General features: G+C 39.3%; 4 protein-coding genes, 1 long non-coding RNA gene and 1 pseudogene across 11 annotated transcripts in view; 4 read left to right on the forward strand and 2 right to left on the reverse strand.

Moving 5' to 3' along the window:
* Positions 1-78,206: 78,206 nt before the first annotated feature.
* Positions 78,207-151,890, reverse strand: FASTKD2 (FAST kinase domains 2). Of its 4 annotated transcripts, none has more exons than XM_033230544.1 (12): positions 151,772-151,890; positions 149,940-150,767; positions 147,252-147,355; positions 146,453-146,561; positions 145,760-145,883; positions 145,461-145,600; positions 143,402-143,574; positions 133,248-133,414; positions 131,989-132,210; positions 131,266-131,350; positions 129,505-129,619; positions 78,207-78,350 (listed from the first exon to the last, which is right to left on the reverse strand). In XM_033230544.1, exons 2-12 carry the CDS (start codon positions 150,666-150,668, stop codon positions 78,282-78,284), a joined length of 2,037 nt encoding a protein of 678 aa, XP_033086435.1. In that variant the 5' UTR covers positions 150,669-150,767; positions 151,772-151,890; the 3' UTR covers positions 78,207-78,281. The 4 variants fall into 4 exon arrangements, with proteins under 4 accessions (XP_033086435.1, XP_033086433.1, XP_033086434.1 ...); XM_033230542.1 differs by lacking the exon at positions 78,207-78,350 and adding an exon at positions 127,943-128,206; XM_033230543.1 differs by lacking the exon at positions 78,207-78,350 and adding an exon at positions 127,943-128,206 and having other exon boundaries at positions 151,664-151,793.
* Positions 78,359-83,732, forward strand: LOC117094607. The gene is made up of 3 exons (XR_004441609.1): positions 78,359-78,506; positions 82,735-82,810; positions 83,479-83,732. It is a non-coding gene; the product is annotated as an uncharacterized LOC117094607 (long non-coding RNA).
* A 36-nt stretch (positions 151,891-151,926) lies between the features above and the next one.
* On the forward strand, positions 151,927-185,494 carry MDH1B (malate dehydrogenase 1B). Of its 4 annotated transcripts, XM_033230546.1 has the most exons (13): positions 151,973-152,160; positions 156,414-156,526; positions 160,037-160,171; positions 160,373-160,515; positions 162,201-162,697; positions 166,668-166,809; positions 168,517-168,680; positions 171,292-171,431; positions 172,045-172,096; positions 178,557-178,634; positions 182,031-182,081; positions 183,477-183,545; positions 184,623-185,494. In XM_033230546.1, the coding sequence occupies exons 1-13, from the start codon at positions 152,139-152,141 to the stop codon at positions 184,649-184,651; spliced, it is 1,635 nt and encodes a 544-aa protein (XP_033086437.1). In that variant the 5' UTR covers positions 151,973-152,138; the 3' UTR covers positions 184,652-185,494. The 4 variants fall into 4 exon arrangements, with proteins under 4 accessions (XP_033086441.1, XP_033086437.1, XP_033086440.1 ...); XM_033230550.1 differs by lacking the exon at positions 156,414-156,526 and having other exon boundaries at positions 151,927-152,160; XM_033230549.1 differs by lacking the exon at positions 182,031-182,081.
* Positions 185,495-204,990: 19,496 nt separating this feature from the next.
* DYTN (dystrotelin) lies at positions 204,991-280,132 on the forward strand. The gene is made up of 12 exons (XM_033230551.1): positions 204,991-205,126; positions 211,474-211,548; positions 214,549-214,750; positions 216,292-216,377; positions 217,249-217,349; positions 222,268-222,339; positions 222,593-222,756; positions 227,928-228,039; positions 229,463-229,611; positions 265,319-265,478; positions 267,935-268,427; positions 279,480-280,132. The coding sequence occupies exons 1-12, from the start codon at positions 205,108-205,110 to the stop codon at positions 279,581-279,583; spliced, it is 1,737 nt and encodes a 578-aa protein (XP_033086442.1). The 5' UTR covers positions 204,991-205,107; the 3' UTR covers positions 279,584-280,132.
* Positions 233,510-236,440, forward strand: LOC117095203 (annotated as a pseudogene).
* Positions 280,133-283,696: 3,564 nt separating the features above from the next.
* Positions 283,697-288,358, reverse strand: part of FAM237A (family with sequence similarity 237 member A) — a 6,143-nt gene continuing 1,481 nt past the window's right edge. Inside the window, exons 2-3 of the mRNA XM_033230552.1 lie at positions 287,714-288,135; positions 283,697-283,891 (exon numbers count right to left, since the gene is read on the reverse strand). Of these exons, the coding sequence (XP_033086443.1) occupies positions 283,758-283,891; positions 287,714-288,125 (546 nt within the window). The 5' untranslated portion in view covers positions 288,126-288,135 and the 3' untranslated portion in view covers positions 283,697-283,757. The remainder of the gene's footprint in view (positions 283,892-287,713; positions 288,136-288,358) is intronic.

The following is a 288,358-nucleotide window of genomic DNA, read 5'->3' on the forward strand; positions in this document are numbered from 1 at the left end:
GATCAATGTACAAGTATTTGGGGTGTATTTCCTTAGGATGTATGCTTTGCAAAGTAGAATTGACAGGTCTACCATTACTTTATTTTTTTTAAATGTAAATAATCAGTGAATTGTAATTCCAATAATCTTCCGATAGTCTGGTAATTTAGCTGCATCCGCTTCTTCCCTGCTGTAATCTGTTTTTAACCCTGATCCCAGAGAAAGCTTTCCAAATCCCAACTTTGCTCATATCCTTCTATGACTTCCCATTGCCTTAAGGGTTAATAAAATCTCCTTGTCATTCCCCACAGAGACGACATGGCATGGCCCATTCTTATAACACCACCGTGGTCTAGACGAAATATTCACTGTCCCCTTCATACCTGAACTCACTTATCCATTTATCAAGGAGACCCTTCCTGGCCCCCTCCTACCCTTAATTGGATCACATATTCCAATTATATGCTCTTCTACTAAAACTAACCAAAGGCATTGTACAACACTAATTAATGTGATCATTTGGTTATTGTCTATTTTTGACATTAGATTCTAAGCTTCATGAGGGTAGGAATCTGCCTCTTTCTGTTTACCACTGCATTCCCAATGCCTAGCACAGTGTCAAGCCCAGAAGAGGCACTCAGTAATTCCTGGGTAAATTAACAACAGAATGAACAGTCACCAGTTAAACACAAAAATTGCAGTTTCTTCTTGGTCCCTATAGTTTTATCTATTTATTTGCTAGTTTGTTTCATCTGGGCTTTTCTGATTTTGCTTTATTTTGTAGCTGGTTTCACAACATTGCATCAGAAAGAAAAAGAGGAGGTATGAACTGAACAGGTACCAGGACCTTCAAAGAACGTTTTCATATGATCTCACTTAGTCCTCATAATCTGTGAGGCAGGTATTATTGCTCTCTCTTTTTTTTTTTTTTTTTTTGAGACGGAGTCTCTCTCTGTCGCCTAGGCTGGAGTGCAGTGGTGCAATCTCAGCTCACTGTAAGCTCGGCCTCAGGGACTACAGGCACCGGCCACCATGCCCAGTTAATTTTTTGTTTTTTGTTTTTTTTTCAGTAGAGACGAGGTTTCACCGTGTTAGCCAGGATGGTCTTGATCTCCTGACCTTGTGATCCGCTGCCTGGGCCTCCCAAAGTGCTGGGATTACAGGTGTGAGCCACTGTGCCCAACCTATTGCTCTCATTTTACAGAGGTGAAATTGAGTCATAGAAATGTTATACAAAGTTATACTACTAAGACATGGCGTAGCCAGAGTATGAATTGAGACTTGCCTTTGACTGCTGAACTTGGAGCTGGGGATCTTGCTTGGTCTGCAGGCTAGGTAGTCATAGTCATCTACCCATCATTTTAGCCAGGCTTTGAGCCTCCAGTTTTCTCTTCTACAAAGTGAGGACTAGTAGCCCATATTAATGTATATTTCTTTAATCACTAGTAATAATAGGAAGTTTCCTACTATGACCTACTATGAATGTGTGATGACCCACTGTGATGACCTTCTATTTGTTGTGTAACTACTAGAGTACATGTTCAGTACCTATTTGTTAGAGTGATGTGAAGTTCAATTATCCCAGAAAAAAAAATATAGTTCTTAATGCAGTCTTCCTGAACCTGTGAGTGTTCCCCACTTATTTGAAAACTTATGGAGTTTTCAAATCTGTGCAAATCTTCTCTTGTTTCCTTGCCTGGTATTATCTAAATAGAATATCTGCAAAATGGAAAGCAGAAGTCTTTGGTAGCTCAAAAAAAGACCGTAAAAGAGACATGTAAATTTAACTGACTGACATGTCAGTAGAAATAGGTTTTAGTTGCCAGTAAAATAAAGAACTCAAGACTTGGAGACTGTTTCCAGGTTTGTGCCAGCCAGCTGGGCAGTACCCCCATGTGCTCAGTTCAGGGCCCACAAAGATGACCTGGGTATGGTCTCTGCTTTGAAAACCAGGATAATAATAGTGACCAAAAGCTATGACAGTTGCAAAGTTTAACCACATGATTATGCAAATATCATTTTAACTACGTTGAAGAAAAATTATCTGTACATATTTAATGTCAATATTGTGGTTTAGAAGTAAAGTTCTAATATCTGTTTTCTTCTCTCACTCACAAATCTATTTTCAACTAGAATCTATTTGTTGTTTAAATGCTTTTCCCCTCCTTACCCTTGATGATGGGAGGTTCCCACTGGATCTTGAGGAATTCACTGAGAAGTAGAGCTTAGAGACCAGGAGACATTTGGACTGCCAAGGTCATATCCGAGCCCTGCTTCAACCCTAATTTTTCTCATAAGCACTCCACTCCCATGGCCTCACCTCAAACCTTTCCTTCATCTGGATGTGTGCCACCTCTCAAACCCTACCCAGCCCAGCCCTCATGGTGCACTGTGTCAGCAAGACTCTTGCCAGCACCCTTAACACCTTCACCCTGTGCCACATCCACCCTGCAAACCTTCTAACCACCTTGGATCATTTACACCATCTGCCTCCTTTGCTTCTCTACCCAGGCGTCTGAGAGCAATGAAAGAATCTCACAATGACCACAATGCTAATGCTTATTCAGACAGTATTTATTGAGCATCCACCATGCACTGGAAACAGTAGAAGAAATTGCTAGACTCAGAGCAACACACAGAAAATAAGAGGGAGGTTCTCTTCCTTCTCAGAGCATAAAGTCTGATGGACTGGGGTGGTGGGGTGGAGTTCAACAATTCCCGCATAGTGTGATGAGCATTATCAGGATGGAAGAGCAGAGTGCCCTGGAAGCCCAAAGGAGGGCTTCTAAATTAGAGACTTTGCGGGACAGAGAAATCTTTGCCACTTCAAATTCATGACCTTCAACTTCACTGGGATCCTTGGCACCATTCAGCAATCCTTTCACTGTTGTCTAGTCAGCTCCACCTCAATTCCCCCAGTGGATGGTCAAGACTTCATTGCTCTCAAAAGCCCCATCCATTCTTAACTTACTCATCTCTCAGGAGATGACACAGCCTCTGACTGTACTGAGGAAGTCCAGCGCATATTTAAAAATCTACCTTTACTTCAACTCCTCCCCTCCTGACTTAGAAGAGAAAGTGCCCTGCTTTTGACCCTATCTCTCTACCATCACCCCCAATTCATCTTGAGATCAGGACCCTGACAAATTGGTTTATTTTCTTCCTTGCTTATATTTCCTTATATTCAAGTTCTTCCTCCTAACTACTCAACCCCCAGCTAATAAACATATATAAACCTCTCTTATACAAAAGGTAAACTATAAATAAATAGAACAACCCAAATATTTTCAGATTTCATCAGCTTCCAGATTAAATCTAAATTGTAACTGGGTGAAAAAAAATTACCAGTTTACAAATATTCTCTAGCATCTTGCAGATAATTCTCACTTCCACCCACTCCTGCCTCCAGGTATGCCTAGGATTCCCAAAGGAAAGGGAGGTCTAACACATGTTCATAAAAAAGCTGTGTTCATTTGTTGCTGTGTTGCTTTGCTAGTGACCTGCCTCTCCTAGCCCACCCTTAGCTCGACCATGTTAAGGTTCCATCACACACCACTAGAGAGCTACTGGCACCGCTGTCTCCAGCTCAGCAGCCTCTGAAGATTCCAGCTAAGTCAGCAATATGCCTAAGTGCTGGCCTCATCCTCAGCTGAGGTAGGGTTTCAAGGAGCATTCAGAGTCTGCTGATGGCTGTGGCCACCAATGTTCTCAATGTAATGGTGCTAGCATCCACTGATCTGCACCCTCGTGGTGCCTGGACAACTGGGATTTGCAGAGAGAAGGGAAGGGAATGATTCCTATCACTTTGCCTTAATTTTCATTAGGAAGACAAACAACAAGCATGCCCTCAACAGTCCTGATACCTTGCCACAGGAGGTTCTGTGCAGTTATTTTCTATGTGAACAATACACCCCAAACACAACTCCGTGTTCCTCTCTCCCAGGGGCAGTCCTGTCTAATAATCTAGTCTCTGCTTACCTGCCTCAAACTAAACCCCAGCTGCTAGACACATCTATCTATGTCTGAAGCACCATCACGGATACAGCTCAAGGTTTCCCAGGAAGATCCTCAGCATCCTATGAATCCCAGCACTTTAGGAGGCTGAGGCAGACAGGTCATTTGAGGTCAGGAGTTCGAGACCAGCCTGGCCAACATGGTGAAACCCCATCTCTAATAAAAATACAAAAATTAGCCAGGCATGTGGTGGTTTGCACCGGTAATCCAAGCTATTTGGGAGGCTGAAGCAGGAGAATCACTTGAACTCAAGAGATGGAGGTTGCAGTGAGCCAAGATCACACCACTGTGCTCCAGCCTGGGTGACAGAGCAAGACTCCATCTCAAAAAAAAAAAAAAAGAACAGGCCTTGGAATGGGTGTCAACTGATTACCTGGAAGGAAGATGGATGTCACAAATCAGTACAATAGTCTTACGCAAATCATGCAATAGCCATGACCCTACTACAAAAAATGAAACATCATTTCTCAGTCTTGCTACTCATACTAGCTTGTCTCCTCACATTTGCCCTTCACAGCCAAGCCCTTTGCTTGAAAGTCAGCTATAATCTTTATTTCCTTGCTGTACACTCATTTTTAAATTTAATATTATCTTCTTTTAAAATATAGTTGTATATTCACTTGGTTTAAAATTCACAAAGTACAAAAAGCTATTCCTGGCTACCAAATGTCCCTCCTCAGACGCAACCAGTTTCCTGTGTATCCTATCAGAGATGTCTTATTAAACACAAGCAAAAGCCTTTTTAAAAATAGTAATACCATCCTGTATGTACACACCACACTCTTCCTTTTTTCCCTTAACACTATAGGGATCATTTTATATCAACAGATGAAGAGCATCCTCGTCCTTTTGGGGTGGGGGAAGCTGCAGAATATTCTCCTGCATAGTTGTACCATAAGTTATTTAACTAGTCTCATATTGCTGAACTTTAGGTTGTTTTAATTTTTTGTGGTTGCAAATAGAGCTGAATTCTTTTTTTGAGATGGACCTACATGGTTCATGGAATGTTTTTTTAATGCAATTTCCATCAAGACACCAAGATGTTACATTTCAAAGTAAGGTGGAACATCATATAATTTCTAAAGACGAAAAACCAATTTTGTGACTCAAGTTTTTCACTTATAGAGTCTAGAGATAGGGTGGGAGTTGGAGGTTAGGAAGCATTATGGAGAGTAGATTCTATAGGTTGTGAATCCTATCTCCCTATGATGGAGCACTGGACATTCTTAACCCGCATTTCATGACAAAGGAAAAGGCTTCAAGATGATTGCCCAGGGAGTTTCATATGTGGTCCCTGGAAGTAAGGGATAATGTATTAAATATACCTAGAAAAGCTAAAGGCTAAGGGATATCTGGCTAGTTGCTTCGAGGGTAAAGAGAGACAGCTGCAGGGGAGCCTGTGCTCTCAGAGTTGATTGGGACAAAGGATGTATAAGTATTTCCTTGGGACCAGATAAGGACCCCAAGCAAGGGCAGTGTGAAATGTCTTCGGTTTTGTTTAAGAGGAATACTTGGGAGAAAAAAGTCTCAGCAGAACTGAAGCTGAAGTCACCAGCAGATGCATAAGGGCTGAAGAAGCATAAAAGGCTAGTTGTCAGAGAGATGGATGTATCTTCATGAAGGGAATGTCAGGTGAGAGATTCCCTAGCAGTCGAGAGAAAGAGATCTAGGTCTTTAAGAACCCATGAAGGATCTCAAAGAGAAGGTGGGTTAAAAAAAATAAAATCTACCACAGTCAGAATAGGTGTTGGTCAGTTAGGTATTTCCTGTTTCCTTGCTTTTTCTCTTTCCCAGCGTTCCTCCCTAGAGGGATCTGGAAGCAGATTAGAAAGACAGGAGAACAGAGAAAAGCACCGGAGGGGTGAGAGGGGAGCCAGTGTTGCCCTCCTCCCTCACTGCTGGTGTTCAGCCTACGATAGGCCGGACCTGAGAAAAGAGAGAAAGTTAAATGAAACTTAAAGTATTTATGATGGTATTGGAGCAAACATTTGAACAGCTGACAATAAGACCTTTTCATTAAACCGAAAATGATTAGAAAAGCCATGGGGCTTATATTAACTTTCATTGAGGGACTGAGTTCCACAAATAAATTGAGAGAGACAATGGGGTACTGCCACTTTTTTTAAAGGTGTGGAAAGTCACCAGTTACTGTTGCTTTCATCTTAGCAACAAGGACACTCCAAAGAAGTTATGAAATCATAGTTGTGGACTTTTTTTGTTTTTTAAATTTGTCAGAGAGCTGAGGATACAAAGGAACCTAAATGAATTAAGTGACAAGCCTTTTCAAGGAGAAAAGAGATGCATGGTTGTGTTCACTCTTGGCAGAGTGGTGAGAGAAGGAAAATTCAATGTAGACAGGGGTATGGGAAAACCATGAAAAATCAGATTTTTAATGGTCACATGTAGACTGACATAGTAAATTTGAAATCCAAGGGGCTCCAATCACAGAGCAGGTTTACACCAATTTAGGAACTCTTTCCCACAGTCCTTCACTAAGTTCATTCGGTTAACACTTAGAAGACTGAGGACACAGCAGGAGAAGTGAGAAAAATTCACCTCTGAAGGTCTGCAGGGAAGAATGAGGAGCAGCTGAAATGGTAAACATGCCATATATATACATGTATTTGTATATGTATATATACATATACATATACATATATGTGTATATATACATATACATATACATATATATATAGAGAGAGAGAGAGAGTGTGTGTCTAAAGCAAAAGGTAGCAATGTGTTTTGGGCCTTATAGCAAACGTAGAAGTAAAATTTATAACCACCAGAAGACAAAGGGTAAGTTGGGGGCTGAAGAGCCTCTTTATATCATTGTAGGGTTCTGTATACTGTGTGTAATATAATTAAATATTATTGAAAGTAGACTATGTTAAAGATCCATATTGTAATATCTAAAGCAAACATTCAAAAAAGTACAACTAAAAAGTCAATTTAGGAGAGGAGGAGAAAAATTTAAGTAAAAAATCATACTCAATCACCCAACAAAAGTCATCAAAGAAGGAGCAAAAAAAATCCAAAGAGTAAATGGATAAGTAAAGACTTAGATCCCACCATACCATTAATTATAGTAATTTTAAATTAACTAAATACTCCCTTAAAAGTCAACATTACTAGGTGCGATTAAAAATTTAAGATCCAACTCTATGCTGTTTGCAAGAAATCTACTTTAAATAAAAAGACAGGTGAAAAGTATATAAGATAAAACATGCCAATACTAAGCATAAGAAGGGCTGTGTGGCTATAATAATATCAGATAAAGTAGATTTCAAGATCAGTAATGTTACCAGAAATAAACAGGGACCTTACTTAATGATAAAACGTTTAAGTCTTCAAGCAGACCTCACAATTCTCTGAATGTGCATGTGCCTGATAACAGAGTTTCAAATACATGGAGCAAAAGCTAAGAGAATAAAAGGAAGAAATAGAAAAATCCACAAAGTTGTAAATTTTAACACCCATCTATAATAACACCCATCTATAATAAGAATATATTCTTATTAGAAAATAAGAATGCATAATCAAATTAATAATCTAAGTTTGCCAATTAAGCTAGAACAAGAAGAGAAAATTAAACCCAAGGTAAATACTAGAAAGGAAATATTAGAGCAGAAATTAATGAAATAAAAAACAGACAAAAATAGAGAAAGTTAAGTCAAAGGTGTCATTAAAAAAAGTAAAATTGATGACCGGGCATGGTAACTCATGTCTGTAATCTCAGCACTTTGGGAGGCCAAGACAGGAGGATCATTTGAGGTCAGGAGTTCAAGACCAGCCTGGCCAACATGGTGAAACCCCATCTCTACTGAAAATACAAAAATTAGCCAGGTATGGTGGCACACGCCTATAATCCCAGCTACTGGGGAGGCTGAGGCAGGAAAATCACCTTGAACCCAGCAGGCGGAGGTTGCAATGAGCCAAGATTGTACCGCTGTACTCCAGCCTGGGCAACGGAGTGAGACTCTTGTCTCAAAAATAATAATTTAAAAATTAAAAGCTAATAAAATTGATAAACCTGTAGCAAGAGTGATCAAAGGACTCACATGCACACAGAGAGAAAGAGAGAGAGAAAAAACACCTAATCAACAATAATATAAATGAAAGCAGCAACTTCACTGCAGAGCTGTAGACATTCAAAAGAGAATAAAGCATATGATAATCAACCTATGCCAATTGTCAGGGACTGTGAAGGATCTTAAATTGTCAAGAACTATGATGATTTCACTCTCTTTGCAAGCTTACAAGTTAGCCTGCCAGGCTTATGTATGTTGGCAGAAGATATGCGACTCCTGGGTCACAGACTAAGGCCTTTATTACTCATGGCACAGCAAGCCACATGAGCTTCATGCTTGAATCAGTTCCTCTTTAATCCTCCATTCCATAGGGTGACACAAGCAGTTCAGATGAGTGTTGTGCACACAGCTGGTTTGTGTCAGAGCTGAGCAATCTGAAGGCTTAGATAAGAAGCTGTGAGCAAACCTGCCTGAACTTTGCCCCAGAAGGAGACATTATCTTTGTTTTACTGGACAGCAAACAAACCTGCCTTCTACTCTAGACAGAGAAACTATTTGTGTCTTTCTAGAGTACTCTCCATAGAAACATCTTGAAAACATAGTCTGAAACAAAAGTTGTTGGTGTCTCTGCTGAAGACACGCAGAAATACAACAGACCCATGGAGAATTATCTACCAATACCGATTGGTGAACTGAACAGGCTCCTTGAAGAAAAACAATTTATGAAAACTGACACAAAAGATATAAGATTAAACAACTCAATATCTAGTAAATTGAATTTGCGATCAAAACATTCCTACAAAGAAATTTCAAATTTTGGGGGTTTATTTAATCAAAAATAGAAGAAAATTCTTTCAGAAAATAGGAGTAAAAATTGTCCATTTTTTATGATGCTAGCATAACCCCAATAACAATACTTAACAAAAAGATTTTTCTTTTCTTTCTTTTTTGTTTTTCTGAGATGGAGTTTCACTCTTGTTGCCCAGGCTGGAGTGCAATGGTGTGATCTTGGCACAGACCAATATCCCATATGAACATAGATTCAAATAAACAATTTTTTTATTTTTAATTTTTGAGGGTACATAGTAAGTGTATACATTTATGGGGTACATGAGATGTTTTGGTACAGGCGTGCAGTGCATAAAAATCACATCATGGAGAATGGGGTCTCCATTTCCTCAAGCATTTATCTTTTGTGTTACAAACAATTGAATTATACTCTCTTAGTTATTTTTAAATGTACAAATAAGGTATTATTGACTATAGTCACCCTGTTATGCTATCACATAGTAGGTCTTATTCTATTCATTCTTTCTAACTATTCTTTATACTCATGAACCGTCCCCACCTCCTCCTCACCCCTAGCTATTCTTCCCAGCCTCTGGTAACCATCCTTCTACTCTCTATGTCCATGAGTTCAAATAAGTGAGAACATGCAATGTTTATCTTTCTGTGCCTGGCTTATTTCGCTTAACATAATGATCTCCAGTCCATCCATGTTGTTGCAAAGGGCAGAATCTCATTCTTTTTTATGGCTGAATAGTACTCCATTGTGTATATATGCCACATTTTCTTTATCCACGTATCTGCTAATGGACATTTAGGTTGTTTCCAAATCTTAGCTATTATGAACAGTGCTGCAACAAACATGGGAGCATAAATATCTCTTGGATATACTGAGTTCTTTTGGGCATATGTCCCACAGGGGGATTGCTGGATCACATGGTAGTTCTATTTTTAGTTTCTTGAGGAACATCCAAACTGTACTCCATAATGGTTATACTAAACAAACTTTTTAAAAATTAGCAAGTTGAATATAGAAATACATAAAAAGTATGACCAAGTTCATTTTATTCCCAGAATATAGTTAGTTTATTATTTTAAAAATCAACCGGCAATTGGCAATAACAGAATAATTAAAAAATATGAATATCTGAATAAATGCACAAAAAGTACTTGACAAAATTCCATGTCTATTCATGATAAACATTCTCAGTAAATGAGGAATAGAAGGACATTTTTTCAATGTGATAAAGGTCATATATGGAAAACCAATAGCTAATATTATATATCACAAAATGATGGATACATTTCCTCTATGATCTGGAAAAATGTACACTCTTATGACTTCTATTAAACATTGTACTGCAATCTAGTCTAGTGAAATAAGAAAAGAGAAAGAAACAAAAAGTTTGGAGAGGAAAATGTAAAACTGTCACTATATGCAAACTACAGGATTGCATGCATGGTTGTGCATTTAAAACATTGATTATAATTTACCAAAAACTACTAGAACCAACAAGTGAATTTGCAAGGTAGGATGATACATGTTCAATGTGCAAATCTACTGTATTTCTATATACTATCACTAAGCAATTTTAAAATGAAATTATTTTAAAATACTATTTACAATAGCATTTAGAAACTAAATAACTGGAAATTACACTAAAGGAAGACATACAAGACCTTCATATTGAAAATTACCAAAGATTGCTGAAAAAGATTAAAGAAAACACAAATGCCTTGGGAGATACATGACTTCTACATTGAAAAATACAAAAGATTGCTGAAAAATATTAAAGAAAACACAAATACATTGGGAGATATATATGACATTCATTAATTGAATAGTTTAATATTAAGATGTTCATTCTCCCCAAATTTATCCATAGATTTAATATACAAACAAATTTAGCAAAGTTATTTAAAGATATTGAAGCTGACTCTAACAATTTTCTGAAAATGCTAATGATCTACAAGAGCAAAAACAATTTTGGAAATGAACAAGTTCAATAATTTGGAGGATTTACACTACACAATAGCAACAATTATTATAAAACTATAGTCATCAAGACTGTTTGATATTGCCATAAGAATAGATAAATAAATTAATAAAACATAATATAGACTAGAGGTATTGACTCACACAATTGACTTTTGACCAAGGCACCAAGTCAATTCAAGGTCTTTCAAGAAACGATGGGAGGGAAACTAGATATCCACATGGAAAAATACAACAAGGAATCTTGTCATGAGTTCTATAGTTCATCACCTCTACATCCCTCCAACCCACCCGTACCCCGTTCATTTGACCCCTCCTCCTGCCCTGTGACTCATTTTCTCTTTTGCTAGCATGTTGGTGGCTGCTAATGGCTCACAACTGAGTACTTGTCTCCCCAGGAATTGTTCTGGCCAACCCGTATCACAATCTTTCCCTGGTGGCAGCCCAAATCCCATGACTGATTGATGCAGAGGTTCAAATGCCGAGCTCTTTTGCATCATTTGGAATGATGCTAAGGAGCTAGGCAAATATCAGGCTCCTTACAGGATTCATTGAGGCCCCTGCTGCATCACAGTTCAGCTTGTTCCTCTGCCCAATTCTGCTTTCTTCATCCCTCAAGAGTATTTTAGCTGTGAATACTCCTGCATGTAAGTCTGTTTCACGGATAACTCAATCTATAAAAAACTTGACCCTTCCCCCACTCCCTACCCAAAGAAATCATCTGAGATGGATTACTTGGACCTTGAGTGAAAGTTGGTATAACCAGGCAGTGGTTGCCATGGGCCTTGGATGAGATGCAGTGCTGTGTTGGCTTTGGGTCTGACCTAGCCTAGTCCTATTGTTGGTGGGCACAGAGTTGCTTGTGTCACCCTCTACCCCAGCTCCAGACATCTCAGCATGGAGAGAAGGACTCTGTTTTTTTGGGCTAGAGTAAGGGAAGAGAACAAGAGTCTCAGCCTGATAATTCAGGGAATTCTCCCAGATCTTACCCAAGGCACCTCTATGATTCTACAAGAGTCATAGCATTACTGGGCTTGGGGTATCTCCTAATGCAGATATAGCTGCAGTGACCAAAGATTTAGATCATAGCAGTCAATTCCCTTTGAATACTTGGAAAACCTTCCCAAGAAGGATGGGTATACAAACAAGGCCAGATTGTCAAGACCACAATAAATACCTAATTCTTCAATGCCTACACATTGACAAGCATCTGCAAGCATCAAAACCATGCAGGAAAACATGACATCACCAAACAAATTAAATGAGACACCAATGACCAATCCCGGAGAAACCTTTCTGACAGAGGATTCAAAATAGCTGTCTTGAAGAAGCTCAGTGAAATTCAAGATAACACAGAGAAGGAATTCAGAATCCTATTAGATGAATTTAACAGAGAAATTGAATAACTTTTAAAAATGAAGCAGAAATTTTGGAGCTGAGAAATTCGATTGACATACTAAAGAATGCATCAGAGTCTTTCAATAGTAGAATTGATCAAGCAGAAGAAAAAAGTAGTGAGCTTGAAGATGGTATATCTGAAAATATACAGTCCAAGGAGACAAAAAAGAATAAAGAATAAAAAAGAATGCAGCACACCTACAAGATTTAGAAAATAGCCTAGCTATTGGCCTTATAGAGGACGTAGAGGGAGAGATCAGGGTAGAAAATTTATTCAAAGGGATAATAACAAAGAACTTTCCAAACCTAGAGAAACACATCAATATTCAAGTGAGAGAGTTATAGAAGAACATCAAGCAGATTTAACCCAAAGAAGACTACCCTGAGGCATTTAATAATCAAACTCCCAAAGGTCAAGGATAAAGAAAGAATCTTAAAAGAAGGCAGTAAGAGAAAAGAAACAAATAACATACAAATGAGCTCCAACACATCTTGTAGCAGGCTTCTCAGGGAAACCTTACATGCCAGGAGAAAGCGACATAACATATTTAAAGTGTTGAAGGAAAAAACTTTCATCCTAGAATAGTATATCCAGTAAAAATAGACTTCAAACATGAAAGAGAAATAAAGATTTCCCCAGGCAAACAAAAAGCTGAGGGAGCTCATTAACACCAGACCTATGCTATGAGAACTGCTAAAGGGAGTTCTTCATTCTGAAAGAAAAGGGAGCAATAAGAAATTATCTGAAGGTACAGAACTCACTGGAAATAGTAAGTAGACAGACAAACACAAAATATTACGACACTGCAATTGTAGTGTGTAAACTACTCATATCTTATGTAGAAAGACTAAAAGATAAACCTATAAAAATAATAACTACAACAACTTTTCAAGACATAGCACAATAATATATAAATAAAACAATAAAAAGTTAGAAAGGGGGATAAAATTAAATGTAGTGTTATTAGTTATCTCTTTGTTTGTTAATTTGTTTTTTTTTTTTTGCAATCACTGTTAAGTTGTCATCACTTTAACATAATGGGTTATAAGATGTTATTTGCAAGCTTAATGGTAACCCCAAATAAAAAAACCTAAGACAGATACACAAAAAATGAAAAAACAAGAAATCAAAACATGCCACCAGAGAAATCCACCTTCACAAAAAGGAAGAGAGAAAGGAAAGAAGGAAGGAAGAGAAGACCACAAAACAACCAGAAAACAAATAGCAAAATGACAGAAGGAAGTCTTTACTTATTAACAATAACATTTAATGTAAATGAACTAAACTTTCCAAGAAAAAACATAAAGTAGCTGAATGGATAAAAATAAAAAAAAAGACCAAACTATCTGTTTTTTTACAGGAAACATATTTCACCTATGAAGACATAAATAAACTGAAAATAAATGGGTGGAAAAAGATATTCCATGCAAATGGAAACCAAAAGAGAGCAGGAGTAGCTATACTTACATCAGATAAAATAAATTTCAAGACAAAAGCTGTAAAAAGAGACAGAGAGTCATTATATTATGATAAAGTCATCAATTCAGCAAGAGGTTATAATAATTGTAAGTATATGTGCACCCAACATTGGAGCACCTAGATATATAAAGCAAATATTATTAGAGTGAAAGAGAGAGATAGATCCCAATACAATAACAGCTGATGACTTTAACACCTCACTTTCAGCATTGGAAAGATCGTCTAGACAGAAATCAACAAAGAAACATCAGACTTAATGTGCACTACAGACACATGAACCTAACAGATATTTACAAACATTTCATCCAATGGCTGCAAAATATACATTCTTCTCCTTATCATATGGCCACAAAACAAATCTTAAAAGTTGCAAAAAAGAAAAAATGAAACCATAATAACCATAATAAGTATTTTATCTGACCACAATGGAATAAAACTAGAAATCGATAACAAGAGGAACTTTGGAAACTACACGAACATATGGAATTTAAACAATATGCTCCTAATGACCAGTGGGTCAATGAAGAAATTAAGAAGGAAGTTAAAAAATGTCTTGAAATAAATGAAAATGAAAACACAACGTACCAAAACCTATGGGGTACAGCAAAAGCAGTACTAACAGGAAAGTTTGTAGCAATAAACACCTAGATCAAAAAAGTAGAAAAACTTCAAATAAACAACTTATTGATGCAGCTTAAAGAACTAGAGCAAACCAGTTCAAAATTAGCATGAGAAAAGAAATAATACAAATCAGAGCAGAAATAAATGACATTGAAATAAAAAATATAAAACATAAATGAAACAAAAAGTTGGTTTTCTGAAAAGGTAAACAAAATTTGAGAGAAGACTCAAATAAAATCAGAGATAAAAAAGGAGTCATTACAACTGATATCACAGAAATTCAAAGGACCATTAAAGGCTAACATAAGCAACTATGTGCCAATAAATTGGAAAACCTACAAGAAATGGAGAAACTCCTAGACACATACAACCTATCAAGATTGAACCATCACAAAATCCAAAGCCTGAATAGACCAATTACAAGTAATGAGATTGAAGCTGTACTAAAAAGTCTCCCAGCAAAGAAAAGCCCAGGACTCAATGACTTTGCTGCTGAATTTTACCAAACATTTAAAGAAGAACTAATACCAGTTCTACTCAAACTACTCCAAAAAAATAAAGGAGGGGACACTACCAAGCTTGTTCTATGAGGATAGTGTTACCCCTCCAAAACCAGACAAAGAGACATTGAAAAATAAAAAGAAAACTAAATCCCTGTTGAATATTGATGCAAAAATTATCAACAAAATACAAGCAAACAATTCAACAACACATGAAAACAACATTCATCATAATCAAGTGGGCTTTATTCTCAGGGATGCAAAGATAGTTCAGTATATACAAATAAATCAATGTGATACATCAAATCAACAGAATAAAGTCCAAAACCATATGATCATTTCAACGGGTACTGAAAAAGCATTTGATAAAATTCAACATTCCTTCATGATAAAAGCCCCCCAAAAACTGGGTATAGAAGGAATGTATCTCAACATGATAAAAAAAAAAAAAAAAAAAAAAACCCCGTATACAACAGATCCATAGCTAATATCATACTGAGTGGGGAAAAACTGAAAACCTTTCCTCTAAGATCTGGACCAAGACAAGGATGCCCACTTTTACCACTGTTATTTGACATAGTACTGGAACTCCTAACTAGACAATCTGATAAGAGGAAAAAGTAAAGGGCATCCAGACTGGAAAAGAAGAAGTCAAATTTTGCTTGTTTGCAGATGATATGATCTTATATTTGGAAAAAACTAAAGAGTCCCCTGAAAATTTATTATAATGGATAAACAAATTCAGTAAAGTTGCAGGACACAAAATCAACATACAAAAATCAGTAACATTTCTATATGCCAACGGTGAACAATTAGAAAAAAGAAATCAAGAAAGTAATCCCGTTTATAGTAGCTGCAAATAAAACAAGATACCTAGGAATAAACCTAAGTAATCCCATTTATAGTAGCTACAAATAAAACAAGATACCTAGGAATAAACTTAACTAAAGAAGTGAAAGATCTCTGCAATGAAAACTGTAAAACATGATGCAAGAAATTCAAGAGGACACCAAAAAAAAAAAGGGAAAGATATTCAGTGGTCATGGATTGGAAGAATCAATATTGTTAAAATGTGTATACTACTGAAAGCAATCTATAGAGTCAGTGCAATCCCTATCAAAATACCAATGACATTCTTCACAGAAATAGAAAAGGTAATGCTGGCCCTCCACCCAAGATGGCCAAATAGGAACAGCTCCAGTCTACAGCTCCCAGTGAGATCGACATAGAAGACGGATGATTTCTGCATTTCCAACTGAGGTACCTGGTTCATCTCACTGGGAATGGTTGGACAGTGGATGCAGCCCACGGAGGGTGAGCCAAAGCAAGGCGGGGCATTGCCTCACCTGGGAAGTGCAGGGGTTGGGGGATTTCCCTTTCCTAGCCAAGGGATACTGTGAGTGACTATACCTGGAGGAGTGATATACTCCTGCCCAAATACGGTGTTTTTCCCATGGTCTTCACAACTGGCAGACCAGGAGATCCCCTCCTATGCTTGGCTTGGCAGATACCATGCCCACGGAGCCTTGCTCACTGCTAATGCAGCAGTCTGAGATCAACCTGGGATGCTGGAGCTTAGTAGGGGATGTGGGGGTGTCTGCCATTGCTGAGGCTTGAGTAGGCAGTTCTATGCTCACAGTATAAGCAAAGCAGCAGGGAAGCTCCAACTGGGTGGAGCCCACCACAGCTCAGCAAGGCCTACTACTTCTCCAGATTCCACCTCTGGGGGCAGCACATACCTGAACAAAAGGCAGCAGACAGCTTCTACAGACTTAAACGTCCCTACCTGACAGCTCTGAAGAGAGCAGTGGTTCTCCCAGCATGGTGTTCAAATTCTGAATATGGACAGACTGCCTCTTCAAGTGGGTCCCTGAACCCTGTGTAGCCTGATTGGGAGACACCTCCCAGTAGGGACCGACAGACACCTCACAGGCGGCTGCCCCTCTAGGACGAAGCTTCCAAAGGAAGGATCAGGCAGCAAGCAATATTTGCTGTTCTGCAGCATCCCCTGGTGATACCCAGGGTCTGGAGTGGACATCCAGCAAACTCCAACAGACCTGCAGCTGACAGACCCATATGTTAGAAGGAAAACTAACAAACAGAAAAGAATAGCATCAACATCAACAAAAAGGACATCCACACCAAAACCCCATCCTTAGGTCGCCAACATCAAAGACCAAAGGTAGATAAAACCACAAAGATGGGGAGAAACCAGAGCAGAAAGACTGAAAATTCCAAAAACCAGAATGCCTTTTCTCCTCCAAAGGAACACAATTCTTAGCCAGCAAGGGAACAAAACTGGATAGAGAATGAGTTTGATAAGTTGACAGAAGTAGGCTTCAGAAGGTCAGTAATAACAAACTCTCTGAGCTAAATGATCATGTTCTAACCCGTTGCAAGGAAGCTAAAAACCTTGAAAAAAGGTTAGATGAATGGCTAACTAGAATAACCAGTGTAGGGAAGAGCTTAAATGACCTGATGGAGCTGAAAACCACAGTATGAGAACTTCGTGAAACATACACAAGCTTTAGTAGCTGATTTGATCAAGCAGAAACAAGAATATCAGTGATTGAAGATCAAATTAATGAAATAAACCAAGAAGACAAGATTAGAGAAAAAAGAGTAAAAAGAAATGAACAAAGCCTCCAAGAAATATGGCATTATGTGAAAAGATCAAATCTACGTTTGACTGATGTATCTGAAAGCGACGGGGAGAATAGAACCAATTGAGAAAACACTCTTCAGGATATTACCCAGAAGAACTTCCACAACCTAGCAAGGCAGGCCAACATTCAAATTCAGGAAATACAGAGAACACCACAAACATACTCCTTGAGAAGAGCAACCCCAAGACACAAAATTGTCAGATTCACCAAGGTTGAAATGAAGGAAAAAATGTTCAGGGCAGCCAGAAAGAAAGGTCAGGTTCGCCACAAAGGGAAGCCCATCAGACTAACAGCGGATCTCTCTGCAGACACCCACAAGCCAGAAGAGAGTGGGGTCCAATATTCAACATTCTTAAAGAAAAGAATTTTCAACCCAGAATTTCATATCTAGCCAAACTAAGCTTCATAAGTAAAGGAGAAATAAAATCCTTTACAGACAAGCAAATGCTGAGAGATTTTGTCACCTCCAGGCTTGCCTTACAAGAGCTCCTGAAGGAAACACTAAACATGGATAGGAATAACTGGTAACAGCCACCGCAGAAAACATACCGAATTGTAAAGACCATCAACACTATGAAGAAACTGCATCAATTAATGGGTGAAATAACCAGCTAGCATCATAATGACAGCACTAAATTCACACATAACAGTATTAACCTTAAATGTAAATGGGCTAAATGCCCCAATTAAAAGACACTAACTGGCAAATTGGATAGAGTCAAGACCCATTGGTGTGCTATATTCAGGAGACCCATCTCACATGCAAAGACACACATAGGCTCAAAATAAAGGGATGGAGGAAGAACTACCAAGCAAATGGAAAGCAAAAAAAGTGGGGGTTGCAATCCTGGTCTCTGATAAAATGGACCAACAAAGATCAAAAGAGACAAAGAAGGCTATTACATGATGGGAAATGGATCGATTCAACAAGAAGAGCTAACTATCCTAAATATATATGCACCCTATCCAGGAGCACCCAGATTCATAAAGCAAGTTCTTTGAGACCTACAAAGAGACTTAAGAGTCCCACACAATAATAATGGGAGACTTTTACACCCCACTGTCAATATTAGACAGATCAATGAGACAGAAAATTAACAAGGATATCTAGGACTTGAACTCAGCTCTGGACCAAGCAGACCTAATAGACATCTACAGAACTCTCCACCCCAAATCAACAGAATATACATTCTTCTCAGCACCACGTCGCACTTATTCCAAAATTGACCACATAGTTGGAAGTAAAGCACTCCTCAGCAAATGTAAAAGAACAGAAATTGCAACAAACTGTCTCTCAGACCACAGTGCAATCAAATTAGAACTCAGAATTAAGAATCTCTCTCAAAACTGCACAACTACATGGAAACTGAACAACTTGCTGCTGAACAATTACTGGGTAAATAACGAAATGAAGGCAGAAATAAAGATGCTCTTTGAAACCAATGAGAACAAAGATACAATGTACCAGAATCTCTGGGACACATTTAAAGCAGTGTGTAGGGGGAAAATGATAGCACTAAATGCCCACAAGAGAATACATGAGAGATCTAAAATCGACACCCTAACATCACAATTAAAAGAAGTAGAGAAGCAAGAGCAAACATATTCAGAAGCTAGCAGAAGACAAGCAATAACTAAGATCAAGCAGACTGAAGGAGATAGAGACACAAAAAACCCATAAAAAAATCAATGAATCCAGGAGCGGGTTTTTTGGAAGATCAACAAAATAGACTGCTAGCAAGACTAATAAAGAAGAAAAGAGAGAAGAATCAAATAGACGCAATAAAAAATGATAAAAGGGATATCACCACCATTCCAACAGAAATACAAACTACCATCAGAGAATACTATAAACACCCCTACGCAAATCAACTAGAAAATCTAGAAGAAATGGATAAATTCCTGGACACATACACACTCCCAAGACTAAACTAGGAAGAAGTTGAATCCCTGAATAGACCAATAACAGGTTCTGAAATTGAGGCAATAATTAATAGCCTACCAACCAAAAAAACTCCAGGACCAGAGGGATTCACAGCTGAATACTACCAGAGGTACAAAGTGGAGCTGGTACCATTCCTTCTGAAACTATTCCAATCAATAGAAAAAGAGGGAATCCTCCCTAACTCATTTTATGAGGCCAGCATCATCCTGATACCAAAGCCTGGCAGAGACACAACAAAAAAAAGGAATTTTAGGCAAATATCCTGATGAACTTTGACGCGAAAATCCTCAATAAAATACTGGCAAACTGAATCAAGCAGCACATCAAAAAGCTTATCTACCATTATCAAATTGGCTTCATCCCTGGAACGCAAGGCTGGCTCAAAACATGCAAATCAATAAACGTAATCCATCACATAAACAGAACCAATGACAGAAACCACATGATTATCTCAATAGATGCAGAAAAGGCCTTCAACAAAATTCAACGGCCTTTTGTGCTAAAAACTCTCAATAAACTAGATATCAATGGAACGTATCTCAAGGTAATAAGAGCTATTTATGACAAACCCACAGCCAATATCATACTGAATGGGCAAAAACTGGAAGCATTCCCTTTGAAAACTGGCACAAGACAAGGCTGCCCTCTCTCACCACTCCTATTCAACACAGTGTTGGAAGTTCTGGCCAGGGCAATCAAGCAGGAGAAAGAAATAAAGGGTATTCAATTAGGAAAAGAGGAAGTCAAATTGTCTGTGTTTGCAGATGACATGATTGTATATTTAGAAAATCCATCATCTCAGCCCAAAATCACCTTAAGCTGATAAGCAACTTCAGCAAAGTCTCAGGATACAAAATTAATGTGCAAAAATCGCAAGCATTCCTATATACCAATAACAGACAACAGAGAGCCAAATCATGAGTGAACTCATTGCTACTAAGAGAATAAAATACCTAGGAATACAACTTCCAAGGGGTGTGAAAGACCTCTTCAAGGAGAACTACAAACCACTGCTCAAGGAAATAAGAGAGAATACAAACAAATGGAAAACATTCCATGCTCATGGGTAGGAAGAATCAATATCATGAAAATGGCCTTACTGCCCAAAGTAATTTATAGATTCAATAAATTGATATCCCCATCAAGCTACCAATGAATTTCTTCACAGAATTAGAAAAAAAAAAAAAACTACTTTAAACTTCATATGGAACCAAAAAAGAGCCTGCATAGCCAAGACAATCCTGGGCAAGAAGAACAAAGCTGTAGGCATCATGCTACCTGACTTAAACTATACTACAAGGCTACAGTAACCGAAACAGCATGGTACTGGTACCAAAACAGAGATATAGATGAATGGAACACAACGGAGGCCTCAGAAATAACACCACACATCTACCATCATCTGATCTTTAACAAATCTGACACACACAAGTGATGGGGAAAAGATTCCCTATTTAGTAAATGGTGTTGGGAAAACTGGCTAGCCATATGCAGAAAACTGAAACTGGACCCCTTCCTTACACCTTATACAAAAATCAACTCAAGATGGATCAAAGACTTAAACATAAGACCTAGGACCATAAAAATCCTAGAAGAAAACCTGGGCAATACCATTCAGGACATAGGCATGCACAAAGACTTCACGTCTAAAACACCAAAAGCAATGGCAACAAAAGCCAAAATTGACAAATGGGATTTAATGAAACTAGAGAACTTCTGCACAGCAAAAGAAACTATCATCAGAGTGAACAGGCAACCTACAGAATGGGAGAAAATTTTTGCAAGCCATCCATCTGACAAAGGTCTAATATTAAGAATCTACAAAGAACTTAAACAAATGTACAAGAAAAAAGCAAACAGCCCCATCAAAAAATGGGCAAAGGATATGAACAGACACTTCTCAAAAGAAGACATTTATGCAGCCAACAGACATATGAAAAAATGCTCATCATCACTGGTCATTACAGAAATGCAAATTAAAACCACAATGAGATACCATCTCACACCAGTTAGAATGACAATCATTAAAAAGTCAGGAAACAACAGATGCTGGAGAGGTTGTGGAAAAATAGGAAAAAAAGAGGTTGTGGAAAAAAATGCTCGTCATCACTGGTCATTACAGAAATGCAAATTAAAACCACAATGAGATACCATCTCACACCAGTTAGAATGACAATCATTAAAAAGTCAGGAAACAACAGATGCTGGAGAGGTTGTGGAAAAATAGGAACACTTTTACACTGTTGGTGGGAGTGTAAATTAGTTCAACCATTGTGGAAGACAGTGTGGTGATTCCTCAAGGATCTAGAACTAGAAATATCATTTGACCCAGCAATCCCATTACTGGGCATATACCCAAAGGATTATAAATCATTCTACAATAAAGACACATGCCCATGTATGTTTATTGTGGCACTATTCACAATAGCAAAGACTTGGAACCAACTCAAATGTCCATCAGTGGTAGACTGGATTAAGAAAATGTGGCACATATACACCGTGGAATACTATGCAGCCATAAAAAAGGACGAGTTCATGTCCTTTGCAAGGACATGGCTGAAACTGGAAATCATCACTCTCAGCAAACTATTACAAGATCAGAAAACCAAACACCGCATGTTCTCACTCTTAAGTGGGAGTTGAACAATGAGAACACATGGACACAGGGAGGGGAATATCACACACTGGAGCCTGTGGGGACTGTGGATCTAGGGGAGGGATAACATTAGGAGAAATATCTAATGTAGGTTACAGGTTGATAGGTGCAGCAAACCACCATGGCATGTGTATACCTATGTAACAAAACTGCACATTCTGCACATGTAACCTAGAACTTAAAGTATAATGATAACAAAAAAGAAAAGATAATGCTAAGGTTTATGTGGAACCAAAAAAGACTCAGAATAGCCAAAGCCAACCTGAGCAAAAAGAACAAAACTGGAAGAATCACATTACCTAACTTCAAATTATACAACAGAACTATAGCAACCCAAACAGTACGATACTGGCAAAGAAACAGGCACACAGACCAGTGAAACAGCATAAAGAACCCAGAAATAAATTTACACATCTACAGTGAACTCATTTTTGACAAAGGTGCCAAGAACATACAATGGTGAAAGCACAGTCTTTTTAATAAATATTGCTGGGAAAACTGGATATCCACATGCAGAAGAATGAAACTAGACCCCTATCACTCACTGTATACAAAGTCAAATCAAAATGGATTAAAGACTTAAATCTAAAGCCTCAAACAATGAAACTACTAAAAGAAAATATTGGAGAAACTCTCTAAGACATTGGTCTGGGCAAAGGATTTTTGAGTAATACCCTTAAAGCACAGGCAACCAAAGCAAAAATGGACAAATGAAATCACATCAAGTTAAATAGTTTCTGCACAGTAATGGAAACAATCAGCAAAGTGAAGAGAAAACCCACAGAATGGGAGAAAATATTTTCGAACTATCCATCTGGCAAGGGATTAATAACCAAAATATATAAGAAGCTCAACTCTATAGAAAAAAATCTAATAATCCAATTTAAAAATGGGCAAAAGATCTGAATAGATACTTCTCAAAAGACATGCAAATGGCAAAAGTGTTTATGAAAAGGTCCTCAACATCACTGATCATCAGAGAAATGCAAATCAAAACTACAACAAGATATCATCTCACCCCAATTAAAATGGCTTTTATCCAAAGACAAGCAATGACAAATGCTGGTGATGATGTGGGGAAAAGGGAACGCTCATATACAGTTGGTGAGAATGAAAATTAGTGTAGCCACTATGGAGAACAGTATGAAAGTTCCTCAAAAAACCAAAGATACAACTACCATGTGATCCAGCAATTCCACTATTGGATAATTATCCAAAAGAAGTGAAATCAAAAAAGACATCTGCACTCCCATGTTTATTGCAGCACTATTCACAATAGCCAAGATTTGGAAGTAAGCTAGGTGTCCATCAACAGATGAACAGATAAAGAAAATGTAGTACATATACACAAGGGAATACTATTCAGCCATATAAAAGAATGAGATCCTGTCATTTACAACAACGTGGTGGAACTGTTAAATGAAATAAGCCAGGCACAGAAAGACAAATATCACATGTTCTTATTCATTTGTAGGATCTAAAAATTAAAACAATTAAACTCATGTAGATAGACAGTAGAATAAACTCATGTAGACAGACAGTAGAATGATGGTTACCAGAGGCTGGGAAGGGTAATGGGGTATGGGGAGCATGGAGATGGTTAAGAAGTAGAAAAATATAGTTAGCCCGAATAAATAAGATCTAGTATTTGATATCACAACAGGGTGACTACAGTCAACAATAGCATACATCTTAAAACAACTAAAAGAGTTTAATTAGAATGTTTGTAACACAAGAAATGATAGTTTGCTGAGAATCTTCACAAGGACAAAAAACCAAACACCGCATGTTCTCACTCATAGGTGGGAACTGAACAATGAGAACACTTGAACACAGGAAGGGGAACATCACACACCGGGTCCTATTGTGGGGAGAGGGGGGAGGGATAGCATTAAGAGATATACCTAATGTAAATGATGAGTTAATGGGTGCAGCACACCAACATGGCACATGTATAAATGTGTAACAAAGCTACACATTGTGCACATGTACCCTAGAACTTAAAGTATAAAAAAAAAAAAAGAAATGATAAATGCTGGAGGTGATGGATACGTCATTTACCCTAATGTGACTTTTATGTACTGCAAGCCTGTATCAAAACATTTCATGTACTCCATAAATGTATACACCTACTGTATACCTATACGTTTTTAAATTATTATTAAAAAAAAAAAAGAAAATGAAAGACAAGCCACAAACTGGGAAAAAGAAAAAACTTACGAGGCACAATATATGTGAAAAAAGAACTCATATTCACAAATATAAAATACTTTTTACAAATAAACAAGATAAAGACAAATACTCAATTACAAATGAACAAGACTTAAACAAAAATAAATGTTTGTAAAGCCCATAAGAACACAAAAAGGTGCTTAACATGATTGTCATGGAAATGCAGATTAAAGGCACAAAGCAACACTGTTTTGAAATTACTTAGAATGCATAAAATGTTTGAAGTTTAACAATATAAGGCAAGGATGTGGAACACCTGGACCCCTCACATGTTGATGGAATGTAAAATTCTATAAAAACTTCAAAAAAACTGTTTCCAGTCTCTTATAAAGTTAAACATACACCTACCCTATGTCTCAATAATTCCAGTCCTAGGTAAGAAACGAAAGTATACATCCACAAAAGAACTTGTACAATAATGTTGCGAAAGGTTTGATCATATTAGTTAGCCAAAAACTGGAGACAATCCATGTAGCTGTCAACAGAATAACATATAAACAAATTGTGTTATAGCCATTCATTGGAATAGTCCTCAGCAATTAAAAAAAATCAACAAAATAAAAAGGTCCCAAAAAACATGTCAAACAAGAAAAGCCAGACACAAAATAATCATGGTGTTTGATTCCATGTAAATGAAATTTGAGAAGAGTAAAATAGATCTGTGGTGATATAAATCAGAAAATAATTGCCTCTAATAGATTATAATGGAGCATGATGAAATTTCTGTTGCGGTTGGAATGTTCTCAAGTATTTTTATTTGCAGGATTTTAGAAAGTGTTTAGAACAGATATGGGGGGAAAGAAACCCCACAAGTTTACCAAGGTTAAATTTAGTATTTTTTAAGATGAGATATATAGCAGTTTCCTCACACAGTTGTAATCTTCAAGGTCATCACACATCTGCCAAATTTAGTATTGTAAAAATCAGGAATGACTTTTTCCTAAAGAGTTAACAACTTAGTAGAAAGGATTCAAGGTTTTATTTATTTTGAAGACTACTGTTAAAGAGTGTCCCTTTACTGTTTTCCTTTTGTTTTGTTTTTATTTAGCTCAGGATGCAAAGTGCTTGTTTTTGTTTTCTGGTTTTTTTTCACCGTGTTATATGAATATGTTAGTCATTTGGTAGTAGGACAAGGTATCGCCTTTGCTTTCTCAAAGTAAAAGACTCAATTCCAATACCAGAGAGTCTTAGGAACATCAAGGTTATTGTTGTCATTGTATTTTGCTGTTATACCATATGCCTTACTCTTAATAAGTAAAAGTCCTTCCTATGGTCGCTAGGAGATCAGGAAGGAATATAATACATATTATTTTAATTGTATTAGTCTTCTCACAGGCTTCCTTTTGTGGTTTTCTGCCAGAAGCAGTAAGTACTGTTGCCCCTGAAGAAGCATTTGGAGATGTGTAGGAGCATTTTTTTGTTGTCATAGTGACAGAGTAGCACTACTAGTATTTTATAGTTGGAGACCAGAGATAGTACATATCCTGTAATGTATGGGATAGTCCTGAATAATGAAGGATTGTACCAACCAAATGCCAGTAGCACTCTGCCTGAATCCATCAGGATAGCCATAACAAAATACCGTAGACTTGGTGGCATAAAAAATGGTCATTTATTTTCTCACAGTTCTGGAGCCTTAAAGTCCAAGGTCAAGGTTCTGGCATAATTCAGTTTCAGGGGAGGACTCTTTTCCTGGGTTGCTAATGGCATCCTTCTCACTATGTCTTCATATGGTAGACAGAGAGATAGATCTCTAGTGTCTCTTATTGTAAAGACATTAATCCTATCAGATTAGGGCCCCAGTCTTTTGACCACATTTAACCTTGTTCTAAAATATTGTCACATTGAGGGTTAGGGCTTCAATATATGAGTGTTGGGGGGAACACAGTTCAGGCCATAGGACATCCCTATTGAGAACAGTAGAGGTTAGTCTGTTCCAGTTTAGGATTATACTAAAAGATTAAAACTAACATTAGTCAACTGATATGGTTTGGCTCGGTGTCCCCACTCAAATCTCATCTAAATTGTAATCCCCATAATCTGCATGTGTCCAGAGAGGGACTTGGTAGGAGGTGATTGTGTCATGGGGGTGGTTTCTCTCATGCTGTTCTCATGATGGTGAGTCAGTTCTCGTGAGATCTGATGCTTTTATGTGTTTGATAGTTCCTCCTTCACACTCACGCTCTCTCTTGCCTACTGCCAGGTAAGACGTGCCTGCTTCCCTTCTGCCATGATTGTTAGTTTCCTGAGGCCTCCCCAGCCATGTGGAACTGTGAGTCGATTAAACCTCCTTTCTTTATAAATTACCCAGTCTCAGGCAGTTCTTTATAGCAGTGTGAGAACAGACTAATACATCGACCACTGTGGAAGGAAGTTTGGCAATTTCTCCAAGAACTCAAAGCAGAATTATCATTTGACCTAGGAATCCCATTATTGGGTATATACCCAAAGGAAAAAATTGTTCTGCCATAAAGACACATATGCATGCATAGCATACATGTATAGCAACACTATTCACAATAGCAAATACATGGAATTAACCTAATTGCCCATTATGGTAAACTGGATAAAGAAAAGGTGATACATACACACCATGGAATACTATGAAGTCATAAAAAAGAACAAGGTCACGTCCTGTGCAACAACATGGATGGAGCTGGAGCCTATTTCCCAAGTGAACTAACACAGGAACAGAAAACCAAATACTGCATGTTCTCACTTATAAGTGGAAGCTTAACACTGAGTACACATGGACACAAAGGACAGACACTGTGGCCTCCTTGAGAGTGGAGGGAAGGAGGAAAGTTAGTATCGAACTACGTACTGGGGCCAGGCATGGTGGCTCAAACCTGTAATCTCGGCACTTTGGGAGGCTGAGGTGGGTGAATGTCTTGAAGTCAGGAGTTCGAGACCAGCCTGGTCAACATGGTGAAACCTTGTCTCTACTAAAAATACAAAAATTAGCTGGGTGTGGTGGCACGCACCTGCAGTCCCAGCTCCTTGGGAGGCTGAGGTGGGAGGTTGGCTTAAGCCTGGGAGGCAGAGATTGCAGTGAGCTGAGATCATGCCACTGTACTCCAGCCTGAGTAACAGAGTGAGACTCTGTCTCAAAAACAAACAAAGAAACAACAACAACAACAACAACAGAAAACTACCTATCAGGTACTATGCTTATTTCCTGGGTGGCAAAATAATCTGTATACTTAATCCGCATGACAGGCAATTTACCTATATAATAAACCTGCACATGTACTCCTGAACCTAAAAGTTTAAAAAAAAAAAATAGGAAAAGCTAATATTACCTCCTTAGGAAAAATGAAAATAATGCCTTTATGATAAATCTAAACTTCTGATCATGGAATTCAACACCTTTTAAATCCCATCACCAGACTATTTTTCCAGGCTTACTTCTAACTAGTTCCCCAAATTACTATCTCCCTAACTCCATTCTCACTTTCAGAACCTTTTGCCTTCACCCATGTTATTCCCTCACCCTGGAATGTGCTTCTCTTTTCAGTCTACCTAAGAATATCTACTCATCCTTAGAAGGCATACTTTCCAGGACCTCCTCTTTGCAATTTTTTTTCACACTATCATCACATTATCAGAATCAATTCATTTCTTCCTTAGATTGTGTTGAAATTACTTACAGCCTGTCTACTCTGACAGTTTCATCTTCACATCTCTAGCATCTAACAGTCCAAAGTATATGCTCAACAAATATTTCTTGAATTGCGTTAAAATTTAATTAATGTCTGTTGTGACGCAATTTATTTTTATTTTTTATTTTTATGTTTTGAAGACAAAATCTCACTCTTTCCCCCATGCTGAAGTGCAGTGGCACAACCATGGCTCACTGTAGCCTCAATCACTCAGGCTCCAGGGGTACTCCCATCTCAGCCTCCTGAGTGTCTGGGACTACGGGTACATTCCACCATGTCCAGCTAATTTTTTAAAAATTTGTAATTGTTTTGTAGAGATGGGGTCTCAGTATGTTGCCCAGGTTGGGGCTTCCTGTTATAGAAAATTATGATTTAACACCAACATCACCCCATTTCTTCCTTCCCTATTCTCCTGATATTATTATATCAAAACTTTCATAAAGTAATTGTTCATTGTTTACTTTATAATAACTATATATGTTTAGTAATGGATAATTATATTTTATTTCTTTTTTATTTTATCGTTTTTACTATAAAATATTGTCTGTAATTCATAGTTGGTTCTTGTCTTTTACAAGCATATCATGTTCCTCAAACATCCCTATCACCAACATTTCAACAATGTTGGTAAAATCTCTCTAATACAAAGTTTGACTTCTAAATCTACAATGATCATTTTGTTGGAGGATGAAATTTTTAACATCCCGTATATCTGTATGTGAAACAAAGAGGCTAAATTTATTGCTTCCTAAGTAATGGAGAACTACTCTTATAAATCTCTCTCTCCGAACAGGGCAAGACTTGCTTTCATAAAGGGTTTTAAGAACAGGGAACTCAGGGGTTGGCAGATTTTCTGAAGCAAGAGTGTTTAGGGATTGGCTGATTTTCAGCTGTGAGGTTTAGGGATGAGCTGACTTTCAGAAGCAGTTCCTGGAGTGATACTGTATTTGACTGGCTGACCTTCAAGAGCATGACACTATCAACAATCGATTAGGATGGGGTTACTACTTGTTCTGTGGTTGTTTACCACTTTGGACTAAGGCAAAGGGCAGTCTTTTGATCCACGTTTTCAAACTAGGAGGCAACACCTTTTCAGTTAGGGCATACATCAGAATCAGCTAGAGTGTCCTTTAAAACATGGACTGCTGGGCATCACCCCAAACTTTATTATTCAGTAGGTCTTGAATTTCACCTAAGAATGTTCATATCTAACCAGTTTCCAGTGATATAAGTGCTGCTGGTGTGGGAAACACACTTTGAGAACCTCTGAGTTAGAGAATGGAAATGTCACAAGGGTAAATGGAAATAGGGTTGCCCAGGCTTAAAGAGCCCTTTGGGCCGGGCGCGGTGGCTCAAGCCTGTAATCCCAGCACTTTGGGAGGCCGAGACGGGCGGATCACGAGGTCGGGAGATCGAGACCATCCTGGCTAACACGGTGAAACCCCGTCTCTAATAAAAAATACAAAAAGTAGCCGGGCGAGGTGGCGGGCGCCTGTAGTCCCAGCTACTCGGGAGGCTGAGGCAGGAGAATGGCGTAAACCCGGGAGGCGGAGCTTGCAGTGAGCTGAGATCCGGCCACTGCACTCCAGTCCGGGCGACAGAGCGAGACTCCGCCTCAAAAAAAAAAAAAAAAAAAAAAAAAAAAAAAAAAGAGCCCTTTGGTGGTGGTAATCTACAAGATGAACTGGGCTATAGCTGGATAGAGGAATGCAAACAGGCATTACACAAGGTCAAAGGCTAAACATGGAATTTTTTTCATGGGCTCATGGATGGCAGGGCTTCAGAACTATTGGTGTGGAATAACTGCCAGAAAGCCGTAAAAAGTTTTGCTCACCTCCTTCTGAAAAATGCATGCATGCCTTCCATTTCTAAATTGTCAGCTAGACAAAAGAGGTCACTTTACCTTATGTTTTTCCTTTTTCTAAACATATAATACATAAATGAAATAGGATTTTAACCTCTCCTTCCTTATCATTGTTGCATACATAAATTTTACCATTGCTAATTAGCACATCCATTCAAGGTGGTACATCCTTTATACATCTGAGCCAGCAATTTAATGCCTTAAGAAAAGGAAAATCCCCGGGGGAGAAAATGTGCAGCATCAGTTCCTAACACATGAAAGATGCATGTTGAAAAATCAAGGTCCGTGCCCAAATGTGCAATATATTTTTTGTCTTAAATCCATTCCAGCACAAGAAATATGGTTTCAACTAGATTAAAGATTTTTCTTCTCTTAAGAAATGTGATAGTTGCCAACTAGTGATGGAGTTTCCAGAATTCTTCTCCCAGTGCTTAACAGATGAATTTATTGGATGGAAAAGTAAGAGCAAATCTGAGCTTCTCTGGAAGTATGCCCAAACTCAGCAACAGTAATATCAATAAGTGTCACGTGGAGGCATGTATAAAATATAGGAAAAGAGGGAAGTAAAACAAAACTACTGAAAAGGCAGCAAAATCGAGCATATCTAACCTTGATGGAGCATTGGAGTCAGGGTGTGAGCCTTACCGATCCATCAGTATTGCTCAGTGGCTCATCGGGCTAACCATAAGGAATGAGGGTGTCCTCACTGAAGTAATGAATGCTCAGGAACACAGCATGGCAGCCTTCCAGTTCTCTACAAAGATTATGACAGCTCTAGCCCTTCCCACTATAGATCTTCCCTATAAAGTGTTACAGACTACCCATTTTTGGAAGCACCAATAACTTCCAAGAGAAGTTCCCCAAAAGTCCAAGACTGTACATATCTTCATTTTGAAATGATAGCATCTTTCTTAATGGTGGGGGAATGCAAGGAATTGAGCCCAGAAATTCATTCTTCTCCATGTTTGTAATTCCAAGCCACTGATAGTTGGTGGCTCTTCCAAAGTAAGTTCTCTATGCTAATTTCTGCCTGTCTAATAGAGTGAATCACTTATCAAGGGTGCAGATTTTCAGCCAGAATAGTATTCATTTTAACCGTATTTTATTTTCAGGTTTTTTTTTTTTTTCCCTAAGGAGTGAGAAAACACTATCTAGGTAGGATGTATTCTTTTAAGTTTTGCTAATGAGTCCCATGGACAATTCCAGAAGGCTCATGATGGCACTGAATTTCTGTGCACATACAATTTATGTACTTTCTTTTTTTTTTTTTTTTTTTGAGACGGAGTCTTGCTCTGTCGCCCGGGCTGGAGTGCAGTGACTGGATCTCGGCTCACTGCAAGCTCCGCCTCCCGGGTTTACGCCATTCTCCTGCCTCAGCCTCCCGAGTAGCTGGGACTACAGGCGCTCGCCACCTTGCCCGGCTAGTTTTTTGTATTTTTTAGTAGAGACAGGGTTTCACCGTGTTAGCCAGGATGGTCTCGATCTCCTGACCTCGTGATCCGCCCGTCTCGGCCTCCCCAAAGTGCTGGGATTACAGGCTTGAGCCACCGCGCCCTGCCTGTACTTTCTTCTCACTGAGGGATATGATAGACCAGTGTGACTTTGTTGATTCAACATGCATGCCTGTGCACCCACCCTGTGCTGGACACTGTCCCTGCACTGAGCTTCCTGTATGGATTGAGTCTTCAGTCACCTACGAGTGTGTTCTCCTGCTTTCCTACTGGCTTCTTAAACTTGACACTACACAATTTGAATTCCATTCCTTTGGTTCAGAACCAACAGGAGCTTTGTTCCTTGTGAAAAAATACAAACCACCTTGAACAAGTAACACAGTCATTTACTCTTTTCTGCCATTTAACTCAGGAATGTGAATGCTTTCCAAGAAATAGACTTTGATTGGGGGAGGATAGAAAGCCCAAGATCGAAAGGGTGGGGAGAAAAGCAGACAGCATCAACCCATGGGAACACTTAAGCTTCATTTCGCTTCTATCAGGACCTCAGCCCTGGTGCTCCATTTTCTGTGCATTTTCCAAATGTCTAGTTTTGCTTCCTAAAATGTGGTCCCTTAGCAAATGCTATCAAAATCACCTGGGAGCACTGGTCTAGACACACAGGATGCAAAATATAACAGACAAGTTGAAAATCTACATGGGATTAACTCTCACCACTACCACCCCATAAAACATAGCACCTTATTGGTACCTACATTAAATATTTGTAGTCAAATGCCTATGTGCCAGTCACTGCCAGGTACAGTGTAACAAAACACACATGTAACTTCCTCAGAGTTTACATTTTAGTTACGGAGACAGATATGGAAACAAATCATTTTGATATTTTGTAATGAGTGCAATAAAAAATAAGAAAATGCCTCTATAGCAAGACATAGTTGGGGCACCCAACCTAGTTGAAGGAGGGCTGTGAGAGAAGGCAAGTAAGAATGAGGCAGGAGGAAGAAGTTTAAGGTTGAAAGTGGGAATATTATTTGCAGCAGAGGCAACAATGCATATGAAGTTCTGGAGTGACAGCAGACCATGCCTCAACCCATGTGGAATGTAGCTACTGTAGACACAGAGAAATGTTTAGAACCTGATGACCATAATAGACACACTTTTCAAAAAATATGCTTACCTTATAATTTTGAGGTCTCTAAGGAGAAACTGAAAGCTATTTTCTTAGGTTGGAGGGAAGACTGCTACCTTTCTGTTCTCTAACCCACACTACTTTCCAGTCTACTTGAGCATCTAAAACATCTTTCGTTTTTCTAATGGAAGCTAATCTGTATTTCCAGAAAACCGTAATAGAAACCCAGCTGACCTCTGCCAGCCTGGCCCCAATCATGGACTGCACCTTCCTCCTACATTTCCTCTTCTTTCTGGCAATGAATATCTTCCCCAAAGATGAAGCAGAACCTTATTAGATAAAAGTAATCTATAAAACAAAATTTCTCCTGATATTAGTCAGAGTCCAGTTAGGAGACAGCAATCTCACCATTTATTTCAAAAGAGGAAATTTAATATTAATTAAATATTCAATATTAAATCTGTAGAAGCCATTGGTAATGGAGGGGAGATGACCACATTCACTAGCCAAAGCATCTGGACCCCAGGTCCCACCCAAACAAGTCACCCCATTCTGCTCATGGTTTGAGCTAAAGGGAATCTTAGTAGTAGTAGTAGTAGTAGTAGTAGTAGTAATAGTAATAGTATTTGAAGACAGAGTCTCTCACTCTGTTGCCCAGGCTGGAGTGCAGTGGTGCAATCTCAGCTCACTGCAACCTCCGCCTCCCAGGTTCTATTGATTCTCGTGTCTCAGCCTGCTGAGAGTAGCTGGGGTACAGGCATGCGCTACCATGCCTGGCTAATTTTTTGCAATTTTTAGTGGAGACAGGGTTTCGCCATGTTGGCCAGGCTGGTCTCGAACTCCTGACCTCAAGTGATCTGCCTGCCTCAGCCTCGCAAAGTGCTGGGATTGCAAGCGTCAGCCACCATATCCAGTCTAAAGGGAATCTTACAGGTTTCATTGAATGGTTTAATTTTAAATTTGAGAAAACTGAAGTTGCAAAACATAAAATGATTTTTTGCACTAGGTTAGCTAGTGAGATGTTTAAGTAAGCCAGATAGACACAAACTAAAGGAGAGTCCATGGCAGGCAGGAGGAGATTCATGGGATGCTGGGAGAGAAAATAGTAGGACCAGGGAGAGAATAGCTTGAAGAATAAAGTAGGACTGTATTTGAGCAGTGATGAAAGAACTCCATTTTCTTCAACAGCCATACCATGCCTCTTCTTAATTCTTCTCTTCTTGAGTTGTAGAATTACAACTCAATTCACTAAATAACAATCTTTCTTTTTAAATTATTATTATTATACTTTAAGTTCTAGGGTACATGTGCACAATGTGCAGGTTTGTTACATACGTATACATGTGCCATGTTGGTGTGCTGCATCCATTAACTCATTATTTACATTAGGTATTTCTCCTAATGCTATCCCTCCCCCCCTTCCCCCACCCCACGACAGGTCCCAGTGTGTGATGTTCCCCACCTTGTGTCCAAGTGTTCTCGTTGTTCAATTCCCACCAACATGTGTTGTTTGGTTTTGTGTCCTTGCGATAGTTTGCTCAGAATGATGGTTTCCAGCTTCATCCATGTCCCCACAAAGGACATGAACTCATCCTTTTTCATGGCTGCATAGTACTCCATGGTGTATATGTGCCACATTTTCTTAATCCAGTCTATCATTGAAGGACATTTGGGTTGGCTCCAAGTCTTTGCTATTGTGAATAGTGCTGCAATAAACATATGGGTGCATGTGTCTTTATGGCAGCGTGATTTAGAATCCTTTGGGTATATACCCAGTAATGGGATGGCTGGGTCAAATTGTATTTCTAGTTCTAGATCCTTGAGGAATCGCCACACTGTCTTCTACAGTGGTTGAACTAGTTTACAGTCCCACCAACAGTGTAAAAGTGTTCCTGTTTCTCCACATCCTCTCCAGCACCTGTTTTTCCTGACTTTTTAATGATTGCCATTCTAACTGGTGTGAGATGGTATCTCATTGTGGTTTTGACTTGCATTTCTCTGATGGCCAGTGATGATGAGCATTTTTTCATGTGTCTGTTGGCTGCATAAATGTCTTCTTTTGAGACGTGTTTGTTCATATTCTTTGCCCACTTTTTGATGGGGTTGTTTGACTTTTTTCTTGTAAATTTGTTTAAGTTCTTTGTAGATTCTGGATGTTAGCCCTTTGTCAGATGGGTAGATTGTAAAATTTTTCTCTTATTCTGTAGGTTGCCTGTTCACTCTGATGGTAGTTTCTTTTGCTGTGCAGAAGCTCTTTAGTTTAATTAGATCCCATTGTCTATTTTGGCTTTTGTTGCCATTGCTTTTGGTGTTTTAGTCATGAAGTCTTTGCCCAAGCCTATGTCCTGAATGGTATTGCCTAGGTTTTCTTCTAGGGTTTTTATGATTTTAGCTCTAACATTTAAGTCTTTAATCCATCTTGAAACAATTTTTGTATAAGGTATAAGGAAGGGATCCAGTTTCAGCTTTCTACATAAGGCTAGCCAGTTTTCCCAGCACCATTCAATGTATATTGAACCAGTAATACTGACTGAGAATCCACTATGTTCAGTAGCACCTAACACAAAGCAGCAGAGACAGGCTGACCTCCTCTATCGGGAATGAGATAGAGTCATCGTGGGGGCTCCTCCGGTATCTAGAGATGTGGTCTCACCTTGGGCAAGTCATCTTGCCTCCCTGTGCCTGTTTTCCCATCTATAGAATGTAGCTAACTCTGTGAGCCCCATCCCTCTCATGAAATTGCTGCTAGAATTGCATTGAGAATGATATGGCTTTTAACTCTTCTATCTCTTAGGACTGATGTGAGAAAAAAATGAGTTATGAAAATATAGATAATTGTTGTTTTATATACATTTAATTTTAATAATCAGGAAATAAAAGGAAATAGCATGGTCTTATTGGAGTTTGAGATGGTAATCACTCCCTCTCTTTTCTCTGAGTCCCAAACTAGCTAATAGATACAGGGATTTTTAAAAAATCTGTATAGTGCTACCAAAACTATATTGAAGAACCTTGGACTTGAGGCCAATATAGGCATCCTAATACTTTTTCTTCATTTGACTCCACCACACACACACAAGGACATCAGACATGTAGAGCAGATACTCACTCCACTTGCTGCATAGAGGACCTGGGCTGCCTCATTCCTTTTGAGTGCAGAGACAAAGCAAATGATGCAACAAGTACATGCAGCCTTTGATGCATTGACCGTCTGCCCCAACAGCAGACCACTGAATGCCTGACCCTCACCATCACACCAAACAGATAAATCCCACTCTTTTTTTGTGGAAAGTGGTCAGAAAAAGGAAAAGCTCTTTTTCTTCTTACCTCAGACAGGTTGGAATTTCTATTTCGTTGGCCAAGAAGAATAAGAAGTGAGAGAGAGAAGATCTCCCTCACAGGTGCCCACCCTACAAGGATGTCTTGCCAGTGACTCTAGTCACAAGAAGGATATGGCTGCAGGCTGTCAGGGTGCGGCTTTTAACTGTGCCCACTGTGGCTGCCTGGACAAGACACCAGAATGAACAGTGGAGTAGAGGCAATGGAGGTAATGTTGGTGCCTGCCTGAGCCTGGGCTGCCCAAGAAAAGTTAGGGTGTGAAAGTCAAGAGGGAAAAGACCAGTTGATGAAACAGTGGATGTCTAGAGACTCCGTCATTTCCTATGTGGTTAACTTGAAGTTAGGGTTTGGAAATAAAGTCTTTTTAAAAAAACTTTTGATAGATAAAGAAGGCAGATCTTCACAATATTGAGGAGGAAGCAGCTGCATATTTTGGCAACCATTTAGAGGAAAAGAGTGAATACATGAAATATTGCTGCAAGAATATAAAGGAGGAATCTAAATAGACAGCCAAGAAAAAAAGTGAAGAGCAGAGAACAGTAAATTTAGGAGATCTCCATATGACGTGGTTTCTCAAAGATGGTGTATAAAAAAATAACAGCCAGGGAGTGAGGAGAGAGGGATAGAAGCAAAAGGCTTGGAACAGTGAGCACCAAATCGAGGAAAAACTTTCCTGAGACACTTAAAAGATAATCAGAGAAACAGACTAAAGACTCAGAAAGGGCAGTTTGTCTGGAGCTAGAAATGGAAAGAATCACAAGCAGACACCTCCTACTATGTCAGACTCCTAATGGACCGAGAAATCTGCTGCGCTAATAGCTCTGAACCAATTGCTTTGCATGAGATTCTGGGCTAGTCCAAATGACTTTGCCAAACTTCAATTTCCCATTTTAAACACAGAACAAATAATAATTTCAAAGTGTGTGTAGCATTAGAGCTATCAAGTTGACTCATTGGAAAGAAGCCAAGGAGTTTTTATCCTCAAGAGTTTTCTGACATGATTCAGAGAAAGGCTTGATTGGCCACTTCTGTAACATGCCTTTCCCTCTCTGCCCCTCTCACCTTCAGAGTGTGCTTTGCCTCATCTCCTTACTCATTCCTTTGGAGAACGCTGAGCCACCACTTCACTGTCTTCCCTGTTTGGCATATCCACCGACAGACCCGACATGGCCACAGAGGATTAACGGTTGATATAAATTTAAGAGTTCCTGTGACTTTAGATGACTCTCTGTTCTTAAGCTAGCTACTTATATTACTTGGATAAAAGGTGTGCTATTTTTGGCTAATCAAATGGTAGATTTTGCCGAAAGCAACCCTAAAAACTGTCACTGGGATCTGAAATTAAAATAAAATCAAAGCCCAGCTGATAAAAGCAGCAGTCATCAAACGGTGTTATTAACTCTGAACTATCACTGAATAAGGGATCATTTAGTCAAGATTTAAATATCTGAATTTCCAAATGATACCATTTGGAATAGATACTTTTCTGCTAGTCAGCCAGGTGAAGGAATAAAGAGAAAGTTGATGAAAACATTCTTGACTATCTGTTGGAAGGAATGGAAGGAAACTAAAATTAAGTGGCACTATTTTAAAGACCATAAACTTTGCTAACTGATTTTATACTTCAATCTCATTATGACATCAATATCACTGTCTGCATTTTAAAGGCACAAAAACCTATACTCTGAGGTTAAGTCACTCATTCACATTCACACAACTGTTAAGTGAAAAACCCAGAACGCCCCAAACTGAAAGCTTTAACACAAAGATACAGTACAAAGCAAGCATGCCCACTTTTACCACTTCTATTCAATAATACTAAAAGTACTAGCAAAAGCAATTAGACAAGAGAAAGAAGTAATAGACATCTAGATCAAAAAGGAAGAAGTAAAATTACCTCTATCTGCAGATATGATCCTACATTTAAAAACCCCAAAGATTCTACACACACACAAGAAAAACTGGTAGAACTAATAAATGTATTCAGTAAAGTTGCAGGATACGAAGTCAACATATAAAAATTAATAGCATTTTATATACCAATGAAAACATAACTAAAATAGAAATTAAGAAAGCAATCCTATTTATGATAGCATCAAAAAAATGCTTAGGAATAAATTTAACTGAGGAATTAAAAGCTTTGTACACTGAAAACTGTAAAACATTGATGAAAGAAATCGAAGGAAAGAAGAATAATGGAAAGATTTCCTATGCTCATGGATCAGAAGAAATAATATTGTTAAAATGTTCATACAGCCCAAAGCAATATTATATAGATTCAACTCAATCCCTATAAAAATCCCAATAGCATTCTTCATGTAAATAGAGAAAACAATCCTGAAATTTGTATGGAAACATAAAGGACCCCGAATAGTCCAAACAATTCTGAGAAAGGAAAACAAAGTTGGAGGTATCACATTTCCTGATTTAAAGTGATATTACAAAGTGATAGTAATTAAAACAGTATAGTAGTGGAATAAAAACAGACACATAGAACAGTGGAACAGAATACAGAGCCCAGAAATAAATCAACTAATTTTTGATAAGGGTATCAAGAAGGCACAATGGGGAAAGAATAGTCTCTTTAAGAAATGGTACTAGGAAAACTCAATTTTCATAAGTAAAAAAATGAAACTGGGCTCTAAAACCATGTACAAAAATCACTTCAAAGTAGATAAAAGACCTAAACATAAGACTGGAAACCTTAAAACTCCTAGAAGAGAACATGGGGGAAAGCTCCTGGACATTGGCTTTGGCAATGTTTTTTTAGGTACCACATGAAAAGCTCAGTTCACAAGAGCAAAGATAAATAAATGGGAATCTATCAAAATAAAAATCTTCTGCATAGCAAAGGAAACAATGATCAAAATGAAGAAATGGCCCACGGACTGAGAAAAAATATTTGCAAATCATATGTCTGATAAGCTGTTAATAATCAAATTTATAAAGAACATATACAACAAATAATCTTATTTTTTAAATGGGCAAAAGACCTGAATAGACATTTCTCCAAAGAAATAAACACTGCCCACAGGTATATGAGAGGGTGTTCAGCATCAGCATCATTAATCATCAGGGAAATGCAGATAGAAGCCACTATGAGATACCACCTCACACTCATTAGGATGGCAATTACCAAAAAGTCAAGAGACAACAAATGTTAATGAGGGTATGGTGAAAAAGGAACTCGTCCTCTGTTGGTAAAACTATAGACTGGTAGAGCCATTATGAAAAATAGTATGTGATGTCTAAAGAAATTGACAATAAAACTATCATATGACCCAGTAATCCTTCTTCTGGGCACATTCAAAGGAAGTGAAACTAGCATCTCATAAAGATATTTGCACTCTCATGATCATTGCAGCATTATTCACAGTAGCCGAGATATGGAAACATCCTAAGTGTCTGTCAACTGATGAATGGATAAAGAAACTGTGACTGATATACACAAATGCGCGCGCGCACACACACACACACACACACACACACGCACACGTAGAGAGAAATATTATTCAGCCCTAAAAAAACCCAAGATCTTACCATTTGGTGCAATGTGGAAGAACCTGAAGGACATTATGTTAAGTGAAATCAGCCAGACCAAAAAAAGGAAAACATTGCACCATCTCACTTATATGTGGAACCTAAAACAAAAACAAATATACAGAAATAGAAAACAATACAGTGGTGCAGGTGAGAAGGAAATGGGGAGATTGTAGGTCAGAGGATGCAAAGTAGCAGATACGTAGGATGGCTAAGTTTAGAGAGCTAATGTACGACATGAGGACTATAGGTAATAAAATGGTGTTGTATTTGGGATTCATGCAAAATGAGTTGATTTTAGCAAAAAAAAAAAAAGATAATAACTACATGAGGTGATGAATACGTTGATTTGCTTCACTATTGTAACCTTATTTTACTGTCTATATGTATCCCATAACATTGTGTTGTTTACCTTAAAGAAGCACAATAAAATTATTAAATAAACAAATAATATAGATATATATATATATCAATTAAAACTGATTAAAACATACTCAGTTAGCAGTGACCGTAGTTTTAAGTATCCCTGTTGCTCACATGCTCCTCCCTAAGAAGTAACAATCATTGGGCCAGGCTTGGTGGCTTACGCCTGTAATCCCAGCACTTTGGGAGACCAAGGTGGGTGAATCACCTGAGGTCAGGAGTTCAAGACCAGCTTGGGCAACATGGAGAAACCCTGTCTCTACTAAAAATACAAAAATTAGCCAGGTGTGGTAGCATGGTAGCGTGGTGGCGTAGTGGCATGTGCCTGCAATCCCAGCTACTCAGGAGGCTGAGGCACGAGAATTGCTTAAACCTGAAAGGCAGAGGTTGCAGTGAACTGAGATCACAACATTGCACTCCAGCCTGGGTGCTAGAGTGAGACTCTGTCTCAAAAAAAAAAAAAGTAATAATAATGATAATGACAATAATATCTGTTAACATTTATTGAATGATACTTGATGTAGACATCCTACCCACCATATTACCTGGATGTTTGATTTTTGTTTTCATTTCTACCCTGTAATGCTGGCTTTTTTGATACCTCTATTTAACAAATAAAGATACTGAATGAAACGTAGATCTAATGACTTGAACATAGTCACATAGCTAGTAAGTGGTCGAGTGGGGTTCTACCATGGAAGATCAGATTTTGGTCTTTAACCTTAGCATCTATTAACAAAGATATGCTTTTATAATATTATCAACCAACACTTATTATAGGGGCAAGTGATTTGAAGTATATTTCCTGTGGTAAAAATATTCTCAACATGGCTGATTTTTAGCTATCAATGTGAAATCACAGGCTTACAGTACACCTGAACATTTAACAGTCAGTGCTTGTGATCCTGTACTAACCAGCTCTATACAACATCAGACATGTACTTTGATGTATTAGGGGAATTTGCTTAATGATTCAATATGTTAGAAAGGCTGAAATGCTCACCTAATATGTCTCAGAGTTACGCGGATGGAGTTGGGTAACATTGGTGTGAACTAATGTGGTTAGTTTTGGAGTAAAACCGGTACTTAAACTCAGGGTCTTAAACAATGAGAGACACTTTAGGGAGGTAGAAGGGCATCCTAGGTGCAGAGTCATGAGCAAATAGGGGATGTTTGAGAGACAGTGAGATTAGACTGGCCCAGAGTAGCTTGGGACGAAGAGCCTAGGAAGGAGCTCATATGACGGATGATCATCTCATTTAAGGTCTTAAATGGGTTGTGGGACAGGAGGTGAGATCTTCAGCTTCCTTGGGTTGGTCTGTAGAGGAGGCAGTGGTACCCATCCAGCAGGCAGTACCTCTGGGCACTGGCATTTTATGTTTTTCTGTGGATCACTCTGGGTGTTCAGATTGGTAACTTCACTTTCAATTAAAATTCTCATTCCAATGGAGTTGTTTTGTATGCAGATATGAATGATATATATTTGAAATTAACTTGAATCAATTTTTTTCTTTTTTGAGATGGAGTGGCATGATCTCAGCTCACTGCAAGCTCCGCCTCCTGGGTTCACATCATTCTCCTGCCTCAGCCTCCCAAGTAGCTGGGACTTGGCGTCCGCCACCACACCTGACTAATTTTTTGTATTTTTAGTAGAGATGGAGTTTCATCATGTTAGCCAGGATGGTCTCGATCTCCCGACCTCATGATCCACCCACCTCCCAAAGTGCTGGGATTACAGGCGTGAGCCACCATGCCCAGCCGAATCAGAAATTTTTAAGAAACTTTCAGTGCCCCAAATTTGAAATAAAATAAACTGGTTTCACTTCATTTTTCAAATGTTAGTCCTTGGTAATCTGAGGACTAAACAAAAATGCTCAAAAACAAAACAATTTGTGTTATTTCATGTTCTTGTCTGGAATTCTGTTGCATACTCAGAGATGAAAACCCCCAAAGGTGGAACCTAAGCTCAGCAGCCTTAGAAGTATTTTGCAAGAAACGGGATTTCAAACATCACTTGAGATCTTCATTCCCAGAGAAAAGGGATCCCCTCATAACAGTGGGTCATGCTGCTCTAAGTCGCCCTTGTGGGGTGAAGCTGCCACTCTGATATGCAATTCCAGCCCAATTCAGCTGCTTTCTGGAAGGATTATTGTCCATAGATACAGCTGGAGATGAAGATGGAGCTGAAATGAAGTCCCACTTTGTTTTTCTGGGTCATTTTCTGTGTCACAGAACTGGTCTTAATATATTTTGCACTAGCAACCTAATAGGGGACACTCAATTCACAATCAGCACAAGAGAAAACGGCTCCCCTCTCTTGCAGTTGCAAATCCTTCGCCCAAATGCAGGCATGGAAATAACTAGAGTAACTAGAGTCAAACTCAGAGCCTCAAGGGAGGGAATTCATAAAAACACCGTGCAAAGTGGTTTATAAATGTCATGTTATTATTTCTTAAAATGGGTTAGGCAGGTGTTTATCCATGCTTTTTTATAGAACAAAATGATTTTGCATGCTCAAGTCCTTCTCCTGTAGACTGGAAATGGTTACAGGCTGTCTCCAAAGGAGAAAATGAATGCATAAGAGTGCATCGCATGTCGAAGCTGGAAGGGGCCTCAGCGTTCAGCTTGCCCAGCCGGCTCATTGTGCTGAGGCCAGGAGAGCCGAAGTGAGTTGCCTCGGGTCACATCGTGGACGCATTACTAGATGCACTCAGCCTGAAACCCAGCGACCTGCTCTCAATCCAGGATGATTTTCGTAACACCCCAGGGGAAGGAATGTTAATTCAGGCAAGCAAGTGACAGAGTGTCATGTAGCCACCTGGAATGCTAAATCCAATTCAATAATGGCACCATATTTTGAAAATGTAAATATAGAAGTTAGCACACAAACAGTACAGATTGATCTTTTAAAGAAAATAAAAATATAGATAAGAAAAATAATGAATGGAAAATGAAATAATCATCTTACCACCCAGAGAGAGTCACTAATTGAAACTTGGTTTCTGCATCTCTGAATGTTTCTATCCTTACCTGTGCTTATAAATTGATTCTTACATACCTGAGACCACACAATACACACTATCTAATAATCAGCTTTGAAGCATATTTCGAACATCTTTCCAAGTGGATATAGCTTCGTCTATGTTATTTTTTTGTGACTGAGCAGTATTCCATGGCATGATTGCTCCATGATTTATTAAGCCAGATCCCTAATGTGAAACCTCTATGTTCTTTTGACTTTTCACCACTAGAAGCAACAGGGACATGGTGTGATCACTAAATGGGCTCAGCCTCTTTCCCATTGTGCTTCCTTAGAGCTATATCAGCATGGACTTTTCTAACGTCTCTGAGTCATTTTTTCAGCTAGCAATCATGCCTCCCTCACAGGATCATTTGATATCTTGAGGCAGGGAACTTAGGAAGTGCTCAATATAGGTTAGTTTCTGTAGTTATTATTTAGTTATATACTTTGTTATTATTAACAACTCTTCCACAAAAAAAATCTGTCTTGCTAAATTTTGGGGTACATCCTTATTTCCTGGCAATATCATAGAAATTGTATTATTATATCATAAAATATGTATGCATTTTTCACAGTAATTGCCAAGTTGCCCCTTAAAACACTGTGCCAAGCTATTTTCCCATGAAAAGAAACAAGAGGGCTTATTTCCTCACACATTCTGCACACTGGCATTATAATGTTTTTCATGATCTTTGCTAAATTTAGATGTTAAAAGATATGTCATTATTGTTTTAATTTTATTTCTCTGTGTTTTGGAGACATAAACTGTTTGTATCTACGTTTAGACCATTTACATTTCTTCTTCTTCTTCCTTTTTATTTTTTTGACTTGTCTCTGACACAATTTGATCTCTCCGGAATTGGTCATGAAGTCCACTTAGCAGCTGCTTTAGCCCTTTGGGTCAAGGGGTAAAAAATAGTCCAAAGACTATAAGCACCCTGAGGGCAGGAACTTGGACTGTTTTCCTCATTGTGATCACTCTCTATAATGGCTGCTTGTGAAATGTATCCCGTAGGTATGGGTGGAATGGCTGACTGAACACCTGAATAGATGGATGAATGAATGATGGGGGTGGGACCATAAGAATGGTTTCCTACTGTAGTCCTGCAGCAATTGCCATGACATGGATCTCCAGGTTTGCCCAGTGTTCCCTTCATTCCATTTAAAGAAAGATACCTAGACAGGGACCACACGGATGATGAAACACTCACTACTAGAAACTCCATCTTACTGCAAAGGTTTTCTTGGTATTCAAGCACACAGGCAGCTCAGATTTATAGATAAAAGGTTGGAGGAGGAGAGCCTGAGTAAGCAATAAGTGTTCATCAAATAAATGAAATTATCTTTAATTTTAATTGATAAATCAAATGTATATCATGCACCAACCCAGCAAAGGGATGAGGCTCTAGAGAAAGCAAGTCTATTAGGAACATAGAGGGAGGAGCCATGTGTGGTGCTGTCCGTATCCTCAAGTTCCTTCAGGCCTTTCAGATGCTACAGGAGCCAGGCAGGTAAGTAATTGTGGTAACGCAGCCAAGTGAGGGAGCATGACCTTGATTTAAAGGGGACAGTCTGGCCGGGCGCGGTGGCTCAAGCCTGTAATCCCAGCACTTTGGGAGGCCGAGACGGGAGGATCACGAGGTCAGGAGATCGAGACCATCCTGGCTAACACGGTGAAACCCCGTCTCTACTAAAAAAATACAAAAAGCTAGCCGGGCGAGGTGGCGGGCGCCTGTAGTCCTAGCTACTCGGGAGGCTGAGGCAGGAGAATGGCGTAAACCCAGGAGGCGGAGCTTGCAGTGAGCTGAGATCCAGCCACTGCACTCCAGCCTGGGCGACAGAGCGAGACTCTGTCTCAAAAATAAATAAATAAATAAATAAATAAAGGGGACAGTCAGTTCTTAGCTCTAGACAAGTGCTGCCTTATCAAGAACATGGGTCTAGAGTTGTCAGACTCGGAAATGTTATGTGAAATCTCCTGACTGGATGTTGGTTCAGTTTTTCAAAACATTGTGTCGGGCAAACAAAAGGTTAGATCTGGCCCATGGGGGTAGTTTATAACCAGAAAGCTGATGACTCAAAATAATAATAATAATAATAAAGCAGCAAACCAGCACATGAGCATGAGGAGGACAGGTGGCAAAATGCAGGGGATGCTAGGGAGGAAGTAGTGATCGCAGGGTGAGGCAGTTGCAGACAGAGGTAAGGCATGAGCTCAGTGGTAAGGCAATGTTTGGATAGGCTGAAAGGATGATGAAAACACTGAATGAATTCCTCAATCTTTAAAAACCTATGGCCAACAAAGAAATGGTGTGCAGAGCATGGAGGCAGAGTCAGGACAAGGCACATGAAGCAAGGGGTTAAATAATCCCTCGTGAATACTAGGACCTGGTGAATTCAGCAAGATATTAGAGAGCTACAGTTTGGTGAAAATAGTAAACCCAAGTCTCAGGAGGACAGAGAGTACTGTTCAACCTCCTCAGCATCACGGATGCAGCTCTTACCCTTGTTTCTCTGAACATTACTCACTATACCTCCAATTTTGGACATCCACCGATAGGTGTGGTGTGGTACCCTCAATTAGCCTCATAAAAGTCAGAAGACTCACAAGCCTTACATTGCGGAATTTGTACTGGCAGACTCCCATGCTACCATTTTCCAAGCTGCTTCCCATCCTCTTTCTCTTTAAACAGAGACTCAACGTATGATGTTATATTTTTCTGTTTGAAAATGCTCCAGCTGAACACTTGCATGGTTACCATGGCAACTATCAGGTAGCATCGTCTTGTGCCTGAAGCTGAGACTGCCAGCAAGAAAGCCAATACAGCAGTATATTGTTTCTTCCTGGACTAATCTTTTAAACTGTAGCCTATAGTGTTCCCATAATATATTTGATCAGAAGCTTGAGTGGTTTATTGAATTTAATGTGCCATGGCTCTCCTTTGACTGAGCAATCCATTCAGTAGCAAGCCTTTATTTTGAATTTTCTCCTTTGCAATGATAAAGTGCAATGCCGACTTTGGGGTATGTTTTGTGATTTCTAAGATTCTAAGAAAGAAAATGATTTTATACATACAAACAGACTCTGTCTTTTTAATCTCACATTAGTTGAAGAATTATTCATCTTATTTTGACTGGATTAAGGTGGGCTGTTTGCCAAACATCTGATTTCTAGATAGTGAATACATCATCAGACGAGAGCTAATATATTTCTGTGCCTTGCAAACACTACAAGGAGGCAAGAAGTAAAAGCCAGCTGGTTCAGCCATACAGTGGCTATGAATTCCAAGTCCTGTAAAATGTCCCCCTCCACCTATGTCCTAAAAGAGTGTCCATGCCTCCTAGCCTTTCTGAGTGAGGCGGGAAGTGAAGAAGGCAGAGGATAGAGGCACATTTACTGCATAAATGGAGTAAACACAGTGGGCCAGCATGGATGGAAGTGTTCTTTGGGGTCAGAATGAGAGGCTCAATTGTTTCAGAAAATTCAGAGTAGACTGGGGACCAGAGGAGCACAGGGCATTTTTTTGTTGTTGTTTTTTGTTTTTGAGATGGAGTTTCACTCTTGTTGCCTAGGCTGGAGTGCAATGAATGGAGCTCCACCATCTTGGCTCACCACAACCTCTGCCTCCCAGGTTCCAGTGATTCTCCTGCCTCAGCCTCCCGAGTACCTGGGATTACAGGCATGCACCTCCACGCCCAGCTAATTTTGTAATTTTAGTAGAGATGAGGTTTCACCATGTTGGTCAGGCTAGTCCGACCTTCAGGTGATCTGCCCGCCTCAGCCTCCCAAAGTGCTGGGATTACAGACGTGAGCCACTGTACCCAGCTGAGAACAGGGCATTTTATCGAGAGTTGTTACACTTGTGTTTGGACCTTTAAATGATTGAGAAGAAGGTAGGTAAACACTGGAATCCCTCGAGGCTATTTTTTTTTTGGTGTGAAACTACTCAGGACAGGACTGGACCACGTGGGTAATGGTTTGATATGCAGTACATTTTTTAATAGAATTTTTTCTAACAATTTATTGATATATCAAACTATTAACTAATTATAAAATATTTAAGGTTATGCTTTTCATTCAATGGATGTAAGCTGGACACCTCCTCTGCTTTGATTTTTTAAGATCAGTCCTTAGGCACACACAGTCTCATCATTGGCCCAAGAATGAACTTTTTTTGGTAATTTGCTTAAGATTATTATTATTAAAAGTAATAATGTTATCGTTACTTTTTAATAATTTAATGAACACCCATAAATTCACCATCTTTTATTCACCACTTGGTGTCTTGTGGGAGGCACAAACGGGAAGCAAATGGATCATTCCTTTCAAGAATCTTGTGGTAGGCTGATAATGGCTCCTAGAACTGGGGAATTTATAAAGAAAGGGAATTTATTACGTGCAGTTCTGGAGACTGAGAAGTCCAGTGTCGAGGGGATCACATCTGATGAGAGTCTTCTTGCTCATGGAGACTCTCTGCAGAATCCCAAGGCAGTACAGGGTGTCACATGGCAAGGGCGTAAGGTGGCTAAGTGTGCTGGCTCAGGTCTCTCTTCCCCTTCTTATAAAGCCACAAATTCCACTTCCATGATGACCTACTAATCTATTAACCAATTAATTCATGAATGCATGAACCCATGGGAATTCATGGGCTCTGCCCTCATGACACAATCACCTCTTAAAGGCCCTACCTCTCAACACTGTCACATTGGGGATTAAGTTTCAACACAGGTTTCAAAGGGGACAAACATTTGAACCATAGCAGTAGAATAATGAGCAGCTGGAATGGCAGCAGCTCTCTCTAGCACTTACTGAACATCTCTGTGCTCAGCATTTTACATGCAATATGTCTTTTAATTCTCCCAAACAATACATCAAACAGGTATTACAACTATCTGTACCTTATAAATGAGGAAATTGAGGCTTAATGTGTTAGAAAAATTCTCCCAAATTCTGCATGTAATTAGTGGGCTTTCATGAGATTTAAGTAACTAAGTACTAAAAAGATCATGGTTCACCCTCTACCTCACCTCTTATATAATTTAAGAAATACACACACACACACACTGAACTCTAAAGTCCAGATCATTCATGTATGCTGAAATTAAAATATCTTCTTTCTAGATTTTTTTAATAGAAAAATTCTGCATAATTTAAACTTTCAGCTTTCTGTATCCTTGTGGCCTTTGCTTTATGAGTACTGTAAGCCATACTTCGTTTGCCTAATAAGAAAACTGCTATATATGCCTGACGCAAGAATGTGTAAAATATATTCAGGAAACAGGGTGTAGAGCAGTTTTGTGATGCACAGATGTTTGCATCAGAGGGACATGGGGGGAAAAAATCCCCAGAACTTTCATTCAAGCCAGATTGTGAAGAACACTGAAAATCCAATCTAAGGGGCATGAACTTGATCCTGTAGTTAGAAGTTGGTGGAGGTAAGTGAGAAAAGATAACCAGAGTAGTAATTAACTAAACTAGTATTTAGAGTTTGGGGTGCAGATAGTGGCAGATTACAGGGACTCAAGGAAACACTAGGCAGTGTGGAAATGGAAGGAGAGGGGATAAGGCCCTCATTGGTATTGCCTGGCAGTGCAAGAAAGGAGACAAGCAGAATGGTAGCTGGGGTGGGCAGCAGCAGGTAAAGTCAAGCTCTTCCCAGTAGGAGGGACCTGGCAGATGTGGGGCAAAAGAAGATGGGAAATAAAACTAGTAACGTCTAACAGACCCAGGGTGAAAGCAGAGGCTGTGCCTAGATTCAAAAGCAAATGGATTACACTGAGTTCAGCAATTCTCAAAGAGTGTTCTAGGAGGTTCTGGAGTATGCACATGTCATTTGGGGAGACTAAAGTATAATTTCATAGAAACGAATGTTGTGACAATGTCTGTTCTTTAGTTTCTCCATGAGTCAACACCTTCATTCACAAAATATTTCAATAATATTTAAAGTACTGAGAATAGGAAGTATGTGTTTCCTTCTCACCCTGGCCCAACTCTGGCTCCTGGGATGCCCAGCACAGAGGTTGTGTTTAATCAAGGTGAGCTAAAAGAATGAATGGTGACTAATGGCCTGACTCTTATTCTGCCACCTAGGAGTTCGATGATCTTGAGCAAGTCACCTAAGTCTGTTTCCTGGTCTGTGAAGGGTAATAATATCCAATTCACAGGATTCTTGTGAATTACCAGACAATGAATGTAAAGCATATAGCTGACCCATAACACATAAAGGTCCTATTGAGACAATGGCTTATTTTAAGTTTTGGGGTGCATGTGCAGGATGTGCAGGTTTGTTACATAGGTAAACGAGACAATGTTTTGAGAAGCCTGTAGCAGAGTGTTTAGGACAAAAACTATGAGTCAGTCACGTTTGACTTCCAATCCATTTCAGCTGCTTATAATCTACATGAACTTGGGCAATTTATGTAGCCTCCCTAAAACTAGTCTTTCATTTATGAATTGTGGCTAGTAATATTTACATTTTTAGGGATGTCGTGAAGAGTAAATGAGGTATTATATATAGGGCTGACTGTTCTCTCCTTGTAAGTTCATATACAAATTGAAATGAATGTTCTACTTTTAAATGGAAAAATAAAATTGAAATCTCCAATAAAAATTGTTTGGATATGTTCTCTTATTTTTTAAAATTAACATTGCTTTGATTTCTTCTGTACTTTTCCAAGTTCAAAAATAGTGATACACTGACAAATTTACTGCCACCCCTTTTCTAGACTTTTTTTTTAAAAAAGCATTTTCTATTTCTCTGTTCTGAATGGGGCAGAACTTTACACATTTACATGTAAACATAATAACATACATCTCCATAATGTTCCTTATTCTAGTCTCTCTCTGATTGGTTTCAATTCTTCAAGGTATATAAAACTAAAAAGTTCACACTTTCTATACCCCAGATGATGTGAGACAAATGGGAAGGATAGCAAAAAAGATTTGAGAAGATTTTAGAATGTAGATTCTCACAGTTCACACCGCCTCTGAGTGCCAGTCCATAATATCACTTCTAGATGATTACTGAAGACATGAACATGAAGAGATAACAATTAGATATGACACTTCAGGGTCTAAAATCCCATGAGATTCTGCTTAAAAATGGTCCATGTGGAAACTTTCAAAACCTGAAATTAGTTTGAATATATTAGAAACTCTTCTCACACATACTAATAACAGACAAATGAGCTTGACACCAGCCCATGGAGATAGTTAAAGGAAGTATTATGGTTCAATGCTCTCGGTAGCAAATTGGGAATGTCTGTGTGTTCTAACTCTACTCCATACACATGCAGTGTGCAAAATGATTGAGTGTTCACGAGACTCAGAAATGATTAAAACAAGGTCCCTGGCATATAGGGGCTAGAGGCCCAGTGAAGAAGGCAGATATTTAACATAAGTGTTAACAATAGCGAGAAGGATGATAGGTTATGGGAGTACACTGTTTATGGAGAATGAAGCTCTTAAACTGGATTCACAGATTGAGCAAAACATACAGTAATTTGGTCCTTAATTCACCAGCTATAGATTGAGAGAGTCAGTCCATGGAACCCAATCTTTAGCTAAAAATTAATCTCTTCTAATTTCATATTCTTTCTTTTTAAGACTTCCATCTTTTCTGCCTCTGATTGGAAATTGAGGTTATGATGCTATAATGCATTGAAAAATCTACTGGAAGATAGATTTGAAAAATAAATCCATTGGAAAAAAATTTCTTGAAGACAGCCCATTGTTTATTTGATCTGCATTGTACCAAAATATTAATTTGAGTAGTGAATTGTTGCTATATTTGTATCTAACTTGGTTGGCAGGTATACTAGTTACAAAATAAGTGAATTCAGAAATGCCAAAAGGCTGCAAGAAAATAAATCTATCAAGAATTATAAGAAGATTGATGTTATTGAAAAGAAGGAAAGAGTCAGCTAAATGGAAAATTCGAAGATGTTAGTACCTTAATATTATAAAAGTCAAGATTTTGATATTCTGAAAGTCTCTGAACTGAAAAGCTCAAGTGCTGGTTCTAGTTCTGCCTCTGACCTTATTGAGGTCTGGATGAGTCATCGTCCTTGGTGTCAGTTTCCTAAGCCTATAAAATGAGGGCTTTGTATGAATCAAACTCTTTTGGACATAAGTGAAAGAAATCCAGTTTAAACTAGCTTATTTTAAAAAGGGGTTTTGTTGATTTTTTTAATAACTGAAAAAGGCATATCAACTTCAGGCATGGCTGGATCTTGGTGCTTTAAGTGACATCACCGGAACACTATTGTTCTTCATCTATTGGACTCTGCTTTTTATTGTGTTGGCTGCATCCTCAGGCATATTCTCCCACTATAGTAAGAGTCTTCCTCACATTTCCAGATTTACATCACAAAGAGAGTTTGTCCTTCACCATAGTTCCAGAAGTTCCAGAATTTTCGTTGGACTCGGGCTGACTTCAGTCACATCCCAAAAACACCCACAGTGTGATGGCACACACAGTGTTTCAGTTGGCCGGACCGAGGTAAAATGATCTCCTCTAGAACCAAAGGTGGAGTCAGAACACAGAGTGAGGAGAGACTGATTTCTAAAGGAAAACCAAGAGTCAGCTACAGAATAGAAGGGAAATGGATTTTGGAAGCCCTGAAAAAACAGGTGATCACTATAGAGTGAAACACATTGTCTATAAGTTCATTTTCCAACCCCTATATGTCTAAATTTGTCTCTTGAAATCTTTCCTTTATTACATAAGGAAATTGTTACCAAGAAAGACCAGTCATTTGTCCGAGTCTCACAGCTAGTTAATGACAGAAACAGAACCTTGGTCTCTTAACTTGCAATCCTGTGCTCTTCATCTATTCAAGGGTTCTATCTCCAGGGATCACAATGGACTCAATGGAAAATGGTTCCTAAACTGTGAATCCTGCCATTTCAGGCAAGTCTCATAAAAAAAGACTATTTTCCTTATTTCTCCTGAAGATGACATGAGGAACGTCTGATAACCTCTGCATTGCCTAATTTGGTTGGCTGACTATTCTTTGAATATGCTACACATGGCATCTGTTTCCAGTCCAGCTGAAGATGCTTTGAGTTCTCATTTTTAATGTCTAAGAAGAACACACTCATGGTTACCATAGCAACTGTCTAGAGGTGACTCCTTATGTGTGGAGATGAGGATGCCAATAACAATGTTGTTTCTTTTTCTTGATCTAGACTAGCCTTGTGAGTGGGCCCATGGCCTGGGTGATTTTCTTTTTTAAGCTTTTCAGATGATAATGTGCAGCCCTGGGATAGCCCTGTAAATTCTTATTAAGACAGATTTGACTGACAGTTCAAACAGTTCATGCCATTCCATACCCCCCGTTTCACTTCAGAACTTCCCGTAGCACATACCTGGTAACTTATTTTAAATTGCATCTTTTTTTTTTTTCTCTTCTCAAACGATCTTGTCCATTCTGGCACATCGTGTGATTGCTGGCTTTTCAAGGTGCAAACTCATGAATATTCTTAATGAGAACTGTGGTTTCTCAATCTCTTTCAAATTGGGCTATGTTGGAACTTAATTGCAGCTAGGGACCAGGAACATCTGGCAGGTCTAACAGCCATGATCTGTGCTTCTGAATAAGCCATATGAATTACCAGCAGAGTGGCACATCACCATGATTGCTGATATGCTGTGGAGATGTGGAGGAAGAAGGAAGCAAAGCAAATGACCTCTCAATTAAGTTTTCCAAAAGGCTCAGATGATTAACAGGCTATAGGCAAAGTTTACTCTTCAATTGAAAGCATAAGCAACAACATAAAACAGGCACACCTGCCATCCAAATAATTTAGAGATGGTGAAAAGAAACATCCCATTTTTTTACATTAGCAGGCTGTCCAATGTTTGGCAGCTCTTTCCCAGATGATTTTATTTTCCTTCCTTCATTAGTGGGAAGCTCAAAATAAGTTCTATTCAATTTCATATTATGGACTTGATTTATGTCAAAACACGGTACTGGTTATGACCTATGCAATGATAGTCTTCAAGGGAATGTGGCTTGATGTTTAAAATGTAGCCTTTGGAAACTGAGTGGAAAATATTTAGTAGAGAAATCCTGTCTTATTTTTGAGATTTTAATAGAATAAATTTAAATTTAAATCTTCATAATTGAAAATCATGTGGAGTGTTTTGGTAAACAATAATGGAGGATTTACTCAGTAAATATTTATGGAGCATATACTATTCGCAAACTCTTTAGGTAGGAGCTCTAAGGGATATAAAGATGAATGTTCCTCAGATGTTTGCAATCTGCTAGAAGAGATGAGAGAGGCGTTAATAACTAGAATGCTAGGCAATATTTGATAAAGTATGATAGGAGTTAAAGTACTTAGAGTTTGAACTTGGCAGGGGCAAGGTAAAAGGATCCGTAGGAGCAAAATTTCATAAGGAACAAATGGAAAAGCAGGGGTTGAAGGTGAGACTCATCGAGTGTCTACAGAGTGAGAAGCAGGTTACAGATTTTTTTACACACTTTCAAATTTAATTCTTGAAAGAATTCTATGAGATTATTCTCAATTTACAGATGAATAGACTGGAAATCAAAGATGTTAAATAATTTCTCCATGATCACTCAGGCAATTACTAGCGGCACTGGAATTTAATATGCGCATTCAGGGGAAAGTGACCAGCACAGTTTGGTTCATTTACAAGGAGGTTTGGAAAAGGAGGCTGGAATGTAGTCAATCAAGGGAAGATCACACAGGGCTGGAATGCCAGGCTGATCAGCTCAAAGTCAACTCCATAGGTAACAGGACTTACGGTCTAACCTAAAACAGCCAGGGAACCCATTCCCCAAGAGCTCTGAGTGAGGCCAAATGCCACAACCTATGCCTGTTAAAAGCTCTCCCCACAGTTTCCATGCTTTCTTGCATTTCTTTCCTCTCATTTCCCAACATCTCCAGGCTCCTGCTCCTTGCACATCTGTGTAGATACCATGCACAAGTGAATACCAGGTGTCCACAGAAATCCACCAGCTTCCAATATGTTATGAGTTTGGGAACTTTTCTAAAGATGAATGGAAGTCATGGGGCAAGATTATATCAAGGATTGAGATGTCTTCTGCCATCGCTTGGACCTATTCCTCTATCCCTGAGTTTGGTTTTTCTCCTCTCTTCCCTTCTGACACAGACAAGAAGTTGTTCTTATTTCTCCCTAGCAGGGCAGCCTCCATCCATGCACTTAGGTGGATCCTTATGTTGCTTCATTTTCTCTGCCAATACCTTGAGGTGTTTATTTTAAATAAATGTATGATTTTCCCTGGGAGGACTTCTAGTAGGACAGATATAGGATTGGCAAGAGCCTGCTGGCCATTGCTCTTGTGCAGCATGAGCCAATAAGGACTTTCCCAAAATGTTGGCAGTAAGACTGGAAGAATAAAGGATAGGCATGAGATAGTGGAATGAATAAACTATTTTTTGAATGATGGGAAGGAGAGTTTTTCTATTTTGCGGATTCCTTTGTACCATGAAAACTACTGAACTTTTTAAAAATAAGGTCTATGGTTTTTTTTTTTCTTTTTCCTGGTCAAAAAGCTTTCATTGTATCTAAGTTTGGGGTATAAGGCAGTATTCTCTCCAGTTATAAAATAGAATGTCAGCAGGTGGCCTCAGAAAAGAATTTTCCTAACATACTCTATACTTTTATCAAGGAAATTTTTCATGTCACTAGATTTTTTAAAAGTCATGATTCAGTTTCCAGATACTTAAACCTTTGTTTCCATTCAGTTTGCTTTGAAAAGCAGCAGATTAGCTAGAGCACAAGATTGTCTATGATCAGCTGAGCGGCAGAGATCACTGACATAGCGAGAGAGCAGGGAAGACGAGTCATTTGTCTTTTCAGCAGGCACACACAAATGATCCTTTCCTGCCATATGTTCCAGAGAATTCTTTTCTTTCCCTTCAGGTATTTGACCCCCTATTGGATAGAGGCATTGATCAAAGTTGAAGCTGTAGAGTGACTTATAGAATAGTTTTAGTTTTCAGTAAATCAAATCCTAAAAAAGAATTAAAAGTAAAATTATTGATATTAAATTCCTACTCTCAAGTCTCTGGCTTATGTGAACATGGAGATGTTGCTTAACTCTCCTGTACTTTTGGCTTCTTTTTAAAAATATATACCCCACAACTCTACAACCCAAAAATTCTACAATGAGATAGAGATTTTTTTTTTTGACTTGTACTGACTTTAGAGATGGAACCTCTTAAGTAAAGGATGGTAATTTGAAATAAAGCTCCTTGTGTCTATTTCCAAAGAATTATGACTTGGAAGGTTCATGTGAGGTGAAGGAGAACAAGAAGAAATAGACATCAAGTTGAGATGCCGTGCCAAACATCTGGAAGAGGGAATGAGAGCATTATGGGAAAACAGATGGAGGGAAGCTTGGCCAGATAAAATTAAAGGCAACGCCGCTCAGCATCTGATTAGCTAAGAGAATTCTATTTAAAAGGAAAGTATCTATAAAACCTGTACTTTAAATAGTCTCTTGACAGGAGAACACTTTAAAAAATTAGGGCTCTTATCAGGCCTTGAGGTTTACTTTGAAGGTTTTAATTTACTAATTACTGAGTACATTGTTGCTTTTTTCTTTTTATTAGAAATAAGACTCTAATTGATAACCAAAAGGCTTATAGATAAAGACCTACACTAAAAATTATTTCTATGCTATTTTAATTAGCCTACTGAAATTCCATTTGAAAAATTAGGGTCCAAATCAAGCATTTGTCGGTGTGAGTTAATTATCTGTGTTTGTCGAGAGACGCTGATAAGGCCTCTTTGGGAATTGGCTTTACCTCTGCAAGAAAGAGCTTACTCTGGTGTATGAACATTTTATCCATTAGCTATATTGAGCACAGGGCTGAAGACTCATAAGCTTTGCAAAGGTACAATAAAATTTTTAAGATCTGATCTTAAAAAATTTATTGGGTTCAAAAAAAACTAAACGCTAAAATGGACATTGATAATAATATCAAGACTATATAAGAATATCAAAAGCAAAGTTACAAAGATGTTTCACATTTTTACATCAAAATACTGTGCTGGATTTAATGTGACAAATGTGATATTAGCCCTCTAAAATCAAGATGCCCAGGTAGTAAAATAGCCTTGCCAGAGTGGGGAAAAGCATCCTTTTGAGACAGCATGCACATTCTTCTGCTATACATTCCTTTTGTAGCCCAAATTTCCCCAAGTCCCCTAGCTTCCTGGGGCCACTCTTTCTTTTACTATTCAAATAAAATGATTGAGTCCCCAATTCATGATCTGGGAGGTACAGAGCATTTGCCTAATGATTCTGTGGTATTCCCTGGAGGTCTATTGATGTTCTAATGACCTCTTGTCAAGACTTTCTGCTTCTTCTGAAGTTTTTATCCTTGCTTACTTTCCCACCTCCTGTAGCTGCTCTCTCTCTCCTCTCCCTGCTGTTTGCAGCCACCCTTCTCTTCCATGCTTCCATAATTCACCACCAACTAAAAGCCATTGTGTATGATGGACTTTATTTGAATGTTTGGGATTAATGAAGAAGAACTAGCACTGCATGATATAATAAACAACTAAAAAGTGCACACAAGGGAATACTATACTTACATGTCCTCCACCACCACCACCGCCCGCCCCCCTTCCCCACCACCAGGGGAAACTGCTTACTAGAACTTTCTGGCCTTGGCCTCTAGCCTGCCACCATGTTGCTGTGGCACACTGTACCTATCCAAATTCCTGTTTTCCAACTCTCCTTTTTTTCCAGCTCCAAAAGCCCCCTGCCTACCAGAGAATAGATGAGCTTTTCTGTTACAGACTACCTAACTCATCACACTTAGTACTTTCTTTTGCATTGTGAATTATGCCCATTATTGGACTTTCTAGCAAAGACATATTTGCCCTTAATTAAATTTTGCCACATCTTTAAAATGTGGAAGCTGCTATATAGCTGTATAAATTTCCTTTTTGTTTTTGAATAGCCATCTTTCCCTTCCTATAACACTTCTAAAGAAGACTCACATGGGTCAAAACGACAACTGGCATGTGCTTCAAAATGACTTATTTTCCTTGAATAATTTTTTTTTTTTTTTTTTTGCTAAGGCTTTGGAAAAAAGAGTCCTTGGAGATGCAAATCCTTCATTACCTGATCAAAGAGGCAGAGCACTAAAGACCATAGTGTCTGGACGAACGGAGGCAAGATGGTGCACTTCCGGGTTCTTCTTCACCGACTTTTCCCGCCCGCGCGAAAATGCAGCCGGCGCCCGGGAAGGTGCAAACCAACTAGGCATGCGCCAGGTGATGTCAATCCGAAGAGACCAAGATTTACCTGGTCGCACCTGCAGAACGCCCCCTGACACGCCCATGCCCCGCCTATTGCCCTCCCACTCCTAGAAAAGCCGCTCGGGAGGGACGCCACGCCCGGCCTTCCTCAGTCCTCCTCTCCTATCGGGATGTCTGGACTGCAGGAACTCCCTCCAAGAGCCCCACCGGGGGACTCTGTCGGCGTTCTTTGCCGGAGGCCGACAGACCTCTTCCCCACACCTTAGGTGACCAAAATAAACTTGCAGTTTTGCTCCTACCCTTTGCCTAGTCGCTGGTTCTTTTGTGCCCGCTCTGGTGGTCTTAGAAAAACAAATCACATAGTACCCAGCTTTTGCTTCCATAGATGAACACAGTTCAACTCAAAATCTTGATTGAGTCCAGAATAGGGAATTCAGGAGTGGATGATGCAGTGGAGAGGATCATCATCAGATGAATTAAATAGAGACAAACATGGGACTGAGAAGCCAATGATGACCCCCAGGGAAAAGGAAATATGTGAGTTGAGCCTTGAGAGAGAAGGAGATCATTTCCCAGGAATGCTAAGGAACCATTTTCTTCTACTTCATTTGACTCTGGACATCTTGACTGAAAATGTAGCCAAAAAAGTCCATTTTGTCTCAATGATGTAGTTTAAAGGACAAAACTGCACTGTTGATTTACTCCACCATTAATGAAGAAAATGCTCAGTTATTTTCATCAAATTTGCTAAGCTATAAATGGGCTCGAGGTAATTTTTTATTCTGATATGGGCTCAGTGCATGATTTTTCCCCATTTAACAAACAATGGTCATTTATAACCTATGATTTTTAGTCCATTTTCTGTTGCTTCCCTAGAACTGGGTAGTTTATTTTTAAAAATAATTTATTTCTTCCAGTTATGAAGGCTGAGAAGTCCAAGGCTGAGGGAGCTGCCTCTGGTGAGGGCCTTCTTGCTGGTGGGGACACTCTGCAGAGTCCTGAGGCAGAAGAGGGCATCACATGTTAAGGAGGCTGAGTTTGTTAGTTCAGGTTTCTGTTCCTCTGCTTATAAAGCCACCGCTTCCAAATATAAATTAGCTCAACCATTGTGGAAGACAGTGTGGTGATTCCTCAAGTATCTAGAACCAGAAATACCATTTGACCCAGCAATCCCATTACGGGGTATATACCCAAAGAAATATAAATCATTCTGTTACAAAGATACATGCATGTGTATGTTTATTGCAGCACTATTCACAATAGCAAAGATATGGAATCAACCCAAATGCCCATCTATAATAGACTGGATAAAGAAAATGTGGTACCTATATACCATGGAATACTATGCAGCCATAAAAAGGAATGAGATCATGTTCTTTGCAGGGACATAGATGGAGTTGGAAGTCGTTATCCTCAGCAAACTACACAGGAACAGAAAACCAAATACTGCATGCTCTCACTCATAAGTGGCAGCTGAACAGTGAGAACAGATGGACACAGGGAGGGGAACAACATACACCAAGGCTTATTGGGGGAGTTGGGGAGGGAGGACATCAGGATAAATAACTAATGCACGCAGGGCTTAATACCTGGCTGATGGGTTGATAGGTGAAGCAAACCACCATGGCACACATTTACCTATGTAACAAACCTGCATATCCTGCACATGTATCCCAGAACTTAAAATAAGCCACCAGTCCCTCTCTTGTGATAACCCATTAATCCATCAACCCATGAATTCATTAGTCCATGAATGGATTAATCAATTTATAAGCCAGAGCCCTCATGACCCAATCACCTCTTAAAGGCCCCACCTCTTAATACTACCACATTGGAGCTAAATTTCAACATGAGTTTTGGAGGGGACAAATATTCAACCCATAGCACACAGTAAGACATGGCGTCTTTGGCTGAGTGAGGGATGACACTGATGCAGAAGAAGACCTGCAAAGCAATCTAGTAAATGGCATAATGGGGGTGGACAGGGGTGTTACAGATGATTCTAAGAGAAAGTGACTTCTGAGCTCCTTCTCAAAGGCTGAGTGGGAAATCAGCAGGTGAGAGGAGGAGGAGAGGAGCAAAGAAGTGAAAGGAGGTAGAACATACAAGGGCAGGAGGAACAATAAGAGGCCTGGAGTTTTAGCCGCGTGGGGCAGGGCTGAAGGAGAGAGTGGAGAAGCGGGCCATGGGCTTGAGGATGCTCACGGTCAAAACAGGTTCTATCAGATCCTGTGGTTGCCACTGACAGGACGGGGACTGGTCAAGGTCAAGGGGGCAAAAGATGTGGTAAGACAGGCTGAGAGGGCAGGACTCTGCCTGCACCCAACCCCACTTTCACAGAGCAGGGCTACTTGAGAATGTCCTACCTATTGAGATTCCTTACTACATTTTATTTAGGATAGAAAAGAAACTGAAGATTATTTTTTAAAGCAGATGACAAAAGCAAGAAATGGCAATTGCAGACTTGTGGTTTAGAAAAACAACTTCAGCATCAGTTAGAAAGTAGTTTGGAAGGCATGAAAACCAATAAGGTGCTTACTGCAATGGTTCAGGCAAGAGAAGATAAAGCATGACATAGATTAGAAACAAAATGTAGCCATCACAAGATGTTCGAATATACTTTAGGGCATTTTGTAAGGTAGACAAGTTCAGTGATCTCAGATTCTGTTGGGTGAAGGGGGAAAAATGAATAGTACATAAAGCTACTGATTTCACTTAGACCCTGCACCCCTTACCATAGCAGGAGGGGTGACACAGTTAGCAACAAAAGTGGTTGTCAGCTGGTTAAGCAGAGCCAGGTAGGACTGTCTTCATGTCCGTGTCTTCTTTATTGGTGGAATTCAGCTGACAGTTGGTCATGGTAGGGGTCAGGGATGGGAGGACTTGGTTGGAAACAACAAAAAGGTGTCAAATAAAGATGTGGAATTACAAAAGCGTTTTATCACTTCTCTGCCTCAGATGCAAGCAAGGGTCTCCATGCACAACCAGAAGATCGCCTGCTCTGGGGCGTGGCCCCCCTGGTCTATTTGAGGCCTCCTGGAGTTCACCCGGGTAGGGGCTAGAGGCTTCCTCCTTCTTGCTCTGGTTGCACTAAGTGGCTCCCCACAGCCTCTCCCACAGTTGTGCTTCTTCTCAAACAGTCCTTTGGCCCTGCTAAGGCTGCTTCCTTCCCCTCCCTTCCCTAAGTTCCACTCCCCACCCCAGACAACGTGATCCATCCTCTCTCTATACAGTCTGTTAAAGACTCTGAGCCCAAGGTGTATTAGTCTGTTTTCACACTGCTGATAAAGACATACCTGAGACCGAGTAATTTATAAAGAAAAATAATTTTAATGGACTCACAGTTCCCTGTGGCTGGGGAGGCCCCACAATCATGGCAGAAGGCAAAAGGCCTGTCTTACATGGTGGCGGGCAACAGAGAATGAGAGCCAAGCAAAAAGGGAAACCCTTTATAAAACCATCAGATCTCATGAGACTTATTCACCACCATGAGAACAGTATGGGGGAAACTGCCCCTGTGATTCAATTATCTCCCACTGGGTCCCTCCCACAACACGTGGAAATTATGGGAGTAATTTGAGATGAGATTTGAGTGGGGATGCAGCCAAAGCGTATTACAAGCGTCAATGTGGAAAAGGAAGGCGAGACCCTTACTGTGGCCAATGCTATGGTTAGAAAATGTAAAGCATAGTCTGCAAATCTTTGTGAACTACAGAGATTGAATTTGTGCTAGCCAGTCTCCTGTAGTTTCTAATGCCAAGAGTGTTTGCTTCCCCAACTTCTGTTGTGTTCCTAGATGGAGATGGAAAAATAATACATACATACATACAAATCAGTAGCTTTATGTACTATTCATTTTTCCCCCTTCACCCAACAGAATCTGAGATCACTGAACTTGTCTACCTTACAAAATGCCCTAAAGTATAGTCGAACATCTTGTGATGGCTACATTTTGTTTCTAATCTATGTCATGCTTTATCTTCTCTTGCCTGAACCCTATTTCCTTAACTTTGAGAGGATCCTAGTTCTCTCAAAGAGAGAAGAGCTGGTACATCCTTCCTACCACATTTACAAACATTGTTTCTGACTTAAATAAATGAGTTACATAATTAAGTGCTAAAATATTAGATTTTTAAAAATTCACATGTGCATTAGCAAGTAAAACCTAAAATAAAACAAAAGAAACCACAATCCAGAGCACCACTCTAGGAGATTTAGGGAAGGGCAGGAAGCATTTTTGCCTATCCCCAGTGATGGGCATTTTAACTGCTGTGTCTTCTTCATTGGAATAAAAGGAAACCCAGAGGTAGTCGTTAGGCAAAGGAAGTGGGGAGAGGTACTTTGTTAACTCTAGATCTTTCTACATTGAAGCCTAGAGTCACCATTTCTTTTTCAATAAATTCTACTCCATCCTTCAAACTCTCTCACATTCTCTGTAAATCTTCCCCCTTTTTACACTAATCCATAATGATTTACTGCTCTCTGAACAACCATTACAGTGAAGTGGTTAAGATCAGAGGGCCTTGGGATCAGTCAGGTTTGAGTGTGAATTCTCGTTCTGATATAAATTTATTGAGTGAACACTGGCAAGTTATTTAACTTCTCTGAGCCTCAGGGTCATAAAATCTAATATTTATAGGTCATTGACTCTATGTCAGGCACTGTTTTAAGCACTATACTTACATTATCTCATTTAATATAAACCCTATAAGGTAAGTTCCATGGTTATTATCCTTATTTTATAGACAACGAAATGGAAACAGAGAGAGGGGCATCTGCGCTCAAAGAGTCACCTGGCTGGTAGCAGACGCTGGCACAATGACTCAGTGTGTAGGAAGGAATATTCTCTCTCTACAGTAGGGAATGCCAAGAGACACCAGGGACCAGGACCTTGCAGTGTGATTCCATAGCCTGGCACCCACCACTGCACTTTACTGCCTCCCAACACCTGTGTACTGAGGCTGTGGGTTGTGGTTAGAATTCAAAAGAGCTAAGGATATAAAGTTCTTAGCATGGTGTCTAGAATTTAGCAAGCACTGCATAAATGGAAATGATTTTTATTAAGAGTAACTATTTAGATTTTATTAATACCCACTTATCACTTAGATGCTAACTTGTATTATTAACTCTATCTCTGTCCTATCTTCTTTGCATACTGTGGTATCCCTGAGAGAAGGAGCCAGGTCTCCTCTCTAATTCCCCATAACACAATACTGGAAACCATGTGCTGATGTATATGGATTACAGATAATTCTAGACTGAGGCAGTGTCTGTTGCTGTTTTTTTTCCCCAGTTTAATCCAAAGAAATCAGCATTATGGCAGAGTATGTGTTTATACACATTCTTGTCTTGTGTCTTCATAATATGCACTGGCTTGAAAACACATATGAGTCATGGGCCCTGCCATAAACCAGAGATATCCAGAGAGGGAAAGAAATAAAAGAAGAAGAAAGGAGGGAGAGAGGCAGGGAACAAGTGAAGGGGGAAAAAAAAAGAAAGGAAAAGAAATTCTGCCTCCTTTTCAAGAATTTTGAAGCATCCTTAAGACAAGCAGTGGCATTCCTCTGTTTGATGACATTCCTCTATTTGTCCCAAACCCTAACTTCCAAGGGTGATTGCAAGTTGCATCTACCATGATGTGGGGAAAACTTTTATCCCTTTAAAAAATCAGGCAAAATCAAATACGTGACAGGTCATGAAATTCCCATCCTGCTCCAACAGAGTCAGTGTTGCTACCTTAGGAATCGGGAATGTAAGTCCTCTGCAGAGTTGTCAAGGAGGTTTCTATTTTTAGGCCTCAGTCTGTTGCAGCAGCAATGAGAAAAAGCAGGCCAGAAGAACACAAAAAAAATAGTCGAGGGCATCTGTAATATCTGTGAAAGGGACACGGGAGGCACTTGCATGTCAGTCGGAGGGGAAAATTGGAAACAAAAGGAAAATCTGGAGGCAGATGATTTAACATTCATTTATGCATTCATTCAACAAATATTTGCTGAGTGCCTACTTGATGCAAACCCTAGCACAGGGTGATCTTATGGAGGGTATAAATATTAAAGAGGCCCAGCTCCTGCCCTTACCTTACAGTCACATGGGAGAGGCAGAGCATGCACATATTTTTTATTTAGTGGTGTCATGTAAACATTTGAGGTGGGAATCTGTGAGCTAAAAGGCTGTATTAGCCATGTTCCTGAGAGTGAAGACAAACCAACCTGGCCCGCAGCATCATCTGCCAGCACGAGGCACCACCTTCCTGCTTTACCGTAAACCAACAGCACCAGGTCCTGTGCCGCGGGCCCAGACTCAGGCAGCGCAGTTACGGGAGCCTCTCGCCTTCAGGGGTAGCAATGCTCCATGATTTACACTGAAAAACCTGCATTCAATGGCAAAGGCTTCCATACTCCAAGATAGGTGGCTTCAGAATTTCGGGGAAGTGGTGTTCTGTAGTGGTCAACACAAAGGCATTGGAAGCACAGTCATGGGTTTGCTTCTCAACCTTGCCTGTTGGTTCCTTGACAAATGAACCTCTGTGTCCTCCTCTGTAAAATGTCAGTTGAGATTCTCTGAAATAATATTGCAAAGTGTCCATTACAGAGAGCTCAAAAGACAGACGTTAAAGTTGTCATAGTCATCTTGTGGTCAAAGAGCCCTGCACTACTATCCCAGGTCCTAGTCCCACAGCTGACTCCAATCTTCTTTCTGTCTTGTGTGATGCTAGGTTAACTATTTCATTGTTCTATTATTTCCCTTTTTTAATTGTTGTGGTAAAATAGACATAACATAAATTTTACCGTTTTTAAGTTCATTAAGTACATTTACATTGCTATACAACCATCACCACCATCCATCTTCAGAACTTTGATATTTTCCCAAACTGAAACCGTGCCCATTCATCAGTTCCCCATTTTTCCCTCTCCCAGCCTGCGGCAACCACCATTCTACTTTCTGTCTCTATGAATTTGACTACTCTGGTTTCTCATTTAAGTGGATTCATGCAATATTTGTCTCTTTGTACCGGTCTTATTTCACTTGGATAATGTCTCCAGGGTTCTCCATGTTGTAACACAAATCATAATTTCATTACTTTTTAAAACTGAATAATATTTCATTGTATGTATATAGCATATTTTGTTTACCCATTCACCTGATGGGCATTGGGTTATTTCCACCTTTTGGCTATTGTGAATAATGCTGTCAGAACATGGGTGTAGATATATCTGTTCAGATCTTTCTCACTTAAAAAAAGTTTTAAAAATATTAATACTGTAACTTCTTATCCCTCTGAGTGACAATGTAAGAACTGATAAAGTAATTCTTTAAAGTATCTGTAGTCATGGTGGGAATATCAGGGAAGCTAATTTATATTGGTCCTATAGTTTTTCCACAAATCTTTGTTACCAAAAAGTAAGCACCTTATAACCAACATAAGTCTTATCCATACAGGTTGGCTATGTTTAAAAATAAATTATTAAATGTACGAACATTAGAAAATACACTATTGCTGAACTTTTAAAAAGCATTATATGTTCCCTATAAGGAAATAGGGCATATATAGAAACCTTATACTTTGACATAACCATAGAGAACAGGGATTGGCTAATAATAGCCCATAGGCCAAAATCCAGCCCACCACTGGTATTTACAACCTGCAAACTACGAAGGTATTTTACACATTTTGAATGGTTGAAAAAAATAATGAGTACAATACTTCATGATACATGAAAATTGTACTAAATTCAAATTTCAGCACGTGTAAATAAGGCTTTTTTGGAACCCAGCCACGCCCATTCATTTTTACATTGTCTATGGCTGCTTTCAAGCTACAATGGCAGAGCTGAGTAGTTGTTACAGAGACCATATGGCCCACAAACCCTATGTATTTATGATCTGGCTCTTTATAAGAAAAAAAAGCGCAACTGCTGATATAAATCATTGATATAATCTCACTTCATAATTTGCAGTGGAGAAAACTAAGGCCCCGTTTTCTGAAGTCTCATGTCACACCAAAGATTACGAATCTAAGAGTGGCCAAAAGCAATTCAGCTGTCCTGAGTCCCCATCTTGAGTCCCTAAACCAGGTTCCAGTGTATTCCTGGGATACAGCATAGCAGCTTATCTTACAGCTATAGATCACAGACTGAAGCCACCATTTGTTCGTGTTAATAATGAAGAAAATCTGGTGCTGTTAATTTCCTCTGCTGGAAATAAACAGATGTATTCTTACTTTGGGAGGGTCTTTGGCAGGGTTGCATTGGTTCATATCTCTATGTGCTGACCTTTGCCTATAATTTCTTAAGAACGGTGTCATATGATGAAACACTCCTTGTTGCTTTCAGGACAAAGTCTAAAACAGCTGTCCCCAACTCTTTTGGCACCAGGGACTAGTTTCGTGGAAGATAATTTTTCCATGGACTGGGTCAGGGAGTGGTTTCGGGATAATTCAAATGCATTACATTTATTGTGCACTTTATTCCTATTACCATTACATTGTAATATATAATGAAATAATTATACATCTCACCATAATGTAGACTCGGCGGGAGCTCTGAGCTGGTTTTCCTACAACTACGCAATTCCATCTGGGGGTGATGGGAGACAGTGACAAATTATCAGGCATTAGATTCTCATAAGGAGCACACAGCTTAGATCCCTCGCATGCATAGTTCACAGTAGGATTTGTGTTCCTGTGAGAATCTAATGATGCCACTGATCTGACAGGAGGCAGAGTTTAGGCAGTAATGCAAGTGATGGGGAGTGGCTGTAAATACAGATGAAGCTTCTCTCACTTGCCCCCGCCTCCCTGCTCACCTCCTGCTGTGCCACCCAGTTCCTAACAAGCCACTGACGGGTACCAGAGGGCACCCTGAACTAAATGACTTAATATGTCATAAGGCTCTTCTTGACATGGCCCCAACTCACCTCCTCAGTTTTCTCTCCCATCCTTCCCTTCCTCCCTTCTCCCTTTGTCCTCCACACTCACAGGAATGTCACAGACTCTCAGGACACCCTGCAGACACATCTCACCGCTCAGTCTTTGTTCATCATGTGCCTCCGCTAGGAAAATATTTAATCTTCTCATCTATCTAACAAAGTCCTCTTCATCCTTTTAAATGCCTTTTGCTTTGCGTGGCCTCACCAATTCTACCGCAGGCAGAAGTAATAACTGTCTACTCTGCACACTTTGGACAGACTGTTAACCATCTCAGTCATGAACTTGTATTAGTGTTTTCTGTTTACATTTCTGTCTTTCCTCCTACATGTTGGAGAGAAGGAAGGTTGGAAGGAAAGAAAGAAATTCGACTGAACAACAGGCCTTCAGCCACCACTAGTCTTGTTATATATCATGATGTATAACTTCTGCACAAGTTTCACTGAACTGTAACACTGAGGTCAAAGAGAATAGAAGACAAATGTAAAATTGTAGACAGAGTGAGAGAAATTTCAATTCTTTATTTTTTTCTTTCTCTCAATTCAAAACTCAAGAAACATTCACTGAACACCTACAATGGCATCAGAAACAAAGAATAATAAAACCACTTTCTTGATCTCTAAGAGCTAAGGGTCTCAAAAAGGCAAATTTGGGCCTAAATTGAAAAAAGGGATCATCCACTAAAACAGTGTTTTTAAAACTTAGGGTCACAATTCATTAACAAGTGTGAAATTCATTTAGTAGGTAAAAGCTACCATTATCTACAAATATAATAGAATACATGAGAAGCTATGGAATGCAAGGTACACAGTGTAAGTATTGTTTCATAAAGCATTTTTAATGTTATGTATGTGTAGTTTGTGTGTGTGTGTCCTGGATTGTAATGAAAAATGTATTTCTCACTGGGGATTACAGTCAAATCATTTGAAAAACATTGTATTACAATATTTGAATTTAATATAAGAATAGAGAAGTTATTGTTTATAAATTTTAGATCAAAAGGGATGGTCCATAGATATACCCACAGCTCTTAATTCAGGGAAACATGACTCAATGCTATTTGTATGGTTTTGAAAACACGTCCAAAAAATCTTTGACATTGTTTTCACTGAGAATTAGGATCTACGCTCCCTTTCCTTAAATCTGGGTGGGCTCTGTGACTGCTTTCACCTATGGTGTACCATGGAAATGACACAGTGGGACTTTCAAGGCTAGGTCATAAAAGGTCATAGAGCTTCCACCTTATTTGGTGGATTCTTGGGCCATCATGTAAATTCAACTACTTAGAGGTCTCTCAGCCAGAGTAGGCACATGCAGGCCCTTCTATTGGCAGTCCCACTTGAGCCAAGTGTTTTAGCCATCTCCAAGAACATATGAGTGAAGCCATCTGGGGCCCTTAAAACCAGTCATTCTTCAGCCAAATGCTGCCAAGTGAACCCATTAATGCCATATGGAACATAAGAATTATGCAGCCAAACAATGCCCAAATTTCTGACCAATAAAATGCTGAAATGTAATAAAAACTGTTTTTGTTTTCAACCACAAAGTAGCAGTTGCTCGTTGCAAAGCAATATATGCCCAGAACATCCTCTAGGAGAGTTTTAAGCTTATGCACACAATCCATGAATGGGACATGAAGTCGACTTACCGGGTAATGACCAGAATTTGTTTTAACTAGTGAAATAGGAAAGAATAAAATAAAAAATACCAGGATACATGGTACACAGCAAAGGTATCATCGTAAGACACAGTTCCAGTTATATATACATATGTATGTGTATGTTGGGTTCCAATGTAGTTTTCACAGTGAATTATAATCAAAATCATTTAAGAAACATTGTATTAAAACATCTAAATTTATCATGAGAATATACAGGAAATTGTTTATAAAGATTAGCAGACAATACATCAAAGGGGAAGTTCTATAGACATTTCCCAAGCTTTTAATTCACAGAAACATGAATCAATGCCATTTGCTCATCATAATTCATAGAAGCTTGTACTATCTCCATGTGTTCTTATAGCAATTTTTGCCATAATGTTTAGATATGGTAACTAGAATTTCTGAGTCATAGTGCTTTACACTAATATGTATAAAACATTATGTTTTGAAAATAAAATATTTTCTAGTGTTTATTCTGACAGGGCATTCTAAAAACTAGAATAATGAACTCAGAGCCTCATTTTTATTGGTTCCTGCCCAATAACAAATTCTTGACCGGATTGAATTTCGCATTTGAATTCTCTTCACTCTTGTTGGACTGATAAGACCTCAGTGTCGATGCTTATCAATTCAACTAATAAAAAGCTTCCTAAAGATGTGATGGCACACATATGAGACTACAGGGAGTTTATTTTTTGGTGTGAATTAAAGATTTGTGGCTTATTGTTTTATAATAAGTTACTACAACAACTTTAAGGAAAAGCCAAGTAGCATGTTCAATAGTCTGGATCATTTCTACCATCATTTCATTATCATCCTGTTGATTTCCTCTCTCTTCCCTAGAATGCACTGGGCAGAGGGACAATAGAATTTCCACCAGGTGACCTTTTGGAATAGCATTCCATAGTTTAGCACTCCTGAAATTTTCTCTAAAGGTAATTGTAGAAGTAAAAAAACTGGTTTTCTCTCAGAAAATCTGGGTCTAAGTCTTATTTCTCTCAGTGACTGTGATTTTCATCAAGTCAATCTCTCTTTGGGCTATTACCTTACTGGTAAAACAGTAATAGCAATTCACATCTTTCAGGTTTTTTTTTTTTTTTTTTTTTGAGAGAGAGAAATTATGTGATATTTTTCAAAGTTGGGTATGCCAGTTAGTAGTATGACACTTGGAGGGTATTTCAACCCAAACACAACCCAGCAGATGCTCATCAGGTACCTTTGAAGCACCACACTGTGTTGTGTGCTTCACACAACAGATAGAACAGGCACCGTCCCCACTCTTGCAGAGCTCATACTCAACTCTGAGAGAGACAGTAAAGAAATAAATATATCAGTAAAATTGTACTGAGTGCTACAAAGCAGGGGTCCCTAACCCCCCGGCTGTGGCCTGGTACCAGTCTGTGGCCTGTTGGAAACTGGGCCACACAGCAGGAGGTGAGCAGCAGGGGCAAGCATTACCACCTGAACTCCACCTCCTGCCAGGTCAGCAGCAGCATTAGATTCTCATAGAAGCACGAACCCTACTGTGAACTGCACACGTGAGGGATCTAGGTTGCACGCTCCATATGAGAATCTAATGCCGGATGATCTAAGGTGGAACAGTTTCATCCCAAAACCAATCCCCCTGCTCCCTCATCCCTGGAAAAATTGTCTTCCACGAAACGGTCCGTGGTGCCAAAAAAATTGGGGACCGCTGCTACAAAGGAATGAACAGGTTGTCCAGAGAGACAAAACACCTCTGAGGAGGTGGCATGTAAGGTTTAGTTCCCGCAGGCTGAAACCAATGATTAAAAAACAATCAAAGCCAGACTCCAATGAGACCCAGAAAACATTCTGCTCCTGGGACAGGTGAGGTGTTTGATCTCCTCATCTAAGCCACATACAGAGGAGGGGTTTGTACAACACACTTGACCTTTCCAGGTGGGACCTGGGGGAAGGGAGATGTACTTAAAACCCTGAAACTTCATGAAGCATGCCACTCATGCCCAACATTATTTAGGAATCATGTGTGAAGAAGGATTTTATACATATTCTGTAATAAAGATATTGAGAGTACTGAATCTGTCTTCCTGAGGCAACCCCAGGCCATACCTCTGAGACCGTGGCATGAGACTTTGTAGCTCCATTCCTTCATTCCATAAACCTTTATTTTGGGCCCCACACTATATATGCCCTGGCACAAAGCTAGTTCCCGGAGAAAGATAAAGGCACAGTCCCTGTCTTCTGGAGGCTGAGATCGTAGCTCTGAATGCACAAGTAAACAGAAGCATCCGGTGGAACGCATCACAGTGTAATGAAAGAAGTCAGCTCCAAGTGTGATCAAGGAGGGGAATCACTCAAACTAGTCAGGACTAAAGTTGGACAGAGACTTCCAGACCAGACATGCTAGAACAGTACAAGGCATGAGAGAGCACACCTGGTTAGTATATTATAGGTGGTTCCATACAGATGGAGCAGGACCTCTGTATTTTGGAAAACAAAGAAGAAAAATGGGCTGGTGGAGGAGGCTGAAGAGATGGGCCTCCAATTTCCTTCTAAGGATCTGAGGTCATTCCCTAAATGTTATGAATTACTAATAAATGAGTTTTAAAAAAATTTTTTTTATATGTTTTTGTAGAGATAGGGTCTCTTTTTGTTGCTTAGGCTGGTCTCAAACTCCTAGTTTCATGTGATCCTCCCGCCTTGGTCTCCTAAAGTGTTGGGATTACAGGCATGAGCCACTGTACCCAGCCTAATAAGTGGTTTTAAACAGGCAAGTGATGCATCTCTTTTGCACCTCTGAGAAAATGTTACCATATTTTATATTTAATTTTTAGAATTTTACATACTAAAAAATGTACAAATCATAAGCTCAATGAGTTAAAAATTATATTTTAGGGGAGATTTTTCCATTCTCTAGTAATTTACAGTCAGATGGTTGTTTTCTCATATTTTGGTACAACAGGTGTTCATTTCTTTCTGTGAAGGCAAATTTATACTAAAGTTTCAAATAAAAATGAAGACATTATTCTGGCCTAAACAATGACAGAACAGTGTTAAATTATAACAAGTTGTACATCCGAGGGCTGTAAAGGAATTCCAGTAAGCAAGGAGCAATTTCCATTCCTAAGTGGGGTGTGGGTGTCAGTGTTCATTTTAGCAAGGGGCTCGGGGCACTCTGTGTAATGAGTGTGGGTAGGACGGTATTACAGGACATGTATAGAAGGGAGATCATCAAGGCAGAGAAGCCCAGAAAAGGCAGGCCTGAAACAGATTACCTTGAGGACTCTGCACACCTCTGGAAACCTGGCCCTCTTTGCTTCCATTCATTCTACTTCCCCGCAGCAGAAGTGAATGGACTCTACCAGGTTGGGGACCCCAGTGTTGCTTTGCCTTGGCCTCTGCCTCTTCTGCCATCACCAAGCAACCCATTTTGCTCTGGGTACTTTTCCACTGGCTTTTAGGTTTGCCAGTAAGTTCTGCTCACTTCTGACTCTAATTCATAACCTCGCTCTTGTGGCTCCTGCAGCCTCATGATATTTCCCTGCACATAAGCTTCGAGTCCTGCTACCATCTGCTACTGCTGCTGCTGCTGCAAAAGACAGTGTCTGACGAGAGTGGTTTGTTCACTATCATTAACCTTGCTAGGCAGAGCCCTGTGCCGGGCCACCTTGCTAACTGCAGGCCAGCCTGCATTCTGGCCACCCTGGTGTCTCTCCTGGTCCAACAGCTGGGCCAGAGCAACAGGATAGGTGAGGCAGAATACAGAGTTCCCCTACACAGAAAAAGACATGGGCTGCTCCCTAGACAGGGACTGTGAGCTTGAAGCTTTTCCTCCAAGTTGGGAATTGAGGCAGACACTATATTCATTTGTTTGCTACAAGGGCAACCACCTACTTTAAAGGAGTTCTGTAGAAGCTCTAGAGCCTAAAAAATACAGTAGGCTCTGTGGGAAGTCAGTGTAGACAAGAGATTTGCTTCAGAGGAAGGAGTAGATTGAATCTCATTACTGAACTTTTGTCCCTTTACAAGGCTCTGTCCACACAGCATCCTGAGTGATCCTTTAAAACAATGTGAACTGGATTATGTTTCTCCCCTGTGCAAAGTTTTCTCTGAACACAAACTACCCTCCACACAGGGCCAATAAGCACTGCCTGATCAGACCCCTGCCTCTTGTTCAAGGTCAGCCTGGAATTCTTTCCCACTCTCCCTCCAAGCTTAGCCATACTCACTTTCCTTCTGTTACTCAAACACTCCTATAGCTCTTTCCTCAGCTCAGCTTATTGGCACTTGCTGCTCCTACTGCCTAGAACTCTCATCCTCCAGCTCCCATGTAATTGGACTTCTTCTCATCCTTTAGGTCTCATCCTTGAATGTCACTTTCCCAAAGAGATCTGCCCTGGCCTACCAAATCAGAAACTCTGGAGATAGGCCCAGCACACACTGAACTTGGAGAACCACCAGCCAAGAGAGCATATGGAAAGAATGACAGTATCAGCCAAGGAGATACTGAGTTCTAAGGGACTTATGCACCACTGCAGATTTATTCAGATAAATAAATACCCTGTGTGTGTATATTTATGCATTAAGGGATAAGAGCTATAAAGAAAATAGAATAAAGCAAGGACTAGTGATGAGAGTGTGCCATGAGCCTGAAGGTTCACAAAATTTCATTCACTTATTCATTCAACAGGGCAGTGGCAACAGCCAGGTGCAACTGGGATGGGGTAGTCAGGGAAGGCAGCCTTTGTTCCAGAATCTGCCTTGAGTTGGCATGTGAATCAGAGGTGCCAGAGGATCTGGGGGAAGGGAGGTCCAGGCAATGTCCTTCAAGCAGAAAAGAGTTTGGTGTGTTTGAAAAACAAAAAGGAGAGCGGAGTGTTAGAGCACAGGAGCCAGGCACGGGTGAGGAGAGAAAGATGAATGTGCAGAGCTAGGCACAGTCTAGAGAACAGGCCTGGCCATGGCGAACGGTTTGGATTTCAATACCTTGCCATGGGCAGTCCCCAGAGTATTTTAAGCAGCCAGGTGACATGAAGGGATTCTCTGTTTTGAAAGTTCACTTTGAGTGCTGCGTGGAGAATGGATCATGAGGGAAGGAGTGTAACTGAGAATCATATAACATACTTCGGAGACTCGCAGCATGCCCCGCACTGCATCAAACTCTTTACAAGCATTAAATCACCAAATTCTGTAACACCCCATGATGTAGATACTACCACTCACCTTGCTTTATGAATGAGACAACTGAGGCACAGAAAGGTGGGTAACATTTCTTAGGTCACACAGCTGGTAAGTAGGAGCCAGGACTTAAATCCAGGCAGCATGAATTCAGAGAATGAGTTCATAACCACCATGCTAAAATAGGCATACTGTTCCTGCCTCCCCATGACAAAGGACAGCTTTGAGCTTAAAATAGTGTGCTCTAGTAAAGTGCTTTGAATATTAAGCAGGGTACTGTGTGAATTTAACAATGCCATTATATAGTATAAATATAACTCATTAAATAACGTATAATGAATTGGCTCTTAATCTTCTGTATATTGTGGTTAAAAGCAACACTAACATTTGCAGCAAGGAAAACAATTAGCACATTCATTCAGTAGAGTCCTGCTTACACTTCACTCATTAACTTTAATCATCTATGAAATGTGTGAACTAAGCTAACCTGTCACCACCAGAGTCATTAGTGCCTGTCAGCAAATGATAATGCTTTAATTTTTTTTTTTTCTGAGATGGAGTCTCGCCCTATCACCCAGGCTGGAGTGCAGTGACACGATCTTGGCTCACTGCAACCTCCGCCTCCTGGGTTCAAGTGATTCTCCTGCCTCACCCTCCCGAGTAGCTGGGATTGCAGGCATGCGCTACCACACCCAGCTAATTTTTGTATTTTTAGTAGAGACGGGGTTTCACCATATTGGCCAGGCTGGTCTAGAACTCCTGACCTCGTGATTCACCTGCCTCGGTCTCCCAAAGTGCTGGGATTACAGGCTTGAGCCACTGCACCCAGCCAATGCTTTAATTTTTAGGGTATGTTTTAATTTTATAGACTAACAACAGCTTAGTCACTGTTTTCCCCTAATGGTACATATGATCAAGATATTGAATATTATTTAACTAAAGATGTATTACTCTTCACAATAGCATCATAAACTAGATCCTAATTAATAGTTACATTTATTTTCCTTCACTTTCCCAAATTTTATAACTCCCTTTTGCCCTTTAATCAGCAATACACATTCTGAAATGGAACATATGGCTATTTCTCATTTGGTATATTTCCTCTGTATGTCAACACAGAGAACTCCACGTTTCACACTGGATAACAAGGAATATTTAGAAGAGTGGTTCTTAATCTTTTGGGGTATCACAGACACCTCTGAGAACCAGAGCCCACTGTGATTTTTGGGCTCTAGAGCTGTTATAGAACTCCTTTAAAGTAGGTGGTTATCATTGCAGCAAACAAATGAAATGTTTGTTTGCCCACCAAAAAAATGTATGTATGTATATACAATTTAAAGAGGTTCACAAAACTCCGAAATGTGTCCTCTGGTCACTACAAATCCCAGGTTAAGAAATTGCATTTTAATTTAATTTGGCTATTTAGAAGCAACTAATGTTTACTTCTCTAGTTAGTGATAAAACCTCTGCTTTAAAGAGGAATGTTGGGTAATACAGAAGGAAGAGCAGAAGTAGAAAACTCACCAGTGGGAAAAGTTTAATATGGACTTGATATTGGATGGTTTTTGGAGTATCATTAACACTTTCTTAGGTATATAATAGCATTGTGTTACGTAGAAGAATGTCATTTTTAGGAGATGCATGTTAAAGGATTTAAGGATGAAGGGCCATAATATTGCAACTTATGTTGAAAAGGTTCAACAAAATAGATGATTGATAAATAATAGAATAGGAGACAGATGAAGTACATAGGGGAAAATACTAATACCTTAAGTAGTTTCTACAGGTAGTAGGTATATGGTTTCTATTTTACTGTTCTTGCAAATTTTCTTAATGTTTGAAAATTGTTATAATAAATATTTGGAGGGGAAACATCCTTGTTTTTGATCATTTGAGGTATTGGGCAAGAAAGCATTAATGTAATTTTGAAGTCTAGTGGGGAAAAGTAGGGTTCACATGGATATTCTAAAATAGAAGATGACATTAGAAAATTTCAATGGAAAATAAACTTCAGTGTTGTTCTAGAAATAAGATTAGGGAAGAGGTCAATAAAAAGGGAATGCTTCAAGTGAGAATCATGAATTATCCCAAAACATCTTAATTCAAGTAAACTGAAAATTCTTTACAGATTTAGTTGATTTAATCTTTTCTATGTGTAGCTATAGCTATTAACCATTATCACTAGATTATACATTTGTTGAAGAATCTTGTTAAAAATACAGATCTGGTTAATAGTATTTGAGGATACTACCAGTCAAGGCAGATGGATTGATGTAGAATGAGGCCCTCTCACTGCAAACACAGAATCACTGCCTGAAAATAATTTTAATGCATTGCCAGGATATAAAAGAAAAATTGAATAAATTTAAATATATAAGAAAAATTGGATAAATTTTGGTGGGGTGGGGTTACTAAATATTGTAAAGATATCAATTCTCTCTAAATCTATAGATTCGATGCAATTCCAGTTAAGATCTTAACCAGATTTTTTATAAATCTTGATAAGCTAATTCTAACATTTGTACTGAAGACCAAGATTGCCAAAAATAGAAACAAAAACTTCTACATAATGATAAGAAAAAGATTGGGTGACTCATCCTAGCAGATACTAAGTAAGCCCCATTTACAAAAGTAGCACAATAGCATGATATTGATGTGGGATAAATAAATAAACCAATAAAACAAAATAGAGTCCAGAAACTGGCCCCCACACATATATGTAAAATTAATATGTGATAGAAGGGATTTTGCATTTTGGAAGAGAAAAATGGACTTTTGAAGAAATACTGCTTGGACAATTGGGTAGGTTTATCGAAGATACAGAACTAGATACCTTAAAATATAACCAAAAATATATTTCCATTCAGGTTAAAGTTTCAAGTAGAAATTTTCTTTATAGTCTTAGGTTAGAAAGTAATTTTCTTCAATATGACTTTTAAAGAACCAAAAAAGAAAACACTGACGTTATTTAACTGGTGAAAACAATCCACCAATTGGTAGATGATATTTGCAATTCATATAATAAACAGAGGATTAGTATGCAAAATATTTAGAAGCTCCTAAAAGAAAACAAGACCAATAACTTAATGGGCAAAAGGTGTAAATACAGCTATGCAGGAAACTGAGGTGGGAGAATCACCTGAGTCCAGGTGTTCAAGACCAGCCTGAACAACATAGCAAGATCCCATTTCTAAAACAAAAAATTTCAAAAATTATTTGGAGGTGGTGGCATGGGCCTATAATCCTAGCTTCTCCGGAGTCTGAGGGAGGAGAATTGCTTGAGGCGAGGAGTTGGAGGCTGCAGTGAGCTATGATCACACCACTGCACTGCAGCCTATGTGACAGAGGGAGACCCCATCTCTAAAAAAGTTAAAATAATAAATAAATAAGGCATAAGCAAGCATTTTACCAAAAAATAAACACAAATAGCTGATAAAAATATGAAATGTTGCCCCCTTACTATAAATTTAGGAAATGAATGTTAAAATCACAAAAAGATACCATTTAGACTCACCAGATTAACAGAAATTATAAAGACACAGAGTCCCATGGATGTGGAGCATCAGAAACAGTTACACACAGCTGACAAAAATGTATATTAGCTCATCTGCATTTTCCAATAAAGTAAAAAATGCATATACTCTGTAGACCAGCAGTTTAATTCCAAGCATATACCATGAAGAAAAGCTTTTCCATGTGCACCAAAAGGTGCATGCAACAATGTACATAATAATGTTTTTTTGTTTTGTTTTGTTTTTTTTTTTGAGACGGAGTCTCGCTCTGCTGCCCAGGCTGGAGTGCAGTGGCCGGATCTCAGCTCACTGCAAGCTCTGCCTCCTGGGTTTATGCCATTCTCCTGCCTCAGCCTCCCGAGTAGCTAGGACTACAGGTGCCCGCCACCTCGTCCAGCTACTTTTTTTGTATTTTTTAGTAGAGACGGAGTTTCACCATGTTAGCCAGGATGGTCTCGATCTCCTGACCTCGTGATCTGCCCGTCTCGGCCTCCCAAAGTGCTGGGATTACAGGCTTGAGCCACCGTGCCCGGCCAATAATGTTGTTCTTAATAGAAAACTGGAAACAACCTAAATAATCAACATGACACTAAGTAGTTAAATTCACCCAATGGAATGCTATACAACAGTGAAAAATGAATAAATCAATTGAACTACAGCTTCACACTTCAGCATACATGGATCCTGTAAACATGGTATGAAGAAGTAAAATGCAGTAGGATTCCATTTTATAAAGTATACAGACATGCAAAACTCAACCATATGTTGTTTAGGGATGCATGCATATGGAGTCAAATTATAAAGAAATGCAAAGGAATGATAAACTCAAAATTCAGTATAGTGGCGACTTCTATGGTTAAATGAATTTTTAATTTAATTTTTTAAGCCAGATTGTGAGATATGCTATTTATTTTATTGTATTCTAAATCACTTCATATCAGAGTTCTCAAACTCAAATAAATATTTGCTGTGGGTGGTAACTGAGGCCAGGAGTCCAAGGCTACAGTGAGCTTAGATCATACCACTGCACTCCAGCCTGTACAACAGAAGGAGGCCCCATCTCTAAAAACAACCATTAAAATAAAAAATAAATAAATAAGGCAAAAGCAAGCAATTATGCAGTTGCATGATGGTCAGCGGTACCCTGGCCTCTACTGACTGAATGACGGTAGCACCGCCCTCCCCTCCCAGTTGTGACATCCAAAACTGTCCACAGGCATTGCCAAATGTCCCCTACGAGACAAAAATCACCCCCAATTGAGAACCACTGCCCTACACACATATCTTTCATATATATTCTTTTGCTATGTATGAAATTACATTTTTAATTATTTAAAAAAATTTAAAGCTTTCATGATCTAACTCATATAACTAGCTTATTGACTAAATTAGACTTGTTAGGACAGGCAGAAATATTCTATTCTTTCTCCATTGTTTCTTCAACTCACTATGTGAACTTGATCATCTTTTCCTGTCTCTAAATGATACCTCAGACAGGTCCTACGACTTGTTCAATCTACAAAAAAGTGGTACTTTAATATGGTTAAACCTAATAAATGGAGGAGATTTATCATGCTTTTGGATAAAAGACTCAATATAATGAAGATGTCATTTTTTCTCAACTTAAAGCACAGATTTAATAAAACTCTAATCATAGTCTCAGCAGCAATTTTGTTAACCTTGATAATTATTCAAAAATCCATTTGGAAAGATAAAAAGACATAAAAAGACAAGAAAGAGAAGGAAGATAGAGACTTGCCCTATTAGAAAGCAAGACTTTATACAAAGTCAAAATAATTAAGATAATGCAGTAATGGTATTTGGATAGACAAATGAACCAGTGGAAGAAAATAGAGAGCCCACAGTCAGAACCATGGAGTATTCATCCAGTAAGCTACAGTAACACATTAGTCCTGACATCTGAGGTTTAGCATTTTGAAGTTAACTTCTTACTCACACAGGACCTGCTGTTAATACAGATGGCCACAAGGTGATGTAACAATCCAGGTAGCTCTATCTTGTGTGGGCTCTCTCATCCCAACATACATTCTTCATGCCTTCCAACACAGGAGAAGAGGGAAACTGAAAGATAGAACAAGGATGTTTCACAGTCTCATCCCAGAATTACACACATCATTTCTGCTCACAGGTCATTGGCCATTTCTAGGTACATGGTCCTGGTGAAGAGCTGAGAGGTAGTCTTTGGGATATCCAGGAAGACAGAATAGCCAGATATTGGTGAGCACTAGTAATGTACCTCTTATACGAGAGCTTGATATAGGAAAGAGATGACATTACAGATCATCAAGAAAATACTGGATATTCAAAAACTGGTAATGGTTAATTATTTTTCATATAGAAAAAAAACCATTAAATTAAATTAGAAACTCCCAGTATGGTCGAACACTCCAAATGGATTAAATATTTAAATAAGAAATACAAAGTTGTAATATTTTTAGTAGAAATTAGAGGTTATAATCCCTACTAAATCTTAGAAGAAAAGATTTCTTTAACAAGACAAAAACACCAATTACAAAGGAAAGGTTGATTGATTTGACTATAAACAGAAGAGCACAATGTTTAAAAATAAAACATACACTTGAAGAAGATATTTGCATTATATAACAACAATAACAGCAGATTGTATTTGAAAACTTAAATAGCTCCCTCAAGTGAATAAGAAAATGAAAATTTAAAAATACAAAGAATTGATACATGAATAGGTAATTTCTCTTCCAGGTACAAAGATTTTTTTTGAAACTTTGTTATAGAAGAGAAAAATTAGAAACAATTAAAATGTTCTAGAACAGAGAAATGGATAGGTGGATATATTGTGGTATATCTCAAACAATGGAATTCCAAACCAGAGTTAAATAAGACTTATTTAACCAGACAAAAAGCACATGATCAAGATGCACTTGTACTGATGTGGATAGGAGTTGGAAAACATAACATTTAATTAAAAAGCAGGTTGTAGAATATGTATAGGAATGATGCTATTTATGTATATTTTTATTCCATATGCTGTTTATGCATACACATGCTTGAAGTCAAATAGAAAGTCATGGGAAGGAAGGATATACATCAACTTTGAGATAAGAGTTGCTCTTGAGGAGAGAGAAAAATGAGCTCAGGAAAGTCCTTCCTGGATTCCCTATTCAATAAATGGTGCTGGGATAACTGGCTAGCTATATGCAGAAGATTGAAACTGGACCCCTTCCTTACACCATATACAAAAACTAGCTCAAGATGGATTAAGACTTAAATGTAAAATGCAAAGCTATAAAAACCCCAGAAGACAACCTAGGCAATACCATTCAAGACACAGGCATGGGCAAAGATTTCACGATGAACATGTCAAAAGTTATCTCAACAAAAGCAAAAACTGACAAATGGGATCTTAAACTTAAGAGCTTCTGCACAGCAAAAGAAACTATCAATGGAGTAAACAGACAACCTACAAAATGGGAGAAAATATTCACAAATTATGCATCAGACAATGGTCTAATATCCGGCATCTATAAGGAACTGAAACAAAATTTACAAGAAAAAAAAAAAAGCCCTATTAAAAAGTGGTTGGCCGGGTGCGGTGGCTCAAACCTGTAATCCCAGCACTTTGGGAGGCCGAGACGGGCGGATCACGAGGTCAGGAGATCGAGACCTTCCTGGCTAACACGGGGAAACCCCGTCTCTACTAAAAAATACAAAAAACTAGCCGGGTGAGGTGGCGGGCGTCTGTAGGCCCAGCTACTCGGGAGGCTGAGGCAGGCGAATGGCGTGAACCCGGGGGGCGGAGCTTGCAGTGAGCCGAGATAGCGCCACTGCACTCCAGCCTGGGCAACAGCGCGAGACTCCGTCTCAAAAAAAAAAAAAAAAAAAGTGGTCAAAGGACATGAACAGACATTTTTCAAAAGAAGACATACATGTGGGCAACAAGCATATGAAGAAAAGGCTCAACATCACTGACCATTAGAGAGATGTAAATCAAAACCAAGATGAGATACCATCTTACACCATTCATAATGGCTATTATTACAAAGTCAAAAAATAACAGAATAACAGATGCTGGCGACGTTGCAGAGAAAAGGGAATGTTTATGCACTGTTGGTGGGAGGGTAAATCACTTTCCATAGCCATTGTGAAAAGCAGTGTGGTAATTTCTCAAAGAGCTAAAAATGGAACTAACATTATATACCCAAAGGAATAGAAATCATTCTATCGTAGATACATGCACGCATATGTTCATTGCAGCACTACTCACAATAGCAAACACATGGAATCAACCTAAATGCCCACCAATAGTACACTGGATAAACAAAATGTGGTACATATACACCATGGAACACTATGCAGCCATAAAAATGAATTAGAGCACGCCCTTTGCGGGAGCATGGATCGAACAGGAGGGCATCATCCTAAGTGAACTAGCACAGAAATAGAAAATCAAATACCACATCTTCTCACTTATGACTGGGAGCTAAATGATGAGAACACAGGGACACAAAGAAGGAAAGAACAGACACTGAAGATTACTTGAGGGTGGAGGGTAGATGGAGGGAGAGAATCAGAAAAAATAACTCTTGGGTACTAGGCTTGGTACCTGAGTAATGAAATAATCTGTACAACAAACCCCCATGATATGTGTTTACCTAAATAACACACGTGCATATGTACCCCTGAGCCTAAAATAAAAATTCAAAAAAAAAAAGAAAAGTCCTTCCTAACTTTACCTAGAGTGTTTTGTTCTTCCCATTGTCCCCAATCCCCACCCCAAGATCTGAAGCAAATATGGCAAAATATTAGCATTTATTAAATCTTGGTGGTGAGTAGCTATGTTTGCTTTATATCATTCTTTATACTTTTCTAATGTGAAATAAAATGAAGCAGAAAGTACTAGAAGATCTGCTTTATTAAAATATATAAGCTTCTGTTTGATCGAATCAGAGATCCTAAATTAGGACTGATGTGCAGCCATTATATTTATCAGTAACATGATCTATGGGAGACAGATCTCCCAAACCAAACTGGGAGTTAAGAAGCTGACTTTACTCCTCTTAGAGCAGGTCTTAGTTTTCTCATTGGCTTCCTTTTAAGGATACAGCAAACACTGCATTGTTCGTAAGAATAGATTCTGCCTGGGCACTGGAAACCTTCAGAGGTGCATTTATGTTTGCAGGTCACTGGAATACAACTCCGTCCAGAAGAGCAATAATTTAAATAAAGTACCCCGATGACCTACCTATGCAGAGTAAGCAATCCCACAAATAGCCCTATTTTATGGTTACTCATATGCATGGGTCATGTTACTGGTAATATGATGTTTTAAATTCTGAGAGAAAAAATAATTATAAAGTACTATTTGACATACTTTTTTTCTATTTTTGGAGATCAATGGCATTTTAATAGCTGCCATCATTCTAGCCACACTATAAAGTCATCCATATATCATTTCTGTTTATGAGGCTCCCTGGACATCTGTTTCTTGCATTAGGTAATTAGTTTAGACCAAGTTATGGTGAATGACATATACTCAGTTGACCATCTGCCTCCATCATGCAGCTCACTTTCAAGAGCCATGCTCTTGTTCTGTCATGCCATCAGTATTCACTGCATAGATATATGGTCCAAAGTTCCACTTCCACTCACTGATCATTTGTATCTTAACTCTTTCCAATAAGATTTACAGGGCAGACCCACAACTGCCACAAGAGAGATTTTGTTTCAGAGAGATTTAGTAGATGTGATCAAATCCCTTTAAAGACAGACTAGCCAAATGGTTACAAATGGATGTTTTTATACGTAATGTGGTTTTCCTAAATCAACAAATCTTATTTTCCATTATGCATCACCATAACTATGACATCTAAGAGCGCCGCTCTGAAACAATTCTGAAGTGTCATGGCCAATATTTGGCATCTCTTCTTGGGAAAAACAGTTGTTTTCAGGATAATGTAGTGACACCAGCTTTGAAATCATCTTGAATGTCTTGTTATTCTCAAAACTGCCTCACAAGTGCTAGGATAGCACATGGCTCCTTGTTCTATAAACCGTGTAAAAGTGGATTTCATATTATTCACAAGGGGTTAGTTTATTGAGAAAGATCAAAAAGGAGGGGAGGAAGGAAAGACTGAGGGGGCAAGGCAGTCTTATTACTGTTTTCTAGAAGATTTGAGCTATAGAATGAAGTTGTGTATGTGTGTGTGTGTGTGAATCATAACATTCAAAAGTCACTTCATGGTGGCATTGTTCCAATTTTCAATTGCCAAATTGCTCTTCCTACCTTACTGAGAAGTGTACATGAATAATTCATCCCAATCTTCATTTGTCTATATTTTCTAAATTTCTTACAATGAGCTTGTATTAATTCTATAAGCAGAAGAAAGAAGCATTTTAAATGAAAAAAATGCTTTAAGGTTTGCCAAAATATTGTGATTTCATCATCTAATGTTCTTTCTTCCTTATCTAGTTCTACTACTCACAAATATGAAATGTGGTGGTAACTGGGAATTACTTTGTCTCTATCACTTTACTGTGAATTTGAGGTAAGTATGTAATACTGGCTACAAAATTACTATTTTGTCCCTGTTGTTACTAGGAGACTACAACACTCAACTGGCAAATGTTAACAAGTAACAAAGCAAATGTAAACACCATTTGCTGTACTGATATTTTAATAGGTTTACCTTGCTGTAAGGTCTCTTGACACCATAACATGATATATATGCAAATATCGTTTAAATAGTTGAATAAAAATACAATGTAAGTGGATCAATAATTAGATCCCTACAAATTTAATATACTAGGAGACTCAGCTAAAACAAAGAATGGAACAGAAAAATGTGATTTTATCTGCCAGATTAGACCAGCCTAAATAGATAAATATAGATGTTTCAAAGGTCAACGACCACAGAATTACACACATATGTAAGTGTGTCATATATTTTTTTCTTCAAAGCCCTATTCAAATTGTACCTCTCCCCTGAGGTTTTTCCTGTTTTTTTTCTGGAATGGTCTCTCCATGGCTTTTCCCATATTTTCTCCGTTTTTATCATAACATTTACTCCCGTCTCTTACTGTATTGTTCCTTTCCTGAGGCACAAAATTACACACATTTTAACATTTCTGAAATTGAGATGCATCCTATAATTTATAAATGTATTTAATGTGGTGTTGTTCTCCTTTCTTCTTTCCCTTCTGCACCCTTAATCAGCTCTCAATCAGTGGCAGGACTAACAATTGATCAAGCTGGGAATAGCCTTGCAATCCACCTACCTGGAGGACAGGTAACACGTCTGCTGATGCGTGTATGCGCTAAGAAGATGGACCAGAGTGCTTTCAGAATAGAGACCTGGGGGAACTGCAATTAATAACCACAGGTTCTCTTAGATGGAGAAAAGAGAAGACTTAATGAAATGATCACCATCAGGAGACATTTTTGGATTTGTATAACTAAAATGATATCTAATGATTTCTCCTTCATCTTTCCACATTTATATTAGCATTCTAAGTCTTCATCTCAGACAGCTCTATAATATTTGTCCTTATAAAAGTAAACAGAACAGACTTTGTATGTTTTCTGTAAGTGACTCAAAGTTCAAAGCCCTAACTTGCTTTTCTTTCTGTAGTGGACATTGTGTTGGGCTATCCAAATATCTCCTCCCTTTCAGGACTAAGACACTCATTTTCCCTGCTCCTCGGAGTATTGGTAGCTGACAGCTCATAATAGAGTCCTGCTGCAGAGATTGTTCTCTGCTAAACCTAAGCTCATCACCTACCTGGGAGCAGCCCCCAGTGAATGACTGGTCAGGTATATAAAGGCTGGGCCCTCTGCCTCAATTGGGGATGATGATACAGAGTGGCCGCAGCTGCACAGCAAACAATGGAATGGGCCGAGGTCTTGGTTGTGAATGCCTCACAGGCCAGTTTCTTCCTCTATCCACTTTTGCTTTCTTCTCTTTCCCACAAAGGTTGATCCAAAGATTACCACCTCCCAGGGAACCTGATCTGCAGCAGGTAGGGTGTTAGAAGTGGTCAAAACAATGACTCACAAATAAGATGTTGGAGCTGGATCACCCATGAGCCAGGCAGCAATAATGATGGCTGTCACCGATGGCAGTTAGATGCCAGCATGAGGGAAGACTTTCACTGATGGTGAGCCAGCACCATATACTAGTGAAATGAAATGTTTAGCAGGTCCAGTGTATGAGGCATTTGAGAAACACGGAGGAAATAGGCATCATATGGGTAATTCATCAATAATTAAGGTTGAGTACAAAAGCCAAAGGCGGCTTTGCAGCATAATCAAGTGACTCTCATTTCCTGCCACTGCAAGACAGACAAAACTGAGGATCAAGCCCAAGATTTATAAGAATAAGAGTTGCGGCCAGGCGTGGTGGCTCACGCCTGTAATCCCAGCACTTTGGGAGGCCGAAGCGGGTAGATCACGAGGTCAGGAGATCGAGACCATCCTGGCTAACATGGTGAAATCCCATCTCTACTAAAAATACAAAAAATTAGCTGGGCGTGGTGGCGGGCACCTGTAGTCCCAGCTACTCGGGAGGCTGAGGCAGGAGAATGGCGTGAACCCGGGAGGTGGAGCTTGCAGTGAGCCGAGATTGCACCACTGCACTCCAGTCTGGGTGACAGAGCGAGACTCCATCTCAAAAAAAAAAAAAAAAGAAGAAGAAGAGTTGCATCATTCCCAATACCTCAAGATTCCTCACAGGTCTATATACCCAGGTCAAGGCCCTGATTATGAAGGAATGGGACCTTGAGATATGATATGGAAATGCTTGCATTGATGTATTTAATCTGAGTCCCCAGATTTTTCTGAATCTTCTGCAGAAGCGGCCCCCTCTTTCTTTTCAATGTCCCGCTTGATGGACTACAAGGCGGAAGGACTCTTCTCTTGCTAGACAAGATAGATTGCACCCAGGATCTGCCCTGATCACCCACCTTCTGACCACTAAAACAGTAATTAGGTTTAACTCATAACAAAATTTGGCCTAAGAAGTGCTGGACATGCTAAGCAAGGAAGGACTGACAGGCCGAAGGAGCTGTAGAACCTATACAACATACATCAACAGAGGCCAGGAGAACATGTGTGGGGCTGAATTCTAAGGATTAAGGGAGTGAGTGGAACACAAAAGTGGATAAAGGAGAATTTATAGATATGAGAGTAGAGTAAGATTCAATTAACCCTTGGCAAGAACCCAGTTAGACGGTGATAAAATGCTACCAGGAGCATCCTTAATAGCTTAGAAAAAGCAATGGACAACACTAAGTAGTACAGAAATACTGTGGCATAGGTGAAAGGAAAGATTTAAAGCATCAGAAGAGTGGCAGTCATGGGTATAGCAGATAAAGCTGAAAAGGCCACCAGATGACTTTGATCCACAAGAGGGCCCAGAAAGCGTTCTATTAACAAATCCATAAGGAATGTCCCAGTGTAAGGGGCAGCAGTTATCACTGGGAAGCTCAGTGTTGAGCAACTTCTGTAGTTCATGGTTGACAATAGGAGATGCTATCGTAGAATTGAGCTCCCTGGCAGCAATGTAGATCACTGGATCCCAACATAATACAGATGTGGGAGGGGAGAACTTAGACATCAGGGACAAGGTAGATGCAATTATTGACCAAAGAACAGCAAGGACAGAGTGGCTGCCAAGAAGGACCAACCCTTAGAAAGATGTGGAGATGCTTAAAAGAATAAGACATCCCTATGGATGACAGAGAGTCATAGGGGTTATAGCTCATCCCACTAAACTTCTACTTATAAGTTCACCCCAGGAAAAGAGGGCCACCAGAATCTCAAACAGGCTGCTCCCCAAACATATATGAAGCAAGTCAATCTGAATGGGTCAAGGGGTGGACTGTACTGTATGCTGCCTTGTGCCATCCAGATCCTACTTTCCAGCACTGAAGGTCTCATTTCCCCAGCTGCTAAGAGTATCAGCAATGGACAGCTCATGCTGAGTCCCTCTCTAGAGACTGCCCTCCACTGAAGAAGGCCACACCCTCCAAGATTGTATTCCCCTCCAGTGACTGGTCAAGGAGGAAATACAAAGGCCCATCTCCCTTACCCTAATTCAGAAAAATATGCAGAGCTTTTTCAAAGTTCTTCTTAGAATTGACCAAAGTCCTTTTCAATGATTGCTTCACAGTCTGACTTTTTCCTCTGCCATATTTTTTCTCCTTCACTCCCTACAGGTGTTGATTGCAAGAGTGCCCCCAATCAACTTTCTGCATGCAAATCTCTGTTTCATGGAGAACCTGACCAGCAACATGACACCTCTCACCACATCTTACATCAGCAATTTCTAAATGTGTGCTGTGGACTTGCTATAGCAGATATGTTTTTCAGATTTCTCATGTTCACCCCATACCTACAAAACCATAGTCACCATGAATGGGTCCCAAGGATGTGTATTTTTTCAAAGCTCCCCCTCCACTGATGAATCTGGTGTGTAGCTTGGTGTAGAAACTACTGCTATACCAAAGGCTCAGCCTCAAATCAGCCTACAGCTTCTATCTTGCTCCATCTTCCTGTTTCAGCTAACGATAGAGTGGAGAAGCAATAAAAAGGTCAAAAGTAGGTAAACAAAATGTGAACCAGTATATAAAAGTTCTTCTGAGCAACTGGTATGTTTTTGGCTATTGGCAACTAATCCCACTTCCTCCTTTACCCAAGAAGCTCAAAACAAACTCTGTGGCCAACCTTTGGCTTTCAAATAGAACTTTATCATTTCTTCTGCCAAATGTTAACCTCACCCCTGGCTGCCTCTCATTTTTGCAATCCAATTTTCCTTTCACCCCAATTTCTTCATCTATTTCTTGCTTTTTTTTTATATTTCCCATATTTCTGTAGGCAGCCTCAAACTCATGTTTTGTTACTGTGGGAAATCAGTTAAATGAAGGAGAAAGAGGAAGGAAAAAGAAAGGGAAAGAGGAAAAAATGATCCTGTCAGTCCTAGGAGAAATGGAAGCAGGAGTGTGAATGTATAAGACTTAAATTATTCCAGGATACAGATTATCATGAGCTGCTTGTATAACACCATTATTTTAAAATGAGAACTCACCACTGAGGATTTTTTAAAAAATCAGATTAAATTTGTAAGATGCATACTAAGGTGAAAGGGAGAGAAGGAGTAGGAGGATGAATTTGGTGATGGTTTGTTTGTGCCATTGCCCTAAGTGAAGTTTCTGGTTTCAGTGTTTGTCTTCAGGCATTACAGTGTTTGTCCTCCTGCCTGGCATTGGTCCTTTAGATTCAGAGTACTCACAACATCTGTACACAAGGCAGTCAATAGGGAACGGAAGGTGTCGGGGCAGGGATAGAGGATATGTTTAGAAATCATTCTCGCCTTGTCTGTAGAGTGATCTTTATTATAATTTCAGATCTTTAAATTCCCTTCTGATTCTGTTCTTTCTCTGCCCAGTAGCCCCTGTGTGTTTTATATTAAAATTCTGTGTCATGGGAGGGAAAGTGAAAAGCTTTCTCTGGAACCAATCTGGAATGGAAACCTAATAACGTTTTTTCAGGGTGGATAAATGTCTTAAACGAAAGTGCTAAAAAGGCTGACGTTGCGTCCCTGATTACAAGCTTTTTCTCTCCTTCTGTAGTTGGTAATTATTAGGAAGAATGAAGCTATGGTTTCCAAATGTATCCGAAATTTAGAAATACAGCTTGCACATGTTGGATTTCATTTTTTCCTTTTTGGAAGGTAAATGATCATGATTAATAGCAATTCCACCTGTGGGAATCCTGGGCCACTTGGCACTCTAAGGAAAAATGAGAAAATAAAATCAAGCTAAAATGCATTTGTCTTCATTTGAAGAGTATGTGTTATTTGTCTCTATTTATTTAATGGTGTGTTCTTCCTATCAGTCTTTCCAACATTCTTATGCCTCCTAGAGGACATGCAATGACCCTGCTATATTCCAGGGTTTGCCCCTGGACTAAGCTTGCCATGCAGCTTAGCTTCCCACCCTTAGGTGCCTTTTGGTACTTTAGGAACATGTGCTTTACAGGGAGAAGCAGATTTGAGCCAGTTGGCCCATACCAAAATATGGGGTGAATCTCAAGGGTTCTTACTTAAGCCCACAAAGGTCCTTGACTGCATGTAAGGGCTACCCTGGTCTGGGGCTGGGGGTCCATATGTGCTTATAAGAGCTGAGAAATCTAAAGCCAGAGGGCTCTTAGGACAGGAGATAAGCTCCTCTCTTGAGTGCAAATGACTTTTGAGAAAATTGCTCAGTATTTACCTGTCTTATCTGGAGCACAGAGATGACCTCACATGTGTATGGCACATTATTATTTATCATGAACTTTACAATATTATTCATGCCATCTAATGATAGAACCATAAAGGTGGCAGAACTGGTGTTATTATTTTCTTTACACAACCACCTCCCTTGCCTCAGCCCCAGATATTTACGTCTCTTGGTCTATGACATTTATGAATTTATGTTTAGAATATACAAAATAATTTATTTCATTCATCAGAAAGAATTCATTCCATTAGTAGAGCTGCTAAAATGTCATAATCACATCCCTTTGCATAGGATGATCATTTCTAGGCTCAGCCTCCTTAGCCTTAAAAATAAGGGGTTAGTTGTTTCCATATCTTGGCTATTGTGAATAATGCTGTAATAAACACAGTAGGGCAGATATCTGTTGAAGATGCTGATGTGGCAAGGTTATAGATATGTTAGCTTGATTGTGGTCATTATTTCACAATGTATATGTACATCAAAACATAAAGTTGTACACCTTAAATACATACAATTTTAATGTGTCAATTATACCTCAATAAAGCTGGGGGGAAAGTAAGGGGTTGGAATTGTAGGATTGCTTAGCATTCACCTAGCCCTAATACTCTATTTGCTTAGAAAAAGGCCTAACCATAGTGCAGATCTCGGACCATCAACAGCAGAAAGCACATGACCATAACAGGAATTAAGTGGGGGAAATTCCCCCGAAAACACAGAAGAGCGGGATTAATTGGACAGGTGATAGCCTGTACAGGAAAATAAGCACCATAGAGAAGAGGGACAGCACGTGGTCAGACTGCTAATGATGCCACACATACCTTCTGGTTTGGGTGACATATCCATGAAACTTGGAACAGTGATGGATTAAATCAGAGACATTCGAATACATAGGGAGGGCAAGAGTGAATCCAACTTCTATTTATTTATTTATCTATTTATTATTATACTTTAAGTTCTAGGGTACATGTGCACAATGTGCAGGCTTGTTACATATGTATACATGTGCCATGTTGGTGTGCTGCACCCATTAACTCGTCATTTACATTAGTTATATCTCCTAATGCTATCCCTCCCTCCCCTGTCTCCCCACTTCTTTTGAGAAGTGTCTGTTCATATCCTTCACCCACTTTTTGATGGGGTTGTTTTTCTCTTGTAAATTTCTTTGAGTTCTTTGTAGGTTCTGGATATTAGTCCTTTGTCAAATGAGTAGATTGCAAAAATTTTCTCCCATTCTGTAGGTTGCCTGTTCACTCTGATGATAGTTTCTTTTGCTGTGCAGAAGTTCTTTAGTTTAATTAGATGCCATTTGTCAATTTTGGCTTTGGTGGCCATTGCTTTTGGTGTTTTAGACATGAAGTCCTTGCCCATGCCTGTGTCCTGAATGGTATTGCCTAGGTTTTCTTCTAGGGTTTTTATGGTTTTAGGTCTAACATTTAAGTCTGTAATCCTTCTTGAATTAATTTTCATATAAGGTGTAAGTAAGGGATCCAGTTTCAGCTTTCTAATTATGGCTAGCCAGTTTTCCCAGCACCATTTATTAAATAGGGAATCCTTTCCCCATTTCTTGTTTCTCTCAGGTTTGTCAAAAATCAGATGGCTGTAGATGTGTGGTATTATTTCTGATGGCTCTGTTCTGTTCCATTGGTCTATATCTCTGTTTTGGTACCAGTACTATGCTGTTTTGGTCACTGTAGCCTTGTAGTATAGTTTGAAGTCAGGTAGCATGATGCCTCTAGCTTTGTTCTTTTGGCTTATGATTGTCTTGGCAATGCGGGCTCTTTTTTGGCTCCATGTGATCTTTAAAGTAGTTTTTTTCCAATTCTATGAAGAAAGTCATTGGTAGCTTAATGGGAATGGCATTGAATTTATAAATTACCTTGGGCAGTATGGTCATTTTCACGATATTGATTCTTCCTACCCATGAGCATGGAATGTTCTTCCATTTGTTTGTGTCCTCTTTTATTTCAGTGGTTTGTAGTCTCCTCTAAGAGGTCCTTCACATCCCTTGTAAGTTGGATTCCTAGATATTTTATTCTATTTGAAGCAATTGTGAATGGGAGTTCATTCATGATTTGGCTCTCTGTTTCTTTGTTATTGGTGTATAAGAATGCTTGTGATTTTTGCACATTGATTTTGTATCCTGAGACTTTGCTGAAGTTGCTTATCAGCTTAAGGAGATTTTGGGCTGAGATGATGGGGTTTTCTAAATATACAATCATGTCATCTGCAAACAGGGACAATTTGACTTCCTCTTTTCCTAATTGAATACCCTTTATTTCTTTCTCCTGCCTGATTGCCCTAGCCAGAACTTCCAACACTATGTTGAATAGGAGTGGTGAGAGAGGGCAGCCCTGCCTTGTGCCAGTTTTCAAAGGGAATGCTTCCAGTTTTTGCCCATTCAGTATGATATTGGCTGTGGCTTTGTCATAAATAGCTCTTATTATTTTGAGATATGTCCCATCAATACCGAATTTATTGAGAGTTTTTAGCATGAAGAGCTGTGGAATTTTGTCAAAGGCCTTTTCTACATCTATTGAGATAATCATGTGGTTTTTGTCTTTGGTTCTGTTTATATGCTGGATTACATTTATTGATTTGCGTATGTTGAACCAGCCTTGCATCCCAGGGATGAAGCCCACTTGATCACGGTGGATAAGCTTTTTGATGTGCTGCTGGATTTGGTTTGCCAGTATTTTATTGAGGATTTTTGCATCGATGTTCATCAGGGATATTGGTCTAAAATTCTCTTTTTTTGTTGCGTCTCTGCCAGGCTTGGGTATTAGGATGATGTTGGCCTTATAAAATAAGTTAGGGAGGATTCCCTCTTTTTCTATTGATTAGAATAGTTTCAGAAGGAATGGTACCAGCTCCTCTTTGTACCTCTGGTAGAATTTGGCTGTGAATCCGTCTGGTCCTGGACTTCTTTTGGTTGGTAGGCTATTAATTATTGCCTCAATTTCAGAGCCTGTTATTGGTCTATTCAGGGATTCAACTTCTTCCTGGTTTAGTCTTGGGAGAGTGTATGTGTCCAGGAATTTATCCATTTCTTCCAGGTTTTCTAGTTGGTTTGCATAGAGGTGTTTATAGTATTCTCTGATGGTAGTTTGTATTTCTGTGGGGTCAGTGGTGATATCCCCTTTATTATTTTTTATTGCATCTATTGGAGTCTTCTCTCTTTTCTTCTTTATTAGTCTTGCTAGTGGTCTATCAATTTTGTTGATCTTTTCAAAAAACCAGCTCCTGGATTCATTGATTTTTTGAAGGATTTTTTGTGTCTCTATCTCCTTCAGTTCTGCTCTGATCTTAGTTATTTCTTGCCTTCTGCTAGCTTTTGAATGTGTTTGCTCTTGCTTCTCTAGTTCTTTTAATTGTGATGTTAGGGTGTAAATTTTAGATCTTTCCTGCTTTCTCTTGTGGGCATTTAGTGCTATAAATTTCCCTCTATACACTGCTTTAAATGTGATACAGAGATTCAGGCGTGTTATATCTTTGTTCTCATTGGTTTCAAAGAACATCTTTATTTCTGCCTTCATTTCTTTTTGTATCCAGTGGTCATTCAGGAGCAGGTTGTTCAGTTTCCATGTAGTTGAGCGGTTTTGGGGGAGTTTCTTAATCCTGAGTTCTAGTTTGATTGCACTGCGGTCTGAGAGACAGTTTGTTATAATTTCTGTTATTTTACATTTGCTGAGGAGTGCTTTACTTCCAACTATGTGGTCAATTTTGGAATAAGTGTGATGTGGTGCTGAGAGGAATGTATATTCTGTTGATTTGGGGTGGAGAGTTCTGTAGATGTCTACTAGGTCCACTTGGTGCAGAACTGAGTTCAATTCCTGGATATACTTGTTAACTTTCTGTCTCGTTGATCTGTCTAATGTTGACAGTGGGGTGTTAAAGTCTCCCATTATTATTGTGTGGGAGTCTAAGTCTCTTTGTAAGTCTCTAAGGACTTGCTTTATGAATCTGGGTGCTCCTGTATTGGGTGCATATATATATATAGGATAGTTAGCTCTTCTTGTTGAATTAATCCCTTTCCTGTTATGTAATGGCCTTCTTTGTCTCTTTTGATCTTTGTTGGTTTAAAGTCTGTTTTATCAGAGACTAGGATCGCAACCCCTGTCTTTTTTTGTTTTCCATTTGATTGGTAGATATTCCTCCATCCCTTTGTTTTGAGCCTATGTGTGTCTCCGCACATGAGATGGGTCTCCTGAAGACAGCACGCTGATGGGTCTTGACTCTTTACCCAATTTGCCAGTCTGTGTCTTTTAATTGGGGCATTTAGTCCATTTACATTTAAGGTTAACATTGTTATGTGTGAACTTGAACCTGTCATTATGATGTTAACTGGTTATTTTGCTCGTTAGTTGATGCAGTTTCTTCCTAGCATTGATGGTCTTTACATTTTGGCATTTTTTGCAGTGGCTCGTACTGGTTGTTCCTTTCCATGTTTAGTGCTACCTTCAGGAGCTCTTGTAGGGCAGGCCTGGTGGTGACAAAAATCTCTCAACATTTGCTTGTCTGTAAAGGATTTTATATCTCCTTCACTTATAAAGCTTAGTTTGGCTGGATATGAAATGCTGGGTTGAAAATTCTTTTCTTTAAGAATATTGAATATTGGCCCCCACTCTTCTGGCTTGTAGAGTTTCTGCCAAGAGATCCTCTGTTAGTCTGATGGGCTTCCCTTTGTGGGTAACCCGACCTTTCTCTCTAGCTGCCCTTAACATTTTTTCCTCCATTCCAACTTTGGTGAATATGACAATTATGTGTCTTGGAGTTGCTCTTCTCTAGGAGTATCTTTGTGGCATTCTCTGTATTTCCTGAATTTGAACGTTGGCCTGCCTTGCTAGGTTGGGGAAGTTCTCCTGGATAATATCCTGCAGAGGGTTTTCCAACTTGGTTCCATTCTCCCCATCACTTTCAGGTACACCAATCAGATGTAGATTTGGTCTTTTCACATAATCCCATATTTCTTGGAGGCTTTGTTCATTTCTTTTTACCCTTTTTTCTCTAAACTTCTCTTCTCGCTTCATTTCATTCATTTGCTCTTCAATCTCTGATAGCCTTCCTTCCAGTTGATTGAGTCAGTTACTGAAGCTTGTGCATTTGTCACGTCATTCTTGTGTCATGGTTTTCATCTCCATCAAGTTGTTTATGGACTTCTCTGCACTGGTTATTCTAGTTATCCATTCATCAAATCTCTTTTCAAGGTTTTTAGTTTCTTTGTGCTGGGTTCGTAGTTCCTCCTTTAGCTCTGAGAAGTTTGACCGACTGAAGCCTTTTTCTCTCAACTCGTCAAAGTCATTCTCCATCCAGCTTTGCTCCATTGCTGGCGAGAAGCTGTGTTTCTTTGTGGTTTTATCTACCTTTGGTCTTTGATAATGGTGATGTACAGATGGGGTTTCGGTGTGGATGTCCTTTCTGTTTGTTAGTTTTCCTTCTAACAGTCAGGACCCTCAGCTGCAGGTCTGTTGGAGTTTGCTGGAGGTCCACTCCAGACACTGTTTGCCTGGGTATCAGCAGCAGAGGCTGCAGAAGAGTGAATATTGCTGAACAGCAAATGTTGCTGCCTGATCGTTCCTCTGGAAGCTTCGTCCCAGAGGGGTACCTGGCCGTGTGAGGTGTCAGTCTGCCCCTACTGGGGGGTGCCTGCCGGTTAGGTTACCTGGGGGTCAGGGACCCACTTGAGGAGGCAGTCTGTCCATTGTCAGATCTCAAACTCCGTGCTGGGAGAACCACTACTCTCTTCAAAGCTGTCAGACAGGGACATTTAAATCTGCAGAGGTTTCTGCTGCCTTTTGTTTGGCAATGCCCTGTCCCCAGAGGTGGAGTCCACAGAGGCAGGCAGGCCTCCTTGAGCTGCAGTGGGCTCCACCCAATTCGAGCTTCCCTGCCACTTTGTTTACCTACTCAAGCCTCAGCAATGGTGGGCACCCCTCCCCCAGCCTCGCTGCTGCCTTGCAGTTAGAGCTCAGACTGCTGTGCTAGCAATGAGAGAGGCCCTGTGTGCGTGGGACCCTCTGAGCCAGGCGTGGGATATAATCTCCTATTGTGCTGTTTGCTAAGACCCTTGGAAAAGTGCAGTATTAGGGTGGGAGTGACCCGATTTTCCAGGTGCCCTGTGTCATGGTTTCCCTTGGCTAGGAAAGGGAATTCCCTTACTTCTTGTGCTTCCCAGGTGAGGCAGTGCCTCGCCCTGCTTCAGTCTCACTCAGTGGGCTGCACCCACTATCCTGCACGCACTGTCCAACACCCCCCAGTGAGATGAACCTGGTACCTCAGTTGGAAATGCAGAAATCACCTGTCTTCTGTGTCGCTCACGGTGGGAGCTGTAGCCTGGAGCTGTTCCTATTCAGCCATCTTGGAATCACCCCCGAATCCAACTTCAAGACAACTAAAGCAGATTATGCATTTCAAGATTGAACAGGCACAGGAGAAGATCTGTTACTGATAATAAGATTTGGCTTCTCCTTCTCCTTCTCCTTCTCCTTCTTCTTTTCCTCCTCCTCCTTCTCCTCCTCCTCCTCCTCCTCCCCCTCTTTCTCTTTTTCTTTTTCTTCCTCTTCGTCTTTTAAGAGAGAGCATCTCACTCTGTCATCTAGGCTGGAGGGTAGTAGTGTACACATGGCTCAGCCTCAAACTCGTGGGCTCCAGCCATCCTCCCACCTCAGCTTCCCAAATAGCGGGGATTATAGGCATGTGCCATGATGCCCAGCTAATTAAAAAAAATTTTTTTTGTAAAGAAGGGTCTCACTTTGTTGTCCAGGCTGACAATCTGGCTTCTCTGACAATGCTGGGAAATTCCTTTTTTTTTTTCATTTACCTTGCTGGCCTCCCTTCTCAGCCTCTTTGCAGACTCCTCCTCCTTCATTACAATCTCTAAGTATAGCTGTGTCCCAGGGCTCAGTCCCAGGGCTTTCTCTCTTCTCTACCTTCCATCTGTCCATATGTCATATCATCTAGGCTCATGACTTTAGCATCTCTATGCTGAAGATTCCTGTATTTATATCTTTAGACCTCACTGCTGCACTGAGCTTCAGATTCACATCCAATGGCTGATTGTGCATCTCAAATTTACTATGATCAAAATAGACTCATGCTCTCCTGTCTTTCCCCCAAACCCCACTAACATAAATCTCCCTCCTTACACATTCTTCCAATCTCAGTAAATGGCTCCACCTTCCACCAGTTATTTAAGCCCCAAATCTAGGCATCATTTATGATTCCCTTTCTTTTTCCTTCCACCTTCACAATCACTTTATTCTATAAATCCTGATAGCTTCTGCCCATTAACATATTCATCCACTTTTCTCTGTCGCCACTGCAACTATAACCCAAATTACCATCATCTCCTATCTAGACCACTGCAATGGTAGTTACAGTAGCTCTAATTTCCAGGCCCATTATCCAACCTGTAGGTGTAGGTATTTGAACCTACTTAAGTCAAACTGATTCTGTCTCCCAAGAGTCTGAAATTTTTTGTGTAGGTAAAAACACTTTAAAGATCCACCCGCTTAGTTACTTTTTAAGTATGTAATACAGCATTATTAGCTATAGGCACTACAATGAACCATAGACCTCTAGAACTTAATCATCTTGCATAACTGAAACTTTGTACCCTTAAAGAAATTTGAATCGTCATCAAGGAAACACGTAGAAATCCCCCTCCAACATATCTTAATTTTAGGAAGCTAGCAGGAACTGAGACACTTCAAGGTCAGCACCAGGTGAAGCCCATCCAAGGGTTCCTGACCTTAAGATCCTAGAGCTTTCTTGGGTATTGTTTCTCCAAGGTTTTGTCATTCAGCTCTCCGTTTAAATTGGTGAGCCACCTAGTATCTCCCCATAGGGAAGGGTGTAGTGAAAAGTTTCCCTTGGGGACCTGTGAAGAATCCACAAAATGAGCCCTAGTTGGATGTTTGCATGACAGATGACACAAAAGACTGATTGGAACATCCACAGTTCTGATATTGGTAGACAGGGAGTTTTCTATTTTATTCACTATTATCTCCTTAGCGCTTAGGATAATACTTCCCTAATACGACAATACATTAACCAAGAAAAGATTGTTAAATGAATTAACGAATGTTAGCCAGGCAAAGAAGGAGGGAGGAAAGGGATTTCCAGACAGAAGTGTCATGTTGAGATGAGAGAGAATGGTATGTTCAAGAAACTGAAAGGAGATCAATTTGGATGTGGCCTAGATTGCTGGGGTGGTGGTGGGGAAAGGGGTTAAAGATAAGGCAGGAGAGATAATCAATGGTCAGATTATGAACAACTCTATGCCAGGTAAAAGTTTAAACTTCCTGGAGAAGGAAAAGGGGACATCTTTTTAAAAATTTAAGCAGGAAAGAAAATGATAAAATTTGCATTTAGAAAGGTCATTCTAGCTGCAATGCAGAGATTGGGTTGGGAGAGGAGATGAACTGAAAATAGGTAAACCAGTCAGAATCTGTTGACGTAATGTAGACAAGAGACTTTGGTGGCTAGCCTAGGGCAGCATTAATGTGCTGCAGGATTTTGAGAAGAAGTTTTAAAAGGGAAAATCATGGTGATGGGGAACTTCCACGTAGGGACGATGTCCTCATTTCTGGCTTGTTTGCCAGATGCCATTCACTAAACTAGGGAACATAGGAGAATAAGCAAGTGTCAAGTGAATGGTGATGAGTTGAGTCCTGGACAGGAAGAGTTGAGGACATGCAGGTGTGGAGGTCCAGGAAGCATCTAGAAATATGAGTCTGGAGCTAAGGAGAGATAAATGAGCTGGAGATGTGAATTCGATAGTCATCAGTATAATGATATAACTGAAAACATGGAAGAAAGAAGGCCCAGGACAAAACCTTGAGGGATACCAGCACTTAAGATCAGGCGAAAGATAAGAGATAAGACACACGGGAATAATTTGGAAGCCAAGAAAATAGAATATTTCACGAAGGAAGGAGAAGTCAAAAGCTGCTCTGAAATCAAGTGAGTAAAGGACCTCAAGTTTGCTTGGGTTTAGCAAGAGGGATATATCATGAGGACTTGTTGAAAATAATTTCAATGAAGGGAATAGAAGGAGGTCAGTGCGTGGAGTCCAAAGGGACAGAAAAAGTCAAGAAGTGAAGACAGCAACTCTTCTTAGGAGTTTGTCTTTACAGGGGCAAGGGAGAAGGCAATTTCTGGAGAGGGATTTGGGCTTGAGGGAGATTTTTGTACATTTAATCTGCAAGCATGTGAGCATCTTTTAAACAGAGAAAGGAAGAAACCAAAAGGGAAAAGAGGGTAATAAATAGAAGATGGGACAGAAAGTGAAAAAGATTCTAAGTATTGCAAGCCAGCTCCCTATATTTCCCCATCAACTGTCTCTCCTATTTCCCACAGTAACTATTTTGAAGTTTTCTACTCCCCAAAAGTATTGGACTCCCCACCCCCTCTCACTACCCACTGAAGATAGCTCCTTCTCCCTCTCAGAATACACAGAAGCCATCAGTCAGGGGCGTCCTGGATTTTGTATATCCATGCCCATCTTTTCCTTCTTTTGTTCTCATACACTGAAGGAAGTTTCCCAACTCCTATCTAGAGATACTGTCCCACTTCTCTTTTCCATCCATTCCCATCCAGCTCACACAGCCTCTACTTTGTGCCAGTGTGTGATAGGCCCTGGAAACACAAAGGGGAAAAGACAGAGTTCTTCCCCTCAAGGAGTTCAAGGTTTATTGGAGAGAAAAATAGGTAACCATACTACTTAAAAAAAAAAAAAAAAAGCAACCATACTACAAAATGGATAAGTGAAGTAAAATATTGTTAGTGTTGCCAGGCATGGTGGCTCCTGCCTATAATCCCAGCACTTTTGGAGGCTGAGGCTGGAGGATCACTTGAGCTCAGGAGTTGGAGATGAGCCTGAGCAACATACTAAGACCTGGTCTCTCCAAATTAAAACAAACAACAACAACAAAAAATTAGCTGGGCATGGTGATGCATGCCTGTAGTCCCAGATACTCAGGAGGCTGAGGTGAGAGGATCGCTTGAGCCCAGAAGGTCAAGGCTGAAGTGAGCCATGATCCAGCCAGCCACTGCACTCCAGCCTAGGTGACAGGGTGAGACCCTGTCTCCAAAATATATTTATATTTATACCATTTATATTTATGCTGTTACTGCTTGCTCAAAGTGTGAAGAGAGTCCTGAATGACCCCACATGTCTCCTTTGGGCTCTCAGATAGTAAATCCTGGATGTCTCCTAAACATCCAAAGACTAGGCCCTTTCCCATTCAAAAGCATCATGGTAGTCCTAGGAAACATAATTTTAATATTGCAGAAGAAAACAAAACTCAGAATCTTTTGAGATGCATTTGACTTCACAGAAACAAAACTTTCTATAATATTTTGAAATACAAATGTACTCATATTTTCCTTCAGTGTTAAATATAAAAAGGCTCACATTTCAGTTCAAGTGTTGTCATTACTTATTTCTTGGTAGCAAATCTTAATTGCCAGGTTCCCAGGACAGAGCTGTGGAACAACACAAGAAAATCCCCAGCATACATTCAAGCTTCCCTTGAATATGGCTTAGGGTAGGAAGGTAAGTATGATAGACAATGTAATTACCACCATGATGAGTCTGCCACATCAAAAGTGAAGTGTATTCATGTATGAATAACTTAAATGTATGAAATATTCAAACTATGTCAGTTTAAACATGACATTTGAAATATATAATTTCCAATGGTTTCTTTCTTAGTAATAAATAGTCACCATCTGGGCATCATCAATAAGATACAGGGACACCTTCCCAAACACCCATGAAATCAAATTTGAGAAAGAGAGCAGTCACTAAAGCAAACTGAAAGGACTGTGCAGCAGAGACTGCTATATGCCTCCCACTATCATTTTCCTTAACTTCCTTTTAGTACTAGAAAACTTTGAGTTTTAGCTGGAGACACGGCCATCCAGCTAGAGACTTTATCATCCAGGATCCCTTGCAGGTAGGCCAATGGGACAAGCAGCTTCTGGGTTATATCATTAAAAGAAAGCTGGTTGCCCTTAATTTTCTCTTTCCTTCTTCCCTTGGGTTTGAAAGCGAATGTGATGCTTATGACTTGACTTTGACCCTGCAACTCAGGACAATAGTCTGGGAAGGGAAAGCAACAAGTTCGAAGAAACTCAAAACCCAAGATGGCCAGTGGAGCACAATTCTTTTCCCACTCTGGACCTCTGCTCATCTCCATCTCTGGACTGTTATGTGAAAGAAAAATAAATTTCTAGCTTACATGTGCCATGGTATGTTTGGGTCTCTTTGTTAAAGCAGCGTAGTCTGATCTTGACTAATAGAAACTGGTTCTAGATAACTGTCTCCAAAAGAGGAAGCCTTGCTGGTTTCTAGCACAACCAGCCGAAGATAACCACGTACGTAGTGGAACCCAGTGATCTTCATAACCTAGAGAAGATCACCAACCCTCTGGAAATGGTCACATCTTCCTCGCTTTTCTATTTTCCCTCCCCACCCAACCAGAGTGTATGGAAAGCAACTGCGACAAGGACAGCAGTAGCATGACATACACAGATCACAATGGATTTGTGTGTTTCTAATTATATCCAATGTCATTGAAGCAGTTCAGTATTTTTCATCAAGGTATTTAAGGGAGAAAAAGAAGCGGGAATTGAAGGTAAAGGTACACTTCACCTCTTGCAGCTATATTCCATCAGTCCATCAAAACAGACAACAGTCTAGCAGTGAGGGATTTTATAGGCAAAGCTTATACAGAACAAAGACTTTTAAAAGCCCACCCCTTGTGTACACTAACTTGACAGCAATATGCTACTATGTGTTCTAAGAACTATTAGCATTGTGCTCCCACACAAGGGAATTGTTCGCTGTTTTTCCTAGTGACGTCCTCCACATTTTTTCTCTTATCCACTGAATGTTATACTAAATTCATATTAAAATATAGTTTTTTTCTGAAAAAGAAGCTCTTATATTGCTAAACTGGTACACCAAAATATTTTCATTTCTCATAAGAGTTAGGATTTGTTGTTGATTATAAAACCAATAAACAAGCATCCCTTTATTGCCTCATTGACAGTTGCACAATATCTCTACCCTTTTACTGATTGAGTTTTATGGAAACTATTTCAACAGAGTAGACATTTATCATCACAGAAGAAACTCCCATTTAGACATTAACTACCTTAGCTGTACTAGAGATTCATTCTCCACAGATGTCCAGCTATGATTTGCTCCTTTTTAATCAGGAAATAAATAAGATCCGGTAATAGCTTCCTGTGGCAGGGGGTCCATCTTTATTATACCCCAGGAAATAGATACCAACCAGTCAGAGAACAGCCAGAGGGCTTGCCCTTCTTACCAATAAAATTGGATTTTCACTAAACTGATTGCTATCAAGCTAATTTTTTTTTTTTTTTTTTTTTTTTTTGAGACGGAGTCTTGCTCTGTCGCCGGGGCTGGAGTGCAGTGGCCGGATCTCAGCTCACTGCAAGCTCCGCCTCCCGGGTTCCCGCCATTCTCCTGCCTCAGCCTCCCGAGTAGCTGGGACTACAGACGCCCGCCACCTCGCCCGGCTAGTTTTTTGTATTTTTTAGTAGAGACGGGGTTTCACAGTGTTCGCCAGGATGGTCTCGATCTCCTGACCTCGTGATCCGCCCGCCTCGGCCTCCCAAAGTGCTGGGATTACAGGCTTGAGCCACCGCGCCTGGCCGCTATCAAGCTAATTTTTAAACAGGAAACAGACATTTAGGATACCCATAAGAAGCACCAAGTATACAATCTATGAGATTTTCAAATGTGCATTGATGAATGTTCAAGTATTAATGCCACTCCTTCTCTTGTCTTCTGGCCTAAGCCAAGAATCTTGGCATCTTCCTCACCACTAAGCCAATCAATTATCAAGTCATATCGGTTCCAACTTGTATTACCTTCTGAATTTGTCTACCTTTTATATTTCCAATGCCACATGCTACAGTAGTCACCATTATCTTGTACCTGGTTCACTGAAGCAACCAACTCCCACCCACCCTGTTTTTTCTCTGCCTTGCCATCCCAATGATCTTTTGAAAATGGAAGCTGATACCTTTTAGGAAAGACTGGAATGTGCAAGTGTGGTTTTAAAAGTCTGCATGATCTACTCCTCTGCCTAGTTTTCTGGCCTCACGTAGTACCTCCATCTACTCCCTATCCTGACCTCTGATACGATGTTCTGTTTATTTATAAAGCACTTACAGCTCCCTCAAATAGAACAAGTTCACTTTGCCTCTGTGCCTTTGCAAACACTATTTATTTTGCCTATACACCCTTCCCCCATCCTCTCCACTCCCTTCCACTTTCCCTTTAGCTGCTTTGCTTCAGTTTTCAGCATTCATATCACCTTCCTAACGAAGACATCCGTGGTTTTTCAAGACTAGACTAGGTCTCCTTCCTACATTGTTCCCAGGCATCTAAGTGAATGCTCAATAAACTTTATCGATAACAGCATTCCCAATATTATCTAGTTAATCTTGTGGGATCTTGTTCAAAAGATTCCCAGGGGGTTGTGCTCAGCCATGGTTATTACTCTGATTTTCAATTCTGATACACACAATGCCAGCCCATTGAACTTGATGATCTCACTAATATTGCTAGGGGCATCAGTTAGAAACTGCAATAAGCTGCTAGTATCAGAGAACAGAACTAATAGAGGCTTAGACAAAAGAGAAGCTTATTGCTCTCTCACAGAAAGGAAAGTCCAAAGATGGGCAGTTCAGGGCTGGTGCTGCAGCATACACAGTCATTGGGGCCTGCAGCTCCATCATCTTTAGTGTGTGACTTCCATTTCAAAGCTGCACATGTCTCACCTTCATTCTAGATGGGAAAAAGGGATAGAGTAAGGGGATTCTTCTTGATGCCTTACTTACTGCCTTGGGTTTACATCACATTGGCCACCCATACATGCAGGAAATATTGTGGAATGTAGTCTTTTAGTTGAGCACTCTGGCGGCTCAAATAACATCTTTCTAAGAAAGAAGGGGAAAGTGAATACTGCATAGAAAACTACCAGTTTATTCCACGGTCAGTCTAGTTTCATAATTCATTCTTTAAGAAAATAATTACCCTGTTTTATAAATTCAAACTTTACATAATCTAATAAACAATAAGTTGTTAAGAAAGAAGAGTCACAGCAAAGACTTTTAAAATAACACATTTCAAATATGAAAGAGGCATTAGACAATTCAAATCACCCGTGATCTTTCAGGAACACATCTCTTGTGTATAGAGAGGGCCATTCTCATACAAATACCTTGCTTATTCACTCATGTGTTATCCACAGTGAACTATTATTAATGGGTAACGCTGCATGTCCCACCTTATTCATTCCTCACCTTATGTAGCAGGATTATCATCCCAACTTTGTAGATGAGAACACTGAGGCGAGAAAAGGTTAAGTAACTTAGGCCAAAGAACATTGCTGGTGACAGCATCAGCATTCAAAGCCAGGTCTGTGCGACATTCTCTTTACTCTGCCATAGAACCTCCCTACATAGCCCACTCTCCAGACTCCTAACAATAACTAATGATTCTGTCGCTCCAAGAATAACATTTCCAGAGTGACACCCATGAACTGAGGCCATGCTGGCCTGTCCTTAGTGGAAATTATCGGCCACTTTATTGTGCTTAAGCATATGATGGGCAATTGAATGAGGTGACTCAGGGTATTAAAGCTGCAAGGGTCTGTATAGATCATGTAGCATCACTCTACTAAGTTTTGAGGTGAGAACATTAAAACTGGCCAGAGTCACACCAATGAGTTGTACCGCTAAGGCCTGAACCTGGGGCTCAAGTCTCTCATTATTTCTAGGTGCTCTTCCTCTGCAGCACATCACCTCTCAGTTTTCTCTTTCCAAATCTTTTCAAATTCCAGCTTAAATTCCATTGTGTTCTTACAGCATTGCATGATTTTCCAAATGGTCATTCTTTGCTCTCAGCTTACATTATATTTTAAATCTTTTTTTTTTTTTTTTTTTGAGACGGAGTCTCGCTCTGTCGCCCAGGCTGGAGTGCAGTGGCCAGATCTCAGCTCACTGCAAGCTCCGCCTCCCGGGTTTATGCCATTCTCCTGCCTCAGCCTCCGGAGTAGCTGGGACTACAGGCGCCCGCCACCTCGCCCGGCTAGTTTTTTGTATTTTTTAGTAGAGATGGGGTTTCACAGTGTTAGCCAGGATGGTCTCGATCTCCTGACCTCCTGATCCGCCCGTCTCGGCCTCCCCAAAGTGCTGGGATTACAGGCTTGAGCCACCGTGCCCGGCCTAAATCTTTGTTTTAGCACTTCATTCCTTCTGCTTTACATTAATTTTGTATGTTGGTCTCCCCTTCTAGACTATAAACCTGTTAAGAACTTATTTTTGTATAACCTTCAAGTGTCTAGTTCATTGTTTTGTCCATACTAGGTGTTCAACATGTACTTATTGAATAAATAATAATTTAATAATAGTTTAGCATTTCTTTAAGTGTTTCCATCAAAAGTTCTCTCTAGGCTGGAAAATAAGCACAACTGTGCTGATTTCTCTGTATTCGTTCTTTTCATATTGTGCTTTTTTGGTTTGTTTCCCCATTTGAAGCATCCTCCAGTAGAATGCAAGATCTGTACAAACAAACTTATTTACATTTGCCCCCACCATCCCTAAGGCTCAGTGTTGTTTCTGATACAGAGCCGGCACCCAAACACCCAATAAATGATAAACAAGTGAATGAATCGTCTCTTCCATTTCACAGACACTCAAGGTTTTGGCAGTTTTGATCCAAGTCTTTCAGAAGCATGAACTCGCCAGAGATAAACACCTCAAAACAGCCATTGCATTCTTCCAAAGAAATCACTGTGGGATGCGTGAGAACATCAAGTTGGCAGATACACAACATGTCTTAGGAAAAATGGGAGTGTGACTGTCAAGGAGAAAAGATGAGAACAAAAGTCTGAAGCTGTATCATTAACTGTTCCCACAATAATGCTGACTATCAACCAACCACAACACTTCAAAGGCATACAACAATAAGCAGTCCTTACTCATGCCTCTGGGATGGTTGATTAGGTAGCTCTGCTGATCTTGGCTGGGTTGAGTGGGTGGTTCTTTTGGTCTCGGTTGGACAATATCACATGTTTAGGAAGATGTATTAATGTATACAGGTCAGCTGGTTATCAGCCAATATAGGATACTCTTGGCTGGAAGACTGCACTAATTCATCTCTTTTCCAAGTGTCTCTAATCACCCAACAGACTAGCACAGATATTCTTATGGTGATGAAAAGGTAAGAGTGATAACAAGCGTGATTTTTGCAAGTACTTTCAAGCCTTTGCTTGACCAGTGACTTGCTTTTCAACAAATCATTGGCCAAAGCAAGTCTTATGGCTAAGACCAGAGTCAGAGATGGAAGAGCACTATAAAGTTATGAAGCAAAGATGGAGAGGCAAATAATTGGAGACATTTTTGCAAATCTACCACAAAGGCAAAGAATGAATATTACTTGCTTAAAATCTTTTGCTCCTAGTCCATACTAGTAGGCTTAATAAATATTTGTTGAACAGATACACAGATTAATGGATGTGTAGATGGCTGGATGAATTAATGAAGCTAGTTTACAGAGCTCTTCACAGAGACAAGTCATCAATAACTCCACTAGTATCTTGATGATGCTAGCAGGAAAACATTCTTCCAAAGCTATCCACAAGATCTTACAAAAACAGAAACAAGCACGAAATTACTGGGCCCATCAAGCAGCTCTGGGGATGGGTTTTCAAGGATACTTCTGAGAGGAATATGAGGTTTTTCCAAGGTGTCCACCTTCTTTACCTCTCACAAACCTTCCTGCACAACTAAGCTGAGTTTTTCATCACAGTGGTATTGAGGACATTCTAATATCTCCAATTCTTGTTTTCTTTACTAAACAAAAACAGGGCGTCAGAGAAGTATTTTTGTTTTCAAAGACAAGCTCTTATTGCAAGAGTAGCAACACTAAAAGCCTCCAGAATCATAGGTAGCCTCTGAAAAGGCCATGGAACATTTTCTGAAGCTTTCAGGCAGATCTCTGCACTAAAACTGGAGAATAAAATTCTCTATTGGTGATTAGACTGCAATAGAAAATTATAAACTTAAATTCAGAACTGTGATAGCCTCCTCTATACTCCCTTTCTCTAAACCCAGGGGCAGTAAGTAGCATTCTGGTATAATAGATTTAATAAAAAGTTAATTCATTCAGGTGGAAGGTCTGGGATGGCAAGACTTGACTATTGTACTTAGGGAAAAATGACACACATCTTTCACGAAATAAAACGAAGAGCTTTGGTGAGTTATATATGATAAGCAAATGGTAGTCATCAATTATCAATACTATTTCACATTTTAGATTGCTCTGAAGGACATGAAAAGTTAGATATGTATTCACAATAATAACTAACATTTATTGACTTAGTATATGCCAGGTTGTGTACTAAGGACTCTTTATTTATTATCTCATTTAACCCACAAACCACAGTATAAGATGGTATTTTTCAAATGTTTACATTTTTTCCTACACATTTTACAGAGGAAACAGCTTATTCTACTAAGAGTTGGTTGACCATGCATTCTGGTTTGGCCAAGACAGTCCTGATTTATACATTTATCCGGGCATAATTATTGATGACATCACCATTCACTCTCAAAAGTATCCTAGTTTGGGTGATTATTATGCTCATCCTGGTTAAGAGGTTTGTCCACATAACTTGTAAATGGCAGAGCCAGGGAGAGAAGCTGGGTCAGCCTGACACCAGAGCTAGCAACTTCACCACACTGAAAACCTCGCTGTCTTAGCAGTTCAGCCATAATGATGACTGACTAAAGTTTATTCCTCTGGTATCTGCCAGCTTACATCTGGAAACTGACAAGATTTGGAGATACTCAAGTGCATTAAGACTAGTAAATAAAATTTCAGTAAATTCAGGTTGTATTTCAAAAAGACTGGAAAAAAAACCCTGAATTGCGCAAAAACCTGGAGAAAAAAAGAAGAGAGAGAGAGATGCTATTCAAAGCAAAGTCTCTGAAATTATTGGATAGAATTTAAAACAATCATTTTACATACTTAAATATCAACTTATTTATTTAACTGTTATTGTATTTATTGAATTGGCACACTCAAGAGTCCAAGATTCTATCCCTGTTCTCAAGTAAAAGGAACAGCTTTACAGTTGGAATATCCTTGCTCTTTTCCATTTATTTTCCTAACAGCAAATAGCAACATTTATCTCCTTTTATGCAACAGAAAGGATAGCTTGTATTTCCAAAGAGGGTCAATTTGGGCAAAATGGAAGTCAACAAAAACATAAATTCCTTCTTTCACATTCCTCCCTTCTCCCAGCAGTAGGAAATATATACATTAGCAGCATACAAATGTAAAGGACCTAAGGATGAAAACTGTAGGGATAATGCAAATAGAATTTCTTATATTTATTCATTATAAGTAGATTTCTTGAGAAAAGAGACAATCACCTGGGTTCTTTAGCTTATAATAGCTGTTCTTGCCTATTGCTTAAGAGTAGGAATTCAAGCATATTCTCCTTAAGCAAATCAAGTTGCAAAAAAATAAATGAACTTAGAGAGGTGGTTGTTTGCTCTTATAAAAGAATCACCATTAAATTATTTTGATAAAATATATTGACTAAATCAAAGGAGGGAGAAATAACTAGCCAAGAAAAATGGTAATAGTTGAAGTCATAGCAAATTATGAGAACAGAGATTTTAAAATATTCATTGGGGGAAAAGCAATTTGAATAAACACTAGATGTGAAAGAAGAGGACAAGTAGAAATAAAGCCTTCTTATGGACGAATTAGAGAGTGGGTGGTGACATTAAGACACTGCTCCCCCAAACTAGAATACACTGAGTGAAGTCGGAGAACCTATAACTCATAGGGGATATATCCATTTTAGACAGTGAAAAACAGATGTTTTCCGTTGCTCGATTGCCCTGGAGAGAACTGTGGAAACGATAATGTACACCCCACCTAGGAGACAGTTCTACTGAGTCCAAGGATAATTTAAAGATAGAGACAGGAAATTCACTGACTCATAAGGGAAGGAAGGAATTGGGTGGCCTCTCAGCCATCTGCCTAACATGACCCAGAACCACACCTAAACCATCCCAAGCAGATGAGACCTCCAGAGATGTAGCTCCATGATCTCCCCTGGTCACCGTATTCCGGGGTGGAACATTGGCCAGAATGTTTTCCTTCTTACTAATAGACAGTCGTGTGCAGATTACTCTCTCTCATTCTGTGTGCTGTGGAAAGAAGAGCAGGCACGTCTCTGGTCGTTTTGTTTTCTTATGGGGTCTGACAGGCACTGGCATTACTCTCCAGTATCGAGATATCATTCCTGGATGCACATTATCAAGAGCTCCCATTGCCATCTCTAGGTTTATTCATTCGAGCCCTTTAAGGCTTTCCCCCTGAAGGGAAATTCCTAGGCTTTAGGAATTAGTGCATTTTGAGAAAATAATTTTTTTTTTTTTTTTTTTTTTTTTTTTTTTTTTTTTTTGAGTCTCGCTCTGTCGCCCAGGCTGAAGGGCAGGGGCGCGATCTCGGCTCACTTCAAGCTCCGCCTTCCGGGTTCACGCCACTCTCCTGTCTCAGCCTCCCGAGTAGCTGGGACTACAGGCGCCCGCCACCACGCCCAGCTGATTTTGTTTTTGTATTTTTAGTAGAGGCGGGGTTTCACCGTGTTAGCCAGGATGGTCTCGATCTCCTGACCTCGTGATCCGCCCGTCTCCGCCTCTCAAAGTGCTGGGATTACAGGCGTGAACCACCGCGCCCGGCCAAGAAAATAATTTTTAAAAGTTAACAAGAATGAAATAAAGCCTCTCATAATTAAAAACACATTAAGACAAGACACTTGGGAAATGAAACTTCATCCCAGTGGTGGCTCTCCAGGTATGGGGTCCAGCTATGGAGCCACCCAAATCTGTTAGAGTTTGATTGTCAGACAACAGAGACGCAGCAAAGAACTCCAGGCAGGCCAACCTTTGATTAAGGTGGCTGTGGATTTTGACAGCTTTTTCTGTTGGCTCAAATCCTGTTTTGAGCACCCTTTTTGGTAGAGCAAGGACTAGTTTTACTAATCCTATACATACTAATGATGATAATGATAGAAAATTCCATAGTTACCATTTATTTGTGCTTACTATGTATGGTAGGCAGAATAATGACATCCTCCTTCACGCGAAAGATATCCTAATTCTCAGGAACTATAAATATGTTACATTACATGGCAAGAGGAACTGAGGTTGCAGATGGAATTTGGTTGCTAATCAACTAGAAGCTTTCCTGCTAAGATAAGGAACAAGAAGCTTTCCTGCTAAGATAAGGAACAAGGCAAAGATGCGCCCTCTCACCACTGCTTTTCAACTTTGTACATTTGTCCTATATAATGTACTGAGACAAGAAAAGAAAATATGCCAATTGGGAAGGAAGAAATAAAACCATTTTCATTGGCAGATGACATGATTGTCTATGTAGAAAATCTGGAAGAATCAACATAAAAAATCCTGGTACTAATAAACTATTATAGCAAGGTTGCAGGACAAGGTTAATAAAAGCCAATCACTCTCTTATATACCAGCAATGAACAAATGGAATTTGACATTAAAAACATGTTATCATTTACATTAGAATCCCTAAAATCAAATACTTAGGCATAAATCCAAAAAAAATTGTATAAGATCTATATGAGGAAAACTATAAACCTTTGATAAAGATATCAAAGAAGAACTAAATAAATGGACAGCTATTCTATATTCATGGATAGGAAGACTCAATATTAACAAGATGTCAATCCTTTCCAAATTGATCTATAGATTCAGCATAATCCCAATAAAAGTCCCATCAAGTCATTTTGTAGCTAGTAACAAACTAATTTTAAAGTTTATATGGAAAGACAAAAGACGCATAAGATTACAGGTGGAATTAAGGCTACTAAACTGACTTTAAAATGGGGAGATTATCCTCAATGATCAGGGTAGGCACCATGTAACCACAAGAATCCTTAAAAGTGGAAGAGGGAGGCAGAAAAGTCAGTAGCAGAGTGAAGGGATATGAAATACACTCCACTGGCTGCTGCCAGCCTTGAAGACAGTGGAAGGGCCCATAAGCTGAGGAATGCAGGCAGCCTCTAGCAGCTAAAAAAGGTAAAAAACCTGATTCTCTTAGAGATACCAGAAAGGAAGACAGCCCTGCCCACACCTTGATTTTAGCCCAGTTAGACCCATTTTTGATTTCTGACCTCCAGCACTATGAGACAATTACTATGTGTTGTTGTAAGCCACTAAATTCATTACAAAAATAGGAAATGTATACACTGTGCCAAACTGAGCTACACGGTTCATGTCTAATTAGTTCTAATTCTTACAAACACTGCAAGAAAGGCATAAGCATCTGTTTTTTTTTTTTTTTTTTTTTTTTTGAGACGGAGTCTGTCTCTGTCTCCCAGGCTGGAGTGCTGTGGCCAGATCTCAGCTCACTGCAAGCTCCGCCTCCCGGGTTTACGCCATTCTCCTGCCTCAGCCTCCCGAGTAGCTGGGACTACAGGCGCCCGCTACCTCGCCCGGCTAATTTTTTTGTATTTTTTAGTAGACACGGGGTTTCACCGTGTTAGCCAGGATGGTCTCGATCTCCTGACCTCGTGATCCGCCCGTCTCGGCCTCCCAAAGTGCTGGGATTACAGGCTTGAGCCACCGCGCCCGGCCAGCATCTGGTTTATCCAAATGAAGACACTGAGGCCCCAGATGGTAAACGACTTGCCCAAGATCTCAGTTAGTAAAATGCAAAGCTAGAGTGTAAGTCCAGGCTTGTTGGACTCCAAAGCCCATTTCTCTTCTTCTCCACTTAAAACTAACCCACGAGATGTCAAACCCTGAACAACCCTTGCTCCATGTCCAGATATGTACTGCTCCACCTCAGCTGTTAGACTCACTCCCTAGAAGCTGAAGGAAAAAAAGAAAAATCCAATTACCATTTAAAAATAGCTCCCTATCGAAATGGCCAAAGGAAAGTTTTATTTTAGTCTAATTGGTCCAACTGGCTCTGCTTGATACTTCACTTATTCAATATATAGGATTCTTCTGAGGAAAACCATAGAGGGGCCAAGGGGTGACTCGTGAATGCAGGCTAAAAGCTTGGCTGAAAGCACTTCGAATCAATAAGCAAGCCAATGCTTTGGTCTGGGAAATTTACTAGAGTCAGGTTTGAAATGCATTTTTGTTTTTGCTTTTATCATTAATTATTGTTGCTAATGCTTTTTGTTATTATTTTTAAAATTAATTGCCAGGCATTGATAGTAGCCAGCAATTTTTCACACATTGCTTAAACATACTGAGATAAAAAATCAGAATCATAACTGGAGTGCATGTTTATGGATTACTAAAATGCTCACATAAGAATTACACACTAATTCAACTACAATAAAAAAAAATTACACTTGAAGAGCTTATTATATACTATTCCTTCCCCTTCTGAGAAACATTTGAGCAGAAGCCTAGCATGGTTACCATAGCAACTATAATGCAAAATTGGCAGTAACTTTATGAATTGCAAATTCCTCTAAGGGTGTTGGGGAATTTTTTTCTACTTCCATTTTTAACCATCTCATATGCATTATTCCAGCAATATGTTAAACAAGGTTTTTGGGAACTCATGCATCACTTCAAAACAAGCTATGTTTTAAACCTTCAAATTTCATTATTCTAACAAGAGCAGACTTACCAGGAAACACCCAATTTACTGTCTTTTAAATTGTCCATTGTTTTTATTAATAACTGAGTTCTTAACACATTGGATCACTTTTTCTGAAGACAATCCAGGTAGTCAAATAAATGAAATTACTATATTATTTACCATCATCTGCCCTTGAATCTCTCTGAGAATGGAGAAAGGGGATAGTCCTAGTTAAAAAAAAAAAAAAAAAAAAAACCCTTGTAATTTCACAATCTGTTTCTCCTTCTAAGTAATATCAGTTGACATTTTGCATCAAAACTTTAATCAAACAAATGGTCAGTCTTCGTTGTTTTCCTTTCTCGTCCCATTTTCTCTCCTAGATGCTCATGAGCATGAACATAACCCGGAGAAACAGCTTGAGTAACTAGGGAGTTAGTCCAAGGATGAATTGTTTGCTTGGGTAGTTCAGAGACTGGCTAAGGTAGCCAAAACTATTGTGCTATACTACATATGCATGTCTAAATATGTGTAATTGAGAGATGAGGTTATTCATATAATCATAAATGGTTCATGTCTTATCATTGCCAATTTCCTAGCTCTCCAACTTTGAGCAAGTCATTTGGGAGTTTTAGCTTCCTCATCTATAAAACAGGAACTTAAATTTTTGCCCAGTCCATTTCATAAGCCTGTTATAAGAATCACGTGAGATGGTATGTTTGAATAAAATATGTCCTTTTAAAATACTGCTATCAATTCTTCTCAATTTTTATTTTAGATATTCAATACTAAGAATCTCCAGAATATGAAGATTCTTTATTTTCAGAATCTAGTATCAAGAGGAAAGGTGCTAATTTACGGATTGGGTATCTCAGGTTTGGAAATAAAGGTAAGTACAAAAATGTCAGAATTAAATCCTATTATATAAAGATCTAAATTATTGCCTCTGGTCAGTTTCCCATTTGGGAGACCTATTTGTCTGCAAAACAGTAACACAGAAAATGACTGCACCCAAAGCACATCTCTCAGACAAGGGTCCATCCAGATTCTTAACGAGTTCAGGGAGCATTTTGTGGAGACAAGCAAGTCTATTGGCTTATTCTTTTTTCTTTTCTTTTCTTCAACTCTTATTTTTGGTTAGGGGGTACATTTTCTGTCCTGTTTCACAGCAACTTCCTGAGGTCAAAGGAACATTAGTTGTTTTCCTGCCCTTGAACAATAGCCTTCAAAAAGGATGTAAGTATGGCCCAAACCTTTGATGGACATAAATTATGATATGCAACATAATCGGATAAATATGGTGAAGAAGGATTAAAATGTGAAAACTCTGCTTGGCTTCTGAGGACTCTGTTTATTCATACACTCCGTCATTCGTTCACTCAGCATTTACTGAGAGCCAACTATACACTGCTTCAGTAAAGAAAGGGAAGAATCAGACACATATTTACTCCTGAAGAGTTCCCCAGTTTACTGGGGGAAGATACAGCCCTTCTTTCTATCCCTCACTGCATCTAAGGGTCATGGGAACACAGAAATGGCAAAGACTAACCACAAATGGGGCAGGAACAGGTGAGGAGAGAGAACTTAGGAAAGTGCTGTTCCATCTACACTCATATAGGAGAATCTTTCCAGGTGGAGAAGAGGTGGCAGGGATTCCTCAGAGTACAAAGCATGTGAAAAGGCTCCGAAAGATGAAATCTGAATGCTGAGGAAGACCTCCGAGTAGCTGGAGCACAGAATGCCAAAGATGGAGAATAATGACCAATCTAAAAAGTGGGTCAGGCCTAACTGGACAGTATGTGCATAAAAAATGAGGAGTCTCCTGCCTGTAATCCCAACACTTTGGGAGGCCGAGGTGGGTGGATCACCTGAGGTCAGGAGTTCAAGACCAGCCTGACCAACATGGAGAAACCCCGTCTCCACTAAAAATACAAAATTAGCCAGGCATGGTGGTGCATGCCTGTAATCCCAGCTACTCGGGAGGCTGAGGCAGGAGAATCTCTTGAACCTGGGAGGCGGAGGTTGTAGTGAGCTGAGATCATGCCCATTGCACTCCAGCCTGAGAAACAAGAGTGAAACTCTGTCTTAAAAAAAAAAAAAAAAGGAGTCCTGAATTGTATAAATAAGGAAGAAGAATAACATTGTCAGATCTGGGTTTTAGGCAGAGCCTTTTATGGGTAGCAGTGACGACCAAAACAAGTACAAATAGTCAATCAAAAGTCACCGATATGTCCAACAGGAGAGCCTGTTCTCCCCAGGACAGAGCTTAAGCCCAGTGGCCTCACAGGCACGAGTGTCTGGGAGCACTACAGGAAGGAAGTTAGAATCCACTGGACTCCACAACTTCCTCATGAGTGAGAAAAATTTTGGAAAACTGTCAGCATTATCTTAGAAGGTGAGCACACAGATTGCAGAGTATTTTTACCTTTCCAAGCTTGGCAGTAATACAAAAATGTGGTCGATTCTCCTCACTCCGAGTAACTCACACCAGATGCTGATGCCCTTAGACTCTTTCACAGCTACAGTTCCCCAAATCATTTCTATCCAGAGGTCAGGCATATGGAGCTCATTAAATTCCACATAGCAACATTGTAACTGTGTGAAACTTTTTGTTTGCAGTGCAATTTAATGTTGAATTTGATTTATGAAGCACTGCACAGTCTTAGTCCTAGGATGACAGCATACCCTTCTACAAGCTTCAAGTCATGGTTCGGGGCAAGGGGGAAGGCCTTTGACCAGATGTTGGAATCGGAAATCTGGGCTCATGCTAACTATTTGTGAAGAGAGAGCGCCACATCTTAGAGAAGGTCTATCCCAACTTCATTGCTGTATCACTGAGGAAACCAAGACCCGGAGAGTTTATTTTTCTTTTTATTTATTTATTTAATTTATTATTATTATTTTTGAGATAGCATCTCTCTCTCTTGCCCAGGCTGGAGTGCAGTCATGTGATCATGGCTCACTACAGCTTCAACCTCCCAAGCTCGAGCAATCTTCCCCCATCAGCCATCTGAGTAGCTGGGATTACAGGTGTACGCCACCATGCCCAGCTAATTTTTGTATTTTTTGGAGAGACAGGGTTTCATGATGTTGTCCAGGCTGATCTCAAACTCCTGGGCTCAAGCAACCTGCCCACCTCTCAAAGTGCTGGAATAATAGGCATCCTAGAGAATTTAAATGACAGAGGCAGTGGCTGGAACCCAGGTCTCCTGATCCTCAGCCCAGTTGCCCTTCTTCTCTCTCCCTTGCGTCGCTACTATTCAAAATACAAAAATGAAGGGAAATTGGGCCTTTCTCATTCATTATGAAATTCATTCCAATGTGACAGAAACGTACCCATGTAAAATGTATTGTTACCTTCACATCCTAGTATATAAATAAGAGAAAACCGATAAAGCAGTTGTTTGAAAGTGGCTTGCTTTCTGTTTGGTTGGTACAAGTTATGTCATATATGATATATGGCTCTGGGATCAAATCTAAAAATTTAAATTACTTGCTCAAAGCCATGTGGCTGGTAAGTCTATGTCTGAATTTCTTCATCTATAAAGTGGGGATTAATAATACCCCAAAGTTGAAGTGTTTCACTTAATCAACCTTTGAGGAAAAATAGTGGCTATTGTATTTTACATTGTATCTGTAGGTTTGGGTTTCAAATAGTCTTCCTGGGAGACTTGCCTTACACTTATTCCCGTGATGCTGTCATTGTTTGAAATATTTGGGTGCACTTTTCTACTGGAACTGCCTTCATAGTTAGTTTTTATCTGAAGAGAAAATTAACTCTTCATGCCTACATTTAATCAAAAAGAGTGTATCATTCACGAAAGCTAGACGGGAGGTACTTCTAACCATTTTTGGTTATTTGGTTATTTTGGTTTAAACCAAAGCCAGATATAAAAGTTGAAGATTTGCCATGATTGAGAATTTGCCCACAAAATTTTGCTTCCTTAAGCGAAGGGGAGACATATTTTACTTGCTGGACCGAGCTCAGAAACCTTGGGAAAGTCATAAGCCACAGAACCAAACCCTGTTCCAGAGCTGAGAAGGTGGAAAACGGGTGTGTTGATGACTCAAGGTCAGCCCTTGGGAAGCTGTAATTCTCCGGAACTTCTGAGAAAGAAAGACAGCCTTTCAGAAACAATTACATGTCAGTTTTCACAAGCGATCCCTGTAGCTCTAATCAGGATTTGTTCTCATTCAGGTGGGAGGAATGGAAGGAAAAAGAAGTCTTTGAGAGCCCTAAGCTCTTGAACTTGAATGCAAAGCAGGCTTTGAAAGTCAGAAGAGGCCGGGCGCGGTGGCTCAAGTCTGTAATCCCAGCACTTTGGGAGGCCGAGACGGGTGGATCACGAGGTCAGAAGATCGAAACCATCCTGGCTAACGTGGTGAAACCCCCGTCTCTACTAAAAAAAAATACAAAAAACTAGCCGGGCGAGGTGGCGGGCGCCTGTAGTCCCAGCTACTCGGGAGGCTGAGGCAGGAGAATGGCGTAAACCCGGGAGGCGGAGCTTGCAGTGAGCTGAGATCGCGCCACTGCACTCCAGCCTGGGCGACAGAGTGAGACTCCGTCTCAAAAAAAAAAAAAAAAAGGGCCGGGCGCGGTGGCTCAAGCCTGTAATCCCAGCACTTTGGGAGGCCGAGACGGGCGGATCACGAGGTCAGGAGATCAAGACCATCCTGCCTAACACGGTGAAACCCCGTCTCTACTAAAAATACAAAAAACTAGCCGGGCGAGGTGGCGGGCGCCTGTAGTCCCAGCTACTCGGGAGGCTGAGGCAGGAGAATGGCGTAAACCCGGGAGGCGGAGCTTGCAGTGAGCTGAGATCCGGCCACTGCACTCCAGCCCGGGCGACAGAGCAAGACTCCGCCTCAAAAAAAAAAAAAAAAAAAAAAAAGAAAGTCAGAAGAGCACTGGGCCACTCCTATCTCGTCCTTGTTCAGGATAAATGTATTCCCTATACCATGCCTTTCCCCCAATACACACCACACACACACACACACACCACACACACACCACTAAAGAATAGACATCCCGCCTCTGTGTTCTACCAGAAACTTTCAGCATCTAGGGTTAGCATCTTGCCTTCCATTTGCACCTCTCAAACATTTCATTCTTCATGTTATCATTATCACCCTATCATTACACTGCTGGTTAATCATGATTAAAACAATAAACAAAGAAATAATTTTTCCCTGGTGAGCATAAATAATTGCAGATGAATACATCTTGTTCGGGTCCGTGTAATATTATATGCCATTACAGACAGTATGAGAGGATGTTTTATTGTAAGAGATAATCTTTTCTAATTGTAATGTTTACTCCCTTCAGATTCCTCCTTCTGAAGGTCCAACAAAGTCACCTAGAGGGAGTTTGCAGCTCTTGCCTGCAGTTCCGGGAAAATTCGCTTTTTCTACTTGGAAATAACTCTAAAGTGAAAATGTGAAATCAAGTGAAAGAGGCCAGGGGGTGTTTTTTGCACCAGATGTTAAAAGAAAAAGGACACATAGGATCAAACTCTAGAGTAAGCCCCACTGCTGGGGGTGACAGAGCAAGAAGAAATCCAGGGGTTCATTTGATTACCTTGGAAGGCTCTTACTAGGGGACAGTAGCTTATTGAACGGGCTGGGTCAGTAGCTCCAACAGGCTGGAAACAGCTCCATCTTCTTCCCTCCCCTGCCCATCATGCTGGCTCTGCCAGCTCTCCCTTCCCACCTCAGAGAGGCCATCTCCGGCATATGCCAGAGTATTTTTGGTTGCACATGGCTATTAGAAGAGCCTCATTTTAAGGCATTAAAAAGCTCATCACCTGATCTATTCTCAAAATATTCAACTCTCACCCAATTTAAGATTCCACCCAATTTAAGATTCCTTCCTTTCTTCCAACTCCGTAACGAGCAGCAGAGGGAGGAGGCTGTGGAATCGTTTTTTGCTGTTTGCCCACCTTGTTCTGTTTTCTGCTCCTCCTGCCCCGCTCACTGTGCTGCCTCTGGCATCTCCAGGACCAGATAGGGAGGAGAGACTGGAGGTAAGTGGGTCCATTCACCGGTGACCTTTGCAGAGTCTGCGAGGATGCCCTTTGTGTGCTCAATGTCCAAGTGCTGGCTCCTCCTCACATGAGTGACTTTTGCGGGTTCTTAAGAAACACCTCTACTCCCACCTCTCTTTCCACGGCATGTCTTTCTTACACCACAGTGTTCCCTGACCTGACCCCCACAATGCACCTCAGGCTCACTGTGAAGACCCCATACAGCCTATTTTTGCTGAGATTTCTGAGCTTGGGCAGGACGTCCCCTAGGACAGGTGCCTTTCAGGATGAGTCAAGCCTGCTAGTTTCTTTGGCACTCATTTAATCCACAGGAAATATTATGCATCCATGCCATCCCTTCTCCCCTGCAAAACTTGGAAGCCAAAAGCCCTCTTACGGCCACCTGTTTTTGCTCTGCCATCAGAAGCAGCTCCAGGCAGCCTTCTGCCTTTGAGCTTTTCCAGGCAAGAGTCAGGCTTCTATCTCCAGTGACCCTCCCACACCTCCTACTCTCACCCCGCACTCCCACCCCCGACCAGTGCTTGAAGGATCTACATCAAGCTTTCAAAGGAACTTGGAGTCCAGGCTTCATGGGTTGTGTCTCTACCCCACTGAGTGAACAAATCTAAGCCACCGAACATGCCCTCTGGGACTGGGGTCATGCCCCCATCCTTCCTCTCCATGCTCTGGGCCCTATGCATGGCAGCTGGCTCTGTTAAAGATTACAGATCATTTTTCTCTTGAGACTACTGTAGCTTTTACATTGCTAAAAATTTTAAGCCTAACACCCTTCTCTACCATCATCTTAGGCAATTTACAGAGATAAATTTATGATCTTGCATCTATACCACACGAACTATGGATTTTTAAAGATTCATTAGAATATATAATTCTCACATAAAAACATTTATACTCATAAACAGTATTTCCATAAAGATGATCCCATTAGATATAAAGTTTATCTCTGATGAATTAAAGTTAATCCTGCAAATCTTGTCAACCACATATAATACATGGCACCTAATGTACCTAATACATTCTGAAAGGGATAAGTGGATGAAATATTTTTAAAGCACCACATCTAGTAAGGCAGCAGAGAATTAGAGACGGATTTTATTTCTTATTCTTCAATATAGTAATTGGTGACCTTGAGAAATGCCATTTAACCTTTCATGTCTCAGTTTTCTCATCTATAAATAGATATAATCATCACAAAGACCTGCTGTGAGCAATAGATGAGATAATCTTGAGAGCTCTAAAGCTCTACATATAACAGAAAGGCATCAGTGGGATTAGGGAAGAGGATCTGCAGCTCTGCTGTTGCCTTGAACAATTTCCAGGACTCTGTGACTCACTTTTACTACCTGCAGAATAGACACTGGAAGGTGTCTCTCCAGTTTTCCTCAGAAGGCAGGTCTGTATAGGAGAAAAAACTGATTTCAGGGTCCAGCAGATTTAATTAGCTGTACAACCATGGGCCAACTCTCAAGTGTTAAAGAGGATAATGATGACTACCTCATAGGGTTGTTGTGAGAATCAAATGTCTTAAAGAGAACAGTGCTTAGTAAATAGCTAACAGTGCTCAGCCTATACAATGTTAGAATCAATATTGGGTTTCCACTGAAAATTACCATGGGGTTACCTTGCCGTTTACTGCATAGGTCCAGTCATTTCTGAACAAGATTAGTTGCTATGGTTACCTTCCCAAAACACCACAGTTGAAAATATGTTAGGAGATGGGAATTGATGGCAGGAGGCTTTCGTGGAGGACACAAAGCAACTTCAGGCACTGAGGCATTTTAATACATGCAAACTCCTTCCCTTGGAAACCAAAGTCACATTTTGCCAAAATGGAAATGAACTCAGGAAGTGGAGTTTCAGAAGTTCTGCATTTGGCCAGCCTCCTTCCCCATCACCAGGTCCTCAAGGACAGGTGCATTCTGGCCCTGAACCAGCTCCAGAGCATCTCCGTTTCTTCCCCCAGGATCTGGCAGTTGGAAAGATGTTGGTTGCCAGACAGAATTCATCAGACTCACTTCCCAGATGCTATCGCTTCTGATGCCGAAAGAAAAATAGGCTGCCCAGCATTTGAGGTTGGAAAGGACAGGTGTAGCTGAGAAATGCACAGTGTTGCACAGAAAACAATAATGGGTTATTTTTGTTAAAATTCATTAACATGTATATTTGTATATTTCAGGGGTCCTTACATCCCGCAAACATACTTAGTCTCTGGAGGGACTAGCACTAACCTCCCTGGTTAAAGTGTCCCCCACAGGAGTGTTATAAATGGTATTTGATCTGTCAGAATCAGTCACAGCTCCAACAGCTCTCAGCAAATGAATACAAGTTGGCCTGACCCTTCTTCCTGTTTCCAGCTAAAGCAAACCGAAGACCCGACGGGCCTCACGGGCAAGAGTATCGTGCACCCGCTCCTAGTGAAAAGACTCTTTTCTATCTGGTCTTTTTCCCCAGACATCCCAGGGAGCTGTCCTGCTCTTATTTGAAATTCAAACTAGAGGGAAGTCACCTCCGCAAATACCAAGTGTCCAGCTTGCACTCAAATGATGATTCAGCACCACCTAGGGGCCATTGTCATTCATTTCTTGCCACACTCATTTCTTGCCATATTCATTTATTGCCACAATAGAATTCCTTTTTAAGTATTGCAGCCGCACCTGCCACCGCCCCCTCGCCACCACCATCCACATAAGAAAAGTATAGAAGCTTCTCTACACACATTTTTCAAGACTCGGTTCCAGATCTACTTTAGTTGGAAATCCTGGTCCACTAGCTTAGCACACAAGGATGACTGCTGAGGAGTGGTTCACATTTACAGTACACCACGGGGACTTTGCTTTATTATTAGAAGAACTGCTATGAGCATCTACTACATGACAAGGCATAGATAGTTATTTCTAATATATACAATAGTCCTTCAAACTGGGTATTAATCCATTTTACAGATGAAGAAACTAAGGCTCTGAGAAGAGATTTATCCAGATCCCAAACCAGGGTTGACTTACTCTTTTCACTGTAAAACGCTGTCTCTCTTAATCTTACTGTGTGTAGAGCCCACATGGCAGTGAGGCTGCTCATTTTAATGATTCTAAAGCAGAACATTCAAGTAAATCTTGTCCTTCAAAGAAGTCACTTTGAAGCCTATTCTATCATGCCAATAGCTAATGCTCATAACAATTGGAGACTCTGCTATAGGAACTGCCTTCAGAGCTATTTGTGATCTGCACAACCTAATCTTATTACCTTAGAAGCTTGTTCTATGTTTAACAAAAATATGGTAGATATCATTGGAGGAGTGAAGGATTGTGCCATCCAAAAATTTGTATGTTGATTATTTCTAATGGAAAACAATGGAGAAATTCTAGTTTCAGAAAGGAAGAGCTGATCTGGCTCTTCCTGTATGGAGCAAGGGATAAAGAATCCTCTGGGATGGATATTCTTCTAAGGCCCTGAGATTTATCCATACCAGGGTGAGAAAAGAACCCTTATCACCAGAGACTTGGAGACTTGGAGGCTGCAATGAACCTGAATAAACAAACGTATGAACAAAATAACCTTTATCTTCCACTTGCTTTACACCCCCTCATATATCTCCTGTGACTCCCCTAGAACATTTTACTGTCCTAGCCAGATTTTCTTTCTCCTGTTGTTTCTTCTCAAATGTATCACTCTTTGTCTAAAAAGTATATCTTACTTTGGCCACTTCTTCAGACTTCACTCTCTTGTGAAGATCCCTAGGTACATGCAAAACTAGTAAAATTTATACATTTTTTCTCTTGTTAATCCGCCTGCTGTCAATTTGGCTTCTAGATCCAGCTGACCAGCCCACTAAGAGCTAACAGAAGGGCTGGAGTTGATCTCTGGGTCCCCAGTATCAAGCTGTTTAAGCAGCGTCATCTCTCAGGTCCCTCCTCTGTAAATTTTGATTCAGTATCGCTGGGACAGGCCCAGCAGGTTATGGTTTTGTCAAGTACATGTGACTGTAATCACCAGGAAAGCTTGAGTAACACTGGTGCGATGATACAAGCATGAGCTCTGGGGTCACAAGGACTTGGGTGCAGATCTGGCTCTGCCTTTTTTCTAGTTGTGCACCCCTAGGAAAGGCAGTTAAGACCCTGAGTATCAGTTTATTCATCTATAAAATGAATATTAGTAATCATTAATAACCACCAGACAGGGGTGTGGTAAAGACTGAATGATATAATGGGTGTGAAATGCTAGCACAGTGCCTGGCACATAGTAGGCACCTAATACATGGTCATTGCTATTGTTAACTTAATCACCCACTCAGCTTAATGAATTCGCCCTATGAGACTTTTTGTTATTTCTAAAAATTAAATCCACAGTGAAAGGATGTGAGGGTACATAAAATATACTATGGTAACATATATTGTACTTCATTAAAAAGCAAACAAGTACAGATCCTTAGGAAAAATGATAGATGATAGATCACTAGATAGATAAACTTTAGGATAGGAAAATGTTCTAGAAATGAAAAACCAAACACTTAAAACAGTTTAACACTCAGGCGAATAACAAGTTTCTAGAAATACACACACACACACACACACAGAGATACAAAAGGTAGAAACAATCCAAGGGCCCATCTGCAGATAAACAAAATGTGGTATATACATACAATAGAATATAATACCACCTTTAAAAGGAAGGAACATTTTTTTTTCTTTGAGACAGGGTATCACTCTTTCCCCAGGCTGGAGTGCAGTGGCATGATCATGGCTTACTGCAGGCTCAATCTCCTGGGCTCAAGCATTTTTAATTTTCTTGTAGATATGGGGGTGTTGCGATGTTACCCAGGCTGGTCTTCAACTCCCTGCCTCAAGTGATCCTTCCATCTTGGCCTCCCAAAGTGCCCGGGTGAAGGAAATACTGCCGCACGCCATGACACGGATGAGCCAGAAGCCATTACGCTAACTGAAAGAAGCCAGTTAGTAAAGGATAATATGGAGCAATTCCTCCTATAAGGTGTCTAGAGTAGTAAAAATCACAGAGACAGAAAGTAAATGGTGGTTGCCAGGCACTGGGGGAAAGGGGAAACGAACGTTACTGTTCAATGTGTCAGTGTTTCCGCTTTGTAAGTTGAAAAGTTTCTGGAGCTGGATGGTATAGTGGTTGTTACACAACAATGTGAATGTACTCACTGCCACCAAACTGTCCATTTAAAAATGGTTAAGATGGTAAATATTATGTTGCGCATTTTATCACAACTTTAAAAAATTTTAAGAAAATCAAGATATCAAATCACAGTTAAAGATGAGCTTCAGAAATACCTTGTTCGGTTTGTGTCGCTACGAAGAGCCCCATGTGAGTGACATACTTCTAAGTGTACAGAGTACGTCCTTTGGAAAAATGAGCAAGTACATTCACAAGTAATTTTGCCTCTGTATTCTCAAAAAATGTGACCGCACTGCTTAGTTGCTGTTTTTCTTTCAAGCGATTCATTTACAAGATCGCTCAAGAAATGTTACTGAGCTAAACCTGTTCTGCCTTAACCCCGGCCTGGGGGATGCTTTGAAAAATGGCTGTAGTGCAGGGAGCACTCTAAGGAAAACGCTGAGGGATGTTATTATCCTCTCTTAAGGCACTGTGGTCTGTGCAGAGCTCTGCCCTGGGGCAGCTGGGTAAAAAGCAGGTACATCCAAGGCTTGGCTTGTGGCCTGCACAACATGGAATCCCCGTTACAACAGACTACAACAGCACAGGAGCAGAGGCCGTGGGGGGAACTTCATCTGAACCCAAGCTGGTGAACAGGGATTTGCCCCTCTGTTTTATTTATCTTTAATTGATTTTCTTTAACACTAGGTTTTCTTCAGGACTCACATTTAATAAGATAGAAGGAATATTTTTCTGATAAGTATAAGCAACATCTGAGCACTTCAAAGGTCCTCGAATAGAATAGCATTGGCTCTTTGTCTAATTTAACTTAAAAGTTATGACAAGGTGAAAGCTCTATTTATACATTTAATACATTTCATGTCTTTCTTCTATTCTGCATTTTTTAAGCAAAAAAGAAAGAGAGCGAGAGAAAGAAAGAGACAGAAATGGATTGCCTGAAATAATTGGGTGAAAGTTTGACGCTATCTTCCCTTCCCTCTTCAGGATTAGGTGGCCCCTGGTGTAAAGAGATTGCCTGAGAGGAGCCTGGCAGAGTTGTAGTGAAAGCATGGGGAAGTGTGGTGAAAACTGGGTGCAAGGAGAACAAGTGGAAAATAAAGGCAGGTGTGTTGACTTCTCCCTTCCTCTGCCTCGGAAGCTTTATTGCTGCCTAGAGAAACCTGCTCAGGGTGGGGTGCCATGTAAAACCAGCCAGCAGTATACATAGGTGTTCCTAGTAGGTCTTCATAACATCAAGTGTCTGTAATCCTGAGTGAAATTCTAATTTTTTTTTCTTTTTTGAGACACGGTCTCACTCTGTTGTCCAGGTTGGAGTGCGGAGGCACGATCTTGGCCCATTGCAGCTTCGACCCCCTAGGCTCAGGTGATCCTCCCACCCCAGCTTTCTGAGTAGTTGGGACCACAGGTGCATGCCACCACACCCAGTTAATTTTTGTATTTTTTGTACAGGTGGGGTTTTGCCATGTTGCCAGGCTGGTCTCAAACTCCTGGGCTCAAACAATCTTCCTGCCTTGGCTTCCCAAAATGCTGGGATTACAGGTGTGAGCCACTGTGCCCGGCCCTGAGGGAAATTCTTTAAAAACAAAATTCACAAACTTTTAAAGCAAATTATCCAATTTTTTTGATTCTATAACATATATATGTGCACATATTGTAGTATCTTTATCAATCAGTATTTACTTGCTGGTAACAGAAACCACTGTAACCTAGTTTAGACACAATGTGCTTCTGTTAGTTTCTGGCCATGCACAGAAGCCTCCTGCTTACAAGATGAATGGAAGGGCTGAAGGAGCAGCCTTTAGTCTGACTTCCAGGAATGACTCTCAGAACACCATCACAGAACTGGCTGTCCAGAAGAGATGCTATCTCTGCTTATAGCCTGGAAGCTGCAAAGTCATGAACATGCTGCCCATTGCTGGCTCCAGAGCCACATTACTTTAGCCACAATCTCCACCAGCAACGTGGACGCTCCTTGTCCTGCCACACCACACGCTGGGGTCTCTGTTATTGCTATTCTAGAAAAATTAAATGCTCTGTGGCTGTTTGTTGGCAGAAACATCATCTCCATCTCATTTGGCCTTCCCAGTTTCAAGTAGGTACATCTGCATGGAGGAAGCTAAGTCACATTTGGAATTCAAGCTGAAAGGGACTCTGGGAAATGTAGGCTTCAGCTTTTTTTGGATCCACCAGTGAGTCACGGCACACCTGTGTGCAAAAATGGGTAACAAGTGTATAAAGAGATAGCCATCTCTTGTCTTCTGGGTAGTTACTGCCCTCCTGGCCAGCAAGCTCCACACCTAGGTCTCCCTAGAAGGTAGCCCAAACGGGCTGGAGTCTTGATGGTCTACCTCTCCGGCCCTATGAATAAAGAGTATGAGAGAGATCTGTCCTTTGCTGCCCTGTTGTGATGTGCTGTGTGAAGACAAGGCTGTGTCCAGTCACCTTGCCAGCTACCTAAGTGGCTCGCAGCTGAGTGAGCCACTGGCCATCATAACTGCTGGGTAATTTCATGGAAAAGTGCAGTCAGTTGGGATTTGAGGAATGCCAGCTCCTCGTAGGTACAGTTCCAAGTAGATGCCCCAAATCTCTATCCTACAGAAACTTCTATTTGCTTAGAGATGTCCAAGCTAGTTGCAGGGTGACAACTGTCACAACGCATAACATTCTATAAATTGGAATGTCATTGTTATTTGGAAATACTCGGTATGAAAACTTCAATTGTATTTGAGGTCCACTTGTATTATCACAAAAAAATACCATCACATTTTCTCAATGACAAGAAGAGTTGTTAGGTTATGTATATATAAAATTTTCGATTTTTGCATGTTTTTTAAAAGTTCTAAACTGTTTCATCACCTTTGTGTAAAGAAAGTTTCTATTCAATGGTAACTACTGAGAATTCAAAGAACTGAATAAAACACTTCAATCAAGAATTGAGCTGGGCACAGTGGCTTGCACCTATAGTCAGTCCTATCTACTTGGGAAGCTGAGGCAGGAGGATCCCTTGAGCCCAGGAGTTTGAAGTCAGCCTGGGTAACACAGCAGGACCCCATCTTTAAGAAACAAAAAATTAAAATTAAAAAAATAAAAGAATTGCATGTAGCCACTTCAAGAATACAATTTTATATATTATAGTTATATTTAGAGCAAGATCAAGCTTCTCATTAAGGATTCTGAAAAAAATTATTTGGATATCTCACACAAAATTAGTATTTAATATCTTTCCTAATACTTTTTCTATGTGCCATAGGTCAGTGGTTTTTAGAGGACAGAGGAAAAAGCAAAGACAGAGGAATCTTTTAGAGGTGATAGATATCTTCATTATCTTGATTGTGGTTTCACAAGTGTGTGTGTGTGTGTGTGTGTGTGTCAAAACTGATCTAATTGTACACTTTAAATATATGCAGTTTACTATATGTCAATTATACTTTAATAAAGCTATTTTTTAAATTATGGGAGAAGAAAACCCCACAAAGCACATTCCAGAAAGGTATTAATTTACAGTCTACCAACAACTTATGCAAGTGCTTGCCTCATTACACCTTCGTCAGCACTGTAATTCTTAAAAGAAAAAAAAACACTGCTAATTTGAAAGGCAAAACCATCTCATCTGTTTGAATGTGGATGTCTTTACAAGTAGAACTTTTTTCATGTTCATCAGCTCTTTGCCCATTTCTCTTTCACTGCTACAAAGCAATGAAGAATGCTAACACTAGAATGCTAGTAAAAGAGGGATGCCTTTTTATCTGCCAGGTTAACTATTACAAACTGAAAATTACTGCCCTAAAAAGTGGTCATAAATATTCACAAATTTGTCAAATCCTTTGAAGAGGAGTCATAATTAGCCATCCAAAACTAATGCACACTCAACATTTAAAGAAAAAAAACCTTAGTTTCTTTAATAACAGAATATTTGCATCTTGTTCTGAAGCTTATGAGGTTAAATCACTTGGCCAAGTATACAAAACTAGAGGTTGTCCAATCTGGAACCAGAAGCCTGATCTCCCGGGACACAAGCTGAAGAGCAGGTGAGGATGAAATGATGTGGAAACCAGTGGCATAGCTGAGACTTCAGGAAAGGAAAATTCTTTGAGCCTTATCTTCCTCATCCATAAAATGAGGGAAGTAACAATTAAATAATCACTAAATTTCCTTTCAACCTTTTCTAAATGCAAGCTGGATAAATTGATACAACCTGGCAGCTGTTGTCATATTGCTACAGTTTTTGTATTTCCTTTTTTTTTTTTTTTGGAGACGAAGTCTCGCTCTGTCATCAGGCTGGAGTGCAGTGGTGCCATCTTGGCTCACTGCAATCTCTGCCTCCCGGGTTCAAGCGATTCCCCTGCCTCAGCCTCCCGAGTAGCTGGGACTACAAGCATGTACTACCATGCCTGGCTAATTTTTTGTATTTTAGTAGAGATGCAGTTTCACCATGTTGGCCAGGATGGTCTTGATCTCCTGACCTCATGATCTGCCCACCTCGGCCTCCCAAAGTGCTGGGATGACAGGCGTGAGCCACCGCGCCTGCCCTGGTTTTTGTATTTTCTTACAAGTCCATGTCAGCTCACACTCAAACTCTAGCCCTCCCCTACTCTGTGTAGCCTTGGGCAAATAACCTATCCTGATTTTAGAGATGAGGAAATGAAGACACAGAGGGAATCATAATAGTAGCTACACCTCAAAGCGTTCAGATCATGAAAAGACAGCACACAAATGAATACTTAGCAGTGCTTGGCACATACTAAGATGTCTAGTAATTGCATGTCTGTGTACCTGGGGGTAGAATAACACCAACTTGCAAACCTACACTGTAAGTTCCACAAGAGACCATGTCTACTCATCACTATATCCCCAGCGAGACACATACCAGGTAGGCAGGCATACTGAACAAAGTAGTTGAATTTGGACAAATATTTGAACAAAGAATGAACACACATAATTGAAAAAAGAGTCCTCAGGTCTGATTCACAACACAATTCCACTATATATTTAATTTAAAAGACTTCGTGAAATTGTGGGAGGGGTGAGGGGGAAAAAAGAAAGAGAAAGGAAGGACCCAACAACAGCAAGACTCCTTGCCATCTACATATTATCTCATCCGTGTTTCTCTTATTGTAACCCATGAAATATCTCTACCTGCGGTGCTTACTACAAATACAAATACCATCCTCATTCATTTTCAACAGGCTACCTCACTAATTCTTACACACCCGACAACTTTAGAACCTAGTCCAATTATTATTTGGCCAATGCTTGAAAATGATTTAAAGGCATAACCCCAAGTCTTAGAATAGCTGAGAGCAGGAGTATCAATATTCAGATTCCAAACACAAGGACTACTCAAATCAACCTGCCTGTGACCCCTCACAACTAAGAAACTAGTTTTTAATAGATCAAAGATGAAAAGGTGAAATGTACAGCTCACAAATTTCTCAAATATGTGAGTACTAGAGGGAATAAGTGTGGTTGGAAAAATAACCCTTCTGGAATTTTCTCAGCATATTTTAAAATGGCAGTAACAACATTTCTTCCATTCTTAAAATTAATTTTAATAGTGAACTGAGGTAACTTTTTTTGTCTTAGCAGAGAGGTTAATTCCACTGACAACTGAATTGTCGTCTTTATTATTTTTACAAATGCATGTCTCCTAATATGAAAGGTTGATTTTCACTTGATTATGTGCTTTGCAAATTTACAGCAGCAACAGGAAGAGCTTCTACTGAATAGATTTTAGTCTTCAAAAATGTGATTGCATCTTCCATCTCTAGTTTGTCCATCTCCCAGTTATTGACCTTACCAAAGAAAGAGGAAAACAATCAGTTTGTGAGACGATGCTAACATAAGAGCTAGTTTAGAGATCCAAACATAGTAAATAACATGAGGAAAATAGCTTTTTGAAAGCAAATGTGACCTTATAACTAGTCATATTTTAAAGGCATAATAAGACTACATGTTAAGGTTTAAGAAAGCTTTAACTGTGAAAATTATACAAATTCTAAAGGTCCTCTAAATGGCGCAAAAATTGCTTTCTTGAGAAAATCTTCCTTAGAATATACATAATCAGCAATATAAAAAACAAAGTCTTTTTTTTTGAGACGGAGTCTCGCTTTGTCGCCCAGACTGGAGTGCAGTGGCGCGATCTCGGCTCACTGCAAGCTCTGCCTCCCGGGTTTATGCCATTCTCCTGCCTCAGCCTCCGGAGTAGCTGGGACTACAGGCGCCCGCCATCTCGCCCGGCTAGTTTTTTGTATTTTTTAGTAGAGACGGGGTTTCACCGTGTAGACCGGGATGGTCTCGATCTCCTGACCTCGTGATCCACCCGTCTCGGCCTCCCAGAGTGCTGGGATTACAGGCTTGAGCCACCGCGCCCGGCCAAAAACAAAGTCTTAAATAGTAGCCCACTAAGAGAAAGGAGTCATCTTAATCTCAATAGTCCACACGTAATCCATTTCTAGATACTGAAGTATAATAATAGAAGATTTGGATGTTTACATCTTACATTATGCGCAGGACCAAATGAGTGGCATTTAGATAGATTCCAACAGTAACATATATATAAATGTATTTGTAAGGTTCCTGCTACCTAGAAACAGATCTGAAGAGGCTGTTCAAGAGAAGCTGTGGTGTACAAAATAAAATTGAAGCATAAGAGGGAAGAGAAAGACCCATCCTCTTAGAACCATCCAGCCTTTTCTGGCAACAACATCCCGTAAAAGCTTCACACAGGCCATGAAAACAAAGGTTTAACATCTTTCCTTCCCTTATTCAAGATAACCTGGAAATTAAATATGGTTTTGTGTGTCTTAAATATGAAAATATATTATTTGCATTCTTCCTCTTAGCAGAAAAGGATTAAAGCTGACCAAAACAACATTTGTAAAAGCTCTAATGATGCCAGTAATCAGCTGAGCAGAACCCAAATAGTGTACTAGCAAAGTTCTATTTCAAAGAAACAGTAACTAAAGCACTTATTCCAATAATGCTGACAATTCCTCTAATCCTAGTAACCAGTCTCAACCACAGGATTCCTGGCAGCTGTTAGAATGTACATCAGCAATTAAAGAATATTTCATTTGCATTTTTTTCTTACCAAGATCACATGAAAACCCATTGCATTCAAATGCCGCATTTTCATAGCAAGGAATCCTCTGGGATGGCTTGAACCCAAACAATAAGCAGATCTAGAAACACATAGCACAGCTACTCTGAAAACAAAAATAAACAAAACAAGAACAGTTATCGATATTACCTTTTAGTCTTGCTGCATTCCTGTTCTTTGGAGATTGCCAATTGAGCTCTCCACTGACCACAATCCTCGATATTCCTGTCTTAGTCCTTCACTTCTCTTACTTGGCCTCTGCAGATATTCCACTATACAAGGCTACTTTATAAACCAAAAATATACAACATTGTACACAGTTACCTCTCAGTTCCCTTTAAGGATGGCTACATTTTTGAAGCGGAAAATTTTCAGATATGAAAGCACCAATTTTAAGGGTTTTCTATGCAGTGCTGATTTCTGATCTCAGTATAATTATTTATTCTACCAGTAGTAGTAATGGTGTAAATAATACCAAATAGTAAATGCTCTTCGTGCATATATTATCTCTCAGAGAAAGCAGTATTTAAAAAACAGAATTAGGAGTTTAAATACAAGAAAGAAAACACCAAGAGAAAGGCAAGACTGTTAAAAAAATAAAATCTGTAAATATAACAAAAATGTGGAAGGTGTAATTTGTTTTTTCATTGTTCCTGGCATTTTGGAAATACTTAGTTCACTGGGAGAAAAAAAAGACATTTATATCCTTACTGCCTTCACCTATACTCTGGCTGTTATATGACAAATTTTATGTCTTTAAAGGAATGCTCACATTCTTCACTTCTCATGACTTTATGCTGAGAACAACTGTTATTTTATTATGCCAGAATAGTGGAGTACCTGAAAAAGAAAAGTGATCTTGGAATGAGGTCAGAGAGAAAGCCTCTTCTGAGGGGAGATGGGAAGCATTGATAGGAAAGACAGCAGTTGAAAAGATGGCCAAGAAATAAGCTAGATGCATTCAGAAAGAGGTGAGTCACAGAACTGTGTGTGAACGAAGACGGATGGGCAGATTAAGAGTTTGGATCCTACAGATTTTTTTCTGTATGTTTCTATCGTACTTATGTGTGGGTGTGTCCAGTGGAGTAACAGGAGATCTAAGTCCCTTGGGGTCAGGATCCACGTAGCAGAGCCTTTACATAAAGGGTAACTGACCCACGGGTGTGTGCAATGATGGCATGATCTTAGGCATCTACTGAAGAGGCAGGATGTTCTCTCATGGTATAGCATCCGATTTCTCCCCAGAGACACTCTATTTGTAATGTGTGAGCCAAGGAAACAACTTAGGATTAGCTTCAATGTGCTCTGACCCATAGAAATACAGTTTAATTGAAAAACTACAGTTTCTCTACCTCTGGAAAAGTCTTGGTGGTAGAGCAAAATATTGATTGGGTATTTTTGTAGAAGCCTCAAGTCTTTATTCTTTATGATCACTATTATATTATCTTGTCCAAAGTTTACAGTGCATTGATAGTTTCAATTATATTAATATTGTTTTATTGAACTGTAGCTTCAAAACTTAATTTTAAAAAGTCTGTCTCATTAAATGGTCCCACTGAAGTCCACTGTATTCAACCATAATGTCCACATTGACACTTTCTAAGGAATACACTGATGGATGAGAAGTCTCTTGGTGTGCTGCAGGTTCCATACAAACATCAAGTCTTAGCTTTACTACCGCTATTTAATATCAAGTCTTATAATTAGGATTTAAATTTGGAAAACCCAGCAAATGAAATATATGTAAGCAACCTTTGAACATCTGTAGCAGAAGCTGTATCCACATCAGAAAATGGAAGCACTTGATTCCTGTTAGTGTCCACTCTGATTTCAAAATCTGAAAGGAAAGAATTGATATTAATTTTTCAAACATTGCTCCAAGTGACTTTCTTTTTTTTTTTTTTCTGAGATGCGGTCTCACTCTGTCATCCAGGCTGGAGTGCAGTAGTGTGATCTCAGCTCACTGCAGCAACTTCCCAGGTTCAAGCAATTCTTCCACCCCAGCCTCTTGAGTAGCTGGGGCTACAGGGACATGCCATCACGCCCATCTAATTTTTGTATTTTTTTGGTAGAGACAGGATTTTACCATGTTGGTCAGGCTGGTCTCGAACTCCTGAGCTCCAGTGATCCACCTGCCTCAGCCTCTCCACATGCTACCGTGTGTGCCACCACGATCAGCCCCAAGTGATTTTCTGTTTCAAAATGTTTAATAGTACTACCAATAATGACAAGAGCAGGAGAAAACATATTGAGAGCTAACCATGTGGCAGATACTAGTCTCGGGATTTTAGACACATAAAAATGTGTAGAATTTCATTTATTGGTCACAAGAATTTTATGAGGCAAGAATCAGGCCAGTTCCACAGGCAATGCTGCACTACACTAAACTGCTGCCTCAAATACCTATTTTTTTATCTGAAAACAAAGGGAAAATAAATACAATAAAATGAAACGAAATCATATAATGTCCCATACCAATATGATAATTGTGTGGCAAGTGCACATCTTTTGAGAAGTGTCCTTCACCTCCCAGAAGGCTGCTCAGCACCTCTGCCACCTTTGTTTTTGGATGTGACGGTGGCAGCTCCCGCGGAAGCTGTGGGAGTGACAAGGCTATGTCCTTAAGATAAACAGTATCATCAAGTTTTAGACAAGTATCCAAAATATGCAGCTTGTGAACATTCTTCTTCATGTCATCTAAAAGATAAAAAAGAGAGTATATCATTAAGAAGAAATAAATGCAACATTAAAAAACTATATTAATATATATTTAGTAATAGATATAAAATAATAAATAAATAAATAAATATATATAAATGCACTTGTATTTCTAATGATCTCTTTCTTATCACAAGGACCCTTTCTGTGTCTCCCTGGTTTCCACAGGGTCTAAGTCAAAGCCCTGTACTTGATAATGTTTTAAGGCCTCAAATATCTTTAGGGGTCATTCAGTCTAAACTCCTCAATTTATAGATAAGGAAATGTCCAGGAATGTTAAAAAGACTTGTGATTAGTTAAGGCAAAGTTGGAACTACAATCCAGGTTTTCGGGGTTCAAGGCTGTTTCTCCATTATTACACTCCTTGGAAAATCAGCACGTGGTACTGACTGACTCTTCACAACTCAACTTTGGAATTTTATAACTTTTTTTTTTTTTAATTCTGAACTACTCTGTTCTCAGACACATCCTCAAATTTTGTACATCTACCTGGATATTGCTTTGCCTTATTTAATATTAAAGACTAAAAGTCAACAGCTAATTTGGTTCCAAGAGTAAATGAACTAATTAATTTGGTGGCTAGTTGGTTTCTTGATCTAACAGGTGTTCCCTCATCACAGGCCAGGAGTGACTAAGTGTTTGCAGCTGCAAAAGTTGACTTAGGTTGGCTTCAAATGTGGTAAGAAAGGATTAGGAATTACCAACAGCTCTGATCAAAGCATAAAGAACAACCTGAACAGTTAGCCTTTGTATAGATTGATAGAGTGTAAATAAAAGGAATAATGATGCATTTCTTATTATTTTTTTCTACATGTAGGACTTGTCATTAAAGAAGGGTCTGTAGGTTTGTTGCTTTGAAGCACTATCCTTCGACTTCACCTTTATCAGCCCTTTCCACAGTAACACCTGCTCTGCAAATTTCAACTAACAATGCTCCAACTAGGACCCCATTCAGAGTCATATGGTAGCTAGTGGTAGTGTCTTATTTTGGTCACAATTCTGCAATAACATCCTACCTGATGTCAGCAGCTCACTGACGATGTCTTTCTGCAGAAGCTGATTAAAAGGAGCCAGGGGAAAGTAATTCATCAAGCAAAATGAATACACTGCATCCAATAAGTTTCCAGAAGAAACAGAGTGAAGATAACCAGTCAGAGCACTAGCCATAACTTCCAGGAACTGTCTGGGGAACAAAGAAAAGTCAGTTTCCCAACATATACAGAAGGCCAATATCTTTAAGGATTCCAGAGAAAAGAGATAAGAAAATCAGGCTTGCAAGTGAGTATCCATACATCGTTCTGGACAGTTGGTTATCTCATAATAAGTGTATCCATTCAATAAACATTGGCTATTGCTATATGTCTTGCACGAGAAACATTTTATAGACTTTAACTCACTTAACTCACACTAAAAAACTCTATGGGTATTACTATCATTCTCCTCATTTAAAAAAATGGGTAAACAGGCTTAGAAGTTGAGTAACTTGTCTAAGAACACACAGACAAGGAAGTAGCAAAGGCAGTATTAGAACACAAGGTGTCAGGCTCCAGAACCTTTTCATAATTATGCTAGGTTTTCTATAATGCCTGAACCACCACTACAGTTTTATAACCAACTAAAATTATCTAGCTCTCAATACTATGGGTTAAAAGAACTGCAAGCTTAATCCTACCACCCAGAGCTAACTAATGTTACACAGTATAACAATGTGGTTAAGCACAAATAAAGGCAGAAAAGATCAAAATCAGGTGCAGTCACTGGGCCACAGTGACATCACTAATAAATGGTAGCTACCTTTGAACACATGCCAATCTGACTCTCAGGGCATATGATACATATAGTTATATAAGAAAAGAAATACACGCAAAGTACTGTGATCTCGCAAAGAAAATAAACAGAAGCTTTTGGGAGAAGAAGTTGAATAGGTGGAAAAGATGGAATAAGGGAAGATCTGAGTAGATCCCTGAAAGTGCATGCTACTTGCCTGATAGTGAGCAATTGGTGAGATGAAGGTACAGAGGAGTGATTCTTAACAGCCAGGGCAAATATGCCTGGACGCAAGCTCTTGTTAACATTGAGACTGAAATCAACTGAGAGGTCCATGGGTAGGGGTAGAAGGGTTGGGGAGGATGAAGGGCTATGATAAGGCCAGGAAAACTGTAGGAATTACGAAGAAATGGGAGGAATATAACAGATCATACATGCAACAGCAAGGAAGCACTTCTGAAATTGGTAACTGATTGCTTTTGGAACATGCAGTGGGATGCGGGGGCAGGGGATGGTGTGGATGAGGAAGTTGGGAGCCTGGGTAGTGATCCCCTCTCTGGTCTTCTCTTGCCCCACTCCTCACCCTGTACCTCATGCTGCGTGCTGTTCCCTGCACATGCTCTGCTGTTTTCTTCCTCCAGGCCTTGCGTATACAGGGCCTTTCACTTGGAATATTCATTCCTGCTTATCTTTCCATGGTAAACCCCCATCTCTTCATCTTTTAAGATCAGTTCAGATACCATCTCCTCCAGGCAACACTGCCTGATATCCCCTGGCCCTCCTCTTCACCAGGCTGGCATCCTGATATATCCCTCCTCTATTTCCAAATATCCTAGATGATATGGTTTGGCTGTGTCCCCACCCAAATCTCATCTTGAATTGCAGCTCCCATAATTCCCTTGCGTTGTGAGGGACCCAGTGGGAGACAGTTGAATCATGGGGATGGTTTCCCCCATACTCTTCTTGTGGTAGTCAATAAGTCTCACAAGATCTGATAGTTTTATAAGGGGAAACCCCTTTTGCTTGGCTCTCTCTCTGCTGCCCTGTGAGAAGTGCCTTTTACCTTCTGCCATGATTGTGGGACCTCCCCAGCCATGTGGAACTGTGAGTCCATTAAACCTCTTTCTTTTGTACATTGCCCAGTCTTGAGTATGTCTTTATCAGCTGCATGAAAACAGACTAATATGCTAGATCACTCGAATTTTCATGCTATATTTAATTGCCAATTTACATATCTACCTTACCCATTACACAGAATCCTCTGGCAAGAAGGACTGTCTTATCCCTCTTTCTCCTAAGTGTCCAGATGCTTGGCAAATGTTGACTAAACAAACAAATAAACTTAGATGAGGAAGACAGGAGGAGGAACTTGTCATTGGAAAAGGATGAGTCAAGAAAAATGAGCTGACTTCCAGAATTACTGAACTTGAGACACTTTTGGGATGTGCAGTGACTATATGCAACCCACAGAGACTCAGGTCTGGAGTTCAGGAGCACACTAACGACCACAGATGGAAATGTGGGATTAACCATAAGGTGATAAATACAGATTAAGAAGAGAAGAAACTAAAGGACCAAAACAACAGAGCTTAAATGTTAAATATTTCTTCCTTGGGTTCCAAGCCCAGCAAGATACTCTGGATTTAACACACCCTCTCCGCCATGGGCCATCAAAAATGAAATAACGATTAATGTATAGCATGTGGATATACAATAAGCTAAGCCAGATTTCCTACCACTCTCCTATCTAATCCATCTCTTCTAGTCAATTCTCTTCCCAAATACTTTGAGTTATTCTGCTTCCAAAACCTTTGCCACTCCAGCCTAAGTTGCCATCTTCCTTTCTCCTTCCTCCATAAAGCACTTACTTGGTGCCCACCATGTACTGCCTTCCTCTGGATATACAAGAGAGTTGTTTTCATAAGTGGTCTAGGAAGAACAGGGAATACAAACTTCTTTTTTTATAGCCCTCAAAATACCAAATCCAGGCAACTGTACATTCATGAGCATTCAGGAAATGGTGACTAAATAATCTTGCTGTATCTGCCATATTGCCCCTACTTCTCCTTTGGAGAAATGTTGAGGTGTGAGGCTTAGAATTAGGTAAGGGTTTCTCAATCTCAGCACTACTGACATCTGGGGCTGAATAATTCCTTATTGTGAGGGGTTATCTTGCACATAGTAGGATGTTAGTGACACCCCGGCCTCTATCCACCAGAGGCCAGTAGCACATACCTCCCTTCTGTTGTGACAACTAAAAACCGTCTCCATACATTGCCAAATATCTCCTGGGAGGCAAAATCATCCCTGTTTGAGAACCACTAGGTTAAATGAAAGCAGAATAGACAGACAAAAAGACATTCATGATTCTCCTCCTGTACTAATTCTACTACTGCCATTTTATTAAATGTCTCAGCCTTTGTTACCTTTGTTATCCCCCCACCTATTTCCAACATAACAATTTTGTTGGAACAAGTTATCTCTTGGATTGCCTAGAGTCACATGAAAGACTCTTACCTGCCCAGTACTTACTCTCTTAATTCCTCTGGGCCTGTTTCTGGAGTTTTAATTACCACTTAGCTTGATATTATTTGTCTAGAAAGTACAAGGCATCAATGGGAGCCAGCCTCAGAAGAAAATCAAGCCGGGGAGTATAGGGAGGTTGAATTTGGGGGAATTTTTCAATCTTTATTAAATGTCTACTCTTTGGCAGGTCCTGTACTAAGTTCAGAAAAACAGGCAGCTGGGTCTGACTCTGGAGAGCTTACCAACTGAGGAGCAGAGACAGATTTATTGACACAACGAATGATGTGACACTTGTCATATCTTACCCAATCTCTGGTGGAGCCTTGACTACAACCTTGTTGTCAAGGCTCCACCAGAGATTGGGTAAGACATGACAAGCACAGGGACCCTGATGGGGACAATTAGGGAAGACACAGGAAATGCAGTATGAGCTGAGTCTGTCCATTCAGTGGACAGTACAGTGGGAAGCTGCTTTTTACTTGGCCTGACACCACTTCATTAACTGCCCTTAAGGGATGGGCATTTGACCCAAACTCAGTCAATCAGATGTTCTCTTTTAGAAATCTAAATCTGGAGGGAAAACTAAAAGGAAAGTAAGCAGCTGGAGTCAAGTCATTTGATGGCAAACAGACGGCCTGTGCATCTTGCCACTGAGACCTTCACAACTGCCCTAGTTTGTTCCCCCAATGCCTCTGTGACCTACACTCTTAATTTTTTTCAAATCTAAAAATTACTATGTGCTGGGCATTGTCATAAGAACTTGACATAGATTAACTCATTTAATCCTAGTAACAACCCAGTGAGATTAGACACAGCTCATCTCCATTTTAATAAGTGAATAAACTGAGGCACAGATAAGTAATTTGCCAAAAGTCAAGTAGCTAACAAATGGCAATGACGAAACTCAAACCTAGGCAAGACTCAAACCTAGCTCTAGAGTCCATGCTTTTAATCACTCTTCTAACAAATGACATTTTATATGTTTTTCTGATTTTTAGTGAACCCTGAGTGATCCAAAGAGTAAGAAAAGATGTTCTGGGTAGAAAGCAGAGGTATGAAAGAAGCTGGCACGTTTGAGGAATTACTGTATTTAATAATAGAAATGCATGGCTATGGTTAAAATGAAAAGAATAAAAAGCAGCAGCTTGAGACCAAATGAATAGTTAAGGTCAAAACTGAACTAGAAGAAGGTCCAGCTCTCACAGCTTCTCAGAAACATTGATTTAACAAGGACACATAGACAAAAATACCTCATGAAAAGTCCAGAAACCAATTAAGAGATTGTCATACTCCGGACAAGAACAAAACCAAGAAGAGTTGCACTGCAACAGGTTAGAAGGACATTTTACCCAGGTTAGCCCCTCCCCAAAGCCGGCACAGCTCAGCACCAAGAGAAATCACCTTGGCCTAGGACTTCTCCCTCGGAGGAAGAGAACAGAGTGTGCATCCAACATTTGGCTTTTTCGGTGTGCTGCCCTAGGGGCTGATTTCCGTCTCAACTCACATGGAATACTAACAAAACCAGCAGGGTTCAGATGACTAAGGGCAGTTAAGAACAAAGGAAAAGGGGTGGACAGCTTCCTGCACCCAAATCTCATCTCAAATTTTAATCCCCACATATTGAGGGAGAGACCTGGTGAGAGGTGACTGGATCATGGGGGCAGTTTCCCCAGGCTGTTCTCGTAATAGTGAGGGAGTTCTCACAAGAGCTGATGGCTTAAAGTGTGGCACTTCCTTGCCCTTTCTCTTGCTCTCTTGTCACCTTGTGAAGGTGACTGCTTCCCCTTTGCCTTCCGCCGTAATTGTAAGTCTCCTGAGGTCTCCCCAGTTATGTGGAACTGTTGGTCAATTAAACCTCTTTTCTTTATAAATTACACAGTCTTAGGTAGTATAGCAATGTGAGAATAGACTAATACATTCCCCAGTTAAAAGACACAAAATGGCTGAATGGATTAAAAAAAAAGACCAAACTGTAACTTGTCTACAAGATACTCACTTTAGATTTAAGGACATACACATAGTTTGATAGTGAAGAAATGGATAAAGATATTCCATGCAAATGGTAACCAAAAGACAGCAAAGGTAGCCATACTTATATCAGACAAAATACACTTTAAGTTAAAAATTGTCACAAGGACAAACAAGGTCATTATATAATGATAAAAGGGCCAATTCATCAGAAAGATAAAACAGATCTGAAGGAAAAAATAGATGACACAATAATAGTAGGAAACTTCAATAACCCCACTTCCAATAATTTATAGACCATCCAGACCGAAATCAGTAAGAAAACAAAGGAAGAACACTATAGATCAGTGATCCCAACCTTTTTGGCACTGGTTTCATGGAAGACAATTTTTCCACAGACTGGGGATGCCGGGGGTATTTCATAAGGCATTAGATTCTCATAAGGAGCACGCAACCTAGAGCCTTCACATGCGCAGTTCACAATAGGGTTCATGCTCCTATGAGAATCTAATGCCATGGCTGATCTGACAGAACTCAGGCAGTAATGCTCACCCACCACTCACCTCCTGCTGTGCAGCCAAGTTCCTAACAGACCACAGACTGGTACCAGTCCATGGCCTGGGGCCTGGGGACCCCTGCTACAGATGAAATGGCTGTAACAGACACATACAGAACATTCCAGCCAACAGCACCAGAACACACATTTTCCTCAAGTGCACACAGATCATTCTCAAGGACAGACTATATGTTAGGTCACAAAACAAGTCATAACAAATTTAGGAAAACTGAAATCAGACCAAGTATCCTTTCAGATCACAAAGAAATACAATTAGAAATCAACAGAGGGAAAACTAGAAAATTCACAAATATGTGGAAATTAATACACTATTGAACAACCAATGGGTTAAAGAAGAAATCAAAAGGGAAATTAGAAAATATTTCAAGACAAATAAAATTGAAAACATAACATACCCAAAATGATGGGATGCAGAAAAAGCAGTACTAACAAGAAAACTTACAGCAATAAACACCTACGTTAGAAAAAAGAAAGGTATCAAAAATACCTCAATTTACACCTCAAAGAACTGAAATAAGACAAATTAACTAGGCCCAAACTTAGCAGAAGGAAGGAAATAATGAAGATTAGAACAGAAATAAATAAAATAGGCAATAAAAAGTAGAAAAAAATCAACAAAATGAAGACGGTTTTATGAAAAGATGAACAAAATTGACAAACCTTTAGCTAGACTGACAAAAAAAGAAAGAAGACTCAAATAAATGAGACGAACAAGACATTATAACTAGAAGTAAAAACCAATGCCACAGAAATAAAAAAGGCTCATAAGAGACTATTATGAACAACTTTATGCCAGCAAATTGGATAATCAAGAAGAAATGAATAAATTCCTAGAAAAATACAACCTACCAAGACTGAATTATAAAGAAACAGAAAATCTAAACAAACCAAAAATGAATAAGGAAATTTAATCAGTAATCAAAAACTTCCCAACAATGAAAAAGGCCAGGACTAGATGGCTTCATTGCTGAATTCTACCAAACATTGTGAGAAGAATTAACAATGCTTCTAATGTGCTTAAATTTTTCCAAACGCCTGAAGACAGAAAACTCATTTTATGAGGCCAGCATTACCCTGATACCAAAGCCAGACACATGCATTATGACACAAGAAAGCTACAGGTCAATATCCCTGATGAACACAGATGTAAAAATCCTCAACAAAATATCAGGACTAGAAGGATCATTCACCATGAATAAAAGGGATTTATCCCTGGGAGGCAAAGACAGTTCAGTATGTGCAAGTCGATTAATGAGATACACCACATTAACAGAATAAAGGAGAAAAATCATATGATCATCTAATTAGATGCAGAAAAGCCATTTGATGAAATTCAACAACATTTCATGTTAAGGGCTCTCAACAAATTAGGTATAGAAGAAATGTGCCTCACCGTAAGTAAGATCATATATGAATAACCATAGCTAACATCATATTGGATGATGAAAAACAAATATTTTCTTCTAAGACCAGGAACAAGACAAGGATGCCTACTCTCATCACTTGTATTCAACAAGGTACTGGAAATCTTAGCCAGAGTAATTATGCAAACAAAAGAAAAAGAAAGAAAAAACAACCAAATCAGAAAGGAAGCAGTAAAAATATCTGCTGTGTTCCTACACACCTAAAACAAACTATTCAAAAAGGAAATTGGGAAAACAATCTTGTTTATGATAGTATCAAAAAGCACAAAATCTTAGGAATAAACTTAATCAAGGAGGTGAAAGACTTGTATACTGAAAACTACAAAAAAAAGGATGAAAGAAATTAAAGACACAAATAAATGGAAGGACAGTCTGTGCTCATGGATTGAAAGACTTAATACTGTTAAAATGTCCATATTAACCCAGGCAGTCTACAGATTCAGTGCAATCTCTATCAAAATCCCAATGGCATTTTTTTACAGAAATAGAAAAAAAAAATCTTAAAATTCATATAGGACCACAAAGGGATCTGAACTGCCAAAGCAATTTTGAAAAAGAACAGAGCTAGAAGTATCACATGTCCTGATTTCAAAACATATTACAAAGCTACAGTAATTAAAACAGTATGGTACTGGCATAAAAAAGACAAAGCTGCCAAGACTACACATAGTAAAAGAATATGCTCTTCAACAAAAGGTGTTGGGAAAACTGGATATCCACATGGAAAAGAATGAAAATTGGAACCTTATTTTGTAATATACACAAAAATCAACTCAAAATGGATTAAAGATTTAAATATAAGACCTAAAACTATAAAATTCCTAGAAGAAAATGTGTAGGAGAAGCCTCATGGCATTGGTTTAGTTAGGTAATGATTTTTTTTGGCCAAAAGTGCAAGCAACAAAAGCAGAAACAGACAAGGAGAACTATATCAAACTAAGAAGCTGCACAGCAAAGGAAACAGTCAACAAAGTGAAAAAGCAACCTACAGAATGGGAGAAAATATTTGCAAACCATACATATGATAAGGAGTTATTATCCAAAATACATAAGGAACTCCTGTAACTCATATATTTATGCTTATTGCTATAAGTTTATATAAAACTTACTGCTATAAGTTTTCTTGTTAGTACTGCTTTTTCTGCATCCCATAATATATATATTTCATATATATATTTATATGTTTATATATTATAACATAACTGTAACTCAATAGCAAAAATAATAATATGATTTAAAAATAGGTAAAGGACTTAAATATTTCTCCAAAAAGGACATACAAATGGCCAACAGGTATGTGAAAACATGATCAACATCACCAATCATCAGGGAAATGCAAATCAAAACCACAATGAGATATCACTTTACACCTGTTAGGATGGCCATTATCAAAAAAACAAAACAAAACAAAACAAAATATAACAAGTGTTGGAGAAGATGTGTAGAAATTGGAACCCTTGCACAATGTTGATAGGAATACAAAATGGTGCATGGAAAACAATATGAAGGTTCCTTGAAAAATGTGAAAGTAGAACTACCACCTAGTAAAGAAAAGCCCAAGACCCAACTGCTTCACTGCTGAATTCTACCAAACATTTAAGGAAGAACTAATACCAATCCTACTCAAACTATTTCAAAAAGCAGGGAAGGAGGGAATACTTCCAAACTCATTCTACAAGTCCAGTATTACCCTGATACCAAAATCAGACAAAAACACATAAACAAACAACAAACAAACAAACAAAAAACTACAGCACAATATCTCTGATGAAGATTGATGCAAAAATCCTCAAAAAAATACTAGCAAAACAAATTCAATAATACATTAGAAAGATTATTCATTATGACCAAGTGGGATTTATCCCTGGGATGCAAGGATGGTTCAACATACGCAAATCAATCAATATGATACATCATATCAACAGAATAAAGGATAAACACCATATGATCATTTCAACTGATGCTAAAAAAAAAGCATTTGATAAAAGTAGAACCCTTAGTAAAAGCAGAATCCCTGTATGATCCAGGGATTTCACTTGTGGATATATTTCAATTCATAAGAATTGAAATCAGAATCTCAAAGAGACATCTGCACTCCCATGTTAACTGCAGCATTGTTTGCAATAGCCAAGATAGGGAAACAACCTAAACTCCGTCAACAGATGAATGGATAAAGAAAATGTGATATATACATATAATGGAATATTATTCAGTCTTAGAAGGAAATCCTGCCATATGTTACAACATGGATCAACTTGATGGGCATTATGCTAACTGAAATAGGCTAGTCATAGAAGGACAAATACCACATGACTCCACTTATATAAAGTATCTAAAAAGGTCAGTCATAGAAACAGAGATTATAATGTTGGTTGTCAAGGGTAAGGAAAGGGAGAAATAGGGGAGCTGCTATTCAACAGGTATAAAGTTTCAGCTAGGCAAGATGATTAAGTTCTAGAGATCCACTGTACAATATCATTATCTATATTGTTAATAATAAAGTCAGCAATATCGTACCACACACTTTAAAATTTACTAAATGTTCTTACCATAATAAAAAAAATCAAAAATTTTAAAAGACAGATTTTTCAATTTTTTAATAAAGTTAAACTGAACTATGGACTTAGGAGCTGAGAGGATAAGCTGGGAGGGTTTGAAATGAAAACTCCCATAATTAATTAACTCATATATTATAAAGAACAAAGAAACAAACAAGACAAAGGGCAGCAAATATAAAATAAAATTTTGTTGAACTTCATAAATGAGTAAGGAACATTAAGTTTTATTTATTGGCATGGATGATGACTAGGGGTGTGTTCAATTGTAATAATTCATTAAGCTTATGATTTATAACCTTTTCTATAAGGTATACGGCAATAAAAAAGGTAAAACAAAAACAAGAACATACTGTTTGTTCTGGCATTCGTAGACATGATTGAGAGAAGAGTAAGTATGAAGAATAGACAGAGTGTTTTTCATGTTTAGGGATTCAGGATCTTCTACTATTCTCTTCATAAACAGGTCCATTAAACCAACAGGTCGAAAGCCAAGGTTTTCAAATAAAATGAGGATAAAAAGAACCTTAAAAAGAGAAAATTGAGGGAAAACTCTTTAATAATTACAGTATGCTAATAGTAATTTTTTAGATCTCAAAAAATCTAAGCAGCAATTCAACTGTCCTGATCAACAGAATATATCCTGAAACAGAATATTTCCCTGAAAAGGAACAATTATCTTTCCCTCACAAAATCTGTTCTATTAATTCTTGAATTGGGTATTAAGTTAATAAGCAATCTTTTTATAAGCTGAGAAGCTGGGCATACAATGATTTCTGTATTTCCATCTGATTTAAAAATAAATCTTTTCCTACATGTTTTTCATACAACAGATCTGAAAATTACTTTTAAATATGCCTTTTCTGAAGGTTTTCAAAATGACCAACTCAATCTTGAACTCCTCGCATTCCCAAACTTAAATACTTCCTAGATTCTAACATGTAAGACATAACCCCAAAATTTCTATATTTAACATTAATATCTGTAAGTGAAAATGGAACTGAAACGTTATGATTAAAATAAACTTTCAAGTTCACCTCCAATTTCCTTCTCAATCTTTCTTACTTAGGATTACTTCTCTTTCCATAACCAATTTCCACAGTAAACTCAATATTTACCTTACTCTCCAAAATAAACTGAACCTAGAGATCTAACAGTTTCACCTATTTCATTGAAAAAGAAGTTCTTACCAACTGCTTCATTAAATGTTTATATTCTTAACAGAGCTCCTGATTTTAAAGGCTTTTACTCTGGATAAAACAATGGATGTGATCACTAAGTAGTGACATTTTATTCTTCAAAAACCATAAGCTTGTCACATCACCCATCTTTATTATTCAAAATCTAACAAGAACAACGTTTAAACATGGAAATGATGCTAAATATCTAACAAAAGTACCATACAACCCTTTTTCTTTTTTCTTTTTTTTCTGAGACGGAGTTTTGATCTTTATTGCCCAGGCTGGAGTGCAGTGGTGCAATCTCAGCTCACTGCAACCTCCCCAGGTTCAAGTGGTCCTCCTGCCTCAGCCCCTCTAGTAGCTCGGATGACAGGTACACGCCACCATGCCCGGCTAATTTTTGTATTTTTAGTAGAGATGGGGTTTCGCCATGTTGGCCACGCTGGTCTCGAACTTCTGACCTCAAGTGATCCACCCACCTCGACCTCCCAAAGTGTTGGGATTACAGGCGTGAGCCACCGCGCCTGGCCTATACAACCCTTTAAAACCAAATAGAAGAGCAAATTTTTGTTTCAAATAGAAAGATGACCAAAAGATAGAATAGTATACAGATGGTCCTTGGCTTATGGTGGGGTATATCCCAACAAACTCACCATAAACTAAAAATATTTTAAGTCAAAATGCATTTAATACATCCAACTTACTGAACATCATAGCTTAGCCTAGCCTACTTTAAACATGCTTAGAACACTTACATTCACCTATAGTTGGGCAAAATGAGTTAACAAAAAGCCTATATTATAATAAAAGTGTTGAGTATCTCATGTAATTTATTGAATACAACATGCCTTGTTTATCCTCATGATTGTGCAGCTGATTGGGAGCTGCGACTTGCTGCCACTGCCCAGCATGAAAAGAGAGTATAATACAACATATCACTAACCCAGGAGAACATCAAAATTCAAAATTCAAAGTATGGTTTCTACTGAATGCATACTGCTTTTGCAACATCAGAAAGTCAAAAAATATTAAGTCAAGCCATCCTAAGTTGGGGACTATTCATATTAGCAAGTAGCCCCCAGACAGGAATAAGGATTAAAGTTTTCAAAAGTTGGAATATTTTGGTATCTTAACTACTATAAAGGTGAAAGAGAAATACTTAAAATGCTAAATGAATTAGTATGTGTTTTAAAAGTTTGTGAGGCTGATTCTAAATTGTTAATGTACTCACTTTTTTCAACTTCCAGATGTCGAAAGTTGCAGCCACATAATCTGCGAGTCCATTGAAGAGATCTAAATTATGGTACTGGAGGTCTTTGCAGGACTGCAATATGTTGATTATTATTTTTGAAGGACACCCATGGATATTATCTTGAAGAATGAGTTAAATAAACAAACAAAAATTACCAGATTGTTTTGAATACAACATGCTTTATTCTTTTTTTCATATAAAAGCAAAGTTTTTAAAACAAAAATAGTCTAAAACAGCAGCTCGGGTGTTACAAATGATGAAAGAAAAATTCCCCTTACCTAGGACCACCTTACTGCATTCATTCAGGAGTGTAAGAGATCGGTGATTCATGGCAGCTAGTACCTCAAACATGCGCTGGCTATTCAAAACAGAAAATCTGTCTAATTCCCTCAAGGCTTTCATCTAAAGAAAAACAAACTTTAATTTACTATCTGTGGCAAAATAAACTAAACTTTTATTTTTATTGAGACAGGGTCTTGTGCTGTCACCCAGGTTGGAGCCTCAACCTCCCAGGCTCAAGTGATCCTCCTGCCTCAGCCTCCCATGTAGCTGGGACTACAGGCATGCACCACCATGCCTGGCTAATTCTTTGATTTTTTTTTTTTGCAGAGACAGGGTCTTGCTCAGTTACCCAGGCTGGTCTCAAACTCCTGGGATCAAGAGATCTCCCTGCCCTTGACATCCCAAAGTGCTGGGATTACAGGTGTGAGCCACCATGTCTGGCCTAAACTTTTATTTTTAAATAAAAAGGATGAAGTTTGGGTAATATGACCCAGACAAATAGATAAATAAATATACATGTATATATACAGATAAATAAATATAAGGGTACTTCTATTCATTCACTTTAGCGAAGCTAACCCTAAAAGCCCAGCAATGCCCCCCTAGAAAATTGACTTCAGGCAGTGATAAAAGATTGTAAGAAATAATTTTTTCAAATCTCATCCACTAGAGAAAATTCACGTGTTTACCTCCAGTTTCCTCTTAAGAGCAATCGGTGCATCTTTACCAATGCACTTCATCACAACTTGTAATGTGAAGACATCTTCTATTTTCCAAACTTGCTGATCAACTAGTATTCTGTTAGCAAACACAATAAATATTAAAATCATAGAATCTTCAAATCAGAAGAAAAATCTTAAAATTTCATTTGGTCCAGCCCCTTCTTACAGGCAAGGATTATGAAGCCCAGAGAAATGATCTACCTGCCCGAGACAGTGTAAGTAGTTAAAGATCGAGAACCAATCTATTAATAGTGCTATTTTCTCTCACATTATTGTGCTCTCTTTACTAATGAACAAATTATGTCAGGAGATTATAGTAACATATCCTAAGCATAGTCAATGTAAAAGGGAATTAAGTGTTACTCTCACTAATCTATGACATTAGATCATTTGAATCAATTTTATAAATTCCTTTTCAAGCTGGGCCAGTGTCAACCCTCACATAGTCCCCGAATAACTATCTGAATTAAATATACATATCAATTCTCTCCTACCCCACACCAGTACTATGTTTTAAAATAAATTAATTTAGATTTCAATGTTACTCACATCTTTGTTATTATGGACCCTAAAAGAAGTATTTCCAGCCTTATGTCATCCAGAGTCAGGATTTTAAGTTTAATAAGGCATGAAAGACTGTAACTACCAACAAAGCCTTCCCAACTTCTCCCCTCAAGAAAGCAGTTTAGTTTTCATCTCAATTTTTTATTCCAGATATAAGAAGAACAAAGAAAACCACATGAAGAAAGCATAAGAGAGTTCTCACCTGAATCCCACTTGTAGAACATGAACATTCTTGCATGGCTCCATTGCCTCCAAAACACTTGACAAAACTGAAAGGCATCTCTCATCACACTCATTGATACGTTCCTATTGAAATATAATTTCAAAAACACTACAGGTGATGAGCCCATAGTAAACTATCTCACCCAAGCAAAACCCCTGATCTGATGTACTGAATAAAAGGATTGAGTATCAAACCAACAATTCCTACAGTTAGTTCACAATAAACAGCATCTTTGGGAAATAAAAAGTCATACTTACTGAATTTTCCAGCTGATACACATCCTTTTATGCATCAACACTTTTTTACCTTCACCATTATCACTGAAAACACATTTGGTATTTATTATATTCCACTGCTTCTGAAACAACTTTTATTAAACATTATTGTTACCTCTTCTTGGAACTCAAGGTCATCACAAAGGCAAAAACAGTTAAAGTGCAGGAATATAAGAACTACTGATGTACTGAAGGTAACTAGCCCGTCTCTAAAGATCCTTAAATGGTTGTGCCCTTAAAATTTCCCTAGATCCTTTCCTGGGTATCAAGCTGAAACTTTAGTTGTGAATCTTCTAATTCACATCTCCTGCCACATTCTACCACCGCTATCTGGGTCTCAAGGGAAGCTTATACCCCACGGATTCTTCTTTCAGGTCCCTTTACTTAGGGTACTAAGTTTGATTCCAGAAATAATAGTGGGCATAATTTGGAAAGTGAATAGTAACAACACAGCTTAACTAGTAGTACTGTACAGTTTAATCACAACTAGTCTATACACCTCACAAAAGATCACATCTGAGGAAACTTAGCCTGAAGAGAGAGATGCTCTTTTACTAACATTACATAAACAACAAATCACAAAGTCTTAAGTCAGAACCAGGTAATAATAAGAAATGGTTATCGTTAGAAGAAAAAAAAAGGTTTCTTTCCTATGAAAGGGTTTCCTTAACAATTTTATAGCATTCCATCAACATCTACTATGAAAGAAAAGACCACTTGTCTATGTGTTTGAAGGACAAATTCACTGATGGCACACTGTCCTTTCACCTCTAAAATGTCTTTACATTATTCCAACAGGTCAGTGAGACACCATCATCCATACAGATGTTTTGACTACAAAAACCTACTACTCATACCTCACCAACAAAGATGTCATCCCGATGCGAATATCTGTCCAAAATATAGTAAGAGTATCAGTGACCATGTAAGGTGATTTATTATAGTCACTTTTAAATAACTACATAGGAACTAATACACAGCCTACAAATAAACAGGGATATTCTGTGGTCTAAACAAATACACACACACACATACTAAATAAAAATTAGTTAGTCCTTAAGGACATATGGAAATCACAGTAATGTAAAAAGTTAAAAACTTTCCCATAGCTATGAAACCAATTCTTGAATTCTATAGCAAGATAGGATATATGCCAGATTATCCCCAAGAAATTCCTGTCTTTTAAAAAATTATTATTATTATTTTCAGACAGGGTCTGGTTCTGTCACCCAATCATGGCTCATGGCAACTTCAACCTCCCAGGCTCAAGCGATACTCCCACCTCAGCCTCCCAAGTAGCTGGGACCACAGGCGAGTACATCACACCCAGCTAATTTTTGTATGTTTTGTAGAGATGGAGTCTCCCTATGTTGCCCAGGTTGGTCTCAAACTCCTGGGCTCAAGAGATCCTCCTGCCTTGGACTCCCAAAGTGCTGGGATTACAGGCATGAGCCACCACACCTGGCTAAAAAACTACTTCATTAACATTGAGTTTATAAGTCAGCAGTGTACTCTTAAAACATAAATGATTAACAAGCTAATCCTTCCTTCCTTACATTTGGCACCATTTCAGTGACATTGAACAGGACACTGGCATTCCTGCTTTAGACTAAAAATGGCTCCCTTCCTCCAATTTCAACCTTCTTCCAATCCATTTTCCATTCATTCAGTCATCTAAAACACAAATTTGAGCACGTCAACCCATTGCTTAAAATTCTTCAACGGACTCCCATTGCCTACAGGATGAATGCATACTCCTTAGCTAGCCATAAGAGGTTCTTAACGATTTGGTTCCTATTTTTCTAGCCTCTTGTTCTGCCCCAAGCCTCTTGCCCCTCACTCCTCACCTTTGATCACCATATACAAAACTTGTTCCCACCCACACAAACATACAACTCCATCATTCTGTGCTTCAGCTACACCAAACTACTTTCAGCTCTTCAAATTCGCCAAACTTTTCCTCTGGGAATGCAATCCTCTCTACTTGAAACACCATCCTCTTCACTATCATTCTGCTTATCAGTCTGGGCATCATCTACTGGGCCTGAATCCCAATTCTACCATGGACTAAATTCTCTTCCTTCCCCTTCCCATCTCTCCTTCTTCAACTACCCAGGCTTTCTTTGTATATCTTACATCTCTCCTCATTTTAGTTTCTTCACCACTACTCAACCCTGGGGATGGTAGATGGGGAAGGCTTTCATCAATTTCCATAGCAAAAGGAAGAAAATAACTAGCTAACTTAAGGCCTCTAAATCATATATTATATGTCAGAAATAAATATAAAGGAAACTATCATTTGATAGTCTCTTTTAAGGAGGCTACATATCTATTTCCCTTCATTCTTTCAAAATATTCTAAACCAAGTAAATGCATGAAATCTCCATTTTACCTGGGTCACCCTCAGCAAAGTCTGTACCAAAAGAGTGTTCTGAGGGATTCCAAGCTTCACTATGGCGTAAAGACTGAACAGTAGGTACTTATACTGCATGATCTTGGCTTCTCTCATCATATGTTCACAGAGCTGATTAAATGCAGGGTGGCTAAACATCAGTCGTCTTTCAAAGCGCTTCTGGTCATCAGACAGTCTTTTGGCAATTGTCCACATTGCTGTGAAATAGTTGCTACTAGGAAATGTAGGCGCTTTTGTAAATGTATCTAACACATCACTCAGCGAATTACATTCCTCAGACAGTTTTCTACTGCTGATACGGTTTGGTTTTGTTTCCTTGGTAAGAACATCTTCACTGGAGACTTCATGATGAAAGTTTACTTTTTTCAATCCATCATTAGATTTATCAACAGAGACAAGAGAATGCTTTGAGTCAAAAAACAGTCTTTTAGCATAAAGTGGTCTGTCAATTCTAAGGGCGGTTACAGTGCTTATGCCCTTTGTTTGAAAGCCAACATCTGATTTTAAAATGAATGCATCCTGAAAGAGATATCTAAAGACATCAGTTGATCGCATTCTGTTATGAAAGTTATTTAAAATGTTCCAGTTTGAATGAACTATTTTTGGTTTGCAAAGTCCCAAAGGATATAGCCTCATAGTTCTGCTTGTTGGAACTAATGTACTGAATTGTCTAAGGTTCCATAAAAAGGAGCCTGCTTTGTTATTCATTTTGCTCTCCACTGAAACACTTCCAAATGGCTTTAAAGTTGTCAATATGAAACCAACATCACTTCTACTAGTGAAAAAGAACACGTGCTGTGGTTTTTCCTGTAGGGGAAGAAGTAATTAAAAGAATAAAAATTAAAACAAAACTTTTACTTAAAGATATGAAATGAATTTAACAGAAAATGGGGAACCTATGGAGCCATTAAAGACTTACATAAAACGGTAAAAGTATTTTTATCAAAATGGGCTCCCTCCAATCTACCACAATGTGTCCAGTTTCAAAGAAGCCAGCTCACTTTGGAAGTAGTCATTGTATTAATGAGATTTTTCTGGTGCAAAAGCGTTCCATAAAGCTTTCTCTGTAGGAGAGATTTTTGTGGCATTGTTATGGAAATGTCCTCAGTGAAAATTACGGGATCAACATTGATAGATCATTTTCTTTTTTCTTTTTCTTGTTTTTTTTTTGTTTTTTGTTTTTTTTTTTTGAGACAGAGTCTTGCTCTGTCGCCCAGGCTGGAGTGCAGTGGCACGATCTTGGCTCACTGCAACCTGCACCTCCCAGGTTCAAGCAATTCTCCTGTCTCAGCCTCCCAGGTAAGCTGGGATTACAGGCGTGTGCCACCACGCCCGGCTAATTTTTGTATTTTTTGTAGAGACGGAATTTCACCACGTTGGCCAGGCTGGTCCTGAACCCCTGACCTCAGGTGATCCACCCGCCTCGGCCTCCCAAAGTGCTGGGATTACAGGCGTGAGTCACCACGACCGGCCGATAGATCATTTTCAACATGACGATTTAACAACGGCCGAACTCAGAGCATCAAGGATAGGGACTTGGGCAGGTAGAACGGCTCAGTAGAAGAAGCAGAAAACGAAAGCGATGTCTGCATGTGACCTGCGCTTAGGACCAAGATCTTGTACAACCAGCCAGCCTCACCAGACCCCAGAACCAATTTCAAGAGCCTTTCCTTCCGCAGCTGGGCCGCCCTGCATTAACCCACCCCCTTTAAACTTAACTTCGGGACAACTCCTGAGATCTTTCTCCGCGAAGTAAAAAGTCTAGGATGTGATACAGGCAGCCGCTCAGCCCATGCTCGTCCTCCACTCACCTTAGAGTACAACTCCGTGGCTACGTACAGGAGCGGCCATGATTGCGTCCTCGAGAAGCTGCGCTTCTCACGAGATCTTACGGATTCCCTCAAAGGTCAAAAAGCATACGTTCGCGGCTGTAGTTGAAGGACACACTTAGAAGAAAGCTTACGGAAGAGAATGACTAGGGGGATCGGGGATACCACAGAACTTATAAGGGCGATGTTTGATCGTGTATCGCAACGTAACCCATTCAAGTCCTAACTTTATAAACACCTAACGTCTGCTGGGCTCCAGACTTCGTAGTGCGCCTGCGCCGTGCCCTTGGCTGCGTGGTTGCCAGGAAACCGCGAAGCCGCGGTCCCTGCCTCTGAGTCTCTCTCGACCATGGCCAAATTCGTCATTGCGGGTGAGTAATCCCCGCGTCCGCCCGCAGATTGCTCAAAACGCCGACAACAGCTCACCTCCCATGGTGAGGTAATCCCCGCGTCCGCCCGCAGATTGCTCAAAACGCCGACAACAGCTCACCTCCCGCTTGGCTTGGCAGCCTCTATACGTACCGCTCCATGCGTTGCTATGGATTTATTCAAAGTTATTTACTGGACCGTCACGGTGCGCCAAGCACTGGGACACTGGGGATGCAATGCAGGGAAACATATCCCTGCCTTCGAGGAGCTTTCAATCTCATGGGGCACAGAACATGTACTTTTGATACGGTGTGATAAATGCAATGAAGGAGACCTGCACAGGCCTCTGGGAGAGTAGACTCCTAATCTGGGTTTGGGGGATGAGGGAGAGGTGGACACAAGGAACTGGCTGGGGAACGTAGGAGCTGAGTTGTGAAGGTGTGAGCTGAGGAGGCTATTCCAGATAAAAGCAGAGAGGCTGGAAGCCTCCTGGCCTAACAGAAGATCTGGATATATGGGGCGTGACAGGACCAGGGGCTACAACAGGAGCGGGAGCCAGGTCCTTGCATTTCGTGTACATCAAGCAAAGGTGTTTGAACTATATCCTGAAAGCAATGAGGAATTATAGAAAAATTTTAAGCAGGAGAGTAGCCTTAATGAGTTTGCATTTTAGGAAGCCTGTCTTGGCAGCAATGGAGAGAATGATTGAAAGTGCTGGTTGACAGCAAGGACTCAACTGAGAAGGCTCTTATTACAGCAATCCATGGTACCTGCCTACTCTCCTCATAAAGTTTCTAAAAGAGTAGAGTGCTCTTCCATCTCCAGTTATGCCTTCCAGTCAATCTTGGAGGAAGGCTTCTACTTCTGCTTCCTGAAAGAAACTGCTGTCACCAAAGTCACCACTGAGTTTTATAGAAGCTGTTTAGTCTTTGACTTATTTGATCTCTTTGATACATTGAACACAATTGACATCTACCATCCACAGAAGATTTCTTTTTTTTTTTTTTGACACAGGGTCTCACTTTGTCACCCAGGCTGGACTGCAATGATACAATCATGGCTCACTGCAGCTTTGACCTCCTGGGCTCAAGTGATCCTCCCACCTCAGCCTCCCAAGTAGCTGGGACTACAGGCATGCACCAGCATACCCAGCTAATTTTTGTATTTTTGTAGACATTTTGTCATGTTGCCCACGCTGGTCTTCAACTCCTACACTCAAGTGATTTGCCCACCTTGACCTCCCAAAGTGCCAAGATTACAGGCACGCACCACCGCACCTGGCCCAGAAAGAATGTTTTTGAACACTGACTAACCGTATGGTGGGAAGTCAGTGGAAAACACACTTACAGAGAATGTTGCATGTATGACATTGGTAGGGCAGGGTTCTATAGGAACGATAGCAGGGGGCCTTACTTAATCAGGTAAGGGCTTCCCAGAGGGAGAGATTTTAAGCAGATACCTGAAAGATGATAATGAATTACCTAACAGAGAAGAGGTAGAAAGGAGGGGAGCAATTTAGGCATGGGTAACTGGGAGTGGGGTTACAGCAAGGAGAACTAGTTTGGTGATAATTGAGAATATAAAATAAGCATAAAATTGAAGTAAGTTTATTAGGGCTGAAGCAAATAGTATAAGGAAGAGAATGTCATAAGGTGAGGCTAGAATTAGATAATGTAGATTCTTTTGAGTCACATTCAGTAGTTTAGAGTACATGAAATGTTTTTGGAAGGGGAGGAGGGCCTAATCAAATTTGAATTTTATCTGAATGTTATGACTGCAGTGTGGGGGGAAAAGACTGGATGCCAAGAGACCAGTTAGGAGAATAGTGCTATAGTCCAGGAGGGAGTTGATGGTGACCTCGTCTAGAGTGGCAAACAATGGAGATGGAGAGAAGTGAATGGATTGGAGAGATATTAGGGAAGCAGAATCTATAGAACTGGATGTCTGATTGAATGGAGGAGAGCAGATAAGGGAGAAAAATGAGTTAAACATTGTTCCCAAGCAGATGTTTGAATAATTGCAGAGATTAGGAGTCACTGAAACAAACAAAAAAGTGGAAGAGTAGGCTTAATACTCTAGATACTCTTACTACTCTTAGATAATTAGGGAAATGAACATAAAAAATATAAGCGACTAAGTAAACTTAGTACGGGAACGGTGAAAAAATACATCATAGACCGTCTGAGTGTGTATGAGACATTTTGAAGGAGATGGGAAAATACAGGAGGGTGTAGGCATCTGGATAAGGAGATAGATCTGAGCTGGAAATATAGATTGTTACTTGAAGCCAAGGGAATGAAGCAGATTGGCCAAAAAGAATATATAAGATATAAAGACAAGATGCTTCTCAGAATGATACGTTTTAATGGGTTGATAAAGGAATGGAAAACTAGAAAGGATAGAAAGGAGTAACCAGAGAAGTAGGAGAACCTGAAGAATGCCGCCACTATAGCAGGTGTTTCAAAAGGTTGGAAGCGGGCAGTAGTGGCAGATGCTGCCAAGGGTCAACAAGAAAAGGATTGGAAAGTACCTGTTGGATTTAGTGGCATGGAAGTCCTCGGTGACCTTCAAGAGAATTGTGGGGTCTGCTACATTGCAGTGGATGAGAAATAAATGGAAGTGAAGAACTGAGGATGGCAAGTATAGAGAACTCTTTCAAGATAGTTTGATCAAAAAGGACATATGAAAGGCAATAGCTAGAGGGGGAGATGAGTTTTTTGTCTCTTAGGACAGGAGGAACGTAATGAGTATATTTAAATATGACAGAAAGGGACTATTGGAAACAGATACAAGACTTTAGAAAGAGAGGATAATTAAGCAACGTTCCTGAGAAGGCAGATGAGGGTGGGATTCAGAGCATAAGTGGTGGAATTAGATTAGACAGGAGGTAGAACTCCTCTTCCATTGAAGTGAAGAAAGGAGGAAAGGATGAGTCCAAAAGCAGACAGGCATGTAGATGTGATGGAGGAGGTTGGAGGTTTTCCAAACTAATGCTGTTTTGTTTTGTTTGGATTGGTTTTTGTAAAGTAGAAAGCAAAGTTGTTTGTTGTGTTCTGATAATACAGAAGAATGTTGGGGAGAAGGAAAAGATTTGCAGGAAGAGGAAAAAGTTTGGAATACTAATTGTGGAGAACAGAAGAGAATGCTGATAAGGGAAACAAAGGGATCTCCACGCAGGGTTGAGGGCCAATTAAAGCTGGTGACGATGAATTTTAAAGGTGCCCTGTGCTTGGTTCTACCATGTTTCTGTAGTGGTGCCTAGCAGGTAGGACCCAGCTACAGAAAAGGCAAGTAATTGAGTTCATCCAAGATGAGGGGCTTTTATCAGGCTCATTTCCCAAAAGGATAGTGGGGAGAGATAATTTAAGACATTGACCAGAAAGTGGTTTGAAGAAATGAACCACAGATTTGAACTAGACAGGGCGGCTGATAGACAGGGGTCGCTTCAGACAGATTGATAACTTAGGAGTTTCCATGAGGCCAAGGAACTGGTGACTAGGAGTTACTGAGGAAGAATGCTACAGAGAGGGCTCTGCATTTTGCCCCATCCCTCCTGCTCTATCAGATGCCCAATTCCATCTGGTGTAGTGGCTTTAACTTCCTGGCTACAAACTGTGTCTGAAACCCTTACATGGCACCTGCACACACATATATATATAGTGCTACTTGCTGATCATATCCACTTAGACATACTACAAATACCTCCAACTGCACTTGACTAAAGTTAAATTTCTCATTCATGATTCTCTCTAGTTAAGGACAGCCATCATCTGCCCAAGCCAGAAAATAGAAGTTATCCCAGATTCATCTTTCCCATCCCCACAACTTCCTGACACGCATCAAATCCAAAAGTGATTTTACCATCACTCCTTACTTCAAACTTTACCTTTTGGTGGCCATTAGTGAGTAGTTTATTATCAGCACTAATTCACGCTGAATTAGTAGTAGTTAGCAGCCTCCTAGAGGAAGTGAGGTCCAGCATATTACTAGAAGAGAATAAATATTCAGTAGGGTTTTTTTTTCTTTCCACATTTTATTACTTAAGATTCTGACCTCCTATGAAGTTTATTTTGTTTGTATTAATCTAATAAACATCAGAAGTTCATGTCATAGCAGTTTTAGTTTATACTACAACTTTATGTTGCTAAATTATATCATAACTATGACTAATTCTGTAATTACATAGCAAATACTTAGAACTACATAATAATTTCTGAATGATGAAAGAAAACATTGCTAATCTGAACTCTTTTAGGTAGAGCAGATTGTCCATATTATGCTAAAACAGAACTTCTGGCAGACTATTTACAAAAGAATCTTCCTGATTTTCGCATACATAAAATCACACAACGTCCTGAGGTTTGGGAGGTAAGAAGCCTTTATAGTTTGATGAACTCACTCATGCACAAAATGTGTTTTAATTTGATTAAATATTAGCTGGTGTATTAGACTGGCTTCTAGTAATGACTGTTCATGTACAAGTGATATTTGAATACTAGTAAAACAAGTCCCTACTTACCAGTCTTGAAATAATATTTATGTTTTTCCCTAATACCTAGTAGAACAAATGAGACTCTAATCAATAAGTGGATGAGTTTGGCCGCACCCCCTGAAGAATCTAGGTAGCTTACACTGCACTTGCTAACTTTTCATTCTCCTTGGTATTGATTTCCAGTGACTTATTTGGGATACCCTTCTTTGGGACTCTGTTTCCCCAGAAACAGACTTTGAGATGTAGATTTTGGTGAAGGGTCTTTACTGGGAAGTGATCTTGGGAACAGCATCCTGAAATGGAATGAGGGTGGCAGGATTGGGTAAAGGAAGAAGTTGAACTTCGACATAGCTGCAACAGAGGGCTCAGCGGCTCCCACGGTGAACTCTTGATGGCCTTTCAGAGGTATTCCAAACTGAGGCAAGGTAGTTGAGCTTTTGTGCTCCCTCCTCAACCAGCCATTGGATATCAGCTGCCCCTGAGAAGGAACTTAACCTTAGGTAAGGCAATTTTCTTTGGCTGAAGTAGAGAGAGAATGGAGTCAGACTTTAAGTTATCAGCCTCTAATACACCGGGTGCCTGAGAGTGAGCGCCTCATTTGTGAAGGGGGAACCTGGAGTGTACATGACAGCACTGGCTACAGTCCACCTGTTGTGCCTTTTGTATCCACATGCTCCCTATAATCAGTTCACACCGTCTTGTAATAGCTCTTTGGATTCTGGTTGCCATCTTTCCCTGGGGAAACTTTACAAGAGAAAGGTTAGTCAAATGAACTATAGTCTCCACTGCTCATAATTTCAGGGACAAACCGACAGTCATCACCTCTTTTCTCTCCCTCTCTTCTCTACCATCCATTGTAGATTTCCCTCACTCTCTGCTGGTCTGGTCTTCAGCTAGGTTATCTCATCTGCTGGGTTTTTTAGTGCTTCTGTCACAATAAATGTTCTCTGGTTGTCACTGCCCACTGGCCTCTATTATTTCAGGATTTTATCATCTCAATTCCAGGGAGTTCAGGTATGTAGCAGCATCTCCTTTAACAGCCTTGGCCACAGTCATATGAAAAAATGCTCAACATTACAGGTTATTAGAGAAATGCAAATCAAAACCACAATGAGATTCCATCTCATACCAGTCAGAATGACTGTTATTTAAAAGTCAAAAAATAACAGATGCTGGCGAAGTTGTGGAGAAAAAGGAACACTTATACACTATTGGTGGAAGCATAGAAAGAAATAACAATCAACCCAGAAATCCCATCACTGTGTATATACTCCCCAGAATATAAATCATTCTTTTATAAAGACACATGCAGACATATGTTCATTGCAACAGTATTCACAATAGCAAAGACATGGAATCAACCTAAATGCCTATCAATGATAGACTGGAGAAAGAAAACGTGGTACATATATATCATGAAATACTACACAGCCATAAAAAGGAATGAGATCATGTCCTTTGTGGGGACATGGATGGAGCTGGAGATCATTATCCTTAGCAAAGTAATACAGGAACAGAAAACCAAATACTGCATATTCTCACTTATAAGTGGGGGCTAAATGAGGAGAACACATGGACACAGGGAGAGAAAAAACACACACTAAGGCCAATCGGAAGGTGGAGAGTGGGAGAAGGGAGAGGATCAGGAAAAATAACTAGTGGACACTAGGCTGAATACCTGGGTGATGAAATAATTTGTACAACAAACCCCATGACACAAATTTACCTGTGTAACAAACCTGCACTTGTACCCCTGAACTTAAAATAGAAGTTTAAAAAAAAAAACAGCCTTGGCTTAGAACGGACAGCCACACTGGGCTTCTCAGTGACACTGGGACCCCTCTCACCAGTGCATTCCTTATCACTTAGGTGCATGTCGTATCCTGCAGTCCCTTCCAGAGAACATGGTTGAATGGTGGGCTTTCTAGCCTTCTGTAGTACCACGTTCACTAGTCTTGTTTTTTTTTTCTTTTTAATTAATTTATTTTTTTTGAAACGGAGTTTCGCTCTTGTCACCCAGGCTAGAATGCAGCGGTGCAATCTCAGCTCTCTGCAACTTCCGCCTCCTAGGTTCAAGCAATTCTCCTGCCTCAGCCTCCTGAGTAGCTGGGATTACAGGCGCCCACCACCATGCCCGGCTAATTTTTATATTTTTAGTAGAGATGAAGTTTCACCATGTTGACCAGGCTTGTCTCGAACTCCTGACCTCAGATGTTCCCTCCGCCTCAGCCTCCCAAAGTGCTGGGATTACAGGCGTGAGCCACTGCACCCGGCATCACTAGTCTTTTGATCCATTCTTCTACTGTCTTCCATGAAGTCTGGCATTTCTATTTTATTTATTTACTTTCTCTAAGTTTCTAAGAGCCAGCCTGGCAACATGTTGTCCCTGTCTTCTGAGGTCCTTGCCAGGGTATACACTCTTGAATTGCAGAAAAGTGATTCATACTAACGAATTCTCCCTTGTCAAACTTCATGTTCCACTCTTGATTCAGCACTGTAAGGGTCCAGTCCTTTACACACACTCGCTGCTCCTGCTGGGACATTAACATGCTCTGCAGGGTGCAGAAGGTTTTTTGGGGTAATGTTTCTTTCCTTCATAGGCCCAGTACTTCATTGGTCTGGCTATGCTGTGGCTAGAGGGGCCATGTTGGAATCCTCATAGCAGCACTGTTTGCTTCAAGTGAGATAAAGGCAGGCATATCTTCAATATCAGCAAGGAAATTAGTTTCCAGGATTTTATTGGTAAGGTGGCCTCATTACCCATGCCTCCAATGACATGGTTTTTAAGACTGCTGCCATGTACTTTGCTGATAAAAATGTTGCTCTTTGACTCTACTCAGATCTTGTCATTGGAAGGCCTAGCCTATACAAACCAGATAATGATAATTTAAACTTTTTCTGATAAATATTATTGGAAATCTCCAAATAACTTTTAGCTTATTAATTTAGTCTGAACTACATAAACCACACTCACAGATTTGAAAAACTGTATCAAATGTTATATGCCCCTAAGACTGGAAATACTGCATGTGTAGAAGAATAAGGGCAAAACTAGTTGAATTTTTTAAAAAATCAGTTGAGTTGGAACATGTAACCTCTCTTTAAGCTAAACATTTGCATTCCAGATCTCCTCAGCAAAAAGAGCAACTTTCAATACCTTTATTTGGTCAATTAATTTGAAGAATATGCTTTCTTATCTAATCTGCTACTAACATCATCACTATTTTCTATATTTACATTTTAGTCTTTAAAGATATCTAAATTATATTATATATGTGTAGTGACATTAAAAACAACCTGGTATTTTAATATTTGAATTCTAAAGTATTAAATTGAATTCCCAGGCAGAGTTAATATATGACTTCACTTGGAATATCATTCAACAGGACTGGCTAAAAGATGTGTGTGAAAAGAATGAGTGGAGTCACAAGAATTCCCCTATCATATGGAGAGAGCTGTTGGATCGTGGAGGAAAGGGTTTGCTTTTGGGAGGATATAATGAGTTCCTGGAGCATGCCCAGGTATATAAGTTAACTTGACTTATCTGTTCTAACAATGATAATTCTCTTACATTATTTTATTTTTCAATTATCTTGCTTTCTAAGACATTCTCTCATGTCTCTTTTTGTTGTATTTTGACTTTAAACAAAAACTTTCCATTATAGCCAATTTCAACTGGTTATCTATTCTCTCATGTTGACTTTTTCTCTCCCAATATTTAGCTTTACTATGATGTCACCTCTAGCATGGCGACTGAGTTGATGATGGTAATTGCTCAAGAGAACCTGGGGGCACATATAGAAAAAGAGCAGGAGGAAGAAGCCCTGAAAACTTGCATCAACCCCTTGCAGGTCTGGATCACCAGGTAGGACAGTCAAATTCCAGGATTCATGAGATTGACTTCTTATATTTAGAAAGGACAATGAGATGGGATTAATTTCATGATGGAAGAATAGCTGAATGTGTGTGTATACTTATATGTATACACATATACATATGCCTCTGTGTGTGTGTGTGTGTGTGTTTGTATTCTCCATGTAACTCATAAATGAGTTTTAGGTTTTACAGACACACACACGCATATACTTGGTCTAAAAACAACTCTATAGCATGGCTGCTTTGCAGAAGCTCACCCTTTCTGACTGTTGCTCTCTCCCTCTTTCCCACTTGCTAGAGCTTTGTTTGGCTTTTCTCTATGCACCCACTCCCTCTCTGTAACCCCACTCCCCTCACCTTGCTCCCTTTTGCTTTTCTCCTTCTCATGTGTGCTCCTCTTTGCTCCCAGTCTGGGCACATGCAGTCCTTGTTGTCACACTCTTTCTCTTTCTTTCTCTGCACTGTCACTCTGTCTCTCTTGCTCTCTCTTTCCCACCCCCTCTCCTTTCCTCACACCTCAGTTTGTCTTTTGCACTTTCCTGCTCATACGTACGTGTGTATCCTAATATATACACTCATTTTTAAAATTGTTATTATGAAATATTTTAAATACAGAAAGGAATTGAGAATGATGTAATAAACATCCATGATCCTATCACCCAGATTTAATAACTATCACATCTTCTTTAGATGTTTCAAAGGATTAAATCGGTACAGATACTGTTGAAACCCCCGTTGGACACCTCCCCAAACCCACTGTGAATACCAAAAATGCCCAGATACGTTTCTGAACTTCCCGTGGCGGGCATTACAGTTCACAGCTGTAGACAACTGCAGAATTGTGGCTACAGATACACTTTACATAGCCTGTGTTGATCCCAGCCATCTTTGTAAGGATTTTTCTGTGTAAGAATTTGGAAAAGGTAGCCCTTTCCAAAAAAAAAAAAAATGTCATTTATTGTGTAGATGAGGTTGTATTTTTTTAAAAAGAGCTATGGCTAACTGAAATTTTTATCTTTATCTTTTTAGGAGGAAATATAAACACGTAATTACAGTAATATAATACAGTTTTTTTCTTTTGATTTCTGTATAGGGGGAATTCTGTTTTCTTTGAAAAAACTAATGAACAGGTGTATTTATTATTTGGGGACTGATTTCAGATGGTCAGAGCAAGGGATTAGTAGTGAGAAGTTTTTGTTCTACTTTTGACTTCTAGCCTTAAAATGTCAATACAGCTGTTGTGTGCTTATTTAAATATTAAACCACCCTATTGATGCACATGCAGAAATATCTATTAAGAATAAAGGCTTGGCCGGGCCCGGTGGCTCACGCCTGTAATCCCAGCACTTTGGGAGGCCGAGGCGGGCGGATCACAAGATCAGGAGATCGAGACCACGGTGAAACCCCGTCTCTACTAAAAATACAAAAAAAAAAAAAAAAAAAAAAAAAGCCGGGCGCCGTGGCGGGCGCCTGTAGTCCCAGCTACTCGGGAGGCTGAGGCAGGAGAATGGCGGGATCCCGGGAGGCGGAGCTTGCAGTGAGCAGAGATCGCGCCACTGCACTCCAGCCTGGTGGACAGAGCGAGACTCCGTCTCAAAAAAAAATAATAATAATAAAGGCTTAAAAGGGACAAAGGATGTAACTATTCACAGTCCAGCTTTGTATTTTTATCAGTGCCTCTGCTCCTGCCTGCTACAACCTAATTCCCATATTGACGAGTGGCGAAGTGTTTGGGATGCATACAGAAATTAGCATAACTCTATTTGACAACAAGCAGGCAGAAGAATATCTCAAAAGCCTTGTGGTGGAGACCCAGGACCTGGCGTCACCCGTCCTGCGCAGTGTCTCCATCTGCACAAAGGTGGAGGAGGCCTTCTGCCAGGCCCACGTCATTGTGGTGCTGGACGAAAGCACCGACAAGGAGGTGTTCACCCTGGAGGACTGCCTCCGGAGCAGGGTGCCTCTGTGCAGACTCTACGGGTACCTGATAGAGAAAAATGCTCATGAATCCGTCAGAGTCATCGTGGGAGGGAAAACCTTTGTGAACCTGAAGACAGTTTTACTCATGAGATATGCCCCACGCGTCGCACACAACATTATTGCCGTGGCACTGGGGGTGGAAGGTGAAGCGAAAGCCATACTGGCCAGAAAACTGAAGACAGCTCCTTCATGTGAGTGAATGTCTCTTTATGTTTTTGTTTTTATTTTGAAGCAACATGATTTCAAAGCAGCTAGGAAGAACACTGTCCCCTCTAGGAACATTCTGAGTATCTGGAATAGGAAGTATAAAACAAGCGTAAAGAAGTTATTGTGTGATTTGACTACTGTGCAAATGTTATTGTTGTTTTTTATTTTTACTGGCTTTTGTGTCTGGCTTTTTCCATCATTATAAAAATCAATAAATGTTTAATACGATACAATTTATATTATGCAGGTGATAATTTGACACGTCGTATTCCATTTGTTCCCATAATAATAGTCAATTAAGGTAACCAGTGTTTAAAAAAAAAATCAAAGCTATGTGCAAGTGGCTCTGCCCCACTTCCCACCCGTATGACCTTGAGCCGTCATTTAGTCTTTTCGGTGCGTCAGTTTCCTCATCTGTAAAATGAGGACATTAACAGTGCCTATCTCCTAGAATTGATGTGAGGATTCGGTGAGATGTATTCCTAAAGTGCTTAGAAGAGTGTATGGCACATAATAATAAACATTTCCAAGGATGTTAAGCTTATTAATAGGATTACGATATCTGATCAGTTTCTGCTCCTATTAATCTTTGAACTGGTAAATATCAGAATCATATGAAGATGAGAAGATGAGACTAGATCAGAAAATTGATTGTTGCATTTGAAAAGGGAGATACTTTTGGACATATTTTAGCTACTTTTGCCCTTAGATGGAGCAGGTGCAACAGTGTCCATTGAGAAGGGAAGGAGATGCTAGGCATTATCTCAAGCAAAATTGGAAAGACAATGAAATGTGAGCCTAGAATGTTCCCAGTCAGGACAAAAAAGGTTTCATTGAACCCCTAACATTATAGCCAGAGCTGTATTTTCTTTTTTGTTACAATGAAACTCTGTAAATAATAATTTCTGGTATTCTTGCATACATATCTTTAGTATTTTATCCCCACAATCACTAAAACACTCAACCAAATTGATGCTAAAATTATTCAAAAGGAAATGAAAACTTTTTTCTATATTATCTCTGTCATCAACCTTCTAATTATATGTGTAGACAGTGACTTATCACAGAAAGTCTATGATACACTACTGAAAAGTATCAAGAAGAATCTAAAACAAGGTGTATGTGTGGGTTAGGGGGCTCAGGGGGGTTGGGGGCTTTCAGCCAGAAAGCTGCTGTCTTGTGGGTCTGCTGGTGCCATGACTCTAAGCTCCACTCTACTCAAATCCAATAAGCATGTGAGAAGCAGAAAAAAGATAAATGGAGGAAAGTTGGTAAAAGGAAAAAGGCATTAGAGGGACAGTAGCCCAAGAAGAAGTGTCAGTGAGGCAGCAAGGAGACAGCCAGCAATGACCAAAGTTGAGCAAAACATCATGAAAGAGAAAAACCACCAAGGAAATTATTCAGGGATTATTTGAGATGCCAAGAGGGTGGCAAACCTTTTCAGAAAAGCAAGATTCATGATAACCCCTAAGTTCAGTTCATAAATCGCACTATTTATCAGACCATGTGTATTGGCTCGTCAGGACTCCTTCTGTTGCAAAAAAAGTCAACTTGAAGTGACTGAAGTCACCAGGTACCATGGCTCACACCTGTAATTCCAGCTACTTGGGAGGCTGAAGTGGGAGGATCACTTGAGCCCAGGAGTTTGAGGCTGCAAGTAAGCCATGAGGCTGCAGTGAGCCTGGGCAACAGATAAAGCCCTTGACTCAAAAAAATACAAAAAGTGATTGAAGTCAAATAGAGAACTTTTTTCCCCACATAACTGAAAAGCACAGGAGGTAGTTGTTATTTCATAGCAACTACCTATAGGAGTTATAGGTGTAACTACCTATAGCTCCGACATAGCTGGATGTTGGACCTCAAACGGTGGTGCCAGGACATACCTGTGCTCTCTCTGCTGGCCTATCACTGTGCTGTGCTCTCCGTGTTGGTCTCCTTCGCAGTTCGGCCCTAAAAGGTGGTAGAATGGTCACTGGCATCTCAGACTCACATGCTTGTAGTTTACATACCCCAGGAGAATGAGGGTTTTCTTTCCTAGATATTTGTGCAAAAAGGAGTGCAAACTTATCATCCAGGCTTGGACCGCTTGCCCCTCTCTAAATCAACCATCACGGCCGGGGACGGATGGGGGGTGGGTGGCATCTGCATCTAATGCCTATAGGTGGACCTAAGGCATGAGGACAGTCCCACCCGACACATAGATAGGGACTCACATTGGAGAAGGAGTACTTATTTAAAGAAAAATCAGGATGCTCTTAATGAAAAAAAAAAAAGAAGAAGAAGGAGGGGGAATTCATGCCGAGAGGGAAGAAAGCAGATGTCCACTATCATTTTCTGCAGCGTAATTTAGGGTGTTTAGAGCTATCAAGGTCCTCAAAGCTGGTAAGAAAAATGAAACCCAGCAAGATTAAAAGGCTTCTTTAGGCTGTAGGAAGGAAGCCTACCATATGCTTACCTGGCCAAAGAATTATTTTCCCCATGTGGGGAATCCTATGTGGGATCCTATGAGCTCCTACATAGGGACCCGGGAGCCATCACTAACTTCCCTGAGAGTTGGATGGTGGAGGGAGAACTAGCTATTCCTACTGCATGAGTCATTCTGATGGGGGCGGGACTCTCCCAGGATGAAGGTAGACAGTGGCGGTGGGCTACCCAAAATCTGTTTCCCACCCTCTTCTCCTGCTAGCCTCTCTCTACTACAGAGGCTCAAACAGTCACCCCTTAGCTTCATTGCAACTAGGAGTGGTTGAGTGATATAGTCTATTTGGGGTCCCCTGGGAAGAATATTTCACTTTTTGAAAAGAGAAAAGGCCAAAGAGGAAGCTTCTACCCCATCCTTTTCCCTATTGCCTGCCCTTGAACACAACTGTTTGAGGGTGATACCTGAACACAACTGTGTGAGAGAGGGTAATAGTTGGAGCTGCTGGAACCATTTTATGACCATGAGGGGCAGGCCAAAAGAATCACATCTCTGAGCTGCTGAACCAGCACATGTCACTGCCTACCATGACTTACCTGAGAAAAGTAGTCCTTCTAGTTAAGACAAGTCAAAGACAAAAGCAATCTTGTACAGGAGAACAGGGAAGAAGTTAATCTCCACAGTAAGAAGTGGTGTGGACTTAAAAGTGATTAAGTTTTTAGGCAAATAAATAAGTTAAATAAGTAAATAAATAAAATTATTTATTTGCAGTTTTCATACAACCTTCCTAGACAGTTCACAATGATAAAATCATATTGAATGCTAATGCCTATTTCTCTCTAACCACTGTGGTCTTATTTTACTTCTTAGCATGTATCACTTTGTATAACAGTTGTTTTCTCATCCAATTTCCACCACCTCTAGAATGTTGCAAGGATTTGAGCTGATTTGTTTTCTTCTAAACCTAGTACCTTAGAGTTGCCTCACACATAGAATAGAATTCATAACTATTTGTTGACTAAGATGTTGCCCAGGGTCCTCTTACAATATCCTCATTTTGCCAGAGATGAAACCCATCAGAGAGTTAAGTGATTTGCCCTAATTTCTATTCTAGTCCAGAAACAAGAACTCCTTGTCAAAAATCAAAGCATATTGAAAAGTCCTTTCTCCCTCACCTCTCTTGACCTCTCACTCACTCTCTCTCCACCTCTCTCTCTCTCTCAGTGGCAAGCAAAGTCAGGACAAACACCAGTGAAATAATTTTCAGTAGCAGTTTCTTTCAGGGAACATTTCATTATTTCTTTAATTTAATTATACACCATACCATTCATAGAACATTATTAGGTACTGCCAGACTATGATAATTAGGGAGGTGATTCACACATTTTGCACAATTTTAGGAATCATAAACTTAGATTCATTTTATAACAAAAGAACCAATCCGAAAACAAACATGTACATAAACAAAAAATAGGGTTCAAGTGATTTTTATATTAATATACATTATTATTTTTTTAACTTTCCGTTCTTCACAGACATTAAAGATGTGATCATTTGGGGTAATATCAGTGGAAATAATTACGTTGATCTGAGAAAAACAAGGGTGTACAGATACGAGAGTGCCATTTGGGGACCTCTTCATTATTCACGCCCCCTTTTAAACTTGATCTTTGACAGGTACGGTATATTTTTAAGTGAAGCATACTGACAGTGTTAAAATAAATGTTTAATGGTTGTAATCTTTTAAATCATCTTATAAATCTTTGTACAAAAATAACTTGCATTGTTCACACTCATATTTGTTCATGTTGTCTACCACAGAATCAGAAAATTCCACAGAATATCAACTAGGTAATTGATTTGATTTTGAAATTATGAATTATTATATTTCAGATCCTTCAGTAGCTCATATATTCAAGTAAGGTTATCTCTAAAGCAAGCGTGTATAAGGGAATCTTACTAAGTGTAAAGACAGAGCTATCTCTCCAGGTTGAAATTAATTGAAATGTTTTCAAGCAAGGAATTAAGATGATGAGCAGGCACAGGCCAGGCTGGGCGTTGTGTGGCAGGAGGCCGAAGCAAGAGGTCATGAGGAACACGGTCCCAGGACCAAGCCACCCAGGCTGGGATTCTCACTTAGCCACTTAGTAGCCGTGTGACTTTAGAGAAGCTGCTTAGCCTCTCTATGACTCAGTTTTCATCTGCAAAGTGGAAATGGTAACATAATAAGGGCCTTCCCTATAGGGTCTTGGGGAAGATGAAATGGATTACTCCCGATAAAGGACTTAGAGCTGTGTCTGCACAATAAGCCCTAGCAATTATGATGAGGCAGAGGAGAAGCAGGAAGGAGCACCTCTGAAGCATTTTTTCTAAACTTTGCAGCACTTTCCCAGTGGTAGCATTTTCTTTCCATTGCCTGTTGCTTTTCTTTTCTTCCTCAGACCATAGGAACTTCACCCCTGCCTAGGGAGGATGTGTCCCAAGTTCGCTATTTTGAAGCGTGATTCCTCTGCATTTGTTGCCTGGGCAGGACCAGTGTTGCATAGAGCTGTGTCGTGCAGGGTTAGCAGAGACTGACCAACTGGACTATTCTCTGAGTTTAGACTTCAGATCATAAACATATAATTATTTTCCTAATTCTCAACGTGATCCAGCTTGAGCACCCCAATCCAAAAATCAGAAATCTGATCTGAAATGCACCAAAAACTAACTTTTTGAGCACCAACATGATGCCACTAGTGGAAAATTCTACACTCGGCACCTTTGCTTTCCGGTGGTTTAATTTACACAATCTTTGCTTTGTGCACAAAATTATTAAATACGTTGTATAAAATTACCTTCAGGCTATGTGTATAAGGTATATGCGAAACATAAATGAACTTGTGTTTAGACCTGAGTTCCATTCCCATGATATTTCATTGTGTGTTTGCAAATATTCCAAAATCTGAAACACTGTGGTCAGATTTAGGCGAAGATTTAGCATTTAGGCTAAGGGGTACTCACCCTGTAATTCAATGTTTTATGAAATTATTTTGTTTAATGTGTAGGGTACTACTGGTTCCAAGGTAGTATCTACACAGGATCAATTCTTTGTAATGAAAATAATGGTTCTTGCCATTTTTAGCCACATTTCTGTGTTCCATATTTATAGTATCATATTTTTAGTTTGACATCTTGGGACTCCTTTCTACTACATTTCACTATTTTTCAATTGACTTTTTATGGGGATTGAAGACACTTGAGGAAAGACACTAGAAATAAAGTCATATTTCTATTTTGACTGTGGATTAGGTTTCTGATACTTAGTTCCATTGAGCCAGGGAATACTCTTTTTCACTTTAATTCCTCTCTCCATTGTAAAATTGTTTCTTTCTCTCCTTACAGTGAGTGGGTAAAAAGAGAATTTGTAGCAACTCTTAAAAACTTGACCGCCACAGGAAGACAATTTGGAGGCATTTTGGCTGCACACAGTATAGCCACTACGTTGAAATACTGGTATCATGGCTCACCACCTGGGGAGATTGTATCTTTAGGAATATTGAGTGAAGGTAAATCTGGGTTTTCTGTGTCTTGTAAAATCTTAAAACCTATGTCTATGCCTTGTGCTCCTAATTCTGTGTCCCCACCCATCTAGCTCTTAACGTGGTCCATAAGCTGCCTGGACTTTTACAATTTCATAATAATTCATTCATTCAATTATTCATTCAGAAAGTCAACAATATTTTGTATGAATGCATTGGAAATACACATAGGAGTTAAGATGTGGCCTCTGCCTTCAGGAAACCTACGGTAGAATAAACAAGAGCCAAATACATAAACAAAATCTGTTGTTAGGTTTTCCTAGCAAGAGATAAGGGGAAAGCAAGTTCTATTCTAGGCAGGAAGCAGGGGGAACCAGTACAGGCTTCATGAAGAAGGCGACACTCCAGTAAGCCTAAAGTATGAGGAGTGTTGACCTGGAAGACAAGTGTGGAAAGAACGCTGGGCACAGGGAGCCATAGGAGCACAGACACAAAGGCAGGATAGAGAGGGACACTTAAGGACCCAGATCTCAGGGTACCAGGCAACACTGGGGATGTGGAAAGGTTGCTCTCCATCCACAAATACTGCATATAAACTTTTACAGCCCTAATGTTTTAATCTGCTAAAAACTATGCAGAAGACTTCTACATTTTTGTTTGTTTGCTTGAGATGGAGTCTTGCTGTGACACTCAGGCTGGAGTGCAATGGCGCCATCTCAGCTCACTGCAACCCCCGCCTTCCGGGTTCAAGTGATTCTTCTGCCCCAGCCTCCTGGGTAGCTGGGACCACAGGTGCACGCCACTATGCCCAGCTAATTTTTGTATTTTTAGTAGAGACAGGGTTTCACCATGTTGGCCAGAATGGTCTCAATCTCCTGACCTTGTGATCTGTCTGCTTCGGTTTCCCATAGTGCTGGGATTACAGGCTTGGGCCACCATGCCCGGCCGACTTCTACCATTTTTACACAACAGGAAAGAGAATAGCTGCTGTTCTGTCATCTATAAGGTCTATCTTAAGCATCTCTTCCCTTTGGGTTCTACTTTCTCCTTTAGCAAGCTTATCCACTCCTAGAGCTGCAGACCTGGGCCTCTCTGCCTCTAGCTTCTGAAACATTGTCACCTGGATGTCATGTCATCACTTCCATCCAACATATACCAAACTGTATGTACTGTCTTCCTTCCCAATTGGTTCCATCTCTTGTATTCTTTATGTTATAAGTAGAACCACGATCTTCCCTGTTGTTTCAGTGACACCAGTGCAGGTTAAGGAAATCTCCCCAAATCCCTCATGTCAGAATGAATCTCTGTCTCTTCTCTGTATCCCCACATAGCATTTTGTTCCCCTGTCACAGAGAATATTATAGTCTGCCTGTTTTTCATCATGTGATTAGTTGCATATGTCCCCTTCATTGTGGCACCCTGAGGGCAAAGGCTTTTTCTGGGCCATGTCTTTGCCTCTTCACGGGAGAAGCATTTTATATCCAGACACTCAATGAATCTTGTTTAACTGAAGTTAAGGTGCATGAACATTGCCATAGTGTGAATTCAGATCAGCAAATTATCTCCTTAGGGAAACAGGCATTTAAAACCTTACCTTTATTTGTAGAAAGAAAGTTTAATTAATCTCTGTAGGAATTATATTCAGAAATAAACAATGCAGTACTTGGGGGAGAGGGGTAGATGATTGTTGTCTGTCTTTCTGAAACCATACCAAACAGGTAAACCCTCAGACCTTGTCTGCCCATAAGGCTAACTCTTCACACATTAAACAAAATACAGCATTACTTGAAGACCTGGGAAGCCTTCTAAGGAAAAGTCTTTTAGATCTTGGTTTCTTGAATGTCCTCAATGTTTTTTGTTGTTGTTGTTGCTTTTTTGTTTTTGTTTGTTTGTTTGTTTTTGTTTTTTGCCCTGGTGACATTTTTGTTGTTTAGAATGGCAGAAATAATTTTCTTATGTGATTGAGGCACCAGAAACGGGGACAATTTTGTCTGAATGGTGCTCAGTTAGTAATACATATGGTCAATCTTTTTATTTAGAGCACATCCAAATATAAGTATTTCTGTATATCTTAAAGAAATTAAATGTGTTATTAAATGAAGGATGGCTTCTGCTTAAGATGTAGAAACATGTGAAGGAAATCATCCTACATGAAGCAAACACACACCAAAACACATGGCAAACTGGGGACTGCAAAGGAATAACCAAATTTCCTGCCTCCCCTCCTTTCCCTTCCCAGTTCCTCATACTCTGGCTGTGGGAGTGCCATAGCAGGCGAGAAGAGTGGAAGGCTAGATGGACAAATGACTTAGGCTCATGGGCTGCATAGGGGTCCAGGGGAAAGCCAAGCAGGCAGACAAAAAGAATACAGACAGGGCTCAAAAGAGAAAGACTGCACTAACCTCTGGATGAGAGAGAAATACAGATGGCAGAATTGTTAGAACTTAGATAGTTGCTTAGTCAGTCCTGCTAGAGGGAGCATTTCTGTCCTCCTTGGAGAAGAATTCCCAGCAATTTAATTCCATCATTATCATTAAAAATCCTGTATTATGTTTGTCCTTTTCTATAGTGCTTAAGAGAAAAGGTGCATGTTTCTAAGTGCTGCCGCATTGCTTTGCTTTGTGTTGGCTCACTGCAGGCCAGTTTGGTATTCCTAAAGGGATCGTCTTTTCTATGCCTGTGAAATTTGAGAATGGAACTTGGATGGTTCTTACAGATCTCAAAGATATTGAAATAAGTGAACAAATAATGACCAGAATGACAAGTGATCTAATTCAGGTAATGTCAGAATAGATGCAAGGGGACTGACCTTGATAATGATCTTAAACTGATTCCCCTAGGCCAAGGCATATATTGGTTTTTCTATGGATTCAAATTTTTTTTAATTCCTAAAAGTAATGAGATAATAAAAGTTTGAAAAACATCAGTGAAAGAACATTACTCATTTGGTTATACAATTTCTGATATGTTAAAAATATTTGTTCGTTATTTAAAAATGAAGAATCAAAGTGTTTTTCTATTAAAGAATAGTTAAGTTGCCAGGTGTGGTGGCTCACGCCTGTAATACTTTGGGAGGCCGAGGTGGGTGGATCACCTGAGGTCAGGAATTTGAGACCAGCCTGACCAACATGGAGAAACCTTGTCTCTATTAAAAATACAAAAATTAGGCGGGCATGGTGGTGCAGGCCTGTAATCCCAGCTATTTGGGAGGCTGAGGCAGGAGAATCACTTGAACCCAGAAGGCAGAGGTTGCAGTGAGCCAAGATTACACCACTGCACTCCAGCCTGGGCAACAAGAGCAAAACTCCATCTAAAAAAAAAAAAAAAAAAAAGAATAATTAAGTTAGGAATTGTGGTCATTTAATTCTGTGATTATAAAATTTTTCAACAGGAGAAACTTGTTGCACTTGGAGACAAGATACATTTTCAGCCATACCAATCAGGTAAGCTCTTAGATGTGACGTTTTATTGGACTGCTATTAAAAGAGTATTAACATATTTATTATAACTAAATCATTGGTAATATGAATAACTCCCATTTGTATTTTATCATTTCTAAACTAAATTCATGACAAAATAAACTGTTAATTTCAATGTGTCCTTTGAAATTAAACATCTCATAAGAATGTTAAAGAAAACACAACTTAAGAACGCTATGATCTTATAAATGTTGTAGGTATCATATTTATTAATTTCCTAGGACTACCGTAACAAATTACCACAAATTGGATGGCTTAAAAACAACAGAAATTTACTTGTTCACAGCTCAGGAGACTAGAAGACCTGATGTGAGGTATCAGCAGGGCCACACTCTCTCTGAAGGCTCGAAAAAGAATTCTTTCTTGCTTTTTCTAGCTTTGGGTTGCAGTGCTTGCATTCTTGGCTCGTTGCTGCATCACTCCAACCTCTGCTTCTCTCTTCACATGTCTGTCTTTCCTCTGTATATGTCTGTGTTTCCAAATCTCTCTCTCTCTCTTTATAAGGATACCAGTCATTGCATTCAGGACCCACCCTAAACCAGTATGATCCCATCTTAAATTGATTATGTCCGCCAAAACTCTATTTCCCATAAGATCACATTCACAGGTACCAGGCATTAGGATGTCAACATATCTTTTTTTTTTTTTTTTTTTGATATAGAGTCTCACTCTGTTGCCCAGGCTGGAATGCAGTGGTGTCATCTCAGCTCACCACAACTCACGCCTCCCAGGTTCAAGCGATGCTCCTGTCTCAGCCTCCTGAGTAGCTGGAACTACAGGTGCACACCACCATGCCTGGCTAATTTTTGCATTTTTAGTAGAGACGGGGTTTCACTATGTTGGTCAGGCTGGTCTTGAACTCCTGACCTCATGATCCATCCACCTCGGCCCCCAAAGTGCTGGGATTACAGGCATGAGCCACCACGCCTGGCCAACTTCAACATATCTTTTTGGAAACACAATTCAACCTACAACACCAGATTTATTTTTAGATAACTTTATTAAAAGCCAACAGATTTCAATAAGCTTATATTTCTTATTGGTATGTTCTCCACTCATAAGAAATAAGGGAGGGCTGACATCTTTTCTTTGCCTTAAAGATGATCTCATCTTAGGTATGGATATATACATCTAGAAATAAAGCAATTTATTTATGCAAAGGGCTTTAGTCAAGTGTCTTGGAGCCCAACATTCCTTCCTTCTGCTAATGTGTGTGCGGTACCAACTATAAGCTAGTGCTAGGAGCTGGAAATACAGAGGTGAATGAGATAGACCTGATCTTGCCCTCTCGGAACCTGCAGTCTATCAAGGGGCTGGCCACACATTATATAGATGACTGCAGTTGTGGTGCATTGGAGGAGTAACTGCTGGCTGCCATGCTGTCAGAGCTCATGCCTGTGGATAGAAGGGAAGAACCTGAAGCAGGAAAGTATATATCAACTTGTTTGGAAAAACTGCGGAAAAGCTTATGTGGCCAAAGCCAGAAGAGATGGAGCTGAGAGATACAGCCATGAGGAGATGCGAGAGCTACAGAAGATTTCTAGATGGAGAGAACCTGGTCAGGTGTGGGATTAGTTTGAAAAACATCCTGGAATAAAGCAAGACTGTTTGCAGAAAGACTGGTATTGTGGGGTAGCGCATACAGCCAAGACCAGAGGCAGTAGAAATTTGAGAGATATTTAGGAGGTGGAATTATCAAGACTTGCTGATGAATCTGATTGGCTCTGGTGAATCCCAACTGGCAACCGGGCAGATTTACTATTGATAAGGGGAAAATGGTAAAAGAACGAGAGAGAGAGAGAAAATATGGGAATGTGGGAGGTGTGTGTGTGCATGCATGCCTGTGGATGGAAGAGGAAGAAGCATGGTGCCAGAGTAGAAAAAGCATGAGTTTCATTTCTTACATTTTGATTCTGAAATACCTGTGTGATATCTAAAATGGAAATGTCACATGGAGAACTGTATAATTCTTGGAGCTCAGAAAGATCTGGACTACAGTTGCCAAATGGGGAGTTGTTGACTCATAAATAGAAATGAAGCTATCTGTGTGATGGAGATTGTCTAGAGAGAAGGTAAGAGAAGAAAGCCTGGAAGAACTTAGCCTGTCATGGTTAACTGACAGAAGGCCATGAGAAAGGGGTGGTCAGAGAGTCAGGATAAGCCCCTGAAATCTGATGATGTAAAAGACCTGAAGACAGAGGGTGTTTCAAGAACAAGGACTGGTCTACACTGTCAGATGCTACTGGTGTGTTAGATAAAATGAGACCTGAAAAATACCCAATGGTTGTATGACCGAGGTCATTCATGACTTTGCTGAGACTGATTTTATGGAATGGAGAGGGCAGAAATGAGACTAGAGTAGAAAGGAAGGACCTTAGCCTTAGGGGCCAGAGTGTCACTCTGGAGCTGGCATGCTCAGTGCTGTGGGCCAGAGGAATGTGCCATGCACCTTGACAGCAGTGGGAAGGGCCCCATCAGGGCGCTGACCTGATAGAAGGGCTTTTGGGAGGAGGTAACATCGAAACTGTGTTATGAGAGGAAGGGAGGCCAACAGTCAGGGGCATGGAAGGGGTAAATGGGAGAGTTGTTCAATTCAGAGAAAGCAACGCATTCAAAGATAAAGAAAAAAGAAAGAACTTTTGAATAACTGCCAATTTGCTTTATCTGGAAAATAGAGTTTGAGGAATGTCAGGAGGCCAGGAGGTAAGTAGAGGCCTTGTTAAAACCAATGAAGGACTTTAGGCAGAAGAGGGACAGGAGCAGCTTCTAACTTAAAATGATCACTGTCTGCAATGGGAAGAATGAATTGGATGGGGAGAGACAAGAAGCAGGAAGACCAGCTCTGTTGCAGGTAGAGAAATGACGAGGACCTTAAGCAAGCAGTGACTCTGGGGATGTAGGGAAAGAGCTATATTTGCAAGAGATACAATTGGCAGAACTTGACCAATCTGAGATTGAGGTTAAGAGAGCGCTCAAGAGAGTCAAGAATGCCCCTGATGTTTTCAACGTCTCAACACATGGTGATGGTGTTATCTGAGGCAGAACTTCCCAAACAGTGGGCCACAAATGAATTGAATGTGTAGAACTCTTGATCTCCTCAGTCGTGGGGGCAGAATCTGGGGCAGCTGGAGTCCCCAAGCTGGTTGCCTCTCCTGTCCTTGTCACTTACTATGTGCTCTGAGTCAGGAAAATGATTGGGAAGATGCAATTAATGTAATGAATACAGGAAAAGGAGCAGACTTTCAAGAGGCATCTAAGTGAAAGTTCTGGTGGGTAACATATATCTGGAGCCCAGGAGAGAGCTCTGGGCTGGACATGGGGACACAGAGTTGTCAGCAACTGATAGTAATGAGAAGAAACTGATAACCATCGTGACCTCCTGGAGGAGGACCTGAGTGGTGGGGGAGGGAAGACTCCTGCAGTTCAGGGTCTCTTGTGCCTGTTGGATTTTGTTCTGTGTGCATGACATACATATCCAAAAATACAAAGACATGGATAGATATCTGGACGGTTGGATGTTAAAGTTTAACTACTATTAGAGAGGAGAGGGTGAAGATAGAGGGGGAGTGAGCAGAAGGGTTTTCTGCTCAAGTAGAACTCAAGTGCCAGAGCACAGGGTCAGCTGCAAACTGAAAGTGTCTCTGCTGCTAAGGCCAGAGGGAAGGGGAGAAGGTGATGGATGCAGATGCAGGTCGGTGTGTGGAAGGGAGGAATATGGAACCAAACAGGCAGCGGGACCAGGTCCTGAAGGCCAAAGACTCAGGGAAAGGCTGGGCTTCTAAGGAAGGACATGAAGGTTTGAAATGCAGGCATGTATGCATAACGACATTTTGGTCAATGGCAGATGGCATGATACCACAGTGGTCCTGTTGCGGGCCGAAAGAGTGAGGGTCGTGATCAACTCAGTGGAGGCTATATGAGTAAACAGCAAACTGTTCTCATAAATGCAGAATGTTGGCAAACTGACGAACTGCATCTGCTGCCCAGAAGGAATGCTGAGGGCTGTCGCACCCCAAGTGCAGTGTTTCTTGTGATTAGGCACATCTGAAGCTTGTTAGCTATAATAATGGGAACCTGTGATCAATCAAGCAGCTGACCAACCATTAGCTCCTCCCTCCTCTTTCTACCCAATAAATACGAAGGACTGTAGAAGCTCAGGGCTGCCTTTGCTCACTAGAAGCAAGAAGCCCCCTTCTTCCCTTGACCCCTTCTTTTTCTTTAAAACAAATACCTTTTCTTTGTCTTCATTTCTACGTTCGTCCTCCTTTGTTCAGTCCGGTAGTAACTGGGGCAAACCATGGCATGGTCTCATAATGTAATGGAGTTGAGCAATTCCTTCCGCCTAGTGACCTCCTGATGATCCTGATGCTGTGTAGGCCTAGGCTAATAATGTATGTGTTGGTGTCTTTGTTTTTAACAAAAAAATTTGAAAAGAAAAAAGTAATTTTTAAAAATAGAAAAAAGCTTATAAAAGGACATAAAGAATCTAAAGAAAAAGGATATAAAGAAAAAACATTTTTGTATAGTTGTACAAGGTATTTGTGTTTTAAGCAGAGTGCTAATACAAGAGTTTTTAAAAACATAAAAGCTTAAAAATACAGTAAGCTAAGGTTATTATCAAAGAAAGAAAAAAAATTTCAGTGTAGCCTAAGTGCATGGTATTTATCAGTCTGCAGTAGTCTACAATAATGTCCTAGGCCTTCACATTCACTCACCACTCACTCACTGACTCACCCAGAGCAACTTCCAGTCCCGCAAGCTTCATTCATGGTAAGTGCCCTATACAGTTGTACCTTTTTTAAACCTTTTATGCTGTTTTCTTATACTTTTTCTATATTAGATATGTTTAAATACACAAATACTATTATGGTTACAATTGCCTACAGTATTCAGTACAGTAACATGCAGTGCAGGTTTGTAGCCTAGGTGTATGGTAGCCTATACTATCTAGGTTTGTGTAAGTACATTCTTTCATGTTCATGCAATAACAAAATTGCCTAGCAATGCATTTCTCAGAATGTATCTCCCATTATTAACTGACACATGACTGCAACCGTTAAGAGGAAGGGAGAGACACAAAGCAGAAAAAAATATAATTTTTTTCAGAGTTAAGGGCTCAGTGGAAGTTAGGGACCATTAATTTGTATTGCCTGCAATGTATGATTGTGTGATTCCTTGCAAAGATGCTCAGCTGCCTGGATGCAGGAGCAGAAACCTAGATGCATGATTGTAGTAAACCCCAAAATATTAGAGTATACCGCTACCCCCTGCTATTAGAATAAATGCAGTTAGAGTAAAAGTAACACCACAACGTATTCCAACAAAATTTTGAGTTCTTCCATGTTGACTTTATTTGGAGTAGCAAATTATTTCCAAAAAGTTTTTGTTTTTCTCACATTTGTGCACGTGCTTTACTGGTGCCTTAAATAGGTGCTAAGGTGACTTTGGTTATCCACATTGAACATGAGAGTGGAAAATGAGTCCAGTTCACTTGCATTTGGGAACGAAGAAGGTGAGGCAAAGAAATCGAAGGCCATTGCAAGAAAGCAGATGAAGTGATAGACTATGGGGGTCTAGATTGGATACGGAAGGAAGTAATAAACAGAAATAAAATAAAAGGGTCCAAACAAAGGGGATATTGAAACTATTTAACAACCAGTATGGGTACAGATCCCAACCAATTGAAACAGTTGCTGCCTTTCAGAATGGACTAACTCATCAAAATCAACTGCAGGGGACAGAGTGGGTGCCATTGGTCCAGACCATAGAGGGTTGAGTAAGGTGAAAGTACAGGAAGTTGGGGAGGAAGGACAGAGGGAGGGTGGGATTTGGGAATTCAGAGGAGGTTCTGGCTGATGGCCAAGTCACCAGGAGGGGGCCAAACCAAAGCCCAGAGGAGGCAGGAAGGTGGAGGTGCAGGTACAGAGGGATATGTAGAAGTCCAATTGGCCATTGATTTTAACTCATTCATTTATTCTCAGAATGTAGAGGCCCTCTGTGTGGCTTCCTATACTAAGCAGAATAGAGCTTCAAATTACTTTTATGGGAGTGGGCCACAAAACAGTCATTCTAAAATTGACTCCATTGACTTGTAGTTAGTCCTAACTGTCCCATATATACATGCATTATAGAAGTTTTGTGACAGACAAAAAAAAGACTTGATTTTATGCTGTGTTTTTACTAACAAAGGTCAAGGGTATGTGTTTGTGTGTGTGTGTGTGTGTGTGTGTGTGTGTGTTTAATTGATCTTAACTCTGTCACCTTTGGCTCTTGCCCCTGCAAAGAAACACTCTTCCAGATATTCCAAAATCAGAGAATCTCACAGTGTGGAGATCTCTGCTTACTAACATATCAATGAGATTATTCTTGTGTGAGGCTTGTTTAATCTCTTCAATTAATGCAATAATAAATTTCCTGATTTTAGAAACTGAACTACATAAAAAAGATAAAAGGATCTCCTTACCCATCACAGATGACAGCCAGGAAGAACAGGTCTCAGATGGTAGGTACACTTATACTCAATTTTTTAAACTGCCCTTTTTATTCAAGAGTTAACAGTACATTGCAAAGAAAGAAATTTGATCACCCACTAACCATAAAGTGGGAGTTAAGTCATCCTATATTCAAAAAATAGGATTATATTTAAAATCTGTTTAAGTCTTTGGAGAAAATTAGCAGATAGTCACTGTGTACCTTCTATTGCTGGTCACTGTGAGAGACACTGTCTATCTGCTGGTCACTGTGAGAGAGATAAGGAAGTGATGGCCCCACTCACTGGGGAAAGAAGCCATGAGAATATGAAAAGGTAAATGCCAAGACACACAGTGAATTAAATGGCTTAATAAAACAAGGGAAGATAGGTCAAAAGGAAGGAAAGTACATAATAAGTAGTCTAAAAACTCACATGAAAAGGAGAAAGCCTGTAGAGAGGAGAAAATGTAATTGTATCTTGAAATCTAGTTGGGACCTAAGATGGCTAAAGATCTAAAAATGGGCATTTCTTCAGAAACTGAGCTAGTTCAGTCACGGAATAAGAAAAATGTCTGGAGATCTTCTGTACAACAATGTGCATGTCTTCCGAATACAATGTCTTCCAGATGCATATAGGATGGATGAGGCTGAAAAGGTAGGTAGGGGCCATCTGTTGTTTGGCTGAGTGGTTAGTTAGCAATATGACTGAAGAATGGTGGATGATGGGACTGTTGATGAAAAGAGTCAAACTCTGTAAGATATTTTAAGAGATTTATTCCGAGCCGGATATGAGTGACAATGGCCCATGATACAGTCCTCAGGAGGTCCTGAGAACGTATGTCCAAGGTAGTCGGGGTACAGCTCAGTTTTATAGATTTTAGGAAGGCATGAGACATCAATCAAATACATTTAAGAAATACATTGGTTTCATTCAGAAAGGCGAGACAAGTCAAAGATGTAGGTGGGGGGCCTCCAGACTATAGGTAAATTTAAACATTTTCTGGCAGACAATTGGTTAAGTTTGTCTAAAGACCTGGGATTGGTAGAAAGGAATGTTTAGGTTAAGATAAAGGATTGTGGAGATCAAGTTTTATTGTGCAGAGGAGGCTCTCAGATAGCAGACTTAGAGCAGGTTATAAATTGTTTCTTATGAGACTTAGGGTGCCTGGCTCTTAGTTGATTATCTCCTGAATCTAGGGAGAAAGGAAGGAAAACAAAGGGGAGAGGGGATTCTCTATAGAATGTGGATTTTCCCACAAGAGATTTTGCAGGGCAATTTCAAGGTCTGGCAAGGAAATATATTTTGGGGTAAAACATTTTGATTTTCTTCCTTGTCATGGCAGAGTCAGATTGGAAAGTAAGTCACGATATACAGGGTTAAATATCTGATGAGAATTTATGGTTTATAGGGCATGACTCTCAGACTCCTTAGAAAGGAATTTAGGTGGCCGGGCACAGTGGCTCACGCCTGTAATTCCAGCACTTCTGGGAGGCCAAGGCAGACAGATCACCTGAGGTCAGGAGTTCGAGACCAACCTGATCAACATGGAGAAACCCCGTCTCTATTAAAAATACAAAAAAATTAGCTGGGTGTGGTGGCACATGCCTGTAATTCCAGCTACCCAGGAGGCTGAGGCAGGAGAATCACTTGAACCTGGGAAGCGGAGGTTGTGGTGAGCCGAGATCACACCATTGCACTCCAGCCTGGGCAACAAGAGCAAAACCCTGTCTCAAAAAAAAAAAAAAAGAAAAAAGAAAAGAAAGGAATTTGGGCAAGATAAAAAAAATCAGAGCTTAGTCCTCAGGACAAAGCACAAAATAGATGGGGTCAGGCTTAGAGAATTAATCCAGCTGTAACATGAGCCCTGTAGGGGACTATCAACAGCCCAAATCACTGTCCTGACAAGCGTGGTGAACTCAGTCCCACCTAGACAGTGTCTCTCTAGATATCTGAGTGGCAGCACTATTATTGCATTGGCCCACCTGGTGTTAAGCCTAGACAGTGTCTCTCTAGATATCTGAGTGGCAGCACTATTATTGCATTGGCCCAACTGGTGTTAAGCAACACTTAAGATCTGAGGGCACCAAAGCCCTTGTCAGAACTGAGGAAAACTGTAAGATCTGTCATGAAGGAGATGGCAGCTTTCCAGGGTGGAGGAAGAGAAGCCAAATTGTAGAGTGTGTATTCCTGAGACTACTCGCATCAGAACAGTTTAAATTGCTAATTACCGTTTTAGGTTCTTAGACCTCTACCTGAACAAATCATAAGCTTATGCAGATTAAAGAACTTTAGTTGTGATAAAAGAGAGAAAATGGGATTGATTTAAAGTTGTTTTGTAGACCATTTGTTGAATAAGCATAGAATCAAATATAACCAATTACAGTATTTTCCACATTTTGAGAAACATTTCCATAAGCTTAGGTGGATTGTAAAAAACATACAGTGATTAATGAAATCAATTTAATCACTAGCATTTTTCTCACTGAAATAGAATGAAATTGATAAGAAAACAGTAAGGAGACCAGATCTTTTCCCCAATGAACTAGAATAGAATAGAAAGAAAAAGGCAAGTAGAAAAAACAAGAAAAGGGTAAGTAGGACTAGATTAGTGTATTAGTCAGGGTTCCCTAGAGAGGTAGAACTAATAGGATATATAAATATATATAGAATATATAATTATATATTATATATTTTTAAATTATATATTATATATTATAATTATATATTATATATTATAAAATATAAAAATATATAATATATATTATATATATTTATAAATATATAATTTATAATTATTATATATTATATATTAATATATTTTATATATATATATAAAGGGCAGTTTATTAAGTAATAGCTTACATGAGCAAAAGGTCCCACATTAGGCTGTCTGCAAGCTTGAGGAGCAAGGAGAGCCAGACCGAGTCTCAAAACTGAAGAACTTGGAGTCCAATGTTTGAGGGCAGGAGGCATCCAGCATGGGAGAGAGATGTAGGCTGCAAGGCTGGGCAGTTCTCACCTTTTCACATTTTTCTTCCTGCTTTATATTCGCTGACAGGTGATTAGATTGTGCCCACCAGATTAAGGGTGGGTCTGTCTTCCCCAGCCCACTGACTCGAATGTTAATCCCCTTTGGCAACACCCTCACAGACACACCCAGGATTAATACTTCGCATCCTTCAATCCAATCAAGTTGGCACTCAGTATTAACCATCACAATTAGAAAAGGATACGTATTATTTCATGTAATTTTGTTTCATTAATATGTACACAAATGTGCACACTGAACTATAATGTAAAATATGCCTTTTATTGTGGGTCATAGTCACTGAAGTTTGAAAAACATTGACTTAGAACATCTCATGACCTAGTCAGGTTGTTGGTTATATTCTAAATCCAGCATGTTTAATTTAATTTTGATTTTAGAACATAAAGATCTGGTCCCTGATGAAGAAAAAAATCTAGTTATGTCAGACGGTAAGTCAGTGGGGTTATAAACAGTGTCTATATTGCAAATAATCATGACTCATATTGTCCAGTTGTTAGGGAATAATGTTATGGTCTAGCAACCAAAGCAAGTTTTAAATAACTTCATATGCTTCACAGACACTTTGAAATGTGCACAGAAATGTCAACTTTTTTTTTTTTAAATCACTAAAACTGCTTCCTTGTCATATTCACCTCAAACTCTCCCAAAATACTCTAACTTCGGCTCCAATCCCTTGTGTCTCTTGCTTCTCACCTATCCCTTTTCTTCTCAATTCTTTATTATGAAGCCCAAAATAACCAATATGGCAAGATAGCATCTTTCTCAGAAGACAGGTGAGAGGAAGAGACTGAGAGGGCCAAGTTAGAATTCTCCTTAACAGGGAAAATCTGGGAATTTTTGTCTCATTATGTTATATATATATCTCATCATATATATAATTTATAATGTATTACATAAATACACACACATGTATATGGTGTTGACCCTTGAACAGCATGTGTTTGAACTGTGCAGGTCCACTTATCACGCAGATTTTCTTCCACCTCTGCCATCCCTAAGACAGCAAGACCAATGCCTCTTTCCTCCTACTCCTCCCCAGCTTCATCAACATAAAGAAAATGAGGATAAAGAACCTTATCATGATCTATTTCCACTTAATGAATAGTAAATATATTTTCTCTTCCTTATGATTTTCTTAATAACATTTTCTTTTCTCTAGCTTTTATTGTTAGAATGCAGTATATGATACATATAACATACAAAATATATGTTAATCAACTGTTTTGTTATCGGCAAGACTTCTGGTCAACAGTGGGCTATTAGTTAAGTTTTGGGGGGAGTCAAAAGTTATATGCAGATAATTGATGACACAGAGGAATGGTGTCCCTAATCTCCACATTGTTCAAGGGTCAAGTGTATACATATAATATGAGTGCTTGCACATATTTATGTAGAGGACTGTATTTTTTCTAAAGCTGCCTATACAAACCGTATATCCAAAAAATAATAATTTAGTCTGTTTCCATTTTTACAACTTCACCTGAAACTGTCTGTTTAGAAGGAAGCTAGCAATCATTGAGAAGTTGCCTAGTGGTTTATGGGGGCCAGGGAAGGAGGCTTCATAGGGATGTTGGTAGAAAGATGCTATACTGAGCAGTTGACTAAACATCTGCTTGTTCATATTGTCCACTCAGGACAAGGATAAGTCATCATCAATGGTTGAGACTTTATATAACAGTGGTCTAGCATCTTGTAACTCCTAGGAGAGCAATGCATTCAGAGAACCTTCAGAGTGGAAGGAACAAGATAGAAGAAAATGAAAATAACTGCAAAAATTATTGCGCTTTACATACTAAAAACTATTCTTTTAACTCTATTTGCAGCAGCAGATTTTCTAAATCGGATTCCTCAAACTACCTTTGAAAAGCCACAGAGTCTTGAGTTCCTAAATGGTAGGTGGTAGACAAAACATTAACTAATATTTTCTTATTCTACAAGTGTAACTGGGTAGTAGAGGATCAAGTTTCCTTGCAATACTATTCTTGTGAAACCCTCCCCACTTCCCACATCCCCGGGGACCCAGCCTTGATTGCTTACTCTCCTGGATCCTAGCTTCCCACTTTATTTTTAAAGACAGGGTCTGCTCTGTTGCCCAGGCTGAAGTGCAGTGGTACAGTCACAGCTCACTGCAACCTCAGCCTCCTAGACTTGTGATCCTCCCAACTCAACCCCTCAGGTAGCTGGGACCACAGGCATGCACCACCACACCCAACTAATTTTTAAATTTTTTTTGTAGATCTAGGGTATCACAGTGTTGCCCAGGCTGGTCTCAAACTCCTGGACCCAAGTGACCATCCACTTTGGCCTTCTAAAGTGCTAGAATTACAGGCATGAGCCACCGTGCCTGGCCTGCTTCCCACTTTTGCAACCAAACCTTTGAGAACCTAATCCTTCCCTCAAGATGAATAAGTAAGGAAATTGACACAAGTAATCTGCATGTCCAGAATTCCCAAGTATATAACTGAGTTGAAAACAAAGCTGATGTAGGTTTCTTTGTGGTTGACCAGTCAGGATATTCACCCAAGCCCCCACCCTTTTATTTAAATGTTCAATAAAATGAACAAAATCTCATGCACCTTTCGTTCTGAAATGTATGGTATGAAGGACTTAGGAATGGGGCTAATCGGGGGAATTAGAATTGGTGCATAGAGGAGCAGCAAAGCCAAGAGCAGAAATGGAGCTGACAACATAGCTGCATACACGATTTGGAATGAAAAGCAAGGTGCCAGGAGAGAGCACATAAAAATAGCTTATGGCCAGGGAAGAGGCCACAGTTAGTTTTGCTGTATGAAAATACCTAGCTATGATCTCGTGGCTTTATTTCCCCATAGAATCACTCTCACGCGTGCACTTTCTCAGCTATTGAATCATGAATACAGGAATCCAGCAAACAAAAAAGCTAATAAAAACATATGCTACTAACATATTTTGGAAATAGTTATATATTTTCATTTCTTTTCCTTTTACAGGCTTTGAAGGCAAAACTGTGGAATCCTAACAGATCAAATTGGATGAAATACATAATTACTTGGTAGCATAATAAATATAGAAAGAATTTACATACATGTCTATATTGAAGGAAGAATAATTTGAAAGATTTATGTCAGTCTTAGATAATACCATGCAAGGCAATTAAATCACTGTGACAACATAAAGGTCAGAGTTCAGTTATTTTGCGTTACTTGTATCCACTTACGTTTGTTTAATAATAATTGCATTTTCTCAGAAATATTTTGGTGTCAAATGCTATCTTTTATACTACATTAAAATAGAGTTGTCAGTTATTGCATCTGCCCATACATCTTCTGAGAGAACCTGCTTCCTTCCACCAGTCATACCTAAGACCTGCACCTCAGTGACCATGTTTGCTCAAATGTCCTCACCACCTTGGTCTCAGCTAATTAAGCCAAACAGATGTACCTCACTCAAGGATAACCAATCATATTTTCTCTCTCTCTCAAAAAAAAATTGAACTGAGACCAATGAGTAAGTTGGTGACTGGGTCAGGTTAATGGTAGTGAACTATGTGCCTGTGAGCTCTTCAGAGCTAGTTGGGTTCACCACCTTCATAAGACCTGCCTTTGTACCATTTTTCCTTGGATGTGCTTTGTTTAAGTGTCTGTACAATAAATCACATTTTTTTAAAGCTTAGATTGAATAGGTTTCTGCTCCTTCACAACAGATATGGCCTGAATAAAATGAATTTTGAAAGAAAAGCATAATATTTTTATCATATAATTGCATGGTTTAAGTAAAAATTACAGTCTTTTATTAAAGCAGTAATAGCCAAACCAGTATGCTCAGATATTTTCCAGCTAGTAAGACCCTTTACAAATGCCAATTAGGAACTTTTGAAAGCTCAGGAGTCATGTGAAAAGCTGCTGATATCTGTGCTTTCTCTGTATGCTTAATAGCTCTTAAGATATAAATCATATTCTGAAAACTCAGGGAAATTGCAGATGCATCTTCTGCATTGCTTCTGCACCATTATAATGCAATGGGTAGTTTCAAACCCATAACTGACTTTTGCTTGTTTCCAAAGTCAGCACTTCATTTGATGTTATTGTGAAGAAAGCTTAATATCTGTGTTAAGGACATTGATTTTGTGCCCTAATCTTACCAATACCATTGCCTGACTTTGTGGGGTCCTCAACCCAAGGAATGTGACCACAGAGAACAATACCTGGATGGAAAATCAAATGGCGCTTCACACAGAGCTGAGCATATGGCGATTTTGCCCCTTATGAGAAAACTAAGCAAGATTGGAAACCGTGATTCAGACCAAGAAGCCCAAGCTAAACTTCCTGCTCCATATCCCTTGAATCAGTTATGTGACTCACTTATTACCCATAACCAGATAGAAAAGCTGGAACAAAGAACACAACCATGAACACATCATCTTTCAATGTAGTGGCCCTGCCCCTTAGTGATTTTCTTCCCATGAGTGCCAAATTGTGAACAATGAGATAATGAGCTTCTTCTCCAATTGGCGGACATCTAGGAAAGGGCTAGAGGAGATCTAGACAGAGTTTTGCCCCCTTTTGCGACATACTCATCCCCATCCCCAGAAGTCTGTATTTCCAGCATGAATATGAACTGCCATATGTTTGGACCACCATAGGATGACAAGAATGCTCTAGAATAGTCTCCTGTAGGAGAGTAGAGTGGATTGATTTTAATCACCATATCTACTACCACACATTTGTCCCAAATTAATATATGGAATTACACTGGGAGGAAAGTGTTAAGTGTTTGCTATTTATTTAGAAATAATAATGATGCCACTTCAAAAATATTTTTCAGGGTGATTTGGTTTGACTCTGTGTCTCCACCCAAATTTCATCTTGTAGCTCCCATAATTCCCATGTGTTGTGGGAGGGATCCGGTGGGAGATAATTGAATCATGGGGGTGGGTCTTTCATGCTGTTCTCACGATAGTGAGTAAGTCTCCCAAGATCTGATGGCTTTAAAAATGGGAGTTTGCCTGCACAACCTCTCTCTTTGCCTGCCGCCATCCACATAAGATGTGACTTGTTCCTCCTTGCTGTCCACTATGATTGAGAGGCCTCCCCACCCTGTGGAACTGTGAGTTCAATTAAACCTCTTTCTTTTGTAAATTGCCCAGCCTCGGGTATGTCTTTATCAGGAACATGAAAATGGACTAATACATGGGGCACAGGGAGGTTTTTTTTTTTTTTGACTGATGCACTAGTTCTTATGGTAGCCTGTTATATATAATAGACCAACTTGGGAAATCTTAAGTCTGATTTTCCCGTTAAAAGTAACTTTAATGTGAGGTTATTGTAAGTAGTTTCTCTATGTTGTTAAAGCTATCATGGTAAAGCCATGAGGGAGGAATATTCTGTAGAAAAATTAGAGTATTGTTTGGAGAAAGGCATTATGTGTATAAAGTAATTAATTGGTCACTGAAATCTGAGTTAAGCATCTATAAATCTTTGTAGCTATAGCAAGCACTATTAGTTGCCCTCCTTACAGCCCGGCTTCATTCTCGTGACCAACAGAAGTCTGATTTTGTTGGGATGGTTGATGGGCCCAATAAATGGTGAAATATCTAATTTAGTCCCATTTGCCAGTGATTGGTCTAGGGGTAGGCATACGGCTCAATTTTGGACACTGATAGATAAGTGTTCTAGAGGCCTGCATGAGAGAGAGAGAATAAATGGTATGCAAGGAGAAAGCACTTTGGCTCCCACCTACTTCCTTCCTGCTTAAATGCTGTCCTACTGAGATATAATGCTCACAGCTTCAGCAACCATTTTGTAGCCATGAGAAGAGACATCACCAACATAGGAGGGTAGCAGTAAAGAAAGACAGAAAAAGCCTGGTGCCTAATCCTGAGGCCTTGATGACTTCAAAGAGCCTCTGAACCAACCCTGGATCAACTCCAGAACTTCTGTCTAACAAACGATAAATAACACTAGGTTTTAAGTCCATGTTAATGATGGGTTCTATTACTTATTGACAATGGCTGCATACTTACATATGTGGCTATATATACTTATAGCTAACAGCTATTTAACTTAATAGAGAAATATCTTTCAATCATTCGTTTTAAGTGAATTAATAAGAAATATACTTAGATCATTTGTTTTTTAGAGACAAATTCTCGCTCTGCACCCAACCTGGAGTGAAGCGGCACAACTACGGCTCAGTGCAACCTAGAATTCCTGGGCTCAAGCCACCTTCCCACCTCAGCCTCTCAAGTAGCTGGGACTACAGGAACATGCCACCACACCTAGCTAATTTATTTTTGTAGATGGGGTCTTGCTATGTTACCCAGGCTGGTCTTGAACTTCTGGACTCAAGTGATCCTCCCGCTTCAGCCTCCTGAGTAGCTGGGACTACAAGCATGAACAACCACACTCAGCCCCTAGACAAACTGACTTTTCTGACTCGGCCAGGCTCAAAATCTATACTGACTGTTATATTTGTTCTATTTTCCCCAATTCCAGTCAGTAAATGCCATCAACTTACTTCAATTTTAGAACATGATTTTTGACATTAGTATGAATCAGAATCACTTGTTAAAACAGATTGCTGGGGGCCGGGCATGGTGGCTCACACCTGTAATCCCAGCTCCTTGGGAGGCCGAGGTGGGCAGATCACTTGAAGTCAGGAGTTCAACACCAGCCTGGCCAACCTGGTGAAACCTCATCTCCACTAAAAATACAAAAATTAGCCAGGCATGGTGGCACCTGCCTGTGGTCCCAGCTACTCCAGAGGCTGAGGCCAGAGAATCACTTGAACCCGGAAAGGGGAAGCAGAGGCTGCAGTGAGCCAAGATCGTGCCACTGCACTCTAGCTGGGGTGACAGAGCAAGACTCTCTCAAAAAAAAAAAAAAAAAAAAAAAAAAACAACAACAAACCAAAAGGATTGCTGGGGACCATCTCCAGAGTTTGTGACTCAGTAAGTCTTAGTTCTAACAAGTTCTCAGGTGAGGCTGATGCTACTGATCTGGGGACCATACTTTGACAACCACTGCCCTACACTATGTCTTCAAATTTCATCTCACTGAAGCCTCGATAGATCTTACACAGTGAGGTGGCCTTTCCTCTCTTGGCCAAACCATTACTTATTTCTTTTTATTTCAGGGAGATGAACATTATGAGACTCCAAGAGACAGAAATAGGATAAAGAGCTATTCCTCCAGCTACACCCTACCAGATGCAACTGTGAAATAATGCGTAACTTCCATTTGCTCCTTTGCTGGCCTTAAAACTAACATCTTTAACTCTAAAACGGTCCTGGCCCAGAGCTGAAAGCTTACTCAGTCTGCAGAGGACACAGAAAGGTTACCCAAGCTTGCAGCTGAGTTTCTGGAAGCAAACTGGTGACTCTTCCCAACAGTGAGCAGCTGTTCTGCCCCTCATATTAATTTCTTCTGGGCAGAAAAAGTGAGCCCACAGAGATATCTAATCACAAGTCTCTCAGTTTCTTGGTACAAAGAAGCATGATTTCTATACGGAGAGGCCATAGCAAAGGTTTTGCAGAGTCCTGGCAGCCTCCTCCTTTGTAGGTGGGCTACCCATCTCTGGGAAAGCAGCCACAAACCCTAGTGTGTCTTGCTCAAGAGCAACACACATAAGTCATACTTAAGCAATGCCATCAAAATTATGTTTTCATCTACAGTCCCCAAAATTACCACCATGTTTGCAAAATCCCATGATGAGCCCTCAGTCCTCATGCTGACTTGACCTGTCTGTAGCATTTAACATACGTCTTAGGCCCTTCGTGCTACTATAACAAAGTACCATTGGCCAGTAGCTTAGAAACAACAGAGATTTATTTATCACTCTTCTAGAAACTGGGAAGTCCAAGATCAAGGTGGCAGCGGATTCAGTGTTAGGTAAGAACACGTTTCTTGGTTCATAGATGGTGCCTTTTCACTGTATCTCCACATGGTGGAAGGGGCTAGGCAGCTCTCAGATGCTTTTTTTAGAAGGACACTAATCCTATTCATGAGGTCTCTACCCTAATGACCTAATCACCTCCCAAAGGCACCACCTCCTAAAGCCTGCTGTGGTTTGAACGTTCATCCCCACTAAACCTTATGTTAAAATTTCATCCTAATGTTGGATGTGGAGCCTAGTAAGTATTTGGGTCATGAGGGTGGATCTCTCACGAATAGATTAATGCCCTCCCTTGGGGTGAGTAAGTTCTCTTGCTCTTAGTTTCTGTGAGAGCTGATTGTTGAAAACTGCCTGGCACCTCCCCACTTCTCTTGCTTCCTCTCTCACCATGTGATCTCTATATATGCCAGCCCCCTTTTGCCTTCCACCATGAGTAGAAACTGCCTGGGGCCCTCGCCAGATGTCCAATCTTGAACCTTCCAGCCAGCAGAATTATGAGCCAAATAAACCTCTTTTATTTATAAACTACCTCAGGTATTCCTTTATAGCAACACAAAGCTAACTAAGCTAGCATCACATTGGGGATTAGTTTTCAAAATATTAATTTGAGTAGGGGGAGCAAACATTCAGTCCATAACAACATAGCCAATCATTTCCTTTTCTCTGATACACTTACTTCACCTGCCTTTTAGGGCATGAGACTTTCATGGTTTTCTTCCTACTTCATCCCCATGATGTGCTTTACTATTTTTTTTTTTTTTTTTTTTTTTTTTGAGACGAGTCTCGCTCTGTCGCCCAGGCTGGAGTGCTGTGGCCGGATCTCGGCTCACTGCAAGCTCCGCCTCCCGGGTTCACGCCATTCTCCTGCCTCAGCCTCCCGAGCAGCTGGGACTACAGGCGCCCACCACCTCGCCCGGCTAGTTTTTTGTATTTTTAGTAGAGACGGGGTTTCACCGTGTTAGCCAGGATGGTCTCGATCTCCTGACCTCGTGATCCACCGACTCGGCCTCCCAAAGTGCTGGGATTACAGGCTTGAGCCACCGCGCCCGGCCGCTTTACTATTTTTTAGTCTCTGTGCTGATTTATCCTCTTAACACCCTTATAATATTAGAGTACACCAGGGATCTGTCCTTGATTGCCGTCTATAGCTACTCATGACTCCACCTAGTCCATCTATATGCAAGTAATCCCCTAATTTATATCTCCAGGCCAGTCATCTCTTCCAAACTGAAGATTCCCCTATCCTACTTGCATTTGCACTTAAATGGCTGATAGATGCGTGAATTAGCATGTTTCAAACTTATCTCTTAATTCCCTTATCTCCCACCTGCTCCTCCAACAAAATCTCAATAAACAAGAATCTCATCTTTCCATTCACTCAAACCAAAATTCCTGGAGTCATCCTTACCTTCTTTTTCTTTTACACTCTATGCTCAATCACAGGAAGTCCTGATAGCTCTACCTTCAAAATCGTTTTCTGGATTTACCAGAAGCCAAATTTTACCATTACTCTCTGGGTCCAAGCCTCTACTGTCTTCTGGATTATTGTAGAGCCTCCTAAGTAGTCTCACTTCTTTATCCTTGGCATCTTACAGACTATTCTTAGGATAGTAGCTACTGCGGGGTTTGTATATTTGATTGAAATTTCTAAATGTCATGTTGAAATTTTATCCCCAATATAGATTCTAACAGGAGGTATTGGGTCACGAGAGTGGATCCTTCATGAATTGCTTTGTGCCATCCTCACAATAAATGAGTCTTACTCTGTTAGTTTCCACGACAGTTGATTGCTGACAAGCATCCTGGACTTCCCTCTTCATTCTCTTGCTTCCTCTCTCACTGTGCAATCTGTGTAGGCCAACTTCCCTTCACCTTCTGCCATGAATAGAAGTTTCCTGAGGCCCTTATCAGAAACAGATGTTGCCACCATGCTTCTTGTACAGCCAGAAGAACTATGAGCCAAATAAACTTATTTTCTTTATAAATTATCCAGCGTCGGGTATTCCTTTATGGAAACACAAATGGACTGAAATGGTAGCCAAAGTGATACCCTTTTTTAAAATGTAAATCAGGTGTAAGGAAGGGGTCCAGTTTCAGCTTTCTTTACATGGCTAGTCAGTTTTCCCAGCACCATTTATTAAATAGGGGATCCTTTCCCCATTGCTTGTTTTTGTCAGGTTTGAGGAAGATCAGATGGTTGTAGATGTGTGGTGTTATTTCTGAGTTCTCTGTTCTGTTCCATTGGTCTATATGTCTGTTTTGGTACCAGTACCAGGCTGTTTTGGTTACTGTAGCTTTGTAGTATAATTTTAAGTAAGGTAGCGTGATGCCTCCAGCTTTGTTCTTTTTGCTTAGGATTGTCTTGGCTATATAGGCTCTTCTTTGGTTCCATATGAAATGTAAAGTGATTTTTTTCTAATTCTGTGAAGAAAGTCAATGGTAGTTTGATGGAAATAGCATTGAATCTATAAATTACTTTGGGCTGTACGGCCATTTTCACATTTATTCCTCCTTTTCATGAACATGGAATGTTTTTCCATTTGTTTGTGTCCTCTCTTATTTCCTTGAGCAGTAGTTTGTGGTTCTCCCTGAAGAGTCCTTCACGTCCCTTTTAAGCTGTATTCCTAGGTATTTTATTCTCTTTGTAGCAATTGTGAATGGGAGTTCATTCATGGTTTGGCTCTCTGCTTGTCTGTTGTTGGTATATAAGAATGTTTGTGTTTTTTGCACATTGATTTTGTATCCTGAGACTTTGCTGAAGTTGCTTACCAGCTTATGGAGTTTTGGGTCTGAGACGATGGGGTTTTCTAGATATAGGATCATGTCATCTGCAAACAGAGACAGTTTGACTTCCTCCCTTCCTATTTGAATACTCTTTATTTTTTTCTCTTGCCTGATTGCCCTGGCCAGAACTTCCAATACTGTGTTGAACAGGAGTGGTGAGAGAGGGCGTCTTGTCTTGTGCCGGTTTTCAAAGGGAGTGTTTCCAGCTTTTGCCCATTCAGTATGATATTGGCTATGGGTTTGTCATAAATAGCTCTTACTATTTTGAGATATGTTTTATCAATACCTAGTTTGAGAGTTTTTAACATGAATGATGTTGAATTTTATTGAAGGCCTTTTCTGCATCTATTGACATAATCATGTGGCTTTTGTCATTGGTTCTGTTTACATGATGGGTTACATTTACTGATTTGCATATGTTGAACCAGTCTCACATCCCAGGAAATGCATGCAGGACTTAAAGCCTAAATGATGAGTTGATAGGTTCAGCAAACCATCATGGCATATGTATACCTGTATAACAAACCTGCATATTCTTTGCTTGTATCCCAGAACTTAAAGTAAAATAAAAAATATATATGGAAAAGAAGATTATCCTTTGGGAATTAAACTGCAGTCATCACATACAAAATGGATTGCAAGAGAGATATACAAAAAGGAAAAAAGAATTTTCTTCTCACTTCCAAGAATAGGACACTAATGAATTATATTTTGAGGGTGAAATGACCAGTCATCTTAAAGTAACAGAATGAATCCCAGGCTTCAGTTAATAGCTAACTTTGACTATAAATTAATTTTAAATTTTGGTACATCTAAAAAAAGGAATTATCAATCAAAAAGGAATTATCAATCAAAAAGGGATTGTGTCAACCACGGAAAAAAAGAAAATCACAAAAATTGGTGATATTCATCCAAATAGTTTCCAACAGAGTAACAGCTTTTTATAATACATAGTATAACCCCTTTGGTAAGATTATCTCTACAGAAAGGATAGATGAATCTGATGATTTTTAACTTTTATCATTAAACATATACTTTATTTAAAAAAATGTGAATCAGATTGTAGCTCAACTACGTTTAGGAGCTCATAGAGGCTCTCCACTACAGAATAAAAGTCAAAGTCCTTATGATGGCCTAAAAGGCCACATGATCTGTACCCACTCCCACCTTTTCATGTCTCTGATCTCCTCTCCTACTACTATTTTTCATGCGTATACCACTCTGCTGTCACCACATAAGCCTCTTGGTTGTACCTTATATCTTCCAGGCACACTCCCACCTCAGAGCCTTGCACTAGTCATTTCCTCTACATGGAACACTCTTTTGTTAAATGATATGGACCAACGCTTCACTTCCTACAAGCCTTTGCTCAAATTTCACCTTTTTAATAATGCCTATATATACCATGCTGTTTAACACTGCTATCTGCCACTCTCAGGAATCTCAGGCCCCTTTATCCTGCTCTACTTTTTGTTGTATTCCACAGCGCTTACAATCTCACATTATTATTGTTAGTTCATGTATTACACTTTTTGCCCATTGTCCTTCTAACACACTAAAAAGAAAGCTCTATAGTAGTAATACTTATCTGCTTTGTGGTGTTTTCTAAGCACCTAGAATAATGCCTAGCACACAGTTTTGATCAATACATACTTTGGATCCCTCTCTTCTAAATTCCAACAATACTCATTCTTCTTTTTTTCTTTTTTTTCTTAATCCCCTGGGCACCCACCCCTGAGTACCATGCACTGGCCGACCCCTGGAGTTCCACTTTGCCCCATTCCTGAGTGCCCTCCGTGTGTGCCTCCCCCCACCATGCCCTCTGTAGGGCCCTGGGCACCTATCCCACCAACTGGGTGCCAGTCCTTAGCCCACCCTTTTGGATGTCCATTCCCTCCCACTCTGGGTGTCGGCAGCCTGGGTGCACTTCCCTGCCAGCATGAATGGGCTGTCTATCAGGCTGATATCACCTTGGTAAAATTCGCCACTATCGTCTATTCTTCACCTTTGCAGGATTAGAAATATAGTTTGCAGCTACCATTAACGTCCCTCAGATAACCAAGCCAACAATGCTAATGATAGAACAAGAATTCCAGCTTACCAATCTTAGACTTAAAATAGAAGTACCAAAGTTAACAGATGTTCACAGCTCTAAAAGTCCATTAACTTCCTGCACAAGCTACATGGAAACACAAATTATAATCAGAAGGCTCAGAGTCAGAACAAGAAGTAGTTACACGATTTGGGTATCTGATGGTCTTAGATGCTAATTAACTTGTATCTTCACAATGGAGCCATATCCAATGTCTACTGGTAGATATCACAGGCAAGGCACTCTCCCTGCACAGTGCTAACCAGCCTCTCCTGATTCATTTATCCAACACATTTCTTGGGTACTTATGATGAGTCATGTAGTGTGGGAGGCAGGCACTGAGCATACAGGGACAAATAAGACAAAATAGCTCTTGTTCCTGCTTTTGAAGAGTTTGTTTTCTAGTGAAGAAGGCAAATATTAAGCCAATAAACATATAACGAAGCAAGATGACCACAGGCTGTGCTGGGAGCAATGACTAAAACAGAGTGATGTGTTAAAGCTATTCCAGATAGGGTTGTCATGGAAGAGCTCAGTGGAGCCTTACGATGAATGTGAGGCAGTCGTGAGATGAGCTGGAGGAAGCTTTCCAAGCAGGGGCAGCAGCAAGTGCAAAGGCCCAGTGTAGGGGGTAAAAGAGGAGACGGGTTACTTTTTAAAAACAGAAAGAAGCTAGCCAGTATAAGTGCAAGAGAGTTATGGGATACATTTGAACAAAAAGGCAGGTCTTGGAAGTTTTCACAAAATCTTGGTAGATAATTTGGATTTTCAAGGCACTAGCAAGTACATTCTGAAGAAAAATTTAGAGGAATGAAAGAATAGATGGTAGGATACCATTTAGGAGGCTATTATGAGAGTTCATGAAAGAGATGCTAGTGGCTTAGACTAGGAAGATGGTGATAAGGATGAGAAGCAGAAAAATTGAGATATATTCTGGATGGATATATCTCACTCATAGGATTTCTTTTTTTGAGACAGAATGTCACCACTGTTGCCCAGGCTGGAGTGCAGTGGCATGGTCTAGGCTCACTGCAACCTCTGCTTCACAGGCTCAAACCATCCTCCCACCTCAGCCTCCCAAGAAGGAGTAGTGGAGACTACAAGTGCACACCACCACACCTGCCTAATTTTTGTATTTTTAGTAGAGATAGGCTTTCACCATATTGCCTCAAACTCCTGATCTCAAGCGATCGACCCGCCTCACCCTCCCAAAGTGCTGGGATTACAGGTGTGAGTGACTGTGCCCAGCCGCATTCATGGGATTTTAAGTTGGAATGAATATAGCAAGGAGAGTAAATAAAAAGGAGAAATCAAAAATTAACTGGTTTCAGTTTGAACAACCAGCTGGATGATGGTGCCATTTCCTAAAATGTAAATAGAGAGAGGAACAGATTTGTGGGTAGAATAGAAAATCAGGGGCATGTCAAGCTTAATACCTAAGTGGAAGTACTAAGTTATCGATGAGTCTGCAGTTCAGAGAAGAGGGCAGGCCTAGAGTCATCAATTTGTGAATCACTAGCTTAAAGGTGGTAAGGGACCTAGGCACAATGTGACATGTGTAGGAAGGGAAGGGTGAGGAAGGGAGCCCAAGACCCATTCTGAAGGCGCTCCCATATTTAAGGGCCAGATCTACAAGGAGAGGCCAACAAAGAAGACTCGAGACAAACTTCAGTTGGAAGAGAACCTGTAGAGTGATAAAACAGAGGCAAAGAGACAATGTTTGGAAAGGGAAAGTTTTAAAAGATGAGCTAAACGTTGAGCAAATGAACAAATATATCAATGTTTTTGGAAGCCAGGATAATCAAGATTGGGGAAGGGTAAAACAGATATAGGAAAGGGAAAGGGAAAGGGAAAGGGAAGGAAGAACACTGTGGTTTCGGATTGCTAGATTGGAATTGAAGGTATCATGATGAACTTATGAAAAAGCCTAGAAAACAGTGGCATCCCCATACAATGAACACATTTAGCACCTAAATTTTGAGTTCTGAAACCACTCCCTACTAAAAGAAACCAACCCTTTTTGAAGAAATTATTGATTCTAGCATTGGGGCAGGGAACATATGTGATAAATCTGCAATATCTTATTGACCCAGAAAATGAGAAAATGCTAAAAAAAAAAAAAAAAAATTGGATGTGATGTGTTTAAAGGAAGGACACAGACATCAGCTTTCAGGGACACCACCTTAATTAAATATACACACGTAATGTCACACAGTAATTAGACAAACCGTAGCATCCCCATAGCAGTGAACCTCCTCATGTGATACACTAAGAAGGACAAAGAGTTTCTTCTGGTATCCTTGCTCCCCAGAAATGTATAAATTGAAAAATAATCTTGGGGAAACAACATACAAACTCAACTGGAGAAACTTTCTACATGATAATTGACCTATACTATTCAAAAATGTCAATGTCACGATAAACAAGAAAAGGCTGAGGAAGTGTTCCAAAGTACAGGGTACTAAAGAACTACGACAACTAAAGGCAATGTGTGATGCTGGATTGGATCTTGGATCAGGAAATAAAATGTTATAAAGGACATTATTTGCAAAATTTAAATACTGTCTGTTAGATAATAGCATTATATCAATTTTAAATTTCTTGATTTAAAAAATTATATAGTAGCTATGTAAGGGAATCATCTTTAAAAAGTACAGGCTGAAGTATTTAAGAGTAAAAAGCCAAAATGTCTGCAACTTAATCTTAAATGGTTCAGAATAAAATCATGATATGTGTGTATTTGTACAAACATTTTTACAGTAACAATTAGTGATTCTGGAGGAAGGGCATATGAGAGGTTTTTTTGTTTTTGTTTTTGTTTTTTTACTATTCTTCCACCTTTTATATATTTTGAAATTGCAAAATAAAGTTTAGTAAGATAAAGCGAGAAAGATGTACTTTGGACTTAGCAATATGGAAGTCACTGATGAATTTGATCTATAGTTTTAAGAGTCTCAGCCATGAAATCATAGCCTCTGCTAGCTTTCTACCTAAATATTTTTAAATTTCTCTCAAATTATGAGTTAAACCTTTCTTTTATATTTTCCAACTGGATTGTTTTTGTAATTTTTATGTGTTTCACCTGTTCTGCAAACTGTGGCAAAATCATGAAATAAGAAACAGAAGATGTAAAAACAATGGGAAAAAGATAAAGGGAAATCTCCTTGACATCAGTGTAGGCAACGGCTTTTTGGATCAGACCCCAAAAGCACAGACAACAAAAGCAAAAATAGGCAAATGAGATTACCTCAACGAAAATGCTTCTGCATAGCAAAGGAAACAATCAAGAGAATAAAGAGACAACCTACAGAATGGGAGGAAATATTTGCAAACCATGTCTCTAATAAGGGGTAAATATTCAAAATACATAAGACATGCAAACAACTAAATAGCAAGAAAACAAATAATCTGATTTTAAGATGGGTGAAAGACCTGAATTAAAATTTCTCAGAAGAAGACAACAAATAGCCAGCAGGTTTATGAAAAAAATGTTCACTATCATGAGTCCCCAGGGATATGCAAATTAATACCACAATGAGATATCACCTCAGACCTGTTAGAATGGCTATAATCAAAAAGACCAAGAGTAACAAGTGTTAGCGAGGAGGTGGAGAAAAGGGAACCCTTTCATGCTGTTGGTGAGAATGTACATTAATACAGCCATTATGGAAAATAATACGGAGGTTCCTCAAAACATTAAAAATAAAATTATATGAACCAGCAATCCCACTACTGGGTATATATCCAAAGGAAATGGATCATTATATCAGAGATATCTGTCCTTCATGTTTACTGCAGCACTATTCACAACAGCCAAGATTGGCGTAAACCTCAGTGTCCATCAAAGGGTGAATAGATAAAGGACATGTGGTGTATATACACAATGGAATACTAGTGAGTCTTCAAAAAGAAAAAAAAAATCTGTCATTTGCAACAACATGGATGAACCTAGAGGACATTACATTAAGTGAAATAAGCCAGGCACAAAAAGACAAATATTTGCATGATCTCACTTATATGTGGAATCTTAAAAAAGTTGAACTCATAAAAGTAGCTACTAGATTGATGGTTACCAGGGGCTGAGAGAGGAGGGTGGTTGGGAAGATGTTGGTCAAAGGATACAAAAATTTCTGTAAGACAGGAGGAGTAACTTGGAGAGATCTATTGTATGACAACTATAGTTTATAACAATGTATTGTGTTCTTGGACATTGCTAAGAGAGTAGATTTTAAGTGTTCTCACCCCAAAAGTGGGTATGTGAGGTAGTATGTGCCAATTAGATAAATTTAGTCATCCCACAATGTATATATATTTCAGAATATCCCATTAGCACAGTGGCTCACACCTGTAATCCCAGCAACTTGGGAGGTCGAGGATTGAGGATTGTTTGAGGCCAGGAGTTCAAGACCAGCCTGGGCAACATAGGAAGACCCTGCCCCCACAAAAATAAAACATAAAAAAGTAGCCAGACATGTAGCTTGCACCTGTAGTCCTAGCTACTTGGGAGATTGAGGCAAGAGGATCCCTTGAGCCCAAGAGTTCGAGGCTGCAATGAGCTATAATCACGCCACTGCACTCCAGTCTGGGCAACAGCACAAGACCTTGTCTCCAAATAAATAAATAAAAATATCATATATACAATAAGCATACACCATTTTTGTTCATTTAAATAGTTAATAATAATGCCAAATGTCTTTGTAACATCTACTGAAATTATCACTTGATTTTGCTTACTGGGCCTATTAATAGTTACGTTATCAATTCCATATGTCAAACATCTTAGTAGCTCTAGAATAAAACCTACTCAGTTATGGTAAATTTTCTTTTAATATATGATTTCTAAATTCTTTATTTAGGATTTTCTCATTGATATTTTTAAATTACACTGGCCCATATGTTTTTATGTGAGAGTATGTGTGGGATAGAGAGAAACATATGATTGCTTTGTCATTTTTGGCATTCAGTGTTTTGTTGGCTTTATAAAACAAATTTGGTAACCTTGTCGGTCTTCTAAGCATTTCCAAAGTATAAAAATCTTTTGTTTTTTAAAGCTTTGAAGGCTTTACCCATAAAATGATCTGGGCTCAGAATGTGATATTTTAAGTTCATTTGTTCTATCTTCCTTGGTATAGGTTTTCTATTTTTTTCTTGAGTCAACTTTAGTAACTTATTTTTTTCTCTGAGATTATTCATCATGTATGTAAATACATGTAAATCCTCTTTCTCTCTTGGGAGTTATAGTCTTCAAATGTATGTGTAAAGAGCCATCAGAGAGAGAGTGAACAGAAAGAGTGCCTATACACAAGGAGGGGCTGCCCAGGTTCTGGCTGGTGTGAAACAGTTGTGTCCCAACCAGGGCAAACTGCGATTTTGTGGGAAGATTGCACCTTCTTCCTACCTGCTTTCTCAAGGTAAAGACAGAGTCAGTTACCAATTATGATTGATAGAAACTACTTCCTTGCTAGCAAAAAATGCCACCTCATCAGTTATTTATGATATTATAAGATCATAAATTTGATTTATAACCCAAAACATTTATAGGAAGAAAAAACTGGTTTTGATTTATAATCCAAAACATTTTACGGAAAGAAAAGGAAAAGTCTTAATATGACTATATGAACTTGAGCCAGGGGACTGCAACAGTAACTACAAAGTTCCAGTTGACAGAAGTAAGTGAAACCAAAACAGTCCTCAGATCTTTTCTCTAAGCCAGTCTGAAATCCAGCCATGCTAAGAGCTTAAGACTATCAATTGCCCATTTGCTTAGTTTACTTTCCAACATACCCTGGTTCATTCTTAGGTACTTAAACATTTGTCTATTTAGTTATGTTATTTTGACTGAAACTTCAGACAATTTTTTTTTTGGCACCGAGATCCTTGTTCCACAGAATTAGTCAATGCCAGAGATGTCTGATGAAATCTAAAAATGTCAGCACTCAGAAAAATGTTCAAACCTCCTTCTATTGCTGCTATCTCAGACACTATGATGTGTCACAATGCAGATATAATGTAACATAAAACTTCTAAATACAATTTCAGCTTTGAGTCTGCAGTACTCAAACAGATACAGATTTTGTGTGCAATAGATTTACTTTCTTCCTAGATTTTTGTCTTATCTGTTCCCAGAAAATCAGTCATTTATCGAGACAAAGACCCATGATAGATTATTTTCTCCTTCACTTGATTCCATTCTTGCCCCATAACTTATCAATTTTTATTTTTTTAAATGTCTCAAGTTCCAGTTTTTAAGAAACCAATATGTGATATTAATATGTTTCAAAAAGAAAATAATAAATTAGCTATCATTGGATGTCATTCTAACTTTTCAAAGCTGATTTTATTATGGGACATTCTAGAGTGAGTCTGTGCCCGCTTATCACAGTTGTTTTAAGTGTATCTGTTGGGACCTGAACACTCAGATATTTCAGCTCTCCAGGTGCTTCTCGTGAAGTAAAATACCTATGCTTGGAGTTCAAACATTTTTGAAAGACATGTTAAAATCGATTCCTATATTAGTTCATTCTCAAACCCCAGACTGGGTAATTTATAAAGGAAAGACGTTTAATGAACTCACAGTTCCGCACGGCTGGAGAGGCCTCACAATCATGGCGAAGGCAATGGAAGAGGAAAGGCATATCTTACACGGTGGCAGGCAAGAGAGCTTGTGCAGGGAAACTTCCATTTATAAAACCATCAGATCGCATGAGACTTATTCATTACCATGAGAACAGTATAGGGGAAACAGCCCCCATGATTCCATTTCTCCACCCAGCCCTGCCCTTGACACATGGGGATTATTACAATTGAAGGTGAGATTTGGGTGGGGACACAGACAAACTATATCAACTCCCTACCTTTTCAACAGCTTGAAGTCATTAATGGTGAAGTTGTAATACATTTGGTTCAGGTGACATCACCTTTTAAAAATCCTAATAGGATTAGAACAAATTCATTTTTAATCTAAACTTCTTTAGAAATAAGATGTTTTCAGATTATACTTAAATTTAAGAGGAAATGTACATTCATAACAAATTATTACTATCCTTTTCAAGACCTGCATTATATTTAATGCCTTTTAAAACTGTGTAACCACATCTCTGTGTTTATGAAAGAATAAAATGACTTCAGTTCCACTCCTAGGTCACTCCTATCTGAGTTGGTTTGGAAGGTGGCGGTTATGTGGGACATGGAGCCCTTCTGACTGCTTGCTGCTCTCTGTGATATACCCTCCTCTCAATAGCACCCAGAAGTTTTACCTGCCTCTCCTACACATGAAACTGATATGAAAATGGCCCTTTGAAATAAGAGATGTGGGAGTAGCCTTAAATTATTCAGGATCTTTATTGTTAATGAATGTGCTTCTGTGAGCCCTTAAAAATAGTGCAGCCTCAAAGATTACTGTTTTGCATACAATTGCTAGACAGCCAGAACAAGAAATCAACTCTGCATAGGAATGCTATATCTGGAAACCTGATTTTACTCAGCTTCTGTCTTCCAGAACTGCTGAGTCATATTTACGGAGGTTCGACTAGAAGGCTTCTCTGGGGAAACTAAGAAAGGTAAGGACCTGGCGTGGAGGCAGATAAATCATATCTTCAGCTGTCCTGTTGACTGGCCAGGAGGCTGCACGCTTCTAGGCCTACCTGGGAACTTCAGGAATTTCTACACCAAGAAGAGTTCCAAACTGATTTCTCATGCTACAACTTTTCTAAAAAATCGTATTTGAATATATATGGAAACTTGCTAGGTTTTGGGAAGTCTTAGATTACCACTATTGCTATTATTATTATTGAGACAGAGTCTTGCTCTGTCACTCAGGCTGGAGTGCAGTGGTACATCTCGGCTCACTGCAACCTCTGCCTCCCGGCTTCAAGCAATTCTCCTGCCTCAGCCTCCTGAGCAACTGGGATTACAGGCGCCCACCACCACGCCTGGCAAATGTTTGCATTTTTAGTAAAGATGGGGTTTCACCATGTTGGCCAGGCTGGTCTCAAACTCCTAACCTCAGGTGATCTGCCTCCCTCAGCCTCCCAAAGTGCTGGGATTACAGGTGTGAGAGCCACTGTTCCTGGCCGCTGTTATATTTTTAAAGAATGAAAGTAATCAGATTTTTCTTTAATTTTGCTTTTTGTAAAATGTTATTTATCTGCCCAAATAACTTGTGCTCTAATCCATTCATTCATTAGAAGGGGGGTAAAGTATTATTTAAATTTAATTATCATATAACTTCTAAAATCAGTTTTAAACTACCCATGATAACACAGGTAGTTATGTACCCATGTTACATCTTTTTCTGAGAACTAATAAGCCTTTTCTTATACCATAACCCATTCTTTTTGTTGAAAATGAATATATATATATATATATATAATATTAGACACACACACAGACTTCAAAAGTTCATGGAAAAATGGAATTAAAAGATAAAAATAAAAACAAATTTATTTTTCAGCATAAGCCTTATCAAGTTCAAGACACTTTTGTAAGTGATAATACCAGCCATTTAGTCCATCCTTAAAGAATCGAGGGTACTGAGAATTTAACCATGTCAGTGTAGTCCTTTTGACATTATTAACTGAAGAAAACTAGGTGCCCTTTAAAGATTTTTTAAAATTAGGAAACAAAAAGAAGAGAGAAGGAGCCAAATCAGAATTGTAAGGTGGATCCCTAATGATTTCTCTTCAAATCACTTGCAAAATTGTCCTTATGTGATGACAAGAATGAGCAGAAGCAGTCTCATGGAGGACTCGCTGGTGAGGCTGTCCTGGGTATTTTTCCGCTAAAGCTTTGGCTTTAGCTTTGGCTAAAGCTTTGGCTAACTTTCTCAAAACACTCTCATCATAAGCAGATGTTATTGTTCTTTTGGCCCTTCAACAAGCAAAATACCTGGAACATCCCGAAAACTGTTGCCAGAACCTTTTTTCTTGATAGGTCTGCTTTTGCTTTGACTGGACCACTTCCATTTCTTGGTAGCCATTGCTTTGATTGTACTATGTCTTCAGGATTATACTGGCAAAGCCATGTTTCATCTCTTGTTACAATTCTTCAAAGAAAGGCTCCAGAATCTTGGTCCCACATGTTTAAAATTTCCATTGACTCTGCTTTTGTCTGTAACTGATCTATGTGTAATGGTTTTGGCACCCTTCTAGTAGTAGAAAGCTAGCACAACTTCAATTTTTCAGTTAGAATTGTGTAAGCTCAATCAGCTTACACAATTCTATCTATGGAGTTGGCTATTGTTTCTTCTGTTGTTTGTCCTCTTAAATTACAGCATTCACTTTTCTTTAAAGAAAAACTTCATTTCTATCTTGCAAATTGATGTGGATGGTCTGTTGCTGTGGGTTTCATCTTCCACATCATCTCATCCCTTCTCAAAATGAGTTCTCTCTCTGTGAACTACTGATTTCTTTTGTCTTCTCTTTTTTTAAAATTTTATTTTATTTTAAGTACTGGGATACATGTGTAGGGCGTGCAGGTTTGGTACACAGGTAAATGTGTGCCATGGTGATTTGCTGCACCTATCAGCCCAACACTTGGGTATTAAGCCCTATATGCATTAGCTATTCATCCTGATGCTTTCCCTCTTCCTGCACCCCCAACAGGCCCCAGTGTGTGATGTTCCCCTCCCTGTGTCCATGTGCTCTCATTGTTCAGCTCCCACTTATAAGTGAAAACATGCAGTCTTTGGTTTTCTGTTCCTGTGTTAGTATGCTGAGGATAATGGCTTCCAGCTCCACCCATGTTCCTGCAAAGGACATGATCTTGTTCCTTTATATGGCTGCATAGTGTTCCATGGTGTAAACTACCGATTTATTTGGGGGCATCATCCCCATACGGCATTGTCCCCATAAACTTTTTGTAAAGCATCAATTATTTCACTATTTTACCACCCGAGCTTCACCATAAATTTGACCTTTGTTCTTGCTTCCATTTTAGCAGAATTCATGTTGCTCTAAGAGCTATTTTCAAACTGATACCTTATCCTTCTTAGTGCTTCAGACTAAAGCCTGTTTAGACATGCTTCAACATGCTAGTGTGAGTTCATTTTGGCACAAAAAAAAATTTTGAAATCCTTGCCTAATTTTTTCAAAGTGTATCATTTTCCACAAACCTTTCATGTGTGTGTGTTGTTTGAACAATAGTTGCAACATGAAACAATTAACAAAGGTAGCTAATTGACTCCTCTTTTAAAAATTATTAACAGAATCCTATGTATACATATACATAATGTATGTATATATGCATATATGTGACAAATTGATAGCTTTTGTTAGAAATTTAATATGTAGAATTATTTAGCATAGTGTCATTAGAAATTTAAGAATTGAGAGTTTCAAATTTTGTTCTTAAAGTTCAAGCAAATTGAATCATCTTAAAGTAAGAATACAGTCCACTCTTAAAATTATAATGCCTCAAAGGCTCTAAGTCATCACGGTATTAGTTTCAGGAGCTGTTCTCAGTTTTCTGAGAAGCGTGGCCAGTATCGAGAGCCTCTACTTCTATGTTTCTCCTTGCTTTTTCCTCCCGAGATATTTCAGTCTCCTTGAACACTTTGCAGTCACTTTCCACAGGTAAAATGATTTGTTTAGTTGCCTTTTTGTTCCCCTGGCCTCATTCCCCTGCTGCAAAACCTTCTGCTTAAAATACTGGTTCATTTCTAGTTACAGGGACCCAACCGCCATCTGTCATTCCAAGAAATTTGTGAAATGGATCCAGATAAACAAGGTGAGTATTATTGTCAAGTTTCTGAGCATAGTTTGTAAACAGAAAAATTAGGCACAGATGTTATATTTTCAGACCTCTGATTTGAAGGAGAGTAAACATTTGGCAAATTTCTGGCTGAAAAGAAACTGTTATTTGATTAAAGTGGCTTTCTCTCTCTTCTAAACAGAAATCCACCATGTACTGAAGAATATTTGGTCTATTGTCTCGAAAGCACCAAAAATAATCTAACAAAAGACTTGATGTCAGCATAATTACATTTGAATTACTATTCAAATACACAGAAACTATTAACTTAGTTTTATGTATATTCATAGTTTACTATTAAAATGAACTTATCGTATATATTTTAATGTCACGGGTAAGTTCACAGTACTGTGTGGTTCAAGTTGGGAGAAAGGCCTCATGGTTGTCACTATATGAAAATTTTATAAGTGGATATGGAGAAACTAGTTCCCCTTTCTTCTAACTTCGCTGAATGCCAAGAACTGATCTGTGGCATTTCTATTGCTGGATCTATTTGCAGCCTTACTCCCCTAACCGAAATCTACATTGTTATCTTGCTTGTTTTATATGAAATTCTGTACGATCCCTAGTTGTTTATCTAAAACAACATTATAAATGATTCCAATACCTTTGGGTTTTCCAAATTTGGGCTCTCATATTAATATGCTTTACACAAAGCAGTAGGTAATCCATTCAACTCTCAATTTTCTTTTTCTAAGACAATGTGTCTCAAAATTAGCACACATCAGAATCACCTGAAAGGTTTGTTAATATGCTGCAAAGTTTGTGATTCTGTGGGTCTGGGGAAGAGTCCAGGAATGTGCATTTCTAACAGGTTCCCAGGTGACCTGATGCTGCTGACTTGGGACCACACTCTGAGGACCACTGGCTTAAAGCATCTATTTTGGATCATCAAAGTAGATGATGGACATTTGAAAGAATTGTATTACATCCACCTTAGTATCTGTGGAAAATAAATATATTGATGGAGCTAAGCAAAAACAAGAATCCCGGTCAAAAGATATTTCCCAATCATTTTGCTTCCATGAACAAGAACATGTAGCTTGTGTTACTATTTCTTTAAGCATCTAAAACTACTTTGTTCATAGCTTTGGGCGTGATACATTTGGTAATTTCTTCCTTTCTTGAGTTTGTTTTTGTTGTTGTTGTTGTTGTTTTTTTTTTGTATCATCAGAAAAAAATGGAAGTTAGCCTTTAGGAAGTGGGTCTGGTGTTGGCTTACCTGGCCTCCTCATTCATTTTCCATGTTGCACTGTATCACAGCTTGCTGTGTTATGCTGCATAACTTCATCAGATGACGCTGCAAAGCATAACTTGACAGGAGAGTGATGGCCAGATGGTAGAGCAGCTACAGAGTTGCTCCTCCACCGATAGCAGCATCTGGGAACTTGCAGAGCCCCTTGTCTGCTGATTCTCTGTATCTGCTTGGTGCATCTGAGAGGAACCAGGGCACAAACACTGGCCAGTTTCCAGAGGAAAGAAATGTTGGGCATTACACTGTTGTAAATTATTTCCACCCTATTATGCCTACTCTCAATTTGTTTTTTTTCTCCAGACATAGGACAGAGGAGTTTCTGACATCTCCCATTCTCTAACATTGTTGTCTTATCTGAAAACTAAGCATTTTTAAAGCCTAAGGAAATGGTGAATAACAAAAGATTTAGAGCAAATTGTAGTTTATTATTTTTTTATTTTTTACGTTTGCACCTCTTGAAAAAGAAAGGAAAACATGTAGAGGGTTTTTAAACCACTTCTCCTGTTTGGGCGACAATGTTTAGGCACAGCCCGCTTCACCTGAGATAGGGGTCTTTAATTCATGATCATATGCTGACTGTTGGATCAATATATATTCAGAGAGAGGCCTGTGGCATGCTCTCACTACTTTGGGACGGCTCTGGCCTGGTTCAGCACTGTAATCCCCTTTGTGGCTCCGCATAGTGCCTGGCACTCAGTATCTTATGTGTAACAGCTAGGACTTTACCCCACAACACTCAAGGGCAAGAAACATCATTTCCTAAATCAAAATCAAGTCACTGTACCTTGATATGAAATTTAGGCTAAGTTTGGGAGGGAACTATCCCTGGGAGACAAACAGAAAGCTCTAAGGCTGCTACCTTGAACCTTGGTCAGGGCCCTGATTGAAGTCCACTGCGACCAACACTTGTGATGCTCTCTGCCGTTGGCTTTGTATTCCACTTGAAGACATGGGACTCCATATCAAGACTGGACACAGAAGTCCTCATCATGCCTGTGGCTGGCCTCCCTGGCTACACCATGCAGCCATCCCTCCACTCAGGGGTCTGCTAGGAAGGGTAGCCCTGGAAACACCTCCTAAACTCAGTCAGACATTTCCCAGCTTCTTGTCCAGGCATCAGCCTCTCTCCACCTCCAGGAAAATTCCAGATTAATTCTTTCATGGGCCTGTCCATCTTTTCATATGAAGCCCTGAGTGGAGGTGACTTTAAGAGTGGCCCTTATGTGGTGGCTCACGCCTGTAATCCCAGCACTTTGGGAGGCTGAGGCCCGCAGATCATGAGGTCAGGAGATTGAGACCATCCTGGCTAACACGGTGAAACCCCATCTCTATTAAAAATACAAAAAAAAAAAAAAAATTAGCCAGGCGTGGCAGTGTGCCCCTGTAGCCCCAACTACTCAGGAGGCTGAGGCAGGAGAATGGCGTGAACCCAGGAGGCGGAGCTTGCAGCAAGCGGAGATCGTGCCACTGCACTCCAGCCTGGATGACAGAGAGAGACTCCGTCTCAAAAAAAAAAAAGAGTGGCCCTTAAACACAGAGACATTGTTAGATCTCCCAGAGAAGTGAAAACAGCTTAGACTTACAGGATGAACACAGAAACATTGCCTTTCCATTATTTAAATTCTCCCCCTTGCTGCAAGAACAAGACAAAAATGAATGTTACCACAAGTTACCTTGCCACATGTGTTTGAATCAAAGGAATACACCAAGCAGTTCCTTGTTTCATTTTTGCTCAGGGCCTATTCCAAGGCTGGAGACTCACTGTCTCACTCTGTCTGTCTTCTGTCTTACTCTCTTTCTTTGTCTGTCTGTCTGTCTCTGTCTCTGTCTCTGTCTCTCTCTCTCTTTTGGTTTGTTTCTAGGCTGTGTTTCTAGTCACAAAACTCCCCAGCACACCCTGCTATCACCTTATTGCCTGAGTTTTATGTTAATCAGCTAACATTACATTTGAAAGTAGTTTCATTTTCCTCAGGACTTCTTCCTCTGGGCATCATATTTATACAAGTAAGTCTTGGCCTCAGAGCTTGCTTGTGTGTGAAATCCTTGCCTCAGAATGAGCGTTTCTGGGTGTAAACTCTAATTGGAATTCGTTACCACCGGAAATACTGGAGATGCACTGCTGCTTGGCAGTTCTTTCCAAAGTTTTTGACTGATTTCCTCTTTCACCCTTCACTATCACCGTGCAAATCTTCACTATTCCTCAAGTTTTCTACCCCACCACCTCCTCCTAACTCTAAATGTGTGAACATGCCCCCAACTTTACAAAGAAAACAGAAGCTCTCAGACGTGGCCATTTCCCCAGCCCATCATCTCCTTTTATAAGTCCTTTCAGGGAACGAGAGACGTCTTCTTACCAAAGCTAATTCCTTCACCTGTGCGTTTTCCTCCCCTCTCTACTGCAGCGATGGGAGCAGTTAGCAATACTTCAGCGATTGTGGCAGTAAACTTACCTCAAAGAGGCTATTACCTTATAAAGTTAATAACCCAAACAAGAGCTCTACCGTGCAGCATGGTGACTATAGTTAATAACAATGTATTATATTGTTGAAAATTGCTAAGAGAATAGATTTTAAATAATCTTATCACAAAAAATAAATATGTGACATAATATATATGTTAATTAGCTTGATGTAGCCATTCCAAGAGATATACATATTTTGAAACATGCTGTGCATGATTAATATATACAATATTTGTCAATTAAAACAAATGAAAATAAATTAAATAACCAAAGGAAGGACTAGCTTTCCTGGGCTGGGACACTGTCACCAGGAAGCAATTTTTCTCCATCTCTAAGTTCATCTCTGCTCACCTTTGTGTGTTGATTTCATTCTCAATGAAAATGAGAAAATATGGCAAGCTGTGCTACAGTGCAACATGGAAAATGAATGAGGAGCCCAGGTAAGCCAACACTAGACCCACTTCCTAAAGGCTTTCACATTTTTACACAACCTGACAAGAGAGTGATTGCTGCTCCAATCTAAAATTCCAAATTCAAGTCCAGAAAAAAAAAAAAAGTCTGCATCCCTGATAACTTGAACCAAGAGTCCTTGAACCCAGATTCATTGGAACATTCCTCACCTGACTTTGGTGTGTGCCTACCTCTGGGGAGTGCGATGGTGCTCTCATCGAGGGGCTGGACCTGGGCCACGTGCCCCCATGGGAGTGGGAGAGTTGCAGTTGACGCTACTGGCATTTCATGGACTCAGATTAGGGGAGGTGGTTCACCTGAAGAAAGAAAAATGGATGCTGGGTGGCTAGGGGAACACGTGCGCTCTGAGAGGGACTTTGCTACATCGTATACTACCTGGATTCCCTACTTCCTGAGTCCTCAACCCCACTCTGTCTCTCCTGGCTCCTCCTCCCTGACCTATACGTACATTCTGGAATTTCTCCTGCCTTTGAAAACCAATTTCGATTTGATGTGTTGTTCTAGCTGTGGCTCTCTTGTCTTCCCTTCACATTATAAGATCTTGACAAAGCTGTCTGGCTGTATGTTTTCTCCTCACCTTACACTCACTGCTCAATCCTCTGCAATTGGATTTTGACCCCCATGACTCCACTGAAACCGCTGTCACAAAGACCTTCAATAATCAAACTAGTCATAAAAAGCAGAAGCAATAAATTCCCTTTATACCAGTAGTTTTCAAACTTTCGTTTGCATCAGATTTACCCCCAGGGCCTGCTAAGACTCAGGTTGTCCCCTAGATTCTCACCCCTAGATTCTGGTGTCAGAGACTTCTTAGATTTTTGTTAGAAATTGTTTTTCTCCCAAGTTCCCAGGCGATGCTGCTGCTGCTGCTGGTCCAGGAACTGTACTTTAAGGTCCACTGGTTTATACCACAACAATCAGTTAGAACATGCCATTTTAACTGCCTAAAACAAACTAAGCTATTAATGTGTATGATCTTATATAGCTTTATTGAATAACATTAAAGATAATATGACTAAATAGGGAGATCTACTCTATAGTTATTTTTTCTAGATATGAACACTGATCACTTCAGTCAAGCAACAGAAAGCTCTATTGTAATGTTGTTATAATCTCTTAAATAACAATCAAATTTGGAGCAATGGAAAAAATTTAAAATTGTGGGTCCTTAAGAAAGGTAAGAGAAACAATTTAGGAAGTATATTGCCTATATTTTCTTATTTAAAATGTGCAAATACCCTTTGAGGAATGTACTGTAATTCCCATTCATCTGATGAAGAAACTGAAGATCAAAAGTAACTAATTTTAAGAAAAATGAAGGAACAGAACTAAGTACAGCTGGCTCCAGAGCTCTCTCCCCTCCTCTACACTGTGAAATGGGCAAATACACACTCAGTGCCTAGAAGGGCTCAGGAATGCTCGCTCTTGTTGTACTGCTATTGCTGGTGGTAAGTCTCAAAAGAAGGTATATTAATAATTCTTTTTCTTATTATAAAAATAGCATATACTTTTTATAGAAAATGTAGGTGATACTGAGTAGAGAGAAAATAACCATGAACACTAATACTTCAAGCACTCAGAGATGTCCACTGTTACCAGTTTGGTGGATGGTACTAGAAGTTAAGCTCCACAAGGGTGGCCATCTTTATCTGCCTAGTTGAATGCTATATTTCAAGGGCCTAGAATCATGCCAGGGCCATATAGTAAGGGCTCAATAAATATTGGCTAAATGTATGAATAGATGGATAGCTTTGGGGTCTTTTTCATTTATGCATAAATACATGTGTCCACGTATAACTAGAATATATTTGTAAACTGGAATTTATATTTTACATGTAGTTTTTTTAATCCTGTTTGTTTCAAAGGCCATTGACTTTTTATATAAAAAGTGGACAGATTGATGGAGTATTCCCCACTTTTTGGTGGACTGAGAAGGTGAACTAGGTTCACCCATAGCCCTAGAATAATGTAAGTCTATTATTATTTGTTTACAGAAAGAAAAAAGAGCTCTAAACCTTAATTTCCTCACCTGCAAAATAAAGTAAGCTTATCTGATCTCTAGGATTTCCTTCCAGGATGTGGGATTTATATAATGAGACAGTTCTTTATTCATAATATTTTATGTTTTCTTTACAGATGCTCTTAATAGTATTGAGAATTCCATTTACAGAACAGCCTTCAAATTACGATCAGTGCAAACTCTGTGCCAGTGTAAGTATAGGCTCTCCTGAAATATTTGAAATAATCTGAGCTTGATATGTGATGTGAAATTCATAGAGAAAACAAACACTTCCCCCATGCAGTGGACTGCTGGATTCTGGAAGTCTGGATTTGTGCATTTAGCCCATTCGCAACAGAGAAGGTGGAGGGATGGGAAAATATTGCGTGCTTGCAACCCATGTGTAGTTTTGCTGATGAGCGATAGAAATGACTGTGGATGAGGATTTTTAATTTTTTAAATATTTTCTCTCCCTGGCTTCTTCTAGAAAATGTTTTTGGTTTCCTTTTCAGGATACCAATATGGACACAAAATAAAATTACAAAAAAAAAGGTAGTTTCAAATCTGTACTTTTAGATTTAAGCATAAAAATGTAAAATTCCATCTACCACATAAGATTTGCGTTTTCAAGTTGTACCTGTAATCTATATATGAACATGCAAAAGTAGGTACAAATGAATAAATAACCCATGGACCATGAATTTTAAAATTATCTCGAGAATTCCCTGAGAACTGTCCCTTTTGCATTAAATTTATATCTGATTGAATGTATGGTTTTCTTTTCTTTTCTCATACTGTTATCTAGGCAAAATAAGGTAAAATGTAGTAAAAACATGTATCCTGTGAAAATTCTCCAAGGTGGAAAATAAACTGGATCCAAGCTATGAAAAACACCAGGCATTCAGCATGTCTACAGTTATTGATTTCTCACTGCATGAAAGAAAAATCACTTCATGTAAAATGATTTCTGAAATTTGTCATATCAGACCTAAGTTATGTTATATATGTGACATTTCTACTGAAGGCTGACACTTTAAAATATTTTTCCTCTTGCCTAAAAAGTTACATAGAGCAGTGGTTTTCAAATTGGGCTTCACAAAGTACATGTGAATGTGGGGTAGGGCACAAAAGAGTTAGCCAGGTGGGAAGAGGAGTTGCAAGCAGGGTGGGAAGATTTGGAGACCACATCCTCAACAGAAATAGCTCCATCCTTCTCTATTTTCTATACTGTGTTTCCTTGTGTGTGTGTGTCTGTGTGTATGTGTGTAAGTTGGGGGATCTCACTCTGTCACCCAGGCTGGAGTGCAGTGGCGAGATCTCAGTTCACTGCAACCCCTGCCTTCCAGGCTCAAGCCATCCTCCCACCTCAACCTCCCAAGTAGCTGAGACCACAGGCGTGCACTACCACACCCTGCTAATTTTTTGTATTTTTAGTAGAGACAGGTGTTTCGCCATGTTGCCCAGGCTGGTCTTGAACTCCTGAGCTCAACTGATCTGCCCATGTTGGCCTCCCAAAGTGCTGGAATTATAGACATCAGCTACCACGCCTGGCCTCATACCATGTTTCTGTATCAGGTTCCTTTGAAGAAGAAATTTTTGGTTTTAAAAACAGTTTTATGTAGATTACTGCTCTAGATAAAGAAACTCATAACTATTATTTATTATTCCAGGAACAAACAAAAGGCTAAAAATATTTCCCCAATTATGCTATTTTCCTTGAGAATTTCTCTCTCAGAGAAAGTTAGCAGCAATTGTTCACATGTCCCCATCATGAACGCCTGAGTATGTACCACAGTGTAATTTGAGGATGCACAGTTTTCAACATTTTGTTATCTCTGGCATCAGAAACAGTGAATATAAATAATACTCATGGGAAATATTAACAACACACAAAATCAGTGGTTGAAAAATGTTACCTAGAAAAGATATCCAAACAAAAATTTAAAAACAGAAAATCCCAAACACCAAGATAAAGCATAACATGAGCTCCAAATAGGAAGATCTGGAACACATCGCTGTATAAATCTTGTGGTGAGATTAATGGACACCACTATTATCTGGTTTGGTGTAATATAGAACTCTCAGCAGGAGATGAAATCAGCCTGTGTTCAGAATGCCTGGCTCAGGTGACAGGTTTTAATGATAAAAGAGTTTACAGCCTTCACCACCTGCAGCCAGGTTTTTATTTAAGTCACATTCTGAAACTTGCTCCTCTGTTCCTTAGACTCTCCCCTTAAAAGCAATATCAGAGAACAAATAAAAATTTTTATTATACTTGCTAGATTTCTTATCTGAGGTTGATTTACAAAGTAGAGAGAAACCCAGGGTTTTATGATTTCACAGGCTGAAACGTTTTAAATGCCAGGAGCTCTTGGCGCTGTTGACATCCCCACCTCTCAGATGGCGCAAGTGGCTGTTTATTAATTTTATCTGTCATCCTCTCTCTGCAAGAAGCTATGGGGTTAGCTCTACTACGTTCTTGTTTCTATTCATTGCCTTGTAAAAATTTTAGGAGAAGGTGGTCAAAAAATATTCAGTATAAGAAATAAACCATTATTTTTTGTAAGCTGCTGTAGTTTTATTAAGTGCCTTCTCTAGATAATAATACTGATGGAACCAAGATTGTTAAAAGTGATATTACTGAGTTGCGGAATTCTCAGACTCTTTAGCCTAAAGATCTTTATAGAAGAGTAAACTGCTCTTTTATAAAGATCACTGTTTTTTATTTAACTATGGCAATTGCTTTTTAACATACCATATTGCTTCTGAAGCTGGGCTGCAGACAAGAAAAACTATATTTGAACAGGAAAGGTAAATTTATTCAATCCACTTAATGAAGAGTATAAAAATGTTTTCCCCAACTTTTCATCACAGTGTCATAACTTTCTTGGAAAGCGTATTTTTCATTTCTCACTTCCCTTTTTAACTTCTTTCTATAAAACAACATGCTCGAAACCATACTGTAATAATGTTACAACTATGCTTTACTAACAGATGCACTTTTCCAAAATCAAATGAATCGGTAGACTAGTAACGCCTGAATTATGCACAAGGAATATATGTCCAAATAGTAGTCATATTTCATTCCCCTTAAAAGAAAATAGCGACCATAACAAGTTCTTAATTATAAAACAGTAAATGACATTTGCTTCATTTGAAGTCTTTTGTTCCCATCAGAAAATAAGGCTCAATTCTTCATTTGCTTCCTACAGTGGACTTGATTGACAGCTCCCGGATTCAGCAGGTCCTACTGCATCCAAGTTTCTGGGAAGCTCGCAAGCGCTCCCTTTCTGTGCAGCAGCTTTCTCAGGCACTCCAAGAGCTGTTTCAGAAGGCCAGGGAGGAAAACCCAGGGCAGGTGCATCCCAGAGCTCCCGAACTCACTCTGAGCCTTCTCACGACAATGTGCAACAGGTAAGGGTGTGGACGTCGTGCTGTGACCTCAAAGGCAATGTTTAGTTGCCAGTGGTCATTTACCATTTGGTGCTGGCTGATATTTGCTTGGGGTTTGATCTATAAGAAGACTTCTTTGTTTTTCACTGATTTATTCTTCAGGAGTAGAACAAAGGAGTAAATGCCCATCGGCTTTACGAATATAAATGACTCATGGATAGCAAAAAGAGGGGGAGAATTCCACGTTATTCTTTCCTTCATACAAATTCATCCCTACTCTAGAGAAGCATACACACCTTTTGCTAGGGCGTTTTCACTTCTATACATACATGTGAAAAGCGACACTTGATTCTTGTTACTGCTAGCTTCTTTGCTCATTTCTTTGTAAACTATTATCAATTTTTTATTTAGCTAGAATAAGGGTGAAAATACTGTGCATGGATGAGTAACTTATAAACCAGTGTAGACCATGTCAAAGGGCTGATTACATATGCTCTGAAGTCAATAGTTCTGCTAGTGTGTGGTAGGGGTGGGTGTGTTTTTTGAGCTGTAAGGTTTCAATTCCTCTGCCCCCTCCTCAATTTGGTTTACCTTATATATCCTTGACTCAGTAGACTTCATCCTTTAGAATAAACTTTTCAAAAATCATAGTGAATTCAAAACATTTGGAAAATAGAGGAAAAAAGTAAAGAAGAAGAAATACATTATTACCCATCAGCCTGCCTCCCAGAAGCAAGCACCGTTTTAACCACTGGGCAAATTCCTTACGGTTATTTCCTTTTCTAGTTTTTGTTTTGTTTTAAATTTTTTTAACTGCCAAAACAATACACATACACATTCTCAAGTTATTTTTTCATTTCAGCTTCCTTAAACGTTAAGCTTTTGACTGTCATTTCTATTATCTGTGCGTGTCTCTAACAATTCGCCTGCCTTTGATAAATTGTTTAGTAGGTTTGTAAACTAGCCAGCAAGTGGGCAAGGATATTAGGCTCTGAGTGAGGGCCTGTGAACTAGATTTTTTTTTTTTTTTGCATAAATATTTCCTCCTTTGCCTGCCTTTTGGTCCTTCCTTGTCTCTGTTGCTTGGTTTCCAGGCAACTGAGGCCTGAGGAAGTGATGCTATCTGCTCCATGAAGACAGGGTTTATCCCTGCATCCCTGGTGCCTGGTACAGTGCTTAGCACAGAGGAGAAATTTTCATTTCTCACTTCCCTTTTTAACTTCTTTCTATAAAACAACATGCTCGAAACCGTACTGTAATAATGTTACAACTATGCTTTACTAACAGATGCACTTTTCCAAAATCAAATGAATCGGTAGACTAGTAACGCCTGAAAATTCACACATACTTTGGAGTGAATGCAGGAACACATAAATGACTGGTGAAATACATTAATTCCATGCTCTGTTCTGGTAAATTCTAGGTATAGGATAAGAGGCCAAAAAAAGCTAGAACTTAGAGCATCATGTCAAAAATGCCTATTAATAGTTATGGTTTTTATCATCCATGACACCAAAAGTAACCCTGGCCTCCCATTCTTGTCTCTGTTTGTCACCGTGCAGCACAGGAACAGGTTTTCTCCAGCTTATGCCTGCGGCCGCTGCCCTAATAACCCTCTCAGGAGACAGCCCTCTTACGAAATACCGAGGTAACATGCGGAGGACTACGGGTGTCCTAAAGTACAGTGAGCCCCAAATCCCCAACCTGGTATTCTGTATCCCCACCACAAGGCCTTCTTCTTCAGCATGTACTCAGCATGACTTGTGTGTTTATTGAAGAAAAATATTTACCATTTGAAGAATTTGGAATTTTTCAAAATTTACACTTCCTAATTACTTAGTTGTTCTTGATATTTATTTCTTTAGGGATTACCTAGACACCCGTAATCATTGTTGGTTTGAAGCCTGGGAGGATTCTCACATTTCTGTTTACCAACCTCATGATCTTCATCCTAGATTCCCTGAATGATCAAGAGGTTGAAATGTGAATGGATTTCCATTAGTTATCAAATTATGGCTATTACAAAATCGATAGTGACCGGGCGCAGTGGCTCGTGCCTGTAATCCCAGCACTTTGGGAAGTCGAGGCAGGCGGATCACCCAAGGTTGGGAGTTCGAGACCAGCCTGACCAACATGGAGAAACCCCATCTCTACTAAAAATACAAAAAATTAGCTGGGCATGGTGGCGCACGCCTGTAATCCCAGCTACTCTGGAGGCAGAGGCAAGAGAATCACTTGAACCCGGGAGGCGGAGGTTGCAGTGAACTGAGATCGTGCCATTGCACTCTAACCTGGGCAACAGGAGTGAAACTCCATCTCAAAAACAAACACACACACACACACACACACATAAAAACATAGTTTTGGAGGCCTTCAAAATAGTGAGCCAATAATCAAGAACATAACTTTCCCTTCTCTTTCCTTTCATAGCCACAAAGAGACTGCTACTTCAAAGCAAGTACTCTTCAGAGATACATTGCAAGTATTCATTTTAAAGATTTTTCCTCCTACATGTCTAGCTCTTTTTCAGCTCTACGCGGAAAATAGCAGGGGAGGTTATGATTCTGGGCCACGCATGACGCGAAGGGTTTTGAGAAAACTACTAACAGATCTACAGCAGGTAAATCCCTAATACTTAAGAACTGTACATTTGTTTCAGTTAATTTGCCACACTTGTTATTAAAGAATCTGATGTATTCAGTGTCAAGTCTATCTTTATATATATCTCCATGCAAGCTCTCTCCTCCATAGCCATTGCTGTTACTTGAGTATAACTTAACTTATACTCATAAGGTTAGGAGTAGAAGGTTATGAATTATACTCATACTCATGAGGCTAAAGCTAATGGGGTCTATAGATAAGAATTATTTGCATTGCTATAAGTTTGCTACAAGTTAACTTTACTCTCTATAGAATTGTAAAATAGCCTCGCAAAGACAATGATGTATCTCTCTATAGGTACAGATAATCACCACTGAAAACATATCCAATAGTCTCTTTTGCTTATTCCAAAGTGTTTTAATTTTTCCTTGTGCTCCTAGACCTTTTTCACTCCTATGTATTAAAATCTGTGCCTGACATGCACTAAGTTCTCCATGCCTGACTTCTGCATTTCTATCTACCCACAAGGCCATTGCCTATCCTTTCACTTGACAAACACTACTTGTCTTTCGATATCACTCAATTATTTGTCACCTCCCTACTCAAAACTTCTTTGACTTCCTATGCATAATTTTGTTGCAGCACTTGTCAAATTGTGGTAGATACTTCCCCACTGGACTATTTCATTTTTATATCTCCAGTGCCTTGAACAGTGCCTGATACTAAAAGACATCCAAAAAATGCTTAAAGAATGCATAGATGGAGTGCCACGTCAAGTACTCAAAATTATTTCCATCATTTCCTGTGCTTTAGGAATGTGTAAATTTGATTTGGTTTTTATTCTTACTAGGCAAGGGAATTTAACCTCCTCAAAGATGCTTTGTAAATGTTGAAATGAAGTAAATTGGTGTAACCAAGCAAGAACTTCTGCAAAAGGATTAAACAGGCTCTGGATTGTCTTGCGTGTAGATGCTGTTGTCCTGCTGTACCTTTCCCTTGTTTTGAAGGATATCTCCATTCTTCCAGCTCCTACAAAATTCCCACACTAGATGTTTTGGACTGTAACAACTTAGGAACTTTCTGTCATTTTTTTCCTGGGTCTGGACCAAGGATTCTGAACTGAGGATAGCCATGAAGGGAGCAGGGAGGGATAAGGAGAAAGATAATAAAAATCTCTAGGACAGGGAGTATGGATTGGAAAAACCTATTCAAAATTATCTTTGCTTTGATTTGGTTTTAATATTAAAATTTTGTGTTCATGATGATCACAATAATTAATATTTAACTTAAATTCCAAACATCATTTAAGATATTTATTTCTTAAATGGAACAATGATTTTTTTTTTTTTTTAATTTGTAAGGTTAGAATATCAGGCATAGATACTTCCAAGCTGTCCTGGTAGTTGCAGCAGTCACATAGATCCCACCACCAAATGTTCTGCTGATTCTAAGGTATTTCTCCGGGAGCCATCATAAGTTGCAGGCTCACGTCCACCCATCTCATATCACAAGACTTGAGTTGATGGGGGCCTGATTTATGCAATCAGACTGGTGAGACTAGATAGGTGCTTAGAAGCAGATGTGATGAAAGGGGATGGACTGAGGGACATTTTCCTTTTAGAGAATTCTTTGCGCTCTCCTGACTACTTGGTCCAACAGGCTCTAAAAATCTGCCCTTGTCTCAGGCTCAATTGAGGTCAATGAGCTGCTGAACTAGAAGCTCCCGCAGCACTCTGCCCCTACCCGCACCCCAGGCATTAGTATGCTCTTGAGAAGGTCTTAGGAAGGCAGAGATTTGCACAGAAATGATCATCCCATTGACTGCTATTATGGACTCAGAAATGGATTCCCAGAGAAAATTCCAGGCCCCACTACATGATTCGAATCCTCCCCTAAGCATCGTAATTATCACTTCAAGTGGTGTCTGCCTGTGCCGGTGTGCCATCTAGCCATGTTTAATTCTTCCTAGAGCACCTGCAAGAAATTAGCCACTTGGGCCATTCATCCACAAAATCTTTATGCACATCTTTATAGGCAAAAATGTAGGTTGAAAACCCACTACAGAAGTGAATTTTCTTTGTACTTGTGTTAGAATCACAGAGCTGGTGAGAGTCATCCTATGTTATCCACCCACCTTATTTTACAAATGAAGTAAAACTCCTTTCCCAGAGCTCAAGGACATCAGAGGAGGGTGAATGTTGAATCAGCAACACAGTCTAAATAAGTGTTTCAGTTAGTTCATCAGCACTCCAAGCCAAAAGATGGGTAATGAGTTATGCTTTCAGACAAAGGCTAAATAACATAGGGAGTAGTTACTTACATTCAACTGGCGACAGGATTATTATCAATTTAAAGTACAAGCCATCTTGTCACTATTACGCAAATGTTTGTTGACTTCTGCCTGGCTAATTGTGAGCAAAGAGGTTCTGAGTGCCACTTTCCTGATTAGAAGAACGTTTATTCGAGTTGATGGACTCAGCAGGAGAGTCTCTGAGATTACTTCTGAGCTTGCGGGCAATGCCTGCTGACAGTCTGTGCTGTAGAAGACATCAGATGTGAAATTAGGACCCGTGACCAAATGGGAATAAATGGAGGTGACAGGTACATGTATCTGTGCATATAGATGATGTCAGAGCCAAGTCCCTGGCCATCTTGGCAGTCACAAAAGGTTCTTAGTGCCTTAATTGAACGCCTTATGGTGACTGTGGCTGAAAGGTGGAAACTACTGAGTGTGGTGGCACAGATTGAGCCGTTGAAATATATGTAAGGCCGGGCTGTGACAAAGCTTCATGGAAACTCATCAAGAAAGAGTAAGAGTGCTGGAGTGAGACCCCAATTCTGTTGCTAACTTGCTTTTTTGACCTTCAGCAGAATATCAAATCTCAACTACTCTTTGCTTTATTTCTTGAAAACTATTTAATTGATAATCAGAAACTGTATATATTCAAGGTGTACAACATGATGTTTTGAGATAGATATACATTGTATAGTGATTATCACAATCAAATTAATTAACCCATCTGTCACCACCATCATTACCATCTTGTGGGGGTGGGGGGTTTGAGGACACTTCAAACCTGCTCTTGCATCAATTTTCTTTTTTTTCTTTCTCTTTTTTTTTTTTTTTGGGATGGAGTCTCACTCTGTCACCCAGGCTGGAGTGCAGTGGTGCGATCTCGGCTCACTGCAACCTTTGCCTCCCGGATTCAAGCAATTCTCCTGCCTCAGCCTCCCAAGTAGCTGGGATTACAGGATGTGCCACCATGCCCAGCTAATTTTTTTGTATTTTTAGTAGAGACGAGGCTTCACAGACTAGTCTCGAACTCCTGACCTTGTTTGTGATTCACCCACCTCGACCTCCCAAAGTGCTGGAATTACAGGCATGAACCACCGTGCCTGGCCTCAATTTTCAAGTAAACAGTACAGTACTATTACTAGTAGCCATGCTGCAATTAGATCTCCAGAATTTATTCATCTTATAACTGAAAATTTCTACCCTTTAATCAACATCTTCTCATTTATCCCTGTCCTCAGCCCCTGGCATATTCACTATTCTTCTGTTTCTATGAATTCAATGTTTTTAGATTCCACATGTAAGTGCGATTATGCAGTATTTGTCTTTCTGTGCCTGGCTTATTTCATTTCGCATATTGTCCTCTAGGTTCAATTCATGTTGCTGCAGATGACACAATTCCCTTCTTTCCTAAGGCTGAGTACTATTCCGCTGTATATTACATACCACATTTTTTATTCCATTCATCTGTCAATGGATACTTAGATGGTTCCAGAAACGTGGCTATTATGAAGAGTGCTACAGTGAACATGGGAGTGCAGATGTCTCTTTGACAAACTGATTTCCTTTCCTTTCATCCCTTGCTTTCAACATAGGTAGTGATTGCCACTCTACCTCAGAAATTGGCATTTCTTAAATGACATAATATGAAAGTGTTTGGAAAGGTTTTTCTCAAAGCCACTCTAGGCTTTTCCAAAGGTAGTGAGTTATCTCAGTAGATTGTTTACAGTCAGTTACAGATTGAACTTCTTGATCTGCTCTTTCCTGCTTCTCACTACTGCACTTGACTAGTCTTAAAAATATGCATATATATAATAGCAAAGACTTGGAACCAACCCAAATGCCCATCAGTGATAGACTGGATAAAGAAAGTGTGGCACATATACACCATGGAATACTATGCAGCCATAAAAAAGGATGAGTTCATGTCCTTTTCAGGGACATGGATGAAGCTGGAAACCACCATTCTCAGCAAACTAGCACAGGAACAGAAAACCAAACACTGCATGTTCTCTCATAAGTGGTAGTTGAACAATGAGAACACATGGACACCGGGAAGGAAACATCATACACTGGGGCCTGTCAAGGGGTGGGGCAAAGGGAAGGGAGAGCATTAGGACAAATACCTAATGCATGCAGGGCTTAAAACCTAGACAGGTTGATAGGTGCAGCAAACCACCATGGCACATGTATATCATGTAACAAACCTGCATGTTCCGCACATGTATCCCAGAACTTAAAGTAAAAAAAAAAAAAAAGGTATATATATTCTAAAACTCTAAACTTTAAGACAGTATTATTGTTAATTTCATTTCATATGTGAACAAAGGCAAAGAAAGGTTAAAATAATTTGGAATCACGAGAAAATAAAACAGAAGGAAGCAGTTTATCACCCCATTGGCAGACTTCCTTCCCTTACCCTCCTCCCTCCTCCCTTTCCCACTTGCTTATTCATTGTCTTAACCCAAACATTGCACAAAACCTATGCATTGCTTTGTTCTCTTGGATTGAGACAGTTCACCTGGTCTCAGATACCAAATACCTGTGACTGCACGGCCATGGGCATCAGCTCTCAGCCCTGCTGCTCCTGGAGACGACATATTTCTCCACTTTATAACAGTTAAGATGAGGTTGTCTCTTGCAGATCCCAACTGTCGTGGGAGAGAGTCGTGCTCTGTGCCCTGTGGAAAGTGCCACCCGCAGCTGTTTCCAAGGGGTGAGTGCCTTGCAAATGTCCCTGGAGATGGGGACAGACATGGTGCACTGGGATAGTTTGCTGACTGATTTACATTACAGACCTATTATTACACCACACAGCATCTCAGATAACTGAATTTAGGAGGTAGTCTCACCTCCAGCTTTTCCTATGATAAACTTCTTCAGCCGAGCTGACAGAATTGGAGTCAGAAAAGAAAATGAAAATATCAAGTCATGCCTAAAAACACATCTAGGGTGCCACTGTTTTTCAGGTGTTGAGCCCAGCAATCAAAGAAGAGGAATTCCTGTCTTGGGTCCAATCTGAGCCTTCCATCCTCCTGTGGCTCCCGACCTGCCACCGGTTATCAGCTGCTGAAACAGTCACTCACCCTGCTCGGTGTACCATCTGCAGGACTTTCCCAATCACGGGACTCAGGTACAGCCATCAGCAGCATTTCTCGGATTATCATTCTCCATACGGTTCTGCAGTTGGAGCTGTATCCCTTCAGATTCTTTTTGGGGTCCTCCTTACACATCTGAAATTCAGTTGACTTTTTTGGCTCAATGATTTCCTGGCAGGAGGCATCCTGGTTGATAATAAATTGTCTTTTATCTTCTATAATGGATGAAATATTAAATTCTTCCACTGATGCATAATGTGACTAACAGACATTTTTCTTCCTCTAAGGGGAACACATTTTGTCTTTGTTTTGTTTTGTTTTAGAGACAGGGTCTCTGTCACGCAGGCTGGAGTGCACTGGCACTATCATAGCTCACTGCAGCTTCAAACTCCTAAACTCAAGTCATCCTTGCAGCTCAGCCTCCTGGGTAGCTGGGAGTACAGACACAGGCCACCATGCCCAGCTAATTTTCTATTTTTTGTAGAGACGGGATCCTATTGTGTTACCCATGCTGGTCTCCAACTCCTGCTCTTAAGTGATCCTCCTGCCTCAGCCTCCCAAAGCATTGGGTTTCAAGTGTGAGCCACTGCACCTGGCCTGTCTTTTGTTCCAAAGAAACCTTTTAAGTATTGAGCCATCCATAGTCATCATCATCCTAACAACACTACTTTTGTTAACTGTTAGACAAATGCCAAGCTGAGCAGTTCACATGGGCCATTTCATTTAAAATGTGTTGTAAGCCTATGCAAAGGGTTGTATTATTATCCCCAATTTGCAGAGAAGTTAAATAACCTACATGATTAGCAAGCCGCAGAGGCTGGCAGCCTAAATCCAGAGTCTCTGCTCTGCAGCCATGATGCTGTGCTGCCTCCCTGTGCAGACAACTGCAAATGAGCCTCATGCTCACACAGATGATCAGCATTCATGAGAGCAACTCAGGCCTGATCTTCTCTCCACCTGGAGCTAAAAGTAGATTAGAGAGCTAGATTTGGAGGTGGGAGATGCAAATATTTCCATAGCTTTGAGGAGAACAGTCAAAATCCCACCCTGGAGAAAGAGTGTTATAGGTCTCCCATAAATAAAACCATAAGGAAGTTAAATAGGTTATCATTAAAGCTTGGGAGAAGAGAAAGAAACCACCAGGTGTAGGCCAGGCATGGAAGATGCCATTATTCACGATGAGTGAACAGGGGCCGGGAATGTGGGAAGACTAGAGCTATGGGACATCAGGCAGCTAAATACAAGCAAAACTGAGGGTGCCCGGAAGGAGAAGGGGAAAAGAGGCCTCAGGCCTCAGCTCCTGCTCACTTTGTTCCTTTTCCTTTCCCATGCTTTCTGACCCTAGCTAACCCAGAACTGAAATATGCTCCCCATGGAGATAAACTAGGTCTGCTTGGTACACCAAAAAACTGGAGATCTGGTTTTAATTTTGCCAAGAAAATGAATTGGGTTTGCAGAGAATTTGCAAGACACAGTAAAACTTCATTCATAAAAATTCTGCAAGTAACTGAACTTTAGACAATAACACATATAAATGAACAGGACTGTTGGAAACCAAGCAAGCAGGAACAAGGAAATCTTCATACTACAATGAAAAATAAATTATTTATATTGGACAATGGGGAAATCTGAATATGATTTACCACGTTATGAATACATTATAATCATTTAACCAATAAGCAAGTATTAGTTAAGGAGTTACTGCCAGTCCTGCCCTAGGTCAAGTACAAGATTAACTTCGCAATTATATAAAACACAACTTTTACATCGACATATTTTTCAAAATTATTATATGTAACATAAAGCAGATACTATTTGTATTCTATAGATGATAAAATTTGAGTCTCAAAGAATTTGAGTGACTTACTTAAGTCGCCCCTAAAAATGGCAAAGGCTAGAGGCCAAGAAATGCTATACCTCACATATCTGTTGAGAATGAGAACAGAATTTCTTTAAAATGCCTCCGTGTAAACCATCTTTCCTCTTATACACCCAAGGCAATAAACAGGTGTCCTATATACAAAGAGCTGGGAGACCTGGGCAAGGTATTTAACCTCTATGGACCTCAGTTTTGGGTTTTTTGTTTTTTGTTTTGTTTTGGTTTTAGTAAAATTCAGCAGGGTAGAACAAATGATGTCTGAGACTTCTTTAGCTCTAAACTTCTGATTCTATTAAAAATTGCCTGGATATATTATAATCTTAGCTTTAAACTTGTGTTTTGGGATCTCAAAAAACTCAACTAGTAGCTTTGGTTTTTTGGGAGATGAAGAAAGTCATGTTAGAGGAGAAGCACTTGCAGATGTGCAGGTAGCAGGAAGAGGACAAAGATTTGGCCTTCTAAAGAAAAAGAAGGTGCAAAGACCATAGAGTGGCCCTAATCCAAGATTTAAATTCTAGAAGGACATGTGACATTTTTGCTCTGTGATAGCCATGGAAGGTTGAAATGAAATTGGGGGAAAACCTGGGTTCTATATTGGTAAAAACATCAACAACGGGCCAATCTCATTATTCCCCACAATAACCATTCTCATACACCTGTAGGTAGTTGCAGAGCACAGAGGAACAAATTTAAGGATAGATCAGCTTATTATCCTAGATAAGCCAGTCACAGCCGTCTAGTTAATGCTTGATAAAGCAGCCAGCATGGATGGCTCATCAAATAATCCTTATAACAATAGTTTATTATGTTGTACACTTCGTTGAAAAAGTGAATGTCTTCCCATTAATGTATGTTAAACAACTTTTAAAGTTTTCCAAAAATTTTGCAAGGCCAGGAGGATAGGGTTTGCTAGCTCCATTTTTCCTTAGTTGAAGAAACTAAGTCATATATCCAACTTCATTCAATTAACGTTCATTGAAAAACCTACCATGCACCAGGCATTCTCCTAAACTTAAGTGAGCTTAAGTTTCCAATTCAACTATTAGAACTGCTATAAGTAGTAATGATGGTACGTGAATTCAAACTCAGGGCTCCTGCCTTGAGGAGTGGTGGTCTATTCTAGAATAGTGTGGTCTATTCTAGTAGTTAAAATGGCAGGCCATCAATTCAGATAGTAACCTGGGACTCAAAATCTTCTACTACTTACTAAGTAGTTGTGTAACTTTGTGCAAGTTACATAAACTCTCTTTAGTTCCATTTCCTCATCTGCAGAATGAGAGTAATTGTGAGAATACCTGAAAGAATTTCCATGGGGATTAACTGGGTCAACACATGTACACTGCCTGCACATAGAACATGCACAAAAATGCTAGCTGCTATTATATCATCCCACACTATTTATTAATATCCTGCCATGGGACTCAGGGTTGGAAGTACAGCAGTGAACAAAAGTAGTTGAGGGGCGATCTCAAGGTATTTATGTTCTCTTGCTCTGCCTCTAAATGACATGGATCAGACCATCAAACCTTCTGCCATCTGGCCTCAGAAGCTTTCCAAGGTTTTTTCCTGCTGTTATTCAGGGCAATTAGCAGGTCTGATAGATTCAATGCCCTCTAAACCCTTCTTACTCATCCCAATCTTCGTTGCCTTATTCCTCCTCTTCTTTCTACTTGGGATTTCTTTGCTTTAATCTCCAGCCCAGCTTTCCATGTATAGCATGAGTCTCACTTTCCAGACCACACCAGCCCATAGAGCTCTCCCTCTGCCTCCCTGCTATAACCCTCTGCTCCGTGCCTCTCATTGGGCACTTAATCACACATTGCCTAATTCTGGAAGTTTCAACCTTCCATGTCAAAGTTTTGCTGCAAGATATGAAATTTAAGAACACTGGAATCTTGTCATATTTCTTTTTTGTAACTTTTAAGATAGGGGTTGAAAACCCAGATGCTTCAAAGGCAAGGCAAGCGGTGTACATGAAGGAAATAGGACAGGTAGAGACTATGGCTAGCTCAGAACTGTATGTCCAGTCTAAAAGGAGTAGCTGCCGCCTGGTTCTCACCAACTGTCACCATACGAGGACAGAGCTTTATACCTCACACACTGCAGTTAGAGAAGAGAATTTACATATCGGGGAAAAATGTATAGCTCCCTGTTATTTTATAGACAAACAACATGGTCCCACTCAAATATCCTTAAAAGTTACTAACTGATGATTGCTAGGTCTCACTAGCTCCCCACTAACATCGCAATAGTTTCCTGAGTATTATGGGACACCCCTCCTAACCAGAGTGTGTCAAGACTCTCTCCTCTCCTTCTGACTACAAAGGCATTTAAGGTTGTCATTTCTCATCAGGAAAAACTCTCCAATGTTGATGGGTCCAGAAACTTGGGTATGGTGAGGAATTCCCCTCCTCCACTTACATCTTTCCTACATACAGACTCCTATAAAATGATGAGTGCTTATTTTTAAATCTGTTATCTATGGCTTAATTTTTCCCAACACCATGCGGGAATACAGGCCCAATATTATCATATCCTCCAAAAGTTTAAGGAAAGCCAAAATTTGATTTTATTGAAATCTATTTTTTAAACTTAGCTATTAAATTCAAAGTATTTGAGTGCATTGTGCAGCTGCACAAAACATGGCTGCAGATTTAAGGGTTTATCCTAAAGGTTGTAGTGCACAGCACCCTGCATGTAGAAGGCACTTCATATTTTGGGAAATAAATCAGACCTCTATACCATAGCGTATGCGGCATTAATATAATGCCATTTGAAAATACTTTAAAATGAAGATTTATTTGAGTAAATAAATGCATTAGAGTCATTTAATAATCCTATAGTTTAGGAGAAACTTTACACTGATTTGGTAGTTCGGACATCTTCTGTATATTTTGGGGTGCTCATTCTCCACCTGGATGTTTTTTTTCTCATCTACCAGTGATGTAAGCTGTGCTTCTATTTTATTTTATTTTATTTTATTTTATTTTATTTTATTTTATTTTATTTTATTTTTTTTTGAGACGGAGTCTCGCGCTGTCACCCAGGCTGGAGTGCTGTGGCCGGATCTCAGCTCACTGCAAGCTCCGCCTCCCGGGTTCACGCCATTCTCCTGCCTCAGCCTCCCGAGTAGCTGGGACTACAGGCGCCGCCACCTCGCCCGGCTAGTTTTTTGTAGTTTTTAGTAGAGACGGGGTTTCACCGTGTTAGTCAGGATGGTCTCGATCTCCTGACCTCGTGATCCGCCCGTCTCGGCCTCCCAAAGTGCTAGGATTACAGGCTTGAGCCACCGCGCCCGGCCAACTGTGCTTCTATTTTAATTGGCAGATACCGCTGTCTGAAGTGTCTCAACTTCGACATCTGCCAGATGTGTTTCTTATCTGGTCTTCACAGCAAGTCCCATCAGAAGTCTCATCCTGTCGTTGAGCACTGTGTTCAGGTAATATTTAATGTCACATACTAAACTATTCATTAATCAATTCAGTATAAGCTATAGCTGTGAAAAAATCTTTCCCTCCAGTGAAACCACAGATTCTGCTCCTGTCATACATTACAATATTTAAGACTAAGCAAGTGGCAAACTCCACCTTGAATATCTCTCAATATAAGTATGCTTTCTTCACGTTGTACATCTCAATAAAGTTTTTGGGCACAAGAAAAGTCCAGAGTTTAGTCTGCAGTAATTGATCAGATACTCTGGACTAGAAAATGTCAGTGAAGAGTTAGAGGGAGAAGCACTGGAAATGAGTACAGATGGAAAAGAGATGGGCTCTGGTGTGGCAAAAATGATGCAGCAAGACTTCTAGTTACTAACATATTTTTGGAGAATTTTTCTTTTTTAACATGTCTTTTCCTGAACCCTAAATTTCAAATATTTCTTCTTTAGGAAAAAACAAAGATTATTATCTCAATGTTGACTGAAAAAGTATAGAGCTAAAACTTCACAGCTGCCTTTCAAATTTTTTAAAATTAGAAATACCTAGCAAGTGAATTCAGTTCTTTGTAAGAAGAGAAATAGCATAGTACATTTTAAGCAAAAAGCATTCTATTTTTTCCCAGAAAGAACATTTTCTTTTCATTACTAAATTCCAATGAGTAAGTTTCTTCACACAGATGGCAACCCCCTCAAATACCACAATAGCGAAGGATGTTGATTAATTAACTTTGCCAAGGATAGTTTTCCCTCCCTCTCTCCTTTACATGAATGGCCCACAAAGGTCAAGTGCCTGAATCTTGCCAAATAATTTCCAGTGGGCATTTCCTTACCCAGGTCCTCAGGTTCACTGGCCTAGGATCTACCTTCCTATGGCTAAAAGTCTTGGATTTGTTGATGTTAGAGTGACACCATGTGGCCACTTTGTTATTATGCTTTAAATGTCAAGTGCTGAAACCCTTAAAATGAGACATCTCATCCCTTCTTTGCTTCCTTTTGGTAGAGGTTCTTAACTTGGGGTGAATAAATGGATTTCAGGTGGCCTGTGAGTCCACTGAAATTGTAGACAGAATGGAATGTGTGAGTATTTCACTGGAGATAAACCCACGAGTTATTACAACCCTAAATGTGAGCAACCACAGGCTTAATCCTCTTTGATGCCCTCCTCTAGGTGTAGAATGCCAAATGTCTGGGTTACTCTAAGGAAGAGGACTTATTGAGGGGGTTGGGGTATTTAATTTGGAGACTTATGCTATCTCTATGAGAATGTGAAGAAATCCAGGGACAAGAAGGAGGTAAGATTATTTTTCTGAGGACTTAAGAGAAATAATTCCAAAAACTTTCATGGTAGCCAGTCCACCCAAGTAAGGAAAGAAGACCATACATAGACTGATCTGACACTTTTTAAAAATGCTGGTTCTTTCAGCAGATGTCAGCGATGCAGAATACAAAACTTCTCTTCAGGACCCTCAGAAACAACCTTCTTCAGAGGCGCTGTAGGAAGAAAGAAGCGGCGAGAAGGCAGCAGCTGCTGGACCAGGTGAATCCAAAGGGTATACCTCACCATGCACAGGCCAGGTGAGTGGCTGCGAGGATCGGCCGGTCCCGCAGAGCAGCCGACCAGGGCCCTGGGTGTTATGGTAACCAGTCAGCAATCTGTCTAATGCTGAAGGTCCTAGACAAGGCAGGAGGCAGGTGAGGGATGGACTTCAGATATTTTTTTCCTCTAAAAAGGGCCTTTAATTTCAAAGTAGAACTAAGAGGCCACAAGATCTTTTGGTGACTCATCCAGATGTTTAGAGTTATTTCTACAACTGAAACCATCAGAAAGACAAAGAAGATATTTAATATTAGAATATTTGAATAACTTTGTTATATTCCTAGTTTTTGCTGGTTTGCTTTTGGATGCCTAATCCAGAATTAATGCTTTATTAAAAAAAAAAAAAGGAAAAGAAAGATACTCAGCCTACCACCACTGACAGATGAGTGCTATTCACATTTTAGTGTGAAACAGGGATTAACCAAAACAGGAATTATGCTATAGATACAATTTTTCATTCTTAGTTCCCAAAACATTGCTTTTAACGGCGTTACTCTCTTCCTTGTAAGAAAATGCCACAATTCAAAAGCAATACATTATTGAACATTTGGCTATTTCCACATGTTGTCCCCCAAAATTCTAGAGTCAACATCCCTATGCATACATTTATCTGATTATTTTTATGTTTTTATTAAGGGAAAACTCACTCAGTGAAAATCATTGAATAAAAAATTGCGAACTTGGTTAATCCTCAAAATGTTGAATGCCAAATTGTGCTCCAGAGGGGCACAGCCTGCCACTTCCAGTATATGCATCACATACCTGATCACCAACCTAAAGATGACTTTTAAAAGGTTTTTGTGACTTTCATTTTTGAAGTAGCCACTTCTTTGTAATTTAAAATAGCAGAAGACAAAGGAAACACTTTTTTTGTTGTTTTTTTTTTTTGAGACAAGATCTCACTCTGTCGCCCAGGCTGGAGTGCAGTGGCATGATCATAGCTTACTGCAGCCTTGGACTTTTGGGCCTAAGCGATTCTCCCACCTCAGCCTCCCAGGCACACACCACCACGCTCGCGTTGAATTTTTATATTTGTTTTTTACAGAGATGGGGTCTCACTGTGTTACTCAGGGGGGTCCTCAAACTCCTGGCCTCGAGTAATGTCACACTTCAGCCTCCCAAAGTGTTGAGATTACAGGTACGAGCCACCATGCCCAGCCTCATCATACTTTTGAGAAAAAGAAATATTTATTCACATCCATTTTGCCTACCGGGAGTATAAGAGTAGACTAGTTTAAGTCAGATTGGTATTCATTTGTTAATTTCTTTTGTAATTCTCTAAACTTTTCTCAGACATCCAGCAGCAAATCTCCATTTCAGTCCCAGACCCCTATTTCTGTGGTCATTTTGTTGCTTTAAAGATTGCTGTATTTTAAAATATGTTTTTATGACTCTTTAAAGTACACAATGACCTCACAATTAGATGCTATCTATTATTCCTATGTCACATTTACCTATCAGGTTGTTATCAATATATGATTAAAGTTAGAGAATTTGGATATCATCTTGATGTATATCTTTAATTTTGCACATAGAATTTAAATTCGAAAATAAAAGCAAAGATATCAGGTTCCAGTTTATCTTTATTCTTAAAGCCAGCTATTTTCACCTTTCACTAGGAAAGTAATGATAAAATGTTAATCATCTGGATATATTGGCTACTTGAGATCTTGCCTAAATTTCTATATTCCCATAGTCACATCACAAAGATCCATACTCTTTTTTTTTTTTTTTTCTTTTTCTTTTTCTTTTTTTTTTTGAGATGGAGTCTAGCTGCAATGCTCAGGCTGGAGTGCAATGGCGCCATCTTGGCTCACTGCAACCTCTCCCTCCTGGGTTCAAGCGATTCTCCTGCCTCAGCCTCCTGAGCAGCTGGGATTACAGGTGCATGCCACCACACCCGACTAATTTTTGTATTTTTAGTAGAGACAGGGTTTCACCATATTGGCCTGGCTGGTCTTGATCTCCTGACCTCAAGTGATCTGCCCATCTTGGCCTCCCAAAGTGCTAGGATTACAGATGTGAGCCACTGTGCTCAGTCTCCATACTCTTATTTGCATTTCTTTTGGCTACTGAAGCCAGACTGATCTTTTACACATTTTTGACAAACATGACAGCACGTCTCACACACTCATCCCCTCCAAACCCTCATGCCTTCCTTAAATCAGATTCCTCCATCATTTTCCCATTATTTTTAGGCTAAAAATGAAAAGTTGTAACATGACTTAGTCTTGGTCCTTTTGGTCCACCATGCTAATCTCTCCAGCTTCATTCCTCCTCCACAGTCTCTGTGTTCCAGCCCTGATTCTGCCCCACACATGACTAAGCCAGATCTATCCCACCCTTAAGACTTACACCTTTATTTTAAAGGATTTGTCATAGTTTGTAACTACACATTTATTTATCTAACTATCTGATTACTGTCTGCCTTCTCATTTTGCTAAAAGCTCCATCAAGGAACCTGATTTCACTCCCTCTTGCAGCTCTACCACCTAGCTCATAAAGTCATGCAAACCATTCAATCCATCAGCAAATCTTGTTGGTTGTACCTTCAAAATAGATTTGAACTCTGAGTGAGTCTTGCTATTTCCACTGCCACCACCTTACTGGTCCCTTTCTCCCGCATTGTCACATGACCTCCTAACTGGTTCCCCTGCTTCCTCCTTGGTCTCCCCATGGTCTAATCCTGGTGCCATGGGCAGGATGACACTTTTCAAATTTTGGCCAGATCATGTCACTCCTCTGCACAAACTTTTTTGTGACTTTCCCTCTTCCAAGAAAGCCACAGTCCTTCCAGTGGCCTTTAGCCTGGCCCTATAAACGCTGTTCCCCACCAGCTCTTGCTCCTCCTCTGCACCTCTCCCTGACTTGTTCTGCTTCAGCCTCACAGCTCTCCTTGCTGCTCCATGAATATACCAGGCATGCTGCCACCTCAGGGGATTGGCACCCCTAGATCACCTCCCTGTATGGCTTGGCTGCTCACCTCCCAAAGACCCACCGAGGTCTTTGCTCAAATGCAGGCTCATCCTGCAGGCCTTTCCTGACAACCATTTACCATTCAACCCCTGTCCTCACTCTGGCACTCCCAGTTATCCTTGCTGGCTTTATTTTTCTTCAGAGCACTTCATCACCCTCTGACATCCTCTGTCTTACTTATTTATTATTTATTGCTGTGCCCTTCTCTATAATGTAAGCTCTATGAGGGGGGGAATGTCCACTGTTTCCAGTTGTATTGCCAGCATCTATAATGTCCGAATACGATAAATGCACAATAAATATTTGTTGACCGACTGAATGAATAATAAAATGTATGGTGCATGATGGAGGGATTGATGGATGGATAGATAAGGTGAACCATGAGCTCTTTTAGAATGTAGTGGGAAAGAGTCAAGGAGTGTTGGAACAAGGTAATGAAGTTTGACTGAACCTGGAACAGAGACAGAAGACTTGCCCTCAACTAACCATATGTGTGGCCATGAGGAAGTCACTTCACTTTTCTATGGCTCAGTTTCTTTGCCTGTTAACTGGGATAACCTCTCCTCTCTACTCCCAGAGTAGTATTTCCGGAGGTGAGATGAGGAAAGGGAATTGCAAGGGCTGTACAAAGCCAAGGTTCTCTAAATGTCAGTGTGTTGTACTCTGTCCACCCCAAGTACAATAGAGTTGTTCCCCAAAATAACATTCTTATGTAATAATTTTCAGTGTACCCTAGACTTTGATGAGTTCAGAAATTCTGATTTATGGCTGATCTAGGAGAAAAGAATGTGGAATATTACTAAATCACAATGTAATAATAGTAAAAAACACATCTTTGATATCTATTATGTTGGCACACTAGCACTGACCATCTTCTAAGAGATTAATGGTTATTGCCAAATGATAATATTGAATTCATTCAATGATTCAGCAAATAATCTGCATGGTAATAAGCCTTCTCCCTTTTGATGTGGTTTTATTTACTTTACATATGCTAGTTTGCACTGAGAATACTTTCATTTACAAAACTAGAATTGAAAGTTAGATGCCAAATATCATCAGTCTTATGAAATATTTCAGGAAGTTCTTGAAAATATAGTTAAAAAGAAAATTAAAATGCTGAAAAATAACAGAAGTACTTCTCTTTGTAGCTAATTTAATTGTGAATTACCAAGAAACCCCAAGTAACTCTAGCAAAAATTACTAGAATTAATAGACTTCAAATGATGGCAGAAAAATAAAATAAACATATACAAAATTCTTCACTGTACTAGCAATAACCAGCTAGAAATTTTATAAAAACCTCATTCAAAATACATGTAAAAATTATTTTTAAAAGAAACTACAAAAAGTTTAACAAAAAAGATACAAGACCTAAATAAAAGTATAGTATTTTATTGAGTACAGAAAACAAGTCCTGACCAAAAGGAAAAAATACCAAATTCCTAAATGAGAAGACTAGCGTAACAATGTACCTGCTCCAAAAATTAATAGTTGATTTTTGTTATTTGCTTCAATACTTACAAATTTGCCTGTTTGCAAAAATTTATTTGTAATCCTAAAATTAACAATCATGGTGCTTTTCAGTTTTTGCAGACATGAGCAGAGTGGCGAAAAATTTTTGAGTTGCCTGATGCACGTGTTCCCAGCTAAGGTCAAACCGGACAGTGCTCTGTGTCACTGTTTCAGCCCTCATACTATAAGCAAGTGTCCTTTTTGTGTCTATTTTGTGTCATGATTTTTGCATATCTGTGCTTTTCATTGGCAATTTTACTTTTGCAAATGGCCCCAAAGCATGGTACTAAATTGCTATCTAGTATTCCTAAGTACAGCAAGGCTGCGATGTGCCTTGATGAAAAAATACACGTGTTAAATAAGCTCATTCAGGTATGATTTATATTGCTGCTGACCATGAATTTAATGCTAATGAATCAACAATACGTATTTTAAAAGTGTCTTTATACAGAAACACATAAAACAAGGTTGTGCATTGATTGGTTGACAAAAATATTGTGGCCAGAGGCTTGTAGGAACCTAACTCTGTATTTCCTCTAGGAGCAATGGGTTCAGTATTTCCTAATTCAGTGTTCATGGTGGCCTTATAGAGCATAAGTACTGTGAATAATGAGAATCTACTGTATTTAAATTAAATGCATTTCCAGATAGAATCACAATGTTTTCTAAATAGGATAAAATAATTTTGAAGGTATGTTGGAAGAATAGTTGTACAAGAATAGTAAAATTATGAAACTGAAGAATAGTGAGAAGGGATGTTAATATCTGAAGAACAGATGTTAATACAACAAATATTAACACTTACTACAAAACTACTATGACCAAATAATATAGTATAAAACAGGAGTGAACATGTAGGTCTAAGGATGAGAATACAAAATATAATAACTGATGTAAACATATATGGGAACCTAATACGTGATAAAGGTGATATTTCAATTCATGGAAAAACAATGCATAATTGGCTATCCATTTGAAAGGAAAATTGGCCCTTATTTTGCCCCATATACTTAAATACATTCCAAATTGATTGAAATTTAAATGTAAAAAGAATTTAAAATAAATATTAGAGAATAGCAGAATATCTCCTAAGGAAGAGAGAAAAACAAAACATTATGAAGGAATAAACAGATGTATATGATAGCACGCAATTTTAAACATTTTGCTATGGTAAATGATACTATAAACAAAATTAAAAATTAGCCCTAGACTTAGAAAAATATTTTCGGTAATAAGACAAATGATGCTATAAAAAGGGTCCCTGAAAATTGATAAGAAAATCTTGATGTGAGGCCAGAAGTGTTGGCTGCTGTGGAGAATTCAAAACAGGGACCTCCCTGGCCATCAAGATGGAAGAGCAAATAGTTTCTCATGCTGGAGAAATACTCTCCAGTGTGGTGGTCATATCTTGTAAGGATTCAGTCCCACGTCGAGTAATGTCTTTGACACCGGAAGGAATTTCAATCCCCCTGCTCAGTGCCAAAAGTGTGGGTGTGTTTGAAGCTTTTTATAATTCCATTAAACCTATCCAGATTATCAACAGTGCCATAGAAAGGATGAAGCCAGGGAAATTTCCCAATGGCAAGACAAATTTATTTGGCATTTCTTCTGTATGTGAAGGGTAACAAAACTCTGTATGAGACTTATTATCAGACATTCAGTATACACTGTGCTGTGACGTGAGGTAGTCTCTGTTGACCAAGGACTTGACAAAGGCTGGTGAATTTACCATCCACTCTGCTCTTCAGGAGGGGAAGTTGACTCCAAGTCCTGTGGACTTCACAGATTACACCTGCAACCTTACAGAATATCAAAGAGAGCCTTGTTCTCCAGATTTCTCATTCAAGAACACCTCAACTCAATGAACTGTGTCATCGTGCAGCTGCTTACAGGAGAGCTGGTGGTAGAAAGGCATGGGGCTGCAGCTGGTGCAGGTGGAGACCTGTGGGTGTGCAAAAAGCTATGCCCATCGTGCCACAGAGATTCCATATATTCAGATGGCCATGGGGACATTTGTAGGGGCCTCTCTGTCCCTGTATACATGGTCTTCTCCAGGCTGTTTACTGCCCTATGCTGAAGACCAACTTCAAAGTGGAATATAAGGTCACCATCGACATGCATCTTCATGCTGACCACCTGCTCACGGAGGACTTCCCATTGCAACTCTGCAGGATTCAGCCTAGGAGGAGGGAAGCTCAGAAAACAGGAGTGGCCTTATGGATATCCCACTGGTTATCTTTTATGGGGGAACAAAAGCCAGCAGTATATACTTGTTTTTGTGATTATTCTGTATCAGAAATGAAGTGGACTCCTTAAATTACAATTATTTTTCTTCCTCATTTCCTCGAGGCTTCTACTTCCAACAGGCACCTTTAATCAGATTTTTCTTTGAAATTCAACAGAATTTCTTAATGCTATTTGCAAGATCATTTCACAGAAAACATTTCCTATGACCTCCCTGTGTTTGTACCAAAAAAGGCACAGAAAACCTGTTGCAACAGCCGTTGGAGCTGTGCTGGAAAGTAAGATCATGGGGACAAAAGGAAATTTCTCTCTGACTCACTAATAATGAAAGTAGCTGAGCACTCCCCACAGCAAAGGATCTGTGGCCAGGTGGCATTGCTTATGAGGTTTGTAGGTACCCTCCAAGGAAGAATGCAAAGTGGCATCCACTAGAAATGTGTAGCTTTTTTTTTTTTCCCACTCCATTTCTGTAGTTCTTTTTATAACATTTTTCACTATAACTTCAAAATTTTTAGGCAACTGAGAAAAAAGTGTCCCTTGCTCTTATAGGAGTGAGGAGATTTGGCTGGTGCTGGCGTGTTTCTGAACCCTCAAGAACGTCATAAGAACTCATGCTGCCATCTTCTGGGAATATATTTAAATGCAAAGTTATGTAAGGGGAAAAAATGAGTGTGTGCTCCTTTTGTTATTGGGAGGGTTCTGAATGGCAGGAGCCCCGTGCCCAGGATGGGTTGGTGAAGGCCCCTCTCCTCAGGGTTGTGCCAGGAAAATGTCCTTGACTTGATGAACTTGGCTTGCCCCTCACCCACCTGAGGGACCTATTTTGATCCAGGGTTTTTTGACTTGAAGCCAGGTTTCCTTAGTCTCCCTTTGTGGTTCAAAGTCAGTGATGAGTCTGTTGCAAACATTTCTTCCTTCAAACCCTATCATTGTTTTGTTGGTCCACAATGAACAGGATCTCAAAAATAAGCTATGCGACCAGGCTAAGTGGCTCATGCCGATAATCTCAGTACTTTGGGGGGCAGAAATGGGAGGATTGCTTGACCCCAGGAATTCGAGACCAGCCTGGGCAACATAGGGAGATACTGTCTCTACAGAAAAAATTAAAAATTATTTGGGCATGGTGGTGCATGCCTGTGGTTCCCGCTATTCAGGTGACTGAGATGGGAGGATTGCTTGAGCCCAGTAGGTCGAGGCTACAGTAAGCTGCGATTGCACTGCTGTACTCACTCCAGCCTGGGTGAAAATATCTCAAAAATAATAAATAAATAAATAAATAAATAAACCATGCTACTTTGCACAGTAATTGCCCTTCCTTCATAGTCGCCCTTCTGGGCAGGCCTGGGCAAGGCAGGCTCAGGCTGAAGGCCTCCCAGGCTGTACTTCCATTGTCCTGTAACAGCATTTGGTGATCTGTAATGCTCCCTACATTACATGCCTTCAATGCTGAGGGTAAACAAACCTGATTTAGGCAATACTTTATCTTAGGACTTCAGTTAAACTGATAAAACTTATTATCTGAGTCATTTGCAAGTTGCTTCTCAGAAAATACATTTCTGGTTTATAAATCTTCTTTTATGCTCATATGACATTAATAACTATCTGTATTTGATGATGTGTTCAAACTGAGTAGCAGAAAATAAAGAAGCCATGCTTTCTAAGAAAAAAACTAAAAACTCAAGAAGAAAAAGAAAATGGGGCAGAAGAGGTGAGTGAAGAGGAAAATACACAAAATACATAAATAGGCAATCACAGAAGAAGAGTTCCAAATGGCCCTTAGACACCCAAAAAGATGTTCAACCTCTCTATTGGTTAGAAAAAAGGCAAATAGGCCAGGCTCATGCCTGTGATCCCAGAACTTTGGGAGGCTGAAAGTTCTGCCTCCCAAAGTTAAGGAGGATCACTTGAGGCCAGGAATTTGATACCAGCATGGGCAACATAGGGAGACCCCATCTCTACAAATAATTTTAAAATTAGCTGGGTGTGGTGGTGTGCTCCTGCGGCCTGAGCTACTTGGGAGGTAGGAGGATCGGTTGAGTCCAGGGGGCCAATGCTGCAGTGAGCCATGATAGTGCCACTGCACTCCAGCCTGGGTGACAGAGCAAGACCCTATCTGAAACAGAAAAAAGAAAATTGCAACAATGACATATCATCGTTTTACTTACCGAAAAGACAAAGATTAAAATGAATGGCAACACCCTTTGCTGGTGAGGAGGGAAGAACATAGATGTTCTTGAAATCTGGTAGAACAAATGGCTACAGAATTTTCAGAAAATACACTGAAAAATATTTATTCAATAAATTTATTGAACGCTATTATAGGCACTTGGGCTACATCAATGAAGAAAAAGAGAGAAGGATTTCTGCTGTCTTGGAGCTTGCATCCTAGTGAGGACCAAACAAACGACAATGGTGTATAAGGGAATTATATCATACGTTAAAATATTTAAGTATTAAAGTTTAAAAAAGGAGAAGCAGATAAGAAAAATAAAGACTTGGAGAGTTGGTAGCAAATTTAAATATGCTGGTTATAGTGGGCCTCAGTGAGAGGTGATATTTGATCAAAGTTTTGAAGGAAATGAGGGAATAAGAGAAGCACACTGCAAACTGAGGAGACAGCCAGAGCCAAGTGGGAGCATGCTTGGTCTTAGGTTGGTGCAAAAGTAATTGTGGTTTTTGCCATTAACTTTAATGGATCCAAAGAACAGCAAGGGGGCTAGCATGGTTGAGTGGGATGAGGAATGAGAGTAACAAGAGAAGAAATAAGGTGGGGTGTGGTGGCTCATGCCTGTAATTCCAGCACTTCAGGAGGCCAAGGTGGGCAAATCACATGGGGCCAGGAATTGGATACCAGCATGGCCAACATGGTAAAACCCTGTCTCTGCTGAAAATACAAAAATTAGCCAGGCATGGTGGCATGTACCAGTAATCCCAGCTACTTGGGAGGCTGAGGCAGGAGAATCACTTGAACCTGGGAGGAGGAGGTTGCAGTGAGCCAAGATAGAGCCACTGCACTCCAGCCTGGGTGACAGAGCAAGACTCCATCTCAAAAAGAAAAAGAAAAAAGAAGAGGTGAGAAAGTAGGGGCAGATGGAAGGCCAGTGTAGGGACTTAGGCTTTTACTCTGGGGAAACATTGGAGGATTGTGAGTAGAGAATCTAACTGAGGTTTCAAAACTCTCAGTCTGGTTGCTATGTTGAGAATAGACTAAAGAGGGCCAAGAGTTAAAAGCAAGGTTCTATAAACATTTTCCTAAATTTTTTCCAATATTTCTATTACAAATTTTAATTTATAATTTCAATCTGTTTGGAATTTATTTTAGCAAGGGTCTAACTTTACTTTTTTTCCTGGGGTGAGGAATTATGTGATCTTTTAGCCAATTATGTGATCTTTTTCCCACTTAATTAAAATGACAGCTTTCTCGTGTATTAGCTTCCCTTGTATGCTTGGATTAATATAACTTATATTCTCATCCTTAGATCTATGTGTCTATTCTTGCATTTGCACTAAATTGTATTGTCATGGTCGTTCTATAGTAAGTAGAAGAATAAGATTGCCATCAACCAAGATGGGGAGGCTACAGGTGGAGAAGGTTTGTGGGGGAAATCAGGAGTCCAGTTTGGGACACACTAAGATTGAAAAGTCTCTGAGATGTCCCTGGGGAGATATTGACCAAGCAGCTGACTATTCGTATCTGGAACTTGGAAAAAAGGGTCTGTACTGGAGATACCAATTTGCGGGTTGTTGGCATGTTAATGGTTTTTAAAGTCATGAGATTATATGAGATCACCAAAGAGAGAACGTAGAAGAGAAAGAGAAGAGGATCAATGACTGAGCCCTGTGACACTCCCTTTACAAAGCTACAGAGAAGAAGAAAAACCAGCAAGGGAGACTGAGAAAGAGTAAAGAATGGAGAGGGAAGAAAACCAAGAAAGTGAGGAATCCTGGAAGACAGGTGAAGAAAGTGTTCAAGGACGAAGGCATGGTGTTCTACTGTCAAATGCCACTGCTAGGTCAAATAAGAATTGACCTTTTACCCTTGAAAAGTCAGTGAATCCAGGAGCTGGATTAATTTGAAAAAAATTAACAAAATAGATAGACCACTGGCTAGACTAATAACGAAGAAAATAAAGAGTAATCAAATAGACACAATAAAAAATGAGACAGGGATACACTACCGATCCCACAGAAATACTATCTACCATCAGAGAATGCTATAAACACCTCTAGGCAAATAAACTAGAAAATCTAGAAAAAAAATGGAAAAATTACTGGACACACACACCCTTCCCAAGACTAAACCAGGAAGAAGTCAAATCCCTAAATAGACCAATAACAAGTTATTAAATTGAGGCAGTAATTAATAGCCTACCAACCAAAAAAGTCCAGGACTAGACAGATTCACATCCGAATTCTACCAGAGGTACAAAAAGGAGCTGGTACCCATTCCTTCTGAAACTATTCCAAACTATTGAAAAGCAGGGACTCCTCCTTAACTCATTTTATGAGGCCAGCATCATCCTGATACCAAAACCTGGCAGAGACATGACAAAAAAAAGAAAACTTCAGGCCAATATCCCCGATGAATATCAATGCAAAAATCCTCAATAAAATACTGGCAAACTGAATCCAGCAGCACATCGAAACACTTATCTACCACAATCAAGTTGACTTCATCCCTGGGATGCAAGGATGGTTCAACATACACAAAGCAATAAACACAATCCATCACATAAACAGAACCACTGACAAAAGCCACATGATCATCTCAACAGATGTAGAAAAGGCCTTCAATAAAATTCAACATCGCTTCATGTTAAAAAACTCTCAATAAACTAGGTATTGATGGAATGTTTCTCAAAATAATAAGAGCTATTTGTGACAAACCCACAGACAATATCATACTGAATGGGCAAAAGCTGGAAGCATTCCCTTTGAAAACTGGCACAAGACAAGCATGCCCCCTCTTACCACTCCTGTTCAATATAGTATTAGAAGTTCTGGCCAGGGCAATCAGGCAAGAGAAAGAAATAAAGGGTATTCAGATAGGAAGAGAGGAAGTCAAATTGTCCCTGATTGCAGATGACATGATTCTGTATTTAGAAAACCCCATCATCTCAGCCTCAAAACTCCTCAAGCTGATAAGCAACCTCAGCAAAGTCTCATGGTGCAAAATCAGTGTGCAAAAATCACAAGTATTCCTATACACCAACAATAGACAAGCAGAGAACCAAATCATGAATGAACTCCTATTCACAATTGCTACAAAGAGAATAAAATACCTAGGAATACAGCTAACAAGAGATGTGAAGGACCTCTTCAAGGAGAACTACAAACCACTGCTCAAGGAAATAAGAGAGGACACAAATGGTAAAATAGTCCATCCTCATGAATAGGGAGAACCAATATCATGAAAATAGCCATACTGCCCAAAGTAATGTATAGATTCAAAGCTATTTACATCAAACTACCATTGACATTCTTCACAGAATTAGAAAAAACTACTTTAAATTTCATATGGAACCAAAAAAGAACCTATATACCCAAGACAATCCTAAGCAAAAAGAACAAAGTTGGAGGCATCATGCGACCTGACTTCAAACTATATTACAAGGCTACAGTAACCAAAACAGCCTGGTACTGGTACCAAAACAGACATATAGACCAATGGAACAGAACAGAGACCTTAGAAATAACACCACACATCCACAATCACCTGATCCTCCGCAAACTGGCAAAAATAAGCAATGGGGAAAGGATTCCCTATTTAATAAATGGTGCTGGGAGAACTGGCTAGCCATATGCAGAAAACTGAAACTAGATCCCTTCCTTACACCTTATACAAAAATTAACTCAAGATGGACTAAGGACTTAAATGTAAAACCTGAGTCATACATTTAAAGACTTAAATGTAAAACCCCGAACCATAAAAAGTCCTAGAAGAAAACCCAGGCAATACCGTTCAGGACATAGGTATGGGCAAAGACTTCATGACAAAAATGCCAAAAGCAATTGCAACAAAAGCCAAAATTGACAAATGGGATCTTATTAAACTAAAGAGCTTCTGCACAGCAAAAGAAATTATCCTCAGAGTGAACAGGCAACCTACAGAATGGGAGAAATTTTCTGCAACCTACCCATCTGACAAAGGTCTAATATCCAGAATCTACAATAAATTTAAACAAATTTACAAGAAAAAGAAAAGCCTCATCAAAAAGTGGGCAAAGGATATGAACAGATATTTCTCAAAAGAAGACATTTATGCAGCCAACAAACATATGATAAAAAGCTGAATCATTAGAGAAATGCAAATCAAAACCACAATGAGATACCATCTCATGCCAATCAGAGTGGCGATGATTAAAAAGTCAAGAAACAATAGATGCTGGTGAGGCTGTGGAGAAACAGAACATTTTACACTGTTGGTGGTTCAACCATTGTGGAAGACAGTGTGGCGATTCCTCAAGGATCTAGAACCAGAAATACCATTTGACCCAGCAATCCCATTACTGAGTATACACCCAAAGGAATATAAATCATTCTACTATAAAGACACATGCACACGTATTTTTATTGCAGCACTATTCACAATAGCAAAGACACGGAACCAACCCAAATGCCCACGAAAGATAGACTGGATAAAGAAAATATCATACATATACACCATAGAAAACTACGAATCTGTAAAAAGGAATGAGATTATGTCCTTTGCAGGGACATGGATAAAGCAGGAAGCCATCATCCTCAGCAAACTAACACAGGAAGAGAAAACCAAATGCCACATGTTCTCATTCATAGGTGGGAGTTGAACAATGAGAACACATGGACACGGAGAGGAGAACAACACACAGTGGGGCCAGTTGTGGGGGTGGGGAGTGAGGGAAAGGAGAGCATTAGGACAAATAGGTAATGCATACAGGGCTTAAAACCTAGATGACAGGCTGATAGGTGCAGCAAACCACCGTGGCACACATATACCTATGTAACAAACCTGCACGTTCTGCACTTACATCCTGGAACTTAAATTTTTTTTTCTTTAAAAAAATAATTGACCTTTGAATTAGCAATAAGGAGATCATTAATGACCTCCAAAAACAGCATCACAGGACAGTGGTAGTAGAAAACGTCTGACTGGAGGCAGAGAGAAAGGGGAGCTGAGGAACTCAAGATACCAAATAAGAAATTCCAGGATTTTTCGCTGTGGTGGGAGCAAAGAGATAATGTAGGTGATAGGGCCACTGAGGTTAAGATAGCATGTTGTTGTAATGGCAAAAGTAACAGCATAGCTTTTTTGTATAAATTTATAGAGTACAAGTGTAATTTTATTACATGGCTATATAGTAGACTGGTAAAGTTGGGGCTTTTAAGGTGTTCATCACCTGAAAAACATACATTGTATCCATTAAGTAATTTATCATCATCTACCCCCTTTCCATCCCCTCATTCTTCTGAGTCTCCGTTGTCTGTAATTCCACACTCTATGTTCATGTGTGCACATTTAGCTCCCACTTATGAGTGAGAACGTGTCGTATCTGACTTTCTGTGTGAGTTGTTTCAGTTAATGGCCTCCAGTTCCATATATGTTGATGCAAAAGACATGATTTCATTCCTTTTATCACTGAACAGTATTCTTTCATGCATATATACCACATTTTTGTTATCCAGTAATCCAGGAAAGTAATAGCATGTTTGAGGGAATGAATTCATAGAGAGAAACACTGATGAACTGGTACAACAGGGGAGAATTATTGGAGCAATGTCATTCAGCAAAGAGGGGGTGGGATACACATGTAAAAGGATTGACTTTAGAATAGTGTATTTACTAGATAATAAAATATACATAAGATTTGGCCCTTGGAGTACAGGACAATAAGCCAGAAACAACCTAAGTGTACCTTCGTAGAAAAGTGGTGGAATATGTATGATTATGAACATTCTGCAGAACATAATGAATCCACTTAAAAGAACAAGTTTTAGCTGCTATCTACTATACTAGAAGGAATTCACCATCGTGCATTAGAGAAAAAAGCAAGTAGCAGAATAATGTGTGTGGAATGATTTCCTTGCTTTTTAAGAAACAAATTTAAAATACATATTGATGTTTGTAAATATCTGAGTACAGAAAATGGTGTGTGTATGATATTGTTTGGCTGTCTCCCCACCCAAATCCTATCTTGAATTGTAGCTCCCATAATCCCCAGGTGTTGTGGGAGGGACTTGGTAGGAGGTAATTGACTCATGGGGGTAGGTTTTTCCCATGCTGTTCTCATAAGAGTGAGTAAGTCTCATAAGATCTGATGGTTTTATAAAGGGCAGTTCCCCTGCACACACTCTCTTGCCTGCTGCTATGTAAAACGTGATTTTGCTCCTCTGTTGCCTTCTGCCATGATTATGAGTCCTCCCCAGCCATGTGGAACTGTGAGTCTATTAAACTTCTTTTTCTTTATAAATTACCTCATCTTGGGTATTTCTTCAAAGCAGTATGAAAACTGACTAACAGCAGTGTATGACTGACCATGCTGGCACTCTGATCTCAGACTTTCAGCCTCTAGAACTGTGAGAAAATAAATGCCAGTTGCTTACACCACCCAGTCTATTTGTTACAGCATCCTGAGCAAATGAAGACAGAGCAGAACAATACCAAGATATTAAAGTGATCTCAGATGGGGTAGGAATAGAGTGTGTCATTCAGAAGGTTTGTTACAAAGAAATGTGGGTCATCCTATTCTTCTACCCCAAAATGCACACCCCAGTATAATTAAGTATATCACAGAATAGTCATGTCTTTCCCTATGTTCTCATTGTGTCTTGTAGAAAGTATAATGTTATGTTTAAAATGATTGTATATTTACCTGTTCTTTAGATGTGAATTATCTGGGATTAGGAGTTCTCTGCTTTTTTGTTTTATATCTGCCATAACTTGAGATGATGTTTAAAAATAATTTTTTAATAAAGGAATGAAACCAAATGGAATTATATAACATAGAATATACCTGACCTTAAACTAGTCTGATATATTATATGTTCTTTCCATTTGACGTGATAAACACATACCTGCATTTATAGCCCCTAATGTCTGACCTGAACAAGATGACCCGGGTGATTTTCTGCTGTCACCCCTGAATTCTTTGCATTCTCATGTCTAGATTGTCAAGGAGGAGGAAAATAGAATTTTTATTTCTATTATTGGCTACTTGACTCTCTGTCAACAAAATTGTCTGGAAAAGAACACAGAAAGAAAAGTTGGCCTACTTTATTGCTATTGTGGGGGTGGGTGAGTAAAACCTTCAATATCTGACTTACATTTTCTAAAAAGGCTTTCCTCAATGTCGTGCCTGATAGTTAAAAGTTGCTACAACTTTCTTATAAAACTTGGTAATAGGGGCTCCATTCAGTACAAGAGTTCTAAAGGAACAGTGGATATAAGGCCAACTAGACCAATGGAAACAGCAGCCACAGGTGCCTCCAAGCCTACACCTGTACCTGAAAGAATGTCTCGGGGCCAACAAACTGAGGACAGCAACCTACGTTACCAGGTGAGTCCAAAACGGAAAGGAACTGCTGCTAAAGCACAAATAATCTGGACCATTTTGTAGCGAGGTTCAGTGAACCATTCCCTAGTTTGGGGATTCTTTGAAGATGTTCATATGACCAATGAAATATCTAAAACTTTCTTTCACTGAGTACTTTTTATCTCAAATCACAAAGTGCTATACGTTTATTATAGAAAGCTTCAAAAAGTCAAAAGAGAACAAAGAACAAAACTAAAATGGCAAATAATCCATTATTACCCCACTGTCAATATATTGGTATACTTCCTTTCCTATAAACATTTTAAAATTAGTTTAGATTATACCGTAAAATGTATTCATTATATAGTTCTCTATAGTTAGATTATGAGCATTTTCCATTGTCATTATAATTCTTCAAAAAACATCTTAATGGTTATATAATTTTTATTTAAATAAGCATAATATGATTTAACTCCACTGTTGTTGATATTTGGATTATTTCTAATTTTTGCTATAATTTAAATCTTCACTATTAAAATTCTTATACATTGTTCTTTGTACACAGATCTCCAATTATTTCCTTAGGATACATTTCTAAAGTGAATCACAAGAATGAAAAGTGCGAACATTTTTAAGGCTCTTCATGCTTATTGCAAAATCGCCTCTTAGAAAGGAATACCAAGTTAGGGTTCCAGTGAACGTAGCACCTTTCTCAGGAGATCCTTGCTAATATTGACTATTACCTTGTTTTAATTTTTGACAATTTTTATTGCCAGAATATATTTAATTTGCTTTAATTTGCATTTCTCTGACTCACAGTGAAAAGAAGCTTTTCCCCACATAGCGTACGAGGCAATTGTCTTTTTTCCTCTGTCAGCGCCAGCTGCCATTTTTACTGATGAATCAGCTTGATTTACCAATGTATTTAAACTTTTTATATTTTGACTGGAGAAATCTTTCTTCCTAGTTATTTCCGTTTAGTCTTATTGATCATATGACTTCCTACATATAAACTTTCAATTCTTATAAAAGCGTTAGTCTTTTTTTTTTTTTCTCGAGATGGAGTCTCGCTCTGTCACCCAGGCTGGAGCACAGGGGCACTATCGCGGCTCACTGCAAGCTCTGCTTCCTGGATTCAAGTGATTCTCCTGCCTCAGCCTCCTGAGTAGCTGGGATTCCAGGCACTCACAACCACACCCAGCTAAATTTTGTATTTTAGTAGAGATGGGGTTTCACCGTGTTGGCCAGGCTGGTCTTGAACTCTTGACCTTACATGATCCGCCCGCCTCAGCGTCCCAAAGTGCTGGGATTACAGGCGTGAGCCACCATGCTCAGCCTAAAAACATTATCAGTCTCTTTCTTTTTCTTTGTAATTTCTTACACAGTTTTGTGCTGGGAAAAATTTATCCATTAAGAAATCAAAGGACTCTAGCTGTATTTTATTTTAACTTGATTGGATTATCTTGACACATAGCTTTTAAATCTCTCTGGTTTTTATGCTGATGCACAATAAGAGGTAAGATAAGAGAGTCCCCTATTCCTTTTTACTTGAATAAATCCTTTCCTTTTTAATTTCTGTGATAGTTCCTGTAGTATATACCAAAATGTTTATCATTTTAGAATGTGTTTTAATGCTATCTATTCAGCTCATTTGCTTTTCATTTTATTTTTACATAAAAACAGCATTATTTGAATTATTCTAGCTTTCTGATAGCCATTAACATAAAGCAAGTTTTCCCTTTTTATTTCATTTTGTTAACCCATTTACTGAGATACAATTGACATGCAAAAAGCTGTACATGCTCAGGTGCAGTGACTCACACCTGTAATCCCAGCACTTTGGGAGGCTGAAGGGGGCAGATCACTTGAGCTCAGGAGTTCAAGACCAGTTTGGCCAATGTGGTGAAACCCCATCTTTACAAAATACTTTTGTATTTGTAAAAATACAAAAAGTTAGCCAGGCGTGGTGGCACACTCCTGTAATCCCAGCTACTCGGGAGGTTGAGGCAGGAGAATCGCTTGAACCTGGGAGGCGGAGGCTGCAGTGAGCCTAGATCACGCCACTGCACTCCAGCCAGGGTGACAGAGCAAGTCTCTGTCTTAATAAATAAATACATAAATACCATTTAATCAATTTTTTTTCAAGAAAAAGAGAGCTGTACATATTTAATGTATACTACTTGATGAGTTTGGGGATAAATATGCACCTGTGAAACCACCACCATCAAGGTCATAACTCACCTCCTAAAGTTTCCTCCCTTTATCATTATTATAATTAATTTGTACGTGTGGTAAGAACACTATGAGATCTAATCTCTGAGCAAATTTTAAGTACACAATGTACAATGTTGTTATAGGCACTGCTGTTTAGTAGACCTCCAGAACTTACTTATCTTGCATAACTAAAACTTTATACCCATTAACCATTTTCTCCCTTTTTATTTTTATATTTTTACATATTAGCTATTATAACACAATTATTCCTTTTTAAAAATTTTAAGTTCTGGGATACATGTGCTGAACGTGCAGATATACATGTGCCATGGTGCTTTGCTGCACCTATCAACCCATCATCTAGGTTTTAAGCCCCGCATGCATTAACTATTCGTCCTAATGCTCTCCCCCTCCCCTTGCCCCCAACCCCCCAAAAGGCCCCAGTGTGTGATGTTCCCCTCCCTGTGTCCATGTGTTCTCATTGTTCAACTCCCACTTATGAGTGAGAATATGCAGTGTTTGCTTTTCTGTTCCTGTGTTAGTTTGCTGAGGATGATGGTTTCCAGCTTCATCCATGTCCCTGCAAAGGAGATGAACTCATTCTTTTTTATGGCTGCATAATATTACATAGTGTATATGTGCCACATTTTCTTTATCCAGTCTGTCATTGATGGGCATTTGGGTTGGTTCCAAGTCTTTGCTATTGTGAATAGTGCTGCCTTAAACATATGCATGCATGTGTCTTTATATTAGAATGATTTATAATCCTTCGGGTTTATACTCAGTAATGGGATTGCTGGGTCAAATGATATTTCTGGTTCTTGATCCTTGAGGAATTGCCACATTGCCTTTCACAATGGTTGAACTAATTTACACTCCCACCAAGTGTAAAAGCATTCCTATTTCTCCACAACCTTACCAGCTTCTGTTGTTTCCAGACTTTTTACCAATCATCTTTCTAACTGGCTTGAGATGGTATATCATTGTGCTTTTGATTTGCATTTCTCTAATGACCAGTGATGATGAGCTATTTTTCATATATATATATATATATATGTGTATTTGCCACATAAACGTCTTCTTTTGAGATGTGTCTGTTCATATCCTTCGCCCACTTTTTAATGGGGTTGTATAACACAATTATTCTTCTAAAAGAATCTTGAAATCTTTTGTAAGGTGCCCAAAATTAATCCTATTAGGATTTTGATTAGCTTTGCATTAAACCTATATGTTGATATGGAAACATCTTTTATCTTTGTAATATTTACCTACAGAATCACCTAATCCCCTTGTAAATTTAATTGTTAGTCTAAAGAGGGACAACTCTTTAGACACTAGGAAAAAAAACCTTGTATAGAGAGTAAAAAATTCAATCTCCATAGTTGGCCAAAAAGCAGCCATCAATTAAGAAAGCGTTCAAGCATCAAACACCTAAAAAATCCCAAACATATTTTTTCAAGTGTTTTTCTGTCTCTCAGTAAAAGGTTATATATAGCTGATTTCCTATCATATTGTGATAATATTGTGAGTAGGGGCTTTTCCCACTGTATTTTTTTCTTAATTATTGACGATGATATTTTGGAAAGCTATGATTCTGCAAAGAGAAATTTTTGTGAATGAACTCTTTTAGAAACTCAAATGTTGGTTTATTTTGAACATCTTGCTTCCAGGTAGACAATCACACAATTTGAAAATATATATATTTAAATATATTTAAATATCAACATATCAAATATAATTATATATATATTTTAAAAAATATATATATGTCTTTTCCCCTCTAACATTAAAACCTCTCATTTCTATTTCAGGTCTTTATTCCTGAAAAACTCCACATCTTTCAGAGCAATGATAGATAATTCAAGAGATAATGGGGCAATTAGATAATTCAAGAGATAATGGGTCAACTATTTTTAATGAGAGTAGATTTAGTGGGGGCATTTCTCTAGCGCTTCTCCATTAGATATTACAGTTTTAGTTGTTGGCTTGAGATGGTTTTTAACGTGGAGGAAGTGTTTTTTCTTGTCCTCATTTTTAAAACTTTTTTGGGGGAAATGTTTTGATCTACTTATTTAAAATCTGTTTTCAGCACCAACTGAAATTTTCAAACATTTTTTTCTAATTGGAAGTATTGTATTAATAGAGTACATGATACTAAACATTTCTGGCATTGCTGCAATTAAAATCTATACTTGTTTGTAGATCATTCTTTAAATGTCCTTTAAATTTTGTTTTCTATTTAGAATTGCAGCATTTATGAATCAGAATATCTCCCCACTCCATCTTATCTGCATCAGTTTTGAGCATTTTTTATGGCTACATTAAACAATGGAGTCATATTTCATCTTTTCTTGTGTTTGAAATACTTTATCTAACAGAGGAACTGTTTATTTCTTTAACAATTGCTAATATTCAAGAGTAAAGCCCTGGGCACTGGAGGCTTTATAATGGTTTCATAAATTTTTTGTTTGTTCAGACCTAATAGTCTGTTCATGCTTTCTTCAGTCAACTTTGATAATTTAATTTTCTTGAAGGAATTAGCTACTTTATCAAGATTTTCAAAATAATTAGTTAAGAAAAATATTTTAAGTGTATCATTTTATTTATTTTTCAAATCTTCAAATATCTATTTTAATTCAACTCAAATATGCTCAACTTTTACTCCCAGAAATCAAGTCTTTTTTTTCCTAAGGATCATTTTTGTTTCTAAATATCTGCTAAGAAAATCTATAATATCCTCAAAATACACAACTACTGGCTAGCCTTTGGTCTATTTAATATGCCCAATTGCATAATTTTTCTTAGAGTAGAGTAGACCAGATAATTTGGATGTTTGTAAGGATAAAAATCTATTGTAAGTTGTCTATCCATGTAAGAACTATAAATTAACTGCAACAGTAGTGTGCTGGTGTACACAATTATAATATAAATTATATTGCTCCTTTGTGGCATGTATTAGAAGACTCAATAGTGATGTCCTTAAGAAGACATAAAACCTATTCTCATTTACCTATGGCTGAGCAACATGAATTTTCTTTAATCTATTGTCCCAAAAGAATAGGCAATTCTAACCACAACAATATGTGCCACCTCTGATATGCAACCAATGAACTGTGTTGTTTACCATGTTAATGGACAAAGTTCAGCTTTGAGGGGACCATTTGTAAGATAGATTCCTTTCAACCCTGACATATTTAAACTACTCCAGTGTCCATAGATATGAAGTCTCTGCCCAAGACTTCTGATTGTAACTTACAGATAAGGCTTCCTTCTGCCCATAGGGCCTTAACTTGCCAACTCAGTATCAGAAGATCTTAGGTTATTTAAAAAAAAAAAATCAGAGAACTGGCCAGGGGTGGTGGCTCACGCCTGTAAGCCCAGCACTTTGGGAGGCCAAGGCGGGCAGATCACAAGGTCAGGAGTTCGAGACCAGCCTGGCCAACATGGTGAAACCCCGTCTCTACTAAAAATACAAAAATTAGCTGGGTTTGGTGGCATGCACCTATAGTCCCAGCTACTCGGGAGGCTGAGGCAGGAGAATCACTTGAACCTGGGAGGCAGAGGTTGCAGTGAGCCAAGACCGTGCCACTGCACTCCAGCCTGGTGACAGAGTGAGACTCCGTCTCAAAAATAAAAAATAGAAGAACCAATGCATGTGTAAGTAAAATGTTCAGAAATTTTAAAAGGGAAGAGATAAGAAAGAAATATTCTCACTTATAAGTGGGAGCTTGGGAGCGAAATGATGAGAACACGTGGTCACATAGAGGGGCACGACACACACTGAGGCCTGCCGGAGGGTGGAAGGTGGGAGGAGGGAGAGGATCAGGAAAAATAACTGGTGGACACTAAGCTTAATACCTGGGTGATGAAATAATCTGTACAATAACCCCCATGACACACATTTACCTGTGTAACAAATCTGCACATCCTGCACATGTACCCTTGAACTCAAAATGCAAGTTTTTTTTAAAAAAGAAAAATAAGATGAGGGAGAGAACTTAAAATATCCCAGTGAAGTTTTTTCAAAGAGATTAGAAATGCTATCTTTTTTTAAATGTACATTCTGCAAATACTTTAGCATGTCTTCAGTCAGCTGTTTATTTGCCCTCACATGTGTAACTCCACTTGTAAACTTGCCTGCAATCATCATCAGTACAGTCTGAGCTTAAGAAAGGTCTTCAGAATACGGTCATCTGTAATAGTCATCAGAGAAAAACTAGTTTCCACACTGCAGTCAAGTGTGGGTGGAGAGTAAGTCTTGTGACCATCCAGTGACAAGTGGCCTCTGCAGCCACCTGTGTGTGATGTTTGCTTGGGTCTGTCTGCATTTTACTCATCAGATCATGTAGACTGGGACACCTGGAGACACCCCTCATGGGACACCTGGCAAGACACAGGCATCATGCTAGAGTGCACGACAGAGAGCTGGACCGACATACGAGGACAAATAAGGAGCTACTGTATTTCCTGCTTCAAACAAAAGAAGAAGGAAAAACATTTTCACAATGCAGGCTTTTCCTCACGGTAGCATCCATTTATTCAGAGGGAAGAAATTTAAAAGTGATTTTGCTCCTTTATTTCACTTTTACTTCCCTCTCACCTTCATTTTTAAAGTTGCTACATCCTATCTTAGGTATACAACATATTTTTATTTAAAAATGCATTTCATAGAAATAAGACATGGATCTGTTTGATGTATAAGATGTTAAAATATTATAGATACATCTAAGGTCCCTTTCAACCATAATTCTCAATCCAGGTCCAGTCCCTAATTCCCCAAAGGTAATCTGTTTGAAGTATAACTTTTTCTATGAATTTTCAAGTGTGTTTGTGTGTGTGTGTGTGTGTGTGCACACACACCTGCCCAAAGGGGCAAATGGATAGTGTCTATTAAACTTAAAACCCAAGAATCTTGCACATGTGCACAAGGAGGCACATACAGCTATGTTTACTGCAGCATGGCTTTTCATTTTGAAAATTTTGAAATATTGGAAACAGCTTATGCTTTCATTGAGAATAACTAAATAAACCATAGTATCTATTCCATGGATATACCACCATTTGCACTAACCTGAAATGCTTCTCAATTGCAGAAAATATGTACCATATAATATTGGTGCAAGAAATTCTTTTAAAGATTTTCTTCATATTAATAATATATATTAAATCACTGAATTATTTTATTTGACAATTTTAAGGTATTTCATTGTTCTCCCTAAGTGTTAGAACACATAAATAAGTTTATAGCATATGTATACACCTTTCCTACTCTATCTCCACCATATATAGAGAATGAATAGAGGTAAAAAATAGCTTATGAGAGTATAGTCATTTTACAAAGCCATGATATTCTGCAATTGTTATTTAAATTGTAATTATTTTAACTATAATATAAAGTTCACTAATTCTAAGACTAAGCTATGCATGTGGAAACTGTTTAAGTTTTTTTTTTTTTTTTTCCCCCGAGACAGAGTCTCGCTCCGTCGCCCAGGCTGGAGTGCAGTGGCACGGTCTCGGCTCACTGCAAGCTCCGCCTCCCGGGTTCACGCCATTCTCCTGCCTCAGCCTCCCAAGTAGCTGGGACTACAGGCGCACGCCATCACGTCCGGCTATTTTTTTTTTTTTTTTGTATTTTTAGTAGAGATGGGGTTTCACTGTGTTAGCCAGGATGGTTTCATCTCCTGACCTCGTGATCCACCTGCCTCGGCCTCCCAAAGTGCTGGGATTACAGGCGTGAGCCATGGTGCCTGGCCTGTTTAAGTATTTGAATGAAGAGGCAATGGCACATTTCACTCAAAGGGGCTGGAAAGGGCACACACCAACCAGAGAATGTGACTTTAAGTCTGTATATAGCTCAGTTTCTTCTTCCTGCTACTGCCCTTTTGCTCTTTCAGGCTGTGCCTGTGGAACAATATTCCTAAAATGGCCAGCCCCTCTTCAGATCATTTGCAGGGATGGGAGAAGGCTGCAGATTGTAGCCACAGCTGTTTATAAATGGAGTGTAATGAAGTCCAATCTTTCATCTAGACATGTGGGAGCCAAGGGCTGGAACATGGTGCCCCAGGAGCCTGGGCCAGACTGGGTCAGGTCAGTACTTGCCCTGTGGTTGCAGTTCAGGGCACAGAGTGTGATGTAAGAGACAAGGTTTGGTGAGGAAATCCTAAGTGACAGCCAAGTTGACCATTATTCATTCAAAACATTTGGTGGATTTGAAAAGTAATGATGACTCTAGTGCACACGCAGGTAGAAAGCAAAGGAAAGACAAGAAAGTGAAAGTTAAAGGTGAGTGGTAGAAGTAAGAGACTTCGAAAACCAAGGGAAGGAAAGTGACCCAACTGCTTCTTGTAAATGCCTTTAGTGAAGAAGACATTCAGGGTAGCAACTTAACTTGAACAAAAGACTAATGTGATGTTATTTCTAAAACATAAAACTTTTAATTTCTTTTGTGAAATTAGATATACAGCTGTACTTTGAGTGAATAAACATCGGCATCATCATACATGAATGTAAACCCAAACAGCAGCCACTTTTTGAAATAGATTGAATTTCTTTGAAAAACATCATTATCATGTTCTTATACTGGATTTTTAGGAATGTGGGTTAAATTCAAACCAAAAACTTATTTTCTTATTTCTTCCTTCTCTAGACCATGGTCAGCACTAGGAATGAACTGCCGAGGACTCATGAATCCATTAATGCTCTCCACAGGGAAAGAAGGTAGGAGCCACAAGAATATGTGCAAAATACCGACTGCAGAGAGAAATCCACAGCATTTCCTTTGCTTTTATAGAAAAATTTTCTACAAAAATTTTACTTTTTTAAAAAATTTGGGAGAAAATGTTAAGCCAAGAAATCCTGTGATTCCAATATGAAAGTAAAAGGGAGCTTTGACTCTATTTGAGCAGTTAAGCATAATAAAAATCACCAGGCTAAGTTCTGACTTTTGATTGCCTGATTTTATTCCTTGGAATTTGGTTACGCACTTTTAGTGAAGTATTGATTCTTGTGGGTATCTTGTGTTATGTATGTGTTTTACATACTTCTAAAGAAATTAGTTCTTGTTACCCAACAGCATCTAACGTTCTACTAGGGTTATTAGGCTGAATGGAAACTGTTTATCATCTTCTGATTGTGTCTTAAGGAACTAATCACTTCTTGAGCTCCTAGCTCCTGCTGTTATTCCTTTAGAAGATAGAATTCCTGGCTCCCCAGTAAGAAGCTTCCCCTGAGGGAAGAACTTTGTTTTCAGGCACAATACTTAATATCCAGTAGACGTCCAACAAACTAGCAATTCTATGTATATATGTATGATGAGATATGCTTCCTAATCTAAATGTACAGAATATATAAAACATTTTCTAAATTCTGTGATAACTCATGAAAAGGAGTTCAATAAACACTTTTAAAGTACCAAAATAATTTAAATCTTAAAAGTAGTTTTAGTCTTTTTCATGGAATAAGAAATTAGAAAACATTTTTAAAGTAGTAAAGCAATAGAAAGGCTATATTAAACTTGAAAATGTAGAAATAAAGGCAAAATTTAAAATTTAGTTTGTTTAACTTAGTTCTTAAAATGATTATTTAAAATGAATTATTTTAAACTAAATATTCCCTTTGATATAATCCATGTCTACTATCTATACCATTTGTATCCTACCAAAGTATTTATCACTACAAAGTGTACCAAAGTGTAAGGCTGATTATTGAATGAAATATGACATGAAGCTCTATCTTTGTTCCTGTCTACACCATCATTTTTATCAATAATTTGGATGAAACTGTAGAGAGCCCAATTCTCAAATGCATGTGTGACATGATACCAAAACCCCTAGGTAATAAACTGAATTACAGTCTTGGATCACTGAGATTTAATAGACTGGAACAGGGACGTGAGGGGGCGGAGCAAGATGGCCGAATAGGAACAGCTCCAGTCTCCAACTCCCAGCGCGAGCGACACAGAAGACCGGTGATTTCTGCATTTTCAACTGAGGTACTGGGGTCATCTCTCTAGGGAGTGCCGGACAATCGGTGCGGGTCAGCTGCGCAGCCTGACCAGCGTGAGCTGAAGCAGGGCGAGGCATCGCCTCACCTGGAAGCGCAAGGGGGAAGGAAATCCCTTTTCCTAGCCAGGGGAACTGAGACACACACCACCGGAAAATCGGGTAACTCCACCCCAATACTGCGCTTAAGGAAACAGGCACACCAGGAGAATATATCCCACACCTGGCCGGGAGGGTCCCACGCCACGGAGCCTCCCTCACTGCTAACACAGCCGTCTGCGGCGATCTATCCGCAAGGCAGCAGCGAGGCTGGGGGAGGGGCGCCCGCCATTGCTGAGGCTTAAGTAGGTAAACAAAGCCGCTGGGAAGCTCGAACTGGGTGGAGCTCACAGCAGCTCAAGGAAGCCTGCCTGTCTCTGTAGACTCTACGCTGCGGACAGCGCACAGCTGCAGTCCATTAGGGGAAAGAGCGGGGCCGCTGCAGACCGAACAGCTCTGTCTGACAGCTTGGGGAGAGCCGTGGATCTCCAACGCGGAGGTTGAGATCTGAGACGGACAGACTGCCTGCTCAGGTGGGTCCCTGACCCCTGAGTAGCCTAGCTGGGAGACATCCCCCACTAGGGGCAGTCTGATACCCCACACTCACAGGGTGCGTCACCCTGAGAGGAAACTTCCAAAGAAAGAATCAGACAGGTACACTCGCTGTTCAGCAATATTCTATCTTTGGCAACCTCTGCTGCTGATACCCAGGCAAACAGGGTCTGGAGTGGACCTCAAGCAATCTCTAACAGACCAACAGACAGTCTTCTGACTGTCAGACGGAAAACTATCAAACAGGAAGGACACCTATACCAAAACCCCATCAGTACGTCACCATCATCAAAGTCCAGAGACAGATAAAACCACAAAGATGGGGAAGAAGCAGGGCAGAAAAGCTGGAAATTCAAAAAATAAGAGCGCATCTCCCCCTGCAAAGGAGCGCAGCCCATCGCCAGCAACGGATCAAAGCTGGTCAGAGAATGACTTTGACGAGATGAGAGAAGAAGGCTTCAGTCCATCAAACCTCTCAGAGCTAAAGGAGGAATTACGTACCCAGCGCAAAGAAACTAAAAATCTTGAAAAAAAAGTGGAAGAATTGACAGCTAGATTAATTAATGCAGAGAAGATCATAAACGAAATGACAGAGATGAAAACCATGACACAGAGAAATACGTGACAATGCACAAGCTTCGGTAACCGACTCGATCAACTGGAGGAAAGAGTATCAGCGATTGAGGATCAAATGAATGAAATGAAGCGAGAAGAGAAACCAAAAGAAAAAAGAAGAAAAAGAAATGAACAAAGCCTGCAAGAAGTATGGGATTATGTAAAAAGACCAAATCTACGTCTGATTGGGGTGCCTGAAAGTGAGGGGGAAAATGGAACCAAGTTGGAAAACACTCTTCAGGATATCATCCAGGAGAACTTCCCCAACCTAGTAGGGCAGGCAACATTCAAATTCAGGAAATACAGAGAACGCCACAAAGATACTCCTCCAGAAGAGCAACTCCAGACACATAATTGCCAGATTCACCAAAGTTGAAATGAAGGAAAAAATCTTAAGGGCAGCCAGAGAGAAAGGTCGGGTTACCCACAAAGGGAAGCCCATCAGAATAACAGCAGACCTCTCGGCAGAAACTCTACAAGCCAGAAGAGAGTGGGGGCCAATATTCAACGTTCTTAAAGAAAAGAAATTTCAAAAGAATTTCATATCCAGCCAAACTAAGCTTCATCAGTGAAGGAGAAATAAAATCCTTTACAGATAAGCAAATGCTTAGAGATTTTGTCACCACCAGGCCTGCCTTACAAGAGACCCTGAAGGAAGCCTAAACATGGAAAGGAACAACTGGTACCAGCCATTGCAAAAACATGCCAAAATGTAAAGACCATCGAGGTAGGAAGAAACTGCATCAACTAACGAGCAAAATAACCAGTTAATATCATAATGACAGGATCAAGTTCACACATAACAATATTAACCTTAAATGTCAATGGACTAAATGCTCCAATAAAAAAACACAGACTGGCAAACTGGATAAAGAGTCAAGACCCATCAGTCTGCTGTATTCAGGAGAACCATCTCACATGCAGAGACATACATAGGCTCAAAATAAAGGGATGGAGGAAGATCTACCAAGCAAATGGAGAACAAAAAAAAGCAGGGGTTGCAATCCTAGTCTCTGATAAAACAGACTTTAAACCATCAAAGATCAAAAGAGACAAAGAAGGCCATTACATAATGGTAAAGGGATCAATTCAACAGGAAGAGCTAACTCTCCTAAATATATATGCACCCAATACAGGAGCACCCAGATTCATAAAGCAAGTCCTTAGAGACCTACAAAGAGACTTAGACTCCCATACAATAATAATGGGAGACTTCAACACTCCACTGTCAACATTAGACAGATCAACGAGACAGAAAGTTAACAAGGATATCCAGGAATTGAACTCATCTCTGCACCAAGCGGACCTAATAGACATCTATAGAACTCTCCACCCCAAATCAACAGAATATACATTCTTCTCAGCACCACATCGCACTTATTCCAAAATTGACCACATAATTGGAAGTAAAGCACTCCTCAGCAAATGTACAAGAACTGAAATTATAACAAACTGTCTCTCAGACCACAGTGCAATCAAACTAGAACTCAGGACTAAGAAACTCAATCAAAACCGCTCAACTACATGGAAACTGAACAACCTGCTCCTGAATGACTACTGGGTACATAACGAAATGAAAGCAGAAATAAAGATGTTCTTTGAAACCAATGAGAACAAAGATACAACATACCAGAATCTCTGGGACACATTTAAAGCAGTGTGTAGAGGGAAATTTATAGCACTAAATGCCCACAAGAGAAAGCAGGAGAGATCTAAAATTGACACTCTAACATCACAATTAAAAGAACTAGAGAGGCAAGAGCAAACACATTCAAAAGCTAGCAGAAGGCAAGAAATAACTAAGATCAGAGCAGAACTGAAGGAGATAGAGACACAAAAAACCCTCCAAAAAATCAATGAATCCAGGAGTTGGTTTTTGAAAAGATCAACAAAATTGACAGACCGCTAGCTAGACTAATAAAGAAGAAAAGAGAGAAGAATCAAATAGACGCAATAAAAAATGATAAAGGGGATATCACCACCGACCCCACAGAAATACAAACACCATCAGAGAATACTATAATGCCTCTACGCAAATCAACTAGAAAATCTAGAAGAAATGGATATTTCCTGGACACTTACACTCTCCCAAGACTAAACCAGGAAGAAGTTGAATCCCTGAATAGACCAATAGCAGGCTCTGAAATTGAGGCAACAATTAATAGCCTACCCACCAAAAAAAGTCCAGGACCAGATGGATTCACAGCTGAATTCTACCAGAGGTACAAGGAGGAGCTGGTACCATTCCTTCTGAAACTATTTCAATCAATAGAAAAAGAGGGAATCCTCCCTAACTCTTTTTATGAGGCCAACATCATCCTGATACCAAAGCCTGGCAGAGACACAACAAAAAAAGAGAATTTAGACCAATATCCCTGATGAACATCGATGCAAAAATCCTCAATAAATACTGGCAAAACGGATTCAGCAGCACATCAAAAAGCTTATCCACCATGATCAAGTGGGCTTCATCCCTGGCATGCAAGGCTGGTTCAACATTCGCAAATCAATAAACGTAATCCAGCATATAAACAGAACCAAAGACAAGAACCACATGATTATCTCAATAGATGCAGAAAAGGCTTTTGACAAAATTCAACAGCCCTTTATGCTAAAAACGCTCAATAAATTGGTATTGATGGAACGTACCTCAAAATAATAAGAGCTATTTATGACAAACCCACAGCTAATATCATACTGAATGGGCAAAAACTGGAAAAATTCCCTTTGAAAACTGGCACAAGACAGGGATGCCCTCTCTCACCACTCCTATTCAACATAGTGTTGGAAGTTCTGGCTAGGGCAATCAGGCAAGAGAAAGAAATCAAGGGTATCCAGTTAGGAAAAGAAGAAGTCAAATTGTCCCTGTTTGCAGATGACATGATTGTATATTTAGAAAACCCCATCGTCTCAGCCCAAAATCTCCTTAAGCTGATAAGCAACTTCAGCAAAGTCTCAGGATACAAAATTAATGTGCAAAAATCACAAGCATTCTTATACACCAGTAACAGACAAGCAGAGAGCCAAATCAGAATGAACTTCCATTCACAATTGCTTCAAAGAGAATAAAATACCTAGGAATCCAGCTTACAAGGGATGTAAAGGACCTCTTCAAGGAGAACTACAAACCACTGCTCAGTGAAATCAAAGAGGACACAAACAAATGGAAGAACATACCATGCTCATGGATAGGAAGAATCAATATCGTGAAAATGGCCATACTGCCAAGGTGATTTATAGATTCAATGCCATCCCCATCAAGCTACCAATGACTTTCTTCACAGAATTGGAAAAAACTGCTTTAAAGTTCATATGGAACCAAAAAAGAGCCCGCATTGCCAAGACAATCCTAAGTCAAAAGGACAAAGCTGGAGGCGTCACGCTACCTGACTTCAAACTATACTACAAGGCTACAGTAACCAAAACAGCATGGTACTGGTACCACAACAGAGATATAGACCAATGGAACAGAACAGAGTCCTCAGAAATAATACCACACATCTACAGCCATCTGATCTTTGACAAACCTGACAGAAACAAGAAATGGGGAAAGGATTCCCTATTTAATAAATGGTGCTGGGAAAATTGGCTAGCCATAAGTAGAAAGCTGAAACTGGATCCTTTCCTTACACCTTATACGAAAATTAATTCAAGATGGATTAGAGACTTAAATGTTAGACCTAATACCATAAAACCCTAGAAGAAAATCTAGGTAGTACCATTCAGGACATAGGCATGGGCAAGGACTTCATGTCTAAAACACCAAAAGCAACGGCAGCAAAAGCAAAAATTGACACATGGGATCTAATTAAACTAAAGAGCTTTTGCACAGCAAAAGAAACTACCATCAGAGTGAACAGGCAACCTACAGAATGGGAAAAAATTTTTGCAACTACTCATCTGACAAAGGGCTAATATCCAGAATCTACAAAGAACTCAAACAAATATACAAGAAAAAAACAAACAACCCCATCAAAAAGTGGGCAAAGGATATGAACAGACATTTCTCAAAAGAAGACACCATACAGCCAACAGACACATGAAAAAATGCTCATCATCACTCGCCATCAGAGAAATGCAAATCAAAACCACAATGAGATACCATCTCACACCAGTTAGAATGGCAATCATTAAGAAGTCAGGAAACAACAGGTGTTGGAGAGGATGTGGAGAAATAGGAACACTTTTACACTGTTGGTGGGATTGTAAACTAGTTCAACCATTATGGAAAACAGTATGGCGATTCCTCAAGGATCTAGAACTAGATGTACCATATGACCCAGCCATCCCACTACTGGGTATATACCCAAAGGATTATAAATTACTCTACTACAAAGACACATGCACACGTATGTTTATTGCGGCACTATTCACAATAGCAAAGACTTGGAATCAACCCAAATGTCCATCTGTGACAGACTGGATTAAGAAAATGTGGCACATATACACCATGGAATACTATGCAGCCATAAAAAAGATGAGTTTGTCCTTTGTAGGGACATGGATGCAGCTGGAAACCATCATTCTTAGCAAACTATCACAAGAAGAGAAACCAAACACCGCATGTTCTCACTCATAGGTGGAAACTGAACAATGAGATCACTTGGACTCGGGAAGGGGAACATCACACACTGGGGCCTATCATGGGGAGGGGGGGGAGGGAGGGATTGCATTGGGGAGTTATACATGATATAAACGTCATGCACATGTACCCTAGAACTTAAAGTATAATAAAAAAAAAAAAAAAAAAAAAAAAAAAAAAAAAATAGACTGGAACAGTGAGGCAGTTAATAAGACCAAATTTTAAGGGATTAAAGGAAAATCCCACAATTGCAGGCCCATGTGCACAAGTAGTGTGAAAAAGACCTGTGATATATATGATAGTTAACTGCAAGTTCAGTGATAGCCAATTATGTCACTGATTATTTTAAAAGCAACAGTCTCAGACACGTTAACAGAAAGAGTACTATTAAATTAGTAGTTATCTGTTATTAATCTACACTGTGCTAGGTAAATTTATTAGTCCGATCTTACACTGCTATGAAGAAATACCTGAGACTGGGTAATTTATAAAGCAAAGAGGTTTAATTGACTCACAGTTCCGCATTGCTGGAGAGGCCTCAGGAAACTTACAATCATGGTGGAAGGCAAAGGGGAAGCAAGCACCTTCTTCACATGGTGGCAGAACAGAGTGAGTGCAAGCGGAGGAAATGCCAGATGCTTATAAAACCATCAGATCTCGTGAGACTCACTCACTATCATGAGACTCACCCCTATGATTTAATTACCTCCACCTGGTCCTGCCCTTGACACGTGGGGATTATGGGGATTACAATTCAAGATGAAATTTGGGTGGGGACACAGCCAAACCACATCAGTAATGGACAAAGTAAGTAACATTTCACTGCTTTGGGCATGATTAGCTTGCCTAAGGAGTATTTGTGTTCCATTTGAACAGTAATACATGGGAGATTCAAGCTGCTTAGCCCCCACCAGAAAGCAGAAATACACGTAAAAAGTATAGAAAGGCAGATTTCAAATTGTTTGAAAGGAATTATGTCTTAGATAACCTGAACTGTTTGTTATGAGTAGATAATTGCCTGGAAAATCCTGGGCTCCCAGTTGCTGAAGATATTGGCACCATGTGAATTGTATTTCCTAGAAACAACCTGTAAGCATCTCTTCTTTAAAAAGATGCAGAAGGAGAAAAGCACTGGATTTCTGGCAGACTCCCACCTTCTCCCACCTGGATTGTGGAAGGATAGGGATGCGTGTCTTCTAGTTGTCCAGGCCTGGTGGATGGGCCAGAGAGGAGGAAGTGGACATGGGTGATGGACATCAGGAAAAGAGAGAGCCTGACATCATTAGTGGTCATAATAAGCACAACACTTTGGGTCCAGAGAACACCATCTAGACAGGCTGTCTGAGAATGTTTCTTTGTTGCTGGCTGTGAAAACCCCTGGGCTGACTCCTTTCTGAGAAACCCACATAAAGATATACCTGAAACTCCAATTACGAGCAAGGATTTTAGAGTCAGACTCCTGTTTCACCTGAGTATGACTGTCTGGAAGTTAGAGGGCTATCTTTCAGAGATGCCTGCTTTGCGTGGGAGCCCAAACTAAATGTCAAGACCTCCCCAAGCTCTATGCAATTAGGAATTTGCAGGTTCTAACACTGAGACATGTTGCATTTCATACCAGACAGCCAATTTCCACAAATTCCACAAATATGCTAACAGCAGTGATCAAATAAAACTACTTTATTTAGACAATTTTAGTTGTAAACTACTATATGACAGGAACTATTTTAGGCCTAGTGCAGAAGACATGGCAACACACACACACACACACACACACACGCAAAGTTGCCAGAATAAAAAGACAATAAGCAATTAAGTAGGGAGTAGAGTAGGTAATATATAAGTAAAATAATAAGTAAAGCCTGTAGTATGTCACAGTGTATGGCTGCCTAGCAGTTTGAAGGCTGGACTCTTCAGGCTTTGTAGTAATTAGACATGGCAGAATGCCACAGAGACAAATAAAGAAGGGAAGAGTTTGGCCATGCTGGAGGAGAGGTTGGGGTTGTCGTTTGTGTATTCAAATAGGGCAGTCAGAGAATGCCTCACTGAAAAGGTGCCTTGTGAGCAAAGACTTGAAGAAGGTGGGGGAGGGAACTGAGCAATGACCTGGAGAAGAAAGAGGGTCCAGGCAGAGGGAGCAGAAGAGCAGACTCTAAGTGGGGAACAGGCCTGGGGTGTTCAAAAAGGAGCCAGGAGCTCCATATGGCCACAGGGCACTGAATAAGCCGGAAAGCAAGAGATGAGCTCAGAGAGGGAAGGGGGCGTCTGTGCCATCTTTGTGGGGCTTGTCTACCTCTGTAAGGACTTCTGTTTACTCTAAATGAAGAGGGAGCCCCTGGTGGATTCTGAGCAGAAGAGCAACATAGCCTGCCTTTTGTTTTAAAGAATTGCCCTGATTACCCTGACGACTTGGTTCATATTTTTTTAGAGACAGCGTCTCGCTCTGTCAGCCAGGCTGGAGAGCAGTGGTGCCGTTATAGCTCACTGTAACCTCTAACTCCTGGGCTCAGGTGATCCTCCTGCCTCAGCCTTCCAAGTAGCTGTGACTACAGGTGCCACCACACTCAGCTAATTTGTGTGTGTGTGTGTGTGTGTGTGTGTTTGTAGATGAGGTCTTGCTATGCTATGTTGCCCAGGCTGGTCTCAATTTCCTGGCCTCAAGGGATACCCCAACTTGGCCTCCTAAAGCACTAAGATACACACACACACACACACACGAGTGAGTGCACCCAGCTTCTTAGTTCATTCTTAAACCAATGAACAACTAGACAAAAAGAGAAGCCAAAGCAGACCTATAATCCATGAATTGCAATATTCTTCCTCCCCTGTGTTCCTGGTGAAGTGTTGGTGTTCAGCCATGACAGGTGTACTATCATTCTGAATGGAATTTTTCTAGACAAAAGGATAATGTATAAAGTCAATATTGCTATTTAAGTAGCCAGTAGAGGCAAACTGTCAAAGGAATCTATAATATGCCTGGTGAGTTTTCTGAAATACTTCTAAAGCCAGTGGAATGCTTAGTGGAATCATATCCATAATACATGCAAAGGCAGCTGCACATGGTGAACAAACAGTGTCAACAATATTGATCAATGTGAGATAACAGTTGAGGCACAGGGTTTCCCAATAGCCAGGCATGGTGGCAGGTGCCTGTAATCCCAGCTACTCAGGAGGCTGAGGCAGGAAATCACTTGAACCCAAGAGGCAGAGGTTGCAGTGAACCAAGATCGCGCCACTGCATTCTCCAACCTGGGTGACAGAGTGAGGCTCCACCTCAAAAAACAAACAAACAAACAAACAAACAAAAAACCACACAGTTGAGACACAGGGTTTTCCAGCATCTTTTTCCACAGAAAGGACTGGAATGCATCTTACAGGGCTCTAATTAGTGTGCTGGCCTCTTGCCCTTCCAAACCACTCAAATCTATTCTCTTTTCAGGCTCCTTAAAAAACAGTTAAACCAATACAAAGACAAGTTGCAAGCTATAAACACCTCCCAGGAAGAAAGAAGTTGCCGATTTGAAACAAAGATTTACAAACTCAAAACCAACCAGGATAGTCTATGGAGCAAGCTCCAGCAGATAAGACGGGACCTACAGGTATAAAATGTGAGAGACACTGGCCATCTGGACCGCCTGAAGTCTAACCTTGAGTCCTTCAGCCAAGGGAGGAGCTTCCCACCTTACTTTGATCAGCCTTTTCTCCCCGTATCCTGACCCCCCACTTCCTCATCCAGGCTATATCCTATCCCTCCATGAAGGTAGTGCCATTGAAAGACAACAGGATCTGTAATATTTATAAACAATAGACTTTGGGGCAAAGTGATTCTTTATAGCATCGGTTTTTTAACCTGTTGATCTCAGGATCCCTGTACATTCTTAAAAATATTTGAGAATCCGGAGAGGATTTTTGTTCTGTGGTTATATCTGTTTGTATTGATATCGATTGTTATAGATATAACCACAGAAACAAAATGCAAATGAATTAATGAAAATTAAATTAATAATAAAATACATAATAAAATTACTGAAAATCAAAACTGAGTCGTTAAATAAATTAAATAAGTAATAAAATTAATGCAAATTAAAACTGAGAAGTTAAAATGTATTCACTAACGAAAACATAAAAATGATAAACCCATTAAATATACAGATAACATTTTTAAACAATATGTTTTTCTAAAAACCTTAGAAGAGTGGCACTGCTTTATATTTTCCACAAATCTCTTTAAATATCTGGCTTAATAAAAGACAGATGAATTTTTGTAACCATTTCAGCAATCAATCTGCTGCAATGGGTTTCAGTTGAAGTATCTGAAGAAATCAGGCCTCACCCAGATTTGCAGTTGAAAAAGAGAAAACTATATTAATAGCCTTTCAGATACCGAGGCATACGTCTCTTTAATACTACACCAAGACATGAGTTATGACAGCTTCTTAAAGGGGACTTTAATCTGAAACCATATTTATGTCACACTGTTTCATTAAAATCCAGTGTTCTTACACGGTCTTTGAGTGGGTCTCCTAGCATGCGTGATTGTGTAACATTATACACTGATCATTTGGAAAATATTGGTTCACTGAGCTATGCTGAATGTCATAATGCTCATCCATTTTATTATACAGGATCTAAACAATTCACGTTCATTAATGTCACTACCAATCTCACTAAAAAATTGCGCAAGAATTGGAAAGCTATAAAGCTCATAGTGGTAGGATGCAAGTTTTCCAAAATTCTAATTTTTGTTTGAAAGCCTGTTTATTATGTATGTAAATATACATTTTAGACAGAGTCTTGCTCTGTCATCCAGGCTGGAGTGCAGTGGCAGGATCATAGCTCACTGCAGCCTCGAACTCCTGGGGCTCAAGCAATCCTTCCGCCTCAACCTTGTGGCTAGCTAGGATCTCAGGCTCATGCCAGCACACCCAGCTAATTTTTATTTATTTATTTTTGTAGAGAGGGGCGTCTCACTATGTTGTCCAGACTGGTCTTGAACTCCTGGCCTCAAGCAATCCTCCCACCTCCACCTCCCAAAGTGCTGGAATTACAGACGTGAGCCACTGTGCCCAGCCTTAACTGTTATAACTGACAGCAAATACTGTTAATTGTTTTCCTTGCGGAGACATTCTCGCTTTGTTCATTTTTGAGAAACTGTTTGACAAATACCCAAGTCTGAATAATCATAGTCTGTCAGCCTTTCTTTGACACAAGAGGCAATCCTTTTTTATTTCAGTACACAGCAGAAGTGTCTTATGCACACTTCCCACTTCGTCACACATAATATTTAAAAGACATGTGTTAGTATTTTTAAAACTAAGAATTTTTCTATTCCATCAAAGGCGCTCTTAAGCAGAACTGGCTTTTTTTCTTTTTTTTTCACTGCTAGTGTATGAGGGTGAAGAATACCTTGATTATTAGCACTGTTTGGTGACGCTGCCTTGATTCACACTAAAGCACCAACAGCTTTACTTACTGATTTTGCATCATCAGTGCACATGTCAATACAATAAACAAATAACATCTAAGTATCCTTATGAACATAATTTTGACATCACAAACCCTAGAAGGGTCTTGGGGATCTCCTAGGGTCTGTGGGCCACACATTGAGAATTGTGCTTCAAGTGGAGCACGTCCCTGAATTTTCTCCCTGTGGCTTACTCTGAAGCCCCTCACAACACACCTACGAGAAAGACTATTATAAAATGCTTTATTGTAATAATTTTTATCTGTCAGTTCAACATATGCTTATGTTTTCAGAAATTCCTTATGGTATTTTTTAGAACCTGGGCTTTTTAGAACCCAGGATTTTCCTAAATTTCTTGTAATTATTCCCTCTGTTATTTCAGAACCTGAGCTGTTCCAACTCTTGTAGAGAGTTTTAGGTTGATATAGAATTAGCAGAATAAATTAAAATTAATAGTAATGATAATATATTTACAAAGGAGAAAGAAAAGTCTTGCATTAGAATGTTCTGTTGGAATGTTGAAGTGTAACGCATTTATGAAAAAGTAAGATAAACGTTAATTTCTTCATAAATAAAGTGTTGTTTCCCCAGGTAAAGTTGCAGCCACCCCGTCCTTCATCTTCTTCCTTTCAAAGTGTGGGGACCAAGTTTGGCCATTCTTCAACTGAAAAGGTTCCAAAGGGAGGGGATTATTTGCAGATCAAGAATGCCACTGAAGATGCTTCAAGATGGGAACCTCTTCCTAACCCTGAGGAGGTTGACAGAAGTCACAGAAGTCACACAAATGCAGAGCATGCTCTGCGAAATCCAGAATCACCAGAGACCACTTTGCACAGCACCAGGGCACAAAGCCAAATGCAAAAGATGCCGAGGAAAGTCATTAGCGTCCTACCCAGTCGTCAGGAGGGACTGAAGCAGGACACCTCCAACATGATTCCTGCTGAAAGGAGCAGTCCTGCTCTGACAGCCATGGAAAAGAAAGAGGCAGGTAACATCAAGGAGAGAAAGGATGAGCTGGAGGAAGAGGAACTGCAAGAACTGTTGTCAAAACTTATGGATGCCTTCAATCTAGAAATGCCATCAGGTAAGGTTTACACAATCCATAGACATCGTGATGGCCAAGGATTCAAGCTGCCTTTTTAAAAACTTGATTTTATAACAGCCCAACAGCTCCAGTTCATCTAGTATGTAGCAGCGCTCTGAATCTATTGGTTATCAGTAGCATCTCTGAACTTGATTTTTAGGATTACCTAATTCATGGGGCTGTTGTGAGTATTAAAAGTGATAAACCACATAAGACTTTAGTATAGAACCTGGCATATAGTGAGCATTCAGTAAATGCTTATTATTTTATTATAAAATATTGTTATTATTATCAGTATCCCTAAATCATATATACCTGAGCAGCCTACGTCACCATTTAAAAATAGGGATAATATTGTAACTCTCTTTCTAGAAGAGAATTGATTATGATTTCTATATTATAAGTAGTATCATCATTATTATCTTCTTCATAAGCTATGATTCATTGCTAAATTTTGAAGGCTTTAAAAAAGATCCTTCTTTACTATAATTATTGCTTCTGTTTTGGAATGCTGTTGTCTTATTTCTCATTAGGGTATTTTGTTATCTTTACATATATAGAGAGAGATCCTTCTCAGTTTACAATGGGGTTACATCTTGATAAACCCAACGTAAGTTGAAAATATTGTTAGGTAGAAAATGCATACAGTATACCTAACCTACCAAACATTCTAGCTTAATCTAGCCTACCTTAAATGTGCTCAGAACATGTACATTCGCCTACACTTGGACAAAATCATCAAACACAAAGCCTACTTTATAATAAAGTGTTGAATATATCATTTAAGTCATTAAGTATAATACACTGTGGAGTACACTACTGGTCATTTACTCTTGTGATTACGTGGCTGACTGGGAGCTGTGGCTCACTGCTGCTGCCCAACTTCACAAGATACCATGTATTGCTAGCCTGGGAAATGATCAAAATTCAAACTTCGAAGTATTATTTCCTACTAAACACATATCACTTTTGCACCATCATAAAATTTAAAAAATGGTAAGTCAATCCATCATAAGTCAGGAAGTATTTGTACACACACACACACACACACACACACACACACTGTTGATTCTTGAACAATGCAAGGATTAGGGGTGCTGTCCCCCTGCACAGTTGAAAATTTGCATGTAACTTTTACTCCCCAAAACTTTATTAATAGCCTACTGTTGACTGGAAGCCTTACCAATGAACATAAATGGTTAACACACATATTATATGTCATATGTATTATATACGGTTATAATAAAGCTAGAAAAAAGAAAATGTTTTCAAAATCATAGAAAGATAAATATATTTAAATGGAAGTGGATCTTTATAAAGGTCTTCATCCTCATTATTTTCATGTTGAGTAGGCTGAGGAGGAGAAAAGGGAGGAGGAGGAGTTGGTCTTGCTGTCCCAGGAGTGGCAGAGGCAGAAGAAAATTCACATATAAGTGGATTTGAACCCATACAGTTCAAACCTGTATTGTTCAAGAGTCAACTATATATAAATTTCTTTCTAAAAAAGCCTAAGGTGTCTTATGTTGGAGTAATCATCTACAGACTTGTGATAAAATGAGGATAAAATACTCAGGTGTTTACGCATCAGAGGAGGCCTTCTGAAAATATTTCTGAGTTGGTGTATTAGTTTGCTGGGGCTGCTATAACACAGTAACACAGATTCCGTGGCTTAAATGAAGAACCAAAATATATTTTCTCACAGTCCTGGAGGCCAGAAGTCCAAGATCAGGGTGTCAGCAGTGTTGGTTTCTTCTGAGACTTCTCTCCTGAGCTTGCAGATGGCTGTCTTCCCCCATGCCTTTATATGGCCTTCCTTCTATGTATGTCTGTCTATGTCCAAGTTTTTTCTTTTTATAAGAACGCCAGTTATACTGGATTAGGGCCCATCCTAGCAACCTCATTTTAACTTAATTATCTCTTTAAAGACCCTATCTCCAAATATAGTCACATTCTGAGGCACTGGGGGTTAGTCAGGGCTTCAATATATAAATTTGGGGTAGGAGCAGGGCACATTTCAGCCCATGGCTGTTGGAGGGCTATCAACTGAGTACATAATAATGTCAGCTTTACAGAGAACTTGGTAGAACCAAGTCAATAAACTAATTATTTGGTGATTCTAAAATGCTCTACAGTAAATTGAATTGGAGTTATAATCTTTGTATTAACAAAAACAAGTTCAGAACGATGCCAGAAGTATGTTCAAAAGGCAAGGGATGGGAACTCCTTGTGCCTGATTCTTAAGCTGATGCAAAATTCCACCCACTGCATTTCCATCTAAACATTTTTGGGGTCATGACGAGTATTCAAAGCAAAGTCAATATCCACTTGACCATTTTAGAAAAATTTCAACAAAAGTTTGCACTTTATAGAAAAGTTTTTTAGTCTTTAGCGTATTAATGTTTTTATTTTTTATTTTTGTTTCTCTAAATGAGCTGGAGAAAGCTGATAATTTCTACGATGTTGTGTGGGTCAGCACTCACAGATGTAGTGGCTGTATTGCACATTTTATTTTATTTTATTTTATTTTTATTATACTTTAAGTTCTAGGGCACATGTGCACAATGTGCAGGTTTGTTACATATGTATACATGTGCCATGTTGGTGTGTATTGCACATTTTAGATTGTTTGTAGGCTAGGTCTGCTACACATATTTGGAAGGCAGTTTCCCAATACTTGTGCAGTTTAATACTTAAAGCTAAAAGATTAACTCATATTCCAAGTGACCTTTTCAAGAGAGAGATATATATATATATATATACACATGTCATTATATCATTAAAAGGAAAATTATAAAAAGGTGAAGTATACTTCTAAATTCAGTTGATGCAATAATGTATAAATATGCAATTAGCATTATCAAATCTTGTAGAAAATATTTTTAGAAGTCCTGAATGCTTTCACTCACAATCTCAATAGAACCATTGAGATGTTTCTGCAGGAAGTATGCTTTATTATACAAATGTGCTTATGATATGAGCAGAATGGTACATATCTCTTTTTATTATAGTATTCTATACTTTGCAAGTACAGAAAAAAATAAGATTTCTTCAATAGTAATACAACAAATACTAATTGTTGAGATTTAAAATTTCACTTTCACTTCTTTTATATTAGTCTTATTACCTTGAGGCATTTAAACATGAGAAACTATATTAATCTTCATGGCTACTGTTTTGCATTATATATCACCCCTCACCCAATTATTTCTAATTATGTTTATATCATTATTAATTTTGATATTGAATATGATCCTATTTTCAAACTTCACTTAGTCATTGGCAATGTGGATTATTAAAATACACTTTATGATTTAAACATAATCTATGCATACTTACCAGAAGTATACAAAACTTAATCAGAGCCAGAACTATGATAACCACATGGATGAAGACGTGGAAAGTGAAACAAGCAAAATCAAAGTATTTTCATTTGCCTCTATCTCTATCATGGATGCATCAGATAATGACAAGAAGTTTCTAATCACTCTACTGATCCAGGTTTTTTTTTTTTTTTTTTTTTTTTGAGAATTGTTGGGCCAGGCATGGTGGCTCACGCCTGTAATCCCAACACTTTGGGAGGCCGAGGCAGGTGGATCACGAGGTCAGGAGATCGAGACCATCCTGGCTAACAAGGTGAAACCCCTCTCTACTAAAAAATTACAAAAATATTAGTCAAGCCTGGCGGCTGGCGCCTGCTCGGGAGGCTGAAGCAGGAGAATGGCGTGAACCCAGGAGGCGGAGCTTGTAGTAAGCCGAGATCATGCCACTGCACTCCAGCCTGGGCGACAGAGACTCCGTCTCAAAAAAAAAAAAAAAACAAAAAACAAACAAACAAAAAAAAACAAAAAACAGAGAGACTATGAGAGCTTCATGAAAAAGAGAAAGTTGTGTAGAAGTTCCACAAACCTCTTTAAATTCCAAACTTGGATTGAAAATTAGTAGTGAATAATGTGCCTAAAAATTGCAGTAAAAAATAAATTTGGAAAACTGTCTGCTGTTCCTTGCCTCTGTTGTGGCAAAAAAAGACAGTCCTCTTGTTTTACTGTATTATTAAACTTTTTTTTTCCATTTGATAGTAAAATTTCTTGCATACATCTACTAAGATATTTTTCTAGCTTCTTTTTCCATCCCTTTTTACTATTCATTTGCCACTATAGATTTCAGTGATGAGAAGTCAAGGCAGAGGTGTAGAGTGATGATATTAGGAGGGCATGGTTTGAGAACAAAGATGGTATCTTGGACTAGCATGAAAACACTTACCATATTTTTTCCAAAAGGCTCAATGCAAAGCAAATAGGAAAATAAAACCCATATCCCAGTTTCTCACTTTGAGTGGAAACAACTGGACCCTTCATCCAACTTTCTAACTCTTCTGGGGCATGTCCAAGGGACTGGGCTTCTGTCTAACCTGTCTCAAATTACTGACAAGACCCATCATATTCTAGATGCCTGAGAGATGCTTAAAAACAAAAGGCAGCTGGGACTATATGAAGGTTTGAAGAGCCCCCGAGAATCTCTGACCAGGCTGATTGCTGAGGGTCTTCTTCTGTATGAGGCCAGTCTTGAAGACTAAGAGAGATAGTTATTTTTTCTGTTGCACAGATACCAACATAAAGAGTAAAGAAGAAGAAGTAACAGAGAAACATAGTCCAACAAAGAAGTAAGACAGAGCTCCAAAATGGACCCTTATGAAATAGTAATATTTGAATTACCTGACAGAGAATTCAAAATAACCATCATAAAAATGCTCAATGAGCTCAGGAGAATAATGCATAAATGAAATTGTAATTTCAACAAAGAGAGAAATTTTTAAAAGAACCAAACAATAGTCTTGGAGCTGAAGAATATAATAACTGAACTAAAAATTTCAATAGACGTGTTCAACAGCAGACTAGATCAAGCAGAAAAATCAGCAAACCCAAAGACAGACCATTTGAAATTATCCGATGAGAGGGGAAAAAAGAAGAATGAGTGATGAAAGTTTAAGGGACATATAGGATGCTATTAAGCTGACCAATATTTGTAATATGGGAGTTGTAGAAGCAGAGGAGAAAGAAAGGGTCAGAAAGCTTCTTCAAATAAACAAGGGCAAAAACTTCTCAAATTTGGGAAAGAAAATGGATATCCAGATCCAAGAATCCTAACAGACCCTGAATTAGATGAACTGAAAGACTTCAACACTGAGACACATTATAATCAAATTGTCAAAAATCAAACACAAAAGAGAATTTTGAAAGTGGCAAGAGAAAAGTGACTTACCATGTAGAAAGAAACCCTTATAAGATTATAACAGTTTTTACATCAGACATCTCACAGAAATGGGATAATATATTCAAAGTGCTGAAAGAAGAAATAGACTATCAATCAAAAATACTATATCTAAAAACTAATTAGTAAAGGTAAATATATACAGACAAATACAGAATACTATAATATGAAAACAGTGGTATTTAAATAATTTTAATATAAAAGTTAAAGACTCAAGTATTAAAGATAATATTAAAATATGTTAATTAATATACAATACAAAAATATGTAAATTGTGATGTCAATAACAAAATGGGGGCTGGATGTGGTGGCTCATATCTGTAATCCTAGCACTTTAAGAGGCTGAGTCAGGGAATTGCTTGAAGCTAGTAGTTCAAGACCAGCCTGAGAAACGTAGTGAGACCACATCTTTATTAAAAAATTGTTGTAAAGATGTGTGGTGTGGGGATGCATGCCTATAGTCATATCTACTCAGGAGGCTGAGGAGGGAGGATCACTTGAGCCTTGGTGTTTGAGGTTACAATGAGCTAATCACACCACCGCACTCCATTCTGGGCAAGACAACAAGATCCCATCTCTAAAATGAAAACAACAACAAAACAGTGAATAAAACAAAAACAAACCAACCAAAAAGAAAAGTGTATGGGGATGGCTGGGTGAGATGGTTTATGCCTATAATCCCGGCACTTTGGGAGGCCTAGGTGGGCGGATCACCTGAGATTGGGAGTTCAAGACCAGCCTGACCAACATGTAGAAACCCTGTCTCTACTAAAAATACAAAATTAGCCAGGCATCGTGGTATGCGCCTGTAATCCCAGCTACTCAGGAGGCTGACGCAGGAGAATCACTTGAACCCAGGAGGCGGAGGTTGCAGTGAGCCAAGATCATGCCATTGCACTTCAGCCTGGGCAACAAGAATGAAACTCCATCTCAAAAAAAAAAGACTATTTAGAAAAGTGCATGGGGACTAAAAGTGAAAACTTTTTTAATGTAATTGAAGTGAAGTTATTATCAGCCAAAATAGGCTGTTATTACTGTAAGATGTTTTACATAAGCCTCATAGTAAGTGCAAATATAATAGCTGTCAAAAATGCACAAAAGAAAAAAATGAATTAAATAATATTTAAAAAATGAAGACAGCAAACTAGGAGAAGAGGGGCAATACAACTAAAAGACAAAAAGCAACTCTCAAAATGGCAAAATTGTCCTCCCCTATCAATAATTATTAAATATAAATGGATTGAAGCCTCCAATCAAAAGATATACATACAGTTGCTGAATGGATTGAAGAAAACGACCCAACTGTATGCTGTCTACAGAAGACTCACTTCAGATTTAAGGACACAAAGGCCAAAAATGAAGGTATGGGAAAAGATATTTTATGTAAATGGTATTCAAAAAATGGCAGGGATGGCTATAGTTGTATGAGACAAAATAGACTTTAGGTCAAAAACTCACACAAGTGACAAAGAAGTCATTATAAAATGATAAAAGGGTCAATTTACCCAGAAGATACAATAATTATAACAATATATACACCAAACATCAGAGCACCTAAATATGTAAGCAATAATTGACATAACAGAAGGGAGAAATAGACAGTGATATAATAATAGTAGGGGACTTCAATAACCCATTTTCAATAATGAAGAGAACCTCCAGACAGAAAATCAATAAGGAAATAGTAGACTTGAACAACACAGTAAACCAAATAGGTAGACCTGAGAGACATACAAAGACTATTTCACCCAATAGTGCAGAATATACATTCTTCTCCAGCAAACATGGAACATTTTCTGGGATAGATCATATGTTAATGCATAAAGCAAGTCTTATCAAATTTGAGAAGATTGAAATCATACCAAATATCTTTTCCAACCACAGTGAAATAAAACTAGAAATTAATAGCAGAAGGAAAAACTTAAAAATGTATACAGATGTTGAAACTACACAACACATTCTTGAACAATCAATGGGTCAAAGAAGAAATCAATGGCCAGGTGAAGAGGCTCATGCCTATAATCCTAGTGCTTTTGGAGGCTGAAGTGGGGGGACCAATTGAGGCCAGGAGTTTGAGATCAGCCTGAGCAACTTGTCAAGACCCTATCTCTACAAAAAAAAAAAAAAAACCCAAACATTTGTTTAATTAGCTGGATGTGTTGGTACATGCCTGCAGTCCCAGCTAACTCAAGAGGCTGAAGCAGGAGGATGGCTTGAGCCTGGAAGATCAAGGCCGCAGTGAGCTGTGATTGCACCACTGCACTGCAGCCTGGGTGACAGAGCAAGACCCTATCTCAAAGAAAAAGAAAATTTAGTTGGGCATGGTGAAACATGCCTATAATTCTAGTTACTCAAGAGACTGAGACAAGAGAATCACTTGAGCCCAGGAGTTCAAAGTTACAGTGAGCTAAGATCACACCATTGCACTCCAGCCTAGGCAACGGAGCGAGACTCTGTCTCAAAAAAAAAAAAAAAAAAAAAAATCACACAATCATCACAATAGATACAGGAAAAAAGCATTTTACAGAATTCAATATACTCTCATGAGAAACTCTCAACAAACTAGGAAGAGAAGGAAACTACCTCAACATAATAAAGTCTAAATATGAAAAGCCCACAGCTAACATCATATTCCTTTTTCTTAAAGATGAAAAGCTGAAGTTTTTTTCTTTAAGATCAGGAACAAAGCAAGGATGCCTATTTTCACTACATGTATTCAACATAGTACTGGAAGTCCTAGCCAGAGTAATTAGACAAGAAAAAGAAAGAAAAGGCATCCCAATCAGAAAGGAACAAGTAAAACAGTCTTTATTTGCATATGCCATGATCTTATATGTACAAGAGCATGGTTAAGGGTGGGGAGCAGGAGGTTTATTCCTGTTCCTTTCTTCCCCATCTAGAACCATCACTCAAAAGTATTAAGTAATCAGAAATTAAAACTTCAAATTTAGCAAATTCTAAGGAAATGACCAAGCTCAGGAGAATGCTTTATTTGTATCTCATTTGTTTAGAAGGTAATCTCAAATGTTGCCTGGGAATCCTAGAAGTGTTTACTGGAATAGTAATGGATACACAGTTGACCCTTGAGCAATGTAAAAGTTAGGGGCACTGGTCCTCCATGCTGTCAAAAATCAGCATGTAACTCTTGACTCCTCTAAAATTTACCTACTAATAGCCTACTGTTGAACAGAAGAAGCCTTACCAGTAAAATAAACAGTTGATTGACAAATATTTTGTATGTTATTTGTATCGGATATTGCATTCTTACAATAAAGTAAGCTAGAAAAAAGAAAATGTTATTAACGTAATCATAAGGAAGAGAAAATATATTTACTATTCATTATCTTCACGTTGAGTAGGCTGAAAAGAAGGAGTTAGAGGAGAGGTTGCTCTTGCTTTCTCAGGTGTGGCAGAGGTGGAAGAAAATCCACAAATTAGTGGACTCACACAGTTCAAATTCATGTTGTTCGAGGATTAACTATATTCATTGCTTCATTCATAGATAGATAGATAGATAGATAGATAGATAGATAGATATACAGATATACACAGAAGTAATTAATGGGAAAAGATAGATTTCCAGCATTTAAGCTCCATGAAGGCAGAAAAAAAGTCTAGTTGGTTCACCATTCAATCACTAACTCATTCATTCAACAACTATTAATCAAGCATTTGTTATGTGCCGAGCACTGTGCTTGGCACTGGGCATTTATTTTGAAGTGGGGTATGTTTCTATTTTTAAAATGTTCTGGCATTGTGTGGTGAGTGACTTAGAGAAAGGTAAGGGGTAAGCAAAGAGACCAGGTAAAACCTACTGTAGTCTAGCCAAGAGATGACAGTGTTGCCCTGAATGGGTGATGATACACTTACTGCAATGGGGAAAGTTGGGAAAACTGTTATGCGGTTGGCAAATCAAGAGTTCTGTTTTGAACATATTGTGAATTGCCTGAGAGACATCCAAATGCAGACATCACAGAGGCAATCAACATGTACAATCTGGAGCTCAAGGGAAAGGTCTTAGTACAGAGTAGCTATTCAATACATATTGGCTTGCTTTAATTATCGTAAATAAGATATGGGCTCAGTATTTCAGTTGCCCAGAAGAGTGAACATAGACTGAAAACCTAATACTTTTTCATTTCTACATCTATCATTCTTGTAGTCTACTCTCACATCCCTGATTTATTCAAAGACTAGATAGACTTCTAATTACATTTAAGTGAATTATTTCGTCATTGTGATTTTCTCTGGACAGCCAATTTCACAAGTATTCCATCTAACATCTCATTAGGTCTCTACCTATGTGCTATATTAATTCAGTCCTTACATTTATTTAATTCCAAGTATATGCCAAGCAACATGCTAGGTGTTAGGTGAATATCTTTGGCTATTTTTAGTATTTCAAGGGACTAGAGCTGAAAAAGAAAACAATGAATAACAATAAGAAAAATTACAGTATGTGAGGTTGATTATGGCTTTCCTACTTATTTATTGCTGTATTTTAAGTTTTTATCACTGTGGCCCGAGAAACAATGTCTTAAAATAAGTTTGCCTCTGGACAAGGTTTGTTAGTTAGACAATAAAATATTATTTAGTAAAGGTCCTCTAGAGTGAAATTGGAGAATAAGTGGGATAAAAAATGCATGAACCTTCTAGCCTTATGTTCAACAAAAAACAGCACAGATGGACCCACAATATAATTATGTAGCTAAAAAGTAAACAACTAACGAAATAAATCTCCCCATGTTTTCATTTCCTGTGAGCTTACTTTTATTAATTACACAAATAATGTAATATTGCATGTTTATTATAAATTAAAATGCAAAGTGCACAGATTTTTTAAAAAATGAATTCCTCATCATGGTCTTCCCTCTCTCCCACCTGTTTTTCAGAGGTAACCACTATTAACAGTTTAGTGAGTTTCCTTCAAACTGTTTTCTATGCACATATGTATGTCTCTACTTTTTCAACATAAGTTAGATCGTATTATGCTTTTGCTTTCTTCTTAGACATTGAGCATGTCATTTTTTAAAACGCTGCATAATATACCAGGGTAGAAATGCACTGTAATTTATTTGTTGGTATATAATTAAGTTGCTTCCAATTTTTATCACAAAAATACTTTGGTGTGTATCCTTATAACATGTATCTTTATGCGCAAATGTAAATATGTTTGTAAGATCAATTCCTAAAAACAGAACTCTTTAAGTTAAAGATTATGCATATCAAAATTTTAGTTGATACCTGCCAAATCATAGATCTTTCTACACCACAATCTCTATTATGACAGATCACAGGGGCCACTCAAACCATTAATCAATCAGGTAACTATAGAGCACGGCTTCTCAAAATGTGGTGTCCGGACTAGCCGCATCAATATTACCTGGGAACTTAACAATAAATATAAATGCTCAGTCTCCGTCCCACCTGAACAGAATCTGAACTCTGTAGGTGAGATCCAGCAATCTGTTTTAACACTCTCCAGGTGATTTTTATATACACCAGAGTTTTGGAGCCACTGCTCAATAGTGGGCTTTCTGGCAACTCCAATTTGTGCAAGGAGCTGTGGGAAAGTGCTTCTTAAGAACTTATTCCTGGCTGAATTCGTAGTAACGATCATGGTAAATAATAGCCATCTTATTTGCTAGCTAACTTAAGGGCATTGTCCTCAAGAACTGAGGAAAAATGGATTCTGTTTCTTCTCCATGTGAGAGCTTTATCAAGATCTTCATGAGAACCTACAGGTATGTTCCTCTAAAAGACTCTTCTGTTTGTTGATTTCAGGCCCAGAGTCTTCAGTAAACATGGACCTGTACAGTGGAGCTCAGCAAGTGTGCAGGGCCTTCTCTGCCCTTGTTGATCAAATCACCTTGCCCAATTTGAAGTGAAATGGAGTTCAGGCTCAAAGGCTTCTTGGTGTGATGACAAAATGCAGTTGCACAACTGTATTAAAAGAATTAAGACTTTTACCTTTCTTTTAATAGTTTGGTGTGAATGGTCTATGAAGAAAGCAAGTTTTGTTTTTTGATCTCCCTCCCTACTTATGTGGCTTAGTTCTGCAGTTCAGAGTAAAGGCTGGGGGTTAGGGAGGCGAGTAGAGGATGAAGAAGGAAGGAGCAAATGGCAGAGTCAGATCTCTGCATGAAGGGCAATTCTTACTGTGAATACCTCCGGAGTAACATTCAAGTGTGTGACCTACATGGATGCATGCAACAGTCTTCTTCAAGTATCATGTAAATTACTGAATCTATGGCCTAATTTTCTATCTTGATGTTTCTGCTGGAGAATAGGCTTAGCAAATAAATACATACACACACACACACGCGCACACACACACACACAACTGAGTGCATGTAAAACTGGTAACATCTAGACCTAAAACCATAAAAACCCTAGAAGAAAACCTAGGCAATACTATTCAGGACATAGGCATGGGCAAGGACTTCATGTCTAAAACACCAAAAGTAACAGCAACAAAAGCCAAAATTAACAAATGGGATCTAATTAAACTAAAGAGCTTCTGCACAGCAAAAGAATCTACCATCAGAGTGAGCAGGTAACCTACACAATGGGAGAAAATTTTTGCAATCTATTCATCTGACAAAGGGCTAATATCCAGAACCTACAAAGAACTCAAACAAATTTACAAGAAAAAACAACCCCATCAAAAAGTGGACAAAGGATATGAACAGACACTTCTCAAAAGAAGACATTTATGCAGCCAACAGACACATGAAAAAATGCTCATCATCACTCACCATCAGAGAAATGCAAATCAAAACCACAATGAGATACCATCTCACACCAGTTAGAATGACAATCATTAAAAAGTCAGGAAACAACAGGTGCTGGAGAAGATGTGGAGAAATAGGAACACTTTTACACTGTTGGTGGGACTGTAAACTAGTTCAACCATTGTGGAAGACAGTGTGGTGATTCCTCAATGATCTAGAACTATAAATATCATTTGTCCCCGCAATCCCATTACTGGGTATATACCCAAAGGATTATAAATCATGCTGCTATAAAGACACATGCACACGTATGTTTATTGCAGCACTATTCACAATAGCAAAGACTTGGAACCAACCCAAATGTCCATCAATGACAGACTGGATTAAGACAATGTGGCACATATACACCATGGAATACTATGCAGCCATAAAAAAGGATGACTTTGTGTCCTTTGTAGGGACATGGATGCAGCTGGAAACCATCATTCTCAGCAAACTATCTCAAGAACAGAAAACCAAACACCACATGTTCTCACTCGTAGGTGGGAATTGAACAATGAGATCATTTGGACACAGGAAGGGGAACATCACCCACTGGGGCCTGTTGTGGGGTGGGGGGAGGGGGGAGGGGGGAGAGATAGCATTAGGAGATATACCTAATGTAAATGATGAGTTAATGGGTGCAGCACACTAACTTGGCAGATGTATACATATGTAACAAACCTGCAGGTTGTGCACATGTACCCTAAATCATAAAGTATAATAAAAAAAAAACTGGTAACATCTGAATAAATTTGGATTATACCACTGCCAGTTTCCTACTTGTAATATTGTACCATAGTTATGCAAGACGTTCCCACTGGGAAAACTAGATGAAGGTCATACAGATGTCTCTGTATTATTTCTTATAACTGTATATGAATCAAGTATCTCAATATAAAAAAATTTAATATATGAATGTTTTTCTCTAAAATCTCCACATCCAACAAGTTTCACCAAAGCATCTGTGTGCCTCCTTTCTTTTATTATGTTGGATTAGGTTATAGATGCTTAACTTAACAAAGTAATAGCTAACCTTTTTTGACTGTTAGAGCACTTAGTTTTTAAGCACTTTCTATGTGCTGACTCATTTAATCCTCACAAGAAACCTAGGTAGTAGGTTTCTCATTTTATGAGGAAACTGAGGCACAAAGAGGTTTAGTAACTTGTCCAAAGTTGATTTGGCCACTTCTTGATGAAGCTGTGATTTGAACTCAGCTTCTGAGCCTATACTCTAACTACTACTCTGTACTTCCTTTCAATAAATATTGTGGTGATTTCAATGTTTTTGTCTATTATTGTGAGATGCAGGCCATGTTACATTCAGAGAGGCTGTGGATTTTTATATGATCTGTAATTCCTGAAACTGTTTACAGAGTGAAATAACGTCCCATTGGATGGGATTAGGACTAGGTTATCCCTGTTCCATCTCATCCTAACAGTTTTTAATCTGCTTTTCAGCCTATTGTAAACTTTTGGTTTCAGTTTTGTCACTTAGCATAGTTACTCTTCTTTTCACTTCATCCCAGCCTGTTCCTTACACTTTTGATAAGCTTCATTAGCAAGCTGCAGTCCCTGGGCCAAATTCTGCTCTCTCCCTGTTTTGAACAGGCTATGAGCTAAGTGTGGTTATTACATCTTTTTAAAACATTGAAAAAGTCCAAAGAAAAATATTTTGTGGCACCTGAAAAGTGTATGGATTCCGATTTCAGTGTCCATAAAGAGAGTTTGATCGGAACATAACCATATTCATTCATTTATGTATTGTGATAACTGCTTTTGTTTGCCGAGGCAGAATTGATTAATTACAGTGGAGACTGGATGGTCCAGAAAGCCTATAATATTTACTATCAGACTTTCAGAAAACGGTTGCCAATCCCTGTCATAGAGCACCAAGGTGAGGGGAGAACAAAGGGCAGGGTCTTCTGCAAGTTCATTCTCCAAGTGTAGTGTCTCTTTGATGATTTATAAGAGATAATGAATTTATGTGATAGTTCTGAAGAATATGATGAAAAACATTAGAAAAAGCATCATCAATGCAAAATCACGAGCCCATATGTAGAAAAGGTAGTCAAATGGTGACAGCTTTTTAATAAAATACTAATTTTCCCAATAAGCCAAAAGCTGAGGCTGGGCCTTCTCCCCCACCTCTTTCCCCAAGCTCCTTTTTCCTGTTGTCAAGACTCAGCTAATCCTCAAATGAAACTGTGTTTTCTGATAATAACCCTTTAGATGCAATTTCTAGTTTAAGGAGGCCCTAATCATTCAATGAAGACATTTACTGAGGCTTCCTTTGGGCCTGAAAAAAGCAAGGGAACTGCTAACGTATCTGAAATTCAAACTGGCTGTCAATCCTATATATTGGTTATAATAGAATGATTGGAGAGTTGGGAATAATTAGAGATAAAAATAGCATTGTGTCTTGAACTCACATACATTTGCTCATTGGACTTCTCTGCTATAAACCTTGTTCAGGCCTGGTCACTTTTTCAGGGAAATAATTATCTATGGGTTCTTCTCTTATAATGCTGTTCCTTTTATTTTGCTTTTCAATGCAAAGTGTAAACACTTATAGAGTTATAATATTTAATCAAATAACAAATGTGCTTATTGGGAAATAGTTTGTACCTGTTTACATTTAAACATTATTTTATTAGAGTTTGGATGTCATTTGTGGTAACATTAAATATTGAAATAAAGAGACTCCAATAACATTACCTGGGGTCCAGAGATTTTATTAATTTTGTTTTCATTAGAAGAATGCTTTATTTGCCAGTTTTTGTTTTGCTTTGCTTTTTGCTTCATTCAGTATTCAAAAATATGCTTTCAAACAAGATTCAGGTATCATAGATTGTCAGTAGCTAGTAATTAATAAATATCGTCCCTTATGTGCCTATGCATAAGCAATCCAGTGGTTAAAGTCTTGGGAGCCATGCAGTGTATTCAAGTTAAATGTATGGCACACTAGTTTATTAACATGTCAAGCATCCCAAACTGAACTATTAAATGGATACAAAGAATCCCCAAGTCATCTCTGGAAGTCATTTAACTCCTTTAGACTGTGGGATAGACTGGCAGTAATGTCACCATTTGAAGAAACATGCTAGCAGCCTAAAATAAATAAATAAATAATAGAAAGCAGCTTTAAATAAGGACACTGAGAGAATGTGGGTTCATATTTATCTCTGGGCATTCCCACCATTTAAAATAAATAAATAATCAATAGTTAAGAAAAATGTTATATATTTGTATATTTAATTCCAAGGCGTGAATTAGCTCCGAGTTCAATTTATTCTCTCTTTATTTCCAGGTTCACTTTTCCAATAGCACTAGACCCACTTCTACGCACATGCATGCTTATCAAATCTTCAATCAACTCTTTCTTCTTTAGTAAGGAGGTCCTTAGTTGCTGAGAATATGTACCTGAAAGTAGAAAAGTGGAACTTCATAAGATCACCAAATTAGTTTCAGGTTAATTAAATATCAATACATTATTTTTAAAAGGCAGGTTTGATATTTCTGCCACTCCAATATAAAAATTCTCTATAAACTGATTTCAGAGGAATATATGTCAATGTGTGTTTGTGCAAAGTCTTGTGTCCTATGCAGTTTAGGTATATAATCTAAAACAAATACATTATAATAAATACTTTTTTGTCGATTAATAGGCATTAAAATATTTGCCTGATTTTAAAAAAGTGAAGTCATCATATATTTTTAAATATAAATATGAAGAAAAAAATATAAACCACCCATAATATAACCTCTTAGAGATAACCATAGTTTTGTGTATGCACACTTTATACTATAACTTATTTAACCACTATCTTGGGACATTTAGATTACTTCCAGGTTTCCTGTTACTATAAATAATATTGCAATGAATAGCCTTGGATTGCATCATTGGCTGCAGCTCTAAATGTTTCTTAACAGTAGATTTCTAGGTGGGTAATTGCTGAGTATGTGGCTTAGAAAATTTCTTGGAGTGGGTGAAGTAGAAAATCAAGCATTTGAGAGTCTATTTACATTTCTGAACAATTGTTTTCTCTTGTAGTTAGTGTTTAAAATATAAGCATTATGAGCATTTGCCATCTAGTGAGACACCAGCTGCAAACACCATCAGATTACAAATCTAAATTTTAATTTTCGGATCACAGAGGAAAACAAAGACTCACTATTTTTCTAGAACATACAAACTGCCAGGCTCAGGAAAGTGGGCTTTTTGTCCCTCCCAGTGGCATAGCAAGGTTTCTTGAAGGAGGAGCCACCATTTTTGATACAAAATTTCTTCATTTGCATTGAAGCCTTTACTAACCCACGAGTTACTCTCAATTCTGTTATGTTCTATATAGGAGTCATCAGTATGCTCCTTCCCTAACTCTCTCTCTCTCACGCTTTCTCTCTTTCTCCCATGACATAACCCATCAAAATTTAGTGGTTAACTAGTTAACTCTGGGTACATCCTCTTCATACCTTCTCTTGGATACCTCAACCTTCAGCTATTAGCCCATGTCTTTCTAGACTAAATAACAATGATCTTTAGAGGCTTTTCTCATAATGACATCTCTAGCCCTTTTATTTCTGAACCTCGTCTGTTCCTGCTCATCATTGTTACAAACAGCCATGGTGTTCAGGTCATCATACAGCTCCGTCAACTGTCCTTGGGGTAAAGCTCTTCCAGGTTCTTCTCACAGTTAAATAAGTGCCTTTCATATGTTTCTTTTTTATATAATCACAGTTCATTGGAACAGAAAAGATGGGACTTTGTGTGTCATCTACTTTCTATACACTTCTTTTTCAATTGAAAGAACTGAGGGCTAAATTAGTTAACTTGCTCATGGTTACACAGTTATTTGATATTTTTTGTTTTCATATTGTTGACTCAGTATTAACAAATATGATATATTAACATGCAAAATTATATAGGAGTTTTATGTTTTTAACAAAGTGTGATTCATAGTAAGTTTTATCAAGTGCATTTAAACTATTTGATTTGAAGACATCAAAATAACAAGAACCTTTTTGCATATTACGTAGACACTTATTTTAGTTCTTCTTGTCTTCTGCCCTGATGATGTGATTTCCTTGAGAACTACAGAGACAAGCACTGCTTCACCTTCTCTCCTGTCCCAACCTAACAACATATTATCCCCCAGGGACAAAAGAAAAACATACTGGAGGATCCATGCAGGTACATTCAGAGCCCAGTTGAACCACTAGAGATTTAAGCAAGCCTCTTGAGATGAAATCTCAATGTTCCTGTAACTATTTAACTTTTGGACGTGGTATTTCCTTGACCCAAGGCCCTCTTTGACTGTGATTATACAAACCAAATGGAAAGTCTTGTTTCTTGGTCTGCAAACAATTGTTTGTGTCAAACATTAAAATAACCTCAATAAAGTGAAACGCTCACTCCTGCTATTTGGCTACTTGCATACCAACTCCCTAAAGTTTGCAGACCAGCTGAATCACTAACAACTCTGTAGCAAGACGAAGTAAGTGGCTTCCAAATCTGAAGTTGTCTTGGAGAAAAGCTTTATAAAATAAATGTGTGTGTGTGTATGTATGTGTGTGTGTGTGTATATATATATATATATATATATAAATATTTTGGAGAAAAGCTTTATAAAATAAGTGTGTATATATATACGCTTATTTTTTTGTGTATATATATATGTATATATATACATACACACATATATATGTAACATTTTCATGTTCAGCCAAATACCAATAATATTTTCATTTATTTAGTAGACATTTCTTTGAGTTATTCAAAGTGAGTGCAAGATAGAAAAAATATTGCTGGTGATTTGAGTAAGACAGCTAAATATGATTTTTAAAATATGGAAGAAAAGGCCCTACAGATCATCCTCAGCAGTACAGAATTTAAAAATATATGGTCCCTACTGGTGCTGATGCCTGGGCAGCCTCTGTTCAAAATATTTTTAAAATATGGGTGATCAACATTTAAAAATATTCATTTGGTATTTCTACTTTAGTAGCAAGGCTGCTGAAATAATATTTCCTCTAAAAATGAAATTGGTTTGAGTTACAATAACACCAAAATAATAAACTTATCTGTCAATAATAGCCATGAGTTATCTGGGTCTTTTAGATCAGCAAATCACGAGGATTTTTAATTACTAAGGTTAAAACAAACTAGATATATACAAGTTCTAAAATACCTTGGGAAATGGTAGCACTAGAACTACCATTGTTAATTGCTATTTTAATACGGAGATTACAGGAATATGTAACAGTTCTAACACTAAAATGTACAAATGTAAAAATTAGTTTTGCCCCTGTTTTCTAGTTGTTTATATAATTCTAAAGAGTTATTGCCACTCAAACAGCCCTTGATACCAGGTTTCAATGCTCATTTCAATGATGTCATTGAAATGACATCAACCAAGCTGATGTCATTCAACCAATTGGTTGAAATGACATCAAAAAAGGATAAAAATAATATGTATAGGGTTCAGGTATCTCTCTGCTTACTCAAAGAGGCTTACTCAACCTCATTCTAATTCTATAAGGGACTTTTTTTCTGTGCCCTCAGATGAGACTATTTTGAATATAGTATTTACTTCAATGAAAAACTCTAAATTTGTAGCCAGTTCCAACTTACTAAAAATTAATTACTCAGATTGCTGCAAGTTAGTTACTTATTTGAGAGTCATTCAAAAAGCAACATGAAGTGAATCTATGTGCCAGCTGACTTTTTTACTCTTTATTTCTTCAACCGAATGCCTCTCAAAGAGCCTCTCTATTTACATGAAAGCAATGTTTATTTTCAGTTTAACAAGGGCAAGAGTTTATGTGCTACAAATGTTTCCTAAGCTTATATTCAAGTCTTCTCAATTCCACGGCAAGTAAACACCAGGTTATGACTGCCAGTGTTCAGGCTAATAGTAAAAAATAATGTTGATCTTGGGGGATCTGTTTATACTTTTTTGTTGTATTTTGGGAATCGTGCTTTTTGCCTTTTCTTTCTGACTCTTCCTTGCTGCTGTTCACAGGAAGTATGAGGAGAAGGACAATATGTTGATATAAGCAGCTACCATGCAGTACAAAAAGAAGTACTATCTATCTTCCTATCATTTGTGTGCTCTTGGGGTTCACCTCTTGAGAGGAATATATATGACATTGGATTCTCCTAATGCCATTTCCCTCTTCCTCACAATTCAGCACATTCATACTTGATTGACCCTTTCAAAAGACATGGGAGCTGGGGTTGACCACCTTGTTTACTCCTTGTGTGCTGTGGCTGTGCTGCTGAGATTTTCTCTTCCTCTCCAGCCAATTGCCTCCTTCCTAAGCCGTGGTTCCTAGAGAGCACACAGTCCACATAGATGTCCCAGAAGAGTTGAGCCAGATCCCAAAACAGTGCTCCATGCTTCAAGTTCTCAGATGACTTCAGGTAGATCATAAAATCCCAGAAGCCCGAAACAGTGTTGGAAATGCGAGGCTTCCGCATTTCCAGGAGAAGCACTGAGGAGGATTCCCAGCACTGAGGATCAGCTTGGTTAAGAGCCAGCAGGTCTGTCTGGCTATGGCAGAAGAAAGGAGATACACAGCACATTCCCACAATGAGCAGGGAGCAGGTGAAGCTCAAGGGGTGGTGGATCCCTCCTCTGTTGCCAGGATCAGCCATGGCCCTAAAACTGCACAGGATGGAAATATTTCATATCAGTCCCCGCTTGTGCTCCACTTGGTAAAGAAAATAAGTATGCCCTTAAGAACCTTAATTCCAGCAAAGGAAACACATCATTGTCGCAAAGTAGGGAAATCTTAGCCAGGCTCCCATATCACAAGCTCCATTCTATCTAAAATGACTCAGTCCAGGCCAGGGAGTGAGCATAAATCCAAGATAGGCCAAGAAATATT

The sequence above is a fragment of the Trachypithecus francoisi genome, unplaced genomic scaffold (genome assembly GCF_009764315.1).
Source record: "Trachypithecus francoisi isolate TF-2019V2 unplaced genomic scaffold, Tfra_2.0 Lachesis_group13, whole genome shotgun sequence".
In the NCBI taxonomy this organism is placed as follows: Eukaryota; Metazoa; Chordata; class Mammalia; order Primates; family Cercopithecidae; genus Trachypithecus; species Trachypithecus francoisi.

Bases quoted from the DNA above. Each gene is read 5' to 3' on its own strand.
- MDH1B (XM_033230546.1), top strand. From the start codon at position 152,139: ATGGCCAAATTCGTCATTGCGG. The intron at 160,516-162,200 runs GTAGGACAGTCA...TATTTTTATCAG, and splicing joins TTGCAGGTCTGGATCACCAG to TGCCTCTGCTCCTGCCTGCT. The intron at 168,681-171,291 runs GTAAATCTGGGT...GGCTCACTGCAG, and splicing joins TTTAGGAATATTGAGTGAAG to GCCAGTTTGGTATTCCTAAA.
- DYTN (XM_033230551.1), top strand. The intron at 211,549-214,548 runs GTAAGTATAGGC...TGCTTCCTACAG, and splicing joins AGTGCAAACTCTGTGCCAGT to TGGACTTGATTGACAGCTCC. The intron at 228,040-229,462 runs GTAATATTTAAT...TTCTTTCAGCAG, and splicing joins TCGTTGAGCACTGTGTTCAG to ATGTCAGCGATGCAGAATAC.
- FASTKD2 (XM_033230542.1), bottom strand. From the start codon at position 150,668: ATGAATAACAAAGCAGGCTCCTTTTTATGGAACCTTAGACAATTCAGT. The intron at 131,351-131,988 runs GTATGGGACATT...CTTTCCTTTCAG, and splicing joins GCCACACAATTATCATATTG to ATTTTGAAATCAGAGTGGAC. The intron at 129,620-131,265 runs GTTGCTTACATA...TTTTGTTTTCAG, and splicing joins TCTGCTACAGATGTTCAAAG to AGTAGCTGTGCTATGTGTTT.